This window comes from Muscardinus avellanarius (assembly GCF_963383645.1).
Source record: "Muscardinus avellanarius genome assembly, chromosome: 3".
NCBI lineage: Eukaryota > Metazoa > Chordata > Mammalia > Rodentia > Gliridae > Muscardinus > Muscardinus avellanarius.
This window is the reverse complement of record NC_137788.1, coordinates 84,349,883-84,635,141: the sequence shown is the minus strand read 5'-3', so window position 1 is coordinate 84,635,141 and position 285,259 is coordinate 84,349,883. Positions and strand designations below refer to the sequence as shown.

General features: G+C 43.7%; 2 protein-coding genes across 3 annotated transcripts; one reads left to right on the top strand and one right to left on the bottom strand.

The window, feature by feature from the left end:
- Positions 1–62,352: 62,352 nt before the first annotated feature.
- On the top strand, positions 62,353–94,459 carry CNN3 (calponin 3; the record flags this gene model as incomplete). 2 transcript variants are annotated; one of them, XM_080691729.1, is made up of 7 exons in its annotated part: positions 62,353–62,409; positions 88,234–88,355; positions 88,538–88,604; positions 89,956–90,093; positions 90,449–90,565; positions 92,644–92,790; positions 94,118–94,459. In XM_080691729.1, the coding sequence occupies 7 exons, from the start codon at positions 62,353–62,355 to the stop codon at positions 94,457–94,459; spliced, it is 990 nt and encodes a 329-aa protein (XP_080547855.1). The 2 variants fall into 2 exon arrangements, with proteins under 2 accessions (XP_080547855.1, XP_080547856.1); XM_080691730.1 differs by lacking the exon at positions 89,956–90,093.
- Positions 94,460–97,446: 2,987 nt separating this feature from the next.
- SLC44A3 (solute carrier family 44 member 3) lies at positions 97,447–189,314 on the bottom strand (the record flags this gene model as incomplete). Its single annotated transcript, XM_080692291.1, has 15 exons — positions 97,447–97,551; positions 98,631–98,867; positions 101,433–101,570; positions 128,782–128,868; positions 132,034–132,190; positions 141,885–142,050; positions 156,918–157,104; positions 160,128–160,252; positions 161,669–161,758; positions 164,163–164,323; positions 180,268–180,361; positions 181,196–181,332; positions 183,892–184,034; positions 188,588–188,695; positions 189,288–189,314. 15 exons carry the CDS (start codon positions 189,312–189,314, stop codon positions 97,447–97,449), a joined length of 1,962 nt encoding a protein of 653 aa, XP_080548417.1.
- Positions 189,315–285,259: the final 95,945 nt, after the last annotated feature.

Here is a 285,259-nt window from a genome sequence, read left to right as displayed (position 1 = left end):
ATTAGTAACATTTCCTGTTATACAGCTTTAAAAAAAAAAACAGTATTGTGCATTGTAAAAAGAAAAGGAAAAGAAAGATATTTCTTAGTTTTTGTTCAGCTACAGCAGGCTTTATTTCCTGTATGGAAGCAGTGAGGTCCCCAGTGAGTTCTTTCAGCATAAAGGAAGCAGTTATATTAAGTTGGCTTCCTGACAATCTGCACTCCACAGGCTTCCAGAACCTGAGCACAAACCAGTATCTTTTCTATTCTTCAGTCTTGTTTTATGAGTAGTTGGCCTCAATCCAGAATATCTCCTTTTATCTTTTATATTTTAATTGTTAAAAAATAAAAAGGTGAAAACGTGGTTCTATTTACCAGGAATCCAAACTCTCAAAACATTTTTTAAAATGTTTTAGTAAGTTCACAGTGTCGTGGCTGTAGTGATCTCTGGCACTTGGAGATGTGTAGGCCTGCTAGAGTATACACTACTAAAACATTAGCAGAATATGCTCTGCATGCCAGATATTCAGATACTGGCTTATTTAAACCTATTAAGAACTGAGATGGGGACTCTTACCCCATTTTACAGATGCCTTTGTCCAGGACTGCATGCCTGGGAAATGGCAAAGCCAGGAGTCCAGTCCTAGCAGACTGGTCTGAGAGTGGGGCTAGTTTCCTGGATGTGTGGCCTGTGCAGTCATGGAGGGTCCCACACTCAGGAGGAGCCACACACCTGGCTTAGTATTCTTTCACTCTCTTGAATGTCTTAGTAATTTTTATGTATTTGGTTAATTATAGTTTGGTTTGTTGCTGTTTAGCAGTGCTGGGGATAGAACCCAGGGCATTCCGCAAAGTAGGCAAGCACTCCACCACTGAACTATATCCCCAGCCCTCTTTTTTCTTTTAACTCTAACACATAGAATCATTTTATTTTAGTTGAAAAGTTGGTAATTAATTTTTGAATTAGTGTTATATTTTAAACTGTAAAGGGTAAAAACCAAAAGACAGATTCCTCAAAAAAATAAAATAAAATAAAATTTCATCTTTTTTTTTTAGATAGATATGGCTTTAAAGGCACATAGGAGACAATAAATATAATGCCAAATAAGGCTTTTATTTAGCTAGCATGGGATATGATGGGGGCTTGTTGTCCTCCATTGGTAAATTGTAATGTTTGCCAGGAACTTTTCTTAGCCATCTCAGTAATTTTTAAACAGACTCAAATTTTAGAAGGTGCTGTGTCTCCTACAATAGAAGTGTAATAACCTGAATGATCATCGCCTCCCTCTCAGCTCTGCTCCTTTAACAAAGCATTAAAAAATGAGACCTCCACCCAGAGTATTTGAGTTTATATTTTTTCTCTTGTCTTTTGTTGTATTGGTATGATATAAATTTCATAAAGAAATGTTGAGTGATTAATAAAGAGTTCATATTGTACTTAAAACAGACGTATTCACACAAGACGATGTAAAATTCGAGTGCTGAGAGGAATCCGAGCTTTCTTGATCTTTTAGAGTAGCTCCTCCTCTAAATCAAGTAATGTAGGCACATCTCTCATCAAGACATTTCCTTGGGTTTTGGCTGGAGAAACGGGGAAGAAGACATCTCAGGATGGTGCGAGCACTTTGCAGCCTGGGCTCAGTTGCCATGGAGCAGCCAGGCAGTGGCTCACTGTGCTTTGATCTCCATCTTCAAATCTTAGGTGCTGCTTCTGTTTTCACTCAACCTGGGGCTGAGATGAAATAAGCCTTTCTAGAGAGAAAGTCAGTTTTCAGTGACAGCAGTACGTGCATTTAAGTCATGCTCAAATCTTACTCTGCTCTGGGCTTTGTTCCCCAAGGGCCCTGAGTAGATGGTTGAGGAGGGAAGGTAAACACATTCAATTCTGTCCACTGCAGTTACCACCTGTCTGTCAGTGCTGTGGCACATCTCTCCCGGCCCTGCCCACAGGTCAGCCCGCCACAGACTCCCATTGGACCTAAGGCCACAGTGCTCAGGCCAGGCAGAGGTCAATGAAGATGCCATCATTTTTTTCCAGACACATATGCCCCAGATGTTTTGTAGAGGCTTCAGTTAGACAGTAGCTGGCTAGCCTGGAATGTCATAAAAGAAACTCTGTGCTGCATTGCCACAAGTTTAGGAATACCTTCACCAGTGCAGTCTGCTGCAGACACTTTCAGAGCCAGGCTGAGGCCCAGACTCTTGCATCTTCCTGTGCAGCTCCAGTTACTTAGTAGACACCTGTGTGCAGTCTTTTGTGTTATTTTGTGGCCAATTCAAGTCCTCTGGCCGCACTGGCAGAGGGGCTGGTTTGAGATGACAGTAGAGAGCATGGTTTTCCCGCTGGGCGTTTCTGTGCCCTTCAGAATGACAGTGATCTCATCTCAGCTAAAACTGCAGCTTGTCCTTTTCCGTTTCTCTTAGAACACTCTGGAATGCAACTTGTGCTGTAAGAGCCCATTTAAGAAAAATTAACTGAATCAGCCTTAGAATGAGAGGCAGGGAAACTACACATCCTGCCCACACCTACTTCCCTGGAAGATTTTTATCTCCAGTCCAGCTATCCTAAAAGGTCTCAGCAGCTCGCAAGGTCAGAAGGTTCAACTGTTTCAAATAGGATGCCTGAAAGTCAGGACAGGAAACTTTAGCCTGGAAACGAATAATGCTATGAAACTATGTCAACAAAAGAAATGTACAATTTTAAGTTGAATAGCAAGAGGCCTGAGCTAAAGGGGAGATGATCCAAGCTTCCTCTTACAAAAGCAACTCCAAATACATTGCTTATTTTACCTTGCAAAGTTATATTGGGGCTAAAATTGGGAAGCATATCTCTTATTATGGAATTCTTTAGGATCAAACAGTTCTTAAATTTTCTCTGAAAAGCCCTATCCCATAAAAGGAATTTGAGAGTAATATAACAAGGAATACCTCTTGTCAAGGATAAAGACATCTCCAGAGTGTTAGAGAAGATCACCCTTCTCTCTGCAGGCCAGTGTTGAGGATATCATGGGGCTCGTCCTTCAGCTCTAACATAGTGAGCAGACACTCAAATCGCATCTGCCCTAAACTTACTCTGTTAGGACCCATCACTCTCGCACTCTAAAAACAAATTGCCTACAATTGTATTCTTATTTCCAATTCGTTATAAACATGAATTTGACATAGCCTCCTTTTTCTTCCGTAAGAGTTAACCAATGCTATCCTGCTGACCTGCTGTATTCCTCAAGCAACAAACTTTGGAATCATTTTATTATTTCACTCTTTCCTTAGCCACATATAATTGGTGGCTTAAAAAAAAAAAAACTTTATTGAGCTGGCCGTGGTGGCACACGCTTGTAATCCTAGTGCTTGGGAGGCTGAACAGGAGGCTCGCGTAGGTTTGAAGCCAGCCTCAGCTACTTAGGCTCTCAGCAGCTTAGTGATATACCCTGTTTCCAAATAAAATATAAAATATGTCTGAGAGTGTAGCCCAGAGGTAGAAGGCCCCTGGGTTTCATTTTTAGTACAAAAAATTTTAAATTAAAATTAAAAAAATAAATAACTTTATTACCTGAGTTTTCCAATGTCTTTCCTTCCTCATCTCCCCTTGAAATCACCTGTACTTTTCCTCTCCCTTGTCTGAATTCACCAGCCATTTCTGCCATTGACCTAATTCATATCTACTCTTTTCAGTCTCATGGTCACAACTTAAGACAGCACAACATAAATTATTTGTTTGATCTGCACTTTTTTTTGTGGGGGGCGGGTCTGGGGATGGAACCCAGGGGCATTCTACCTCTGAGTGACACACCCTGCCCTATTTTTTATTCTTTATTTTGAAACCGGGTCTCACTGAGTTGCAGAGGGCCTCACTAAGTAGCTGAGGCTGTCTGTGAACCGCGATCCTCCAGTCTCAGCCTCCCGAATGCTGGGATTACAAGCATGAGCCACCATGCCCGGCTTGCACTGTTTTTTTTTTTTTTAAGGAACTGAGGTGCAGAGAGGTTAAGTTATTAAACATTATAAAATTAAAATGGAGCAAAGCTGGGCCAGAAGTAGTGTCACATGCCTGAAATCCCAGTACTTAAGAGGCTGAGACAGGAGGTACAGGTTCAAGGTCAGCCTCAGCAACTTAGTAAGACCTTGTTTCAATATAAAAATAAAGGAAAAAATACGACTGGGGGTGTAACTCGAAGGTAGAATATTTCTGGGTTCACTCTCCAGTACCAAAAAAAAAAAAAAAAAGAATAGCTGAGATTTGAACACTGGTACTCTAGGTCTATCCAGACTCCCCTTAACAGCTATGCTAGGATTTTTTTTAGTGCTAGGAAGTATTGAAATAAGCATAACGGTATCATGGAATCTAAGCTGTGTGGGTGCTCTGAATGGGGTTATCAGGAAAGGCCTTGTGTTAGTTCACTCTTCATTACTGTGACAAGATGCTTAGAATGCCAACTTCGAGGAGGAAATTCTTGACTCTGTGATTGCTGGACCCCATAGCTAAGGGCTGTGAGGAGGCAGAACACTGCGCCGAGGAGGGCATGGCAGAGCAAAACTGCTCACCTCCAGGCAGCTAGAACCAGAGGGAGGAAGAGGACAGAATACACCCTTCCAGGGCACACCCCAGTGACCCAATTTCTCCAACTCTACCCTACCTCCTACAGTTTCCACCACCTCCCAGGAATGCCTCAAATTCTTGCCTATCAATGGCCTCCAAAAGCCTCGCCCCTGACCCTGACCGCTGCTATGCTGGGGACCTAGGGAAACAAGCCAGGTCCAAACCAGAACAGGCCTCTAGAAAAGGGGCACTTAGCTGAGCTCTGGAGGGCAATGCCTTAAATATTTGTCCTCCTACTTCATCGTCCACCTTAGCTTTCACCACCACCCCCATCTTCCTAATTTCCCAAAGTCTATTTTAAGCAACTTCTCTAAATATCTCTGTGACATAGTCACCCATACCATAGGTTACCACTTAGTTATACACCTTCATATTGCAGGGCCATTTACCTAAAAACGCTTATGGAAGAGACAGATGAATGATTTTGTGATTATTATGTTTGTCTTATTAGTGGGACGCTATCACCTGCTAGTTTTGTATCCTTGCTCCACACTTGGTAATATTTAACATCATAGTTGTACTAAGTATATGGATTTTGGGGGGGGGGTACTGGGGTTCCTGGAAACCCTTCTACCTCCAGGCTACACTCCCAGACCTATTTTTTATATTTTTATTTGAAAACAGGGTCTCTTAAGCAAACAAGGCTGGCTTCAAACCTGTGCAATCCTCCTGTCTCCGCCTCCCAAACTCGGGGATTACAAGCGTGCGCCACCACGCCCAGCACAATATATGGATTCTTAATAACCTCAGACTTTGTCCAGGTCAGCTTTGGTTATATTTCTTTTTTTTTTTATGGTACTAGAGATGGAACCCAGGGGCATTCTACCTCTGAGCTACAACCCCAGCCCTATGTTTTATTCTTTATTTTAAAACAGGGTCTCACTGAGTTGCAAAAAGCCTCACTTAGTAGCTGAGGCTGTCCGCGAACCACATCCCCCTGTCTCAGCCTCCCAAATGCTGGAATTACAAGCGTCAGCCACCAAGCCCACCTTGGTTATATTTCATCTGTACCAGTGGTTCTCAAACTTTTGGGTCTCAGGACCTCATTATACTTAAAAATTATTAAAGACCCTAATGAGCTGTGTTTGTCAGCTGTATTTGTCAGTATTTATCACACTAGAAATTGGAGAATTTTTTTAAATACCAAAGGACATATTTCATTAGTCACAGCAATAATGTATCATACTCAGGTATCATCTGTAAATCTGCTATGTAATCACGAGGATGATACAGAGGGCGAGGAACATTTTAGTATTTTTGTGAAAGTAATTTTGACCTCATGTACCCCTGAAGAGGTCTCACGGATGCTGAGGGCCTTTTGAGCCACATCTTGAGAACTGCTGCTCTCTATAACATCACATCAGTGGCTTCATCTCTTTTCTCAGCCTTGGGTTGGTCACTGATCTGTGTGCTAGTTCTATTGCTATGAAACAGTTGCGACAAACTCAGTGCATAGGTGAAACCCAGGCAGGGTGGCGGGTGGCTCTCTGCACAGGTTCTCACAAGGCTGAGTCACAGTGGTGGCCATAATCCTCCTTCAAGGTCTTTTAGGTGGCTGCTGGCAGGATGCAGTCCTGCACCAGTGTGGGATTCATGTTGACCTGTTTTTTCTAATGCTCATCTTTTTTTTTTTTTTTTTTTTGGTGGCACTGGGGGTGGAACCCAAGGGCTTTCTACCTCCAGGCTATACTCCCAAACCTATATTTTATTTGGAAACAGGGTCTCACTAAGTTGCTGAGAGCCTCACTAAGTATCTGAGGCTGGCTTTGAACCTGTGCGATCCTCCTGTCTCCGCCTCCCAAGCCTGGGGATTACAAGCGTGCGGCACCACGCCCAGCTGGTCTTTTTATTTATTTATTTATTTATTTTTGAAACAGGGTCTCACTGAGTTGTGAAGGGCCTCACTAAGTAGCTGAGGATGTCCACGAACCACGATCCTCCAGTCTCAGCCTCCTGAATGTAGGGATTACAAGTGTGCACCACCACGCCTTGTTCCCACCCATTCTTAAGTCTAGGCGATTGTACAGATTGTATACCATGGAGTAGCATGCTAAAGTCCATAAGAGACTTCAGCCAACCACAATCTGACATTTTTTGTTCTAGAAAAAAATTATTTAATCTTCATTCGAACCTCTAAGTTATACCTCTAGCCCTTTTTTTATTTTTTATTTAGAAACAAGGTCTTGCCGGACGCTTGTAATCCCCGCGCATGGGAGGCGGAGACAGGAGGATCACGCTGGTTCGGAGCCAGCCTCGCTGGCTTAAGAGACCCTGTTTCCAAATTTTAAAAATATATAAAATAGGTCTGGGAGTGTAGCTCGGAGGTATAAGGGCTTCCAGGAACCTCAGTACCACAAAAGAGAGAGAGAGAGAGAGAGAGAGAGAGAGAGAGAGAGAGAGAGAGAGGAAGAGAGAGAGAGAGAGAGAGAGAGAGAGAGAGAGAGAGAGAGAAAGAGAGAGAGAGAGAGAGAGAGAGAGGGGGGGGGGAGGGAGAGAGAGAGGAAGAGAGAGAGAGAGAGAGAGAAAGAAAGAGAGAGAGAGAGAGAGAGAGAGAGAGAGAGAGAGAGGGAGAGAGAGAGAGAGAGAAAGAGAGAGAGAGAGAGAGAGAGAAAGAGAGAGAGAGAGAGAAAGAAACAAGGTCTTGCTCGATTGCTGAGTCTCACTAAGTTGCTGAGTCTGTTCTCAAACCTGTAGTCCTATTTCAGTCTTCCAAGTACTGGGGTTACAGATGTGCACCCCCTACAGCTGGCCCTCTTTTTTAATATGAGAAATTTATGTTTCTCCCAAACAAATCATTTTCTAGAAAGGTACTTAACTTTTCTGTAAAATAGGCAGAATATCAGTACCTACTTCAGAGTTGTTGTTGTGAACCTTCTACTAGATGATACCTGTCCTGCCTCTAACACAGAACCAGCCACATAGAGAGCCCTCAGTGGGCTTATCTCTGTCATTGGTGGTTTCCTGGTATGTGAATGGTCTAAAGAAGAGCTCTCAGCTGGGTGTGGTGGCCCATACTTGTAATTTCAGTACTTAGGAGGCTGAGACAGGAGGATCATAGGTTCGCAGCCAGCCTCAGTAACTTGTGAGGTAGTGAGACCCTGTTTCAAAATAAAGAATAAAAATAGGGCTGCGGGTGTTGCTCAGAGGTAGAATGCCTCAATCTCCAGTTTCAGGGAGAAAAAAAAGAAAATAAAAGCTCTCAAACTAAGCACAGGACCACTTCCTACCCTCTGGGATGGCATTAATGAAACACAACATATGTATTTCCAAGGGCATAGAGAAACTGAAATCTTCACATATTGCTGGCAGAAATATAGAAAATGATAGCAACTGTGAAAAACAGTTTGGCCATTCTTCAAAAATTCAAACATAAATTTACCATATAGCCCAGCAATTCTACCCATCGGTGTATACCCCAGAGAACTTAAAACATATAGTCACACAAAACCTTGTACATAAATGTTTGTAGCATCATTTACATAGTCTCCAAAGCATGGAAACAACCCACATATTAACCAACTAGTGAATGGAAAAACAAAATGTACCAGGTATATCCCTACAATGGAATATTAGTCACAAAAGGGAATAATAATACCGGCTATATAACATAGATGAACCTTGAAAGCACTGTGCTAAGCCAGGCATGGGGCACACACCTATAGAATCCCAGTGCTGGGGAGGCTGAGACAGGAGAAGTACGAGTTCAAGCAAGGTCAGCCTCAACAACTTAGTGGAGGCCTTTTGCAATGCTGTGAGACTCTGTTTCAAAATAAAAAATAAAAAGGGCTGGGGGTATTGCTCAGAGGTACAGTGCTTCTGAGTTCAATCCCCAGTAACAAAAAAAAAAGAAAAAGAAAGAAAAAAAAAAGAGAAGGCACTATGCCAAGTGAAAGGAGCCAGCCACAAAGACCACATATTGAATGATTGCATTCATATAAAATGTCCAGAGTAGGCAAAGCCATAGACAGAAACTTGATTAGTGGTTGCCAGGGGCAGTAGAAGGGGGCATAGAGAGTCAGGTCCTAACAAGTATGGGTTTATTTTGGGAGTAATGAAAATAGCCTGGAATTAGATGGTGGTGATGGTTGTAAAACTCTATGAATACACTAAAAACCACTAGATTGTACACTGGATGAATTTTATGGCATGCAAATTACATCTCAATGAACACTATCATCAATAGTAATCAATGTATATATATTTGCGAATATATATATAGATGAACAAAGACAAAACCAACACAAACAGCCAGGAAGTGACTCTAGAAAGTGTTTTTATTTATTGTGATTGCATTTCTGCCTATGACCAGAGACATAACAAAGGCTGGGAGTGTGCTCAAGACAGAAAATGGCTCTTGCAGAAGGCCGAGTAAGACACGAGTAAGCTGGGCATGAGGTACATATTGCAATCCCAATACTTGGAGGCTGATATGGGAGAATCACAGGTTCAAGGCCAGCCTCAGCAAGTTAGTGAGACCCTGTTTCAGAATTTAAAAATTAAATAAAATAGTGCTGGGAGTGTAGCTTGGGTAGAAGGTCCTCAGGCTTGATCCCCATTCAGAGAGAGAGAGGGAGAGAGAGAGAAGTGGTGGGGGGGCACAGGGAGGGAGGGAAACCTAGTGAGAGGACCCAGAAGAATAAGATGAGCTCAGCATGAAATAACCCCATCACCTCATAAACAGGCCTCATTAAAGGGCCTCACACCAACAAAGACCCTCCTGCCCTTCTGAGCCAGGATGACCGAGGTGTAGTGTACTGTTCCAAGTCAGCCTTCCACAGGCTTTTCTGCAACTATGACCTGGCCACTTCCCAAATTAAGAGGTAGAGTGTGATTGCTCTGTCTTCAGTTTGAACTGACTTTGCCTACATCTGCACTTGCTTGGCCACTGGGATACAGCTGAAGCCACACTCTGACTTGGTGTCTTGACAGGCTTTCTCTCTTGAGGAATGCCCCCGCAGAGCCCAGCTACCACACTGTGAGAAACCCAAGCCACACGGAGGGGCCATGTGTAGGGGCTGGGTTGACCGTTGCATCTCAGTAGGACTGAGTTGTCTCCATGCAGATGCCAGGCAAGTGAGGAGAGAAGGCTCAGAAGGTCCCAGCCCTGCCGATGGACTCACTCCTGGCTTCTATGGTCTTCCCAGCTGCTGCCAGACCTAGTAAGCAGAGGAAGGCCCTTCTGTATGTGTCTGTGCCCATGACTGCCCATACAGAGCCCATGAGCAGGATTAAATGGGGGCTGTTTTCCACCTCTAAATTTGGAGGTAATTTGTTATAAAACAATAGGTAATAAGAAAAACAAACTTTCAGAAGAAGTCAGCTTCCCCACCACCTCCACCACCATCACCACAAAGATTGGTTATTTCAGCTTAACATTAGAAGAGGAAGCAATTTCTCAACCCCCAAGGCAAAAGGGAGATGTATTTCTACACCATGGATAGGAAAAGGGTTTTACATTTTTTTCTCCTTGCTCCTTGGCCTGCAGGCAGCCTTGAAACAGAAACCAATAGATTCTTTTAAATCATTTAACCATATGCAGATGAATAAGCAAATGGTTGGACATGATTCCTAATCTCTTTTCCTTTCCTGTATAACTGAGAATTTTTTTCCACTCTAATAAACTTGAGCATTTAAACAGAAGTCATGTGTCACATAAATGACGATTCGCAGCAAGAATGTAAAAAAGGAGGTCACTGCTGAGTGTGGAGCTTTGATTGATGCCCAAACCATCCATCTGAAAATAAGAGCAATGTTTCTGGAAGAGAAATGGGAAATATTTTTTTCTGTCTAACTTGGAATCCTCCCCCAACCCCAGTCTTTTTAGGATAATGATTTCAAATTCAGTGACTAAAGAAAACTGTTTCAAGTTTTGGGCTTAGCTCCGGTGACTAAAATGCAGTAATCTCCCTACAACATCAGATATGGCCACCCTCCCCATTTCTGGGCCCCTGTGTGGGTTGCCAACCCTCAGAATGTACAATCTGAGACTAGCGCAAGAATCAGACCAAAAGAAAACCAAGCAGCAGGAGGAGAAGGAATGGAGAAATCTGGAATGACAGTCTCTTTGTGCCTTTCAAAAAAAAAAAGGAAAAGAAGTTTTATTCTTCAAAGAAAAGAAAAACAAGGCTTTTATGGAAATACCAATACAGAGTTGGCAGAAATTCAGCAAGGAATAAAATGTATCTTAAATGGTCCTTTATTCAATTCTAGTATGGCAGGCAAATTAAAAGAGGTTCAATTTTCAAACTGATTTGCCTTGAATTATCTGGTCCTAAAACCATGCCAAGCATCTAAAAGGGGCCCGTGTTTTTGGTCCACTGACAACTCAGTTGAACAAGCTGAGTCTAAAGCTTCTAGATGAAGAGAAAGCCGACACTGTTTTCATCAAAATCTTGCAGAAAACAAAATATTTGTGGGTGAAATGATAAAAGGTCTGAAACTGGACCTAAAATCCATTGCCAGGGTGGGGAAGAAAGTGTGTGTGTGTGTGTGTGTGTGTGTGTGTGTGTGTGTGTGTGTGTGTATGTTTACTGGGAGTTGAACCCAGGAGTATTCTACCTCCAAGCTATACCCCCAACCCTTCTTTTATATTTATACCTAGAATCTCCCTAGGTTGTTGAGAGTCTCACTACTTTGCTGAGGCTGTCCTTGAATCTATACTCCTGTCTCAGCCTCCTAAGTACTGGGATTACAGGCGTGTTTTATCACACCTAGCCTACTATACTAGGGAAGGAAGAATTTATAGATGACACAGAATCAGCCATGAAGGATTGTTGGGGCAGCAGGGTGGGCAATGGATCCAAGGGGAACCTTTACACCACACAAACCTACCCTGTTCTTTCTATCTTCATATATGTTTAAGCATTTCTGTAATTTAAAATTCTAAAAGCACTCGTCATGTAAAAAATCTTCGGACGCTAAAAAGCCAAAAAATATGCTCATAAAATAAAGTTCTAAAAGAAGAACAAGAAAAGCCATGTAAAAGCCTGGGACAGCGGTGCATGCCTGTAATCCCAATGACTGGGGGATCGAGGCAGAAGGCTCACAAGTTCAATGACAGCCTGAGCAACATAACTAGACTTTGTCTCAAAATAAAAAGAGCCTGGGTATAGCTCAGTTGTAGGGTACCCCTGGGTTCAATCCCCCTTGAAGAAGAGCAGGAAGAAGAACCACCACTTAAGAATTACTTTTAGCTGGGTGTGGTGGCACACGTTTGTAATCCCAGCATTTGGGAGACTGAGACACGAGGATTGCAGTTTGAGGACAGCCTCAGCTACTTAGGGAGGCCCTTTGCAATTCACTGAGATCCTGTTTCAAAATAAAGACTAAAAAATAGGGCAGGGGGTATAGCTCAGAGGTAGAATGCCCCTGGTTTCTGTCCCCAGTACGTAAAAAAAAAAAATTACTTTTATGTTATGTTAACTCATGGGGGGGGGTCAGTCTGCAAATTTTATTCCTGAACTTTTTTCTGACTTGAAATTCTCAGGCTTAGACCTTTTAGTACACAGGGACAAGTACCAAATGTCACCTATTCTTTTTTTTTTTTTTTTTTTGCAAGTTTGGGGATGGAACTCGGGCATTTTACCTCTGAGATACACCCCCAACACTATTTTTTATTCTTATATTTTGAAACAGGGTCTCACTAAGTTGCAGAGGGCCTCACTAAGTAGCTGAGGCTGTCCGCGAACCGCGATCCTCTGGTCTCAGCCTCCTGAATGCTGGGATTACAAGTGTGGGCCACCACGCCCGGCTCGAATGTCACCTATTCTTTTTCCCTGCAAGGGCAGTACTCTTGGTTGTACTGTAAATATTTGAGGTGTTCCAACATCAGCCTGACAAGACCTTCAGAGAAAGCTTAAGGACAATGACTCCCTTTGAAGGTTCCCCTTTCTCCCTCACTTGGGACAAAAGATGGTGATAACTCAGGTCACCCGTGGGGACCATGGATATTAAGGTTGCGGCTGATCTCCAACCACATTTCTGCTGCTGGAGAGATTATCTTGTGGGGCAAAGGGAGCAGGGCGGGTGGTGAGAGTCCCAGGGACAGCTACAGGCTTTGGCACCAGTGTGTATGTCTAATTGTCTAACCGTGATTAACATTCATATTTTGGTGTTTTGGTTTCATCACCACATAACATGAAGGATTTGAACAAGATCGTCCTTAGCGCCTTTCAACAACAGTAACTACTGCCACCATGCTAATACTAATAGCCACCATTTCCTGAGTGAGTGCTAGCGACAAGGACTGCACACACATATCATCACTGAATCCTTGGATCCAAGCCCTGCACTTCAGAGACCCCCACTTAGCACTTCTCTATCTATGGGGGCACAAGGGTATGACCCCATAGTTTTCTAGCCCAAACTCTGACTGCCCAGAACCCCAAAATTTCCTACCTCGGTGTTCCAAGGACGCTTCTAGGGCTGGCATGAGCCTCTTGTCCCATAGAATACAGGTGAATGGCACCTAGGGCTCAGAGTGGCAAAGGTTGCAGTGGGGAGTCCTGTGGAAGGAGTTGAGACCTGCGGGTCGAGGTGGATCCTGCATAGGAGAGTCCTCAGAATATAAGGAAAAGGGGAAATGGCTGTGAGCAGGGCTTTTGTTGGCACTCTTGTCCGGGGTCCTATAAATGTTAGGGGTAGACTTACTGGGGTAATATTATTGTTACCATGGAGACACAAAGCTTGAGGGTTTTGCCTAGGGTGGCAGGGCTGGTTAGTGTCAGAGCCAGAACACAGAGCCTTTGTCCTTAGGATCCCATGCTCTTTCTTAGCTTTCCTGCCACCAGGCAACAAAACCCCAGACCCCTCCAGGCTGTCCCCGGACACAGACAGACCTGAAAACCTGTCCTCTATCAGTTGAGTTGCTTTTTTACTCCTCCCAACCTTACTGGTGCCAAATAAGGATGTGGCAGGCAGCAATGGTACAAAGCCTCCTCCAGAAAAAATTACCATGGGAAGTTGATTCAACAGGAAAATATTTGATGCAAGAGAATGACAGTTAATCCTAGGATTTCACTTTTTGTTCTGAACTTCTGACCTACAGCTGCTGGTGCAGCCACAGAATTCCAAGAAGGTAACTTAGCAAGATCTTAACCTTGTTGAACAAGTGTGTAGCCAATCCAATAAGGAGTTCTTTGTGTATTTGCTTTAAACTCTAAAACCAGGAAATTACTTTTGAGATGTTAGGACCCCCACCTTCCCTCCAAGGACATCCTGAGGCACAGAAATAAACTCCAGTCAAACATACTTTCAATTACTATTTGTAATAAAACATCCAGCAAATTATAGGTAATTTGAAAGAACAAATTTCTGGAAAAAGCTATAAAAATATTATAATATTTTTAGAAGGCATAATCTGCTGTACTCAATACCAAGTAATCAGTTTGGTTATGTTTTGGCTACTAACCACAAATATCTAAAGTTAGTAATCATAATAACAGCTGATAGTATTGAGCACTTAAGTCATAGACACAAATTTTAGTCTTTTACAATTTTTTTTTTTTTTTTTGGTGGTACTGGGGGTGGAACCCAGAGGCTTTCTACCTCCAGGCTATACTCCCAGACCTATTTTATATTTTATTTGAAAACAGGGTCTCACTAAGTTGCTGAGAGCCTCACTAAGTAGCTGAGGCTGGCTTCGAACCTGTGCGATCCTCCTGTCTCAGCTTCCCAAGCGCTGGAATTACAAGCGTGCGCCACCACACCTGGCTATTAACTGAATCTTCACAACAACCATAGGAACTAATATTATTATTTCTTACTTAGCAATGAGAAAACAGAGTAAGTTTGGAAGTAAGATTATACACAAAGGTTTTTTGTTTTTTTTGTCTTGTTTTCTTTGCAGTAATAGGGATTAAACTCAGTCAGCAGCTCTCAACCACTGATCCCCTTTTTATTTTGATACAAGGGCTCACTAAATTGTCTAGGCTGGCCTTGAACTTTCAATCCTCCTACCTCAGCTTCCAGAGTAGCTAGAATTACAGCTTGCACTACCACACCTGGCTCACAGTGATGTTTTCAAAGTGCTATTAATAAAAGAAAAATAAAGGGATAACCTAAATTAGAAAATATTTAATGAATTATGTTATGTACAAGACTATTGTGCAACCGTTAAATTTATGTTCTCAGCATGCCTGTAGTCCTAGCTACTTGGGAGACTGAGGTAGGTGGATAGTTTAAGCCCAGGCAGGGTGAGACAAACCTTTGATAACATAATGAGACCCTATTTAACAAAACAAAACAAAAGAATACAAAAATCATATTTCTTTTCTTTTTTTTTTTTTTTTTTTTTTTTTTTTTGGTTGTACTAGGGGTGAAACCCAGAGGCTTTCTACCTCCGGGCTATACTCCCAGACCTATTTTTATAGTTTTTTATTTGGAAACAGGGTCTCACTAAGTAGCCAAGGCTGGCTTCGAACCTGTGTGATCCTCCAGTCTCAGCCGCCCAAGCACAGGGATTACAAGCATGCGCCACCATGCCCGGCCCATATTTCTTTAAAATGTTTTTTGATTTATGCATTGTAGTCATACATCTTAATAGGATAAAAGACTTGTGGAGACATACATGCACACATCATCCAATTAGCCCATACCCAATCTCCACCCCATTACCTCCCTTTCCCATGCTTGGCCTAGTGATTGACTTTGATATGTTTAAGTACATCATGTGCTTTTGAGAGTTTCCCTCTTCCCCCCTCCCATCCCCTCAGTTAGGTCGCCTCATTTGCTCCTCCATAGGATCTCCTTCTTCATCTACAGTTCCTCCTCTTACCCATTTCTCCCTAGCTTTCAAATATTAGGGAAAGCATCCAATTTCTTCTTTTTTGTGACTGACTAATCTTACTTAGCATAATGTCCTCCAGTTCAAACCATTTCCCTGCAAATAATGTAACTGTGTTTTTCTTTATGGCTGAGTAAAATTCCATTGTGTACATATCCCACAGTTTTGTAATCCATTCATCTGTTGATGGACATCTTGGCTGGTTCCATAGTTTGGCAATGGTGAATTGTGCAGCTTTGAACAATAAATGCATGAAAAAATGGTCAACATCATTAGCAATCAGAGAGATACAAATCAAAACTACCCTGAGATTTCACCTAACTCCAACTAGAATGGCAATCATTCAAAACACAAACAACAACAAATTCTGGTGAGGATGTGGAGAAGTGGGAACTCTAAAACATTGTTGGTGGGATTGCAAATTAGTGCAACCACTTTGGAAAATGGTATGGAGGATCCTCAGAAGAAAGGGAACGAACTTACCATTTGATCCAGCAATACCACTTCTGGGTATCTACCCAAAAGAAAGGAAACCAAAAATCATATTTCTGAAGAATATTTAATGACATTAAAAAATACTTAAATTATCACATTAAGTGTATTTTTTTCCTGTACTAGGAATGGAACCCAGGGCCATTCTACCTACAAGCTACACTCCAAGTCCTATTTTGGTCATTTTATTTTTTTAAAAAAGGGTCTCACTGAATTGCGAAGGACCTTTCTAAGTAGCTGAGGCTGTCCAAGAACTGCAATCCTCTGATCTTCACCTCCTGAATGCTGGGATTACAAGCATGTACCACCATGCCTGGTCATTAAGTGTAGTGTGTGTGTGTGTGTGTGTGTGTGTGTGTGTGTGTGTGTGTGTTACTGAGGGTGGAACCCAGGGGCTTTTCCACCTCTGGGCTATACTCCCAGACCTATTTTATACTTTATTGTGGAAACCAGGTCTCACTAAGTTGCTAAGAGCCTCACTCAGTAGGTGAGACTGGCTTTGAACCTGTTTGATCCTCCTGTCTCAGCCTCCCAAGCGCTGGGATTACAAACGTGCACCACCACGCCTGACTAAATGTATTTTAAAAGACACAAAAAGTGTCTATAATTGGCACTATTTGAAAATCAGTTAAAATATATGAAATATTAAAACTGTCTATCTCTGAGTTGAATAATTATTTATAAAGTATATTCCTTAATGTTTAAATTCTATTTTGAGCAGGGCACAGGTACGTGCCTATAGTCTGAGTACCTGGGAGGCTGAAACAAGAGAATCACAGGTTTGAGGCCAGGCTTAGCAACTTAACAAGATTCTTAGCAATTTAGTGAGGCCCTGTTTCAAAACAAAAAAGAAAAAGGGCTGGGAGTATATCTCAGAGGTAAATTGCCTCTAGGTTGTATCCATAGTACCAAAAATAAAATAAAATAAAATCTATGTTTATCATGAATTATAACATAATGAGTGAAAATGATAATTTTTTTCTTTTTTTTGGGGGGGTGATACTGGGATTGAATTCAGAGTCATTCAACCTCCCAGCTCTACCCCCAGCCTTTTTTCTTTTTTGTTTTGAAACAGGGTCTCAGGCTTTATTGCCCAACATAGGGCTACCTGCTTGGTCTTGAACACACAGCAGAACAAGATAACCAAAGGCAAATGAGCTATTTCAGGGGTAACAAAAAGGAGCTATACTAAAGCCATTTATATAATGCTTCCTCTTTTAAATTCACAAAAAATATGACACCAATACCCAAAGCTCTCTCCAGTTAAGTCCTTATAAGATGCCGTAAAATTAAACCTGTTGTTCTTGAGGTTCTACAGGTCCGGGATCATCAGACACACAAAAAGTGGAGGTTCCTATTTCTGTAAACTCCCAGAAGATCTGAATCTGTTCAAAATTCTATAGACCAAACAAACAAAACAAGCCTGTTTACGCTAAAAACAACATGCTTGATTTTTTTCAGGCTTTGTGCCCCAAGGACTTTTCACCACATGACTCATGATCTACTGTAAATGGGTTGGCTACCTGGCTTCCAGTTTAAAAAGCTGGCAGGTGAATGGCCCAAGAGAGAGGGCCATGAAAAAACAAGATGACAAGATGTCTGGGTTATTATATAATGTACTAATGTATCAGTTTTTCACACAGATGCCCACCAGACCACCAGGAATGACTCTGAACCAAGATAACCAGGTTCCTTCAGCCCTCCAGCTCCAGATGAAGAATTCCTTCTTTCATGGTCCCTTAGATCATTCACCCCCAGACTCTAAACTGCAATACTCCCACAGCACCCTCTACCAGCTTGAAGCAGCTAGAGTGGTTTTCACCCCATATCCTTAGCAGCAGTTAGGGCCCCTTGATTAGATGGAGGACAGCAACACAAGCTGGGCAGAGGGCCCAGAAACAGGAGGGATTTAAAAAAAAAAAAAAAAAGGCCATTTGCATCACTTTCCATGAGGTGGGGGGAGGTAAACAGGAAGGTGGGCACCAGGAAGTCAGGGCCCACCAGCCCACAAGATAACAGTTCAAATGAAAGATTGAAATTCTGAAAAATCGATTGGTTCCCCCAAGCTCAATCTGACCAATCAAAAAAGCCAGCCAGCCATGGTGGCACGTGCTTGTAACCCCAGTACTTGGAAGGCTGAGACAGGAGGATCACAGGTTTGCAACCAGCCTCAGCTACTTAGTGAGGCCCTCCACAACTTAGTGAGACCCCGTTTTTAAATAAAAAAAATAAAATAGGACTGGGATGTATTTCGGGGGTTGAATGCCCCTGGATTCAATCCCCAGTATAAAAAAATAAAATAAAATAGCAAATGAGAAACCTCAGTAAGGTTTAAAAGCCCATCCATAAGAGCTTCATTTGTTACTGTTTTTCTGAGACTCTCCCCTTGAATGAGAGAAGCTGCTTTTGTCTTTTATCTTTCCCTGACTTAAAATAAACTTTCATATTTCCATTGGAAGGAAGGAAGGAAGGAAGGAAGGAAGGAAGGAAGGAAGGAAGGAAGGAAGGAAGGAAGGGAGGAAGGGAGGAAGGAAGGGAGGAGGAAGGGGGTCTTGCTAGGTTGCTGAGAGTCTCAACACGTTGCTGAGGCTGGCCTCTAACATGTGGATCTTTCTATCTCAGTCTCCCAAGTCCTGGGATTCCTGGTGTGTGCCACCACACTGAGCAAGATTTTTTTTTTCAGTACTAGGAATGGAACCCAGGGGCAGCCTACTTCCAAGCGACACTCCCAGCCCTATTTTCTTATCCTTTATTTTGAAACAGGGTCTCACTAAGTTCCAGAGGGCCTCACTAAGTAGCTGTGGCTGGCCATGAACCTGTGATCCTCCTGTCTCAGCCTCCCAAGTACTGAGATTGTAAGCATGCACTACCACACCCAGCTTTGGCAATTGTGTGTGTGTGTGTGTGTGTGTGTGTGTGTGTGTGTGTGTGTGTGTTACTAGGGATGGAATCTAGGGGCATTCTACCTCTGAGCTGCACCCCAACCCATTTTTTATTAATTTATTTTAAGATAGGGTCTAACAGAGTTGCAAAGGCCTCACTAAGTAGCTGAGGCTGGCCGTAAACCTTCATCCTCCTGTCTCAGCCCAAATGCTAAGATTACAAGCATGCACCACCATGCTTGGCTCTCGGGCAAGATTCTTTAAAGTGGATTCCTGTAAGCCAGAACCTCAGTGGTATAAAAATGGGAAATATAACTTCTAAGAAATGCTATATTGGCAAGTATAAAAATAAACTAGATGTACTTATTTAACGAATACATGTCCGGTGCATGCTGTTTTGTGTACACATTACACAATATCTCCCTTGCTCCTCGCAGGGTGCTGAGAGGTGTTGGTAGCATTAGTTCCCAATTTCTTTTTCTTTTTTTAGGGGAGTCATTCTACCACTGAGCTACACCCCCAGCCCTTTTTAATTTTTAATTTTTTTTTTTCGGTGGTACTGGGGTTCCTGGAAGCCCTTCTACCTCCGGCTACACTCCCACGGACTACACTCCCAGACCTATTTTTGTACTTTTTTATGTGGAAACAGGGTCTCTTAAGCCAGCGTGGCTGGCTTCGAACCTGTGTGATCCTCCTGTCTCCGCCTCCCAATCGCGGGGATTACAAGCGTGCGCCACCACGCCCGGCTAATTTTTAATTTTTTGTTGTTGTTTTTTTGCGGGTCTGGGGATGGAACCCAGGGGCATTCAACCTCCGAGCTACACCCCTGCCCTATTTTTTATTCTTTATTTTGAAACCGGGTCTCACTGAGTTGCAGAGGGCCTCACTAAGTAGCTGAGGCTGTCCGCGAACCGCGATGCTCCGGTCTCAGCCTCCCAAATGCTGGGATTACAAGCGTGTGTCACCACACCCGGCTAATTTTTAATTTTTAAAGTGTCTCACTAAGTTGCCAAGGCTGGCCTCACACCTGAGATCCTCCCATCTCAGCCTCCCAAGAGCTGGGATTAAAGGCATACAACACTACACCTGGCTTAGCTCTCATTCTTCAACAAAGTTCGGAGGCTGTGACTTTTCCAGGGATCCACAGATTGGCATGCGGTCAAGCCAGAGCTGAAATCTTTGAACATTTATTCACAAGAGCAGCATCTGTGAGCACGGACTCAGTGCACAGGCCAAAGCAGAAATATGTTGGATTAACCACATTCCAACTCACTCAACCTGAGGGTAAATAAGTATGGACGTGGGCAAAAAGAGCCTGGTGCCAGTTTGTGGGAAGACCAGTGTGATAGGAATGAGGAGACTGGGGTCTAGTCTTGGGTCTGCCATTAGCTAGGTCTGAGGGCAAATGTTTTGACCTCGCTGGGCCTGTTTGTCCTTTGGGTACGACACACCTGGGCCTGAGCTTGATGGGCCCAGTGGTCACTGGCCTGTATTGTCAAGTGCCAAAATCCTCTAAACATAACTCCACAGGCTTTGAATAGCAATGTTGATTTTTACTGAAGATCTATTTTAGGGAAAGTGAAGAGGGAAGTGCCTTACATATCACAGGCAAAAATTCTTAAGGTTTGCTTGAAATACTACCCTCCCCATTCCCTTTGATTCTGCCAGCTGCCCAAATCTTTCTCCTTCTCTCTCTCTCTCTTTCTCTCTCCCTCCCTCCCTTTTTCCCTTTAAAAAGAACATGTTTACCTTTCCTTTCTCCACCACACTCAATACTTCCTCCTTTCTACTTCCATTCAACAAATATTTTATGATGTGCCTATCATTTCCCAGGACTACTGTAAAGGACAGAACAGTGAACTCCACATTCCTTCCCCTTCTTATACACAGTAATCTAATCTGGTCTTAGATTCTCAAATTTGCATCCATGTGAAAGCAAACTGGGAACATACAGGACATTTAAATTCTAACGTGTGTGTGTGTGTGTGTGTATGTGTATGCGTGTTACTTATAAAATAAGAAGTAAGTACTTCTTGCTCCCAAAAGGCCTTCTAGCTCTATTTTATTAAAATAATTCTATGATTTTATTAAATTAAATCAACAATCGTATTTCCTTTAACATGACTGATAATAATTATAACCAGCCAGGTGTGGTGGCACACCCCTGTAATCCTGGTACTTGGGAGGCTGAGATAGGATGATCGCAGATTTGAGGACAGCCTCAGCAACCAGTGTGAGTCTCAGCAACCTAGTAAGACCTTGTTTCAAAACCAAAACAAAACTTCATAAAGGACTGGGGGTGGGTGTAGCTCAAAGGTAGAATGCCCCTGAGTCAATCCCCAGTACCATAAAAAAAATTATAACCAAAATATATTGGGTACTCAGAGTGCCCCACAGCACTGTATTAATTACATTTAATCCTCACAATCCAGTGAACTGTAGGTATTATTCCTAGTTCACTTTTCTTGACAAGGAAATGACCCTTGTCCGGTCTCCAGACCCAGGCAGCCTGACTGTCAAGGCTGTGCTTGGAGCCTCTGTGCTCACTGTGACCCTGTCCTGCTCTGCCCTTTCTCCAAAGCGTGGTATCGGTGTGAGGATTGATATGGTGCCAAAATCTCTTTTACTGTTTCGTTTTCTCAGGATTTTGCCCTCTGCAAGAGTACAATTGGAATCAGTTTTATTAATAAATCATAATTTCATCAGTAGACATCTACGGCACATGCCAGGCACTATAACAATGTTGTAGATTCATTATGAGGATTAAGAAAGTATCTATGTTAAAATTCTGATGGCTCAGATAATATAAATCCAGCTCAAAAATAATTTTGATTCATATATAAACAAAGTCTAGGAGTCAATCCAATTTCAAAGCCTGATGATTTGAAAGCTCAAATAATGCCTCATTTTTGCCTCCCTTCTTGGCTGTGCTCCTCTCTTCCTGGCTTCATTCTATGTGCAGGCTCAGGCTTTCTCTACTTGGCAAGCAGGACAGTAACCCAAAGCCTCAAGTCCACATCCTCTCCAATTCAGCAACTCCAAAAGACAATGGATCTCTCTCCCTCTCTCTCCCCTCTCTCTCCCCCCTCTCTCTCCCTCTCTTCTCTCTCTCTCCTCTCTCCTCTCTTCTCCTCTCCCCTCTCCCCCCTCCTTCCTCTCTCTCCTCTCTCCTCTCTCTCCCCTCTCCTCCCCTCTCCTCCCCTCTCCTCCCCTCCCCTCCCCTCTCCTCCCCTCCCCTCCCCTCTCCTCTCCTCTCCTCCCCTCCCCTCCCCTCCCCTCCCCTCCCCTCCCCTCCCCTCCCCTCCCCTCTCCTCCCCTCCCCTCCCCTCCCCTCTCCTCTCCTCTCCTCTCCTCTCCTCTCCTCTCCTCTCCTCTCCTCTCCTCTCCTCTCTATCATCCACCACTTGGCCCAGCCATCAAAAACCTTTTAATTTAGTTGAGGAAACAAAGATAGGTGAAGAAAAAAAAATAATGCGAAGAAACATATGCTTGCCCAGTGCATGAAGCCCTGTAAGAAAACATCACTCTAAGTTGAAGACAGAAGTCACAGGACCAGAAATGCAGAACCAACCTTCTCTGCTCCCCACAAGTCCTCTGAAGCTAGCTGGCTCCCCCAAAGTTCTTGTTTGGCCTCCTCGTGTCACTGTCGCCTAGTGTCAGTCTCACCGATGGTGATGGGAACGGGAGAGAGGCCCACTGGACAAAATGGTAAAGCAATGAGATTCCCACTCAGATCACAGCAAATGCCTTTTTCATCAGAACAAGCAGAGTGAATGGGAGCTGGCCATTTGGTGAAGCATGTGGTGTAAGACCTAGAAAGGGAGTGTTTGCCTAGCGTGCCTACGAAGGCCCTTTGTGGTGGAAAGGGGCCAAGAAAAGAAAAACCAGCTTAGAGGAAAATAGAAGGAAAATAATTCTGAAATCAAACTGTATCTTCTTGCTGAACTTGTGGAGTAATAATACAGCCTTTCCCAGTCATCAAGCACTCTTATACAGTGTTGATGGAGTTGTAAATGAGCACAACCATTAGAGAGATCAACATGGAGGTTCCTCAGAATTCTTGGAGTAGAACCACTCTGTGATCCAGCTATGGCACTCCTTGGTATCTTAAAGTCAGAATACTATAGTGATACGTGCATATCCATGTTCACAGCAGCACATGATAGCCAATTGATGGAACCAAGCTTGGTACCCATCAACACTGAGTGAGTAGAGGAAATGTGAGCTGGGCAGGGTGGTGCACACCTGTAATCCTAGTAAGCTGACTTTGTTTCAAAAATAAAAAATAAATGTTATAAAAGGGCTAGAGGTGTAGCCTGGAGGCAGAATGCCTCTGGGTTCAATCCCCAATACTCCCTGGAAAAAGAAAACATGGTATGGACACCCAATGGAACAAAATCATGTCATTTTCAGGAAAATGAATGAAATTAGGGGATATTATGTTAAGCGAGATCAGCCAGTCTCAGAAAGTCAAGGGTCATATGTCTTCTCTCATGCATGGAAGCTAGGAGTGGGATGTAGCAGCACATACACTGAGAGATGTGTGTCTGAAGATATCACTTGGAATCTCACTGTGATGTATAATTCCAGTGCACCAACAAAATATAATAACAACAACAACAATAAAAATAACAATATACCCTTGATTTGATGGAGACAGTGCCATTCATGATACTGTTTAGAGAAGTAACCTGCCTGCCTCTCCACATGCCTTAGAGTAAGTAGTGGACGTAATAAAGTCCCTCCACACTGTCACGAGTCTCTTTTCTCTCACTCTCTAGTTCTCTTTTGTATACTCCATTTTGTGCATTATTACTACAACCTTCTGTCTAGTGCAATTTTAAAAAGAAAGTCTTCTTAAAAGACTGTCTTTCTCTGTAGATCAGTGAAAAATTCTGGAGGGATTCATAAAGAACCAGGAGAGATTTTATATTTCTATACTAAAAACAATGGGGTAAGTGGCAACATGTCTTTAATGAGCTGCCAACACATTCCTCCTATCAACTTTGGCTACAGGGATCTGGTTAGAACACAGAAGTCATTGAATTCTTCCACACATCAGTGACTCTGTGAAGGCTTAACTCGTTATCCATCAAAACAATTCCAGTTTAGAGAGTTAGGTTTTATTAATTTCTTGTTTTTCCTACTAACAACATTTTATATTTATGTATTTATCATTAGTTTTTATTATTATTATTATTATTATTATTATTATTATTATTATTATTAAATTTGTGATACTAGGGATTGAACCTAGGGGCACTCTACCACTGAGCTACACCTGTAGTGTTCTTGCTTTATTTTTTATTTTGAATCAGATCTTGCTAAGTTGCTAAGGCTAATCTCAAACTTTTGATCTCCCTGTGCCACCTCCCAAGTACTGGAATTATAGGTGTGTGTCACTGTTCCCAGCTCTAACAACATTTTAGAAGTGAATGTCCAGATAAAGCATCCAGGGATGACCACTGAGTTCTGGCTAACATCAGACTCTGAATGTACAGATTTAAGTATAAGTAGTCACGCTACCAAGTACTTTTTGTTTCTGGAAAGGAAATGAATCAGTTATACAATGGAAGGATTTCCTTGCTTTTTTTTCACCTACTGTGTCTGGAGAGAGGTACATTGGTCTAAAACCCAGGTTAATTTAACTAAACCTGTTAACATTTTTTTCATAAATTTGTAAATGGAAATTTGTTTTTCATAAATTTGAAAGTAGGAATTAGTTTACTTCATATGCATATTACTTATTAAATATTTTGAAATACCAAGGGCCTAGCTTACCACTGTTAGCTCGAAAATATAGCCAGTTATTATTTGCTCAATATTTTAATTCTTTTTTTTTACCCTCCCATCCCCCCAACACCTAAGCCAGGGATTCTTGAACTGAAGTTTATGAAAATGTCTATAATTTTTAGGTTTATGAAAATCTATGCATTTTCCAGAAAGACAAGCCACTAGTTTTCACTAGATTCTCTGTAAACTCTCCCCATTGCACCCTGTCTCCAAAAACACAGCAGATTCAAAAATATTGTGAGGATTTAAAAGAGTATGTTTATTTATTTTAAAATCTTTCTTTAAAGCTGAGGCTTGAAATTGAACAGAAGATAAACCTTATCTCCACCTTTCTGTGCCCATGCAGTCATCCTGATCCTTCAAGATGAATAGTGCTGAATGGACTTGGGGTGTGTGTGTGTGTGTGTGTGTGTGTGTGTGTGTGTGTGTGTGTTACTGGTGATTGAGGCCAGGGACATTATACCTGTGAACTACACCCCCAGCCCTATTTTATTTTTTATTTTGAGACAGGATCTCATTAAGTTGCTGAGGACCTACCTAGCTAAATTGCTGAGGTTGGCCTTAAATTTGCCACCTTCCTGTCTCAGCCTCCAAACTACTGAGATTACAGGTATCTGTGTGATTCCTTAAAGCTGTCTTCGAGGCAGCAGGATGCAATAAAAAGATAGGAAAAAAGGAATAGTGATCAGTTTTTTTTTTTTATTTTCTTAGAAAATGATGCTTTTTGGCGGTACTGGGGATGGAACCCAGGGGCATTCTACTGCCAAGCAACACCCCAGCCCCATTTTTTATTCTTTATTTTTAAACAGGGGCTCACTGAGTTGCAGAGGGCCTCACTAAGTAGCTGAGGCTGTTGGTGAACCACAATTCTCCTGTCTCAGCCTCCCGAATGCTGGGATTACAAGCACACAATTCTCCTGTCTCAGCCTCCCGAATGCTGGGATTACAAGCATGCACCACCACACTCAGCTTGAAAATGTTTTGTTTGTTTGTTTGGGTTTTTTTTTTTTTTTTTGGTGGTGGTGGTACTGGGGTTCCTGGAAGCCCTTCTACGTCTGGGCTACACTCCCAGACCTATTTTTACATTTTTATTTGGAAACAGGGTCTCCTAAGCCAGCGTGCACGGCTGGCTTCGAACCTGCGCGATCCTCCTGTCTCTGCCTCCCAAGCGCGGGGATTACAAGCGTGCGCCACCACGCCTGGCTTGAAAATGTTTTTTTTTTTTAAATAAATCTGCTTTGAATTTTTTTAATTTCTCTCCTGAGTCTCGTGGCTATTGTTTATTGCTATTTAGTGTTCGTCACTGTGAATTTGTGGGGGAGGGAAAAGAGGGGTGACTGTAAATTACTAGATTCTATTTTAACTGGAGGAGCCAACACGGCAAATTTATGTTCTGTTATAAATTAAGTGATGTGATGGCATATGCTTAGTGGTTAGACTGACATACAAAATAAATCAGATGTAATCATTTGAATATAAGTTTGAAATATAAAATAAACCATTTTGGGGTTGAAACAAAAGACAGAATCATAGAAGTAGCAGTTTGCCAAAGCACAAATAAACTAATTCCGCTTACAGTCAGCAAAACAAAATAACTTCAACTCATACCTTTTTTTTTCTTCCAGTACAATTAATATAGCATATATAAAATCATGGATTATAGGTGGATGCATATAATACCATTACTTTACTAGGGAGGCTGACACAGGAGGGCTACAGGTTTGAGGCCAACCTCAGCAACTTAGTGAGACCCTGTTTCAAAAATAAAATGGGCTGGAGGTATATAGCTCCAATGTAGAAGGGCCTGGGTTCAATTCCCAGTACAGAAAAGAAAAGGGGAAACTGGGGATATAGCTCATTGGTAGAACATTTGCCAACCCTGTGCAAGACCCTGGATTCAGTCCCCAGTAACACACACACACACACACACACACACACACACACACGGAAATTGTGCTGGATACTCACTCTTTCTTTCTCTCTCTCCCTTCCTCCCTTCCTTCCTTCCTTCCTTTCCTTCCTTTCCTTCCTTCTTTCCTTCTTTCTTGTTTGTTTTTTTGGTGGTGGTATGGAGGATTGAACCCAGCCAGAGGCTTTCTCCCTCTGAGTTATACTCCCAACTCTTTTTTTTTTTTTTTTTTTTTTGAAACAGGGTCTCACTAAATTGCTGAGGCTGCCCTTGAATCTGTGATCCTCTCAAGTACTGAGATTACAGCCCTGTGCCACCAGGCCCAGATACTTTTCTTTTCAAACAGGTGAGGACACAGGCCCAAAGACACTTTAAGACATACCATGGCTAGTCACAAAAGCTCAGTCAGATTTTCTAACTACTAGGCCTCCTTCCTGCCGCCCCTTATCCAAAGCAGTAAAGAGAGAATAATTAGCTGGACATAACGGCACATGCTTAAAACCCCAGTGCTTGGGAGGCTGAGAAAGGAAGATCAGAGATTTAATAACAGTTTCGGCAAGTAGTGAAACTCTCATAAGCCTAGCAAGAACCTGTTTCAAAATAAAACTAAAACAGGGCTATGGGGTGTAGCTCAGAGATAGTGGGCTCAATTCTCAGTACCACAAATAAACAAATAATTTTAAAATAGAGAACAATTAACTTGCAAATTAGTACACAATGCTATTTAAGAGAGAAAGTTAAAGCACATTTACAATGCCTGGAACTCAGATAACAACTTCACTGGGAGAACTGAAAAGATACTGCCTATCAATGAAAAATGGTAACAGGAACAACGGTAGGGTTGAGGCTAAGCTGCCCTTCTGGTTTTTAGGCTAGAAGCCAATTTTTTAAATTGATTTTATTCAAGTCATTTTTTTATTTTAAAGTTATACTTATCCATGAAGGAAATAAAATTAAGGAAGTGAAGAATTCTAGCTTTTTATTTTATTTTTTAATTGTTATTGGCTCATTATAATTATATGTAATAATGGGATTTATTGATTCATACATGTACATGAACCTAACTCTAACTTTTTAGAGCATGAGTTTTTAAGTGTTTAAATTTTCTCCCTGATCAGGTAATCAACTGTTATTTGGTTTTTGTTATTTTATTTTATTTTAGTGTATAGGGGGAGTAACTAAGGATTAAACCCATGGGAATTTTGCCTCTGAGCTACTCCCTCCAAGCCCTATTTTATTTTATTTTTTATTTTGAAACAGGGCCATGCTAAGATGGTATGGGCCTCCTTAAATTGCTGAGGCTGGCCTCAAACTTGTAATCTTCCTGTCTCAGCCTCCCAAGTACCAGGATTACAGATGTGTGCCACCACACCTAGCTAAAAACTTTCAAAAAAGCCGGGCATGGTGGCGCACGCTTGTAATCCCCGCGCTTGGGAGGCTGAGATAGCGCAGGTTCGAAGCCAGCCTCAGCAATTTAAGGAGGTCCATACCATCTTAGCATGACCCTGTTTCAAAATAAACAGGCTCTCAGCAACTTAGTGAGACCCTGTTTCCAAATAAAATATAAAATAGGGCTGGGAGTATAGCCTAGAGGTAGAAAACCTCTGGGTTCCACCCCCAGTACCACACACACACAAAAAAGAAAACTTTCAAAAAAAGGCTTCACCCTGGACCCTGGTGCCAAGCTGCCAAGGTTCAAATCCTGTCTTGTGCTCACCCTGAGCAAGCGACCAAGCTTCTCTGTGCCTCGGTTACCTTGATTTAAGGTGGGGACGACAGCCGTAACTTCTTTATAGGGTTGTTTTGAAGGCAAAGTGAGTTCATAAATGTACAGCACATAACACACAGTACACACTCAATAAAGAGCATTAATATTTTAAATACGTCTCTTCACAGCCCTTGTAAAATCCTTACTACCCTGTTAGAGTAAAGCAGTTTCAAAAAGCACCCAGTACCATGGACCCCGGGGCCTCTGTATGTTCCTGGGCGCCAGCCGTGTGCACGGCACATTACTAATACCTGGTGCTGCCTTCACAGCTGCCGGGATGGGGGTGTTTTTTAACACGACCTTGAGTCCACAGGGTTTGCTGCACTTCAGTGCACCTCGAAGCCTGGTGGTAATGGAACTGCAAGGGCAGAAACTGAAAGCAAAATAAACTCCAGCCAGGAAACACTTCGCTGTTTCTCCCTTTGCCACATATATAAAAAAAAAAAGAAAAAGGAAAAATTAAAAAAGAGAAGGTAAGTTAAAAACCCATGAAGTTCTTCAGGGCTGTTTTAATTTTCTAAATATAAGTAGAGAGTTTTCATTCCTTCATTCAGCAAACATCTATTTAGTGTCTGCTGTGTGTACATCTGTTGGCCATCTACCCTGGATCTTCTAGAACAATCCTAACTTCAAATGTCTCTGGTGTCTTTGGATGGAAATAAATTAACAAGGCAGGGGGGAGAGAGCCTTTCTTAGACCCTATGGCTGGCCAGTTTTATTTCATATTTACTTTCAGCTGAGTTTCTGCCTGCCCTGAGGTTAGGAGCCACAGAGTCAAAAGTCTCCAAGCCCCGAAGGGCCCTGTGAGCCCAGATGGGGAGTGACAAGCAGCTCCCCCTCTGGGTATCTTTTGCAGGAAGAGTTTTAAGTGTTAAAATTTTCATCTAAATTGTGGTCCTTTCTTTGAGTCTGGAAATACTGAAAACTACATATTTATATTATGTGTTCTTGCAGTGTTTGTGTTTTTCATTACAATGAGATGCATTACTGCGATAAGCAGGAAAGAAGATTTTTAAACTATTCTTGACTTACTGCCACAAATGAAATGGACGTTCTCTTCTAAAGCATGAGTAATAAGGGCTGGAGAAAAGGTGAATGCTCCCTGAGGTAAGGGATCGTCTGCATTTTCTCATTTTATTAGCCCGCAAGGCACATTCAGGAAGTATCCATCAAAGGAATGGACAGAGACCTCTTTAACCTCTTTTACAAGACCTTTACTTTCCCAAATAGGAATATTGTAGCATGCCAAAAAGGAGACATCTAAGTCTGGAGTGACACAGACTAAGTATTATTTACTTGATGAAAGGATTCGCCAGATTCATTACATAGCAAATATCCTCCAGAGGTTTAAATTATGGTTTGACTTCGTTTTGCTTGTGAGATAGTGGAGTAGATTACCAGAGCTTTGGTTAAAAAAAAGAACCTGCGTTTTGCATCTTGCCTCCACTGGGCAGGTGCTTTGTTTTTTTTACCTCTCCATGCCCCCTTATCTCCACTGCAAGGTAAGACCCATCTGAAGGGTTACAGACACTTGTGAAAGCCCCTGATACTGTGTCAGGAGCACAGATACAAATGCTAGCTGCTATTATTGTGACTGTTTATGAAAGCTTCTCAGAACATCATGTGCATGAATTAATTGAAGTGTAACCACAAGGAGAGCCACAAAAGTTCCAAAATGCATCCTGGAGGCTCAGACCTAACTGGTCTGAAGGGAAAAAAAAATTTTTTTTTAAAGCTTTTTATGCTTACTGCCAGCCAAGTGATTTAAACGCTTGGACTCACACCATTTCATGCTTGGAGTTTTGAGAGTGCAGAGGCCTCCTTTGCTTCCTTGTTTATGTGACTTGAGGGGAAAGCCTGCCCTTCTCCTGCCTCACCAGGCTAGCCTTTTAGGTTCAGTCAGGAAAAAAAAAGTAGCAGTCAAATTTTGAATCAAGAACTAGTAAGCTTAGATGTTGAAACTGCAGCCCAGCCAGAGGATTTACTAAAGATTCAACCTAGCACAAACACCTAAACTTCAGTATAAACTTTGTGTTTGATAAATAAACTAAGAGCCGCACACAGTACGGTGAGGTTAGAAGGTCACCTCCTGACCCATCCCTCCTCCTTCAGGCATGTGGGAGCCTGAGGGACTGTCAGGCCAGCGGGCCAAAGGCCCGACCCTCCCCGGAACAAGGAGGGTTTGCTCCTGATTGATAGTTCCAGCCCCCTCTGAGCTTCTAGAACGAGGGCAGGCAACAGACATCTGTGTTTCTGCTCGCCAGAAGTTCTAGTTACTGGCTGTGTCTGCATGGAGGGTTTCCCTAGACCTAAGAGTGGACAAACTCTGGTCCTTTGCTAAGATTCTCTGCAAGTTAACAAACCAACAGGCCTCCTCCCCGCATCAGGCCTGCTCTGACGTGCTCCAGAATCAGGGACAGGCCCTTGGGAAGCGAACCAGAGACCACCAACCATAGGCTGCAGGCTACACCCATCCTGACCCCACAAATAAGATCTTGTTTCCTCTTGTTCCTGTCCCAGGCCCCCTCTCTAATAACTATAATTCCATTACAATTCAAAGGAAACAGATTTTTTAAAAAAGATCAGAGTGGTCTTCAAACGTAGACACCCAAGCTGGGTATGGTGTGAGAATGCCTGTCATCCTATCACTTGAAAGGCTGAGACAGGAGGAGCCCAGGTTGGAGACGAGCCTCAGCAATTTAGCAAGGCCCTTTTACCAAAACCCTGTTTCAAAATGAAAATGGGCTGGGGTTGTAGCTCAGCAGTAGAATGTCCCTGGGTTCAATCCCCAGTGCCAACAACAACAATGAAAGATAACAATGGAAGACAGTATATCATTATACACATACGAGGAGCAGGACAGAGATTAAGTGTAACAGGTGTTCAGAAGAGTAAAGAACTCCTGTTTCGATATGTTCAGAGAAACCATTTACAGGGGGAGCAAACTTGCACTGGGAACATTAAGTGTGAGGGGATGGGAGGGCTTCCCGAGGTGGGTGAATAGAAGAAACAAAGATGGGAATGAGTGAAATTTTTGAGTATAGTCAACAAACCATTCTGACAAGAGGAAATTCTAGGAGAATGTTTTTTAAAGGCAAATTCAATCTGGATTGAATTTGAACTGAATTAAAGTAGTATGTAAATAACAGAGGCCTTTAGAAGATTTTTGCATGACAAAAGTAATTTTTTTGAAGAATAATATAGGGTGTGAAGGATGGTTCTGAGGGGAGTGCACGGAAGGAGACCAGAATCTTCAGGACCCTGATTATACAACCTTGTGGTTTTTATATATTATCCAGAATGCTTTTAGTTGTATGTGAAAGAAAGGGCAACTTAAACTAGCTCAAGCAAAAAGGGAACTCCTTGGCTTATGTAAGAGGGAAATCTGGCATGCATCTGTTTTCGGCAGAGCTGGATCCAAGAGCAAAAAAAAAAAAAGTAAAAAAAAAGTCTCATCACAGTTTTCAGTCTTTCTACCTCTCAGCACTGCTTGACTTCCTTGAACAGTTGCTTTCTAATGTTGGGCAGCATGACGTTGGCAGTTCCAGCCTCCCGTCTCCACGGCTGTGCCAGTCTAGCAGAAAGAGACAGTTCCTAGATGGTGCCTGCAGGGAAGTCCTGGGGCAGATGCTTTATTGTTCAGGAGTTCCGGTCGGGATCTGAAATGCCCTTTAAGAAACTCTGTGTTGAATGCCAGTGCAGCAGGATTCAGAGGTGGGACAAGGTTGGAGGAAATATGTCACTGGGGTGTGGCCTTGAAAACTGTGCCTGTCTTTGGCCTCTCCTCTACCCTCTCTTTCTCTTCTCCTCCTCCTCTTCTCTTCTCTTCTCTTCTCTTCTATTTTCTTTTCTCTTCTTCTTCTTCTTCTTCTTCTTCTTCTTCTTCTTCTTCTTCTTCTTCTTCTTCTCTCTCTCTCTCTCTCTCTCTCTCTCTCTCTCTCTCTCTCTCTCTCTCTCTCTCTCCTCTCTCTGTCTTTCTCTCTCTCTCCTGGTTACCATAAGCTGGAAAGTTTTTTCTGCCACACCCTTCCACCAGGACATTTCTGCTTTGCAGCCAGCTGACCGGGGACCTCATGAGACCTCTGAAACAAGGAGCCAAAATAAGCTTTTCCTCCTATAAGTTGCTCTTGTCAGGTATTTTGATCACAAAGACAAAAAGCTGACTAACACACCAGGATTGAGTCAGACATGCATCCCTGCACCAAAGCCAGGTCCAGAGGGGAGGATTACTCTGGCCAGGACTGAGGCATGTGCTCCAGGAGGGGGAAATATGTGTACAGGGGTGGGGAAGGGGTTTAGGAGGCTGACCAGACCCATTGCAAACTTTAAAATGGGTTCACCACAAAAATGAGAGATTCTGTTATCAGACCAAAAAAAAAGGGGGTGCATCACTATGACTTAACTTTTTGCATTGTTTTCCTTTTTACTCAAAAGATTTTAAGTCCCTTGTTAGCAAGGCAGAGAGTTGAGTTGGCTAGGTTGTATTTTACTGATAGTTTAACCACATTGCCCTACTTTACCTGTGCTAGGACTGAACATATCCTAAACACTTGATTCTCCCACGTCTACTTCAGAAATATTTGGGGCTTATCCTGCCACTAGCATTCCTTCTTTGTCTTCTTGCCTGGCATACTGAGACTAGCTTCCTTCTGGACTTTCTATTTCCAGTCACTGGCCTTTCTAGATTATTGTGCATGAGCTACTAGAGTTATCATCCTAAAACTCAGGTCAGATTGTGACAGATCTTGATGTAGAACAAATTCTTTTCTTTTTTTTTTTTTTTTTTGGGTGGGGGAGGTACTGGGAATGGAACCCAGGGGCATTCTACCTCCAAGCTACACACCCAGCCCTGCTTTTTATCCTTTATGTTAAAACAGGGTCTCACTGAGTTGCAAAGGGCCTCACTAAGTAGCTGAGGCTGTCTGAGAACTGTGATCCTCCGGTCTCAGCCTCCCAAATGCTGGGATTACAAGCGTGCACCACCACACCCAGCTTTTGTAGAACAAATTCTGTGGGCCTAACTATGGTCATGTGCTATTTGTTTAATGCTTACAGATTCTTCCCATCCTAATATGTATGCTCCTTTGCAATGTGACCTTGCTGCTTCTGCTGTTGATAAGTGGAGTCCATCCCCCACCCCACCTTCCAAATCTGGGCTGACATGCTGACTTGGCTTGAAAATAAACTGCAACAGACATGACATAAGAGTCTTGAGGCTTGAAAGGCCTGGCAACTTGGCCTCTCTTGGTTTGGAAAGTTGCCCTGAGTCTCTAATATAAGAAAACCATGCTGGCCTGCTGGAGGATGAGCCACCGTGTAGAGAAGAAACAAAGCTTTCAAGCCAATAAGCCAAAAGCCAACAGCCAACATCAACTGTCAGACAAGAAAGCTGGGCCACGTAGGGCCTCCCAGCCCAATTAACATTAGCTACCCAATTGATGAGGCCAGGAGAAGTAATAGAGGAATATGTGGTCTACCCACAGTCAGGAGAAATAATGCACCCTTTTTCCCCCTTTGGTACTGGGCACTCTACCTCTGAGCTATAACCCCAGCCCTATTTTATTTTTATTTTGAAACAGAGTCTTGCTACCTTGCTGAGGATGGCCTCAAACCTGAAATTATCACGTCTCACTCCCCCATCTCTGCCCAAGTACCAAGTACTGGGTTTATAGGCATGTGCCACCATGCTCTAATGAATCATTAAGCTAAGTTTTGGGGTGGTTTGTTATACAGAAATAGACAGCTATAGGAGGAAGATCAGGAGGATTTGTTGAACTACCTGTTGGTAGAGATGTCTACAGTGACATCTACAGAGATGCCTAGAATGACTCACTCCTACTAAATGATGTCTGAAGAGATAGATGAGTTCATATCAGTATGTGATAAGCCTGGGAAGCCTATGAAACATTCCAGCAGAAGTATCCTATGAGTAGGTGGATAGGTGAGTTCAGAGCTATCTGGATAGGGTCATCAGTTCCAGTAGTTGAGAATGAACTAAGTCACCTAGGACTACCCAGTGAGCGAGCAGAGGTAGAAACCAAAGGTCAAGAAACCAAACCTTGGGCAACAGGAACATTTAAAGATGGGCAGGGGAAGGCAAGCCAAAAGGGGATTAAGCTTGGCAATGCAGCTAAAAAGAGATAAATATGGTTATACCCTTGGTTTTTATTCTTCCCCTTCCTCCCCCTGGTTAGTAAGAGAGAGAGAAATGGAGAGAGAGCAAGAAGGAGGAGGAGGAGGAAGAAGAAGGAGGAGGAGGAGGAGGAGGAGGAGGAGGAGAAGGAGGAGGAGGAGGAGGAGGAGGAGGAGGAGGAGGAGGAGGAGGAGGAGAAGGAGGAGGAGGAGAAGGAGAAGAAGAAGAAGAAGAAGAAGAAGAAGAAGAAGAAGAAGAAGAAGAAGAAGAAGAAGAAGAAGAAGAAGAAGAAGAAGAAGGAGAAGAAGCCTCCAAGAAGATATTCGGGATGGTAGGTAATGTAAGGAAGTCCCAGGGATCTAATTAGTTATCCTCAGGATGCAAACAACCCTGGAAACCCCAGGTCAGTGACTAGAGGAGAGGCTTGCAGCTGCACTCCAAGGCCCAGGGGAAGTGCTTAACTAAGAAGCAGAGCAGACTGTGCTACTCACCAATCTTGCTATTCGCTCTCCTCTTTCCCTGAGACAGAGATCTAAGGAAAATCCAAACATGTTTAAAGAAAAATAGACAAACTCACCCCTCTAATCATGTCAGAAAAGAAAGAGATGTGTGCAGAGGCAGCCACGGAAAGGCGCAAATCAAACCACATAGAACACAGGCAACGCAGTGAGGATGAAGATAAAGATACAGAGAGAGAGAGAGAGAGAGAGAGAGAGAGAGAGAGAGAGAGAGAGAGAGAGAGAGAGAGAGGCCTGTGTCTTGGTGTCTCTCTCTGTCTCAACATCTCTATAGTTTCATGGACTACATACTGTCCTGTGGGAAACTTGATTATTTCATATATATTTCAGGATCCAAGGATGTAGTTATATATTTATTCTAGTGTCAAAAAACCCCAGCCCCAAACTATAACAATTTAAAGTAGCAGAGTTGGTAATGTTGGTAATGTTTACAACACGGTGTGTGTGTGTGTGTGTGTGTGTGTGTGTGTGTGTGTGTGTGTGTAGTAATCACAGTGTATCTGGTATAGAAACTCAAACTCAACTATCTCCAATCTAGTCTCTTCATTTTACAACTCTTTTTTTTTTTTTTGACATTTTAAAGTATTGTTGGCAACTCTCTGCCCCTTAACTGAGACTTGATTTCACAAACACATATTGAGTAGGTGTGCCATTCCAGGCCCTACAGGGCACACACAGATGTAAGCAGTGCTGTCCCAGTAAACCAAAACTCTGGAAAAAGAAGGCCTTATTTATAGCATTTGCCAATTTTTGTGATATAAATACTACCAATACTACCAATATGACTGATTTTAAGATACCAGTGGGGGAAAATTGGCTCATAAAAATCCTGAAGCTTCAGCTGCACTGAGACAAACACTGAAGGATGAGAAGATCTAAGTTACTCTAAACAGCAGCCAGCACCAACTCTCAGCCCTATGGGTGGAACCATGTTGAGCCTCCAGCCCACCTGAACCTCAGCCAAAGTATATCCAGAGGAAATAAGCACAAGAACTTCCCACTGAATCAAGAAATTATGATAAGTAATAGATGGCTGTGGTAAGCTCTAAGTTTGCAGGCAGTTTTGTCATGCAGCAGTAGTTAACTGATACACACAGGGTACCACTTGCATGAGGAAGGGTCAGTCTATAGAGAAGCAAGAGCATTCTAGCCTTCCCTTCTTTGTTACATTCAAAGTCCTATCCAGAAGCTACCTGGGTAGTCCCAGTCTTTCTCTTGGCTACACCAAGACTTATTAGATCCCTGGCCCTGAACCTGAGTGCTGAGAGCTCCTAGCCTTTTCCCTTTGAATGTGTGGTTAGTCCCATTTTTAATCAGACAGAGGACTGGATAAAATAAAGATCCATATTTACTGGCAGTTGTTTTTAGGAAATTTAGCTTTAGTAAAACATCAGGACTACTTATTCCATCAAGTGATGAAACTGGAATCAATATAAGCCAGGCAGCATTTAGAAACACCCTCCTCATCTGCGTCACTGATCTTGTGAATACAGGCATTTTTTTAATCTCTTCCACCATCAGCAATAAACTTTGAACAACTGCAACTGATTTGTTAAATATTAACTTTAATATAATAATGAAGATTCAGGATTTACTTATTCTAGGATACCCCATCTCTAACGTTAGTATTCTGTGTGCGGAGAGGGTCATACTCTCTCTTTCTGAACACTTTTGCTAAGTAGACCCTGGCTAGACTTTAGGGAATATGTTCCTACCAAAGATTTCAAAAGATTAAAATTCATCCCTTTGGACTGCTTACATTTACCATGTGCCAAATACTGGTGACTCCAAAGTATCAGGAACATGGTAACAGCAACAATAAAATCTCTCAAGAATATCAACTTCAAAAATAATGATCACAATGTCAGAAAAGTGTGTTCTGCGTGGAGGGAAATGGTTAATGCCCAGGAAGCCCTATAAAAGAGAAAGGAGCCTTCAGGTAATGTTCTGATTGCAACCTAGGAAGTGGGTCATGTGGTATTTACACTATAATTTTTTAAGTATTCATGATATGATACTTTTATGCTCTTTTTGAAAATAGTTTTATTTCACAATAAGAAAAAACAAACTAAAAGTACAGATGCTCTTTGACCTACGATGAGTTATATTCTGAGCACACTCATCCTATGTTGAAGATCTCCTAAGCTGAAAATTTGCTTAATACACCTTATCTATCAAACATCACAACTTAGCCTAGCCTACCTGAAAATTGCTCAGCACACTACTTTATAATAAAGCATTGAATATATCATGTAATTTATTAAGTACTCTACAAAGTGAAAAACAGAATGCTTGTCAAAAAAGAAAAAAAAAAGTAGACCCATTGTAAGTCAGGGACTGACTTTACTACATTCTGCATTCTGATTTCTTACTGTATCACCTGGGAGCTTGTTAGAAATGAAGGATCTTGACCCTGCCCCAGATTCCCTGGTGGTTTGTCTACACATTAAATATCAAGAAGTGCTGTCCGGGATTAAAAGACCGCAAGTCACTTGTCCTGAGATGTCCTTGTGCCTGGGTTTCCTTTTCAAAGTGGACATAATAATATAAGTCTGTCCTCCCTCCCACACTATTTGCTGTGAGGAGGGTACAAAATAATATATGTGAAAGCGCTTTAAAACAAAATAAAAGCAGTAAAGCATACATAAATTAGGTGTTATTGCCACCTTGGGATTGAGCCCTAAAAGAATCAATTGCAAAGAAGAAACAATTGTTACCATCTCCATAAATTTCATACTTTTTGGAATATTTTCACCTCCAATTTCCTGACAGCTTCATTCTTCTTGATTCTGCTTTGTCAAAACTAGCTTTCCAGCCAGGTGTGGTGGTATATACCAGTAGTTCTAGTACTTAGGAGGCTCAGACAGAAGGACTGCTGAGGCCAGCCTCAACAACTTAGCAAGGCCTTCCACAACTTAGTGAGTCCTCTTTTCAAAATAAATAATAAAATAAGGCTAGGGGTATAGCTCAGAGGTAGAAATGCCCCTGTGCTCAATTCCCAGTACCCCTATTCCCCCAACACACACACACACACACACACACACACACACACACACACACACACACACTTTGCTTTCCTACCAGTTGCAAGGGCCTCTATGCCCTTTGCATGGTCTCTGAAGCAGATTACATCTTCAAACAGCACTGGAGTCCCCAACTTAGATTTCTGACAAATCAAACCCACGTGTTTGGCTGTGTCTGCAGTATGGCAGCAGTCTCCAGCCTCACCTGGGCGGAAGTTGAGCTCTGGTGGGAAGAAGAAAGATCAGGTAGGTCTCAGACACTTTTGATTGTGCATGGCTTTTTGTTTTATTTTATTTTATTTCAGTTTTTTGTGGTACTGGAGAGATTTTCTGATGACCATATTTAAGAAGAAAAAGAAGGTATGTGGTTAAATTGCTAAATCCTACGTTCTGGAGTTAGCTCATCCTAGTCCAATCCCAACACTACTAGTTATTAGAAGTGGGGCTTTGGGCAAGTTACTTAATTCACTCAGCTGTACCTCCGTGATCTCGACTGTACAATGGGAACAGAAACATAGGACCTGATTTATAGGTTTATGGTAAAAATTAAGTTATTTAAGCCATGTTGCTAAATGTGACAAGGGCTCCATAAATGTTAATTAAAATAATTAAAGAAAGGGACTAGACATCAGCTTTTTGAGGAAAAAAACATCAGACTAGAGGCTAGAATATAGTTCAGTGGTAGAACATTTGCCAAGCAAATGTAAGGCTCTGGGCTTGATGGCCAGGACTGCCAAAAAAAAAAAAAATCAAACTTATTAATGTTACTATTATGATTACTGATACTCTGCTGGTGGTATTTGTCTAGAAAGGCGTTATCATAACAGACCTAAACAACTACCCGCTTGTTTGCAAGGTTGGCCGTTGTCTGGTGTCTGGGAACTTAGACCTCACAAGTGTTCCCACCATTGACTGATAAGAGCGGCTAACTGTGCCGAAACTGTTTCTTCAAATAACATGGTTCATGCAGAACACCTGCTTTCCTTTTGGGAGTCTGGAATTTGCATGGGTGGCAAGTAGAGACTGCCTGCATGACCAGCCCCCAATAAAAACTTGGGTGCTGAGTCTCTAATGAGTTTCCCTACTTGACCACATTTCTCACCTGTTCACACCTGGAGAAGTCATTGCTGGAAGGTTAAGTGAGTCCTTTGTGACTCTCCTGGGACAGGACCCTTGGGAGCTCATGCCTGGATTTCCCCAGACCTCAGCCCATCTTCCTTTTTCTCTTTGCTAATTATTTTGCCCTCTTTTTGCTATAATAAATCATAGTCATGGGACTGGAAATGCGGCTCAGTGGTAGAGTGCTTGCTCGGCATGAATGAGGGTTGGGCTTGATCCCCAGCAATGAAGAAAAAAATATCAGCACCTCATAAATCATAGTCATGAGTAGGACTGCATATGAGTCTTAATTCCTCTTAGGGAGTCATTAAACTTGGGGTGATCTTGGGGGCTTCTGATACAATCCTGAACTAATTACTACTGGGAAAAAGCTATTTTGGAGAAAATGTTTGTATCAAAGCATTACCTAGTTCAATGTAGATGAGTGAATATATAATTTTCATAAAAGACTCAAAAACCTAGGATATAAAAATATGATCTTGAATGAGTAAAGGATTAAACTGCTGCCAACCAGCATTCTGTTGTGAGCGATCCTTCTCTAAACCTAGAAGACATTAAGAATCTTCAGCACTGTAAATTTTAGCTGCCTTGAGTAAACTGAAGCAGAGAGTAGCAATGCTGTAATTTAAAATTTTTAGTTAAATATTAAAAGCTATTTTGTGGCTCCAGCTGCCCCCCCATATAATTCTCTCTTCAATAACAGACATGATTTCCTTCCCAGTGTAAGAGAAGCTTACACAAATCTTGTGTGTTTTGAGGGTTAAACGTTAGTATATCATATTCCACTCATTCAACAAGTACTAACTGAATACCTTCTACACATGAAATCATTTGGTTTCACATGAATCCTAAAGTATTTATGATGATACCACAGAACACAATTTTCCGAGTTCATCTGAGGCAAGCCCCTCAGAACCCAGCACTTGATGTTCCGTTGATGGTGACCAACAAAACCATGTATTTGAGTAGTTGGACTTTGTATCTAATGAACTAGTCAAGAGTATTATATTCCATTCTTTTGATGGAATGCAGATTTCCTATTTAAAAAGCAAATCTTTGTTTTTATTGTTTTATGTACTTTTATTGGTGCATTGTAGTCTCACATCATAATGTACTTGAGAGTGATAGGACCATACATACACACAATACTTGGTGAGCCATCCCCTGGCCCCCTCCCTAATCCCTCCATTGCAAACAAACATTTTTAAATGAAGATTTTTAAAAGGTTTAATAAAATGGCATGCTTCTCTGCAACTGGTTAAATTTAGAACATTGGGGGGAAAAGTTTTATATATGCAAGACTCTTCTCCAAGTCTCTGGGACAGCATTTTCATTTGAAGGTGAGCTGATTGCATTGGTATTTAACTCACAGGCCCATATTCATCTGCCCACTCTACAGAGGGAAACAAGCCCTTCCCACCTGTGGTTTGTAGGACAGTGGGTGAAGACGGACATATCACTGGGGCTGCTGTCTGTACCCAAGATGTTGCCCTTTGGATTTTTTCACTGAGACCTTCCCTGATCTCCTTGTGACTCTACTCTTTTTATTTTTTGAGCAGTTTGGAAGCCTATGTTATATAAACTGGCAAAAATGATGGAGACATAAAAAGTGCATCCAGCTGCAGCTGGAAGCAATTCATTAAATCAAATCTATATTTATCTTCTGAGCATGAGTACTACCTAATCCCTGGGTCAGGAATAAAATAGTAAAGTGTGGCCCTGGCCTTCCAGGAGCAAATACTTGGATTGACTGCCACTTTTGTATGTTTGTGGCACTGGGGATGGAATTCAGAAGCACTCTACCACTGAACTATATCCCCTATTCTTTTTATATTATTTTTAATTTTGAGACAGGGTCTTGCTAAACTGCCCAGGCTGGCTTGAAACATGCACTTCTCCTGCCTCAGCCTCCTGAGTTGCTGGGTTTACAGACATACATCACTACACCAGGTTGGATTGGTTTACCTAATCAATGATTTTGGTATCCAGGAACAGAAGGCCACTTGGACCAGTGTATGCAAAACCAGGGATTATTATAAGCAAAAAAAAGGAATACTTCTGGGTCTCAATGAGAGACTGAACCCCAAAACTGAATACCCACAGGAACCAGTGTTATTGTTCTTGTCTCCTGGAGACCCCAAATCCTTCATCCACTGCTACTTGTTCTCTGAGCCTCTTCATGCCCACTCCTGATGCCCAGATGCCTTTTATCCAGATGCCGCCGCTTAAGGCTGGCTGAGACTGCTTGCTGCCCCTGGAATATTACTCTTCTTATGAAGAGAGTGTTCTAGCTGGGCACATGGCTGATTTCTTCCAAATCTCCTTGCTGCAAACTATAGGTATGTTCTAGACTGGCTAAGGCAAAATGGGCTGAAATGATTATGTACAACTTCCAAGGAGTGCTCTTAAATAAAGAGAAGTGAACTCCTTTCTTCATCTTTTCCCACCTTGCTGCCTCCCTGTGGCTAAGGTGACTGAAGTTGAAGTCACTGTCATTGACCTAGAGATGGAAGCTGTAGGTCAAAGATGGCAGAGCAACAAGGTAGACAGACCTGGGTCCCCAGCTACATGATTATTAGCCCTGCCCAGACTACTTCAAACTTTAAGATGAGAGAAAACATTTCTCTTCTGAGGCTGATGTTATAATTGAGCCTTTATTTTATTTTTTACTAATTTATTTTATCGGTAGTAGGGACTGAACCCAGGTATGTTCTAACTTTCAGCTACACCCTCAGTCCTTTTGTTGTTGTTGTTGTTGTTGTTGTTTTTAATTTTGAAATAGGGTCTCACTAACTTGCTTAGAGTTGCACTTGTTGCTGCAGTTGGCCTCAAACTTGAGATCCTATTCCATCAACCTCCCAAGTACTGAGATTACAGGTGTGTGCCACTGAGCCCATCTATCTTGAGTGTTTATTTAAAAAGCTAGGACCCATAACCTAAACAATAAGTCTACTTTATCTACTTTTATACATATTAGATGGGAAATGGCCACCCTTTCTCTTCTGAGTTTACCAGACATCAGTTTAAGTGAAAAACAAGAATCTCCTTTTTTTTTGGGGGGGGTGGTCCTGGGGTTTCTGGAAACCCTTCTACTTCCAGGCTATACTCCCAGACATATTTTTATATTTTTATTTGGAAACAGGGTTTCTTAAGCCAGCGCAGCTGGCTTCGAACCTGCGCGATCCTCCTGTCTCTGCCTCCCAAGCGCGGGGATTACAAGCGTGCACTACCACGCCCGGCCAAGAATCTCCATTTTGACTACTCAGGCAAGAGAATCCATTGGCCCACCTCCAACCTTATAGTCAGCTAAACTAAAAGAGGAGACTCAAAGAATACAAGCCCAGCTACTGCTCCCTCCTGGGGAGGGGGGATTGGGGATGCCATTCTCAGTGGACAGGAAGCAGATAGTGGGTGTGAAGGAAATCTCAGAAATTGGAAGGGAAACCAACATACCTATGTCTCTCTCTCAGTCACTAGGCTCCCCTGTGTATGTGGAGTGGAATGGTGAGCCAGGGGTAGCCTGTTCTCTCACGCAGATTTTCCAAAGCTGTTTGTTTTCTTCATGAAGATGAAAGTTCTGATAGAGAAGAAAAGTTATTTATTCAAGAGTATGCAAAGAGCTGTTTTCTGCTGGACCCTCAAATCAAGAAATATGAAAGTACCTTAGTCAAGTCAGGCCACTTTAACAAAGTTATATTGATTGGGTGGCTTATAAACAACAAAAATTTATTTCTTACTGTTCTGGAATCTGGAAGTCTAACATCAGGGTACCAGCATGGTTCAGTTTTGCTGAGGGCTGTGAGGGTTGTTTTCCTTGCCCACAGACTGCATATTTCTTTTTGTATCCTTACGGCAAGAAGAAAACAAGCATCTGGGTGTGGTGGTACATGCCTGTAATCCCCATGACTCCGGAAATTGAGGAAAGAGGATTTCAGGTTCTAGGCCAGTCTGGGCAACATAGTGAGATCCTATCTCGAAATATTTTTTTTAAGGCTGAAAATGGGCCTGGTGTGGTGGCAAATGCCTATAATCCCAGTACTTGGGAATCTGAGACAGGAAGGACACTGGTTTCAGGATAGCCTCAGCAATGTAACGACACTCCAAGCAACCTAGTGAGACCCTGTTTCAATAAATAAATAAATAAATAAATAAATAAATGCACACACACACACACACACACACACTCACTGAGGCTAGGGATCTATTCAGTGGTAGAGTACTTGTCTACCTAATACGGGTTCAATCCCCAGGGACACACACACACACACACACACACACACACGACAGAGAAGAGATAGAAACAGAAATAGAGCTCACTCATGCAATCACGTATCATCATGATGCCTAGCTGAAAATTTTCTAAGTCTTTTAGGTTTGGTTTTTTTTTTTTTTTTTTTTTGGTGGTACTGGGGTTTCTGGAAACCCTTCTACCTCCGGGTACACTCCCAGACCTATTTTATATTTTTTTATTTGGAAAAAGGGTCTCTTAAGCCAGCGAGGCTGGCTCCGAACCAACGCGATTCTCCTGTCTCTGCCTCCCAAGCGCGGGGATTACAAGCGTGCGCCACCATGCCCGGCTAAGTCTTTTAGGTTTTAATAATTAAGTTTGCTTAATAATTCTCTCTTTATGTCCTCCTCACATCTTACTACTAGTAGTTTGGAAGACCCAAGCCACCATTTTTTTTAACATTTTGCTTAGAAATCTCAGCTAAATATCCAACTTCACCACTCTCAAGTCCTACTTTCCACAACACACTGGAACTTGAACACAATTCAGTAAAGTTCTTTGCTACTTTATAACAAGGGATGTCTGCTCTTCATCCTCCTCCTTTGTGTCTGAGACCTGATCAGAATGGTCTTTACCATCCATATTTCTACCAACATTGTGTCATGATTATGTATTCTTTAAGAAGATGTGTTTATGTATTAAGAAGACAGAATATCTCCCTACAGTTTTCTCCTCTCTTTTCTGAGCCCTCACCAATATAGATTTCCCCCCAAATATTGGGGATTGAACACTTTCTATTTTGAGGAGGGGTCTTGCTAAATTGCCCAGACTGGCTTCAAACTAGTGCTCCTCCTGCCTTAGCCTCCTGAGCAGTTGAGATTACAAGTGTGCACCACTGTGCCTAACTCAGAATTTACTTAAAATACCTTTAGGACTGTCTTGGCTTCTGAGGCAATCTCTTCTAGCCTCTACTAATAACCAATTCCAAAACTGCTTCCACATTTATAAGTCCTTGTTATAGCAGCACTCTACTTCTTAGTACCAATATTTGTCTTAGCATAGGCTACGGAAACAAAGTACCCTAGACTGGAAGGCTTATACCACAGATATTTATTCCTCTTTGTCCTGGAGGCCGCAAAGTTCAAGATTGAAAGCCAGCAAGTCCAGCGATTGGTGAGGGCTCCTTCCTGTATGCAGACTGCCAACTCCTTATAATCCTCACATGACATAAAGACAACATGCTCTCTCATTCTCTCTCTTCTCTCTCTCTCTTTCTCTTTCTCTCTCTCCTACTTCTGTCCCTTTCACTCTTTTGTACTGGGGAACGAGGCCAGGAGTTTCTACCTCTGAGCTGCACCCTTCAGCTCCTTTTATTTTTGTTTTGAGACAGGATCATGCAAAGTTGCCATGCACTAGCCTTGAACCTACGAGCCTTCCAAGTACTGGGATTTCAGGTGTGCACCATCATGTCCAGCCTAGCCCTCTTTTTATAAAGACGCGATTTCTCTTCATGATGGCTCTGCTTTTGTGTCTTTATCATCTCCCAAATACCCCACTTCCAAATACCATCACCTTGTAGATTGGATTTCTACATGAATTTGGGGGAGACACAAACATTCAGTCCACAATGACCACAGTAGACTAAAGATCAACACTTTGGGGAGAGTGGTAGGGTAATGCCCAGAAAGTGAAATGACAGTGGTGAGGAGGCATTCCTTAATGAAGGCAGGGGACTCTTTGTGCTTATCAACATTTCTCATCCCCTGGTCCCCCTGGAAACCAGCAACAAGCAATGGAGAGTAATAGTTAAGTCCCCTGAGTTCATTTCAGCTCTAGAAGGGGCACAATATTAACCATATCGCCAGATTATGTAACGGAAATAATATCTGTAAAGTGACCCAAATAGTACATAGCATGGAATAAATGCAATTTATGTTAGCTGTTATTATTATTATTATTATTATTATTATTATTATTATTTATTCTTTTGAAACAGGGTCTCATTGAATTGCAAAGGGCCTCACTAAGTAGTAACTGAGGCTGGCTGTAAACTGCGATCCTCCTTTCTCAGCCTCCCAAATGCTGGGATTACAAGTGTGCGCCACCATGTCTGGCTCAGCTGTCATTATTAATCATGCCTCTAATAACAATTATAACTATTTTATAAACAAATGCTTATCAAGCTCTTGATTAATGGCAGAGGTAAAGGACTTGCCTAGTATCATAAGTAATAACTGGTGATGTCAAGTTTGGACCAAGGGAATCTGACTCCCAAAAAAATGAGTGCTGGGGGAGAATTCTTATCAACTTTACCACACACCCTCTTCCTTCCTTTTCCTCTCTTTTAATGTGTAAAAGAACTAATCTCTAAATTTAAGGAGCACACAGTCTAGTGAAAAGAGAAACAAGAGCATTATAATATAAGACATTAAATTCTATGACAGAAGTTAAAAAGCAAAAGTCATGGGAACCCAGATATTAGTATTTATTTATTTATTTATTTATTTATTTATTTATTGTGGGTCTGGGGATGGGACCCAGGGGCATTTGACCTCCGAGCTACACCCCCTACCCTATTTTTTTATTTTGAAACAGGGTCTCACTAAGTTGCAGAGGGCCTCACTAAGTAGCTGAGGCTGTCCGTGAACCACGATCCTACGGTCTAAGCCTCCTGAATGCTGGGATTACAAGTGTGCGCCACCATGCCCGACTCAGAAATGAGTATTTAACAAAACTGGGTAGATCAGGGACCAGGATGGTTTCCTGGAGAGGATAACAAATGTGGTTAGTTAGAGGGACTGTGTGAAGCAGAAGAGGGCTGTGTGGGGAAAGAGTTCCTGGACCTAGGTGATTTACTAAATTACTTAAAGCGGGTCACTGACTAAAACATATAATCTAAAAGTGGAATATGCATGGTTTAGAGTGTCTTTCTTTCCAACCTAGGTATCAGTGAGATATTCTATGTGAAGAGGACTCTATAAATTTCAAGGTGTTCAGAGTTCATCTTAGACTCACAGGTGAGTCCTGCACTAGAAGGAAAATGTTGGTGGCACTATTATCGTTGGATACATGTGGTTTGGGTTAAATAGAAGATATAAAAACAAATATCCTGTGTGCGTGTGTGTGCGCGCACACGTGTGTGTGTGTGTGTGTGTGTGTGTGTGTGTGTGTGTGTGTTACTGGGGATTGAATTCAGGGGCATTGTACCTCTGAGCTACATACACCCCCAGTCCTACTTTATTTTATTATTATTACTTTCTGTTTGGAAACAGGGTCTCACTAATTTTTGAAGGCCTCACTAAGTTGCTGAGGCTGGCCACCAGCCTGTGATCCTCCTGTCTTAGCCCCTCACATACTAGGGACATCTTGGCTTTTTATTCTTTATTTTGAAACAGGGTCTCACTGAGTTGCAAAGGGCCTCACTAAGTAGGTAAGGCTGGCTTCGAACCTGCACAATCCTTCTGTCTCAGCCTCCTGAATGCTGGGATTACAAGTGTGCACCATCACGCCCGGCTCGACATCCTGGCTTTTTATGAATCAGTTTGCATAATAAAATTTCAGCAGAGGAAGCCATGACTTCCAAGGTGTGTGTGAATTTGGTCTTGCGTGTTGCTGTCTCCTCAGAGCCTAAGACAGAAGCTGTCACACAGTAGATACTAGCTGTTTTTTGAGTGAGTAGATAAATTGGATGAAAAAATGTGTGTATTTAAGAGCTCCATTTGCTGACCTTTGTTCACCCTCTGTAGATGGATGCTGCCTGGAACTGTATGTTCAGCTTACCTCTGAAAGAGTCAACATGCTAAGTTACATATTAACCAGTCTTTGGGATGATTATATAAATGTTACAGCAGGCCTGGAGAGCCAACACTGCAGCTATCACTGCACTTATCACAAAAATAATAAGTGGAGTTGGGTGTGGAGGCACACAACTACATCCCGGTACTTGGGCACATGGCTGTGGGCTGTTGCGGTCATTACTCGTGAAAGGGGACATTTGCTAGAGCAAAGCTTCTCACCTTATGGTGTCCAGGAAGCAAAAGAGAGAGGGGAATGGGTCAGAGTCCCAATGTCTCCTTGTAGTTAGGTCAGAGGCTCCCAGTGATCCAGCTGCCTCTACAAGGCCCCACATTCTGAAGGTTCCACTGCATCCCAGGAGCCTTTAGGGGACAGTTCAGATCCAAACTGCAGCTGTGCTTTTACCCAGAACTCAGGAACCAGTACAGAACAAATTTAAAACAGAACACCCACCCCATGGATGTAACCTAAAGCTGGAAATAACATGCATAAAAGAAGAGTAGTTGGCCAGGTATGGGGCTGCGCGCCTGTAATCCCAAATTTGTTGGGAGGCTGAGACAGGAGGATAACAAGTCCCAGGTCAGCCTTAGCAACTTAGCAAGACCCTCAGTAACTTAGTAAGAACCTGCTTCAAAATAGAAAACAGGGCTGGGGGGGCGGGTGGCTGGGAGTTAAATTGCCCTTGGGTTCAATCTCTAGTACTGAAAGAAAAACAAAACAAGAGTGGTCATTACCAAGGATGATCATGTGAAAATGACTAATGGTGGTTGAACTCATACATCCCAAGTTAAGAATACAGGAATAAATGGAGCATGAGATAAATAATTGAGGGTTAGTTGTTATAAAGCAAGTGCAATTTTATCTTAGGAACATATGCTTAGAAATGATGACATATTATCATTTAAATCTCACACAACCATATGAGGTAAGTATCCTTATTTTACGAATGAGACAACTGACGCTTACAAAGGGCAGATAAATAACCCGCCTAGGGTTATGGAGCTGGATGCCTTCGTGCTCAGGCCAGCAGAGGCTGCTCTCTTAAGTTCTGCCCTGTGCTTCAGACTTTATTTCAAAACTTATTGAGAATCATGCTCCAGAAAGTGTGTCCAAGGGAAACAAGGTGTGTGTGTGTGTGTGTGTGTGTGTGTGTGTGTGTGTGGTGTCAAATTCTGTAGCTAGATTCATTCATTCCTTCTCTTTCTCTCCTTCCCTTCCTCCCTCCCTCCCTCCCTCCCTCCCTTCCTTCCTTCCTTCCTTCCTTCCTTCCTTCCTTCCTTCCTTCCTTCCTTCCTTCTGTCTCACTATGTTTCCCAGGCTGATTCACAATCATCCTGCCTCAGCCTCCCAAATAGCTGGAACTACGGGCATGTGTCTCCACACCCAGCAGGTAGCTAGATTTTCTGAAGGTCTGTTTTTGTTTTTCATGTATAACTTAGTCTGTTTATGCTGCTATAACAAAATGCTCAAGACTACGTGATGTATAAACTACAGAAACTTATTTCTCACAGTTCTGGGAGCTAGAAGTCCAGTATCAAAGCACCAGTCAGGCCCGTGGCTGGTGAGGGTGCTCTCTCAGCTTCAGGATGGAGCCTTGTTGCTGTGACTTCACGTCGCAGAAGGCAGAAGAGCAGAAGGCGCAACTGCTGTGTGAAGCCTGTTTTATAACGACTTTAATCCTCTTTACAAGAAAGAAGTCCTTGTGACCTATTCACCTCCTGGAGGTCCCACCCTGCAATACTATTACATTGGAGAATACGTTTTAATGTGAATTTTGAAGCGACACAGGCAGACCATAGCACTCCTGGTACAACATCTGTGAAGCCGGGCAACTCAAAGGCACGTTTTAACACATGGGATGGATTCAGTTTTACTTCTGGAATAATGCCTATAAGACATACCCATACCCTCTTCTAGCTGAGAGCTAAAGTCAGAAGTGTTCAAATCACTTTGCAAAGTGGCTTCCCTGAAAACTTTTTTTTGGGGGTGGGGTGGGGAAGGAATGTGGAACCTTGGGTGAGACCACAATATTTTTTTTATTACATGATCATGTTCCAAGCAATTTAAAATGCAAAGTTGGAAAGAGAAACAGAAACTAGTATAGTGGCCAATTCTAAACACACAAAATGGGAGTGGAAAAATTCTTTCCTGTTATGTTTACCACATCTCTCCCCTAAATTATAAGCTCTAATTTGAACAAGTATTATAATAGATGCTTATTTATTCAGAATGGCTGGACAGTGGGCCCACCTACTTAATTTTATTTTTTGGATGAGTTATCAGATATACTACTCAAGGCTTCTCATTTTTAAACTACCTCAATAAATTTAACTAATATGGATTTATTTAATTTTTATTTAATTCAGAAACAGGAATAGAGGGTTTTTCAGATTCTTGGATCTTTACTGTTACATGTGTCTATCCATTTTCTGTGTCTATCCATTTTTGGATAGACATGTGTCTATCCATTTTCTGTGGCTATAGCAAAATTCCTGAGGCTAGATATTTTATAAAGAAAAAAGTTTTCAGCTCCCAGTTTTAGAGGCTAAAAGTCCAAGATTATGCAGCCCCATTGGTTCAGCCTCTAGTAAAGGTCCCAATGGGTACATTACAACATGGTGGATGGCGGCACAGCGGAACATGCGCAAGAGATCACCTGGAAAGAGGGGAAGCACCAATGTTTTATAGCCATGCCAATTCTCTAGCAGCATCTGTAGTCCCGTGACCTCTGGAGTCTGTCTTGCGATGTTTAGAGTCTCACAACACCTGGAGTCTCGCAAAATCTCTGCTTCTGACTCCTGGGGTTCCACCTCCTTTCCCTGCCAAGGGGTCATGTGGCAGGGAGGGACCCGACCTATCATCTTCCAAGGGTTGCACCCCCAGTGACCTATCTCCCACTAAGCCTTACCTATTAAAGGCTCCAGGGCCTCAGTACCGCCACACCAGAGACCAAGCCTCCAGTATATGAATCTTTAGGGGGCAAAACATAGAGCATTATCTCATCAAGGCCCAACTCAGCCTTCTTCCCTCTGCTCAATACCTCCAGCTTCTTCTCTCTGTTTCTTTCTCCTGGTTTTAAGCTCATCTCTTAATGCCATTTCCCTGACAACTTCCTCTGCCGGGAACATTTCCCCTTTATCTTCCCGGCATTCACCTCTCCACTGGACCGTCCTCTTTCCCAAACTACCATCTCCGGCAGCACACTCCCACTCTAGCACGCTGCTATGGATTCACTACCTCCCTGGCGCTCTCGCTCCCCGAAGTAATCTTCCTTCTAGAGTCCACTTGATTATGGGCTGTGCCCCACCCCTACTAGACTGAAAACTCCTACAGAAGGATCTTAACCCTTTCATTTCCCAGGGCCTAGAAGAGCCCTGCCCAGGGCTGCCAGTGGACACACAGTTAATGAATTAATTAAATGAAATAAAGGTAACCAAGTGATGGGCCTCTACAGGTGCCTTCTCTTAGCAGCTTGTTTCACAACCATTTGTTAGATTGTTAGGGATTGATTGTTAAGGTTTTTTCTTTTATGGTACTGGGAATTGAACCCAAGGACATTATATCTGAGCTATACTTCTAGTCCTATTTTATTTTTATTTTGAAACGAGGTCTCCCTAAGTCGCTAAGGGCCTCCTTAAATTGTTTATAGGGATGTGCCACCACATCCGGCTACCTTAAAACTTTTAAGAACTTATTTGAGCGAACTGTGATTCGTGAATTGGGCGGCACCAGACCGCAGGGAGCTGAGAGGGTGTGAGAGGAAAGCATGAATAAAGACTTTGCCAAAGCAAAGCAAATATTTGGTTAAAGTGGAAAATCCCAGCCAGTTGTGGCGGCTCACACCTATAATCCTAGTACTTGGGAGGCTGCTACAGGAGGATCACAGATTTGAGGTCAGCCTCAACAATTTAGTGAGGCTTTCAGCAACTTAGTGAGACTCTGTTTCAAAATAAAAATTTAAATAGGACTGGGATGTAACTCAGAAGTAGAATGCCCCTAGGTTCAACCCCCAGTACCACTGAATGAATGAATGAATGAATGAATGAATATATAAAGAAATAAAGTGAAAATCCCTAACTAAAGGTTAGTTGGTGACTTCTGATTGGTTAAACTTAAAGTTTGTTTCACTGCTTATATTGAGTGAGTTTTTGTTTTGGTCTTAGAAGTTTTGGGATACTACTTATTTATGTATTTATTTATTTATTTATTGGTGCTGATTTTAAGGGGTTTTTTTGGTACTCTGCTACCATGCCCAACTTGAGGGTTTGTTTTTTTCCGGGTCTGATGGAACCCAGGGGCACTTGACCTCTGAGCTACACCCCCTGCCCTATTCTTTATTCTTTGTTTTGAAATGGTCTCACTGAGATGCGGAGGGCCTCACTCAGTAGCTGAGGCTGTCCACAAACTGCGATCCTCTGGTCTCAGCCTCCCAAATGCTGGGATTACAAGCGTGCGCCACCACGCCTGGCTTCCAGGTTGAGTTTTAATGACCCTCCAATTAATTATTCTAATGAGATAAATATTTGTTGATTGATTATTATGTGTAAATTATGGGGGATACAATGTTGAACACAACAAATTCCTGCCCTCTTTTAATTTATAATCTAATCAGGAAGTAAAACAAAAAATTCAGTTAGCTGAATTTTCTGCTTACTTTTTTCAAGTTTTTAACACCGCTGAACTAAATACCAGCTTTCCAAGCAGCTTCATCACCAAACGGTAAACACAGTTTTTGTTTTATTTAGTTCTGGGAATTGAACCAAACACATTTAATTTAAGCAACAGGTGCTAATGAACTTTCTGCCTAGTCTAAACTTCCTCTCCTCTGTCAGAACAGCGCTCAGGGAACTGCATTTCAACAGGGAACTCTGGCCTTTACGGTTCAGAAAAAAAAACAAGTTTACAAAAGCATTAAGTTGCATTAGTATTCTGATACCATCTTAAATCAAATTATCTAAGGTTTTTGATAAGCAACAAAGGAGATTGGAATGTAGCCCTGGAATGTGGATCATTTTGTACTTCAAAAAGTCTGCTTAAAAAAACTCCTTAAAAAAAAAAAAAGAAAAGCTTTTAAGCTACATCCTTATCAAAATCAAGAACTTAAATTATAAAGAAGCCGAAATGGAGCAACTGTATTTGACAGAGGTGAAAGGCAGAGGGGCTCAGAAACTTTGGATTCTCCTTCTCTTTGAGAATCAGTAAAAGCAGTGAAAGCTCTTAAAAAAAAAAAAAATGGTCATGAGCATACGCACACACAAAATCACTGCATGAAATTCTTGTGCAGGTTTAAACCCCAGACAAGAATAGCCTTAACCCGGCCTCTCCCCTCTTGCTAAACTTGCTCTCCAAGCTGCGGAGTCCTGGGACAGCTGCCTAAGCACTGCGTCTTGTTGTTCCCACCAAACCCAGGCAGTCAGCAGTTTCTTTGATCCTGAATGACAATAGATGAAATGAGTGGGGTATTACCCATTGCTTCAAGGAGGAAGGAGGCAAACTAGGTAAAGAAAGAATGAGGCCAGGCATGGTGGCGCACACTTGTAATCCCTGCGCTTGGGAGGCTGAGACAGGAAGATGGCACAGGTTCATAGCCAGCCTCAGCTACGCTACTTAGTGAGGCTCTCAGCAACTTAGTGAGACCCTGTTTCCAAATAAAATGTAAAAATAGGTCGGGGAGCATAGCCCGGAGGTAGAAAGCCCCCTGGGTTCCACCCCATGAATATGGGAATGAGGAGGGGAAGGAAAGGGACCAAGAGGAGAGAGTGGCAGGTGGTGGGAGAGGGGAGAGGCCTGTTCCTCTTCCAGATGTTCAGAATAAGTGCTTGTGGTCCTCAATTCCCACTAACCCCTGGGTCTTTGGGGACTCACCTCCCCAGTGCTCCTGGCCCCTTTCTTTAGGACCCAACTGAATTCTCCCATTTGCTTCTCTTAACCCAGCAGCCATTTATTTATTTATTTATTTATTTATTTATTTATTTATTTATTTATTTTTGTGGTACTGAGAATTAAACCCAGGGACAATCTACACTGAGCTACACCCTCAGCCCTTTCTTTCTTTCTTTCTTTTTTTTTTTTTTTTATCTTGAAACAGAACCTTGCTAAGTTGCTGAGGCTGTCCTGGAACCTGCCATCCTCCTGTCTTGGCCTCCAGAGCCCAGCTGCCTTCTTCAGGACCTTCCGCTTACCTGCTTCTAGATCTGCCGCCTCTCTCAAGCTCTTCATGTTCCTATTCAATAGTGGGGCCTCTAAATGGACCCACTGCTTTGAGGCCTCTCGGTGAGAAGGACAGTACTGGAAAGCAAAATGGTATTTTTCTGGTGTCTTCACTTACCCTGTATAATTACTTTTTATTTTAAAACTTTCTTCATGCTTATTTTCTGGGTTCATTGCAGCGATTCCCTTTGCACTTCTTTGTGTTTTGGTTGCTCTCTTTTTTGCTCTCTAAATCTGACTAGCCCTGGAATTTAGCTCTCACTTTTCTGTTTTCTTTACACTCCTTCCATGAGGAAAGTATTGATCACAATGATGTAATACAGTGTGGCAAGAAAAACATAGGTTTCAGAAGCAGAGAAAAAAAAAAACCCTGCTGAATTCTGGTTCTGCTCACACCGCTATGTGGCCTTAAATTACTAACTTCTCAGAGCCTGGATTTCTTCCACCTTAAAAAAAAAATCTGGACAATATTTCCTTAAAGCTGTTGTTTTGCAGGTCAAGTGGAATATGTTTTGTAAAAATGTCTAAGTGCTTGCCTTATTCTTTGTAGAGCAAACATTTATTGGCTTTAGACCAGATTTGATATAAGACCCTGCGGAACGGAGCAGCAGGTCATTATTTCCTGCCCTAAATCTGCTTAGGATCTGGAAGGGAGCGTGAACCTATGAATGACAGGACACTGTGTCAAAAGCCGCATCTACAAAGCAGAAAAGACCTGTAGAAAGGATGGTGAGCACATCTGTGGCAGACAAGGAGGGTTTCTGAGAAACAGTAATGTTTGAGTTGGATTTTGAAGGATCAGTGTTAAAAAATACCAGCAGGCCAAACAAGCGATGCCAAGCCAGGTACGTGTGAAACAGCACAGAGGAGTCAGGACTCTTCCTAGAACTGAAACATCAGGTTGGAAGTGACAGAAAGAAAGATTGGTGAGGTAGGGAGAGGCCAGATAATACTCTGTGATAATAATGATAATAACATCCAAATTGCTGCGCAGTTACCCTGTGGCAGGCAGTGCTACATAATTTAAGTACTTTGCATACATGAGCTTTAAAACCCTCATGGCAACTGAAGAGCTTGGTTTGGTCTGGTGGCCAAATGAACAGCCCTTGGACCTTTATATAGGGTAAACACTGTGACCACATGTGTATTTAGAGAAGTTATTATGGCATCAGTTTGGAGTTGCTGTTTTTATTTTATTTATTTATTTATTTATTTATTTGGTGGTATTGGGGTTCCTGGAAGCCCTTCTACCTCCGGTCTACACTCCCAGACCTATTTTTACATTTTTATTTGGAAACAGGGTCTCCTAAGCCAGCGCGCGCAGCTGGCTTCGAACCTGCACGATCCTCCTGTCTCTGCCTCCCAAGCGCGGGGATTACAAGCGTGCACCACCACGCCCAGCTTATTTTTTTATTTTTTATTTTTTGCAGTACTGCGGATGAAACCCTGGGGGCATTCTGCCTCTGAGCTACTCCCACAGCCCTATTTTTTAAATTCTTTATTTTGAAACAGGGTCTCACTGAGTTGCAGAGGGCCTCACTAAGTAGCTGAGGCTGTCTGCAAATTGCGATCCTCCTGTCTCAGCCTCCCAAATGTTGGGATTACAAGCGTGCGCCACCACGCCCGGCTTGTTGTTGTTTTTTTAATTGTGAAAAAGGACACATAAAATTTATCACCTTGACCATATTAAAGTGTGCATACAGGTGGCACTCACTCCTGTGCTACGTAACCCCCATCTATCCACAAAACTCTTTTCATCTTTTAAAACAAAGACTCCATACCCAGTAAACAATAACTCCTACTCCCCATTTTGAGCCCAGCTGAATCATATAGAAGCTGAATACTATAAAGTATAGTGGAATCATTTATCCGTTTGTGACTGGCTTATTTCGGTTAGCATAATTTCCTCCAGGCTTATCCATGTTTTTGCATGTGTGAGAATTTACTTCCTTTTTAAGGCTGAATAATAGACGATTGCACATTGTTTACCTATTCACCCACCAGTGGACACAGATTGCTTCTACCTTTGGGTTAGTATGAATAATGCTGCTGTGAACTAAGGCATACAAATATTTCTTTGAGATCCTGCTTTCAGTTATTTTGGCATATGCCCAGAAGTGAGATTGCAGTTTCAGATGGTAATTCCATTTTTAATCTTTCAAGGAACCAATGGGTTATCAGGCTTCAGTCTGGGAGATGAACCTGGGAGGAGAATGCTGGGGGCGGGATGACATTCTGTGGCAAGAGATAAGGACCTTGGTTTCCTTCAGGTGGATAGAAGGAATGTTGTTAAGCAATTGACAAGGACTTGGTGCCTGACTGGCTGTAAGAGAAGGAAGAGGTGGACATTCTGCACCCCCAGTACAGAGAGAGAGAGAGAGAGAGAGAGAGAGAGAGAGAGAGAGAGAGGAGAGAAGAAAAGGGGGGGGGAGAGAGAGAGAGAGAGAGAGAGAGAGAGAGGAAAGAGAGAGAGAGAGAAGAGGGGAGAGAGAGAGAGAGAGAGGAGAGAGGAGAGACAGAGAGAGAGGGGGGAGAGGGAAGAGAGGAGAGAGAGAGAGAGACAGAGAGAGACAGAGAGAGAGAGACAGAGACAGAGAGAGAGAATGAATGAATTAAAAATAGGGCTGGGGGTGTCGCTCAGAGGTAGAATGCCCCTGGGTTCCCTCCCCAGTACTGGAAAAAAAAAAGTTTTCCTATTTGTGTGGTAATCTCTTTGCCATAATGTAATTCTAATAGTGCTCAGTACATAGTAAGCACTTAAAATTCAGTAAGTACTTAAAAGTCCAGTCTCTGAACTTTCCAGCATCTCCTCTCCCTATAATGTAACTGATCAATTCCTTTGTAGTTCTCTGTAATTCTCTGGCATTGTGGATTTACAGGGTGCTATGATTTAAATGTGTTCTTCCAAACTTCATGTGTCAGAAACTTAATCCCCAAATTCACATCTTGCCTGTATTTGGAGATGGGGCCTTTGGGAGATAAGTAGGATGGCTGAGTCCTGCGGGTGGAGGCCCCGTGATGGTGGCAGTGGCTCTGTAGGAGGAAGAGAGACCTGAGCTGACATGCTTTCTCGGGCTCACCCATGATGCCCTCCTGTCATGATGCAGCTGGCACCATAACAGGCTGGCACCAGGCTCTTGGATTTCCAGCCTCCTGAGCTGTGAGCTAATGAAGCCTCTAGTCTCCATAAATTACCCCATCTCAGGTGTAATCCCCCGAACATTGGTACTATTATCCCGGTGGCAAGGAATGTGACAATACACTCTACAGATTTGCATCTATGAAAGAATATTTTCTCACAACTCTCTAATACCTGGCTTTATTTCATGAGAATTTGGAAGAGTTGACCTATTTAAGAGCTTTTATTTCCATTCAAAGTGTTCTATATATTAAAGAAGTTTCTCATTAAAATACTAGAGATTATAGGGCCACACCCCGGTAGTTATTTTGCTAATGCATTCTATTGCTAAAACTTGGTCAGGATTTTCTAAATTTATCTTGAGAGTGGTAAGTTAAAACTATACACTAGCAACTTGGTGAGACTGTCAGTAATCCAGAGAGACCCTGTTTCAAAATTAAAAAAAAAATAAAATAAAAATAGGACTGGGGCCAGGAGTGGTAGTGTACGCTTGTAATCCCAACATTTGGGAGGGTGAGACAGGAGGATTGAGGTTCACAGACAGCCTCAGCTACTTACTGAGGCCCTTTGCAACTCAGTGAGATCCTGTTTCAAAATAAAGAATAAAAAATAGGGCTGGGGGTGTAGCTCAGAGGTAGAATGCCCCTGGGTTCCATCCCCAGACCTGCAAAAAAAAAAAAAAAAAAAAAAAAAAAAATAGGGCTGGGGATGTAGCTGAGAGGTAAAATGCCCCTAGGTCGAATCCCTAGTACCACAATAAATAAATAAATAAATAGTAATATATATATGTGTGTGTGTATATATATATATACATAAATATCTATAAAGAAAACACACAACCCAATAAAAGTGGGCAAAACTTTTAAACCAATATTTAATGAAAAAGATATACATGGTAAGTAAGCACATGAAAAAATATCCAACATCATTACCTGTTAGAGAAATACAAATTAAAACTATGAGATTCCATTCCACACCTAATAGAGGGCTAAATTTTTTAAAAATAGCCATACCAGATATTGCTGCTATTAGAGGAATTGGGATTCAAACCTGCTAATTAAATGTAAAATGGTAGACAGGTGTGGTGGTGCAAGCCTGTAATCCCAGTACTTGGGAGGCTGAGACAGGAGGATCACAGGTTCAAGGATGGCCTCAGAAATGTAGCATGACTCTTAGCAACCTAGCAAGACCCTGTTTCAAAATAAAAAGGGTTGGAGCCGGGCATGGTGGCACACGCTTGTAATCCCAGCATTCGGGAGGCTGAGATTTGGAGGATCACAGTTCGCGGACAGCCTCAGCTACTTTAGTGAGGTCCTCTGCAACTCAGTGAGACCAGGTTTCAAAATAAAGAATAAAAAATAGGGCAGGGGGTGTAGCTCGGAGGTAGAATGCCCCTGGGTTCCATCCCCAGACCCGCAAATAAATAAATAAATAAATAAATAAAAATAAATAAGTAAAAAGGGCTGGGAACTAGGCGTGGTGGCGTAGACTTTGTAATCCCAGTACTTGGGAGGCTGAGACAGGAAGGATGGCAGGTCTGTAGCCAGTTTCAGCTACTTCCTGAAGTTCTCCACAACGTAGTGAGAACCTGTTTCAAAATAAAGAATTAACAAAAGGGCTGGGCTGGAGGTTCAGCTCAAAGGTAGATTGCCTTTTAGTTCAATCTCCAGTACTATAAAAATAAAAATAAAACAGTACAGCCATTTTGGAAGATGTTTGGCAGTTTCTTAACAATGATCAGTTTCTTTCACCTGATCCAGCTGTTCCTCTTGTAGGTGTTTATCCAAGAGAAATGAAAGCATATGTTCATACAATGGCTTGTTCATGAACGGTCAGAGCAGCTTTGTAGATGGTTCCTGAGTTATAATGGCTTGGTTTATAATTGTTCAACTTTGTGATAGTGCAAAAGTGATATTTGTTCAGTAGAAACTGTACATTCAGATTTTGAATTTTGATCTTTTCCTGGGCGAGTGATATGATGGCAATGAGCCACATCTCTCAGCAGTAGGTCAGTTATATTAAATCCATTTCAATTTATGACATTGTTCATTTAAAATGGGTTTATTGGGCGAGAACCCCATCATAAGCCAAGGAGCGTATGTATTTGTAGTAGCCCCAAACTGTAAACAATTAAAATGTTCATTAACAAGGGAATGGATAAACACACTATAGTATATCCATATGATGGAATACTATTATGTAATTCAAGAGAATAAAATAATGAAACATGCAATGACATGAGTGAATTCTGAGATAATACTGCTAAGTGAAAGGAGCCAGACACAGCAGAATATACAATAAATGATTCATTTATATAAAATTCTAGGATACATAAAGTAATATATAGTGCCACAAAGCACAGCCGTGGTTGCCTGGTGAGGCATAGCTTCAAGAAGGGGAAAGGGAGAAAGGTTGCATGAGGAAGCATTGGGGGTGATAGAACGTCCACTGGCTGGGTGTACAATGAATTTTATGTAGGTATATGTATGTGTATCAAATTATACACTTTAAGCCGGGCTTGGTGGTGCACTCTTGTAATCCCAGCATTTGGGAGGCTGAGACTGGAGAATCACGGTTCGAGGACAGCCTCAGCTACTTAGTGAGGCCCTGTTTCAAAATAGAAAATAGGAAAGGGGGTGTAGCTCGGAGGTAGAATGCCCCTGGGTTCCATCCCCAGACCGCAAAAAATAAAAATAAAAAATTATACACTTTAAATATATGCAATTTGTCATATATCAATTATATCTTAATATATAGTTGATTTCCAATTCTAGGAGTCTTCTCATTTTATTTTTTTTTTAATTTTAGTACTGGGGGTTGAACCCAGGGGTGTTCTACTTCTGAGCAAAACCCCTCAGCCCTATTTTATTTTGAAATAGTCTAAGTTTCAGAGGGTTTTGTCAAGTTGCTAAGGCTGGCTGTGAACCTGTGATTCTCCTGTCTCAGACTCCCAAATGGTGTACTGAAATTACAGGTGTGGGCCACCACACTTGGCTCATTTTATTCTTAAACATAGAATCACTTACTCCTATGAAATAAGGTAAATTAGAAAGGAAGGAAGCCAAGAACACAAATGGAATGCAATAGGACAAATAATACTTTAGATAATAAGTTTCAAGCTGGGTGTGGTGGTGCATCCCTGTGATCCCAGTACTTGGGAGGTGGAGACAGGAGGATTGGAGTTAGAGGCCAGCCTCCACAACTTAGGGAAAAGTTTAAGAAAACAGAAGGGGGCGGGGGAGTCTGAGGTATGGCTCAGAGGTAGAATGCCCCTGGGTTCAATCCCAAGTACCAAAATAAAATAAACATATAACAGTGGTAATGTCAGAAAGCACTTCAAGTACCTTGGAAAGGATAATAATTGGCCAAACAAATGTAGCAAATGTTAAAGCCACATGTTATGATTTGGGTTTGCAAAGCCTCCCCAAAAGTTCATGCACTGAGAGAATGCTCCCCAATGCAGGAAGATCCAGATATGGGGCATAGCTGGAGGAATCCTCCAGGGCTGCACCTGTGCTTGGCCCCCTTCTTTCTTTGGCTATGACTTGAGAGCAGTTTTCTTCTGCCAGGCAGTTGTGATATTGCTGCTTTGGAGCCAGCCAACTATGGACTGAACCTCTGAAAACATGAGCCTAAATAAATTTTTCCTCCTCTAAGTTGTTCTTGTCGGGTATTTTGGTCAAAGGGATGGAAAAGCTAACATGCCGCATAGGTATGGAGAGGCATTACGTACATTTCCGCTGTTTGCTCATTGTCAATATCCACCATCAGAATTTTCTCATCATCTCAAACTGAAACTCTGTATTACTTAAACAATAACTATTGTTAAACAAAACTCACGATTTTCATGAGGAAATTGAATATAGTTTTTGACTACTCTATGAAGAATTACTTTTAAGTAGACGAAGATTAATTTGAAGGAGCCAGGCATGGTGGCATACACTTGTCATCCCAGCACTTGGAAGGCTGAGACAGGAGGGTCGCAGGTTTGTTGCCCGGCTCCACAATTTAGTGAGACCCTATTTTAAAATAAAAAATAAAATATGGCTGGAGGTATAGCCCAGAGGCAGAACATCCCTGAGTTCAATCTCCAGTACCAAGGGAAGCAGTCAGACTTGGGTTGCCGCAGGAAGCTTTACAGGTTGGACATTTGATTTCTACTTCGACTCTGGCTACCATTCCTCACATTCATTGGGCTCCCAAAAATGTGGGTGAAGTCTTGTGAATGACACACAGCCACTGTCACACGACTAGAAAAACAGCCCAAACTGCTTGCCCCACGAATAGTGGGTTAATTGTGTCATCTTTGTGTGGGAAGAATGCCCTAATTATCCCTACTACCTCCAGACTCAATTAGCAAATCATTCATAAATCATTTCACTTTCCTCCTTATTTGCCTCTGCCCCTTCCTTCAAGTTCTACCTCCCAAAGTCAGACATAGGAAATTCTTGCACAGCTAAAAGCAGTTCTGTGAATCTCCTTTTCAAGCTGCTTATTTATTTCTAGCCCAAGACGGTTCAACCCTGGCAAGAAATTTAGGTTCCTCTGTGTGTGTGTGTGTGTGTGTGTGTGTGTGTGTGTGTGTGTTACTAAGGGTGGAATCCAGGGGCTTTTCTACCTCTGGACTATACTGCCAGACCTATTTTATACTTTATTTGGAAACAGAGTCTCACTAAGTTGCTGAGAGCCTCACTAAGTAGCTGAGGCTGGCTTCCAACCTGTTAGATCCTTCTGTCTCAGGCTCCCAAGCGTGGGGATTACAAGCCTGTGCCACCACCTCCAGCTGGGCTCCTCTTTGGTGTGTGTGTGTGGGGGGGGTCTAGGGATGGAACCCAGAGGCATTTGACCTTCGAGCTACACCCCCTGCCCTATTTTTTATTCTTTATTTTGAAACAGGGTCTCGTTGAGTTGCGGAGGGCCTCACTAAGTAGCTGAGGCTGTCCGCGAACCGCAATCCTCCAGTTTCCCTAATGCTGGGATTACAAGTGTATGCCACCACCTCCGGTTCTCTTTTTAAGCAGGCTGCCACACCTGGTTGTATGATCTCTTCTGGCACATTACTTTGTATTTGGCAAACAGTTCTCACGCTAGAATTCAGAGGATTGAAACCTCCCTAGATGTGTACCAGAGATGCCTCTCTCCACACAAGGGACTCCTGATTCAAGAGATCACCAGCCTTAAAACACACCCCACCCACCCACCCGCACCAGGTAGAGCAACAGACACTTGGAATTTTGGACTAGCTGAACTCCAGGTAAAGATACTTGTAAACAGGTGTGGTACCATAAAGGACTTGAAACGCCCAGGACTTTGCACAGCATATTCCCCAGTTTCTTCCGCACTACATTTAGAGTTTAGAAAATTAGCTTGAATTTGGGAAGGAGCCGGCTTCAGACCACAGGTGTGGGAGGCTGGGAGGTGAGGAAGGAAGGGGCAGGTGTCAGCGGAGGGGCTCCCTTTAGCCCTGCACGTGGGCTCCAGGGCCGCTCTCGGGGTCCCAGCTGCGGCTGGAGGGGTCCGGCCTCCATCTGGGGGCGCAGGGCCTCAGTGCTGGGGAGGCAGATGAGGCCAGCGCGGGGCGGGCGCCCGCGGTGCTGGGGGAGGGCCGCCTGGCCGCGGGCGGTGGCGTGAGCGCCGGGGCGGGGCGGGGCCGCGCCGCGCGGGGAGGAGCCCTGCCATTGGCCGCGGCCCGCGGGGAGGCGGCCGGGCATTGGGCGCGGGGCCGGCCAATCGCCGCGAGCCAGGGGGCGGGGCGGGGCGTGCGAGCGCGGTGCGGGCGGCGGGCAGGGCAGCAGGCGACTGCGGAGCGCGCCGCCGGCTCCATCCCCAGCCTCCGGCCTCCGGCCTCCAGCCTCCAGCCGCCGCGCCAAGGAGCGAGCTCCGAGCATCCCCCGCGCCGCCACTGCTGGGGCCAGAAGCGGGCCACCGAGCGCCAGAGGCTCCGGGACGCGAGCGCAGCCCCTTCCCGCCACCCGAACCACCATGACCCACTTCAACAAGGGCCCATCCTACGGGCTGTCGGCCGAGGTCAAGAACAAGGTACGGCCGGGGCGGCTCCCGGAGGGCTGCGGCTCCCCAGGGCCGGGCGGCGCTGGGCTCGCTTCGCCCCGTGCGCCCGGGCGCTCTGGCTTCGCCCGGGGACGTCGAGGTGGCCGGGGCGGCCGCAGGGCCGGGGGCGCGGGGTCCCGCGCTCGGGGCGCCGGCCTGGCTTTGTTCCCGCGCGGCGGGCGGTGGGCTCCGGGCGCCTGGACGCCCGCCGCGCCCGCCCCGCGGCTGTAGGGGGCGCCCCTCCGGGAAGGGGGCGCTCCTGCCTGGCGTGCGCCCCTAGGCGGGGCCCGTCCGCGCCCCGGGACCCTGCGAGCGGCCGCCGCCTCCCCGCCCGGGCCGCCCGGGACCCCCGTGCCCCCTCACCTCCACCCCCCTCCCCCGCCGGGATGTGCGGGGAACCGAGTTAGGCGTTTGCGTGGCCAAAGCGGGCCCCTCATTGTTCTGTCTCCTCCGGGGGAGGGAGACCTCCGAGCGTCCCGCCGACCCGGGACCCCTGGGGGCGCCGCAGCCCCTCCCTGGTGTCTGGAGGCAAATTGCCGCTTCTGTTGGAAACCGAGACAAAGCCCCAGCGCGCCGCTTTGGGAGTGGTGTCTGCTGTAGACTTGAGACTTTCCTAAAACCTTGAGAAGTTTGTAGTGCACTCGTGTCCCGGTATCAAGGAGAATGTCTGTGGGTCGCTTTTGTTAAGAGTTTATTCGCTGAGGCGGCTCTAGTTCGAAGTGATTGCAATCTGGGGATGCTCAGCTGTGCTACCGAGCGTAAGAATGCTTCGGGTTTATCTTCGGGACTTTTGGCCTGGGAAAGAGATGAGAGGCGTCCCCCTCCCCAAATCCTCTCCTTCCTTCCTCCCTGCCTGCATTCCAAGCCCCTGACATCAGGGATTTCTAGGGGGAGAAAGCAGCCAATCGGCGTGGAACTGCGCACAGACCGCTCATTGTCTCCTTTCTGCTGTTCCGGCCAAAGCGCCACAAAGGAGGGCTGCGGTGGTTTAATTCTCTTCAGCCTCCCGGGAGCCGGAGCCTGTCAGGGTTGCCACCGCACCGTCCCTCCGCGGGTAGAATGCGCTGGCACTGTCCGTGCGGTGACATCCTGGGGCTGCGGGTGCCGCGCTGTGAAGCGAATTACACGGAGGTAGCGAAGCGCACGGTTGTCAAACTCGGGAGAGCTGTGGCTGTTCTCTCCCGCCCGCCTAGGCTGTGCTTCGCATTCTGATTAAGATTTTGAACGGTCTTGGATGCAGGGAGTTGTTAGTCTGTGTATCTTTAGATCTTTTCCCTTTTCAAATGTGTTGCCCATATTAGAAAACACTTTCCTAAACTGTTTTGTGAGTGGCTTGTGTATGTATCGAGTATACAACTCATCGACTGAACAAACAAACCAACGTTGTTGCAAAATATTGGTCCTTTCTTCCAGGCTTTACAATTTAAGTTTAGGAAAGCGTTCAGGGCATTGGCATGTCCAAACTGTTGGTTGCAATTGCATGGCCTGGCTTCTGCGCTTTAATTATAATTCCCCAGGTGGTACGTGGCTGGGAGCAGTTCAGTCCCTCTACCTTTGCATTGTAGAGGAGGTACTGATAACTTTGGCTGTCCTACCAGTGACTGACTCTTCTTGAATGTTAATAGCCAAGCTAACTTTCTTTTTGCTGACTAATGTAGTAGCTTCTGCTCTTTTCCTATCTTTTACTGAGCAGACCCAAAGGAAATGCATCAACTAAGGTTAGATGACTATAATTATAAGGTTTTAAAGAGTAAAAACAGTAAAACCTCAGTTTTCAGAACCTTTGGAAAGTTGTAAAGGCTGTGGGATTTTCCCTTTAAGCGCCAACCCCATTTTTTAATAACCCCTTTCATTTATGTGGTCCTTTCATAGAGTATCCTTTCATAGGAAGTCTTTTGATCTTAACAGCAGAGCCGCCCTAGAGGTGGAGGGGACTGCTGGGGTTATCCTGCATCTTTTACAGAATCTCAGAAAGGGTGCCACTGACTGGAGGTCACAGAAGAAAGTAGAAACGGTCCAAGAATTTCAACTTTGAAAATGATGTCTTATTTTAGTGAGGGGCTGAGACATTTTCTTCCACAAGTGACTTATCTGCCCCTCCCCCTTGTTTTGTGGTCCACCTGTCAGTTCTTGACATTGTGATTATTCATGTAATGCAGTTTCTATATCTGGACTTGGAAACTAAGCATCCATGCTTGCTAGGCCGTTGTGCAAGATGGTGCGTTGCAGCTGAGAGCTTAGGTCTGTTGGGTACAGTGGATGTATGGAAACAGGAACTTTGATATTGCGTGATTCGGACACCTTTTAGGGTCTTCTTGCCTTTTTATGTATTGCAGAATTTATATGTTTATTAAGTGTCAAGCCTTTTCCCCTTAAGACCTCATCTAATAAAAGGAAGAAAGCCTAAACATCTTGGGGAAACAATATAGAGTGGACTTTGAATCAAACAAAGGGTCCAGCTCCTTCTTGCCACTTACCTTGTGTGATATTGGCAAGTATTTAACAGCTCTCTCCTGGTTTCCTAATTTGTAAAATGGGGTGAGGGTAGTTACCACACCTCAAAACACTGTGTTGTTAAGGTGTGGCTGGCTCTTTTTAAGTTACTTAATGACTATATTGTAGCTATTAACTCTTAGTAATGGAAATTAGTACTAGTGATACATTAATTAGATACATATATTTCTTCTTTAAGTGTTCAGTTTCCATTAATAAACCTTTGATCTATCTATCTATATACTGCAAAAGTGGTTCATCAACAAATTGAAGGAGACTTTGATCTTAGATACTTTTAATCCATAAAATTTCTGGGGGAAATCTTTAAACTTACGACATTTGTTTGGTGAAATGACAATACATAGCAGAATATATAAATTTTCATTCTTTTTTTTTTTTTTGTGGTACTGGAGATGGAACCTAGGGGTTTTCTACCTGTGGGCAATACTCCGAGACCTACTTTTTATATTTTATGTGAAAACAGGGTCTCGCTAAGTTGTTGAGAGCCTCATTAAGTAGCTGAGGCTGGCTTTGGACCTGCATGATGCTCTTGTCTCAGCCTCCCAAGTATTGGGATTACAAGTATGTGCCACCATGTCTAGCTTGAATTTTTTTTCTAATGGGGCAAGAAGATGTTGAAACCGACCTAAAAAATTTTTTTTTTCTTCAGCCTGGAATATGAACAGTCTCTTTACTAACAACAAATAGTACAGATCATTCAGTAAGAGGAGGGAAACAACTCATAAAGTGATACCAGCCAGGTTGAGCCCACCTTTGATTGTATCTTGGGGACCAAAAGGAGGAAAGAAATAGCTCTATGCCTAGTAAGCAGTGATTTTAAAAAAAAAAAAAAAAAAAAAAAGCATAACCGATCCTCAGGGGAAGCACAACATTTCCTGACAGTTGACTCTAAACAAACTGTTGGAGTCAGGATATTTCCGTAAGTTGAGCATGTCCTTGCGTGGCTTAGAACAAATGCTACAGGGACATGCAGGGACATTTATTTTCTTTCCTTCTTTCCTTTTTTTTTTGTACTGAGGATAGAACCCAGGGACCTTTTTCCTCTGAGCTACACCACTAGCCCTTTTTATTTTTTATTTTGAAACAGGGTGTTGTAAGTTGCTGAGGGTCTCACTAAGTTGTCTCAGAGACCCTTTTTATAGGTCTCTGAAAGTGGAAGAAATCAACTGAGTTGAGAAGGCTATGGCAGGGGAGCTGCAGTGATCTTACCTCAGTGTGTGTTGGGGGAGGAAACATCGAAGTGTAGAAGAATGGAATTGGAATCACATCCTTAGTCTTCTGTTCCCTTGGAATTTCTTTTTCTTTCTTCTTTCTTTCTTTCTTCCTTTATTCTTTTTTTTTTTTTTTTTTTTTTTTTTTTTTGCAGTACTGGGGATGGAACCGGGGGTGCATTCTACTTCCAAGCTACACCCCTAGCCCTATTTTTTATTCTTTATTTTGAAACAGGGTCTCACTGAGTTGCAAAGGACCTCACTAAGTAGTAACAAACTATCCTTCAACTACCATCCTCCTGTCTCAGCCTCACAAATGCTGGGATTCCAAGCGTGCACCACCATGCCCAGCTCCCGTGGAATTTCTGATTGAAGCAAGAGAGCTACTTGCAGAGTCTTTTTGGTTATAAGATGTTATTTCTCACCAGCTAAAAATCACGTTGGAAGGCATTACACTAAAACCTTCAGTCAATGAAGAGTAAATTAAACAACCATATAATAAGCATTAAGAGCCAGTGTTCCAGAGGTTCTCCCAGCTGTCTGCCCAGTGCCCTTTGAACAAACAGCTGCTCTGAGCAGAGCCAGGGTCAGAATAATCCCAAGGTGGCTCTAGCTATAAATTGTACCTTAAGGTGAAGCACCAGTATCCATCATAAAAACTCAGAGATTGGATTAGCTTTTCTTAAACTTTCAAGTTCAGAAAGAGATTTTCAATTAAAAACATGTTTTTTCTATTTATTATTCATCTCTTTCTGCCAGAGATAATGGCATCTTTCTTATTTAATAATATATCTCAAAGTCTATATTTTAGAATAGTCTGATGTGTTAGTTGCTCAGTAAATACTTGTTGATTTGATCAATTTACCCATCAGGAATAGATTTTGCTGTGTCTAGAAACTGGAAATTTATCCTGCTAACGTTATCCCTGTAAGAGGATTCTATAGTGCAAGTAGGATAATTTTGAAGGTTGTGATGATTATTAGTGTGTTTTTCTTAAGCAGTTTGTTTTATCAGTTAATATTACCTTGAAAACTTATCACTAACATAATTTCCATCTTTGCTGATGATTTGGGGATTATCTCTTAAACATGTTTTGGCTGGATTCATTCTCAGACCCTCCAGTAAAGGAGAGAAGGCACTGGCCCCTCTGCGAGGCTTTGTCTGGTGTCCGCTCTATCTCCCAAGGACTTCCCAAGAAATGACCGTGGGACCAGTCCAGGCCTTTGCTCCTGGTAGAGACTGGCCTTGGCAGTTTTTCTGTTTGCTATTTTTGTTTTAACTGTCTTGACCCCAAACGATAAAGACACACTTTGCTGAAATTAGGGGAGGTAGCATGCTTCCTCTTTAAAATGCTCAGATTTAACTGAGTTTTAATGAGGGTCATTATCAGGCTCACTGCCCTGTGACCTACAGCTTTTTATACTGTTCCTTTATGAAAATTGTACTATCTGCCTCTGCTTTTTAGGATTTCAGAAACAGAATCAACAGCAAAGACATTACCAATATTAACATTAACCTGAGACAACATACTGGTTTCCCCCTATGCTTGCTTCTTTCCCATGTCGGGACAAGAGAATTAATGCCCAGCCCATCTCACTACCTTGTACACCCTACTCAGCAGTATATCATGAGCTATGATTAATATTGGCTGTGAATTTTTTTAAAAAGCATGATTCGATAGTTTTGGTTTTTCAGCTTCTTGTTACCGTGATATCAAGAATAGTAAGGGAATGCTTTATATGTCCTTTTTTTTGGTACTGTAGGTGGAACCAAGGGGCTTTTCTACCTCTGGACTATACTCCCAGACCTTTTTAAAATATTTTATTTGGAAACAGGGCCTCACTAAGTTGTCGAGAGCCTCATTAAGTTGCTGAGGCTGGCTTTGAACCTGTGTGATCCTCCTGTCTCAGCCTCCCAAGCGCTGGGATTACAAGCGTGTGCCACCATGCCCAGCTTATATGTCCTCCTTATTATGATTAGGTGGTGGTGGAAGGAATATTATTCCTAAAATTTTTTGAAAGATTCCATTTTATTCTGGGCATTGACTTTCTATGGTATACCACATGCATTGGTTTTCTCTAACTCCCAACTCATTTTATAACTTTTTTTTCCCTAGTACTGGGGATTGAACTCGAGTATTCTACCTCTGAGCTATACTCCATCCCTATTTTTCATTCTTTATTTTGAAGCAGAGTCTTGCTAAGTTGTAAGGACCTCACTTAAGTAGCTGAGGTTGGCAAAAACCTGGAATCCTCCCGTCTCAGCCTCCCAAGTACTGGGATTACAAGCGTGTGCCACCGCACCTGGCTTTCTTAACTGTTAATCATACTTTCCTAGGCCCTCAGATTTTTGTTAAGGCTTTCTGGTGTCCTGGGTGGATCTGGGTTGTTGTGGGGACTCAAGCTTATACAGTTTGGGAGTCCTCATCATGAGAAATGCAAACCAATCTTGCAAGAATAAAAACATATCCACGTAAAACCTTGTGAGTTAGAAGGTGTCCTCATAGTCTCGTCTAAAGTTCTTGTCAGAGAGAAAGTGAACCCAGTGTTTAGAATGAGTTAAAGGGATCAGAGTCCGGGTTCTGTGTCTTACTGTGGACTCTGGGCAAGTGACTTAACTGGTGGATGTCTCACCAGTGAGATGAGGCTGTCCTAATGCTCACCTTTACTAGGTTGTCAGGATAAATAAACAAGGCATCTAAGTCATGTAAATTGTTTAGAATAATACCTGGAACCCAAAGTGCACATTATCTTAACAGTAGTCATTGTTCTGCTTTGCTGTTTTTCTGAGCTTTACTTCTAGATGTTGAAACTATCTCCAGAAGCTAAAGGTTCATTTATACGTCTGTTTATATCTGAATGAGGCTTCTGGCCAGTGGGGGACCTGCACACCAGGCAGTGCCACTGCTCTCACTTTGGCAGCAGAGTGTGATCTGCCTCAGGAGCACTCATCCGGACTCCTCCATCTGGCCGCCTGTGAGGCATTTTCACAGTGATGCCCAGGGTCTCTGCAGGTGCTCCCTCTGTCCAAAGTGCTCAGGTACCTAGAACTTTCTATGGAGCCAGAGTCCTTGCTTTGAGCATGGTAATTTTCTGCTTTTTCTTCCTCAGAGGTTGATTTCTCTTAAACAAGATGCATCTTTCATATCGTGATTTCAGGTGGGGCTTGTGTTCCTCTTCGATTCACTGGTAAACATATTTTCTTGCTCGTTACTGGGAACGCTCTGTTTTAAATTTTTTTTTTTTAAATGAATCCTATACCTCAGTGTGTGTTAAGCAAGTGTGTGTGCAGAGAAGACTCGCTCCTGGCTTGCTTTTGAGAGGTAGGGAAGGAACTTCCCCAATCCTCCCTCTGCCCCCAGGACTGGGGAACTGTAGAGTGTGGGTGTGACTTTTGGGCACAGCATCTGCAGTGGGATGGCCAGGAAACTGGGGGCAGGAGTGCAGAGAAGAGGCCCTTTGTGCTTGAAAGGATTCTTCTGACCTCAGCATGGATGGTTACTTCCCCATCTTTCCCCAAGAATTTTCCAGGGAATCCTAGCTGTAGAGTCGCCATACTGGGCTGGCTGGGATTCTGCATTGCGCCTTCTCTTCCCCTTCTAAATATTTGGACACTGTTCTTTCTTTTCCCCCAGCTTCTCAGCCCACCTCCCTGGTGCACAGGCCCCACCAATGGCCAATGGAAAGAGTCGGTGCTTCATTGTTGAACTTTTTCCTCTCCTTTTGTTTCACATGGGAGGAAATAGGAGAGAGAAAATAATCAATACCATGTGTGGCAAGTCCCCCTGTTGGTTAATTCAGACATGTGATTCTACTTTGAATGCAAAAAATAGCAACAGCAATCCTACTTCTAAGCAAGTATGGAAAGCACACACACCAAAACCTCCTATTGCAAGCTTGTTGGGACCTTGGCAGCAGAGCTGGAACCCCCAGGGCTGCCCTTCAAGGGCCATGAGTGGTGGGTGCCTTCCCCATTGAGCTGTTCTCTGCTCTGAAGATGGGGGTGCATTTGTTCCTTGTTTTCCCTTTCTTTTTTCAAACTTGATTGCTATATTAAAAACCCTTCATCCCCCACCCTGGCCACACACATGTCTACCTTGTCAGCCAGATTTTCATTTCTAATCTTCTCCAGGCTTGATTTCTTTCCCCTTTCCTTTTACCCCCCAACATCCAGTTGCTTTTGCTGTAGACATCTTTTCTTATAGCTGGTCTTACAGAACCAAAGCACCCATTTGGCAGGCGGCTACTTTTTAGAGGGGTTAGTGTGGGTTAAGACTTAGAATGCTTTTTTCTGAGCCATCTCTGCTAAATACCTTGTTATGAACTTCTGGACTGTGCTGGCAAAGACCTTTGAGACTGCAGATTCCAATGGGCTGGGTTGAATCTGTGCTCTTTAACTCAGTAAAGCTGTATGCATCAGTGATACTATGCATGATAGCTCCTTTTGTGTTTGCTGCAGTGATACAATATCAGTAATGGTAGCTACTTTTGTAGCCCCTTCTGCCCCACAGGGTTTGGCTCTTTTCCTAACTCTTGGGGGTCTAACTATCTTCCTCCTTAGCTGGGGCTATGAGTCTGCCACCACACCCAGCTGCTATATTACTACTTTTTTTTTTTTTTTTTTTTTTTTTTGGTACTGGGAATTGAACCTAGGGCTTTTTCTTTTTTTTTTTTCTTTTTTCTCTCTCTTTTTTTTTTAATCTCTGAGCTACATCCCCAGCACTATTTATTTTGAAACAGGATCTTATTAAGATCTTGAGGCAGGTCACAAACCTGTAACCCTCCTGTCTCAGCTTCCCAAGTACTGGGATTACACGTGTAATCTCAAGCCACCACATAATTAATTACAAGTCACCATGCCCGGCTTCACCATGCTACTTTTTGATGTACTCTCTCCCTTCATGTTTCCAAGGGTTGAAAAGACTTTACATTCAGCTTGCCACCCTCTCTGCTTCATCTGTGTGTGACACAGCTGCCTGTACTGTAGACTGGGTATGGTGAGTTCCTGGCTTGGCTTGGCAGGGGGTAGAATAGGTGTGTTTGGGGCGGTGGGGGAGACCAGAGGCAGAAAAGATTTAGACTTTGCAACCAACTCTTCTGAGACCTTGCTGAGCACATACCTTTGGGCAGGTCATCTCTGGTGTCTTCCTTGCTTATAAAAACCTCTCCTCTTTTGATATTTTTATTTTGTAAACTAAATAATTGTGAAGAGTACAAACTGGGCCAAAATGTAAAAGTATCCTATATCCCTCACCCTCCCACCCCAACCACTTTGACTAGCATTCAACCATTTTATAGACTGAATTGGTCTATTTACATTTCTACTCTTTACTTACCACATACATACTGGTAGATATTTCCTTTGAAGGTATGGAAAATACATAACCCTAGACCTAACACTTCAGTGTATATTAGATATGATCAAAATGCTTTCATAATCAATTTATAATTTCTACCAGTGATAATGAAAGAGGAAGAAGATCTCCTTGGTGTGTTAAAACAAAACAAAACAACAAAAATACCCAGGTGTGGTAATGCATGTCTATAATCCCAGTATGTGGGAGGATGAGACAGAAGGATTGCAGGTTTGAGAACAACCTCAGTAACTTAGACCCTGTTTCCAAGTAAAAAATAAAAAGGACTAGGAGTGTAGCTCAGAGGTAGAACTCTCCTGAGCTCAATCCCCAGTACCATTAAACAAAAGAAAACAAAACAAAAAACAAGCCCAAACTATATCCAAGTGGTCTTGGCAAAGTTCAAGGCACTTGCTTTGCTTCTTAGTTACCAAGTTGTGAGTCAGTGCCCTTTGTGGTCCCTACGCCATCCTTTACCTGGCCAGGCTCAGGTGGGAGTAGGCAGAGGGACGGGTAAGGGCACGTTCACAGATTATCTGATAATCAATCAGATAATCAACTAGTGTTTAAAGTAGAAAGCTTAAGCAGCATCAGAATGATCTCATGTCAAAGTGACTATCAAATCATGTCAAGTCATTGGCTTTTTATGGTATACAGTCAGTGACCCCCTCCCATGGGTTCCACATCTGTGAATTCAATTAATCATGGGTTAAAACTATTTTAAAAAATTGTGTCTGTACTGAACATGCACAAACTTCCTCCCATCATTATTTCTTAAGTGACATAGTATAGCAACTACCTATAGAGCATTTACATTGTATTAGTTATTATAAGTAATCTCTGATTTAAAGTATACAGGGAGGGGCAAGGGTTGAAGATGGAACTCAGTGGTGGAGCACCTGATTAGCATGCATGAGGCCATGGGTGTGAGCCACAGCAACACACACACACACTCACTCTCTCTTTTTCCCCTCATATATACCCGTGTGTGTGTGTGTGTGTGTGTGTGTGTGTGTGTGTGTATGGGAGGTTATATGTGCGTGTGTATACATATATATATGTGCATAGTTTATATTGCCAATACTACTTTATTTAATTTTTTATTTTTTTGCGGTACTGGGGATGGAACCCAGGGACAATCTACCTTTGAGCAACACCCCCAACCCTATTTTTTTTATTCTTTATTTCAAAACAGTGTCTCACTGAGTTGTAAAGGGCCTCACTAAGTAGCTGAGGCTGACTGTGAACCATGATCCTCCTGTCTCATCCTCCCAAATGCTGTGATTGCAAGTGTGCATCACCATACTAGGCTGCAAATACTACTTTAAATTCCACTTTATGTAAAGAATTTGAGGACCAGTCTGTTTTTGTACTCATGGGCAGTTCCTGGATCCAATTCCTGGTGGATAGCTATAGACAACTGGGTTGAATTTGAAGGAGGAAATATTTCTAGTGTCTGGATAGGAATGTTCAGGGAAGTATAGATAGAACATGGTTGACATTCACTAAATTCTTAGGTTTTATGCAAATTAGCTTGTTGATTCTTCCCAGCACCCCTGTGATGTGTGTGCTATTAATGATCTTTGGTTTACAGCAGAGAAAACTTGGTGTACAGTGGAGATGGGATTCTAACTCAAGCAGTTAGTTCCTTGAGCCCATACCAACCATTTTAGTCCTAGGTCAGAGCTCAGGGACAGTAGACATCTTTTTGTGTGTGTGTGCCTGTGTGGATGGTGCTGGGGATTCAACCCAGGGGCATTCTACCTTGAGCTACACCCCAGCTCTTTTTTTAACATTTGAAACAGGGTCTCACTAGGTTGCTGGGAGTCTCACTATTTCCCGAGGTTGTCCTCAAACCTGGGATCCTCCTGTATCAGCCTCCCAAGTACTGGGCTTACTGGCATGCACCACCATGTCTGGCTTAACAGTAGACATCTTTCAAGGGAAAGGAAAAGGACACCAAGTCTGGAGAGAACAGACCAATGTGTGGAGCCCCAAGCTAGTGTCCTTTAACAAAAGGCGGGAGGAAGTGAGGTGGGATGGAGGGGCCCCCAGGAAAGTCCCAGTGCTGCAGAGAGGCCGGGAGGAGGGCTGGAGGTGGGTTACTGGGTTTAGCTGCTAAATGGCCATTGAGATCTTTTGAGAGATCATCCTTAGTGGAGCAAATGTCCGGAGGGCTAAAAGGGAATATTAAGTAGGGAAATGGAGAAGGTTGGCATGCCGTAAGAGAGAAGCAGGTCAGTCTTTGAGGCTGGCAGCAGCTTCAGTCAAAGATTGCTTGTCTCAGACAATATGGGATAGCCCATGCCTGTTAAAGGGCCAGTAATGGGAAAGATAGAAGGAGCACAAAGCAGAGGTAAGAGCAGGGGAAGGAAGAGGAGCCTAAAAACACAGAGGTGGTGTGGGTTGGACATCTCCTTGTTCCTCTTCCTCATAGGAGTGTTACTTTGCTCCGACCGTATTGGGGAGCAAATGAGACCTGCATGTAGAATACACTGTTGACTCAGCTGCTTATCTCTGCTGAGTTCTAGACGGCCCTCTGCAGCCTGGGCCCCTCTGCAGCCTGGGCCTGTGCTCTCTCTGCCCATGCGCACCCTTGGCCTTGACCTGCAAGGGAAGAAGGCTGGGTTATGATGCTCGTTCCTGGCTGTCCATAGCAAGCCCTCACCCTGATGTCTCCAAGAGACCTTCGTGTTGGGCCTGACATTGACGGTCCATGCAGTGCCTCAGAGTAACTTAATTTTGTCTCCTCTTCCCCCTTCCCTCCCTTTCCCTTTCCTCCTCCTCCTCCTCCTCCTCCTCCTCCTCCTCCTCCTCCTCCTCCTCCTCCTCCTCCTCCTCCTCTTTGTGGTACTGGGGATGGAACCCAGGAGCATTCTATCTCCGAGCTGCACCCCTGGTCCTATTTTTTAGTCTTTCTTTTTTTTTTGAAACAGGGTCTCACTGAGTTGGGAAGGGCCTCGCTAAACAGCTGAGGCGGTCTGAGAACTGTGATGCATGTGCCACCGTGCCCGGCTAATTTTCCCTTCTTTCTTGCTCTCCAATTGCATTAGAATCGTGGCAAATGTGGAGCTGGCCTCACTGTTAATGTGAGATTGCCAGGGGCCTTACCACAGAGTCCTCTCTAGCTGTAGGACTGAAACAGTAGTCAAGTTCAGACTGACTTTTTTTTTAAAAGGAATTCTGTGAATCTTCTCACAAATTATTTCCTTCTTTGTTTTGGTGGATAAACCTGGATGTCAGAGTGGGTCCAGCCTGGTTTGGTAGGACTTGGTGGCAGGCAGAGGTTTGAACCTTGACCCTGACTTCATCTTTCTTCATACTGTGCCATTAAAGAAAAACAAACCAACAGCTTTTTATTCAAGGTCTCAAAAAGTATCATACATCTTCATATACCATTTCATGAGGCATAGTATATTTTTTTTAAAAAGAGGAAATGGGAAATTCCATCCCACTATTTAATGGAAAACTCATTCTCTAATATTCGTGGGAGAAAAATGGTGGTGCTATCTCGCCCAGTTAATATATTTGCAAGACTCCTGTCAAGTTTCACTATCCTGCCTTTAAAATTCTCTGTGCAGCTCTGCAGCTGGTTGTGTAAAGCCGTCTCTCAAATGGACAAATTCCATTGTAGTAAGCAAAAAAGACACTCATGGCTTGAGGTCTGGATCTGGGTCCCCAGGAGGAGTTCCAGAGTTACCTAATGCTGACGGAAGTGTGGGGATACCTTTTCTGCTTGGCCTCCTTCCACCTTGTCCAGTGTGTAGCTCACAGTAAGGTGGGTGAGTTGTTTTGGCTCCGTTTGGGGCTCAGCAGATGGGAGCCAGTACACGGGCACAAACTGTCATGGGTGATCTGAGAGTGAGGGAGGTTTCCCAGGTCAGTGCAGGAGGACATCTTAACAATGCAGCTTACTCTGGGGACCACAATGGGGAGGTGGGTTTCTTGCCTTCCTCAAATCACAGGAGACTGTGAGACACCGCATCAGAGGTGAACTTGCTGCGTGCCGATGAGTGAACATATGTACATTCCAAGGCTACGGAATGATGCTGCCACCATGTTCTGGGATGGCTTCAGTGCTACTTGTGAGCACATATGTAGAAGAGAACAGTGCTTGGAAATGTTAACGGCCTGAAGACCGGATGCCAGCACATGATGTAATAATGTGGTGTGTGTGCCAGTGGCAGACAAAGAAAGCAAAGACGTGGAGAGCATCTCTTTTCTCATCTGTTTTACGTCTGTGGCTTCAGCTAGGATTCCCTTTCATCAAAACCCCTACAGATCTCTACAATTCAAGACCTGGTCCCCTCCTTACCAGAGAGCCCACGTTCTCCAGCAGGTTTGCTTTCAGGTGTCATCTTCCTGCCTGTGTACCCACAGGGCATTTTCCACTTTTGTTTGCCTTTAGTCCATTTCCCTGGAATTTCTACATATTTATCCTGGGTCTGCCCTCTGTGTGGCATTCAGAATTAATTGTCTCTTTCTTTTATATAGTTTCCATCTAAATATTTAGATGGTAACTAGTCTGTTTTTTTTGTTTTTTTTTTTAAACCCATGTTGCTTCTGGGTTATATGTAGCCACCCCTGGCTAGCTGGATTGAGTCCAGAGGCATTCTACCTCTGAGCACTTTCCTCACCCTTCCCTTCCCAGTCCTGTGAAGCTGGCTGGCTTTGAACCTGTGATCTTCCTGTCTCAGCTTCCTTGGTACGGGGGTTACAGGCATACACCACCATGCCTGGATTTTTTAAACCTTTTTATCACCCAGTTTGATTTTCCTAGAAACATTGTCAGTTTTAAAATGTATCACTCAGAATGAATCCTAGTAATGCCATGAATAGGACTTACCCTACCAAGCTACAAGGAAACTATTAACTGATTTCTTGCATTTGATTACAAAGCACTAACTCCTCTGTTGATGATGTTTCTTTTTCTTGTGGTACTAGGGATTGAACCCAGAGGCATTCTACCTGTGAGCTATGTCCCCAGCTTTTTTTTTTTTTTTTTAATTTTGAAAGAGTTTCACTAAGTTGCAGAAGGTCACACAAAGTTGTTGAGTCTGGCAGGGGAACCTGTGATCCTTCTGTCTCAGCCTCCCGAGTACTGGGATGACAGTAGTGTACCACAGTGCTCAGCTCTTAACGCCTGTTTTGAGCAGTGTAAGAGTGGTGAGGTAGACAAGGCACGTGCCCATACAAGGATTCCAGTCTTTGTTTTGGCAGTCAGATTTCCGTTTCTATGAAGTAGTGTGACGGTAATTGCTTAGGCTTTGTAGACCATACACTCCCTTTACACTCATTTCCTGTAAATGGCGCTCTCCTTGGCAATCTCATGAGACCATTGGGAGTCACACAAATAAGACAAGTAACAGGATTTTATAAATAGTTGTTTAGCGTATAGACCACAGTAGCATGAGTTCTCTTAAGCAGGGATGTTTTTTAATTTGATGTACTCCACTCCCTGATGTGTTAGTTTGTCACCACTGACAGATACCTGAGAACAGATTTGTTTTTGACTCATAGTTCAGGGGTTTCAGTCCCTGTTGTGCCGGCTCCGTTGCCCTGGGCCAAGTTGAGAACATCATAGGGGCAGGGCCTGGCAGAGGAGAGCTGCTCAGCTCCTGGCAGGTGGGAAGCCGGGAGCAGCGAAGGGGAGGCTCCGGAGACGGGATATAGTCCCTGCGGTATGTCCCCAAGGGCCTTCACCTTCTACAGCTTCTACCGCCTCCCAGTGTCATCAAAGTATGAATCCACTGGTAAGGTCAAAGTTCTCATGATCCAGTCACTTGCCCAGGGCACCGCCCCCAAAACATTTCTGTGCTGGGGACCATGCCTTCAACACGTGGCAGAGGATATTACAGGTCCAGGCCATGACAGTAAGCGTTGCTGGTGTGAGGCAAGATTTTAAATACATCTTGAATAATTTGCTTATTATACTGAATAAGATCTGATTCCCAGTTTCTTTAAGTTTACTAAATACACTTGGAGAATATCCAAATCATTGGTTACCAGAAAAGAAAAGTGTGGATCCAAACCCGGGCATCTAGATGTGCATCACTTGGAGCTCCTCCTGCCTCAGCATAGCACCGCGGGCTTGCCATTCCTGACAAGCCTCATTCCAGGGCCACTGCACTGGCTTCAGGAGTGCCACAGATATGAGGGACTCTTATCAAAAAGCAATGCCAATATGTTCTTATTGGTCCATCTAAGATTACTGGGCTGGCAGATCAAGGAGATGTGAGCCCCATAAAACCAGCAGTCTTCAAATGCAGATGCCAGTTTATAACAAGATGGACCTTTTCATCTAAGGCATTTCCCTAGTGGGCTGATACTACCAATGAGTGAAAAACTAACTGCATACCCTCTGTGTGCCAGCCATGGGCTGTAGGGGCACAAAGATGCAGGAAGGTGACACCGCAGGTTTCCTGGATGCGCTCTGGGAGCTTCACTGGCTGCTGGTGATGGCTGCTCATCCTTCCCTGCCACCAGGGGTCTGCTCCACGACAGCCTGGCTCTTCCACCAGAAAGAGACCCTTGCTTCAGAGGAGGGGAGGAGTAGGCCCGACTCTAGGTTCTTGTTATTATAAGAACCTAGAGACCTTGTCTCATGGGGTTGTTCACAGTGGGCACTTCAACACGCACTCTTTATTAATTGCTATTCCTGAGTTTTAGTCTTGGGAATCTGGCCTCCAGACTTATTCCTTTCTTGTTTAGAGTTAACTTTAACAATCTACTTTTTACCACGTAGTGCCTCATTGTCTGAAGGTCATTTTCTAGATAGAGAAGACAAAGTTGACTTTGTTCTGTATTTTCCCTGCCACTCATTACACTGTCTTAGGGACTGGACCAACTCCTCTTCAATTATTTTTAAAGCTTTAACTTCTGGTAAGTTTCACAGTGTTTACGTATCGACTCACAGCATCCTTGTGTTTATCTGTTAGGGTGTCTATCTGGTATGTCCCCCAAAGGCCCATGTGTTAAAAGCTTGGTTGCCAGCCTGTGTTATGATTGGGAAGTAGCTGCTAGGCCTTGTGGAAAGCATTTGTGTCATTGGGAGCATGTCCTTCAAGGGCGTGTTGGGACCCAGCCCCTTCCTCTCTCCCCTTTTGCTTCCTGGCTGTCAAGAGGACACAGCTTCCTCCACCATGTGCTCCCCACTGGGCTGTTTTACCTTCTTACCTTCTTACAGGTCCAAATGCAACAGAGCAGGTGGCCATGGACTGAAACCATAAGCCAAAACAAGTCCCCTCACCTTTTTTTTTTTTTTTTTTTTTGTATTAGGGATTGAACCCAGGGGCATTCTACCTTGAAGCGTCTACTCCCAGCCCTTTTTATTTTTTTTTAAATAGGATCTTACCAAGTTGCTGAGGTTGGCCTCCAACCTGGGATCCTCCTCTCTCAGCCTCCCAAAGTACTGAGATTTCAGATGTGCACCACCAGGCTGGACTTTTCTTCTTTGTAAGTTATCTTGCATATTTTTCACAACAGGAAGCTAATGCACCAACTGTATATATTGGGAGAGAAATAATTGTGTTGATGCCACATGTAGATACCATGATCTAAAGATACAGCCGCACCTTTAACAGACAGTCCTCTTAAGATGTTCTTAGGCATCACTCTTGCTTACCTGCCCCAAATATGATTCTCTCCCCAAGGCTTTTAAATATCTTTAGCAAGTTCACACCATATGTTAGGCTTTGATTTAAAATGTCCCCTGAAAGCTCATGTGTTGAAAGCTTGTTCCCAGTGCAGCGAGGTTCAGAGACAGCACTTTGCTGGAGACACTGGGTCTCAGGGAGAGTGGCCTTGGGGGTCCTCTCCTCTCCCTCTCTCTGCTTCCAGCTGCTATAATGTGAGAGCAGAGTCCCTCTGCCAAGCATCTTGCCTCAGAGCGGCCTGGTGGACTGAAACTGTGAGCCCCACTAAACCTCCTTCTCTGAGTTGTTCTTATTAGGTATTACGGTCACCTTGTTTTAGTCAGCTTTCTTGGCAGTGGCCTGGCGTGGTGGTGCACGCTTGTAATCCCCACGCTTGGGAGGCGGAGACAGGAGGATTCCTCAGGCTCGAAGCTGCGCTGGCTTAAGAGACCCTGTTTCCAAATAAAAATATAAAATAGGTCTGGGAGTGTAGCCCGGAGGTAGAAGGGTTTCCAGGAACCCCAGTACAAAAAACAAAAACAAACAAAAAAGAACCACTTAGAGGACTGATACCTCTAGAATTCCCACTCTCACTCCCTGCTTTTACAAAACACTTAACTTTTTCCTTTTCAAAGCAACAATCTGAAAAAAAGAGAATTTGGAATGTAAAGACATTCCAAGTAGAGGAGCTGGAGGCAGAGCTCAGCAATAGAGTGCTTACCTAGCACACACAAGGTCCTTGGTTCAATCCCCACCAGTGGCTGTGTTGAGGGAGAGACATTCTAAGTAGAGAGGAAAGCTTGAGCAAAGATAGAGAGGCAGGCAGGAGCATGGGGTGAGAGGTGGGAGTAAAGCGTGCAGAGCCACCATCCATGCTGAACTTGTATGCTGGGTAGCTTTTCTTTATGGTTATAGACAAAGAAGTAAACAAGTTTCAGAAGGGTTTGGTGAATAGAAAGCTTTGTAGGTTTTTCTCAAGCTGAGATAAAGGGAGGATCTTAATTCTGATGGTGTTGGGTTGGGATAGACTCCTTTCCCTGTGTCTTCATCTTCAGTGAAGGAAGGGATGGAGACCACCCAGGAGAAATGGAAGGACCAAGATGAAGTTGCTTACCTATGTCTCATTGGAATTGGGAGCACAGATTTTTGAAGTTTGAGTTCAAAATGTATGATCTTTAGTTTGTTATACCCCAGTGTGAATACTTGGGAAGTTTGCAAAGGGGTGTAGTGGCACATGCCTGTAATCTCGGCTACCCTGGAGCCTTGAGGCAGGAGGGTTTTGAGTTCAAGTCCAGGCCAGCCAGAACAATTTTATCAAGATCACCTCTCCCCCTACCTCCCCCAAAATGGCAAGGATATTTACATGTTCATAGGATCCATTATGAGAGAGACTTAGGATTGGTAAGAAATATGAAAGCCTACCCTTTGTCTTTGCATGAAAAATAGCGGATGATAATGACAAGGGGAGGGAAGCCTGATCTTTGAGATGGAGATCTATTTGGTTCCTATTTTAGCCTCATCATCCTATTCTCCCTTTATTTTAAATATTATTTTTTCAAATGTCTTTAATTAAACACACCTTATTTAATATTTGTCACTTTTTACTAGAATGAGAGGTTTTGGGGTGTTCCCCCCCCCCCTGCAGTACTGAGGATGGAACCAAGGGCATTCTACCTCTGAGCTACACCCCCATCCTTTTTTTTATTCTTTATTTTGAAATAGGGTCTCGCAGAGTTGCAAAAGGCCTCACAAAGTAGCTGAGGCTGTCTGCGAACAGTGATCCTCCTGTCAACCTCCGAAATGCTGGGATTACAAGCATGTGCCACCACACCTGGCTGGAATGAGTTTTTAAAAAGGGCAGGGACTTTGGCTTTGAACTATGCCGTGGATGTACTAGCCGTTTAAATGAAAGATCAAAGAAGTAATGGGGAAAGAACCTAGAAAAAGAATCCAGGAAATACATAAAAGATATACTGACATTGAATATAATTTTACAAAAAGAGTTTGCAGTAATGCTGGGTTATCCTAGAGACTTAAAACAGAGAATCTCATGAGAGTTTAGGCAATGCAAACATAGGAAACTGGACTGTAACCCCTAAAAACAGTAACCTAAAGTTGTTTCCAAATTTTAATAGGTTCTGTGATAAAAAAAAATATATTGTGAGAAGCTGGGTGCAGTGATGTGCACTTGTAACCCCAGTACCTGGGAGGCTGAGACAAGAAGATTGTAGGTTTGAGGTCAGCCTCAGCAGTTTAGTGAGACATTGTTTCAAGGGCAGTTGGTGTAGCTCAGAGGTAGTATTTTCCTAGGTTCAATCCCCAGTACCATACATACTACTACTACTATTAATAATAATAATAACAACAACAATAAAATAACATTATGAGGAGTACACAGTTGGCCTTCTATCTTATGGATCCAACCAAATACAGATCCAAAATAGTAGAAGAAATTGTACAAAACATGTAAGACTGTTTTTCCTTGTCTTATTCTATAAAAGATAGAGAATACAAACTATGTGCATAGTATTCTTATCGTATTAGGCACTACAAGTTATCTAAACATGACTTAAAGTCTACAGGATATATATATATATATATATATATATATATATATATATATATATATATATATATATATATATATGTAAATGCTGTGCCATCTTATACAAAGGGCTTGCACACCCAAGGTTTGGGGCATCTGCAGGGCTCCTGGGACCCATCCCCGTGGTGGATACTCTGGGTTAAAAGATAAGTAGTCTTCACTGCTCAGTGGATTCTCTAGTCCCTGGTTGTGAGTGCCAGACCTGCCGTCTGCCGGATGTACCTCATCTTTTTACTAAGGGCTGGGTTGTGTCTTAACAACCAGGAGGCTTTGGTCTGGTTAGGTGCCTCCCTCTACCATTAGAAGTGCAGGCCCTCAGGTTTGTGTTTTGAAGATCTTATTCCAGTGCTGTTTTAGTGGTCAAAGGCAGCACATATGCACCTGGTCTGCAAGACTTGCCTGAAGGATTCCAGCTGACTGGGGGGTGGGGGGCAGTGTGGTTTGGGGGAGGGAGTGAGGAGAGACTTGTACATTTTAGCTCACTCCAGTGTTTCTCACCCTCCTTTTCATCGTCACTTCCCCCAAGAGTCATTTTTCAACCTTTTTCCTAATTGCCTCCCAGCCCCATCAGACTGATTTTAAAGGAGTAAGATTTTGTTGAGTAGGTTTGAGTTGTAGAGAGTCCTAAGTTTTTGTACTAGTTAAGACTTTTTCACCATCCACCACCAGAACCAGTTTTTGCGCTTTGGGGACAGTGTCACTCCCACTATGAGTGCCCTGAGAAGGTACTCTTCATACTTCAATGCCAAGTAATTTTCTTAAAAATAATGCTCCTTTTTTGGGGGGGTGGTGGTGGTGGTACTGGGGTTCCTGGAAGCCCTTCTACCTCCAGGCTACACTCCCAGACCTATTTTTTATATTTTTATTTGGAAACAGGGTCTCCTAAGCCAGCTAGGCGGGGTAGGAACCTGCACGATCCTCCTGTTTCTGCCTCCCAAGCTCGGGGATTAGGGGATTACAAGCGTTTGCCACCACGCCTGGCTAAAAATAATGCTCTTTTTAAAGATTAAGTATGGGAGGATTAAAGAAAGGCCTTGCAACTGAAAGGACTGTATCACATTTGAGCTGAAGAGTTGTGACTTCTGGAGGCTGGGGCAGAGACCGAGGCAGCAAGGCCCTGGGGCGAGCCCTGGGCCCTGGCAGGCTCTGGAAGAGGAGGAAGGACAGTTTGACAGGGCCAGAGGGCTGACAGCAGGCAAGTTGAGTACTGCCCGGCAGGGATGGCGATGAAGCCATCTCTGCTCCTCTTTCTTGCTCTTCATCTTCTTGCCCTTGATGGCACTTGATAAGCAGACCTTGGTGAGCTTCAGGGAGCCCTGTGCAGGCATGCACAGATACAGTTGTTTATATTTCCACCTTGATTTGAAAAAGGTTGGGAGGCATAGCTCATATAAAGAATGGGACTGCTGTGGACTTGACAGATCAGGCAAGGAAGTCTGGGCCAGTACTTTGGGGAAACTCAGAAAAATCATCATGAAGAAGAAAGTAGCATCATTTTCTGCCTTAGTTTCAGAAATTAAATAAAGCTTTTTTTTTTCTTTTTGGTAGTGAAATTGAACCAAGGGACATTTTCTTTCCTTTTCTTTTGTGATGCTACTGGGGATTAAACCCAGGGATGCTCTACCACTTAGCTATATTCCCAGTTTTACTATTATCATCATCATCATCATCATCATCATTATTTTGGAATGGAGTCTCACTACGTTGCTCAGGCTGGCCTCATACTTGTAAGTCTCCTGCCGCTGTCTCCTGAGTTGCTGGGATTATAGGTGTGCGCCACTGTGCTTAGCTCAGAGCTTACTTTTTAATTGCTTTCACTCCCTTGATTTTAAGAGACAATATTATTTAGCTGGCTTGACTGCAGGGAGCTCCGCTTATTAGAAAAATATGCTGGGCATAGGGCGCACGCTTGTAATCCCAGCATTTGGGAGGCTGAGACAGGAGGATCCTGGTTCGTGGACAGCCTCAGCTACTACTTAGGTCCTTTGCAATTCAGTGAGACCCTGTTTCAAAATAAAGAATAAAAAATAGGACTGGAGGTGTAGCTTGGAGGTACCTGGGTTCCATCTCCAGTATCGCCAACAAGAAAACAAAAATTGGGCTGCAGGGTATAGCTAGGAGGTAGAATGCCCCTGGGTTCAATCCCCAGTACTGTGGGGAAAAAAAAAAAAAAAAAAAGCAGCACTTGTGTAATTAATGTAGAACCGTAAGTCAAAACCAATAGTAATATGATAGGGTTGCTTAGTAGCTTTATTTTTTACTTTATCTTGAGGGGCTTTGAGTTTTGCTTATAAATACTTATGTATTTCTTCTATGCACTTGTGGTATGCATCAGAGAGAGCATCACCTGCTCAGAGCCCCATTCCACCACCAGCTGTTGTTAGGGCCAGGTTTGAGCCCAAGGCCGTCTGACTTTAGCACTTGGTTTTTCTATCTCCTCAAGCCCTCACTGGAACTCACCATATTTTGATTCAGGTCTGTGAATTATATTGTGGTTTGGGGCATGACACTGACTGTTGGATACATTTTGGACAAAGAAAATGTGAATGTGCTTTTATATTTTTCTGATTAAGTAATGATTGTTCTCATTTGGTATAAGAGAATCATCATCACCATTCTGCAAAAAATACAATGACAAACTCCAAACTCAGCGGGGCTTGGTGGTGCACGCTTGTAATCCCCGCGCTTGGGAGGCAGAGACAGGAGGATCGTGCAGGTTCAAAGCCAGGCGCGCTGGCTTAAGAGATCCTGTTTCCAAATAAAAAGTATAAAATAGGTCTAGGAGTGTAGCTCAGAGGTAGAAGGGTTTCCAGGAACCCCAGTACCACCCCCCAAAACAAACAACTCTCCAAACTCCTACAACATAATTTCATCTCTACATTTGAAAAAAAATGAGAGTGTTTCTTAACAGTCTTTGATGGTTAACCAAATTGTTCAGACAGCTAGAGTAGGAAGGGACTTAGCACACATATTGAATTCAGACTTCTGTTGTGTAGATTGGAATTGGATCAGAAGTTAGATGAAGCCGGGCGTGGTGGTGCACGCTTGTAATCCCAGCATTCGGGAGGCTGAGACTGGAGGATCATGGTTCGCGGATAGCCTCAGCTACTTAGTGAGGCCCTTTGCAACTTAGGGAGACCCTGTTTCAAAATAAAGAATAAAAAATAAGGCAGTGGGTGTAGTTTGGAGATCAAATGCCTCTGGGTTCCATCCCCAGACCCACAAAAAAATAAAAATAAAAAAGAAGTTAGATCAATTAAATAAGGGCCCATAGCAAAGATAGTTGGAGCCAAGGAAGAATACCTCTCACTGAGAATATTATGTATTTCTTCAGATCTATTGACATGCTTCTCATAGTTGAGAGTGTCTTACTTCATCTATTTCATTTATCCAAAAAAAAAAAGACTTGCAATTAGAACTGGCCTTCCTTCTCTGCCACTTCATGAGCATGAGGTTCTCCTCCTCTTCTCTGCCTCTCCTCTTCAGTCTGCACCTCACTTATATGGCGTTTGTTTTTCTATCTACCTAGAACAAGACTTCAGTGTGAAAATAACAGTCTTAAAAGTTTGTCTAACAACTTAGTATTTACTCCATTTTCAAAAAATGCTGTACAGAAATGAATTGGCTGCTTCCTGCTTAGCAGGGGTGAAGTGTACCTCTATGCAAAATTTTACAGCATCCCTGTCTCCTCCTTCCCTGTTCCTCTATCCAGAGGTCAATCTGTAACCCAAATGAGCAAGAAATACGTGTCCTTTAGGGAATGATGTATGAGGAGGCAGGAATCTTGCCACACATTGGGCAGCTTTATTTTGCACCTGGTTTATCTTTTGTAAACTATCGTACAGGACAGATTGGGTCCATGTAACATTGCAGTGTTAGATATGTTCTTATTATGAGAATGAAAAATTTTCCAAGCACAGTGGCACACACCCATTGTCCCAGCTACTCCAGAGGGTGAGGCAGGAGAATGGCAAGTTCAAAGCCAGCCTGGGCACTTAGCAAGACCCTTTCTTGAAATAAAGATTTTTTAAAAGGACTAGGGAATGCAGCTCAGTAGTGTGCATGTCAAACTGCATTTTTGTGTAGTGTGCATGATGCCCTGAGGTTCAATCCCCAGTACTGCCAAAGGAAAAAAAATGTACAAAATTGTTGGATTTCCTTTTGTAATCCTGGTTAAATAAATCTACATTTTAAATAAACTATCTGTTATTGTGTAGAGTCATTTTTCCATTGAGGTTAGGGAGTAGATGTGCAGAGGATCAAGAACTGCTGGCTCCCCAGAGGACACCGTAATTACTGAAATCACTCACTCCCTCAGAGCAGAGCCTCTCTGAGTGGCAGGGAAGGGGGGCGGGGGGAGTCATGAGAACGTCAGGCGTGGTCTGCTTATGTCCCAGGGCTGTCTCAAGGCTCCTTCAAAAGGGTGGCCTGCCTCTTTCACTTACTTGACCTGGGAAGTGGCATCACTTTTCCACCTTGAAAACTGTAAAAGGCCATGATAGCCGTGATAGCTGTGGGTGGACACGAAAGGAACCGCAGTCAAGTATGGCCATATGCTTTTAAGTCTCGGTGCTGGTTCTCACTATTGGGTGACTTAAAAGTAAGCTGGCCAGCCTCTTAGATGTTTCTCCTGACCCATGACTGTCTTTTGGGAAGAAGCTGAAAGCAGCCTACAGTCCTGTGCTCTAGCACCAGGAGCTGAGGGTATTTCCTGCCTCTGGCCTTGGTTCCTGCATGACTGGTTAGACCGGAACTTGAAGGACATCTTTGTGACCAAAATGCCATGATGCCGTGTCTTTCAGCAGTTAAACCTAATTACGTTTTATGGATGGCAAACATTTCTGCTGCTCATTTCCATTTCTAGGAGTGCTGTAACTGGCTCCCAAGTTCATGATCTCTGTCCCCTGGGTTTGGCCCATGCATATGTAGTTGGCATTTTTGCCTGTGTGGAATGAGAAGACACGTGATCCATGATCTTTCCTTGTTCCCAGTTCTTTCTCTTGTTTCCAGTTCTTAATTGCTCACTGGCCAGCCTCTTTTAAGGATTAGGACAAGATAGCTTAAGAACTTGAGCATGTGGCATTTATTTATTTATTTATTTATTGGTGGTACTGGAGGTGGAACCCAAAGGCTTTCTACCTCTGGGCTATACTCCCAGACCTATTTTATATTTTATTTGGAAACAGGTCTCACTAAGTTGTTGAGAGCCTCACTAAGTAGCTGAGGCTGGCTTTGAACCTGTGCGATCCTCCTGTCTCAGCCTCCCAAGTGTGGGGATTACAAGCTTGTGCCACCACGCCCGGCTAGCATGTGGCTTTTAATAACATTTTGTTGAAATTTTCATTTTTAAAAGTTGAAGTCTATGATCTTCTTATAATAAAGTGAGTTTTCAAAACCAGTGTTTAGCCGGCAGTTTTAGCATGTATAGCATCTGTTGGTAGGTTGCCTTTATTGTAGAATTCCAAAAGTTAAAAAGTTAGACCAGTTTTCTTTAGTTTTATTAAATGTTTAGGTGTCAGGGCATAGTCCTAGGTAACAAAAGTAAATTGAATGTTTTGCCTTCCTATGAAGAGTCTAATAGGACAGAGACTAACTACGTGGAAAAATATCAGTATTATACGATAACTAAATTGTGTGTATTATGTCATAGTATGTTTTACCAGAATCTCTTCCTTGATTTTTTTACCCCCAGTACTGGAGATCGAACCCAGGGGCATTCTACCTCTGGGCTACACCCTCAGCCCTACTTTTTATTCTTTATTTTGAAACAGGGTTGCACTGAATTGCAAAGGACCTCACTAAGTAGTAGCCAAGGCTGTCCATGAACCGTGATCCTCCTTTCTTAGCCTCCCAAGTGCTGGGATTACAAGCGTGCACCACCATGCCCATATCCTTGATTTTTTTTTTTTTTTACTATGATGAGTAATGACTTAATGTTTAAAGCTTAAGTCTTGTTATCAGCTACATTATAATACTATTTAATCCTTGTCACTTGCTATATGCCACGATTGGAACTCTGTCTTACTTTTTATTTTTTTCTTTTGTGATACTGAGGATGAAACCCAAGGTCATTGTACTTCCAAGCTTTACCCCCCGGCCCTTTTAATTTTGTTGTTGGGAAACAATCTTACTAGATTGCTGAGTGTCTCACTACATTGCTATGATCCTCCCATCTCAGCCTCCCAAGTAGTGGAATTACAGTTATGAGTCACCACACCTGGCTTCTGTCTTATCTTAATGGGTATTTTCTCCTTCTCAGTCCCAGGTTCTTTCCAAGTGCTTTTCAAGATTTTGTGTGACACTGTCTTCTTAGTTACTGAAGCTGTAGCAGTTAAGTTCTCCAGAAAACTTGACCCAGAGATTCAGAGTATGATTCACTGACTATCATGGCGGTCTTGTTGCTTAGTGGTTACTGAGTGACTTGAAGCAGAGCGCCTTGTGAGTCAGCCGTTCGATGCTTTAGTGACCTCACTCTAAGTTAATTAATGTGTATTTCAGATTGCTTCCAAGTATGACCACCAGGCAGAGGAAGATCTTCGCAATTGGATAGAAGAGGTGACAGGCATGAGCATTGGCACTAACTTCCAGCTGGGCCTGAAGGATGGCATCATCCTCTGCGAGTAAGTGTGGCCTCCGGGAACCCATGGGCTCCCCTTCCCTTCCTAGGCCAGGGTGTCAGACCTCAGGATTCTGCAGGTGTGCTTTAGAGCTCTTTCCTGATATTACAGGAGCCAGCTTAGTATTCCAGACCTTGTTTCTGTATGACCAATAAATAAGGCGTTTCTTGCATTTCTGTTTTTAGACTCATAAACAAGCTACAGCCAGGCTCTGTGAAGAAGGTCAATGAGTCCTCATTAAACTGGCCTCAGGTAACAGCCCAACTAGCAACCTCTGGTTCTAGATGGTTCCTTTTTATATAGGCAAAAAACTGAGGTTAGAGAGGGTGGTTGCTATCTGATTAGAGTTTTAAAGTAGGCATGCTAACAAAATTTGTGCACATGGCTATATTTATTTACTTTTGCCATTAAGAAAAATGTTTTCACATGTATATATTGAACTGGTTTTATAATTATTAGATGTTTAGCTTAGAAGTTTTTCTATATCTAGTATGTCCACTCTCCAAAGGAATTTGACAGTTACAGAGAAATACAACCTAGACCATAAGGGTAAGAGAGGGAAAAGTGAATGCATTTAACAAGGAACTACTGACGGACTACATAACACTGTATTAGGCATGATCTTAAGAAATGTTGCATATTTATTTGGAATTGAATATGTTTTGAGATATGAGAGGATGAGCATTTAGTAACTACAAATTTATTTTGAAATTAAGATTAAAACAAACAGTGAGTCTGGGAGTTGAGACAGGAGGGCTGCAGGTTTGAGGCCAGCCTCAGCAATTTAGCAGGAGACCCTGTTTCAAAATAAAAATTAAATAGGGCTGAGTGCTGCTCAGAGTTAGAATGCCTCTAGGTTCAACCTCCAGTACCAATAAATAAGTGAGTTAAGTAAGTAAATAAATAAGTGTAAAATAAGACACATAATGAATTAAGCTCAGTGAAAACCTGTCTCAAAATAAAAAATAAAAAAAGCTGAAAAAAATAGCTGGGCGTGGTGGTGCACACTTGTAATCCCAGTATTTGGGCGGCTGAGACAGGAGGATCATGCAGATTCGAAGCCAGCCTCAGCTACTTAGTGAGACCCTGTTTCCAAATAAAATATAAAATAGGGCTGAGAGTACAGCCTGGAGGTAGAAGGCCCCTTGGTTCCATCCCCAGTACCACCCAAAAAAACCCCCCAAAAAACTGAAAAAAAATAACTGCCTAAAACTATTAAGACAATTATGTAACTGTTTTTCAGAGAGAGAGAGAGAGAGAGAGAATGTATTTAGTTAAGATCCTTGCCAATAGTTTCTGTCTGGCATCTTGTAACTAATCATGAAGACTTAGAATGTTTTTGTTTATTTTGCAGCTCTGGGGATTGAACCCAGAGCCTTGTATACACCGGGAAAATGCTGCTGTATTTCCAACCCTTTTTATTTTATGTTGAGATGGGATTTTTGTTAAGTTGCCTAGGCTGGCCTTGAACTTAAGGTCCCCCTGCCTCAGCCTCCCCAGTAACTGGATTATAAGCATGTGCTGCCATGCATAATGAAGATTTAGGATTCTTAAAATATTGATACTTAATTGTAAAAGTTACACAACTCTTTTTCCTTCATAGTTGGAGAATATTGGCAACTTCATTAAAGCTATTCAGATGTATGGTATGAAGCCTCATGACATATTTGAAGCAAATGATCTTTTTGAGAATGGGAACATGACCCAGGTTCAGACTACGCTGGTGGCCCTAGCAGGTCTGGTACGTACATGTTCTTCATGGCTGGTTTTAAAAATCCCCAGCACATTCATGATGAATTGAGTCATTGCTTTCCCATGGGGGCTCAGACCAGGTGGGAGGGGCCTGTCTCTTCTGTAATTAATAGCTTTGTGGAAAGGCTGCTGACATCAGCTGCCTCATGTGAGAAAGGTTCATTAGAACCCATGAAGGTACAGTGAATTGCTGAGTAGCCTTAAATATCTTTCTCACCCCTCGGTTAGCCATACATACCTCATGAACCGAGGCCTGTGGTCATGTCATTTCTTTTTTACTCCCTAAGACTCTGCTGACAGAATGTCCAAGTATTTACTCAGTTGGTATGCATGTTTCTGTCTAGGCTAAAACAAAAGGATTCCATACATCCATTGACATTGGAGTTAAGTATGCAGAAAAACAAACAAGACGTTTTGATGAAGGAAAACTAAAGGCTGGCCAAAGTGTAATTGGTTTGCAGGTAAGCAGTGTGATGTTGCTTATTCAGCTGCTTAATCAGTGTTATTAATCCTTGCAATACAGAAGGTTACATCTTTGATAAGGAGAGGCATAAGTACCATAACGTTGATTTCTGGGATGGATATGAAGTTTATAAAATTTATATTTACTTAAAGCCTGTGAGACAATGATAATGGTTTTAGAAGAAACTTCAGTTATGCCATCTGACTTGACCGTTTTCTCTAGGAAAAGAATTTTTTTTTTATTTAAGCAAATATACTTTATAAATTCCTACATATTACTGACCAAATAAGCTCTTTTATAAAACCTTAATGTTGAAGTAATTTATTCACTAGTAAAACATGGTACAGCAGCCAAGCCCCTTAGGATCTATAAGTTTTTAATTCTTGGGAAATACTTAGGTAAGATTTCTTTTTTCCTTTCACATTGTTCCCTTTGAGAATGTCACAGAAACACTACTAAATGCCCTCGGTTGCTATGGGCACTCTCCGGTGCCTGCTTGAAATAGTGCACGATTGCTTTTGTGGGGAGGGTTTAGTTTTATAATGTACAAAATTATATATTGGAAACTAAACTTCCAAACAGTAAAGCAATCAAAGTGTAACTCCATAAAATAACTTGTAGTGCAAAAACACTAGTGTTTGAAAAATAGGTAAAAAAAAAAAAAAAGAAAAAAACTAGGTTATAAAATACTGATAAGTGTAATTTTTTCCCCATGCACATGCATATTTTTGCATGTAAGTTTGTGTTTATATATGTGTAGCTATAGATATATGCACAGACCCATCAGGTAAAAAGGCTTAAAAGGTATTCACAAATGACAGCAGATGTCTGGATGGTAGTATTACAGTGATTTTTTTTCTCTTCCTTTTTTGCCAACACATGTTTTCTAGTGAATGGGCTTTACTTTTCCTAATAAAAGTTTTAATCAATCTTGTTTTTAAGGAAAGAAAACAACAGTAGAAACTTGTCAGCTAGTAGAACAGGGCGTACTGGTTGGTTCTGAAACCATATAGTTCTCAGTGGGGAAGAGAAGTTAATTATTATTTCTCTAAACTTGGTTGAGTTCAGATTCCTTATTCTGCCTCTTTCCTGCTCTAGCCAGTATATGAGAGTTGAAAGAATAAATGTGGTTCTTTTCTCATGAAAATGTGGTGGTTTTGGAACTTGAAGAACTTGAAGTATTTGTTGAGCTCCCAAAAAAATACTTGGCTTTTGTTTGATATCTTATGTGAACCATAGCTGGACTTCCAGGCGCATTGCCTGGCCTAACATTGCTTTTGCCCTTAATTTGGTTATATGTGCTCCAGAGCACAGGGGAGGATCATCCATCACTCTGCCACTGTAGTACCCTCTTGTATGTCCATCTGTTTACTCATGCATTCACGGTTTTAAGGTTTTTTTCTTGTGGTACTGGGGATTGAACCCAGAGATGATCTACTACTAAGCTGTACCCCCAGCCCTTTGCATTTTTAAAATTTTAAAAGAGTTCCACTAAATTGCTAAGGCTGGCCTTGCATTTGCGTTCCTCCTGCCTCAGCCTCCCAAGTACTGGTGTTACAGGCATGCACCACCATGCCTGGCTCCTGTGTGCAAGTTTTTGTATAGTTAATTATGTGATAAGGTTCTGTATGCAGTGAAGTTTTTTCTTATTTCTCTTTAGAGTAATATATGAAATTTGTCTACAGAAGCATGGAGAAGAATTTATATCTAGTTGTCCAAAGCCTTATTCAGCTCAGGAATTTGTCAGTTATAGAGTGTGTGTGTGTGTGTGTGTGTGTGTGTGTGTGTGTGTGTGTGTGTTCTGGGCATGGAGAAGAATTTATATCTAGTTGTCCAAAGCCTTATTCAGCTCAGGAATTTGTCAGTTATAGTGTGTGTGTGTGTGTGTGTGTGTGTGTGTGTGTGTGTGTGTGTTCTGGGCATCAAATCCAGGGCCTTCTTTGTGCACACTAAGTATGTACTCCTATCACTCAGGTATATACTCAGTCCCTTCTTCTACCTTTTTAGTATAGAATTTTATGTTGTATATATTGTTAACTTCTGATAATTAGTGAAAATTTTATTTTTAACTTAAAGATGGGAACCAACAAATGTGCCAGCCAGGCAGGTATGACAGCCTATGGGACTAGGAGGCATCTTTATGATCCCAAAATGCAAACCGACAAGCCTTTTGACCAGACCACGATAAGTCTGCAGATGGGCACCAACAAAGGAGCCAGCCAGGTAAGCAAAGAACACACAAGGGCTACTTTAAATTTGACCTTACCTTATTCTTATTAACTAAAAATTCAAAGTGGACTTTTGTTGTTGTATAATATAGACTGTATGCTTCGGGAAAGTAGACTTTGCTGGGAAAGCAAAAGACTCAAAGGACCTTTTCTAGAGCAGTGGAAGTGTGGTGTGGTCCATGATTTTTTTTGGCAGTTAGAACAGCCAGCCTTTCTGCTAACTAGAAGAAAAAAAGATATGTTTATTAGTGTTCTTGCTCCATAATTCATGTAAGATATTGCTCATTTAAATTCTGGTATTTTGGTTTTTAAAGAGGCCCTTTTAAATTGTAGGTAAAATTACCTGTTGTTCTACTAAGATCTATTTAACTAGTATTCCTATGAAATACTAAGCTTCTGGAGAAAAATATTTCTATGAAATGCTAAAACAGTAGTAAAAGAATTCTTAAGTAGTAAGTAGAGATTTAGCATGGTAAAAATGCTGGTTTTGTAACAGCATCTCCAAGGTAGAAGTATTTTCTTGTTAAAGTAGATTACCAGCACCTCAGAGGTGCTAGTTGAGAGCAGAGAGGTTCACATCCAACCAAAGTGCGGATAGGGTTTGAAAATCCTAAGGACCCCAGGGTGAGATTTGTTATTTGACCCGTATAGATCGTGTCCCGCCACATGTGACTGTTTCTTATAGCACTGCTCACCTTTCCTTTTTTATACCTGAGAGTGGGTGCTGACATAAATGGGAAACTGAGGTATGAGTCACTGTTTCCTGCAAAAGAGATAGGGAGTCGTTCTGAAGTGGTTGGCTCTTCTGTGACTCAAGTCCTTAAGGTCTGCTCAAGCACAGTATTTGTTGAGTGTATTATAAAATGTTTAAAATCTGTAACCTGGGTAGGGTATATAGTCATAGCTGGCATTGAAATGGAACTTTTGGGAGCACCAGTATTGTGTTTTGTCTTTAAATTCTTTATGTCTGATCCTCTCCTAAATCTAGAGTAGCTAGTATTTTTTCCATTTTTCATATGAGAAACCTGAAATGAAAAGTAAGTTAACTTGTTTGATGCCAGTAGCAGTTTTTAGCTTATAGCAAAGATTTGAAGGAAAGCCTGACTTTGCTTGAAAGACAGTGACTTTCGCTTCATAAAAGAGATTTGGTATCAGAATATTTTAGTAAAGTAGGTTTATCCCTGAACCAAATGAAAGATAAGTCTGCAGATGGGCAGACTTATCTTAGTGTTCACAGTCAATGTAAATCTTATATTTATAAAATATTAAAGAGAATAGGTTTTGGCTACTGTCTTAACTTTTATATTATGTTCTAATACCAGGCGGGGATGTTAGCACCAGGTACAAGAAGAGACATCTATGATCAGAAGCTGACATTACAGCCCGTGGACAACTCAACAATTTCTCTACAAATGGGAACCAACAAAGTTGCTTCCCAGAAGGGCATGAGTGTATATGGGCTTGGGCGGCAAGTGTATGACCCCAAATACTGTGCTGCTCCGACAGAACCTGTCATTCATAACGGAAGCCAAGGCACAGGAACAAATGGGTCGGAGATCAGTGATAGTGATTACCAGGCAGAATACCCCGATGAGTATCATGGCGAGTACCAGGATGACTACCCCAGAGATTACCAGTATGGTGACCAAGGCATTGATTATTAGGTGCACACAGAGGAGCTCAGTGTTTAGTTCATTGTTTTTATTCAGTGAGAACCAAGCTAGCCTTGAGTGATTTTTATCTTGTCTTCCTAAAACACTATTATGCTTATTGTACCTAAAAATTAAAAAAAAACTTGCCTTACATACATTCCTTTTTCTGCCTCTTCCCTAAATAGTTGCCTTTTAGTGCTGTAACAGTTAAATCCTACAGCATAACCAGTAACTTGCATATGAAGTAAAAAGGAACACTGTGAAAGGGGAGTACTCTTGTACAGCCAGTTGTTTTATTAAAGATCTATGCATTTTTGCAATCTTTACACTTTGGTATTTTCAAACAATAGGAATTTTTTTTTTTTTTTTTTACAGTTTAGTGTATCTGGATTCTACGTGGAAGACTAAACTCCTGCTTATTGCTAAATATGGTCTTTGCCAACTAAATCTAAAATGCAGCATTTTAGAAATTTACATATTGATGTTTCTACAGTATTGTTTGCTAATTTTTAAATAAAGTAATGATCAGTGTGCATTTGTGATTGATTATATGTGTATTCATTCTCTTAAAGCTGACAAGATCTTTTCAGAGTGGTTTTGTTTTCTAAAGGAGCATGTATAAAAATGGCCTGCAGACATTTAGGTCTGGGTGGTGCGGTTGCAAAATCTTTGTTTGTGCCAATGTATCAATGTAGAGTTGCTCTGTTTTCTTCAACTGTATTTATTGCTGCATTTCTCAGCATAAACTTATCCCATTGTATTTTTTATAAATAAATATTTTTTTTGAACATTCATATGAGCCATGGGCTGATTATTTTCTGGCTAGCTTCCAGATAGGCAGTGTCAGATTAGGGGAAAAATGATCTTTCCCAGGAACTATGGTAAGGAACTTTTAACATTATTTAATATACATAACTCTATAAGGATACTGAAGTTTAGAAGAACAAAGGGGCTTGCCCACTATATGTAGGAAATGCCAGCTAGGAATTATCTGACCTTGTTTATTTCACTGTGGTTTGGCTGCCCCAGATTTATTTTAAATTCAACTTGGAATCATCTTTAAATAATCTTCAGGAATACCGGTGGGAACGGGGAATTTCTTGCACACATCCTAGAGAGAATAAATTTGAATAAGAAAGAAACTGAATCCCAATCAGGATGTGCTGTTTGATAATGATGTAGGGTCTACAGTAAAACCTAAACCAGAGGTAATGACAGAGAGAAGATCAAACAACAGCTAAATGTGGACATGACAAGATTACACTCACTTAAGAACATTGGTAAGCCACGCGTGGGGGCGTGGTGGTGCACGCTTGTAATCCCAGCACTTGGGAGGCTGAGACGGGGATCGCACAGGTTTGAAGCCAGCCTCAACTACTGAGTGAGGCGCTCAGCAACTTAGTGAGACCCTGTTTCCAAATAAAAGTATAAAACAGGTCTGGGAGTATAGCTCAGAGGTAGAAAGCCCCTGGTTCCACCCTCAGTACCACAAAAACAAACAAACAAACAAGAACATTGGTAATTTTCATTTTCTAATTGTCCAGGCTTTGACTCCATCTGATGGAACTGGCTGTTGGGCTTAGGGGTGAAAGGGTACCTGCTTCTTTGCTAAGGCAGATAAAGGAGGATGTACATGTGGTTTGATCAACCTGCAAGAGCCAAGTTTACTTGCTCCTAATTCTACAGTGACTGAGTTGAATGCTTCTGAGAAACTGCTGTCCATTCCTTTCTTAAAGGAGATGTCTTAGCTAAATTAATTCAGTGATGCTAGTTAAGAAAAAATTTGCATGTAAACTAGACCAGAGCTGTCAGGCTGTTTCTTGTCATCTTTGAAGAGGCGTTTAGGGAAGGGAAGGAAGCCTTACATCACTCTACCTGCCCTGCCAAGTAAATCAGATTGAGCCTCCTGTTAGCAGGGTGGGTAATTTTACCCAGCCATTTAACAAACGAGGCTGCCAATCAACATAGTAAATGTTCTGGTTTGTTTAAAGCTTTCATTCTTTTTTTTTCTTTCTTTCTTTCTCCTGGGAATTGAACCCAAGTGCATTCTACCTCAGAGCTACACTCCCAGCTCTTTTTATTTTGAAACAGGGTCTCACTAAGTTGCTAAAGCTGGCCTCAAACCTGCCGATTCGGCCTTCTAAGTACTAGGATTAGAGACATACACCGCCACTCCCCACTGTTTAAAGCTTTTTAAAGAAAAGTTCTTCCTCTCCCCTATCAATCTCTGGTGGGGTCCAAGTATAAGTATTCCAAAAAATCCTCCTCCAGGCAATTCTCGGTTGGGGCTGTTGTTGAAAACCACTTCTCCAGAATGTTTGCTGATCTGTAAGACTGCCTTGTGCTTTTAGCCAGCTAAGTCATCTCTGGTTAAGCTTATTTCCAGTTACAGTCAGAATTCAAACTTGGTTTTTATGTCACTAAGAGTTATGTTTTGAAAAGTTAATATGTTTACCATATATTCTGGGTTGGATGAGTAGAATCCTACCACACCTAAGAGCAGCATTCCAGAGATTGCTAACAAAATCCTTATTTATTTATTTATTTATTTATTTATTTATTTATTGGTACTGGGGATGGAACCCAGGGGCATTCTACCTCTGAGTGACACCCCCGGTCCTATTTTTTAATTATTTTGAAACAAGGACTCTCTCACTAAGTAACTGAGCCTGGCCACGAACCTGTGATCCTCCTGTCTCAGCCTCCCAAATGCTGGGATTACAAGTGTGTGCCACCATGCTTGGCTACAAAATTCTTTTTTAAAAAAGGTTTATTTGCTGGTCACGCCTTCAAACTCATCTTGAGTTTTTTACATGTTGTGCTTTTGAAGTTGATGCAGATGTATGTTTTAAATGTTTGTACATCATTATGGTTTCAGTGTCATAGCTGGTCAGATAGGAGCAAAAACTGGGGGGATGAGTAGGGTCTAAGGATCTTTTATTTCAATGAGTATGAAGGTCACTTCCTGCTTCCTCTGGGTACAGATGTCTCCTGGGCACCTATCTCACAATGGGCCGGAGTTCTGTTCCCTCTTCATTCCTTAATGAGCCCCTGTCTCCATGTTCCCTTGCATTAGTAAATTTCTTGGTCTTTTTTACAAAACTCTGAAAGACAAAAAGGAAGAATGAGACCAGTGTTGTATCTGCATTGTTAGTAACCATTTACTACGGGTTCATAGCAGTAATGTTTGGGGAACTGAGTCCTCCAAGTTTTCCCTGTTGGAATTCAAATATCGTAGGAGGTAGATTTCAAAGTGGATTTTTAATTGGAAAAAATGAATCAGGGAAAGAAGAATAAGCTCGTTTCATACACTATCAGAAACACTATCTTTACATAAAAGTAAGTCACATAAGTAAAAAGTAGATGTTTATGTTTTATGTGGATTAGAATTAAGGGAAATTATAGACAGGTTTGTAAAACTTTAGTGCCTGCTGCACTGAGTATTTTGAATACCAGTGAAAGATAAAGCTTTCACAGCCTAAGTTTTATGGCAGCAGAAAGAAAATTATTAGACTGCCATGTGACCCTGACAACAAAGAGCCATCATCCAGTTGTTAAAATATCCCTGTTTGCATGGGATAAGGCAGAAGAGCAACAACTGTGTTGCAAAAACTGTTGGAAGCAGCTGCCTGCTATTTCCAGATACAGGCACCAGGGCGGGGCAGGGGGGGGGGTTGGCTAATAAAGGGCCTGAGGTCTGCAGATCTGTCAGCGCTGCCACAGAAGGTGATTAGTCTATACTGGAGTGTGTGCTCCCCAAAGCTCAGTGGGTATGACATGGCTTTGGAGGATGCAAAACTGTTTTAGAAAAAGGTCCATGTTAAACCTCCCAGATGGCCCAAGAGGGCAAACCAAGCTATTAGCACCAAAGGTAGTCAGAGGATTCCTGTGTCCAGAGCACCTACCCAGGGTCCTCTGGTGCTGCTCCCACTGAGGAACCCATGTGATCAGTATTAAATGTGTTTAGCCTCATTTCTCCCTAGAGAAAAGGTTTCAGTAAGGAGGTGATTCACCTTCAGTAAACTGAGCCCAAATCTCACTGGGAACATTCAGGCCATGTGATGGCAGAGGCCCAGAGAACCCTCTGAACAAGAAAGGAGTCTGGGTATTAATCCCCTTTGTATGTGAGTCTCTTGAGATTTCGAGGATGGAGATTGCAACTGGAAATGAAGTGATTGCTTACCAAAAACTCTTGGTCCATGAAGTAGGGTTTTTCTGGTGATCCATCATTTGTTTCCAGATCAACAGCAAAACACAGGAAAAGTGCACCCAGCACAGTTTCAAACACAGATAAAAAACTGTGAGCTACAATGTAGGCAAAAAAGGCCACCAATAATAGAGGGATTGTCCACACCTGTAGCACACGGTTGTAGTTAAATGCCATCAGTCCTCCAAAAACAGTGAAACACACCACCAAAACCTGTCCAAAACAAGTGTGTTAAAAATCACAAACTGGTTAACTGGAATGATTTTTGTCAGTTACAAGTAATACTTTCTGTGTGCAACCCTGTTCTAAAGAGTGCTTGTCAGCAAATGTGGCAGAATGAAATAGAAAAAAATTAAAATCTATGATATAAAAAGAAGCAGTTAACAGGGGTGGTGAGAAAGCAAATTTACATTTTGTCCATGCCTAATCTCTATATAGATGTAAATGATATCTCACAAAATTTTAATTCTGGTTTTTCACTTACTACCACAATAAATTTTACTTACAAGCTCTTTTATAAACACCACTTTTGTTTTGACTGGGCAAGGCTCTTTATGATTTTTTTTTAATTGGTGCATTGTAGTCATACATCTTAACCTTTTTTTTTTTTAACAGTGCAACAATCCATTGAGTGGGTGTACTACAGTTTAATAAATGATTAGTAACCTCAGGCATTAAAGTGGAGAGACTTTTCAGTGCTGGTGTGGGGAGATAATAGGATTATTCCAGGCTTTTATGATATGTAATTATTATCCAGGCACAAAATTACAGGCCATGTTTTACCTAATTCTTTAACAGATATAATGAGTCCATCTGGAACCCCTCTGCATGTGAATGTTGATAAAAGATAAACAGGGAAGTCTGAATGCTACTTAAAAACACAACAAAGGACTGTGTGCAATGCCTGCACTCAGTCCTCAGCACAGCAAAAAGCCCAAAGAATCGCTGCTTGTTACATATTTATTAAAACCTCATTGGCCATTATAGGTCTTTTATGGAAAGTATAGAAAAATGAATTATTTAGGATAAAATTAAAGCTGGGAGTGGTGGTGCTTGTCTGTAATCCCAGTACTTAGAAGGCTGAGATAGAAGGATAGTAGATTGGAAGACAGCCTCAGCAATGTAATGAGACTTAGCAATCTAATGAGACCCTCTTTCAAAACAAAAAGTAAAAAGGGCTGGGGGTATAGCTTGGAGGTAGAACACTTCTGGGTCCAATCCCCAATACCACAATGTTTTTAAAATTCAGTTAAAAATAAGTCTACTAAAATATGAATACTCAATCTAAAGAATGTTGGAAGTAGTTATTAGAATATATCTCATCCACAATCTTACCAAGCTAACATGAACAACATTATTCATTTACATACTACAAGGCCAGGCACAGCAGGCACACACTGGTAATCCCAGTGGCTGGGATGAAGGCTGATGCAGGATGATGTGAAATTCAAGGCCAGCCTGGACAATCTGATAAGCCCCTGTCTCGAAAAGGGCTGGGGATGTAGCTCAGAGTAAGAGCATGTGCCTACTTGTGCAGTGTCCTCAGTACCCCCTGCCTCTCCCCCCCTACACAAATGATGAGTACAACTACGAGTTAGATTATTTCAGCTGTCTTGAAAGGCATAATTATTTTGTGTTTCTATCGCTACTGTCACATGAAATGCCTCAGGCCCAGCTGAGCTTTAAGTATGTGTGCAATTAACACACACCTATGAGATCGAAGGATGTTACAACTTGTTCCCCACGGGTACCTGTAACAGTTACACACCAGAGACATACACCAAGTAGCACAGAAGCACAAACCTTACACGAGGAACAGAGTCCCCGTATTTGGCATGGGCCGGGTCACAACTGGTGGCCAAGATCTTCATTTCTGAGTTCTGCTGAAAACTGAGATATTCATGGCACTTGTGGAGGAATGGCTTTAGCTTGGAATAGAGAGGATGTGGTGGAAGGCTAGGTCTCCGTGGTCAAGAATCTGAATGGCAGTCAAGTGCAATCTGAGGTATGCAGAGTTACACCCAATGGTTGAAAATTACACGGAAAGAGACGTGCTGGGGGCACAGCATGAAGAACCTCCCAACTTGAAGAGAGTGGTCAGGTGGGGTGGGGCAGGCTGGAGTACTACTTTCACTAACAATTCGCTTATTCTTCCCCACAGCCTAGAAAAGGCATGGGTCATCATTACTTTACAGCTATGAAAACTGAAATTCATATTTGTGAAAAATTCCAAGTTCAGGGCTCTGTCCTTTACACTACGAGATGTTGAAGTTCTAAGATGTTCCATCACAAGACTGCATAGAGTTCCTTAAAATAATGATTCAGATGGCAACGGAAATGTAACGTTGGCTCCCTTTAGGATATTAACAATCCATCTTATTTACAGACTCACTGTCCATGCAGATTTCAAGAGATCAATACTATTTCTATATTTTTATGGCCAAAAAAATCCCACATGCTCATTTCCTGGGCAAGCAGAATTTTCCTTTTAACATGAAAAAGAGAGTCACAGTGATAAACTTGGTTACAGGTAGGAAAGTAAGACAAGAGTAAAATCCTCGCTCTACTTACTGCAGGATTCTGAGCAATTTATTAAACCTTAGTTTTACTACCTGCAAAACAGGAATGCTTCAAGGGATTGAGTTAAAATGAGACCACAAAGCTCAGCATCTACTATAGAGTAAATATGCAAGGAATACTAATTTTCTTCCAAATTAATTTTGATGCATGGCCTACTTTTTTGAATCCTAGTTTACTTATTTAGTGAAGTCATCTCACCTTTCCTAGAAAAATTATGAAGTTTCCAAAGCAGTTAACAGATGTAAAATGATTTGAATTCTTGGATAATATTTTGAGCGCGTCTTTTGCTGATGTACAAAAATCTGTCCCATTAATGGCAGTTGTAGTATATGCATTCTGGGGGGAAAAAAAAAAGCAATAGTTAAGAACATGATTCTTATAATTATTCTTTGAGACCATAGATGATAATACAGAATATGTACAAATTACAGAAAAACATTTGCTATAAACCCTGTGTCTCTACCTGTAACATCAGCTCATTTTCAAAGTCCCTTTCAGTTTTAACTATATCCAAATATATTTTTAGGTAGTTTCAGTAAGTGGAAAAGATAAGAATTTCTGGTCAATATGGTGCATGGAATGTTCTACCAATATATGAAAATGATGGGTAAAACATACAGTATTCTTTAATGCACAGTAGAATTTGAGAGCAGGAAAAAAAAAGTTTAGGTGCCTCATGAGAGCTAAATGCAGGGGCACTGGCCGGGCGTGGTGGCGCACGCTTGTAATCCCCGCGCTTGGGAGGTGGAGACAGGAGGATCGCGCTGGTTCGGGGCCAGCCTCGCTGGTTTAGGAGACCCTGTTTCCAAATAAAAAAATATGAAATAGGTCTGGGAGTGTAGCCCGGAGGTAGAAGGGCTTCCAGGAACCCAGTACCACCAATAAATAAATAAATAATAAATAAATAAATGCAGGGGCACGACAGGTGTGGGATTAGTAAAGATTTAGGGGCAGGGAGATGAGGATTTAACCCCTTAGGGCTGAGAGACGATGATCAGGCTCTTGCTAGGGAGCTAAGCTCAGGATTTATACTCAATTCAAAATGTCCAATCACCTTAGGAAAATCATAGAGAAATGTACAATCTGCCTGGGACCATTAAAATTACTAGGATCTAATGCAAAGTAAAACCACCTCCTCCCAGGCCCTCAGGCTCTGGAATGGTGGCGTCCCAAGGCCCTTGAGAAATGTTCCCAGGAACAATTTATAGACCCAAGAAAATGAACAGAGCAACAAACAGGAGAACTTGTACCCTAAAGTCTTCAGAGAGATATGTTTAAAATGCTAAGAGAAAATGGAAGGAACAGTGACCAGAAGTAATAAGCAGGATGGCATGAAAAAGGGAGAAGCTGGGAGTGGTGGCACAGGCCTGGAATCTCAGTACTTGGGAGGTTGAGACAGGAGGATTGCAGGTTTGAGGCTAGTCTCAGCAACTGAGTGAGACCCTGTTTCAAAAAAATTAAAAAAAGGTGGGGTACATAAAACTTGGAGGGAAATGCCACTGGGTTCAATCCCTAGTACCAAAAGAGAAAGAGAGAAAAGAAGACAAATATAAAAAAGAAAGAAAACAAACTGAATAGAAATTCTGGAAATAAGAAATAAATGCTTAGCTCGGCTTGGTGGTGCATGCTTGTGATCCCACTACTTGAGAGGCTGAGATAGGAGGATCTCAGGTTCGAGGCCAACCTCAGCTACCTTGTGAGGTCCTCTGCAACTTAGTGAGACCCTGTTTCAAAATAAAAAATAAAAGAAAATAAAATAGCGTTGGGAGTGGAGTGTAGCTGAGATACCGTGCCCAGCTCCTGAGTTTTGTGCATTAACAAATTTGTTGCCAGGACTTTTTTGTGTGCATGTTGGTTATTGAATCCAGAGGAGTTCTACCACTGAGCTAGCTCCCCATTCTTTTGTTTTGTTTTGTTTTGTTTTGTTGTTAATACTTGGGCTCGCTAAATTGACCAGGCTGGCCTTGAACTTGTGATCCTCCTGCCTCAGCCTCTTGAGTAGCTGGAATCCTAGGTGTGTGACATCCCACCTGGCTCTCATGTTATTTAATTAAGCACCTTCAGCTAAGTTTCTCCAAGTCCTCACAACAAATTTCTTAATGCACAAAAACCCAGGAGCTGGGCACGGTATCTCAGCTACGCGGGAAGCTGAGGAGCAAGGATCGCAGGTCAAGGCCAGCCTGGGAAACTTAATGAACCCCTGTTTCAAAATGGGGATGTAGGTTGTACATAGAATGCCCCTGAGTTCATTCTCCAGTACCACGATAAACAAACAACAAACAAAATAAAAAGTGCTGGGGATGTAGCTCAGTGGCAGAGCACTTGCCCAGCACGTGTGAATTCCCAGTACTGTAAGACAGTGTGTATGTACCGTGGGCGGGTGAGGAGTGGCATACTTATTCTTTTATAAACAAAACCAAGATCAAGGGCATTTTCTTCAGGTCTCCTGGTGAATCAGTGAGACAGAGAATGCTTTATTATTATTATTATTCTAAGCTTTTTACTCATTACACTATCAGTTTTCATTAGGCCAAAATGCTCTTTAAAAGCGTGGTGGTTAAGGTAAGCACAGACTGTAGCCAGACTGTCTCTGGATTTAAATCCCGGTTCTACCTCTGACTGGTGATTGGTCTTGGGCTAAGGATTTAGCCTCTCTCCATTTCCTCATCTATAAAGAGGAGGAGCACCTACTGCAGAGCGATGTTGGGAGGATTAAAGGACACACTCCCTATAAAGCGTTTAGAAAGCAACTGGCTATGGAAAAGCTGCATGCAGCTCTGTGGTTATTACCACAGAGCTCACCAGAGATGACCTCATTTACAACTGGGAATGCAGAGCAGCCCTTTGGAGCACCCGGGAGGTGCGAGGGGCCCATGGTTTCTTTACCTTGGGGCTCGCATCCCTTCCACTCAGAGGGATCCTCGAAGGCGGGACACTCCCAGTGCCAGCGTGGTCAGCCAGGCAGCTGCAGGCGCTGTCCCCAGCCACCCCTCACCACGCTCCTCCTCCAAACTGGGGTTCTTGGTGTACTTCCTGAGTCCTGGGGGAGTGCAGTTTTTGTGGGAGCTCCTATTTCCTGAAGTCCACTGCTTCATAGTCAATTTAGTCCCGTTGCTCATAGGCAATAAAAATAGATTTTGCTCCTTGGCTAAAGGTTAACACGGTACTTTCACATGCATGTATTGACTCCACAGATATTTCGGGGCCCATAACCATTTGTCTTTAGTGTCTCATGCACCCTGAAAGAGAGCATTGAAGCCCCTCTGACAGGGAAATTACACACGCCTTCCTGCAGTTACTACAGCACCAGCATTTTAACACAGGATCCAACCTGAGCGCCACGGAGGGACCCAGCATCGTCTGGATGGCGTGGTGGGGGAGGGAAGGCTCCCTGGAGACAGGATCTGGCTCGAGCATTTCTGCCACCTCAGCATTAGATCATTTGTACTTATTCGGAGTAGGAGCTGTTTCCTAGCCAGGTGGCTGGAAGACAGATGACACTAAACTGTCCATTTTGAAAATCTGCTCTGAGCACGTGTATGTGCTTGGGGGTTGCAAGCCAGGGCAATGTGCAGAGCCTGACAGTAGGTAGGAAGGACCGGCTGTGGCGAGGGTTAGGAAACATGTTGCCCTGTTGGTGATGTAAGTTAATTAGAAGATCCCAAAGGCGAATCTTTTTATTTGAAAGAAAAAAAAGCGGGAGGGATTGAACCAGGGAGCAGTCCACCTCTGAGTTATATACCCAGCCTTTTTTATTTTAATTATTTATTTATTATTTTATTTATTTATTTTTGCAGTACTAGGGATGGAACCCAGGGGTAGTCTACCTCTGAGCTACACCCTATTTTTTAGTCTTTTTATTATTTTTATTTTTATTTTTTGGTGGTCCTGGGGGTGGAACCCAGAGGCTTTCTACCTCCGGGCTATACTCCCGGACCTATTTTATATTTTATTTAGAAACAAGGTCTCACTATGTTGCTGAGAGCCTCACTAAGTAGCTGAGGCTGCCTGCGAACTGCGCTCCTCCAGTCTCCACCTCCCGAATGCTGGGATTACAAGCGTGTTCCACCACGCCTGGCCTATTTTTTTATTTTTGAGATAGCGTCTTAAGTCACCCAGCTGAACTTGCAACCCTCCTGCCACAGCCTCCCAAGGTGCTGGATTACAGCTGGGTACCACATTCCTCCTCAAATCCAAAGCCTAATCTTTAAGCAAGAAAGCAGGAGGTAGTGACATCTGGCTTTTAATTATCACCATACAGAATTCAGAGGGCATGTTTTGTTAGCATCACAAAACAAGTACAGATCTATGTCTTAACATTGAAGCTATAAAAACACAAAAGAGATACCCAGAAGGAGCCTCAATTTGGCAACAGTAGCACCTCATCATTAGGTGCTGATTCTCCTTCCCTTGCCTGGGATTAAAGTCACCTCACCGTTCAGTCAGGCTGATCAGACCCTAGATTGTCACACAAAGTCCACGTGGGGCTGTCTCAAGCTGCTGGGAAGTACAGATGTGAGAGCAGCCAGGAGCAGCTCCGCAGGTAGGGTCAGGGGAGACACCTGGACGTGGCATCTTAGCTGCTCCCTGGCTGGCTGTTTCCCACCAGTGAGACGGGTGTGGCTGTGGCTGTGGCTGTGAGGCACTGCTAGGGTCAAGCAGGGGAGGGTGGCAGGAATTGGGTCTGGAGGAGGTCTAAGCTGGACCTCAGTGGGCAGGGCTGAAAGGCCCGGTGCTGTGGGGACAGGGGAGCTGCAGGAAACTCTAGGAGGACTCATGATCCTCAGCCTGTGCTTCTGGAAGCTCTCCCAGGCTGCCCTGGGAAAGTCCAGGACAGATCTCTTTCATCACGTCTTTTGCTGAGCCCCAAGCTGTGGCAAAAAACAAAAATCAGCTTCTGCTAAGCTCTGACGACGTGCTTACGCTGCAACTGCGGACACCAGCTGTTGGCCTCCGATCGATCCAGCTCTCACACCATCCGCCCGGAGGTTACATCCGATCCCACAGGTTGAGGCTCCATCCCACAGCCTGTCCCCACCCCACCGCAGAGGACAGGCACAAGCCCCAGGTTATTTTATGTGTGTTTCTGACCAACTGACTGTCAAATGGGACTCACACACTGCTTCCTTAGCTTTAATTAATTTGCTGGAGTGGCTCAAGAACTCAGGGAAACACGTTTACTGGTTTATTACACAGGGTATTACAAAGGCTGCAGATAAAGAGACGCATACGGCAAGGTATGGGAAAACGGGTAGGAAGCTTCCATGCCCTCTCTGGGTGCACCCACCCTCCAGGAATGCTCGTGGAAACTCCCTGAGCCCGGCCCTTTTGGGGTTTTATGGGAACTTGGTTACACAGGCATGACTGGGGCTTGTGAGGGTGTGAATTCGTGCTGATAGATGGGCCTGGAAACCTGAGAGGACTGGGGATTCGGCATTTCTTCCTCAGGAGGATGAGGTGGGACCCCTTCTGAAATCAGGGTCTCATCATCTACTATTAAAAAATAGGGCAGAGAATTTAGGATTAGAGTGTCTCTGGCTGCCCTGGGAAGAAAACGGAGCAAGTGAAGGAAGATAAAAGGACAGAGACAGACAGACAGACACTGCTTTCTGAGGCCTTCAGTGCCCCAGCATTATTCCAGTCACTTAGGAGATAACAAAGACTGTAGGAATAATAAGTTAGAAACTATGAACCATATGTGTATTTTTTAATTTTTGTTTTGTTTTGTTTGTTTTTTTCTTTTCCAACTACTTTATTTAAAAAAAAATTTTAATTGGTGCATTATATTCATACATCATATTGGGGTAAAAAACTTGTGTGTACAGACATGTACACATCACTGATTTAACCCCTACCCAATTCCCACCCCATTCCCTCCCTGTCCCTCCCTCCCTTGCTTGGCTTAGTGGTTGACTTCGATATGTTTAAGTACATTGTGTGTTTTAGAGATTTTCTTCTTCCCCCCTCCTTTCTCCTCCTTTAGGTTTTCTTGTTTGCTCCTCTATAGGATTTCCTTTTTTAAGAGTTCCTCCTATGACCCATTTCTCCCTAACTCTCACATATTAGGGAAAGCATCTGATTTCTTATTTTTTGTGACTGACTGATCTCACTTAGCATGTCCTCCAGTTCCATCCATTTCCCTGAAAATGATGTAATTGAGTTTTTTTTTTTTGATGGCTGAGTAAAATTCCATTGTGTACATAACCCACAGTTTTGTAATCCATTCATCTGTTTAAAACAGGGTCTCTCTAGGTTGCTGAGAGTCTTGTTAACTTGATTGGTTGGTCTCAAACCTGTGATCCTCCTGTCTCAGCCTCCCAAGGACAGGGCATGGTGGCCCACACCTGTAATCCTAGTACTTGGGAGGCTAAGACAGGAGGATTGCAAGTTTAAGGCCAGCCACAGCAACTTAGTAAGACTCTGCTTCAAAATGAAAAGTAAAAGGGGCTGAGGGTGTAGTTTGGAGGTAGAATACCCCTGGGTTCAATCCCCAGGATGACGTTGACAATGACGACGATGACGACTTACTACTACTAATAATAATATCATAACCTCCCAGGCTTATTCCCACCCAAGCCTTGGGAGCCCTCAAGTGCCTCCACAATGTCCCCTGAGCTCTGTGGAGTTAGAATAAATGTGTGACCGCACATCCACTGAGAACACTGGCCCCATTAGCAGTCACAAGCTAAGGGCCAGGCTCAAAGATAGGGAGCTCTTCTCTGGGAATTAGTTGTATTAGGAATTGGAATTTTCCCCAGGAGCTCTGGTTCCCAAGACATCCCCAAATGCCCTGTAGTATGTCCTGAATGGTTGGGCACAGACCTAACAGAAGACTGCTAATTTGCATCTGTGGCCTTTTAAGTTTCCTCCAGTCAGTAGGTGGGTGCACAACTTCCCAATGTAAATGCAGAATGAGGGCGGACGTTTGCATGTACAGCGTGTGCCAGGCTCTAGGCTGCATCTCCCCAAATGGGCTAACTCTTTCAGTCCTCTCAATGACCCCAACCCAATGATGGAGTAGAGGAAACTGAAGTCAGGGCTGCAGGGCACGTACCTGCTCCCCACACACACTGTGTTGCGTCGTTGGTCACTCGCAGAAGCGAGCTTCCATTCACCCACCACCTGCAGGAAAACCTAGGCCTGCAGCTGTGCTTTGTACTTTTCATCCCCAAAAGATTAACATAATCAAGTGGTTCTCTCACGAGAGGGCCTGTTACCAAGGGTTAGGAGAATGTCAGGGCAGTTCTGGTTCTGTGGCAGGGGCCGGGTTCCAATCCCCTTGTCTCCAAAGACTCGCTGAGTGGCCTCCACTAAGCCTGTCACTTCTCAGGTGCCCATCTGGCGGCTTGGCAAAGGTGTGTGCCAACTCTAAAGTTCTCTGCTAAGGATGCTTCCCACCTGTGGACTGCTTCACAGTGGACCAGGCACCTTCATATTGAGGAGATAGAAAGGAAATAGGCAGATAGGGAAAAGGCCTTGGTAGAAAAAAGCTAATTTCCTGAGTTTCCTGAGGGGCGACAAATGCCTGAAACTCCAAAGGCTCAGGAGATAAGAAGGCCAGAGCTTCACAAAGCCATCCTGAGTTTCCTAATCAACAAACCCACCGAGCAAGTCTGGCATTCCTGAAAGGAGACCCTTCAAAGAACTTGCAAATATCCTATGCAAATTCTCCTTGAAATCTCAAAGTCGCCCTAACCACAAACGGACTTGCAAGCGGTCAGGCATTGGCCAGTCAGATGGCAAAAGCGGGGACTTTCCCACTTGGGACCCCCTCCCCTTCTGGGGAGCTGTTCTCTCTCTCACAGGTCGTGTTGGCCCTGAGAGAAGGCAGAGTGCATCGGAGGGCACGTGGCTCGGCGACTCTCGAGTAGTGACCTGAAGGCCTCTGCTGGACATCATGGCTGACCAGGCCCTTAGGGGTGACCTGCACCTCTTTTCTGGCAGATCGCGTGGACTCTGGGAGAAAGTAGTTTGCAACTGATGGGCACTTGGCTTGGGCGACACTCGGGTAGTGACCCTGAAGGCAGCTACTGGACCCCGGAGTTCCGACCGCCCGGCCACTTTTCTCTATTCCCTTCTGGCAGATCGCTTGGACTCTGGAAGAAAGCAGCCTGCACCTGAAGGCAATTCGGCTTGGGCTACTCTCAAGTATTGTCCTGAAGGCAGCTGCTGGACCCAGAGTTCCAGCCCCTTTGGGTGTTCAGCCACCCTTCCACCATTCCCTGCTGCTTCCAATAAACCTTTTACTCCCCTTCTTGAGGTCTGCGGGTCTCACCGGGGTTTTCTCTCAAGAAACCCCTGTTTCAATATTATCGTCTTCTCCAATCCCCTCTGCTCCTTACTACAGCTCAGGGAAATAATCATCATGGATACTATTATTTCCATTTTACAATGAAAAATAATGAAGCCAGGCATGGTGGTGCAGGCCGATAATCCTGATACTTGGGAGGCTGAGACAGAAGTGCTGCAGGTTTGAGGCCAGCCTCAGTCCTCAGCAACTCAGTGAGACCCTGTTTCAAATATAAAAATAAAATAAGGCTGTGGGTATAACTCAGAGGAGAATGCCCCTGGGTTGGAGTCCCAGCACCACAGGAAAAGAAAAAAGGAAAAAAGAAAGTAAAAAAGAAAGACAGAAAGAGGTAGGAAGAAAGGAGGGAGGGAGGAAGGGAAAGAGTGTTAAGTGTACTTTTAGGTAACAGAAAGGCTAAATTACCTCTTTAACTTATCTAAGAATTATCAGAATTATCTAAGAATGTTCATCACAGATTTTTGATAAATTATTTTTTGCTCCTATATCAAAACCAAAGCTGCCCTCTGTCTGGCATTAGTGGACAGCAGCCATCGCTCAGCCTGACCTGACATAATTTCTTCTTTGGTGGCAGAACTGTGAACATGCGTGTCTGTTGACTTGTCCCCTCCAAGGGGAGGAAGGCACTGGCCAAAACCCATGCCATGAAGAGCCAGCTTTATGTCTGGGATGGCTTCCTAACAGAGTTCTGATATTTATAAATCCCAAATAAAGCAGGAACTACTAAAACCCGAGGAACTGGATGATAAACTACGCACCACTTTTCAGCCTTTCCTTGGAATTGAAACCTGAGTCTAGATGTGTCGCCACACAGCCAGGGGCCTCTGGGGCCCACAGCGAAATTAGCAGGAACCGTCCCAAAGCAGTTTCTTCTTGATCTGTTTTATTACAACCACAGGCAGGAGGAGGCTGTGCACAAAAGCCTCCAGGCCTTGCAGGGCCTGGTGTTCACCCCGCAGATCCCTTGGGGAATTTATTAGTCCCAGGTTGTGAGCCAATGTCCCATGAGATGGCAATCAGGGAAAGCTGCCAGTCCCTCAGGGGTCAGGCAGGGGGGAAGTGGCTGGGAGGAGGACCACGCCTTTGCTGAGATCCTCCACTGTTATAAAACCAGGCACAGTGCAGTGCTCTTTTGTTTGCTCTTTTCTTTTAAAATTTATTGATTCATTTATTCATGTATGTATGTATGTATTTGTTTTTGTGGTACTGGGGGTGGCACCCAGGGGCCTTCTACCTCCGAGCTATATCTCCATCCCTAGTTTAATTTTTATTTGGAAACAGGGTCTTGCCAAGTTGCTGAGGCAGGCAGCGAACCTGTGATCCACCCATCTCAGCCTCTCAAGTACTGGGATTACAACTGTGCGCCACCACACGTGGTTCGTTTAAAACTTATTTGCACACAGGCTGTGATGGCACATGCCTGTTAACTTTGGTGACTGACCCAAGAGGATCACAGGTTCAAGGCCAGCTTTAGCAACATAGTAAGTCCTTCAGCAACCTAGTGAGACCCTGTTTTAAAACAAATATATACATATATATGAGCCAGGAGTATAGCTCAGAGGTAGAATTATTTGTTTTTTACTTATTTTTTTTTTTTTTAGAATTGCTTTATTATTTCCATGCTCATTTTAAAAAATGGAGCAAGCCGGGCATGGTGGTGCACGCTTGTAACCCCCGTGCTTGGGAGGCTGAGACAGGAGGCTCACACAGGTTCGAAGTCAGCCTCACCTACTTAGTGAGGCTCTCAGCAACTGAGTGAGACCCTGTTTCCAAATAAAATATAAAATGGGTCTGGGAGTATAGCCCGGAGGTAGAAAGCCCCTGGTTTCCACCCCCAGTACCACCAGAATAAATAAATAAAATAATTAAAAATTAAAAATTAAAAATGGAGTGACACAGAAACAAAGAAAAAAGTAAGAAAATCACTATAATACCCCCTTCTTTCAGAAAATAACATTGCTAACAACACCTGCACCTCACCCCAACATTCCTTTGCAAATATACAGAGATGGAAGGAAGGCAAGATGGACAGACCAGCCTAAGAAAAAGGGAACGGCACTCTGCATGGTACTTTAAATAAAAATATGCATGTTAACTTGACTTGAACCAAACAAAATAAAACTAAATGGAAACTGAAGGAACATTTGAGTTTCTCCCTCTCTTCCTCCTTTCCTCCCTTTCTTCTTTTCTTTCATTTCCTTTTTCTTTTTGTACTGGAGATTGAACTCAAAGGCATTCTACCTCCCAGCCCAATTTTATTTCATTTTTTATTTTGAAACTGGGTCTTGCTAAGTTGCTGAGGGCCTAAGTTGCTGAGGCTGGCCTCGAACCTGCACTTCTCCTGTCTCAACCTCCCACGTACTGGGATTACCGACATGCACCACCACTCCCGACTAACATTTGAGTTTCTGATAAGTTGTACCTTCACATCCAAGACAGGCTTCTAAAACGTCTTTTAAGTAGCTGAATAAGGGCTAAAATTGAGTGATGTGTACATGTGTGCCTCTACCATCTTGTACTCTATTAAGATGTATGACTACAATGCAGCAATAAAAAATTAAAACAATAAAAGTCTTTTAAGACCATTATGGAAAATATTCAGAGGTTAGGGTGCTTCTTTTGCTTCAACATTGTGTTTTACGTTTAGGCAGTCTTGGTGAAAGACTTCCTCCTGCTTCTTGATTTTAGTGCGTTTCTGTACTGTTCCCACTTTGTCCGGGTTCTGAACACGATGGCCTCTTTGACAGTGGGAGTGTTCACATCTGAGCAGCCTTGGTTCCCTGAGGAGGTGCCAGTGCTGCCCCATGCCTGCCACCTTTCACAGATTCTCTGTGCCGCCTGCTTGTCATGTTGTCCTGCAGGGAACCTGGTGGTCTCTCTGCTTGCAGATGCCATCCCCTCTGCTGGGTGCTTTCCTGCCCTTCCCGTGAAGCTATTTGTTGGATAGATAAAGGAAGGTGCTTTGGGCAAACCTATAATGTCTTCCAACTAATATTTATTCATACAAGCTCCTAATTCAGTGGATTGATTGGGTGGTTATTCCTTCAGTAGATGGTTAGGCTTAAAAGGAACCCTAGATGGCACCCAAGAAAACCTTCTCATTTTACAGATGGGGAAACATCCATCTCAAATGCCTAATGAGGCAACTGCATCTTGCTGAACTGGCCCATCACTGATCTAGGAAAGCTCTGCTCTCTGTGGTAAAAGCCCAGCAGAAAATGCGATGATTCTGGACGGCCGGGCAGGGTTGGGGTGCAGCACCGTGGGGAGGTGTCTCCTGATCCAGTGAGCTCGCTCCTGGTTACAAGAGCTGCCTCATCCACGAATCCCATTTGACCTGTACATACTCAGTGGAGGAAATGAACAGGCCAGAGGGGAGCTCTGGTCTTCTGTAAAGCAAAATTAAACGGTGGACCCGTGAAATGGGAAATGTAGAAGACAAGATCTTTCACTGTTATTGACTTCAGGCTTTACTAGAAAGATTGAATAGATGGGCTGGTTCTTGGTGAATAAAGACTATTGCTTTCCTCCTCTTATCCTGGACAAGGAATCCCAGGCAGCCCAAGGAAGCTGGGAAGCCATGGCTTTTGGAGTCGGAGCTTCCAATATAGCAGTGCTGTCATCCTCTATAAGCTCTTCAGCCTCTGGGTCTCAGCTTCCTCATTTGTACAATGGGGACCACACCTAACTGTACACGGAGCCCTCGAGAGGACAACACTCAGCATGTGCACAATGTTAACCACGGCGTCTGCTGCACTGCAAAACCTCATCAAAGGCTACAGTACTTAAAGGCTTTAGAAGTTTAGTTCTTTAGTTAAAAGAATGCCAAGCATCTCTTATATGAAACTCAGGATTGAGGAAATGACAAGAGGGAGATGAAAAGCAGAAATGGGAATGGTCACATTTTTTTCATACACCAGAGGTCTGAGAGAAATAATTTTAAGTCAGGTGTCTATCACTCCATGGACATGCTGTTGGTAGGCAAGGGGCTGGCAAAGCAAAATCTGACTGTTAGGTCACATGAGAAAGGCCTACTACAGATGGAGAACTGGCAATATATCTATCACAGTCAGCTTTCCATTGCTGTGACAAAATACCTGAGAAAATCAACTTAAGGGAGGGAATGTATATTTTGGTCCATGGATTCAGAGGTTCCAGTTCATGGTTGGCTGGCTCCATTGCTTTGGGTCAGAGATGAAACAGAACATCATAGCAGAGAGGTTGTGGGAGAGAAAAACTGCTCACCTCACGGAGGCCAAAAAGCAGAAAGAGAGAGGGGGAAGGGAAGGGGCCAAAAATAGGCATGTACTACTGTACACAGCTCCTATGTTTTTACTTTTAAGGAGTTTTATAGTTTCATGCCTTATTTTTAGGTCTTCAATCCATTGTGAAATAATTTTTGTATGCAATGTAAGATAAGGGTCCATTCAATCTTCTGCAATAGATTCAATGGACCCTTATCTTACACTGTACACAAAAATTGCAATACAATTTTCCCAGGATTACTATTGAAGAGCTGTCCTTTTCTCACTGTGTGGACAATTGTCATGTTGACCATATAACAAGGATTTATTTCTGGACTCTATATAATCTATAAGTCTACCTAGACTCTCTCTGTTCATGCCAATACCATACATCTTGGCCAATACCATACATCAATACCATTTCTGTAGCTTTGTAGTATGACATTTGTTTTCTTTTTGAACCTCAAAAGATTGACTTTTGCCCCCCTCCCCACTTTTAGCCTTCTCTCTCCATGGACACTTTGGGTCAAAGTCAGTTTTTCTTGCAGTTGATTCTAGGTGTGGTCAGGGAAGCTCTAACAAGAAAGGGCAGCTGCTTTTCTTTCTGTTTGGCTTTGGTTTATGTTTGATTTTTTTCAGTCCTGGGGATTGAACCCAGGGCCTTGCACATGCTACGTGAGTGCTTTACCATGAGCTACAACTCTAGTCTTTTTATTTTAATTTATTTTGAAACAGGATCTCGCTAAGTTGCTCAGGCTGGTCTGAAACTTGTATCCTCCTGCCTTAGCCTCCTAAGTATCTGGAATGCCAGATGTATACCACTGTGCTGGACGAGGGCAGGTTCTTTGAGGTAGTGTTTCTTTTATCTTTATTGCTCCCCTGATGGTCTTAGCTACATAGGCAGCATGCGCTTAGCCCTGGTATGGAGGCAATACAGACCTTCAAGCTGGGCGTGTGGCGCACACTTGTGATCCCAGCATTTGGGAGGCTGAGATAGGAGGATCGCGGTTCGCGGACAGCCTCGGCTACTTAGTGAAGTCCTTTGCAACTCAGTGAGACCCTATTTCAAAAAAGACAAAAAAAAAAAAAATAGGGCTGGGAGTATAGCTTGGAGGTAGAATGCCCCTGGGTTCCATCCCGAGTACCACAAACAAAAAACAAAAAACGACAACAACAAAAAAAACCAGACCTTCAATAGAGACATATGGAAAGTCTGCTTTGGCCAAGCTCCAGGCTGGGAACTGGAGTGCACCAAGTGAGATCAGTAGCCTCTTATTCTTGGGCCATTACCCAGTTTCTTTGTTGTGCTTTGATGGCGATAGGAAATAGGCGCGGCAAACATGCCCAGAGAGCCCTCTCCACCCACACTGAGACGCTTGCTCATGAAGTCACTCCGCCTCAGCTGTCTCATTCCTCGGATAAATGCAAGTCTACCAAATGTTCTCTTTATCCCACCCTTTTCCAACTGAGGCGTTCTGTGGGAGGCAAAAAGGAGGGGGAAGACGAAACCACTTGAAGAAGAACTGCCATAGCCTAGATCCAACTGACAAAACTTTCAGGAATTTTCTAGCCCCACCTACTCCAGAGAGCTATCTGAGGCATGTTTGTCTATATCACTTCCTCTTTGACTTTTCAGGGATCTTGATCTCAATGTTCATGGAGATGAGCCTCCAAATGGAAGTCCAGCGGCCCCTAGTACATGGACGATGATCCACTTTGCTCTCTTGGCTTCTGCTTCTCTAGCCTCATACATCCCTGGTTTGTCCAGGAATGAGGGGGTTCCTGTGATATGGAGCTTTGTTTCTGGTCACCTACCTACTACGAGCATATCCAGGCAGACAGGAATATAAATGACCTTGTCAAAGGCTCCTATTTCCCAAGCAGGGTCTGAGGAGGCAGAAAGATGGGTGTCTCAAGGGCAACCTGGGTCTAGTAATGCCTTGAAACTTGTATATCTCTAAAGAGGAACAGCTCAAGAAAAGTAGATTAAATTCCCTGCTGGGCCAGTGGACTGGAGATTAAAGTCAGAAATTAGGTTGGAGACACAGTATGGTGTTTTATGTACATCTGAATTTGTAGCTAAGATTCATGCACGGCCATGTGGAAATCATTAAAGATGAGACTCAGGTGGTAGTAGCTGGGGCATCACCATGTGGATTCCAGCTCATAGCAGAACAGGAATTCGTGACTGCTAACTCAAAGCTGCTTTTATTTCTTAACCACCGTGACTCACACCTCTGTTCACTGTATTTTTTTCTTTTTATGAATGTATTTGCTAGTCTTTGGCCAACAATCATCTCTTTCTCAACAAGTCTCAATGTTGAGGACAAAGACACCTGGAGAGTGATAGATGAAGGTGGGAGCCACGGTCAGAGCCTCGCTGAGAAGGTATCAAGGGAGAGGCTATGGGCTTCAGAGGTGGGCAGGCGGAGCCCTCGGGCAGTGACTCTGCTCCAGAAGATGTAAAAAACAGAGAGAAAGCCTGCTCTCCGTCATGAGAAAGATTGGATTTGGGGTAGGAACTACTTAGTTGTTTAATTTCATTTCCCGCACTAAATGAATTTGGGAAATGGTGAGACCCATCTATAATCTTTACAGTTCCTAAGCACATGGGGGTAATGATGATAAATTCAGTGTTGAATGTTCCCTCTGAAGCCAGGCGTGGTGGTGTATGCCTATAATACTAGTACTTGGGAGGCAGAGAGATGGGATCGCAGGTTTGAGGCCAGCCTCAGCAACTTGGCAAGACTCTTAGCAATTTAGCAAGATGCTATTTCAAAGGAAAAACTAAAATAGAGCTGGGGGTGTAGTTCAGAGGTAGAATTCACCTGGGTTCAATCCTCTGTACCACCTCCCACAAAGAGAGAGAGAGAGGAGAGGGGAGAGAGAGGGAGGGGGGGAAGAAAAGCAAAGTTTCCTCTGAACACTCTCCCTCCCCCCAGTGCTGGTCACAGACAATCTCAACTGTCTGTCAAGCATGGCGCCCACCAAAGACCCTGAGCTGCAGAAGGAAAAATGTTAGAGGAGCCCAGTGTGTGGCTGCCAGATCCCCACATCTAAACACCGTCACAACATAATGTTTACACATGTCACCTGCTCCTTTATTTATGAGGAAATTGGGTCTTGCTGATTCCAAAGGTGGCTTTCATAGACCAAAGTTAAAAACATCGCCAGTCTCCCTCAGCATGTTACCAATGTACCCAGTACGTGTCATGACAGGAAGGTACGAGGGACATAATGGTGGTCCTTCATGTTCTACACTGAATGCTTGTGAAGATTTGGAATCTCATTGCGAAAAAATGATGATTTCTTGTATCGAGTGACCACTTAAACCAGTGTTGATGGACACAGCCTCACTCGGCCTTGCTAGGAAGAGACACAGCTACTCTTGACTGCCCCAAGATGGGGGTGAAGAGAAAGAAAATGATAGAAGCAGGAGAAAGAGGATTAGAGGCCCACCGCCTGGGAACCATGAGCTCTGCAGTACCCTTTCACAGTCTTCAGACACAGACGCTCTCTGCCTCCAGGTCCGGGCTTTGGATTTGAGGGCTGTTCTTTCCCTCATTACCCTTCATGTTGGGAGAAACTTGGGCATTCTTGTCTACTGCAAGGACCAAAAGTGAAGCTCTTAGCTATTCAACTCCCCCAACAGATGATGAGGGTAGTGGTTGTGGCTGGGGAAGAAACAAGCTTATTTGGAAGAGAAGTTCCCTATGGACACTGATAGAGCCCTAACTGAGCAGGTTTAGTGAATGGTCTAATTAACTCAGTGCCCACTGCAATGCTGGAGGGTTTACGCAGGAGCTCATACACTTAGCAATGCATTGATAGTAATGATAACAATTTCCATTTACTCAGCAAATACCTCTACATGCCAGCCGCAAAACCAAGAGCTTGGCAAAAATTTTCTTTTAATTATTTAATATAATTGTGGGAAACAGGTACTTTTATACCCAAATTCTCTGGCACACAAACTTCCAGGATTTGGTGAATAAGTATAAATGAAGGTAACTGTTATGGTCAGGTACACAGTGCCACCTGAAGAGCTCATGTATGGATGTTCAGAGTTGATACGGCTCAGTCTTAGAGGTTGTAATCTCCTTAGTAGGTAAATCCTTAGCAGATATCTGGGTGGTAACCTGGGCTGGTGGGGTGGAGCTGGAGAAGCTGGGTCCCTGGTGTGGGGCTTAGGGACTGTGCTCCTGTCTTGACTCCCCTTACTTGCATGTTCTTTATGCTTCTGGCCTCCATGATATGAGAGCGAAACCGCTTCCTGACGCCATGCTCTGAGATCTGTGGTCTCCAGCCTCAGATGGACTGAATCCAAAATCTCCAAGGAATCCGTGAGCAAATAAATCTTTCTTCCTCTATGATGTATAATCAGTTGTTTGGATTCTAGCAGTGATAATGCTGAGATAGTAACTAAAGCTTCTCCCACCCCCACGGAACGATGTACGGAGCATGTACTAAGAGCCAGATACCGTGTTTCAATGGGCCTCTGTATTGAGTCATTTAGCCTTCTCAACTGCATCTGAGGCCCGTATTAAAATTTTTACTTTATATATGGGAGATTACAGAATAAGAGAGGTGAGGGATCCTGTCCCAAGTCCCTCAATAAATGCAGGAACTATGAGCCAGGAGTGGTGGGACATGCTGTAATCCAAGTACTTGGGTGACTGAGTGAGACAGGAGGGTCACATGTTTGAAGCCAGCCTCAGCAACTTAGCAAAACTCTCAGCAACTTAGTGAGATCCTGTTTCAAATTAAAAAATAATAACCGGGCGTGGTGGCCCACACTTGTAATCCCAGTACTTGAGAGGTTGAGATAGGAGGATCCGGGTTCTTGGACGGCTTCAGCTACTTAGTGAGGTCCTCCACAACTTAGTGAGACTCTATTTCCAAATAAAGAATAAAAAATAGGGATGGGGAAGGGTAACTTGGAGGTAGAATGCCCCTGGATTCAATCCCTAGCACCACATAAAATAAATAAATAAGTAAATAAATAAATAAGGCTGGAGTTATAACTCAGAGGTAGAATACACACACACACACACACACACACACACACACACACACATACATAGGATGAAGCCATGTTTTAATCCCAGACCTTTCTGCATCCCTCCCATTCTATCACACTGCTAGGGAAACATATATATGAACTCAGAGCTACAGAACGGGAAGGAATGAGGAAGAGGGAATGGGCATCAATGTGGGTAACTATGTTCTGGATGAGGGGAAGGCTGAAAATAGAATAGGGAAGGCTGGGAGAGGAAAGCTGGGAATTTGTACCATTAACAAGAGGTAAGACCCTGACCTTCGCAGTACCCAAATGCTCCTCCCTCTCCGTCCCTCTAGAGCTATCTTCCATGGTGCCCAAGGGATGGGGGGATCTGCAATATGGTTCTGCTCGACATACTGTGTAGTGTGACATATTTTTCAGACCTCAATAGCTCAGGGAGGAAGGGGAAGAGAAGGCAAAGGAAGAGAAGAGGGCCACCAGAAAGAGTTCTGCTCACTGTGTAACCCCAGGTGAGGCAGCCAGGCCCTCTGAACCCCTGACTCTGCTATAATGATTGTGTAGGTGCCCGGTGATCTCTAAAGTTCCGGGCTTCTGAGCACCTAGCCAGTAGAAGGAATGCCCGAGTAGGCTGGAGCAAATATAGGTTTGAGTCCTGGTGTGGAGGACTTACTGCTCTGGCTTTTTGTTTCTATGACTAGGCACCTCTTTGGCAGCAATGCCTCTCATTTGTTCCCAGGGGCAGAGGCTGATTTCATGAACTGGGTGTGTCTTGGAGGAGAAACAGGGCACAGGCTGGCCCAGCTCCTCCCTCCCCCTTTAAGAACTCACCTGTCAGCTGGACATGGTGGCTCACGCTTGAAATCCTAGCATTTGGGAGGCTGAGACAGGAGGATTGCGATTCACAGACAGCCGCAGCTATTTAGTGAAGACCTCTGCAACTCAGTGAGACCCCGTTCCTAAAAATAAAGAATAAAAACTAGGGCTGATGAGGATATAGTTTGGAGGTAGAATGCCCTTGGGTTCCATCCCCAGTATCGAAAAGAAAAAAAAAAAACTCACCCATCACAAAGAGTGCACCTTCTCAGCCCCACTTTCATTGGGAAGGCCTGAGAAAAAGGACTTGGTCCTTTTGATTTGGGGGAAACATTAAAAAACTACGTGACTGCAGCTGTTCCTGTGGTATCTTTTATAACCAGCTCATTTGGAATGCAACTCGATTATTTTAATCTTCAAGTGTTTGAATCTTATGTCTCTCAATTGTTCCAAACTTGGACAAGGAAGAGGTTCTTCAAAACCTCAATAGTAGGGGCCACGAGTGTAGCTCAGTGGTAGAGTACTTGCCTAGCATGTGTGAGGCCCTGGGTCTGATTTTCCCCAAAGCAAGCAAGCAAGCATATAAACAAACAACAACAACAAAAAAAAACCTCACTAGCCAAACAACCTCATTAGAGCTCTGTTGCTGTTATATTATCTAACTTCAGGAAGATAAGTACTTAAACCTCTTGGAACTAAGTGTTATCATCTTTTTTTTTTTTTTTTTTTAAAGAAAGAATGGTCTATCTTTCACCAGCTGACTTGTGAAGATATGGTAGTTAATGCATAAAAGGTAACACAGTATACTAGCACATAGGAAAGGCCCAATAAATAATTGTCTTCAGAAGCCACATACTTTGAAGGAAGTGAAAGCAATTTGTGTTGAATACTAAGTTATCTGCTTCGTAGGAGAGTTTCTGATTTTCTCGGAGCCCTGTATGACTTCCCTCTCCAGCCTATAGTGATGCAGCTACACATTTAAGAGCCATTAATTGCTTCTCCCAGAAGGTAGAAGAATTTGGGGTCAGGAAGGGCTTGAGAGTCATTTAAGATGGCAGCTGCTCACTGGGCCTTACCCCAAAGGACTGAGCGGGTGCTAAGGTGCTCTTGGAGAAGATGGTTTCAGGGCCTCGCCTGCTGAGCCCTCCTTGCCCACAGCAGGTGGAAGTAAGGCTCCCAATCCACTGCTTCCAGGAAACCCCACAAAGCCCTGGTCATACATCACCAGCTTCTGAGCCAGGCACCAGAAAACAGTTTGTTTTCTCCCAGACAGTCTGGGGCCTTTGACAAAGAGGTGCCTTCATTCCTTTCTATCTAAAGCCATGGCAGTACCATTTGCCATGAAGCAGCTGGGTGTGGGGATTACCATTGTCTATAAATGAGCCTTAATGCAAACTATCATATTGATGCATGTATGAGTTTCTCTCTAAATCACACACACAAATGGAGCATCTCTCAAGGGCCCTCACCATCAGCTGGCTGCCTGAAAATAGCTCTAAACCAACTGGCAGGGGAGGCAGGCTCCAGAACCACTTCTGCCTTAGAAAGAATGGCCGTTCGGATGCTCTGCTAGGAGGTTACCTATTATGGCAATGTCCCTGCCTGAAAGAACACTCTCTTCTTAAGAACCTTTACATCATCTTCATAATCTAGTTGAGAGAAATTTTGCACTAATCATCACTTTTTCCCCCTGAGATGCACATGCTGTGCTGCAGAGAGGAGAGAAGAGTCACTGGAGATCTGCCCATTGGCTTGGGATGAACCAAAACCTGACATGGAAAAGTCACCGAGCGCTGCTGCTATTGATGCACTGTGAGAAAGAGAGTCATTGAAACAGAGCTCACTGCCAGGATGGGGGAAGAGAAGGCTTTGAGATTGTACAAGTCAAGCCTGCCACAAAGGCTTAGAAGACAGAACAACATTATGTTGACTGAAAAAAAGTCTTAGCTGGCAGAGTAGGTCGGGAGGGGGTCTGCAGGGCAGGGAGGGGAAGGGAAAGTGTCTGTTTCCCAGGAAGCAGCAAGTTTTTTCTCTGCGCTTGATTCCACAAGATTATTCGGGGCCTTTCTGACCAGTATATTTGTTCATCAGGAAGACAGGAAGCCACTGGCATTTCTGTGCAAACGCCAAGAGGCCACCATCAGCGCACTGGCTTGATAGCCCGTATCTAGAAGGATGCCAAAGGAAAGCAGGCTGCATACTTTACGCCCTGCATCGAGGTACAGCTGACTTGCCCTCTCCCCCTTCTCAAGGAAATGTAGCACGAATCCATCTGGCACCAGGCATCCTGTGTGATCACTCAGATAAACAGGGCAGGAAAAGTGCTGGTCAGGACAGTAGTTCCCCCCTGAGATGACCGAGGTGACTGGCATCTCATCCCATTGAGGAGATAGAAAGGAAATAGGCAGATAGGAAAAAGGCCTCGATAGAAAAAAAGGTAATTTCCTGAGTTTCCTGAGGGGCGACAAATACCTGAAATTCCAAAGGCTCAGAGATAAGAAGGACCAGAGCTTCACAAAGCCATCTGTTTACTAATCAACAAACCCAGGAGCCCCTCACCAGCAAGTGTGAAACAAGATTCTTCAAGGATTTGCAAATACCCTATGCAAATCCTGAGAGCCGCTTCCCAGAATTCCCAAAGTCACCCTAACCAAAGAGGTTGCAAACGGTCAGGCCTGTGCCTTAGTCGGATGGCAAATCGGGGCTTTTCCCTTTTGGGACCTCTTCCCCTTTTGGGGAGCTGTTTTCTGTCTCGCAGGTCTTGTTAGACCTGAGAGAAGGCAGAGTGCAACTGCTCTCTGCCTTCTCTCAGCTCACGTGGCCTGGGCTGCTCTCAGGTAGTGACCTGAAGGCCTCTGCTGGACATCAAGGCTGACCAGGGCCCCTAGGGGTGACCTGTACCTCTTTTCTGGCAGATCGCATGGACTCTGGGAGAAAGTAGTTTGCAACTGATGGCACTTGGCTCGGGCGACCGGGTAGTGACCTAAAGGCAACTACTGGACACCAGAAGACCCGACAGCCCAAGTGGTGTTCTGCCTCTTTTCCTATTCTCTTCTGGTAGATCGTGTGGACTCTGGAAGAAAGCAGCCTGCAACTAAAGGCAATTTGGCTTGGGCTGTTCTCAAGTATTGTCCTGAAGGCAGCTGCTGGACCCCAGAGTTCCAGCCCCTTTGGAGGTTTTCATCCACCTTTCCCCATTCCCTGCTGCTTCCAATAAACCTTTTACTCCCCTTCCTGAGGTCTGCGGGTGTCATTCTTCGCTCACTGTAGACAAGAACCCTGTACAGAGATGCTGAGTTTCTTCTCAAGAAACTCCATTTCATCTATGATGAAACCCCAAGTTTCTTCTCAGGTAACCCCCCTTTTCATCTTGGGAGGCTCAGAAGAAACCCCCGTTTCACCATCACCAGTTACTGATGTATGACTGCCTGACAGCATGATCAGCAGAGTCTCTGTGATCAGACACAGAGAGACGGCTCTTCTTGGTCACTCACAGTCTCAGGTTACTCTACAAGATTCTGGAGGCTTGGGGTCAGATTGATATAAAACATCAATGAGCTCTGGGGTAAGGCCCGGCCAGGATTAAGACGCACATGATAAAAAAAAAAAAGGATGCTGTCACTTTGGAACACAACAGGAAAACAAACAGTTCACATTTCTTCCATCTTCCCCATTCTCTTGTCTCAAACAATAAAACAGGGTAGCACCTGTGTGCCCAGCTCTGGGCTAGACGGCCAGGTGAGGGTCAGAGAACTGCACAAGGACTTTGGGGGGTATTTGACCCAACCCCCTCCCTGCCATGAGCCAGTAGGCTCAGTAAGCTTGGATGACTCACTCAAATCACACAAAGAAGGAAGAGGCAAACCCAGACTGCTGTCACACCTAAGGAGTCCTCTTTCCCCAGAGTGTCCCCCCAGGAGGCTGGACAGAAATGGTGATTCTCAAGCTCTCTGGACATCAGTCCTCAGCCCACTTGCTATACCTATTTCTACTTCTGCTGGAAGAAGAAGAAAAGGAATGAAAAAGAAAGCAAGGCTTAAAATGATAGAGCCATAATGAATTAAAAAAAATGAATAAGCAACAGCAATGACTGTAACGGAACAACACAGCCTATTCAAAGCAGCACTGCTCATGCCAACGTGGTCTTTCTCCAGTTTGCAAAAGCCTAGCTCTCAGGCTGTGTACACACATTTACAAACTTGGCAAGGAGGTGTTGCCTCAGTGGCTAGATGCCTTAACAGAAGGATGAGTGTTGGTTCCCAGGAAACTATATCAAACACTACTTTGGATTCCTAAATAGCACATTTTAATAAGCTTTGATAACACACTTCTTTTACTGATTGGCGAATGGCCCTTCATTGTATGCAAAAGGAAAATCTATGAAATTTTGCCATCTTCCTATAAATACTGGGGAAAAAAAGATTTTTCTGGAATGTGCAGGTCAGTGTGGAACCATTAGGTAGGGTGCTGTGGCCACCAGTGGGTTTCACAGTTAAAGGAACACTAACTAGAATCAACATCAGAGCTGAGACAGATCCTGTGTATACTGAGGACACATTTTCCTGAGGATCTGTGGCATGCCTTCTTACCCTGGGTGAGCCTGCACAGTGCCATGGGGACTTCTCAGACAGGCCTTCTGACCTGTGAGTGTATGGTTCCTAGCTCACCATCCTCAATGGCTCTGCACACTTCCTCTCCTCCACAAGCCTGCCGCTGGCAAGACTTGCTCCACCAGCAAAAGAGCTTGCTTGGCCCCTGGCTTGAAAGGGTGCTAAAGAGTATAGCCCCTGATGGTGGTCCTGTGTCCTACTGCTGGTAGAAAAACACATCATGGTTAAGAGCTTGCTGCCTGAGGCCAAACAGACTTGGATTCAACTCCTGCCTCTGCTACTAACTAGGTGCCTTCCCTAAGCCTCAGTTTCCTTATCTGTAATTGGAGATATTATCTGTATAATGTAGAAAAAGTGCTTAGACTATAATTGGCAGCTGAGTTAAGTGCCAACAGCCCACAGCTAGCGTTGTTTTATTTACTGGCTTCTGATCTCCAGAGGGTGCTGTATACTCAGGGCCAACCCCTTCTATAATGTTTTCCCCAATTATTGAGTCAAAGGACCTCCTTAAACTATCTAGGGCCTCCTTTTCTGAATGTCTACAGAAAAGTCTTCATTCCAGCATTTAAACATGTGCTTTTATGAACTGTTACTGAAGTGTCTCATCAATATACCCCTTACTGGACGTTCTTCACCTCAAGGGCCTGGACTATGCTTTATACACACTCTGAATCCCTATCAACTGTACCCTCTGTTATGCCCAGACTCAAATGGTTGCATAGGACTTAAATAAACAAATAGTTGTCATATAAATGAGTGTGTGAAATGGCATATTTTTTCTAGTGATTCACATATTTGTTATTATTTTCTTATTTATTTATTTATGTGGTACTGGGGATGGAACTCAGGGGCAGTCTACCTCCAAGCTACACCCCTAGCCTTATTTTTTATTCTTTATTTTAAAACAGGATCTCACTAAGTTGTGGGGGACCTCATTAAGTAGCTGAGGCTGGCCATGGACCTGTGATCCTTCTGTCTCAAGCCTCCCAAGTACTGGGATTACAAGCGTGTGCCCCCATACCCAGCTCCACATTTGGTATTTATGATGTAGAGAGAAGTAAATGAGACGTGAAGAGAGTCAGGGTTTGTTTCCTGTTCTGTACGTGAGTTACTGCGCAGGCCTGAGCCAGGTGTCTACAGAATGCAGCAACTGCTACCTGCCTCCCTCCCAGGACTCAGTGAAGATGGATGAGGCTTTTAGGAGTAGCGGGGAAACACAGCCGGCTCCTTGGTGTTAAAGAGAGGAATCTTGGTGCAGAGGGCGATGAATACATCTTGTTCTCTTGTAGCATTTCTAGTTCCCATTTCATAAAGGGAGAAAAATAAAGCAGGCCTTACTCCCTCCCCCACCTTTTTTTTGGATGACGGGATTTGAACCCAGGGACATTCTACATCTGAGTTACACCTCTATCCCTTTTTATTTTTTAATTTTGAAAGGGGTCTCACTAAATTACTGAGTCTGGCTTCAAAACTGTGATCCTCCTGTCTTAGGCTTTCAAGTATTGGAGTTACAGGCACTCCACCAGGCCTGGCTAAGCCTTGGCCCTCTTATATCTGGTTTCTAGACACAGACATTCCTGAATCCCCATAGTAACTCATTTCATTGCCAAAACATTTCTCAAAAGGCTAATCTAAATTTCTTTTCTAGCCTGGCATGGTGGCGCACGCTTGTAATCAGAGCATTCAGGAGGCTGAGACAGGAGGATCACGGTCCACAGACAGCCTCGGCTACTTAGTGAGGCCCTTTGCAACTTAGTGAGACCCTGTTTCAAAATAAAGAATAGAAAATAGGGCTGGGGTATGCCTTGGAGATAGAATGCCCCTGGGCTCCATCATCTCCAGTACTGGGTGGGGGGGAGTTCTTTTCTCACTTTAAGTGCACTCTTCTTTGTCTACGGCCAGATGAGACCAAGGATAGTTCTGATTACCATTTTATAGTCATCCTCTTTTCTCTGTACACATGTTGACTTCACTGTGCTTCCAGCAGTCACTTTAGACAGAAGGTGACCCCGCCCTCCATCATTATTTCAATCTCTTTTGCATTCTTCCTCCACCTCCTAAGCCTCAGGCACCCTGCAGCTCACTTCAGGGGTCACTGCCCAGTGTGCAGCCATTATCCAACACCATAACACCCGACAGCTGCCGTAGGCCATGGCCTGGTGCACAGGCACCATCTGCACTGCTATCATTACAGGGTCTGGACCACATGGAGCTTTGCACTGGGCATGGTGGCACATATTTATAATCCTGCTACTTGGGAGGCTGAGACAGGAGGATCACAAGTTCGAGTCCAGCCTCAGCAATTTAGTGGGACCCACTGCAGCTTAGGAAGACCCTATTTCAAAATAAAAAATAAAAAGGGCTGAGCCGGGCGTGGTGGCGCACAATTGTAATCCCCGCGCTTGGGAGGCTGAGACAGGAGGATGGCACAGGTTTGAAGCCAGCCTCAGCTACTTAGTGAGGCTCTCAGCAACTTAGTGAGATCATGTTTCCAAATAAAGTATAAAAATAGGTCTGGGAGTATAGCCAGGAGGTAGAAAGCCTCTGGGTTCCACCCCAAGTACCACCACCACCAAAAAAGGGGGGGGGGCTGGTAGAAAAGGAAGAAGAGAGTAGCTTTGCCTTTCTGTGGCTCAAGGGCGATTATCCCCATTGTATATCTGTTATAGAGATTCATCACTTTTTCAAAAATAATTATAGTTGATTAGTATAAACACTACTTCTGACCTTAGAAACACTTTGAACTCCCAAGGGAAAAGGGCCTAACTACATATAAAGAGGTGAAATTTCAGAATGCAAAAAAATATATCCCTGAGGACAAGAGGGTGGGAGAATAAATGTGAACATGGTAGGAGACAGTGGTTTTCAAATGTGTTTAGCCACAGAGTCCTGTGTTCAGATGGACCCTTCAGGGGCTTCCCATCCTAAGCTGGTAAGAGTGGAGCCAGTCTGGCTAAAAGGCAGGGCAGGGCGAGGCGGTAGGGAGCCAGCATCCTCTCTTTCTCTCCTCCTGACGTTTTGGTGTCCACAAGACCCTCGAAGAGCTTCTGCCTCCCAAAGGGCACTTTGAAAACCATGAGTGAGTGATGAAGAAAAGCCTAGAACTTTACAGAACAGTGAGGAGGGGTCGGCTCCAGCTTGCAGTCAGAGGACCATACAGCTGACATATTTGGGTCAGTGGTCTCATAGCTTTTTCTTTTCTTTTCTTTGGTCTACTTATGTGTTTCTTAGTCTTGACTTCTCATGCAAATGTATCTCACAATAGTTAATATGTTTTTGCAATGCATCTCACTTATTTTTATGGAGTAAGATGCTGTCTGGATCCACGCACGCATGCACATGGTTCTAAGAGCCTCGCAACATCTCGCCCCACAACAAATGTGTTCTTAGGGTCTGGTTTGATCTGCTCCGCAACCCACCATTCTGAAAGGTGCTGTGGTGTTTTATTGTGATTTATATATGCTGGCTTATATTGGCAATCTAAATGAAAACTAAGTACGCCTTAAAAATGTGCTCCAAGATTCTTAAGAAGAGCCCTAAAAATAGAGCTTTACTAAAAGAAGGCTATGCTTTCCCTGAATAATGAAAGGTATTCTGAATACCACTTATAAGACATAAACATGGATGGTCTAATTAGTCCCTTTACTTCTAATGGTACATTTATTAGGAAGATGGGTGTAATAAGAAGTACTATTATTATAATCTTTAAGTGAGATTTCTGTGAACAATTAAATTTTAAAACAGCCTGCTGTCTTACAAAAAAAAAACTGCTTTGTGTAAATTTGACTAAGGCTCATTAAACCTTCTAAGTTATCTCCTGAAAAATAAAACATATATTTAAATTTCCATCAATGTGAAAGATTAAGGAAAGAAAAAATATAAAGCTCAAAGAATTGCAACATATCATTTTATGATTTTTAAAGGAATATTTATAGCATGAAAGGGAAAGAAAAGGCTGGTGAAAAATATACAAATTAGGGAGTCAGTTCTTTTCCTAGTTCAGGAAATTATAGTTCTGGGAGAAGACAATGAAAACAAGTTCTTAGTTGATACGTATTCACTGTGCTAGGGTTTCAAAAGACTCCTTCCCCTTAATGTTTTAGAAAAAAGAAACACCTTTTTTTTTTTTTAAATTTGAAGAATAGCTTTAATAGCCTACGCTTCCATGGTAGGAGTCTGCAAACTACAGCCCAGTGGCTGATCTCTCAGACGACTGGCTTTCTTCTGATTAGGGCTAAGAATGACTCTTACCATTTTACATGGTTGGAAAAAAAATAAAAAGAAGAAGAATATCGCTTGCCACATGAATACCACATGAAATTGAAACTTCAGCATCTATCAATCAGTAGAGTTTTGTTGGAACACAGCCATGTCTGGTCTGTAGCAATAACAGAATTAAGTGGTTTCAATAGAGACTGTGTGGCCCAAAGGTCTAAAATATTTACACAACATGGCCTTTTATAAACAAGTTTGCCCACCCTGACTTAAGAGATGGAGACCACCTCTGGACTCCTCTGTGGGTTCCTAGGGTGAAGGATAGGACACGTACCTGGTTGAGATGGCTCAGGTATCTGGCAAGACAGCATAAACAGGAGTCGCAGCAGCTGAACGCACCCTTGGACCATGCACTGCCCCGCTAGGATCAGGTCCAGATCATGGGCACAGAGAGGAAGCAAAGGAAAGGAGTGAGCAGGCAGTTTCTGGGGAGACATTCTTTGTTTCCATTTTATAAATGTATGCACTTGAGACAACATCAGAGCAGTCTTCTTTAGTATGAGAGAAGTTCTATTTTGTACATTACTACTGATGAGCTAAGTTCCTCTCCTAGACTTACCTGTTATGGCTGCTGTTAACTCTAGAAGAAAAGGGGAAAAGTCCGTACTCAATAGCAAAGGAAAAGCAGACCTACTGGTTCCAATAAAAAGAACCCCTCTCCCTTCTCCATCTGCCCCGAAGCATCTCAAATGGCACGCTTAACTTTTTGAATTCAAAGTTCATGTGCACGAAAATTTCATATCCCAGGGACAAAACAAGTACTATGCTGTAGATATGAGTTATATGCCCATGTAAATAAAGAATCAAGTTGAATTCTGAGAGAAATAATTTCTATCGTGAAACCTGTAGGACTCAAGTTTGTGTAATATAACAACAATATTATATTTTGAAATATAACAATGTGAATTTGTGCATAACTCCACAATGAATAATTGAATGAACTGCCTGGGGTCGGGGTGACTGACTGTGTGTTAGGAGCCACGGCCCAGCACACAAAGAGCCCTGCTAACAAGCCTGAAATAGCCTACTGCGAGGACCCCAGGAATAACTCTGCCTTATATGGACATTTTCTTGTTCCAGTGTTAATTCAATTGGATGAAACTTGATCTGGAAACTTTTCAGCCTGGCTGCAGTTGTGAATGAGCCTCTTTTAACATAGGAAAGATTATACAGTTGCTGTGTGAAATGTTTAAACTCTCGACAAGGTACTGGGCTGAGGAAGGCTTCCTATTTGTTTTTTTTTTTTTTTTTTTTACATAAGAGAGGACATATTTCCCCGAAAATGACATCATTAGAAGAGAGTTTGGCCCCTTGCTCCTTAAGGGATCTAGGGTCTGATACATAAGCTTGAGACCTCAGTTAGACAAACTTTGGGGTTTCCACTGACTTTTAGGTTTATGGAAGCTGCTTCCCAAAAAGTTTGAGATACTTTGCTTGAGAAGGGAGAGCAAGCTTCCAGCTGCTCACTTACTTAGGATTATCTATTACTAATGCATTCGTAAGTTGACATAGCCTTAGTGATAGAAACACAAATATATATCGATATATAAATACATGTAAAGTATGGACACACAGCTAGAATGTATGAACATAATTGTATATGTATTTATATATGTACATAATATACACACAAATGTATATTTGGGGTTTCCACTGACACATGGATAATATACACAAATGTATACATATATAAATATGTATGCACAATACATATTTTTAAAATAAAAAGCTGTTCTATTTTTTGAGAAACCCTTCTTCATGTTTCTTGAAATATAAAAGTGAGAAGTAGCCGGGCATGGTGGCGCACGCTTGTAATCCCTGCGCTTGGGAGGCTGAGACAGGAGGATCACACAGGTTTGAAGCCAGCCTCAGCTACTTAGTGAGGCTCTCAGCAACTTAGTGAGATCCCGTTTCCAAATAAAATATAAAATAGGTCTGGGAGTGTATCCCAGAGGTAGAAAGCCCCTGGGTTCCACCCCCAGTAACACACACACACACACAGTAAGAATAAATAAATAAATAAATTTAAAGAGTGAAAAGTAAATGGATTTGCCCTGGGTCTGGAAATGCCTCTCAAGTCACAGAACTTAGCCAGGCAAGACTGTAATAGAAATAAGAAAAAATATGTTACAATCAGGGACAACTGCTTAGCATGCATTTCAAAATGAAGAAAGCCAGACAATTTTACGTGAAATTCAACCATTCTTTCTAACTAATAGACTAACCTTAAGTCTTGAGTATAAATTTAAAAATATTAACAACTCAGATTTCTGTTTAAAAGAACAAATAAAGATAACCCTAAATTATAATATGAACCCACATGTAAAATTTCCCCAATATACTAAGGACATGTAACTATCTATACTCAAAAGGTAGGAACCAGGTAGGTTTGGAAACTGACCAAATCAGACCCTGAGGTGGGAAATGGGGGAGAAATTCACATTGTGTGAGAACAGAAAAGCTGGGAAAAGTCCAACCTTCCCTTATGCAGCAGGCCAGAAATACCATGAGAACAGCTGTTTTCCTGGTATTCTGGTTTCCACTGGCATTCATACCCAAATGGGCACGAAATAAAAACCAGGGAGGAGAAAGCCCCAGCACAAAAGCCTCACAGTGCTCTGGCCTTTGAATTGAGATGTAGGTCAGCTTGTCCATTTCTCACTCTCAAGTGTGTGTGTGTGTGTGTGTGTGTGTGTGTGTATGTGTGTGCATTCCCCCCCACACACTCATTTGACACTGCTCCCCCTCCCCTTCATTTCCTCCTCACAAGCACCAGTAACTTCCCATGAAAATACACAGGCAGGGAATAAATATTATTCCTATAATATAAAGTATTCTCTTACTTAAAAAATAATAAAGCATATTAAGCCAGGTAGCACACGCCTGTAATCCTAGTACTGGGGAGGTTGAGACAGGAGGACCGCTGGTTGGAGGCCAGCCTTAGCAATTTAGTGAGACCCTCCGAAACTTATGGAGACTCAGTTTAATCCCCAGTAGCAAAAAAACAAAAAGCATGATAAATATTCACCAAACTCGTTTAAATTTCACCTTCAGAATTCATTTATTTTAGCATTTATTTATTTTATTTTGTTTTATTTTATTTTTTGGTGGTACTGGGTGTGGAACCAGTACCACCAGGGGCTTTCTACCTCCGGGCTATACTCCCAGACCTATTTTATATTTTATTTGGAAACAGGGTCTCACTAAGTTGCTGAGAGCTTCTCTAAGTAGCTGCGGCTGGCTTTCGAACCTGTGCGATCCTCCTGTCTCAGCCTCCCAAGTGCAGGGATTACAAGCCTGTGCCACCACGCCCGGCTATTTTAGCATTTAAATAAGAAGAAAAACCACTCACTCAGAGCTATTCCGTCCAGCCCACCTCCACCACTCCTGTAGGGGAAAACCCACAAAAAAGTCTGTACACAAAGCAGAGACTGGGGAGAGGGCACAGGGCCGCTGTCACAGGTCACATTCCTGTCCGGGGTAGTTTTCCAGCACTTAGCTACTGTGGGCACAGGTGCAGTCTTACCTTTTCTTTCAGAGTGTTATGAATGTATAGGAGAATTACTCTCGGGATCCTCATCACAGTGATTAAAAATGACCCTTTCACCACCGTTCCTTGATGGTAGCAGAAAAGAATGGAGAGAGACGACAGGATTGGACGGTCAGGAGGGTCATTTTTATTTCTGAGAATAGGAGAAAAGGGCATTTTCAAATTACTGTTCCAAAGCAATTAAAAATGTCTCTCTGTTCAAATCCATGGTGCTAGCAACGCACAAAGCAGGGTGCAGCAAGCATTTGGCAAAATGTGGATACTCCTTGGTGGCTAGGGTGACGCTCTGTCTTGGACTAATTTAGTATTTTCTTTCAGCTGCACTCAAAGCTACAAACAAGTATAAAACAGAAAAAACAACAACAGCCCTGTAAATACTGATGAGTTAAAATGAATGCTTCCCTCTATACAGCGCCTACTCCTCCACAAACTCTTCCAGTTTCAGAAGTTTAATTCTGTCAGTCTCCATGGTTTAAATGACACACAAGCATACATAAATATTACCATCATTAGCTTGGCATTAAAATCACCACCAAAGCACATGACCAGGTACCGGGCCAGCAGGGTACCAGTGGGCACAAGTTGAAAGGGATAGGACACCCAGCTACGGTTGTTTGGCTTCTGTGCAGCTCTGGACTCCTGAACCCCAGCTGGTTTCTCCTCTGTTCATTAAAGGTCACTTCAGTGTGAATCATTTACGGGACTTGTCATGACACAGATCCCAAGAATGTGTCCAATTCGGTTTCATATGCAGGGAAAAGTGTGAAAAAGAACAGAATGAGTGCCCTCTGCCCCCTGCCCCAAACTTGGAACACAGAACAAAGGCGGAGGACCGATGCAAACCCTCGGGTGACCTTCTGAATCCCCGTGGATGCCAATTCTAGAAAACGAGCCCCTTTCTCAGAAGCAGCTTTGTGGATTTTAAGGGAAGCTTGCTCTCTTCAGAGATGACTCTACAACTTGCCCTGGTTGCTAATAAACCACTAAGAATTAAGATTTTGACAACAGCCTGGATTTGGAGGGAGGGAAAGGACCACAGCCAGACGTGTTTCAAGAGCTGGCCACGGCTGCCTTGTTACTTAAATCACCAGGGAAGAAAACGAGAACATGACAGTAGTATTGGGAACAGAAGAACTGCAACCCAGTGGCCCGCAAAAAGGTGTCTGTGTTTCAATCCAATGTTATTTAAAAATGGAGAGACCAGGGACACTGTAGCTGATAGGAATTCATTTTGATCTGATAAACTACAGGAAGAGCACAGGCCAGGAAAATATGACACATTTTTTCCCTTTCCTCGCTGGTTTTTTTTTTTTTTTTTGAGGAAGAATGTTTACTTTTCCATTGAGATTTATGTGCTTTAAAACTCATTATGGTGCTTAAGAGATGGGGAGGCAGAGGAAAGAGGACACCTGCTTCCCATCTGGTGGGGAGACAGATGACTCCCAGGCCACCGTGGACGGGAGCCCTGGGGTCTGCTCCTACAGGTGTGGCCGTCCCCCAGGCACGGAGACCTTCCCTCTATATAGCAGCTACTTCATTGCGGCGGGATGAACCGTTTCAGGCAGGGGGGTTTCTGTAACTGCCTCAACTTCCCTAGTCTATGACACACCCTAGTTACAACTCTAGGCTCAGCAGGGCTTGGCTGGAAGAAGGTACAGAAGTTCCAGAGGCTGGGTTATCACAGGAGAGCAGAGGGAACTTAAAAAGAAGGCCTTTTCAACCCAAGCCAGCATTCAGAGCCAGGAGTCACTCAATACCAGCCTTCAAAATTAGAAATAGCCCAGCAGGAAAAAAAGAAAGGAAGGAAGGAAGGAAGGAAGGAAGGAAGGAAGGAAGGAAGGAAGGAAGAAAGGAAGAAAGAAAGGAAGAAAGAAAGGGCTAAGTGGAGTGTCTTTGAAACTGCCACCTTATCAGACCCCCCCCCTTTTTTTTTTTGAGGTACTGGGGAATTGAACCCAGGGGCATTTTATCTCTAAGCTATACTGCCTTCAGGGATATCTGATTGCGCAGAGTGAGGCTTGAAGTAGTACTGAGCTCTGGACTTAAGTGTCTTTTGAAAACTGGGCATACTGGGCAACTCACTGGTGAGTTTAGTAGGAGGGCTGGGAGGACCAGGGGCTCCGGGGACACCTGTGTGTTGAGCACCTTCTGACTGGGCCACATCCACCCCAATCCTGTGGCAGAGGCAGTAAGGAAGACGCAGCAGTGTTAGAGGCCAAGGTAACCCTGGTCAGGCCCCTGAAGCCCAGCTTCTCTCTTATTTAAACTCATGGCTGCCCAAGTGCTAAAAATGCCCCGCCCATTCAATGGAGCCAGATCAGAACGTCGCATCAGTCCAAGCTGCCGGGCACTGGGATGAATGGTCCCACCCACCCAAGTGCTATGACCCCAGGTCATGTTACATCAGTACTCTTTGTTGACTTCCAGAACTACTGGACAGTACAGAGCATAAGGCCAAGCAAGCAATGGCAGGGTAATCAGAACAAGTTTTAATTCTAGTTAGATGCAGCCTAGTACTTACTAAAAACTCTTCAAACATTCTAGAAAATGGATTTTGTACTGCGGCTTCTGGACAGAGTGTGGGCTGCACAGGTAGGCTGCCTCCTGTGCAAAGCTGGTACGGAGTGAGAGAGAACTGTCTGGCCTGGGCAAAGAGCGCGTCTTTCCCTGCTGTTTCTTCCAGCAAAGGCACTGCAAGAGGGGGTTGGGGGGCTGGGAGGAGGGAGTAAAGTTCATCTCTCTAATCCTTCATCAAATAGAAATTGCCTGTATTACAAAGAACAAGAGTCTTTCTCTGTCCCGGGTAACTCTTGTTAGAATTAGGAAATTCATCTGTCTCTACTGAAATTCTCCAGGTTCTGCTGCGGATCCATTTCCTCATCTCCTCGCATCTTCACCAGCAGATTCAGAACAGCTGGAAACCATCTTTTGTACATTTGAAAGTGATGATGAAGTCATGCCTCCAGCATCCCTTCTCCAAGCTGAACAGTACTGGCTCCTTCCACCTCCTCCTCCCCCCTCCTCTTTCTCTTCTTCCTCCTCCTCCTCCCTCCTCCTCCTCCTTGGTCCTCCTCCGTCCTCCTCCTCCCTTCTCCTCCTCCCTCCTCTTCCTCCTTGCACTAGGGATTGAACCCAGGGCCCTGCACATGCTAGGTAAGTATTCTAGCACTGAGTTACACCTCCAGCCCTTTTTATTTTATTTTGAGATAGTATCTTGCTAAGTTGCCCAGGTTGGTCTTGAACTTGCCGTTCTTCTTGGCTCAGCCTTCCCAGCAGCTGGATTATAGGTGTATGCCACCTTACCTGGCCCTAAACAGCATCTTATGGCTCTCCACTGACCTCTTTTCAAGCAAATGGTTGTAGAAGGTAAATTTTACAGGTTGCCATACATTGGTGCTTGGTGATCTCTGTATAATCTCTTCAGCTCTGTTAGCATTTAATGAAAGTCAGATATAAATGCACTTTGGCCATATTTAATTCTCACCCTTCATGCTTGGCATTAAGGAACTATAAACTTGAGATAAAGAAAGAGCTTGAGATTTCGAAAGCAGGAGGACAGCCCAAAAGAAAGTTGGACTTTAATAAATGAAACAGTAGTGCTAAAAATAAATCACCATGCATTTCATTTTAAATTAATTTATTTTACCAAGTAATAGGTAAATAATTTTTTTGGTGGGGGAATTAACCAGGGTTACTCTATCTCCAAGATACATCCCCAGCCCTATTTTTTTTTTTTTATTTTGAAATAGGGTCTCACTAAGTTACTGAAGCTGGCCTTGGACCTATGATACTCCTGTCTTGGCCTCCCAAGTGCCTGGCAGTAAAAACAAAAACAAAACAGGTGGGCTTAATAGAAAAGGCAGCAGTTTTAGTTTTAGTTTTAGTTTTAGTTTTAGTTTTGGTGGTACTGGGGATGGAACCCTTCTACCTTGGGCTACACTCCCAGACCTATTTTATATTTTATTTGGAAACAGGGTCTCTTAAGCCAGAGAGGCTGGCTTTGAATCAGCATGATCCTCCTGTCTCCGCCTCCCAAGCGCGGGGATTACAAGCGTGCGCCACCACGCCCAGCAAGGCAGCAGTTTTTTTTCATGCATCCTTAATTTGGCTATTTCTTCTGGAAGTCACCTCCATACTTTAAAATTATATATTCTTAGCCAGATGTGGTGGCACATGCTTATTATCCCCACGCTTGGGAGGCTGAGACAGGAGGATCACATGGGTTTGAAGCCAGCCTCAGCTACTTAGTGAGGCTCTCAGCAACTTAGTGAGACCCTGTTTCCAAATAAAATATAAAAAAGGTCTGGGAGTATAGCCCGGAGGTAGAAAGCCTCTGGGTTCTACCCCCAGTACCAAAAAAAATTAATTAATTAAATAAATTTTAAAAATTATATATTCTTGCTGCTCTTTCTTGATTTTTCTTTTCTCCCTTCCCCCTTTTTCCTTTCTCTCTCTCTCTCTCTTTTTCTTCCTACCTTTTTTGGCGCTGGGCATTGAGCCCAGGGCCTTGAGCATGCCAGGCACACACTATACCGCTGAACTCTATACACGATCCCTCTCAATTTTTCAGCTTCAAGATTTCCCACTAGAGAATATTTGGTTTTCATTTCTCTCCTTCAGCTTACACCACACCACCCTCTCAACACACTCATTTTCTCATGCCCTCTTTTCCCCAGATAATGATATTGAAATTTTTAGTTAATGCTTAGCATTTACACTACTAGAACATAAATAATATGCATGGTGAATAATATTCAAAACAGATCCAAGTGGCACATCCCAATTATGTTTCCTTTCTGGTATAACTTCCGTTTCTTTTTTTTTTTTTTCTCTCCTGGGGTCTATCACATTTGTAATCCACTTTGTTTCTCATGAGCTTCCCTAAATAAATGCATCATCAAAGTGTCAACTGTTTCCCAACCTGCCTGAGCACACGTGGTCATGTCTTGGAGTCGGCCCTCCAGGAGCCCACAGCCTTTCAGTGCCCTCTTGGACTGGATTATTATTATTTTTTTCTTTTTTGTTCGCCTGCTATATAGCTACCTTCCTAGGAATTCCCTTCTTTTCTGTGCTGCTGCCCTTTTCCCTGGCTCACTCATGAGCTTCAGTGGGGACTGTTAAGTTGGGTCCTGCACTCATGTGACTTTGTGTCACATGACCTCTGCAGGGCAAGGGAGGGGCTGAAACCCCCGCGAGAATTGGGCGTTCCCGCGAGTAAAACCCCCATCTCGCGAGATGCATGCCTTGAAAAGGAGAGCCCGCGTCCTCAAGCTTCGGACAGGCGCACGGGCCCCACGGTGCCTCGCCCTGATCCCCGGGAGAGCCGTGCAATTAAAACTTTACATGCCACGTGTACCGGACCTCTCTCGTGTTTTTCACACTCCGCCGTACTCACTTATTTTTATTTTACTCGCATTTAATTTTTTATTTTACTTATCAGGGACCATATTCTCCTTTACCCTTGACGAATGATGGGGAGAGGTATAGGATTCTAGGTTGGGAATCGCCTCTCGCCTTTTGACAGCCTTGCTCCTCTGTTCTCCTAGTTTAAGTCGCTCTTGAAAGTCAGATCCTATTCTGGTTCTCGATCCTCTCTGTGACCTTCTTTTCCTTTGAGACATTTCTGAGATCTTCTCTTTACTTATGTTCTTAGTCCTGGGAGAATTTCTTTAATGGTTGCCTCCGTTTTTAGTTGGGTGTGGTGGTGCACACTAGTTCTTAGGAAGCTGAGACGGGAGGATTGCAGGTTTGAGGATTGCAGGTTTGTGGGCAGCCTCAGCTACTTAGCGAGGCCCTCCGTAACTTTGTAAGACCTTGTTTCAAAACGAAGAATAAAAGTTAGGGCTGGAGTGTAGCTCAGAGTTAGGATACCTCTGGGCTCCATCTCAAGTACCACAAAAGAAAGAAAGAAAGAAAGAAAGAAAGAAAGAAAGAAAGAAAGAAAGAAAGAAAGAAGAAAGAAGAAAAGAAAATGAAAATGAAAAAGGAGGAAATTTTTTTTCTTGTACTAGAGGATTGAACCCAGAAATAGTATACATTTGAGCTAAACCCCAGGCCCTTTTTAAACTTTGTTTTTTTAAAGGGTCTTGTTAAGCAGCTGGGACTGGCCTCCAACCTGCAGTCCTCCTGTATCAGCCTCCCAAGTCTTGGGATTACAGGTGTGTGCCATCAGACCTAACTATAATCTTTTTATTTTTTTATTTTATTTTTTTTGCGGTACTGGGGATGGAACCCAGGGGTCTTCTACCTTGAGCTACACCCCAGCCCCATTTTTATTATTTATTGTGAAACAGGGTCTCACTAAGTTGTGGAGGGCCTCACTAAATAGCCGAGGCTGGCTGCGAACCTGCAATTCTCCTGTCTCAGCTTCCTCAGTACTGGGATTACAGGCATGCGCCACCACGCCCGGCTCATCTTTTCCTTAAAACAATTCATCTACTGTTGTTCTCTGTTTCTGGAACTTATATTCATCAGATTTAGGTCTCCTACACAACAAATATTTTACCCTTGTCCCCTGTTTTCCACTTTTGTGATTCTTATGCCACTTTCTGGAAGCGTCCTTTAGCTTTACATTCTAATCATTCAATAGAAATTTCTTACTTCTGCAATTTTAATTATTAAGGGGTCTTTCTTGCTCTGTCACTATTCCTTTTTCTGTAGGAAGTTTTTTAATAGATACTTTTTTACTCTATTAAAAAACTTTGGGGCTTTGGGGGTAGTTTTCTCTAGTAACCTGTATTATGTCTGTTTTCCCTAAACCTCTCTTGTTCATTTTGTCCATTTTTCTTTCTCTCTCTCTCTCTCTCTCTCTCTCTCTCTCTCTCTCTCTCTCTCAGCAGAATTGGGGATTGAACCCTGGAGCATTCTACCTCTGAGTTATACCCTCAGCCCTATTTTTTATTCTTTATTTTGAAACAGGGTCTCACAAAGTTGTGGAGGGCCTCACTAAGTAGCTGAGGTTGGCCTTGAAATTGCAATTCTCCTGTCTCAGCCTCTCAAGTACTGGGGTTACCAGTGTGTGCCGCCATGTCTGCCTTATTTTGTTCATTTTGATTTACTTCACTAGTAGTTTACATCAGATGTTTAACAATCACTGGTGAACGGTTCACATTTAAGAATGACTGGGTTGCCGGGCGTGGTGGCACATACTTGTAATCCCAGCGCTTGGGAGGCTGAGACAGGAGGATCGCACAGGTTTGAAGCCAGCTTCAGCTACTTAGTGAGGCTCTCAGCAACTCAGTGAGACCCTGTTTCCAAAAAAAAGTATAAAATAGGCCTGGGAGTATAACCTGGAGGTAGAAAAGCCCCTGGGTTCCACCCCCAGTACCACAAAAAATAAATAAATAAATAAAAGTGCTGGTCGCTCCATGTGAGGAGTGTGGCTTGTGGTCCAGAGCCTCCCCTGGGGTTAGGAGGCAGGAAGTCCACCCTAGAGCACTAGCTGTAACCCTTTGCTCGGGTTAGGTAGTTTCTCCAGAGAATTCTCCTTGCCTCCTCTTAGGGGATCAACCTGGCAGCCAACACCCAGGGAGCTGAGTTGTGATATCAGGGTGTTGGGGGGGTCCTCACTATTCAGTATGTAGATTTTCACTCATTTCTTCTGCTTCTTTACAGAGCCTCACCCCCAGCCTCAGCTGTGCCAGATCCCCAAAGTCTAAGCCCTCTCTGGTTTATCTCTCTAGAGAGCAGAGGTCTTTTTTTTTTTCTTTTTTTTTTTTTCAGTAATGGGGATGGAACCCCCAGGGGCATTCTACCTCTGAGCTACACCCCCGGCCCTACTTTTTATTCTTTATTTTGAAGCAGGGTCTCACTGAGTTGCAAAGTGCCTCATTAAGTAGATGAGGCTGTTCCCGAACCATGATCCTCCTGTCTCAGCCTCCCAAATGCTGGGATTACAAGTGTCCGCCAGCAGAGGTCTTTTAAGGAGGAGGGGGTCTAACTGTTCCTTAGAAAGCCATGCAGCTGATCTGGGGAATTATATTTCATACTAGAATTCATGAGCCTGTCTCGATGTCTGTGACTCAGTGGTCCTCATCCTGTAAGTGCCTCCTCCAGGGCCAGCACGTTGAGTGTGTGTGTGTGTGGGGGGCCTTCTCTGCTCTTTCCAGGATGGCCGTTCACTGCTAGGCAGGCCCATTTTGGCTCCACCATTTGGCTGAGGCTTCTTACCTGTTGCTTTTCTGTTCCTTACTCTGCTTATGTGTTTCTGCCTTTTCATTCTTTTCAGATTTTCTTTCTTTCTTTTTTTTTTTTTTTTTTTTTTTGGTGGGGGAGGTGGAGACAGGGGAAAGGTTAAGAGATAAATGTACATGCACTGCTAGAACTCCTCTTCGAAGCCCTCAGGGACTCGCTTTGGTTTTGTTATTCTAAGATAACACACAATCTCCTCTGTCAGCTGAATGTTACCTGCTGGCCAAAGTAGCTAGAAGGATCTTTGCCCCCAGATTCCCAAACAAGCACCCCCCACCCCCAGCTCCTGGGAGGTCAGTGCCAAAAGCAACAGGCCCTCTGTGCTCTCCAGAGCATAATGATGGGGCTCCCAGACGGCACCACTGCATTAAAACCCCACAGTGCTCCTTAGTGTCAGGAGGTAACTGCTCACAGCATGAATCATCCCTGGTTGACTTTCTTACCCCAGGAAAATTCATGTTTATCTTCTCATTTAGCCTGAGAGATAAGAGGAGGAGCAGCCGTGTGGGGGAGTAAACTTCCTGTTCAGAGTCCAACCCTGCCATTGCCCTAGGCCTGTCCTTCTGGCTGCAGGCTGAGCACCCCAGGGAGAGTCACACAGAGCGCAAAGGCTGCAGGTGTGTGTGTGAGGGGGGCATGTGTGTCCTTGACTATTTTCATGAGGTAATGGGCTATAAATGCAGAGGCAAGTAATTTATTCACTAGTCTCAACTATCTCGACATGAATTAGAGTTCATAGTGACACAGGATTCCTTGAGGATTTAAGATTATTTTCCAAGCAAACATTCTCCTGATTTTACAGAGAAAAAACTCAAAGTGCACAGAATATAGAAGTCTATTCAAAAGAGGATAGTAATTATTATTAGTTTTTCGTACTAGGGGTCAAACCTAGGGCCTCACACTTGCTAAGTAAGAGCTCTACTACCAAGCTACATCCCACCTCTTTAAAAATGTTTCATTCTGAGATTGGGTCTTGCTAAGTTGCAAAGAGGCTGGTCTTGAAATTGCAATCCTCCTGCCTCAGCCTACTGAGTAGCTGGGATTATAGGTATGCACCACCTTACCTGGTGAGATCAGTAATTTTTTTAAGTCTGAAGTCAATAAGAATGGATATTGACAGATTCTTCCTTCTAGATATTTTTTCAATCCTAAGTAATATAATAATTTGGTGCCATTCTAAATTTTCTAGCCCACAGCAAAAGAACCTGGAAATGTGTCATTTAAGGCGTAACATTTTATGGTGTGTGGTGATGCCCACCTGTAATCCCAGTACTTGGGGAGGCTGAGACAGGAGGATTGCAGTTCAAGGCTAGTCTCAGCAACTTGGTGAGACCAACAGCAATTCAGTGAGACCCTGTTTCAAACTAAAAACCAGAATGGGCTGGGGGTATATTTCAGAGGTAGAATGCTCTTAGGTTCAATTTCTGGAATCCCATTCCCCTGAAGAACTCTAATATATATATGTATTTGTAACCACCAAATGAGCATCTGGCTTAATTTCCATCTTAGGCTTTTACTCTGATCAATCCCCTTCAAAGAGGTCAAAATTTGTAAACATAAAAAAAATTCATCAACACATTTGAGAAACACAACATAAAGCACACAGAAGATGCAAAGGAAGAAAAGGCTGGGCTCACCTGTTGAAATAGCAAGTAACCACGGCCCCTGCTATAGTCATTTGCTGGCACGCGAGGATGAATTCGCTGGTCCAGATGAGGCCAATCACGTGGTACCACCACATATAGCGGATGCCCGAAATAGGCTTATATTCCACTTGGCCGCCTTCCGTCACCTGGGGAGTGCCTAGAGTTGGAAACACAAACATGCTTTACTGTTTTTTTAAGCACAGGAGATGGCTCAATTAGCCATGCGTCTGCATACTTTGTCTTTGGAAACACACCAAACACAGAGGCCAAAGTAAAGTTTGAAGCACCCAACATAATTTAAAATCGCCACAGCAAAAGCTGAAAATATGGAACATATCTCAATAATACCAACAATGATAATGACAGTGGCTGATAAGTAGGTAATTTGCAAGAAACCTGACATATACTCTACAACACCCTCCACTTTGAAGATGTGGAAAGTGAGGTTCAGAGGAATCCCGTAACTTCAGCAATGCCCTCCTGATCTCGGTTAGTGGATGGCATTGGGCTCTAACACCATGTTTTCCCACTTCATGATGCAAACCACAGCTATGCTGAGGAGACCACACACAGCCACAAGAACCATGTTGCAGAACTCCACCATGAATTAGATTTCATAAGAAAGATGAGAGCCAGATATGGTGGCGCACGCTTGTCAGCCCAGCATTCAGGAGGCTGAGACCGGAGGATCGGGGTTTGCAGACAGCCTCAGCTACTTAGTAAGGCCCTCTGCAACTTAGGGAGACTCTGTTTCAAAGTAAAGAATAGCCGGGCATGGTGGTGCACGCTTGTAATCCCAGCATTCGGGAGGCTGAGACTGGAGGATCGGGGTTCGCAGACAGCCTCAGCTACTTAGTGAGGCCCTCTGCAATTAGTGAGACCCGGTTTCAAAATAAAGAATAAAAAATAGGGCAGGGGCTATAGCTTGGAGGTCGAATGCACCTGGATTTCATCCCCAGACCTGCAAAAACAAACAAATCAAAGTAAAGAATAAAAATAGGACGGGGGTGTAGCTTATGCCTCTGAGTTCCATCCCCAGACCCACCAAAAAAAAAAAAAAGAAAAAAAAGAAAAAAAGAAAGAAAGAAAGAAAGAAAGAAAGAAAGAAAGAAAGAAAGAGAAAGATGAGGATCTTCATTTTCTGAAAGGGACTCAGTCTGGATTTTAAGAGCAAACTCTGCTAACACATTTAAATGCCTGACTTCCTAGGTTCAGATCTCAACTCTACCCCTTTCTAACTTCTTGGAGGTTTAGTAGTACCCTTGGCTGAAATACTCATTTCCTGTGGTAGTTTGAACATAAAGAGAGCTTACCTGGATAGTGTGTGGTGTAAGGCCTGACTTATAGAAATATCACTCCCTAAGTGATTAGAATAATAATAATTATTATTCTATTTCAAGAGCACAAGATGGCATTAAATGGAGGCCAACAGAGAGCGCTGGGGATGTTCTGCCATTCACATGTCTATATGCTGATTTGATTTCCCTCATGTAGAAGCCCTTGTGTGGTGTGGACATGCACATCTGTAATCCCAGTTACTCAGGAGGCTGAGGCAGGAGGACCACAAGTTCGAGGCCTCGGTAACTTAGCAAGACCCTGTCTTTAAACAAAAAGTGAAAAGGGCTAGGGGTATAGTTCAGTGGCAAAGTCTTCCTGGGTTCAAGCCCCTAGTATGGAGGAGGAGGAGAGGAGAGAGGAGAAGCAGGAGACTAGTAACCCTGGGTTAGTGCCACACTGACACTGGTAGATGCAAACCCCAGCTTTATGGTTGACTTGGTTTCTAGACATCCTCCTACTTTGCATTTCAAATAAACTACTGTAAGGAAGAGGATGGGTACTTTAGTCTTTCCTGAAACCTCCAAGTTGAACATATTTAAAGATGCTTTTATATTTCCTGCCATAGCTGTAAGCTGACTCTGGGTTTACAATTCATGTGCCTTTAGACATTCACAATAGTTTCAATGCACAAAGGAAAGGGAGGAGGACATCATGCTGTACAGCAAAACTGAATCCACAGGCTGAGGCTGGCCTTCACTCCTGCTCGGCACCTGCTGAACGAGAGCCACCATGTGTAAGAACCGGCGGAGCAGCTTCATTTATACAGAGAAGCTGACATTTTAAGGCACGCTGGGCTCACTGGCTTGGAGGCAATCTCTGTTCCAGGTAAGGGAAAGATAAATGCCTGAACTTCCCCCAGACAGGCAGGTTTCAAAAAAGCATTCCCAATTCCAAAGGAGGAGGCCTCTCACAACTGGGATACAGGTGTCAGTAGATGAGACACAGGGAGTATTGAGGACCCCTCCCCCGACCTTCTGAAGTGCTGGAGCCCGGGAACCAGAGCACGGCTTCCAGGTACAGACTACGGATTTGCAAGAACAGGTTCTAACATCACCCCATAGTTCACAGGTGGAGGAAGTGTCCACTGCACTGAGGGGTCATTTCCTCAGAGGGACAGGAGGTCAGTATGTAGGCTCTGGATGCTAAGTGGGGACGTGTCTCCTCTCAGCTGCCCTGTCCACACACATTCTAACTCAGCACAGTGGTGGCCACAGCGAGAGGAACAGATAAAGTGACCAGTCAAGACCCACTTTGCCCTCAAAACCGTTGACATGCGGCAAAGAAGGTGAACCCAGATTCCCAGAGTTACTTTTCACTGCTTGCTGTTTTTTTTTTTTTTTTTTTCATTCTGGGGATGGAAACTCTGGGGCATTTACCTCTGAGGTACACACCCAACCCTATTTTTATTATTTTTTTTTCTTTTTGCTGCACTAGAATGGAACCCAGGGGCATTCGACCCCCAAACTATACCCCCAGCCCTATTTTTTTTTAATTTTTTATTTTGAAACAGGGTCTCACTAAGTTGCAGAGTCTCACTAAGTAGCTAAGACTGTCTGCAAACCACGATCCTCCGGTCTCAGCCTCCTAAATGCTGGGATTACAAGCGTGCATCACCACGCCCGGCTTATTCTTTATTTTGAAACAGGGTCTTACTGAGTTGCAAAGGGCCCCACTAAGTAGCTGAGGCTGGCTGAAAACCACGATCCTTCTGTCTCAGCCTCCTGAATGCTGAGTTTCTAAGAGTGCGCCACCACACCGGCTCTTGCCTGTGTTTTCCAACAGCTTTATGGAAGCCATCTTCCACTTGTTTCCCCGAGTCAGTTTATGGCCTGTCGATGGACTTTCATTTAGGGTGGGATTATTCAACCTCTCAATACTCCAACTAACATTTAGTTGTTAGTTCTTCTCTGTTGGGGGTGGAAGCTGCCCTGCGTGTTATAGGATGTTTCTCAGCATGTCATGTCTCTGAGCACCAGTTGCGACCACCTCGAGTGCCTCCAAATATTGCCAGATGCCATCTGAGGGGAAATCACTGACTGAGAACCGCTGCTTGTTAGAACAATTAGGTGCTGTGGCTCCAGGGAAAGAAAAGACTGGGGACAGAAGGAACGCAGCCTGAGCCTGTTACCCAGCTGTGGGTGGGGCAGGTGCGCCTACGTGCACACGACTGCCCTCTCCTGGATGGCTGTGTCAGTGCAGGCTGCTCTGTGACTATCTGGACTGCGAGCTCCAGCTATGGCTAAGAGTAGCCAGCAAGTGCTAGTGAGAACCAGAGTATGGATAGATCTCAAGGGACGACAAGCCTCAGGGGATGGTAGTGGAAAGAGCCCCGAAATTGGAGAAGCCTTGGCTTCAGGGTCAGCTTTGATATGTGTGCCAAGTAATCTGGGCCATAGGCCCCATGACAAAGGTCAAGAAGGGGGACGAGACAAATGGCGGGGGAGTGGTTATGGGCTTGGGCTTGAGACCCATGAAAACTGGGAGTCACATCTTTGCACTGTCTGCTGATGGCTGGCCAACCTCAGGCAAATTGTGGAGCCTCCTAAAAAATCTATTACCCCTGGTCATCCTCGGATAGGAGTACGTACTTCTCACTGTCTCATTGTTCTATCCCGGATCATCATGGCTCTAAATGCCATACATGTAGCCACTGTGAGGATAATAAACGGCTAAGGAGCTAGAATAGTGAGTGGAGAATGGGATAGCTATTAATGAACCAGTTCTGAAATCAACAAAGACTTTTTTTTTTTATTTTGAGGTACTGGGGATTGAACATAAGGGCTTTTTACCTCTGAGCCTTACCTCTAAGCCTATTTTATTCTTTATTTTGAAACAGGGTCTCACTAAGTTGCAGAGGACCTCACATGTTGCTGAGGCTGCCCATGAACCTGTGATTCTCCGGTCTCAGCCTCCCAAGTACTGGGATTACAAGTGTGCACCACCATGGCTGGCTAACAAATACTTATGGAACATCTGCATGCTGGCATAATGTTAGCCATTAACTGTCAGGGGGAAAATGGGAGAGAAAAAAATATCAGGAAGAAGGAAGATACCACCCGAGTGACTACTCAGGCAGGACTCACTTGTTACTACGCTGGTCTATTCATTTTCTAACCTCTTTGGACTGTGGTATTGTGATTTCTCCTTTAACCTCTGAGTTTCTTTTTCACCCTCATTCTCAGTCCTACTCCTCATTGCTTGGAGAAAAATGAAGCAATCAGGATTTCTGTTAGTGCCTGCACCCCACACCCACCTGCCATCAGCCTGTGTCCATAGCTGACTCTTCCCTTAGTGTGATAAACTGTCCATGATCCCAAGGCCAACCCCTCTGCTGGATCCCACCCTTTTCCCCTACTTGAAGATCTGCCTTCAGCAAACCCCCCCCCCCCATCAATATATTCCCTTCTCTTGAATCATTTGCAACTGTTTTCATCTTTCTAAAAATAAAAACTGCTCTGGATTCTTTTCTCCTCCAGCTTCCTCCCCATTTCTCTGTCCTCTTTACAGCCAAATTCCTCAAAATTGTCTACACTTGGTCTTTTTTTTTTCTTTTTTCTTTTTGGTGGTACTGGGGTTCCTGGAAGCCCTTCTACCTCTGGGCTACACTCCCAGACCTATTTTTACATTTTTATTTGGAAACAGGGTCTCCTAAGCCAGCGCGCGCGGCTGGCTTCGAACCTGCGCTCTCTGCCTCCCAAGTGCGGGGATTACAAGCGTGCGCCACCACACCCAGCCGACACTTGGTCTTTTTAATTCCTTTCCTCCCACCTTCTCTTTTTTTTTTTCTTTCTTCCTTTGGTGGTACTGGGGTTCCTGGAAACCCTTCTACGTCTGGGCTACACTCCCAGACCTATTTTTATACTTCTTTATTTGGAAACAGGGTCTCTTAAGCCAGCGCGGCTGGCTTAGAACCTGCGGATCCTCCTGTCTCCGCCTCCCAAGCGCGGGATCACAAGCCTGCGTCACCACGCCTGGCTCCTCCCACCTTCTCTTAACCCACTCCAATTATGACCTCTCCCCTCTTGTCTGAAATGGTGCTGTCTCCCCTCCAGGCTACTAAATTCAGTGATAAGCCCTTAGTTTTCCCTGTTCTTAGCAGCAGCACTTGAGACCGTGGGCTGCTCCTATCCTGGGACACCCTTCACACAATTCAAGGACACCGGGCTCTTTGGCTTCCTACCCACTGGTCACTTCCTTTCAGTCTCCATTGCTGTCCTTTTTCATCACCAGCAAACTCTATTTGATACTAGGAATTGTGCTTTCCAATGAGCTACATCCCCAGCTCTTTAAAAAGCACTTTATTTTGAGACAGGGTATCACTACGTTGCCCAAGCTGGTTTTGGACTTGTACTTCTCCCGCCTCAGCCTTCCTAGGAACTGGGATTACAGGATGTGCACCACTGTGCCTGGCTCTTCCAGGGCATCTCAACACTGAAGTGCTTCAAAGTCCTTGGGGTTCTTCCCTTCTCTGTCTATACTCATTCTAATCCCATGGTTTTAGATATGACTCCTATGTCATATCTACATCCCCAAAAGTAAATATATCCAGGACCTCCACTTGAGCTTCAGACTCATACAGATACTGTCTACTGGATACCTCCATCTGCTTGCCTAAAAGCTCTATCTCAGGACAACTAAAAATTAATTTCGAGTCTATTCCTAAAATAAATGCTCCATTTAGCTTTTATTTTAATTTTTTTGGTAATGGGGATGAACCCAAGAGCATTTAACTCCTGAACTACACCTCAGTCTTTTGTATTTTTGAAACAGGATCTCTCTAAGTTGCTGGAAGTCTTGCTAAGTTGCCGAGGCTGGCCTTGAACCCGTGCTCCTCCCATCTCAGCCTCCCAAGTACTGGGATTACAGGTGTATGCCATCAGGCCTGGATTCCATTACCAGATTTAAAATCGAACTCTTTGTTGTTGTTGTTGTTGTTGTTGTTGTTCCATTTCCATTTATTTCTTTTTTTTTCAAAATTACTTTTCTTCCCCCTCCCTCCTTCTTATGTTTGGCTTAGTGAATGACTTTGATATTTTTGTGATTGTATATCATGTACATTAGGGAATTTCTCTCTTCTTCCCTCCCATCCCCCTCAGTTAAGTCACTGTATTTGCTCATCTATGATTTCTCCTTCCACATCCAGAGTTACTCCTATGACCCTTTTTCTCCATTGCTTCTGTATATTAGAGAGAGCATCTGATTTTTTACTTTTTTTGACTGACTAATCTCACTTAGCATAATGTTCTCTAGTTCAATCCATTTCCTTGCAAATAACATAATTTTGTTCTTCTTTATGGCTGAGTAAAAATTCCATTGTGTACATATTCTATAGTTTTATAGTTCATTCATCTGTTGAGGACATCTTGGCTGGTTCCATAGTTAGGCAATTGACAACTGTGGAGCTATGATCATAGGTATTCATGCATGAGTTTGGTAGTTTAGTTTCCATTCTTTTGGGTAGATATCCAGCAGTGGTATTGCTGGATCATTTGGTAGGTTCATTCTCGTTCCTTTGAAGATCCTCCATATTGTTTTCCAAAGTGGTTGCACTAATTTGCAATCCCACCAACAATGTTTTAGAGTTCCCACTTCTCTACATCCTTGCCAGCATTTGTTGTTGTTTGTGTTTTTGAATGATTGCCATTCTAGTTGGAGTTAGGTGAAATCTCAGGGTAGTTTTGATTTGCATCTCTCTGATTGCTAGTGATGTTGAGCATTTTTTCATAGATTTATTGGGCATTTGAATTTCTTCTTTTGTGAAGTGTCTATTTAGTTCCCTTGCCCATTATTTGATTGGGTTATTTGTTTCCTTAGTGCTGAGTTTCTTGAGTTCTCTCTATATTCTAAATATTAGTCATTTATTGGAGGAATAGTTGGCAAACTGTTATCCTATCCTGTTGGCTTTCTGTTTCCTTTGCTATAAAGCTCTTCAATTTAATGAAATCCCACATATTAATCTTCCTTTTAATTTGTTGTGCCTTTGGGGTCTAGTTGAGAAAGTTTTTACCTGTGCCTATGTGTTGAAATGTTGGACTTATGCCCTTTTCAAGGAGCTGCAAGATCTTTGGTCTGATTTTCAAATCGTTGCTATATCTTGAATTGACTCTTAATTTGTATGGTGGCCCCGATGGGACATTCAAGCACAGAAACTTGTATGGTGATTCTGAGAGGAAGGTACTTGCAGGGTTTCAATTCTCAGCCTGGGTGACTTTAAACTTGTCCTTACCAAGACAAATCCTGTGCCACCTGACAGGAACCCTGCTCTTCCTAGGGGGCTTCAGTGCCCTCACTTAGGTGGTTAGGCGGTGCCTAATCATCACTCTTCTCCAGACCGGGCTGCCCCGCCACAGGGCCGAGCACCAAAGTGGCGCCCCCTCCTTGCCACGGCCCCACAGAACGCCGAGCCGGCAGCTGGGCAGGCGGCGGCGCGAACACCCTGGCGAGGCCTCTCAAATTGAACTCTTGCCCTCAAGGGCACGTTCTGTTCATTTACTCTGATTTATTTCCCCATAACACCTATCAACTTTTAAAGCTCTATGACATTTACCTAGTTATTTTACTTACGCCCATCTACCTCAACGAAGAAGAGAAACTGTATCTCCAGTATCATTAACAGAGCCTGACATACAGTAAATGCCCAGAAAGCACTTGTTGAATGAATGGATGTTTCTGGAGACAACTTTCTAGAGATCTCTCTACAGTGCATTGGAATAATCTAGAGTATGGATTCCCAAACTTATTGGCTTATTGCCCCCTTTTCAGACAAAAAGTCTTCAACTGATTCCTTATTTTTATTTAACAGCCCCTAATTGCACCTGAAGCCACTACCGCCCCTGGATTGGCCCCAGCATCCAGGAGGCAGGCGATACCGCGGCTGTGGGAATCTATGAGAGGATCTTCACCACGTAGCTAGCAGGTAAGTCTGGCCTTCTCAGTAAGCTTTAAAGTATTTCAAGAGACTAAGCTAATACAATGATGCTTAAAAATGGCAGATTAAGGAAGACAGACCAGCTGGTTGGGACAATTTCCAAAGGGAGCAGACCCTGACTGAAAGGGCTCTACTTTCCTGCTGGCCACCAGCCTGTCTGTTTCTCCACTGGCATCTGCCTCCACTCTGGTGGAGTGAGGGCAAAAGGAGAGGGTAATCTCCTTGACAGGATGCCTACAGCACATCGAGTTTCACCCGCACGTACACATTTATTTCATCATGGTATGATTTCACTAACTGCTTCAGGAGACATTGCACCTCTCCAGGTGTGGCATGCAAGGCCAAGAGACACAGAAAGGAGAAGACACGCCCGGCCCTTGGGTATCTTTACTCTGGAGGCGGACAAGCATCATATCTTGCTTCATTGTTCTTCACAGCAGTTCTCACCATGGGGCACAGGATATATTGATGTATCAACTGTCTCTTGCCACCCACTAGAGTGTAAGCACCTGCATATCAGGGCCTTTGTCTGGCTCACTGCCATTACCCCCAGAACCCAGATTACACAGTAGCCACACAATAGCTGTGTGCAACTATTGCAGCACCGAACACATAATAGACATGCAATGAATTTTTGTTGAAAAATAACGACTATTAAAAAAAAGGGAAGAGGGCACATCTAAGTGTGCCTGTGCAATTTGTAAGAGATTTTTCCAAGAAATATAATACTGGAAATGAATCTTGGAGAATGCCTAGTTTCTGAAGCAGTCTGGGGTGGGAAGCTGAGCTGAAGCCGCAGGGAAGGGACTGCAGAGAAGGTGGCCCAGGGGCAGGGCACGGAGCCGCGTGGAGGCTGCGTCCTCTGCACCTGCTGCAGGGCCCTGCGCTTCTGAAAGGCGGGGTGGTTTCCATTCTCTCCTGAGTGGTCCCCCTTCCACTTCGCTCCTCGTTCAGGGCTGGGCCAGTGTGCTCTTGTGAAAAAGCTTCATTGTCCTTTAGATCTCTGGTATTTTTCCAAAAATGGTAATTTTCTTTTAGGCCGTGACCTCACGTACCTCAGGTAGAGCAGACAATCAGCTACAAAGTGGAGGGTAGTATTAGATATTCCTTAATTGATGTTAATTTCTAATAAAAAGAATGCATAGGGTTCCTCATCTGCAAAGCAAAGCTCTCATCAGCCTGAAAGTGTCTGGGAGACAGCCTCCTGAGAGTCATATTATTTTTCCATTGTAGCTCACCATTTCTTCCAAGTGCATGTGAACCATCTCCTGAAGACCAGAAAGTGCTGCTGCCACCCCACCCTGCCTGCAGCCGGGTTCCAGGCACTGGGTGAAATGGCAGAGAAACACAGAGACTGATATAACACACGAGGAAACCCAGAGCCATCTGATGCCAGGCTTTTTGATGGGAAACTTCTGTCGGAACCTGCGGCCTCCTTTCCAAGCTTGGCCTTCTGCCTGTTCCAGGCCTGTTGTGACATCCCTGTAACTACGCCTTCTAACTGCAGCGGGGACTTGAAGGGGACACACTTTCCCCACATGGGCCGTGCCCGTTTTACAGACCCCGTGGCTTCCAGACCACTTCAGTGGCTACTGGAGTCATTCAGACCACCTGGGAATCCCAATATTACTACACTTTTTTACACATTACAATATTACTACACTTTTTTTTTTACTTTTGTTGTGGGATTTTATAGTCACTATCACATTGCTGGTAGCAGATAAGTCCCAGTGGAGTAATGCATGTCATTGCTTGGGGTGGCCTGGATATGCTCGGCGGACCAAACCCCAGAACAAGCCAGAATTTGTAACCTATTTAACAGACTGGTTAACAGCCACTGGAGAAACTGTTGATCTGGGAAAACATGATCCATCTATCCACCTAAATTTGCTCTTTTCTCCTTCCTTCCTTCCTTCCTTCCTTCCTTCCTTCCTTCCTTCCATTAAAATATTAACCTATTCAACTATCCAAGCCAATTAAAAATTCACAACTATTTACCTAGCAAGAAACCCCAAACACTGACTGAAGGAGGGCTTGACCTCACTTTCACAAGCCCAAGAGGACGTTCATGAGACAGCCTGGCACTGTGCAGAGGCCGCTCACCCCTCCAGTCGCCGGGCGGGTGTCATTTCACAAGACGTAGAAACCAGTACACAGCCTCTCCCAGGCATAGCTGGGGCATCTTCCAAAGATCAAAGAGCAATGCGACTGCAGCCCTGCCCCGCCCCGGGGCCGGGTCACTCTGGCACTGGGAGAAAGGCCTTTGAGAACAAAGGGGACACTGAGCGAGGGCCAGAGCACAGGTGAGAGGCGAGGAGGGTCAGGTGGCGTGAGGGAGCGCGCCAATCGGGTCTCCATGCTGTGGGCCTCTGGGGGAACCGTCTGCTGCAGAGTCCAAGATACACTGCTCATGGACCCCTGCAGCGGGTCCTGAGCACGTAGTTTTCTTTCCTGACCTCCTTCTTCTCTCTCTCTTGCTCCTTCCTGACAGACAACTGTCACACCTCTGTCGGATCCTATGAGGTGGCTCCCTTCAGCCCTCCCTGCCTCCTGCTCCTGAGGCTGGCCACTGAGGTGCCCCAGTGCCCTGTAGGCCCTGGGCCCAATTGGGCCCAAGCAAGAGGCAGTTAAGGGGCAGCCTCCAGGCCGTTCTTCTCTGACTTCACCCCCAACTCTCAGGACAGGCCTCTTTTCTCATCCCTGGTGACTGGGTCCTCTCCAGGCCTTGTCTTGACCCTCCTCCCCACTCAATCCCCTTTGCCTCTTTCTGTATTTTCTGGTCTTCTGGCAATTTCGAGGCTAGCACCTGAGAAAACTTCCCTGACTTGAAAAGTGGGGGGCTCTGGGGTTCAGACAGCTCCCCACGTTTCTCCTATCCTGATGTTTATCCATCGCTATTGCAACACATCTAACTGTGGGCTCACCCTGCGGGGCTCTGAGCCCATGGGCAGGAAGACGTCCCAGCCTCGTTTCCACCTCTCCCTGATAACCTCCACCAGTGCCTGGTCCCCACAGGACTCATCTAATGGTTGTGAATTAAAGAATGAACAAGCCGGGCGGGGCGGCGCACGCTTGTAATCCCAGCATTTGGGAGGCTGAGACAGGAGGATCACGATTTGTGGACAGCCTCAGCTACTTAGTCAGGCCCGCTGCAACTTAGTGAAACCCTGTTTCAAAATTAAGAATAAAAAATAGAGCTGGAAGTGTAGGTCAGAGGCAGAATGCCCCTCGGTTCCATGCCCAGTACTGCAAAAATAAATAAAATAAAATAAAATAAAATAAAATGAACGAACAATTGCACCCTGCTCTGAAATGCCAGGGGTTGTGACTATTGAAACAGAGGTCCATTTACCCAGGTTCCAGGACATCAGGGGCTGGCTGGGCTGTTGGATGGCTGGTGGCCCTAGGTGCCTTTCAAGAGCTCACCCTGTCTCTGGTGAGGGACGGGGAGCAAGGACTCAGGTACCACAGTGCTCCCCCTGTGTTGGCCTCTCCCACTTCTGGCCATGCCTCACTTCCAGCCACTCTGCCTGCCAGCCTTTGCCCTGATAACACATTACTGGCACATCCTACATCACCAGACAGCTGCGGAGTTCCCAGCAGTGCTTATCCCTGAACAGATGAACCCAGAGGGGACAATCCTTACCACCTACCCTTGTATCCCAGACACCGAGGCAGCTCGTCCCCAAGTCATCGCTGGGGCTGCTCCTCTTGGACCTCATTACCAACTCAGGACGGGCCTCTTTTCTTGTCCCCTATGGCCAGGCCCTCTCTGTTCTTTACCAAATCCCCTTTTGCCTCTTTCTGTATTTTCTGGTCTGCCAATTGCCGGCTTAACCATTCGCAGAGTGGGTCAGCTCCCCTGTTCTGGGGGCAAGGTCACAGTGGGATTTGTGGGGAGCCATCCTGGAGCTCCGCAGCCAGAGAGCCTTTGTACCTCCCCGCGGTGTGACCTGCGGCAGCGACTCACTCGGGAGCCTCAGTCGGCTGGCCTGCAACTTGAGAAGAGCCCACAGGTTCCAGGAGGGCTGTGGTGCTCAGCGTGGAGAACACCTAGTGCAGAGCTTAGGATCCAGGGCGTTTCCAACAAAGGCTCACCTGCCATGACCAAGGCTCCTGCCCTCCCTTTTGACCAGGATGGGACCACTTCCAGCCAGGGAGCTGGACCGGCCAGTGTTCCCCTGGTGAAGACACCCAACTGTCCCCCACTGTCTGCTTCTTTTCTCCCTTGCCTTTTTTTTTTTTTTTTTTGCAGTGCTGGGGATTTCCTGGAAGGCAAGGGCTCTACCACCGAGCCACACCCCCAGCCCCGCTTCCCTCTTCTCTCTCTCCCTTTCCGGATTGAAATAGGGGGCATTCTACCTCTAAACTCACACATCCTCAGCCCTATTCTTATTTATGTATTTACTTTAGTTTGAAGCAGGTTCTCACTAAGTTGCTGACGGCCTCACTGCATTGCTGAGGCTGGTTTCAAACCTGTGATCCTCCCATCTCAGGCTCCTAAATACCAGGGTCATAGGTGTGTGCCACCGTGTGTGCCATCGCGTGTGCCACCATGCCTGGCTCCCTCTTTTTTTGGTACTAGAACTTCTCAGTTTTTAACTGTACATGGCTGAACAAAATGACACTACATTCCTGGCCGCCCCTGAAGATGGTGTTAGCGTGTTTCTAGATTGGCCAGTGCAAGTGTGCAGTGTTGGTGGAAATGTCACCTGCGACTTCCGCAGAGTACCCAGCAGAAGAGCCTACAGCATCTCTAAAGCCAGAAATGTGGGCTCCCCAGGGCTCCCGGGGAGTTGCTAACTATCTGAGGGCCCATTAACTCTGGAGGAGAGGGAAGACGTGCTAAGGACCGACTGCAGCGGGCGCTCTAACACAAAGCCTATCCACACAGCTCCTGTACAAATCCATGGATGGTGTCACTACAGGACAAAATCAAACGGACAAAACATGGAGGAACTGCATCAGTCTTGTTAACGCGACGTCTGCTGTGGCTCTTATCTGCCTGTTGACAGTCTCAGAAAGCAGCCTACAATTGTGCGCGCACATCGGCATGTGAATGTGCGTTGTCTCCAGGGCACAGGGAGTTGTTGGAGGAGACCTAGAAGGGTGTCAGGCAGCCTGCGCCCGGCCTGTGAGGGGCCGGGAGCCGGCGCAGGATGAGGATCACTGGGCTCATTGTGGACTTGTTTTCACAGCGAGGCGTTCTCCGTGAAGGGAAACGCATTCGGGCAGAAGCTACTTATCTGGTTTCAGAGCCTTTGAATAGCACAGCTCTACAATGTGCCAGCCCTGTTGTGAAACATTTAAAAGAAATGTGTACACACACGCACACACACACACACACACACACACACACACAATCATTAAATCAGAATCTCTGTGGGTAGGGCCCACATATCTGTATCATAAAGCACCAAAGCCAGTTCTGAAGAATAGTCCCGAGTGTTAGGATAGGACAGGAGAACAGGGGCTACAGGATTGTTTCCTCAAAACTAAAGCAGTGTGAACCCTTGTACGTACCTGTTTCAAACTTAGGCTGGCCCTGCTGGTCACAGCATACATTTTTTTTTCTTTTGGTGGTACTGGGGTTCCTGGAAGCCCTTCTACCTATGGGCTACACTCCCAGACCTATTTTATATTTTGAAACAGGATCTTGTAAGCCAGCGCGGCTGGCTTCGAACCTGCGTGATCCTCCTGTCTTCGCCTCCCAAGCGCGGGGATTACAAGCGTGCGCCACCACGCCTGGCTACATTTTTTAATTATTTTATTATTTTTTGGTGGTACTGGGGGTGGAACCCAGAGGCTTTCTACCTCCAGGTTATACTCCCAGCCCTATTTTATATTTTATTTGGAAACAGGGTCTCACTAAGTAGCTGAGGCTGGCTCTGAACCAGTGCGATCCTCCTGTCTCAGCCTCCCAAGCGCAGGGATTACAAGCGTGCGCCACCACGCCTGGCACTACATTTTTTAAAAAAATACTGGGATTAAACTCAAGGGTATGCTACCTCCCATCTACATTAATAGCTCTTTTTAAAAATTTTTTTATTGGTGCATTGTATTCATACATCTTAATGGAGTACAAGATGGTGGAGGCACACATGCACACATCACTCATTTAGCCCTTGCCCAATTCCCACTCTATCCCTTTCCCCTCCCTCCTTCTCATGTTTGGCTTAGTGATTGTCTGAAATGTTTGTGCATGTACACCACGTACATTAGGGAATTTCCCTCTATTTTTAATTTGATAAAGTGTCTCACTGAGTTGCTGAGGGTCTCCTTAAGTTGCTGAGACTAGCCTCGAATCTGTGATCCTCCTATTTTAGCCTCCCAAGTACAGGGATTATACCTGTATACCACCACACCCAGGTCCACTGCAAACCTTTAACTGAGTCTTTCCTGAGTTCTTTATCTCATACCGATTTGATAGGGGTTGGCAAATTTCCTTTACAAAATTTAAACCTGGAGTTATGTGATAATATTCTTTCTGTAAGCCTTTGTTCATATTGTCATTTTTCCTACAGCTTTTACTCCTGACTGAATTTACTCTCTTGTGAAATATAAACCCAGTTTCTTCATAGCCAATACTAAAGAGGGAAGAGAATTCCTGCCCCCACCCCCACGACAGAGTTACCACCTTGTCATTAGTACCTCCGCTTGCAAGAGAGGTCTGGTGCCCACAGAAGCAGGCCAAGGTTCCCAGGTGGGGAGGTCTCCTGTGTGACCCCAGGGGATGGCCCGCTCCCACTGTCGCTTACCGGCAGTCCCCAGGCTCAGCAGCACAGCCACCCAGAGGACCCAGAAGAAAATGAGGATGCCGAATGTCCACAGTGGCTGGAACAGCAGGAAGGGAGAGCCGCTGAGGACTTTACTTGTGACTTGGAAGAGCTCAACTGTCCATTTCATTCTCTTTCTGAGGACAAAAATCAAGACGAGCAGAATTGCCTGGTGAGAAAGGGGGTAAATTATTTTGAAAGAATGGAGAACTGGGTAGCGCTCAAAGCAAACCCCGCTATTTTACTGACATCTCAGCAAATAGCTCTTTTACAACAGCAACTCACCACTTCTAAGTGAACAGATAAATTCCCAAACATTAATCGAGGACCTACTATGTGCTGGCCCCCATATTAGATTATGTAGCTGTGACTGCAAAGGAGGCCTCGTCCCTTCCTAAAGGAGATGGCAGTCTGGTCGGAAAGCAGAAGAAAATGAGAATAAGGCCCTCTGGGGTCAAGAAACTGTATTCACACCCTACCCACCCAAGATGTTCAGAGAAGGGTAAAAACGGGCAGGGGAATGCGAGTTTGGAGGAAGGACGGCGCGGAGGTCTCCACGCTGCCGTCTATGTCTTCTCCTCGGAATCTCTGCTGTGATCTCGAAACCTGGTTCTCTTATCTCTCTCCAGCTGCCTTCTTTCTCATTGTCTTCACAGCCTGTCTATACTCACCACTCATGTTCACACCCCAAATCATTCTTTAGCACCCACGAACCTCTAGGTCCCTACACTCAGGTGACATACACAGGTGGCCCCCACCTTCCCAGAGCAGTGTGCCTAAGTGTCTGTGTAAGGCGGCTGCTGGGAGCTCAGGAGACGGGACACATCCATCCCCCAAGAGGTCCGGGCAGTGGAGAAGGGCTCCGAAGGCCTCGGTGGGCAGCATCACCCAGGGAGGGAGAAGGGACTCTGAAGTCAGGAAGGGCTGAGGGTGGAGGGAGGTGGCCCTCTGTCTTCTATTTCTTTTTTGTTATGGTTGTTTCACCCTTTCTTTAAGAAGCAGAGGAGAGAGGAGGGTCAGAGAAGGGAAGAGGGCTGCTCATCACTTCTCTTTTCCCTTGGAGAACAGCTCCTGGTTCCCCGGGGCTGGGGGTAGTGCTGGACCGGAGGGCAGGTCTTGTCTTTGTCTTCTGTCCCCTGTGCAAGGGTCTGTGGGAGCTGAGACTGAGCTGGCTAGATGGGGATCAAGCCAGGCCAGAAGTGGCTTCCCTGGGCTTGGCTGTCCTCTTGCTCCACAGATAACCTGGCTACCAGACTCAGTTCTCCAGCTGAGAGGACATTCCAAGTAGCAATTGGGGTGGCTCCCTGGTGGACACCAAGCTTCTGCAATGGCTATACCTCTTAGGAAGGAGGAAACAGCGCATCCCTGTGGACAACTGAGCAATAGCGCAGCCCTGTGGACAACTGTGCAATAGCGCACTCTTGTGGACACTGTGCAAAAGCGCACCCCTGTGGACAATTGTGCAATAGCGCACCCCTGTGGACAATTGTGCAATAGCACATCCTTGTAGACAATTGAGCAATAGCGCAGCCCTGTGCACAAGTGTGCAATAGCGCAGCCCTGTGGACAACTGTGCAATAGCACACCCCTGTGGACAACTGAGCAATAGCGCACTCACTTGATAAGCATACTCTACCTAAGTGGCCAAGTTATTTCTCCCAGGTCACAGTGGTCGGGCCTGGATTTGGGCACAGGCCTGAGGCCCCAGAGGCCAGGCCTTTTCCCCATCTGCCATGTGTGGCAGGCACAAACACGGTTGACAAAAGCCTCCCCTTATCCTAACCTCATGCTCGGGTAGGAGGACTCATCTCTGGCCCTGATATCTGTTGGGCACGAATAGTTCAGTGTATGAAGACAAAGGGGATCCTGTAGAAGAGCCGGATTTCTCCCAGCTCTGAACCCCATTTCTTCTCCTCCCCCATGCCCCATAGCTGCAGGCCAGGGCTGCAGGGAGCCCCTTCTTCATCAGCCTCCTCTGCAGTCCCTGTTTTGCTGTGAGGCTGGTCCTTGACCAAGGCAAGACAGGCGTTTTACTTGACTGCCACTTGCTGCCTGACAGATGGTGTGTGAAGAACACAAGTCTCACTGTGGAAAAGAGAAAAATGTGGAGACTGTACCAAATATGAGACCTGGAGGCCCTCAGTGCAGGAGAGGAGCTAGCAGCGAGGGAAGCTGCTTTTGTGGAAAGGTTCAGTGGGCTGTGGAAGCTGCCTCCTCCACAGAGCCCTAAGTGAGCGGCAGGCCCGCCTTCCACCTCAGGTCACCTGAGGCGTTGCCTCGGACTCCCCAGGGTCTAGTGATTCCAGCACTTCTAGTGCCGCCTGGGGCGTGGCCTGAAGGGTTTGGGGTTGCCAATCTCCTCCCCCAGCAGCCAGCATCTTCTGCCTTAATATTCCAAGTTCTCCTGTTTCCAGCTAGGGAGTTCACTAAGGAGGCAGCAAGTTCTCTGAAAACCAGAATAACTCAGCGTCTGGCAGGTGTGTGGACAAAGGGCCCTCTGTGCTCAGGGCAGTGGGCTGGCACACCCCGGGGAGAGCTCAGCACCTACTGGCTGGAAGGGGCGCCTTTCCTCACTGACAGGAAACAGGAACTGTTATAAACCTGTCCCCACCCCACCCTGCAGTGTCCACTTTAGAGCCCTTTGGGATGCAATGGTATAAACAGCAAGGACAGCAAATCCGCTCTGGGAGATGGCAGAAATGACTTGCAAAGAACTTATTTTGAGCCAGGCGCGGTGGTACATGTCTGTGATCTTTGGAGGCTGAGACAGAAGATTGCTGGTTTGAGGCCAGCCTCAGCAACTTAGCAAGACTGCCCACAAGTGAGTGAAAAAGACCTTGTCTCAAAAAGAAAAATGAAAAGGGCTACAGTGTAGTTCAGAATTAGAATGCCCCTGGGTTCAATCCATAGTACAGGAAGGAGGAGGAAGAGGAGGAGGAGGAAGAGGAGGAGGAGGAGGAGGAGGAAGAGGAGGAGGAGGAGGAGGAGGAGGAGGAGGAATTTTCCACTATTTTTGGAAAGTTTTGATTTATTTCTATGTAGGTACCTCAAATCCAAAAAAAGACTCTGAATCATGTAGGCGCATTCTGAGATGAAAGAATAAATGCTAGTTGTTTGGGGCTGGAATTCAATGATTCCTATTTCAGAGCATGGGCTGGCTATTCAATGCACTGCTTGAAGGATGTTTCTTACCGTGAAAACTGTAGATACAATCGCAAACCCCAGCACACATTTCATATTTTCCCTTTCGGTGTCCAATTCTGTGCTGAGGTCATTGGTATAGTCATAATACAGCCACCACAGGATGCCACAGATAACTAGAAAACAAACACCAGCGGGGCTCAGCTCACATGCTCTGAGACACCCACCCCCAAAATGTAGAGCACCACCCAGAAGTCTGGCTGCTGCTGGCTGACCAATGCAGGTGTCCAGCCCACAGTGTGGTCCGGGTGTGAGCAAGAAAGAAACGGCATCAACAGGATGGTGACAGGAATGATGAGCCCAAAGTCTAACGTTCACACAGGCCATGCTGGCGCCCTCTCCCCTGGAAGCCTGGACGGTGCTTCTCACCCACAAAGCCAGGCGACCTGGGAATCATGAAAACTGGAGGCTCATTCTGAGGCTACCTTGGCACTGTACGTGCTTTGCATTGAGGTCCAGAATGCCACCTCTGCAGTCACCCTAAGGGGGTCACAGCTGCCTGCCAGTTATAGATGGGGAAAACCTCCCACAGAGGGCACAGCCTGGCTGGGCAGAGCGAGTCGACAGAGGAATGGAACACCACAGTCATGTCAGCCACTAAAAATCAAAATTCCCACCATGTGTGGTGGTGTACCTGTAATCCCACTACTTAAAAGTCTGAGAGAGGAGGGTTGCAGGTTCAAGGCAAGCCTCAGCAACTTAGTGAGGCCCTGCTTCAAAACAAAAAATCAAAAGGGCTAAGGGTGTGTCTTGGAGGTAGAATGACCCTGGGTTCAATTCCTAGTACACACCTCCCACACACACAGTTAAAATTCCTACAGAGCATGGTGGTAAACACCTGTAATCCCAGTACCTGGGAGGCTGAGACAAGAGGGTTGCAGGTTCAAGGCCAGCCTCAGCAACTTGGGGATCTAGAAGTATAGCTTGGAGGTAGAATGCCCCTGGGTTTAATCTCCAGCACCAATAAATTACATTAAATTAAAATCCTCTATAGCACTTATACATGGCTGCTACCTTGAGCTCCTCATGCCTCTGCCCCTCAGTTTCCCTTTTCCAACAGCCCTGGGAAGATCCTCATGGTAATTCTGAGCCCAGGCAGGGCCTCCAGGAGCCTGTTGTGCAGACTGGTCGGAGCTTTGCATGACAACTGCCAGCACTCCCACGCCACAGTGAACCAATGAGCAGTGGGATTCTCTCTTAGTACTATGGATACCAGGGTCACTTTGTTGGCAGGCCCATTTCAGGGGCCATGTAGCACTGTACAAGAACAACAGCTTTGGCATCAGCTTTGGCATCTTCTGAGACACGAGCTACTCCTGCTGTCTCCTCCCCAGAGGCGGTCTCTCCTCATGTATAAAATGATGGGGCTGGATACTAAGAACACTCTCTGAATAGATACTCTCTAAGAGAGGATCTGAACCCCTAGATACTCTCTAAGAAGACATTTACTTTAAAATGCCAACATTTATTCTATATTTAGTGGAAAGGCTTTTTACTGACGGAAAGGAAATCAATTAAGGAGAAATACTTACACAGCAATCCCAAAATAACCAGTGAAATGAAGATGTGAACCAGAAGTGTGGAGATGAATCGGAAGGTGAGCATCATGGCCAAAGACAAGGCTGCAAAATCAAGCAAAGCTCATGATCCCGATGGGGGCAGGGAGGGTGGGCAGCGGTGGCCGGTCCACGATGACCTGGCCCTGCAGAGAAGAGCAGGCTCGGGTTTTTATACAATCTCCAGATGTCATAGGACACCTGCCAGACAGCAAATGAAAATAACAGGACAAACACAGGGAATCCTGAAGCATACACACGGTTACTGAGCCACAGCAAGCCAGCCCTGAAAGTGCTAGCATCCTTCTCAAATTAAAAAAAAAAAAAAAAGAGTAAAGTGGGGGCTGGGCGTGGTGGTGCACGCTTGTAATCCCAGCATTTGGGAGGCTGAGGATTGTGGTTCTTGGACAGCCTCAGCTACTTAGTGAGGCACTTTGCAACTCAGTGAGACTCTGTTTCAAAATAAAGACTAAAAGATAGGTCTGGAGATGTAGCTTAGAGAGACAATGCCCCAAGTTCCATCCCCAGTACTGAAAAAAAAAAAAAAAAAAAAGATAAAAAGATTGATGTGGAATTTGGGGCTGCACACCTATCGTCCCTGTACTTGGAAGGCTGAGACAGGGGGATCACAGGTTTGAGGCAAGCTTCAGTAACTTAGTGAGACCCTCAGAAATCGAGTGAGAACTTGTTTCAAAATAAAATAAGGCTGAGGATGTAGCTCAAAGTTACAACACCCCTGGGTTCAATCCTTAGTACCCCCTCTCACATAAAAAATATTAAAAAGAAGATATTTTATGCCTAAGTATTCAAATACTTTTTCTTACACATCTAAATGAAGTATTTAAAATGTTTACCCCACTAAGTCTTTTGTCTTCATACTGTGCTTGTATAAAGTTCAAATTATAAATGTCCTTAGAAACTCTTATTAAATCTGAAATATGAATCCCTTTCAAATAAAAGTTTTAAGATCTGAATTATAAAGTAAGCTGTAGATGTAAAATATTGCATTTCATTTTTCATCATTTGAACTTTTAGGTTTTTTGTGTTTTTCTAAATATTTCGGTGAAATAGTAACTATTGTTTTTAAAGTAATATTTAGTAACTATAAAGTAAATATAATGTTTCATAAACAAAAATGAGGGTTGAATATAGGTATTTCAATATGGTGATTAATAATACGGGTTTTGGACTCACACGGATCTGGGCTTGAGTCTTGACTCTGCCACCTATTCTACGAGATGTGCAACCTTGGCCACGCCCCTTAGCCTCTCTGAGACTCAGTTTCCTTTCCTAGGTGTGGGGCAGGGTTCTGATAGGCTTTAATAAATTAATAAGCAGACCTTAAGTAACTTAGCACAACCCTGTTCCCAACAGATCTGGAAGTATAGTTCAGAGATAGAATGACACTGGGTTCAATCACAGCACAAAGAAAGAAAGAAAGAACAAGCCGAATGCTTGGTGCATGATAGGTGCTCATTCCAGACAGCTGTTGATACAAGCACACAGTCCCTGTGGGAGTCATCATATATGGTATCAGGACTAACCGGAGTTTGGGTTTCTATGGTTACCATACTAGAGTCTAGGGGTCAAAGTATCCATGTTGGGTAATGTGAAGTCATTTTCAGCCTAAGTAAGAAGTCTGGAAGTTACATAATGTTGATTATTTTCATTTCTCCAAGCATCCAGGAATGAGTAACCTTTTGCTAATGAAATTAAGGGAAACTATATTTGTTAACTGGCAGCAATACATTAATTGTTGATCCACAGTTACTTTCAACCAAGAGTCTTGGTGCTGCCTTTGGAAAGAGGCTGTATAACAGGCTATAACTACTGTCTACAATATCAGAGTGCATTAACCTGAGTAAAGAAAAGACTGACTCTTAATAATGTGCTCAGCAACTGGGAGCAGAGACAACGGGGAGCCGAAGGGTGAAGAGTGGTAGCTGCTTCCAGAAATGCCAGAGGAGGCCCCTCTCGGCCCACGGCCTTCATCTGCCTACAGCCGGAGCAGGTACGTTCCTCTGAGGAGCTGGACGCATCGTGCATTGCCGTAAGGCCCTATTTAACACAGATGCACACTCTTCCCCTTGCCCACCTACAGGTAGAGAACATACTGGCCAGAAGACATGGATTCTTGTCTCTCTGATGGTTGGAGTCCCCAAAGAATGAGCAGGCAATTTGCTTTTTATGTCTGTCTCTTATGTAGAGCTAAGGGCAAAATACACTGAAACATGGTCGGTACATTAAGGCAACCCCATCCAGTGAGGCTTTCTGGCAGATCTATAGCTGGTTTTCCATTTTCTACCACCCCTCCCTCCACTTCAAACTGAACACTAGAAATATCTATAAAGAAAATAAATATGAAGTTTTATAGTTAAGCCAAAAAGCTAATTTTCAATGTGCTCCATACTTAGGTGGTAGGAGTTCAGGCATTCTACAAATAACTAAAAGGAAATTAATTGAGAATTACCTAATGCGAGGATGCTCAGGCCAAGGATTGTGTCTCGTGCTGACATTATTCCGCTGAGAACCCGGTGGAGGGCGTCGACATCGTTAATCAAAACAGATGCAAACAGGGAGTAGCACTCAGGTGTCTGAGGGACGCACCGGTGAAGCAGGGGGAAAGACTTGCTGCAAAGGAAAGACAGAAGCAATGGCAAAAAAGGTTGATTAATTACTTATCTTAAAAAGACAGTTATTTAAAATTCTCAACAATCAGCAAAACACAAGTTCTGTAGTAATAAGAAAGGACTTTGGCCACCTGTTTTCAGAGTATACCTGAGGGAACCAGGCTGCTGTACACTGCTACCATGATTAGCTGATGCTCTGGGTGAGAAACAGATTATGGGAACCCAGGGAAGCCAAAAACTTAAACTTGCAGAATAACATTTTAATTTTGTTTTGTTTTCTCTGGTGCTGGAGAACAAACCCAGGGCTTTTTGCATGCAAAGCAGGCACTCCATGAATGAGTCATACCCCCAGCTGGAACTCTATTTTAAAAATAAAAAGTATAGCTTATAATTCTAGCATTTGGGAGGCTGAGGCAGGAGGATCATGGTTCGTGGACAGCCTCAGCTATTACTTAGTGAAGCCCTCTGCAATTCATTTTGAGACTCTGTTTCAAAATAAAGAATAAGTCCGGGCATGGTGGCGCACGCTTGTAATCCCTGCGCTTGGGAGGCGGAGATAGGAGGATCGCGTAGATTCGAAGCCAGCTGCACTGACTAAAGAGACCCTGTTTCCAAATAAAAGTATAAGAAATAGGTCTGGGAGTGTAGCCCAGAGGTAGAAGGATTTCCAGGAACCCCAGTACCACCGAAAACTAAAAACAAAAAATCAAAATAAATAATAAAAATAGGGCCGGGGATGTAACTTGAAGGTAGAATGTTCCTAAGTTCTATCCCCATTACATCAAAAAAGTATGTATTTAAGGTGTACAGTGTTCTGATATGGTGTATATTTAAGATGTATGGTGTTCTGTGAAATCATTACTATAGTCAAAGTAACGGACATGTCCATCCCCTTGGCATATTTTACGATGAGAACACTTAGGGTCTACTCTTAACAAATCCCAAGCGTACATTATGGTATTATTAACTATGGTCACCATGCTGTAACGTTGTATCTCCGGAATTTGTTAATCCCTGTATAACCGAAACTTATACTTTTGACCCCCATCTCCATTTCCCCCACCCTCAGCCCCTGGTAATCACCATTTGACTCCTAGTTTCCATTCATTTTATGTGCCTGGCTTAATTTTATGTAATATAATGTCTTCTGGGTTCACCCATGTTGCAAATGGTAAGGTTTCCTTTTTGTTTTGTTTTAAGCCTGGACAATATCCCACTGTATATTTATACACCACATTTTCTTTAGGGGCAACATTTTAAATTTTCATGTCTTTGTCCTTCCTAGGCAGACTACCAATTTCAACACAAGAATCACATTTCTTTGAGGAACTGGTGGGGCTGTGCACTGGACCAATCAGAAGCCGTGTTAATGACAGCACTAGCTTTATTATTCCCTCTTTAGGACAGTAGAGTGAATAAACAGAGTGAGTCCTTAGTAATAAATGTATGATTGACAACTTAGGTAGGTGAGAAATCTCACCTTCCTTGGGATCCTTCCTGAAATGTAAAACCACTCACGAATACACATTCTAAAGGATCTTATCAAGGCTACAATACCTTCGCAGGGCCCTGCTTTTCTTTGGAACTCCCAGTGAAGCACAACATGGGAGGTGTGGAACAATTTTCCTTAGGAGGAGGCCCTGCTATGGAACAGTTCCCTAGTCATGGGATAGTGACTTATGAGAAAAGCTATACAACAGAGAAGTGTGTGTGTGTGTGTGTGTGTGTGTGTGTGTGTGTGTGTGTGTGTGTGTGATACCGAGGACTGGAACCATAGATGTTCTGCCTCTGAGCTACACCCCCAGCACTTTTATACTTTTATTCTTAAACAAGGTCTCGCTGAGTTGCTGACGGTCTTGCTAGTTGCTGAGGCTGGCCTTGGACCTGTGATCCTTCTGTTCAGCCTCCCAAGTACTGGGATTACAGGCATGCATCACTATACCCGGCTATATTAAAATTTTTGAAGGGGCAGTACATTTTCCTCACTCAAATTCCAAGAGGTAACAGATTAAAGCTTGAGAAATTGCCCTTTCTTGTCCCTGAGCACCGAAGCACAGTTCTCAGAGGCCAATGGTTTCTTGCATATCAACTTAAGGACATTTTTTAGCAAATATAAATGTAATGGGAAATTTAAATAGCGGTTTGTAGCTGAGCTCAAAGATAAAATTATACTCTAAAAAAGAATTGCCAGATCCCGCTCTGCAGAACTTGCCAGAAAAGAGGGAGAAAGGAGTAAGAGTCTTCTTAACCCCCACGCCCACACCAAGAGCATTCATGAGCTGGGAGTTGTTTAGAAGAGCATTTGAAAAATAAATTTTTAATCTTGCAATAATTTCAGAGTTATTGGAAAACTGCGGAGATGAAGCAGCGTTCCCGTTCCTGTGTGCCCTCCACGAGCTTTCCCTCCCGGCCACCTCTTATACAACTGCGGTGCACTCGTGAAGATTAAGACATGATGTTGAGACACCACACCACTAATTAAACAACGGCCTTTCTTTGAACTTTATTTTCCACTAATGTCCTTTTTCTGTCTCCGGATCTAATTTGGGATCTCAGATTGCATTTAGTTGTATGTCTCTTCTCTGATCTGTGAGTTTCTTGGTTTGTTTTGTTTCTTGACATTTCTAAAGATTCATGAGCAGTTGTTTCGCAAAATGTCCCTCCATCTGTAGAAGTCCCTTGTGTTTTCTTTTGATAAGGCTGCAGTAACAGGTTTGGGGGAAGATCACCATACAGCTGAGGTGCCCCCTGTTAGAGAATCCATTCTGGAGAACGTGACCTTGAGGGCTTGAGGTTAAGGTGGATTGGTCACGTTCCTCCTCTGCAGGTGCGCCGTATCCGTGTTTTTCTGGCCGTACTTTATTCTTCGGGAGTGAGTTACTAAATCTTTCCCACTCTCAAGGGAAGGGAAATTAAACTCCACCCTTTGGGTAGAAATATTTATATTATTTGGAATTTTTCTGTAAAAAAGATTTATTCCTTTTCCTCCACTTATTTATGTATCCAATCATTTATATCATGATGGACTCCTGGGTATTTAATCTAGTCTTTGAGTTATAATCTAATATGATCATTAACTGGCCACATTTTTCAGGTTGACCCTTGTGTCCCTTCTGTACTTTCTGGCTTTACCAGATGCTGCCAGACTTAGTTGGTATTTTCTTCATCTAAGCCCTAGTACCCCGCATTTCTCCAAATATTATTTGGAGAATGGCAATTTAAAAACAAGATCTGGGCATTGGTGTGCTCATTACCATTGCTATCAGGGTCTTTATAACTCTAGGCCCTCTTATTTTTAAAAATTTTTATTGGTGCATTGTAGTCGTACATCCTAATGGAGCCCTCTTATAATCAATTCTACTATGCAATTTCAGAGTTGCTTGTCAGAGCTGAGTGTGGTGGCACTTGCCTGCGATCACAGTACTTGGACTCTGGGGGCTGAGACAGGAGGATTGCAAGTTCAAGGCTGCAGAGTAAGTTAGTGAGAACCTGTCTGAAAAAATAAAAAAGGCTGATGTAGCTCAGTGGTAGAGGGCTCCTGAGTTCAACTCCCAGCACTGCAGGGGAGGGGAGAGGAATTGCTAGTCATAACCTTGTGACAAATTCACTAACTCAAGCATAATGTTTATGTACAGTTCTTTCTGTAGTTAGCTTACAGTAACCAGTCAAAAACTGTTTTCCAAAATTACTTAGGACAGCTCCTCTCTACTACCTCCTTCAGTAAGGCTGTCAGATATTTGCAATATGCTTAGGTTCATTTGTCATAGACTACATTCTACCCTGAGATCTCTTAGGCGTGTGTGTGTGTGTGTGTGTGTGTGTGTGTGTATGTGTGTATGTGTGTGTGTGTGTTATTGGGGGTGTAGCCCAGGGGCTTTTCTACCTCCGGGCTATCCTCCCAGACCTATTTTATACTCTGTTTGGACACAGGGTCTCACTAAGTTGCTGAGAGCCTCACTAAGTAGCTGAGGCTGGCTTCAAACCTGTGCAATCCTCCTGTCTCAGGCTCCCAAGCGCTGGGATTACAAGCGTGTGCCACCACGCCCAGCCTCTTGAGCATTTTTTTTTAGGCTGGTCCTAGGACTCCATCCCTGTCCCTGAGGGGAAGAGGATGAGAAGCTTCTCTCCTTAGTCAGATGGGAGGGGTTCATGGAAACTCAGCGAGCTCAGGGAACCTCATGGGCTGAGGGCTGAAGTGTCTGGGAAATCTGAAGGCACAGATAGAGGGCTGCACTTAGGGAGTTAACATCCACCGTGGTGTTTGTCAGGGCCAAGGATGTGCAAGGGCTCCCTCAGGTTTGGATGTGGCCGATACATGCACGAGTCCAGAATTGGGTTCCAGTGATCGTGTCTCCTGTAAGGCTGTGGGGACCTCCGCAGATGGCTGCGGGGCGGTTGCAATAAGGCGTAGGCACCGAGGAAGGCTCTCAAATGTCCAGCCAGCACACAGCTGCATTGCAAGGCTACAGTAGCTCCCTTATCTGAGTGTGTGTGGGGGGCGTATGTCCCTAGACCCTCAATGGGTGCCTGAAATCAGGGATGGGACTGAATTCTACATATATTTTTTCCTATACATAGATACACACACCTATGATAAAGTTTAATTTATAAGATAGGCACAGTATGAGACTAATTACAGAACAACTTTAACAATATTCTGATGTGAAAGGTTTCATCAGGCTATTCAGAATGGTGTGCAATTTACGATTTATGAATTGTTTGCTTCTGGAGTGCACCATGTGATGTTTTCAGACTGTGGTTGGCCTTGGCTAAACGAAAGCCTGGAAAGTAAAGTTTTGAATAAAGGGGGGAGGTATAGATTATTGCCTGTGAAGGGTGCTGATGTTGAGAGAGCTATCATGGAACCCCAAACGTGCTCGTGAGTGAAGAGCTGAATGGAGCAGTTCCTAGAGAATGCCCAGAGAATGTTCCAGTCCAAGAGTTAGAAACTCGTTATTTCAGCAAGCTGGGAGAGGAAGAAGAGCACACGCAGGAGAGGAGAGAGAGGCTGCTCCTGCCTGGTCCACGCCTCCTACTGCAGGCTGAGGGCAAGGCAGAGAGCTGCCAACCAAGTCGCAACTTTATCACAATGGGCTGAACATTTTTGATTTTTACTTTTTTTTTGTTTTTGGTGGTACTGGGAATGGAACCCAAGGGCCTTCTACTTCCAGGCTATAATCCCAGACCTATTTTATATTTTATTTGGAGATAGGGTCTCTTAAACCAGCTGAGGCTGGCTTTGAACCTGCACAATCCTCCTGTCTCAGCCTCTCAAATGCGGGGATTACAAGCGTGCGCCACCACGTCCGGCCTGGGCTGAACATTTTAATTACTGAATTGAAAGTGTCTTTTACAACTTAAAGCAACTAAATATTTATTACCTAAACGTAACCAGAGACGCTTTGGCCACCAGTCAGCCCGTGTTTATTCTGGGGTAGACGGGCAAACAGAACTACTCCCACTGACTGAATAAATTGAAAGAGACAGAGAGAAAAAAATTAAGTTCTTTTTGATTATATCCTAAAGGTCCTATTTGTTTGATATAATAGTTTTACCAGTGTATGTACACATACAGATACAAACACATACACCACGCCTATGATAGTTCCTTTTTAATACAAAAGGCAGTTTACTGTGTACTGCACTATAGTTTGTCTTTACTTAAAACACCTTACAGGTCTGTTCACATCAGAAAGTGGTTTCTCTTACTTTGAGCAAAATTTACATGTTAGAGTCAAAGGTATAGATCTCAAACATACAATTAGGGATTTCTGGCAAACAGGCATCGGAATACTGTCAGCCCTTCCAAGACACAGAACATTTCTATCACGGCCCCAAACTCCCACGTGCGCCTGCCGTCCAGCTGTTAGGGTTTAAGAGTAAAGTGCCCGCGGGACATGGTGGCGCACGCTTGTAATCCTGGCATTCCGGAGGATCGCGGTTCGCAGACAGCCTCAGCTACTTTGTGAGACCTTCTGCAATTTAGTGAGACCTTGTTTCAAAATAAAGAATAAAAAATAGGGCAGGGGGTGTAGCTCAGAGGCAGAATGCCCCTGGGTTCCATCCTCAGACCTGCAACATAAATAAATAAATAAGAGTAAAGTGCTCGTGTTCGAAGGCAGGGCAGGGCTGGGGGTGGCCCTGCGGGTGTGGCCGTGGGGACGCATCTGCCCCTCACTCCTCTCCTCTCCTCTTTGCCTTCCACTCTCTCGCCCTGAAGACCTATAGCCCTGGCTCCTGTTTGGCAGCCAGGGTAAGTGGTCACCATATACATATATATGTGGACTAAAGTCTCCAGAGCTGTAGAAAATAAGCTTTTATCCTTTTAGCGTTGCATATTGGTTGGGCGTTGAGAATACGGACAGAAACAAGCGCTCTGTCCCTCGACAGGAGCTCAGGATCCGATTCCTCCCACCGCTTGCGACTGCGGCATCCTGCCTTGTGAGCATCCCGCCTTGTGAGCATCCTGCCTTGTGAGCGGCGTCTCAGAGGAGGTACTTTTGTCTATTGTCTAGCTTCTTTCCCTCGCTGCTGTGTATCAACATCGGATTCCTTTTAACTGTTGAGTACTATCCCGCCGTATGAATATATTACAATTTGTTTTTCTATCCTCTTGTTGATTGCCATTTGAGTTGTTTCCAGTTGGGGATTATTAAAAATAAAGCTTCTAGCGGGGCGTGGTGGCGCACGCTTGTAATCCCCCCCCCCTCTAGCTTGGGAGGCGGAGACAGGAGGGTCCCGCAGGTTTAAAGCCAGCCTCGCTGGCTTAAGAGACCCTGTTTCCAAACAAAAATATTAAAAAATAGGTGTCTGGGAGTGTAGCCCGGAGGTAGAAGGGCTTCCAGGAACCCCAGTACCACCAAAAAAATATAAATATAAATATAAATAAAGCTTCTATAAACATTCATATATATGTGTGTATATGTGTGCGTCTTGTAATTAATCCATGGATACATATTTTTATTTCTCTTACATTTTTATTTCTCTTACATAAATACCTTAGAATGGAATTACTGGGTCATAGGGAATACAGGGAATGGAATTATTGGGTATGCTTAAGTTCTTAAGAAACTGCGAATTTACTGGCCTCACTGTTCACTCCTATAAGGAACAGGTGGAGGTTCTAAGTTCCACACTCAGTTCTTGGCATTGTTAATTTAAAAAGTGTTAGTTGGCCCTTCTAGTAGGTGTACTGTGATCGTCCACTGTCATGTAAACTGTCTGAGTCTTCTGTCTGATTTTACCCGGCTGTTTATCCTTTGTGATTTATAGGAGTCAGCAAATTCAGCTCATTGCCTGTTTTTTGTAGGTAAAGTCTTATCTAAACAGCACAGCCCATTTTTTATGCATTTTCCATGGCTACTTTTGTACTACTGTACAAAAACTACTGTACTGTAGTTGCAACAGAGACTGTGTGTGGTTCACAAAGCCTCAAATATTTACTATCCAACCTGAAGACTTTTAAAATATATCCTGGATTTTAGTCATTAGTCATTATATAGACATAATGAACATTGTCTCCCAATTTGTGGACCTGTCCTCCCTCCATTCTCCTAGTGGGGTTCAGTGAACATAAGTTTCTAACTTTTGAAAAGTCAAGACATCATTTTTTTTTCTTTTGTTTTATAGTGCTTTCTGTAGCCTATCAAAGAAATATTTGCCTACTTTCAGGTAGCACAGTTTTTTTTAAATGTTTTTCTAGAAGCTTTGTTTTTGCTCTTATGTTTAAGTCTAAGATCTATTTCAAGTTAATTTCTATATATGGTGTGAGGAAGAAAGCCCAGATGCATTTTGTCCACATCTTTCCACTTATTTCTGCATCATTTGCTGAAAGGCTTTTTTTTTTTTCATGAAGTTGCTTTGGTCGTTGATGAGCATTCAGTTGACCGTGTGTCTGTATCCCTTCTGGGCTCTTTATTTGTTCCACTTATGTATTTATCTATTGTGTTCTCGTGCCACATGTCTTTATCACTCTGTAACAATTTTGAAATCAACTTTATTGTTGTTCTTCAAGATTTTTCTTTGGACCCTAGCTCTTAAGCCTTTCTATATTTTCAGAATAAACTTGTCACTTTCAACAACTGAATATATAGATCAATTGCAGAGAGGTGACATCCTAACAATATCAAAGCATCCAATCCGTGAATAAGGTGCATTTCTCCACTTATTTAACTATTCTTTCATTTCTTTTAGCAATGCCTAGTTTTCAGGGAAGGTCTTAAATACTATCTCTTAAATTTATTTCCAAACATTTTATTTTTTTTATTCTGCAGAATATAGACTTTAAAATGTATTTCCTAATGGTTTATTGACAGTATGTAGAAATACAGTTTGACCAGCATCTTGTCTCTCTGCTCAATTTACTTCGTAGTTATTTTGTAGATTCCTTTCAATATCTCTATGTGAACCGTAATTCTCTAAGTAAAGATGGTCTTCTAATTCTCATGCTCAATTTGTTGTAATTCCTAGAACTTTCATTTTGAAGTTGAATAGAAGTGATAGGAGCAGATGTCCCTGCTTGTTTCTAAGCTCAGGAGAAAAGCATTCGATTGTTCCCACTAAGTGTAATAGCAACTATAAATTTCTCACAGATTCCCTTTATCAGACAGAAAAATTGCTCTGCTACACCCAGTTTTCTAGTCACTTATAAGAAAATCTAAATGATGTTCCATTAAATGATATGGCATAGCTGGGTATGGTGGTGCACCCGAGACTGAGACAAGAGGATTGTAGATTCAAAGCCAGCCTCAACTTAGTGAGGCCCTCCACAGCTTAGTGAGACTCTGTTTCAAAATAAAAAATGATATAAGGCTGGGGTCATATCTCAAAGGTAGAATTCCCCTGTGTTTAATCCCCAGTAAAACACACACACACACATACACACACACGTGCGCGCGCACGCACGTGCATGTGCTACAGCATAATTTATTTAAGCAATCTTCTATTGACAGCCATTTAGATTGCATTTATTTATTTATTTATTTATTTATTTATTTATTTATTTATTTTGGTACTGGGGATTGAATCCAGGGGAATTTTACCTTGAAGCTACACCTTCAGCCCTTTTTATGTTGCATTTTGAAAGAGGTCTCACTAAGTTGCTGAGGCTGTCCTCAAACCTGTGGTCCTCCTGTCTTAGCCTCCCAAGTACTGGGATTACAGTTGTGTGCCAAAACGCCTGGCACTTTTAATTTTGTACTACTAAAAATACTGCAGTAAATAGCTCTGCCATTCACACTTGTTCAAGTATATCTGTAGCTTAAATTTCTAGATGCAGAACTGCTTGATTGAAAGCTCTGTACATTCATAACTGATGGATGTTGAATGGCCCTCCTTGGGCCCCACATTCTTGCCCAAAGACAGTGTTATCAAACCTTTAGAAGCTGACTGTCTGCTAGGTGAAAACACAAGTGTCTTAGATGGACTGTCCCCATCGTGAGAGAGAGGTCCAGCGCTTCTTCTAAGTTTAAGAAACATTGTGCTTTTTCTTTCTAAGCATCTATTCATCTATTCTTACCACATTTCTATACTAAGAATAAAAAATTAGAGCCGGGCGTGGTGGCACACGCTTGTAATCCCAGCATTCGGGAGGCTAAAACTGGAGGATCGCAGTTCGCAGACAGCCTCGGCTACTTAGTGAGGCCCTCCACAACTTAGTGAGACCCTGTTTCAAAATAAAGAATTAAAATAGGGCAGGGGATGTGGCTCGGAGGTCAAATGCCCCTGGGTTCCATCCCCAGACCCGCAAAAAAAAAATTATATAGATAATAAAAAATGAGATACTGGTCTTTTAAAGGTTGATTTGTAAAGACCTTTCACAAATTAGAGAAATTAATCTCTTTTCTTACATGAATTACAACTATTTGCCTATTAATTGTGCTTCTAGTGGTTGTCATGCAGAAATATTTTCTTATTATATAATCCAATTTATTAATTACTATGTCTTTTAAATTGTAAGTCATAGAAGCCTTCTTGCTCTCAGGTTACAATAGAATTCTCCCATGGCTTTCTTCTAGTACTTTCTGTTTTTACTTTTATGCATGAAAATCTTTAATGCATTTGGAACGTATCCATATAAGGCAGGATGCACAGAGCCAGTTTTTGGCCCTGGATGTCTACTGGTGGTCTAGTACCACCTGTTGAGTAGTCCATCTTCTGTTGATTTGAGATACTAGATTTATCATTTACTAAATTCTGTAAGTATTTGGGTCTAATCCTACCATTCTCATTATAATCATAATAAATTTATAAGTCAACTTAGGGAGAAGTTACAGCTTTTTTATAATGTTGAGTTGTATTAGCATGGTTAACCTGGACACACAATGTTGGGGAGGGGAAGGGGAAGTGCCGGGTGGAGAGGCATCAAGCACAGGCTGAACGTATGCCGTTTTCAATATGATCCACACCAAAAAACCCCCTGAGAGTCTTGTTAAATTGATTTTAGGCAATTCTGTGATTTTGTGTACATTTTTCTTGCTGTGGTAAAGGAGGATATGAATATATCTATGGATGTCCAAGTTACAGTATATTAATCTTGTTGCATTGCTGCCTAAATGAGTTCCCTTGTTGTTCATGGGAGTTTTTCAGTTAATTCTCTTGGGTTTCCAGGTCTATAGTCATACCATTTGCAGAGCAGTGATTTTACATTCTGCTTCCCAATTTCTCTCTCTTTTCTACTGCTAAAAGAATCCTTAACATCAATAAATTTCTCTCTTTCTAGTGTGTGATACTAGGGATGGAACCCAAGGTTCACATTTGCTAGGCAAGCGCTCTGTCGCTGAGCTGTACCTTTACCCCCACCTTCACAATATTTTAAAAGCAGATATTTTGTGAAGTTTCACTTAACATTTCTGAACATTAAGATCAGATATAAGTTTTAGTTACTTAATGCCATTTTTCCCCAAACATGATTCTCCATAGACCTTAATTTTCTCAAGAGTTGTTTTCTTTTTTCTTTCTTTCTTTCTTTCTTTCTTTCTTTCTTTCTTTCTTTCTTTCTTTCTTTTTTTTTTTTTTTTGTCAACTGTGGTGCTTTTCACGCATTCAATTACCCTATGCTGGTAAAGAGGCGCCATCTTAACCTGAGGGTAACACGGGTCACAGGTAAACCTGGGCCACCCATGTTGGATGGTTGACAAGCTGTCCACTGGGCATGGCATTAACTGGGGAGGGCTGCATCTTTTGTCCACAGGCTCAAGTTTTTTTCTCATTCATTCCCGCTTTTGTTGACCACTAGCAAAGCCACTCAAACCTACAGGAAGGAATCTAGAGAGCTGCCTGTATATTCAGATCACCCTGTCTATGAATTTTTTGTGATGCTAAGTTCATTCCATGTTTCCAGGATCTTTACAAAGAACAGAGTAATAATCTAAAATTCAATTGAACCAGGCGTGGTGGCGCACGCTTGTAATCCCAGCATTCGGGAGGTTGAGACTGGAGGATCGCAGTTCGCAGACAGCCTCAGCTATTTAGTGAAGCCCTCTGCAACTCAGTGAAACCCTGTTTCAAAATAAAGATTAAAAAATAGGGCAGGGGTATAGCTAGGAGGTAAAATGCCCCTGGGTTCCATCCTCAAACCCGCAATAAATAAATGAAATTCAGTTGAGATTGTGTGTTATTTATACATATATGCATTGAGATACATAGAGATTCAGAGAGATGATGCCTATTTATGAAGTTTAATAACTAAAAATTATGTCAATCATTGACTGAAAAATTAGAAGAAAATTATAGAAATTGTCAAAATCATGTCATTTGCAAGAAGATGGAAAGACCTGGAGATCATTATGTTAAGTGAAATCAGCCAGGCACAGAAAGAGAAGGGACATATGTTTTCTCTAATATGTCCAAACTAGGAAGTATTAGGAATACCAGAGGGGCTCCAGATAATGGAGGAGAAACCTCAGTAAAGCTAGAATGGAAGGGTAGGAGAGGAAGAAGGCTCAGGTTGATTAATGGAGGAGCTACATCCAAATATGTGTAAAATATGAATGTAGCATGGTCAACCTGGACACTCATTATTGGGAAGAGGGGAAGGGGAAGTGGTGGTGGGGTGCGGAAGGTCACCAAGCACAGTCAGAATGTATGCCATTTTTAATATGTTCCACATAAAAAATTTAAAAATAAAAATAATTAAAATAATTTTAAAAAGTAAGTAAGCCGGGCGTGGTGGCACACGCTTGTAATCCCTGAGCTTGGGAGGCAGAGACAGGAGGATCACGCAGGTTCGAAGCAGCCGCACTGGCTTAAGAGACCCTGTTTCCAAACACAAAGTATAAAAATAGGTCTGGGAGTGTAACTCTGAGGTGGAAGGGCTTCCAGGAACCCCAGTACCACCAAAAAAAAAAAAAAGAAAAGGTATTAAACCATGTTAGCCGGGCGTGGTGGCGCACGCTTGTAATACCCACACTCAGGAGGCTTGAGACAGGAGGATCGCACAGGTTCGAAGCCAGCCTCAGCTACTTAGTGAGGCTCTCAGCAACTTAGTGAGACCCTGTTTCCAAAATAAAATATAAATGGGTCTGGGAGTATAGCCCGGAGGTAGAAAGCCTCTGGGTTCCACCCCCAGTACCACCAAAAAAAAAAAAAAAAGTAAGTAAATAAATAAATGTATAAAATATGGCTGGTTGTAGCTCAGAAGTAAAATCCCTCTGTGTTATTCCATCCCAAGTACCAAGAAAGAGAGAGAAAGAGAAAGAAAGAAGAAAAGAAAGAGAAAGAAAGAAAGGAAGAAAGTGTGTACCAGTTCTAGCACTGTCTATGAATTTTTCAGAGCAAACAATGCAGTGTCAAGCAGGGGCACCTATGTGAGAGGCTAGGACTAGAATGTACTGGGGGGGGAGAGGAGGACTCTCAAGCTGTTTGTTTTTTTTGTATAGGAGATTGAATGCAAGGGCATTCTGCCTTTGAGCTACACCCCCTGCTCTTTTTATTTTAAAACAGGGTCTAAGTTGCTGATGATCTTGCTAAGTTGCCGCACCTGGCCTTGAATATGCACTCCTTTGACTCAGCTTCCAAGGACTGGGATTACAGGTGTGCACCAGCTTTTTAGATTTTAAATACACAGGGGACTCAAAATACAGTACTATACTGAGCACCAAAAAGGAAAAAAGATATGCTCGCCTGTCACCTCCTGCAGTGCTTTGTAACTGCTCTTAGAGTCCCGTAAGTCAGCAGCAAACCTCGATATTTAGCCATTTCTCTAGAGTGTGTAATATCTCAGGTGACCAACGGGGGAAGAAGAAACAATTAGCACAGTCAAGAAGAGGTATGTAGAAAACGTTCTTTGGCCCTACAGTCACACTTCTCATGTTCCCCAGCTTTTAAATCTTGGCACCACCTCTCCATGTAAATATGATAATTTCCATCTTAAACAAACACTCACTTGTGTAGGAAAAGGAAACAGAGCCCTCAAGTCTCTTTCTGTCTCCCTCACTCCATCCAAAAGAGCCAGTCAATCAATAGCTTTGTCCTCATTTGAAAAGTTAGTCTTGGAAAGCTCTGCATTTGTGGGTGGAAAGGGCTGGGACTGACTTGAGGGGTAGAGGAGACGGTGACCAGAGAACACGTGTGTGAGATGTTTTTCCTTCCAGCTTGGTGTGAGCCCCAGGCCCGCTCATGGGCTGTCCAATCTAGCCTTGACTGTTTATCTTATAGAATTAGAGAAACTACTCTGGATGCTGTTGGGGGCTGAATGTTGCTTTTCCACTTGTGGCTGTCTGACCCTAACCCCTCCCTGCATCAGCCTTCTCAGCTATAAAACAGATTGAAAATAATACCTACAGCACAGAGGCTTGTGAGGCCCAAATAAGTTAATACATGTCAAGAGCTTAGCAAAGCACCCGACACGTGTCAAAAGCTTGACAAATGTTTAGTTAGATCATTATCAGCATTAAGATATAATCTTCCTATGGAATTAGAGTTAACATCTTGCTTACAGTACAGGAGAGTTTGTCCAACTCTGCTTAAATGGCAACCTTAAAAATTGCATATTTTTTTTCAGTTCTGACTACAGGAACAGGTACAGTGTTCCAAAAACAAAACAAAACAAACTCTTTCTCTCCAAATGCTAAATAATTTTCCTTCAACCCATTTAAAACATTCTTATTTTTCTCCCCTGGGTAAGTTAGGTTTCATTGAGACATATTTATAATATCTGACAATTAAAAGGATTTAAAAAATAAGACATTATAAAAAACATCTGAGTATGGTGGCATATACCTGTAATCCAAGTACTTGGGAGGCTAAAATAGGAGGATTGCAGATTCGAGACCAGCCTCAGCAACATAGCGAGATCCTCCACAACTTAGTGAGACCCTGTTTCAAAAATTAAAAAATAAAATCAGGCTAGGGGTGTAGCTCAGAGGCAGAATGCCCCTGGGTTCAATCTCCAGTAACACACACACACACACACACACACACACACACACACACACACGCACACTAGAAACGAAGAATGAGTTACTCTCCTCTGCAAATAATTCTGTGCTCCTTTGATTACCTACAACCCAAGCAATCATTTTAACAAGGAATAAAATCCAAATGGCTAACTACAGTCTGCTTCCTACGCAGTTAAAACCTGCTTGCATCTTTTTGGAGTACTTGTAAGACTGGCATTTTCCAAGCTGTGCTTACAATCAGAAAATCATAAAGTAAATATATTTTTAAGTTCAGTAGAATATAAAATATGAATACGAATCATTTATACTAAGGGGAAGCCTTGTTTTGTGAGATTTCTCTTTCCGTTTTATGTACCTATATAAGTATCATACTGACCGGGTACGTTTGTACTGTGGCTGTGTTTTAATGAATTTATTATGTGGGTCTCAATCAAGAATTTGATGAACACTGTACTAGATGGTTGACACAATGCCTTGTTTTACTTACATTAGTTTTCCTTAGGGATTCTGCAGAGTTCTTATTCATGTAAACATGTACTTTTCAAAGGAATGGCGATGCACCATTAGTACAAGTCTTCCGTTAGTACACCTCAGCATCCTGAGAGTGGCAATGGACTGCATTCCCCCCTTAGCCTTCTCAAAGGCTGAAACATGAGCCCTTTGTCCAGGTGACCACTAATTAATCACTGCAACTTTATTCTACAAATATTTACAAGGTGCCTATAATATGCCAGGGGGCATACTCGTTGGTAAGAATGAGTAAGATCTGCAAAGGAGTTCACCCAGTATGTTCTTAATAAGGACCTGTGCTTTCTCTGTTTATTGAGATAAAAGGTAGGGAGCCCAGTTACATTGGCCCTCCTGGGTCTGCTTCTTGTGGAGGAATCTAGAGTTATAAAAACAAACTCTGTGTACTTGCAATGAAAAGACAAAAGGCGGGGCCTGGCATGTGATGCGTGCCTTTAATTCCAGTATTTGGAAGGCTGAGGCAAGAGGATCACCGATTCAAGACCAGCCCCAGCAACTTAGCAAGGCCCTCAACAACATCGCAAGACCCTGCTTAAAAAACAAACAAACAAACAAACAAACAAAAAACGAATAGGGCTGGATGTGTAGCTCAGAGGTAGAACTTTTGAGTTTGAGCCCTAGTTCCACAAATAAGCAAACAGAAGCAAATGATTTCCACTTTGTAATAAATAGCTGTAGCTGGAGAAGAAAAACCTACTGCTTTATAAAACCACTCAATAATAAATTATGTGTTTTTTTCTAGATTTAGGGTTATTCCTTGAAGATTACATGTATCTTTATTATTTGCTGAGCTTTCTTCTTGTTTACTCTGGTTCCCAGTCCATTGTCCATTAAGTATGTTGCAAACAGTCCCTGCTTAATTTCCCTGCTCTGCTGTAAACTATAAAGTCCCTACAGGCAGGGTGTCTACCTCCCTGTGTCCTTTGGGTTTTCTATAATACCTAGAAGAGTAACAAACTCACATCACGTACCCCATACCTCTTCTTGATGGATAAGGATGAAGTACAGAGGTGTTTACCTTGGAGGAACCGGGAGCCTGGGGCACAAGGAGGCTGCATTTGGATTCTGGGTATAGTTCAAGGAATTCAAGCTATAGACACACAGGAGAGACCCTGGAAGCAGAAGACACACAGACTATATTATTTTTCTATGTTGTATCCATCTTCCTAGGGAAGCCAGTCAGGAAACCACAGCTATTTTGCCCAACCAGGAAGGAGACAGAATGCATTAGGCCAGATTTGGAAAACAGGTCACTTAAACATAAAATGAATAGGCACACCATCTGAGATTGAGTCAGGGCCTCTTTTCTTTCTCTCCAAAACCACTAATTCAAAACTATAAGTTAAAGGATTGTTACTGAACTGGCTTGGAGGTTACTTGAAGATAATTTACTATGGGAGTTTCATATTTTTAACTCAGCTTTGCAAATAAATTTTAAATATTTTGCACTCTATTTCTTAGGCCAATAAAATTTGCAGTGGGTTGCTTTTTTTTACACTTTCTTTTGCTTAATCACAATAACATATGTCTGGACAGGGAGCCCAGAGTGAGGTATTTTAGTTACACAAATGCTTTTGGCACAATCTGCAATTTTCCTATTGGTCAGTAAAAGTATCAACCCATCCTGACAGTCTTATCAAAGAACCTACTTGTGGGCAATTGGGCCCAAAGCTTTGGGGCGCTCTGCCCTGGCTATGAAAGGCACCAAGCTGCAGGCAGCGGGTGTTACAGAAGAGCATCCTGGGCTCCAGAAAAATACAGATAGAGCTGAAGGAAACTGAAGAAACTCATGAAAAACTGTTTGTGCCCTTTCCCATATAAGAGGCACCTGCAGAAAAGTATAATCTGTAGCTCTCCAGAGAAAGCAGGGTCAGGGTGTGCGAGCCATCTCTGTCCCACAGGTTATTTCCTTTGGGGGGAGAGTGAACTGGCCCCTGGGTGCCTACCATTGGTGTTTGCAAAGAGCTGGACCTCTTCCAGGGTGTCCAACTGCTCTTCAGGACAGCTGGATACACAGAGGGCGGTGGAGCGAAGCCCCTGATCTGTTACTTCAGGGTTGCAGGAATTCATAAAGAACACGTGTCTAAGGAGGTGGAGGAAACAGAAGCAAGTCTTAGGGTACTGCCTCTCATTGGCTTAACTGTGGATTTAAAAAAATAATGTAGCCTGGATGTGACACACTTGTAATTCCAGTATTTGGGAGTCTGAGGATTTTAGGTTCAAGGACAGCCTCAGAAAGTAGTGAGACCCTCATCAACCTAGCCAGACCCTGTTTTATAATAAAAAAATAAAAATAGGGCTGAGGATGTAGCTCGGAGGTAGAATGCCCCTGGGTTTCATCCCCAGTAAGACACACGCACGCACACACACACACACACACACACACACCAACCCCCCCCAAAAAAACCCAACAAACTCCAACCAAATAAAAAAAGCATACATGCTATTTCTAAGGCAAACTTTATTATTTATTTATATATCTATTTATTTATTTTGGTACTGGGGATTGAGCCCAGAAGCATTCTACTTCTGAGCTACACCCCCAGCCCTTTTTATATTTTATATTTTTGAGAGAGGGTCTTCTTAAGTTGCTGAAGTTCTCTCTAAATTGCTGAGACTGACCTTGAACTCGTGACCCTCTTGTCTTAGCCTCCAAAGTACTGGGATTTCAGTTGTGAGCCACCATGCCGCATGACTGGCTTAAAGCAACCTACCTTTCTTTCTTTCTTTCTTTCTTTCTTTCTTTCTTTCTTTGTACTGGGAATGAAACCCAGGGGTATTCTAACTCCAAGATACACCCCCAGCCCTATTTTTTATTCATTATTTTGAAACAGGGTCTCACTGAGTTGCAAAGGGCTTCACTAAGTAGCTGTGGCTGTCCGTGAACCACGATCCTCCTGCCTCAGCCTCCCGAATGCTGGGATTACAAGCGTGCGCTACAAAGCCCAGCAGACTGTTCTGATCAAATCCTTCAGCACAACTGAGCATTTATTATTCCCACCAGGGGTCATCTACAGAGCCTCATAGCTTGTGAACCATTTGCCAATATTAACAAAATTTTCCTTCTCCAGATTCAGCATGTTGTGGGGCATAATTTTAGGGAGCTACCCAAGGAAGAGAAGACACTGATTCACCTGCCTTGGACCATCAGATAAGGATGCATAGCTGCTCAGCAGCATCCCTGCAAAGCATGTTTGTGTCCAAGAGTGTTCAAACATCCTTCAGAGAGTAGCTGAACAGGGGGGAGTGGCGAGTGGAAAGGCAGAGTGGTGGCTAGAAATTAAGGGCAGTTTTAGGAACCAGGGCACTCAGGAGGCCCTTCTAGGAACCAGGGCACTCAGGAGGCCCTTCTAGGAACCAGGGCACTCAGGAGGTCCTTCTGGTAACTCCCCAGCGGCTGGGGAAGTGGCGGACAGGAATAAAACTGGTATTTCCTTGAACATGTCAGTTGCTGTCGGTGGCAGCTCGCAGGCCCTTGTTCAGTGCTCATCCAGGCTGTTGTAGTGGCCTTCCATCACAGGAAGAACGTTGCTGGCTGCCGCTATAGGAGGGACTTTGAGAGGGGGTCCCAGAAGCCATGTTCACCCCAGCCAAGGATGGAGAGAGAGGTGGGGCAAGAAGAGAAGGAGAACAGATTTCCTAAGTGCATAGTAACTAAAAACTTTGTCTTTAAAAACATTTTGGCCAGGTGTGGTAGCTGGTGCATGCCTATAATTCCAGGACCTGGGAGGCTGAGCTGGGAGGCGAGCAAAACTCTCAGCAACCTAGTGAGACTGTTTCAAGACAAGAAATAAGCCATCTACAACTTAGTGAGATCCTGTTTAAAAAATAAAAAATAAAATGGGGCTGGGTGTGTAGCTCAGAGGTAGAATTCTCTCTCTCTCTCTCTCTCTCTCTCTCTCTCACACACACACACACACACACACACACACACACACACACACACAGAAAAATAAATAAAAAAGGGCCAAGGTAGAGCTTGGAGGTAGAATGTCCCTGGGTTTAATACTTAATTACATTAATTACACATGCACACTCTCTCTCTCTCTTTCTAAACAAACAAAATTAAATATCACGTTAAAATACACATACAATTTCCCATCTTATTCGCTAAGTCCACAGCTCAGTGGGGTTAGGTACGTTCATACCACACTACGTTCCTCACCATCCATCCACAGACTCCTTTCGTCTGACAAAACTGAAGCTCTGTGCCCATGAAACAGTAACTCCCCATTTTCCTTTCTCTTCCTTCCCTTGGAATCCACCACTTTACTCTCTGAGTTTGATTACTTTAGATGCTTCACATAAGCAGGGTCCCATGGCACTTGTCTCTTTTTTTAAAATTCTAACACATTACAGATAATAATGGCAACAAAATCTCGATGTATCCTTAAAACAACCTCGTGAGATGGGTGCGATCACCAGGTTTAATAAGACGAAAACTGGGCTCAAAGAGGCTAAGGACTCTACCTGAGGCCAGAGAGCTGAAAATCAGTGGAGGCTGAACAGGAACCTGGGATTGTCTGATCCTACAACTGCACCCTCACTACTGCGCACACTCCTGAGATGGGCTGCCAGACTCTTGCATAAAGTTTTGAAGTACAACCCCTCCATCGGTTGGGGACTTAAGTCAGACACTTACTTTTTTAGGGTCATGTCCTGCCCCGAAAGAGGGGCCCCCTCCACTGGGGCGTTCCTCTTGCCACACACGTTGCCGAAGCTGTCATAGCCGAAGAGGAGTCTCCCTGTGGCTCCGGCCACCACCGAGTAGCCCATGAGGAACATCTAGCAAAACCCAGGGGCATGTGAGGGCCCGGCCACAGTGCAGAAGCACGGTCCCCCACCTGCCTGCAGATGTTGTTATAAAACAGAACCAGGTGAAACACGGATCTTTCCAGCTCCCCCCCACTTCCCTCCTGCGGCAGCAACTCAAACCCCTTAGAATCCTGTCTTCCAACAATGGTTTTAGCAGGTTAGCTAGGGAGAGCATCCCCGAACACTCAGCTTCCTCTCCGTGTTCTTACCTCTTTGTCCTCATACTTTCTTCCTCAGGAGTCTGCCATGTTTTAGTTTTTATTTTTCTATTATTATTTTAGTTTTTTATTTTTCTTATTTTTAAAATTTTGGCCAAACGTCACTGGGACAACATGATTTCTTTTTTCCCCTGAGGTGTGTGGCTTATCTAATACATCCGGGCCATGCTCACTATTTCCTTCCTTCTTTTTAAAACTTTCTTATCTTACTTTTAGGGAACTCTATAGAGGCCACACAGTTGATACATAGCAATATACTTGTCCATTACAAGTCCGGAAATAGTGTTTTGGAAGAACCACTTAAAATTCATGAAATAAAAAACTTAAGAAAGAATTTCAGGAATTCCACTGGGCAAGAACATCTTGCAATTGATAGTCTTTTTATCCCATTTTATAGTGACTATGAGATATGTGAAGCCGCAGTTCAAATAACTGTTTCATTAGTATGCATTGCCAGGCCCTCTGCCAAGACTGAATATGTTTCTTCCCATAATACGAACATTGGGTTGAAAGTTTTTCAATCTAAATGCATATACGGACCAGGAGTGGTGGTACACACCTGTAATCCCAAGGCTTGGGAGGCTGAGACAAGGAGAGCCTCATCAATTTAGTGAAGGCCTCTTACAAAACAAAATAATAAAGGTCTGGGGGTGTAGCTCAGAGGTAGAATGCCCCTGGGTTCAATCTGCAGTACTACAAAAATAAATACATAAAATGCATAGATAGAATATTATTTAATACTTGATCCTGACAAGCTCATTTCAGGACTGAAAATATAGTATACCATTCAAAACATTGAGTATGGATATATGTTACAAAGGTATACTGCCCCATATGTTTCAAATATTCTTCATATACTACTAATTTGTTTGGTGTGTGTGTGTGTGTGTGTGTGTGTGTGTGTGTGTGTGTGTACTGTTAGGGATTGAACCTAGGGGCATTCTACCTACAAGCTATACTCCTAGCCAAATTTTTATACTCTATTTTGAAACAGGGTCTCACTAAGTTGTGGAGGGCCTCATTAAGTAGCTGGCTCATTAAGAGGCTGGCTACGAACCCGGCTCTTCCTGTCTGGGACTACAAACCTGCACTACCGCACCTGGCTGTATTCACTAACTAATTTGGAACTGCAAACATCAAATTTTCTTCTTTCTTTCTTTCTTTCTTTCTTTCTTTCTTTCTTTCTTTCTTTCTTTCTTTCTGTGACACTGGGTATTGAATGCAGGGGTATTCTACCTCTGAGCTATACCCTCATCTCTATTTTACATTTTATATTTATTATATTTATTTTATATTTTGAAACAGGGTCTCACTAAGGCAGAGGGCCTCACTCAATTACTGCGGCTGGCCTGGAACCTGCGATCCTTCTGTCTCAATCTCCCAAGTACTGGGAGATTGTACTGGTAGTACAATTGTACTGGAGTACTGGGAGGTGTGCACTACGACGCCCGGCTTAGATATTCTTTAAGAGTGCTGGCTCAGTGTGCTCCACAGACTGTCACTGGGAAACACAAAGATGAACAACACTTAGCCCCTGACCTCAAGAACTCAGCCCGGAGCAGAGCAGGCCTTTCCAATTTCAGACCACATGTGTCAGGAGGCTCCCAATCCCTACCACTCCTTAGGCTCCTCCTTCATCTAAATGACCAGAATTCAGAATGAGCAGGTCACCTGGAGAACATCATGTTAAGTGAGAAGAGCCAGTCACAGAAAGTGAAGGGTCATATGTTTTATCTCATGTGGAAGCTGGGGAGTAACTGGGAGACCCGAGGAACCCCAAGTAATGGAGGAGAAACCTCAGCTGAGTCAGGGAGAAGGTCTAAGGGAAGGGGAGGGAGAAGGCTGAGGTTCATTAATGGAAATACTAGCACCAACTGTGTGTACATATGTGAATATGCCAACATCAATCTCAGTACTTTGTACTGAGAAGAGGGGAAATGGGGAGGTGGGGGAAGGCCCACCAAATGCTGTGTGCATGTATGTCACTATTAACATGATTTACATGATGATGTGAGACTATAATGCACCAATAAAAACACATTATTAAAAAAAGAATGAGCAAGTCACCTTTGCTAGTAGACAGGGTCATTGACCTTTCACTCAAAGGCTGTGGTTGTAGGTGTGCCTGCCCACGTGACATTGACATGCTGGTGCTTCCAACATGGAGCATGGTAAATAGGGTCCTGATTTTCGCATCTGGACTTGGGGGAAGAAGGGGATTTTACATTTTTTCTCAGCTCACCATGGATATCTAATAATAAAGAGATAATTTCCAGAAAAAGAGAGGAGAGAGAGAGAGAGAGAGAGAGAGAGAGAGAGAGAGAGAGAGAGAGAGATTTCCCTCTTGGAAAGCTTGTAGGGAGGAATAGAAGGTTTTTAGGGGGAAGTGAGGATGGGTTTTGAGGCTTCCTGAGTCTCTGCCACCCACTACTAGTACTTTAAATCATCATTGTTCTAATCCCAAACACACAAGTGCAATTGCATGTAGCAGGCAATACAGCAGGCACATATACTAGTCTGGTGTGGCCACCAAGGAGGTCACTCACTGTCAGCTGTGCCTGGGGACATTAGGGAAATGGAGTCTTAAAGGATGAAGAGGAAAGGGCAAGGTGGAAGGGGAAGGTGAGTAGTCAGAGATGGTCCAGAATTTAAGACTTTCTGTTCTGGGTATTTTATGCAAATAGAAACTCAGGTCGGCACTCTCTCTATCTGCAAGAGACCATTCCTGCTGGTAATTCTAGCATCTTCCCCCAGGTCTCCTTTGTCTAGCACTAATTCAAAGCAGAATTATTTTCAATAATAATTCTATCCAGCACATCTCCAGTTAGGGCATCTGTCACAAGACCCAGAGGATCAACAGAGGCAGAAAAAAAAAAAATTCCTTGCTCTGTTTTAAGTATGACCTGTAGCTAAAATGTTATAAAATATATGAAAAACCAGTCAGTGAAGAAGGGACTCTCATGATTAAAACGGAATACATAAAGAGAATTTGGGTTTATGAAAACCTTCAGATTTATTCTGCAAATTAAATACAAGTTTAAAATAGTTTCTAGCTCTGTGCCGTGTCTCAGCTGGTTCACAGTCCTGCAGGCTGTGATGGGCCATCTATAAATCCTGCCCTTAAACAGCTGCTGGCTGAGAGTTTGGTAATGATGTACTAGATTTGAACCTTGGGGGACTAGGGAAGATCAGTAAATAAAATTAACAGCCCAAGGTCAAAGCTGCCAAACACAGGGCAGGACAGCTGCTCCCTACATTTATACAATAGCAGATCCAGTAAAAACCACCAACCATCTGCAGGGAAGGTATGCAAGAGGGCATTATAGGTGCACTGCCTGGCTCAGCTCCTAGGGAGTTCCCAGGGCCACAATAAAAGCAACAGCAAATTGGTATGCCTTTCAGGCTTACCTTCCTTCCACTGTGCCTATAATCACATCTATGTGAAAGCAGTCCATAAAGTCAACAAATGAACAAATGCCTTTCTTACTTAGAAGAACAAACATGATATTTTAGGGTCTATTCAAATTGAATTCTCTTCAACAAAGGTAATTACTATCTGCTGGTCACTATCAGGCTTTATAAATTAATCATTCACCATGCAGCAATAGCATGCCTCAACCTGGCATGAAAGATTCCATGAGCACAGCTTTTGGAATAGTTGAATGAGGGTTTTCTTCTGTCCTTCTGATTTAAAAAAGAGTATTAAAGTGTCAAGATTCAACTTCCAAGAGACTATCCCAGGACTAACATGGTCTGGCCGGAGGAGGTATACTAGCAGCCATACATCTGTGGAAACTAGAGTGGGGATAATCGGTACCTATTTAACCAGAGGGTGCATAGCACACTGCAAAAACAGTGTACGCACAGCTCAGCTAAAGTAACAGTAATGTGTTTCTAGGCTTTCCTTGGATTTTCCATTGTTAGAAGCCAGCAAAACATGAGGGATATTTGATTTAGGGAAGTGGCAGATGTTAAAAAAAAAAACACAACCTTTCACTTAGAGTGCTTAGAATATAAGAGAATTCACACTGGCCTTACTAAATAATGGTCCTACTACAAACTGTGATTCTCATTTCTTAAAAAAAGTTATCCAAGGGATTAAAGCCACTCAGCAACACAGCCTCTCCAGCTAGTCTTGGTGTTTAGAAAATGCAGTGCAAGGATTCCAAGGACTAACTGACCTTTTTTCTGGGCTACTGGCAAAAGTCTCTCATTGCAGTATGAACTTGAAGCGATTTACATTTGAGGCACATTTATTTCAATCCACGCGCGCTAGCCTCTTCCCTGCCAAACAGCCACACTTACCCAACCAGTCCAAAAGAGAAAGAACAGGAATAACCACGCCGTATCGGTACATTTCCTATAAAGCTGGGGTCGCCACTCTCTTTCTCTGGGAGTTCTCTCTTCAGAAACCTTCCAGAAAAAGGAAGAGTTGAGAAAAAAAAAAAAAATAAACAACCAGGTCGATCCAACCGAACCTAAACTGGACGACTGCTCAAAGTAACCAGTCCTTTCTTCCTTCTTTCCTTCCTTCTCAAAGTGACAAGTATTTTCTTTTCTTTCTTTCTTTCTGCTCAAAGTAACAAGTCTTTTCTTTTTTTATGCTCAAAGTAACCAGTTCTTTCTCTCTCTTTCTTTCTTTCTTCTCTTTCTTTTTTCTTTCTTCTCAAAGTAACCAGTCCCCCTCCCTTTCTTTTTTCCTGCTCAAAGCAGTCCTTCCTTCCTTCCTTCCTTCCTTCCTTTTTTCCTTCCTTTTTTCCTTCCTTCTTTCCTTCCTTCCTTCCTTCCTTCCTTTCCTTTTCCTTCCACCTAAGCCTTTGAATACCCGTCCTTAACTGGAGGTGCACCTGAAGGCAGTCCCTACCCACGGTCCAGGGTCCCCAGGCTACGGCTGCGCCCTGGGGTGGACACTTCCCCCGAGGGCGGGAGGCCAGGCGGGCGGGCAGGCGCAGGTGCGGTAGGAGCCCGTCCCGCGCCCCTCCCGGGCGGCGAGGAGGGCACTCACCAGGTACTCGGCGCCCAGGCACTGCATGGCGCTCGCGGGGATCCCGGCCGGGGCGGGGGCGGGTGCCCGGGGTCAGCCGGGCCGCCGCGGGCTTTCTGCTCGGCTCCTTCCTCCGGCAGCTGGCGCCCTGCCCCGCTGCCCGCCGCCCCTACCGCCCCGCGACGGCGGAGGCCCTGGGCGGGCGGCCGAGGCAGGTGTGTGCACCTGCGGGACAGGAAGTGAGCGCCGGCGCCGTCCGCCCGAGGGTGGGGACTGGGCGCTCAGGTGTGAGGAGCCGGGACCCGCCCCGCCCGTCACAGCCGCGTCCACCCGCGCAAGCAGTCCTCTCTGGTCCAGGTGAGGGACACTGAGGCGCAGGCAGCGGTGCTGTAACTCGCTCCTCCAGGGAACGGAGTTAGTGAGTGGGGGAGGTCAGTGCTGAAGCCAGCCCTGGGGAGCCTGCCCTCTAGGTGGCTCGTGGGCAAACTCCGGGTGTCTCAGCCTGTTTCTGCAGAAGGGGATGGAGGCCGCGAAGGCAGGCCTCTGAGTCTACCCTGGGGCCTCTCCAGGAACCCAGGAAGCAAACCCTGCGGCCTGAGGATCGCCTCTGTGGCCGGTGGGTGAAGCATTTCAGAGTCTCATCGTTCTCCTCTTCCCCCTCCCCTCCCCTCCCCTCCTCTCTCTCCTCCCCTCCCCTCCTCTCTCTCCTCCCCTCCTCTCCTCTCTCTCCTCCCCTCCTCTCCTCTCTCCCCTCCCCTCCTCTCTCCTCTCCCCTCCCCTCCTCTCTCTTCCCCTCTCCTGTCCTCTCCTCTCCTCTCTCCCCTCCTCTCCTCTCTCCTCTCCCCTCCCCTCCTCTCCCTCCTCTCTCTCCTACTCTCCCCTCCTGTCCTCTCCCCTACTTTCTCTTCCCCTCTCCTGTCCTCTCCTGTCCTCTCCCCTCCTCTCCCCTCTCCCCTCCCCTCCTCTCTCCCCTCCTCTCCCCTCCTATCCTCTCCCCTACTCTCTTCCCCTCCCCTCCCCTCCCCTCCTCTCCTCTCTCTCCTCTCCTCTCCTCTCCTCACCCCTCCTCTCTCCTCCCCTCCCCTCCCCTTCTCTCTCTCCTCTCTCTCCTCTCCTCTCCTCTCCTCTCCTCTCCTCTCCTCTCCTCTCCTCTCTCCTCCCCTCCCCTCCCCTCCCCTTCTCTCTCTCCTCTCTCTCCTCTCCTCTCCTCTCCTCTCCTCTCTCCTCCCCTCCCCTCCCCTCCCCTTCCCTTCTCTCTCTCCTCTCTCTCCTCTCCTCTCCTCTCCTCTCCTCTCCTCTCCTCTCTCCTCCCCTCCCCTCCCCTCCCCTCCCCTCCCCTTCTCTCTCTCCTCTCTCTCCTCTCCTCTCCTCTCCTCTCCTCTCCTCTCCTCTCCTCTCCTCTCCTCTCTCCTCCCCTCCCCTCCCCTCCCCTCCCCTCCCCTCCTCTCTCTCCTCTTCTCTCCTCTCCTCTCCTCTCCTCTCCTCTCCTCTCCTCTCCTCTCCTCTCCTCCCTCTCCCATGTTGCCTGGAGTTGATCATTGCCTGACTTCACAGTTGAAATGTTAGCAACCCGGAAGCAACCAGGGGGAAGGGCAGTTTTCCAGGTAAAACAGATCATAGATCGGCACAACAAGGCTGCTGCTAGAGTAAGGAATTAAAAAACAAAAAACAAAACAAAACAAAAAACCCTTTTCTCCAGTCCCCTTTCCACAAGTCACATTCCAGTTCTACCCTTTCCCCTACGCCCTGGGGCTGCTGTGTTATTGCTTCCTCTCCATGTGGCTTCTCCCTTAGGGTAGATGGAAACCTGACTGCAGACTGACAGAAAATGGCTGGGAGTGGCAGGATGGTTTGTGGTGCAGGAGACTTCCTTCTTGCTCCTGGCCACCCTCCCACTCTGAACTCCCTGGATGCGCTGGATGCACGTGTATGAGAGTAGGGGGGACTCCAGGGGAGCACGAATTCATAGGACAAAGAACTAGACAGGAGGAGCACCCGCCTGAAAGGCCACCATTGAAACACCATCTGAAACTGAACGGCTAGAGCAGAGGGAAGGAGCATTTTAAATATACATAAGTATCTTTAAGAAGATGAGGTATATTAGCAATATAAGACAGGAAAAAATCATGAAATTAAATAGACATATTAGGTATGCAGACTATAATGGTTAGAATGAACCAATAGAATTTATTTGTTCTATTTATTGATAATATGGAAATAATTGTAGAATAGATGTAACTGACCCTCCTCCCACATTCTTGGGAGAGTCTAGCCTATCTGCTATAAGTTATTTATTATGTAAACCTGTTTTTAGAATATGAAGGCCCTAGGTCCCAACTCTTCTGTCTATGTACTAGTTACTTTTAATTAAGGAACTCTGCATTATAACAGCTGCCTAAGTGCCTGGCAATAACCAGGCCTCACTGCTTTTTACATGTTGAAACCAATTTTCGATATATTAATACCAAGTTTGTTTTCCAATACCGGCACATTAATACACCCCTGCCCTATTTTTTATTCTTTATTTTGAAACAGGGTCTCACTAAGTTGCGGAGGACCTCACTAAGCATCTGAGGCTTTCCGAGAACCACGATTTCGGGTCTCAGCCTCCCGAATACTCGGATTACAAGCGTGCACCACCATGCCTGGCTATACCACAGCTATTTTCAAATACATTTTGAAGCCATTTCTCAGTACCAGCACAATAGGGAGGAATAAAAAAAAAAAAACCACACACAACAAGATTCACCATCACTGATAATTGCTGAAGTTGAGAAAAATAGGCATGGGGGTTCGTTAAACTATTTTCTGTCCTTTTGTATGTTTGAAACCTTATACAAATACCTACATGTACACACATGTTTACACACACACACACACACACACACACACACACACACACACACACCAAAAACAGAACAATGCAAGCCCCCTCTCAAGCCTCTATTTGGGAGATAGTGGCACATTCTAATGTCTCTGCATGCAGAGCTCTGCTCTTGAACAAAACTTCCTGGTCTCCTTTGTGCCTTTTTTCTTCCATTCTGCCTTCCTGTCCTCACCTCCCCAGCTTGAGTCTGAGGCCTGGGGCCCTGCCCTCCTCATGTTGGGCACTCTCTGTGGGGTGCCAAGGTACCAAACTCAGTTCCCCACCCCATCTCCCCACTCCAGCCCCCATCCAGGCCCCAGTGGCAGTACTTCACATGCTCTCCTCTCCCCAGTGTCTCTTCGCCCCCCTTCCCCTCCTGCCCTCTATCACTGTGCTGTGACCCTCATGTTTATCCCCCCTGCCCTTCTCATTTGGGCCTCTTCCCAAGGCCTCAAGGAGGCTGGAGTCTCACTTCTCTCCTGATCCTAAGTGCACAAAGATGCACTTAGGATCGCTCAGGTTGCCAGATTTGCTTTCAGGTGTCTGACCTGGACCCCTTTAGGTCAGCTTGTAATAGCAAAAGTAAAAAGGAGGCACACTGAAAGAAAGGAGAAAAAATATAGTTTTAAAATTTAGAAACTTCATTGTCTATACCCTGCAAGGTCTGTTCTTTCCTAGAAAAAACATCCCTTAATAGGCCACACTTTTAATCATAATAGCCCATCTGGCCTGTCCCTTCTTAGGCAATAGTACTCAGTAGGCCCATACTTTTAAAATCATAAATGGCCTATATTCCCACCGGAAATTCCTGTGATTTGTGCTAAACTAAAGAATTCCTCCCCTAAGTCTGACCTTGGGTGGAGTCCAGGCCTCACCTGGCACCTGACCAGAACAGCAGGATCTTGCATACCTTGCACACCAGATAAGCCAACCACAGATTTCTGCTTCTGTAAACCCGCTTGCTTAATAGATGGCTCACCCCCTTGTGGTTTTTCCCTTATAAACCCCTACCCCTGCCAGTCGGCGCACCCCTCCAGTAAGATTTCTAGACTGAGGGTACCACCGCTGGCCAGCTGATAAAGGCTTCAATTGGCACATTCCCTTGGACTCTCGAGTCTCTCATTTCTCAAGAAACCTGCATTCAACAAGCTCTTCCCGGTACTGACTGAAGCTCCTGCCAACCGAAGAACAATTGAATCAGCTCCCCTGCTTTCAAACAAAAAGTCTTGTATCGCCAGGCATGGTGGCGCATGCTTGTAATCCCTGCGCTTGGGAGGCTGAGACAGGAGGATCGCACGGGTTCAAAGCCAGCCTCAGCTACTTAGTGAGGTTTTCAGCAACTTAGTGAGACCCTGTTTCCAAATGAAATATAAAAATGGTCTGGGAGTATAGCCCGGAGGTAGAAAGCCTCTGGGTTCCACCCCCAGTACCACCAAAAAAAAAAAAAAAAAGTCTTGTATCAGACCCTAAATACCTTATAAATATCCCATCCTTGAAATAGAATATGTTCACATGAGATCTTACCCTGTTCAGGTGTCTTCCCTCTCCTTGCCAGCTCCTGACACCCAGTGCCCAGCATGCTTTGTTAAAATCCTACAATAGTGGCCTCTGAAAAAGCTGCTTATCCCAGAGTGAGGGAAGGCTCGCCTTAGAGAGTGGAGTATCAGAGGCTCCCAGGGAGCAGGCTCGTCAACTTGGGCCTGAAGGTCCAGGTCTTCATCTTTTTCCTGGCAGCCACAAAAACTCACCCTTTAGATGGAAGTGAGATGAAGGAGAGACAAGGAGCCTTGGGGTGGGACTCTGGCCTCCATGTTTGGTCCAGGAGTGGATCAAGATGTGCAGGATTGGGGGTGGGGGCACACGCCTAGTATCCCAGTACTCTGGAGGCTGAGACAGGAGGATCACAGGTGGTCGGCCAGCCTTGGCTACTTAGTGAGGCCCTCTGCAACTTGGTGAGACCTTCTTTCAAAATAAAAAGTAAAATAGGCCTGAGGTTATAGCTTGGAGGTAAAATGCCCTTGGGTTTAATCACACACACACACACACACACACACACACACACACACACACACACTCTATATCCAGGGCACTAGAGGCATTTGATTTGGCTATGAGTCAGAGCAGGAGGTGGGCAGAAGGAAGGAATCCAGGCAGATGTGTGTGTGCACCCGAGTCCCTGCTCCCTGGAAGTAGAAGGTATTTATTTCTGGATAAGTGCCGGGGTCCAGCCTCAGCCAGTTCAGGGATCTTGAAGGAGGCGTAGGGTCAGTGAAATTGAAGAATGAGAGACGCCATGCTTAGTAGCCTATGCCCTAGAATATACTTTATTTATACATGAATCTGACAGATTACAGCAAGCCGCATCATACGTATTTTGCTTTTCATTTAGGTTTTCAAAACCACATTACACATACATTGTTTTTCGTCTAGTTTTTCATTAACCTGAATTCCATGTAGCAGGCACACCTCAAAGCCACCTGTTTTTCCTGTTTTTTGTTTTTTATTAATTTGTAATCAATTGACCCACAAAATTTATTACTACACTATATCACACATAATAAACTTTAACTGAACTTATCCTTTATCTTAACTACTAAATATTAGACTTACTGTATCTACTTCTAAAATTAACTGCTAATTTTATCTGCTATTTTGGCCACTAGGTATTCTATTAACTTATTTTGACCCAAACACCAACCCCCCACTAAACTTAATCAATTTTTCTAGCATACAATACCTACACCTAATTTTCTATAATACCTATTAAGTTGTTTATGAAGAGAACTCTTTTGTGCTTTAGTGAGCAGGCACCAAGGAGGTCCCTGCCTGCTCAGCCCTCTGTAGGAATGGCAGAGTCCTAACATCAAGCCATTTTCCAGTAATATTAACTCTGTGCTTTCCATTCATCATACACTCCTGTACAGGAAAGTGGAGGATGGTTGGAGGTAAAAAAGTATTCTGATTAGCGCTAGCTCCCTGAGGGGGATAACCACAATCTATCCCCTAACTGATAAGCAACATATGGAGGGCCTTGCACAGTAAGTATAATTTGCCTAAAGTTAACTTTTTCCTTTTATGACTAAAACCTTAAGTGACTTAGGTGATGTAAGCAGAGGAGCAAAGAGCTCTTTTCTATGTAGCTTTCTGAAAGTTCTCCCATAGTCATATTCTTCTTAGCGCTATTCCCAGCACAAATCTTAGGGCATTTTCCAATCATATTCCTATCAATATTCAGATTATTACAAAATAGCAATCCTCAATTGAACCAATGTTCAAATTTCATTAATATTATCATTATTATAACTAAAATCAAGAGGGATAAGGGCTTCAGTTTTGCCAGAGTCTTCCAGCCCTACAGAATTCTCTTCCCAGCTATGACCCTGTCATACAGCAGGAATGGCACCGCCTCCGCCAGATAAGGAAGTTGATGTTTCAGAAAGTCCTTCTCTTTTCCTTAAAATGTTTGGGTCAGAAATCTGGTCTCTGGACCTGTTTTTTTTTTTTTTTTTCAATACTGGGGATGAAACCCAGGGGTCTTCTACCTCCGAGCTACACTCCCAGCCCTATTTTTTATTCTTTAATTTGAAACAGGGCCTCACTGAATTGCAAAGGGCCTCACTAAGTAGCCGAGGCTGGCCTCCAACCTCGACCCTTCTGTCTCAGCCTCCCAAATGCTGGGATTACAAGCACGCAGCGCGATCACACCCAGCAACCTTGGTTATTTTTAACCTGTCTCCATTAAATAAGGGTTGACTGATTAGCTGAGTGTTGGGAGGCATATACCAAGAAGGGCTGTTTGCCTCCTCAAGACGGTGATGCTCATTTGGAGGCTGGTGGTTAGACGTACCGATGGGGCCCCTGGAAACCTTCCTGGGAGAGGATGACTGAGCTAGCAGTGAGGGATAAATAAGAAGCAGTGTGGAGGAGATGGGTGGAGAGGACACCTCAGATGGAGAATGGCGGGACGTGGAGCTGCATGGGAGCCCCAAGGGTTACAGTGTCACTGCAGGATGATTTCCAGGAGGGTGGGGAACGACAAGGTCCCGCTGAGTCTGAGGCAGGGTGTGCCTAGATATCAGTGCTGACTTACACTGTAATCACAGCTCTCGTCTCCGACCTCGGTGCAGGGCAGAGTCCTGGGAATGACCTGAAGACATCTCTTCCTTCCCATCACCAGATGTTTGTACCTGTCTCTAAGACACCTCTCGCTGAAGTCCTTCCTGGTTCATAGCAGTCTCCAGTATGTCTGTAAATGAGTAAGGAGCGTTCTAACAGGACCCTTGGTGGTCCTGGAGGCCTGAGCCCTCCTGTGTGCGCTCAGGAATATTAGAGCTGTAGATGCCCCTGCAAACAATGTCCCCTTTTGGAAATATTGTGCTCTATTCCCTTCTTAGAGCCTTACAGTGTTGAGCAATAGGTTAGAGATTTGACTATCGTATGACCCCTGTATGTGTGCAGTGTGTTTGCATAGAGTGAATATTAATAGTGCTTAACAAACAACATTTTGGCCAGGTGTGGTGGCGCATGCTTGTAATCCCAGCCTTTGGGAGGCTGAGACAGGAGGATCTCAGGTTTGTGGATATAGCCTTAGCTACTTAGTGAGGCCCTTTGCAACTCAGCGAGAATCTGTTTAAAAAAAAAAATAGGGCTGGGGGTGTAGCTTGGAGGTAGAATGCCCCTGGGTTCCATCCCCAGTACTATACACAAAAAAAAGAAAAAAAAAGAAAGAAAGAAGAAAGAAAAAAGAGAGAAAGCAAGAAAAAGAGAAAGAAGAAAGACAAAAGGAGGAGGGGAATGTAGTGGTTTGTGTGGAGAAAGAGCAATTAATCATGAATGTGGAAACCTAAATACCAGCTGTAGGACAGAAGGCGAACTTCCTTTCTCTCTGGGATTCTGTGTAAAATAAGAGAGGAGACCTAAATACCAGCTGTAGGACAGAAGGCGAACTTCCTTTCTCTCTGGGATTCTGTGTAAAATAAGAGAGGAGAGCTGTGCTTTCCTGTGTTTCCTTCCAGCTCTGAAATTCTATGACTTAAAAATCACTTGGCATTTGTGTAAAAACTAAAAACCCAAAGCAAGGAGAAGAAATAAATGGCACAGAAAAGCAGCAGTGAGAGAAATAGAAAACAAAGCAAAAAAATAAGAGAGATGATTGATGTAGACAAAGCTTTTTTTTTTTTTTCAATACTGAGGATGGAACTCAGGATGGAACTCAGGGGCATTCTCCTCCAAGCTACACCCTCAGTCCTATTTTTTTTTATTCATTATTTTGAAACAGGGTCTCACTGAGTTGCAAAAGTCCTCACTAAGTAGATGAGGCTGTCTGTGAACCACGATCCTCCTGTTTCAGCCTCCTGAATGCTGAGATTACAAGTGTGAGCCACTATGCCCAGCTATAAAAGCTTGTTTTTTTGAAAATTCTAAAAAAATAAAAGGTAAGCCTCTGGAGAAACAGATTAATAAAATAGGTTGGAGAAGAAATACGTAAAATATCTGATAGCTAAATAAGTAGATGCTACTCATATAGTAACGATGATACTATCTCCCTACTTTGCCTTTATTTTTCTTTTGCATCTTATTTACTCTTATCCTTTTGAACTCTTATTTGTATTTTCCTCTTTATTCCATATTTATGTTTTATATGAGATATTGGCAACTATTCTGTTAGACATACAGAGGGTATAAAGAGGTTCAATGCCTTGGTCAAACCCTGGCCCTGGGGGGTTAGTGTAGTTTCCATTTCTGAACAGCAGATGGCACTGTAAGCCAGTAGCTGTGTTATCAAACTAAACACGTGTGCTTTTCTTCCTCGATTCTAAGACATCTTCCCTCATCTTTTTTTTGGCAATTTATTTATTTATTACATTGTTAATATTTACAAAATTGTGAGGCACCTTGTACTCTACATTAATGTTTACCTTAGCGTTTTATGCTCTCCAAAGCTATTAAATTGATGTTGTTTCTTATTAAATCTTAAAGTTGTCTTGGAATGGAGGATATTCAATATATTACAAACCTCAGCACCATCTGGAATGAATAGTATACTTAAAAGCACTGAATAAGTTCTTGTGGAGCACTTTTATATTATGTATTTATTTAGTTGTTTGGCAATCACTGAAAGTTTGAGGTCAGGCTGACTCTGAGGTTTAGTACCAAGCTCAAACACTTGCCAACTATGTGATCTTGGGCAAATTAACTTAAACTTGATTGGCCTCAGTGTCTTTGCCTATAAAATGGCTAATTTTTACAAAACAAAGTATAATAGCTAATTTAGAAGATTGTGATTGTATACCTGCCATATAACTTGACCCCAAATAGGTTCTGCAACTTATAGCTAGTATTACATAATTGCCAAGACATCCTGCTGCCTCGGCATCTATGTGTTGAGACCCCACTCCACATAGTTAAATCGGCAAAAACGCCCCGAGAAGGAGGTATCGTCTCTGGCCAAAGTACCCCCCACTTTTAGATACCCTTCACTATTATTCCTTTTAACTTTCTACACGAATTGCTCCAGTGATGTGAAATTAGAACTATGAATGAAATTGAGTCCGTGGAAATAAAACTTTCTAATAATTTGTCTAAACATCCTTGGCACTGCTCAATAATAATGAGAAACTGGCCAGAATTCAGGTACTGTGATAAGCACCCCAGCTGCAGCAATCACAAATGGCCTCCGACCTTCATCACTATCTATTAACTCCGGCAAAGTAGCTCAGTTCAAAGTAATTATTTACCCTTGAAATCCTGCCTAGAGACAGAGAGAAACCTTGTGTGTAACCTTAAAGAAACAACTTAGCTGCCCAAATACAATAGACCCAAAGAAAAAGACTGTTAACTTTTACCTCAGTGTGAGCATTCCTAGAGATAGAAAAAAAAACTGGCTGCATAGTTAGAAATGAATATGACAAAATAAAGGACAGATGTTCTAAATATATATGTATGAAGGAAAAGAAATACCGTAAGAGTAAGAAAAGCATTTTTGCATGAAGAAGAGCTTATCATAAAAAAGTCCCAACTGGGAAAGAAAGGAATTAGAAAGTTAGAAGCAGGCTGCAGAGAGTTTGTGACAGGGAAGTGGATTCTTTTAATAGGCTTGTTGTTTAAAGAAGAGTACTCAGCAGTTAAGAAAATACATCTAACAATTAAAACTAAGAACCTTGTGGTGTTGTTTGTGGTATTTTGTCTGCCAAACTGTGTTGTGAGTATGCTTAAGCTTTCAGATTTAGAAGATAAGATGCCAACACCTGAAGAAACTCCATCACATCCACCTGAATCACCACATCTCCCCACACTTGCTATATGAACTGAGCCCAAAAGATGGAAAAGTTCCAGGAAAAGTTAAAGAAGATTCCCCGAGAAGCTCCCAAGCCTTGACTATTCTGGGAGGCTGCCACCTGGAACTGCTTATCTGCAAGACCTTGGAGAGAAACAAAAGTTAATTCTTCAAAGGCCAACAGCCAGCTGAAAGACACCCATCCCCCCTTTTCTCTTAACTTTACTGGGGAAGGGTATAAATTTCTTGGGGTTTTTGTAATAAAGTGTCATTGGCTCAAGAAGCCTTTGTCCACCTCAGATTCTTTCCAAAGCGTCGTCATTTAGGGACCTAAAGAAAATTCAGTCCCTAAAGGAGAAAGAATCGCTGCAGACAAGAGGCTGCAGAACTCCACCTGCCTTTTGCCCCATCTTTCTGAGGATTTGACCGGGAATGGACCATTACAAACCGACTGAGATTAGTCTGTGACACATAATTTAAAAAAGATTCAGTTGATGAAAAAATAGCAAACAGACCCCCTTTAATCTACAATACGTGGGATGACACTGCGTCTTTATCTCTACCAGTGTGGCTCCTGGGACAGACCATCCTGGGGTGCCCGTTCAACAGACAGATTCCCGGGCTCTACCAGCTTAAAAGCTCTAGAAGGGAAGCTCATATGACGTCTTCTAACTAAGTTCTACATGTTGCTTGAAGGGACACAGAAATGTGGTAACTCTGACATCAAATATAACTTTCTGCAGATTGGTGTCGGGATCACCTTAGTTCTGTTTACTTTCTACAGTACTTGTGATGTGGTAATCATACTTTGCTGATTGGGTGGTGGGAAAATGAAACCCTGGGCCACTCTGGTTCCTTCTGTTCTCTTTACTTCCATGTGTTGATCGTCCTTTATTTCCAGCAGTTTCTACCTCCATTGAGAATGGGTCTCACAGGACAACCATTATGTCCACAGCCGGGTTGTGCCTGGGCAGTGGAGTGAGTAGGTTGTAGACAGGCCAATGAAAGTGTCAGCAGATAGTGTGTAAGACATGTGACTTATTGGGGACAGCTTACAAGAGATCAGCGACTGCTCCAAGAAGAGTTCTATGGGGATAGGCTGGACAGGCAGCGTCTCTGTCCAGCAGCACCTCTCTCACCAAGTTTTGTCCAGTGTTGGCCAGGTGGATGAGTGACACTTATCCTTCCCACTGTGCCCTCAGTTTCCTCTCTGTCTCCACTGAGGGAGGAGCTTGCATGTGAGGCTGCAGAAGCATCAGCCCAAGGAGCAACAATCCTGGTGCATACGCAGGAAAGAAGCTTTCTACAGATAACACCATCTCACCCCAGGTCCCAGCGTGTGGGAGAGAAAGCCAGTGGCCTTCAGGATAAGGTGGATCTGGACATTCTGACCCAGGATTGCTTTCACTGTTGCCCTAACTTGGCTAGATTTTTGGGAACAGAAAGGAGGCAGTCAGGGATATAGTGTTTTTTCACTCCCCTTTTCTTTAAAGAAAAAAATATGACAATGGCAATGTCATCTCTGTTGTGTGAAACACTCTGAGGAATTTTTATGTTGAAACCCTACACCTCAGTTACAGTACCTCAGGATGTGACTGTGTTTGGAGAGGAGGCTTTTAGAGGTAGTTCAGTTAAAATGACGTTGTTAGGTGGGCCCTCGTGCAATCTGACTGGTGTCCTAAGAAGAGGACGTTTGGACAAACATCTACAAAGGGAAGATCAAGTAAAGGCACAGGGAGAAGATGCTCTTCTGTGAGCCAAGGAGAGAGGCCTCAGAAGAAAGCAAAGCTAGCAGGGTGAGGCGGCCACACCCGTAATCCCACTATGCAGGAGGCGAGGTAGGAGGTTCACCAGCTTGAGGCCAGCCCTGGGGAAAGTTAAGGCAGCCCTGTCTCGAAATAAAAAGGGCTGGGTATGTGGCTTTGTTGTTTAAGCCACTCAGTCGGTGGCATTTTTGTTATGGCAGACTTTGCAAACTAAAGTCAACATCTTGAAATTATTTTTTCAATTTCCTAAGTCCTGGGCACAGGCTGTATTTCTTCTCTTCTCTTCTTCCTTCATTCCTTTCTGTCTTTCTGTCTTTCTTTCCTTTCTTTCTTAGAATAAGTTATTATTAATAATACCTGCTTTCCAAACAGGAGTTAGGAAACAAATTTGGTAACAGAACTCTAGAATAGAAACACATGCAAACTTTTACAAACTATTAAAGAATCAGAGACAGTGATTGAAAAGCCTGTCTGAGCACAGACCCACTGGAAGTTAGTCTCCAGATAAGCTTTTACTTCTAAACAGTTTATCAGCACAGTTTATCAGCAGAGTTCCTACAAAGGGTAGACCAGGCAGCGGGCGCGATCAGGCCTTAACATTTCAGTTCCCTGCACCATCAGCTGAGACATGGGCCAGCGGTCACAGGCCCCCAGCAGCCAGGACCCCGAGCCCTTCCTACATGGCACAGAGGCCCCTGCACGTGGGTGGCAGCTGCCTTGGAGAGGGAGGTCACAGTGCCAAGCCTGCCCCTGGTGCACTGCCGAGTATAGACGCCAAATAAGGGGTCCTTTGCCAACATGATCTCATCTGCACCAAAGTTTTTGTTCTTGGAGGAACAAATCGTTGGCAACATGAACAATTTTTTTCCACAGCAAGATGCTTCTGATGTTATGTGTTTCAGTATCTGCCAGCAGGGCAAGGACGAGGATGGCTTCAACCAGAGGCGGACGGTACTCTGGCCGAGGTACACGATTCAGGACAGACTTCACATGGACAGAATTTGACCTCGTCAGGCTGCCTTTCTCAGTACACAAAACACAGTGAAGAATACACGAGGTATTTGGAGCTGGAAGAACTGGCTTGGACTTTGTGCACACCAGCGTCCCGAGTCCTGCCGTGTGCGGAGGTGTGTGTCACCCACTGCTGCTCCTGCAGGTTCTGGTCAGATGTTCTAGGTTCTGGTGACAGTTATGGGGCCCCTCGAAAAATCAAGCTGGCTGGGTGTGGTGGCGCACGCTTGTAATCCCTGTGCTTGGGAGGCGGAGACAGGAGGATCGAGCAGGTTCAAAGCCAGCCTTGCTGGCTTAAGAGACCCTGTTTCCAAATAAAAAAATATAAAATAGGTCTGGGAGTGTTGCCCAGAGGTAGAAGGGCTTCCAGGAACCCCAGTACCACACACACACAAAAAAAATCAAGATGCCTTCTGACTTCCTTCCTCCTCAACAATTTTCCTTGAAGGCAATTAAAGATGAAAAAAATTAAATTTCATCTATCTATGTATCTGCCTGCCTATCACCTGTCTATCATCTATCTTCTACATATATAATATTTGGTGGCAGGCCTGGTGCTATCACTTCTGTGCACCTGGCTCCCCCCACTTGGGGTCCAAATAGTTCTCTAGCACACACATTCAAAGCATGGCCACGGTGGAGTGGACACATGCAGCGCTGGGTGTCACTCGGGATGGAGCAGTCTGGGTCCAGGGCTGAGAAGCCACACATGTGGGTCACTTGCTGCCAGAGAGTTCAGCTGTTGTCGCCAAGCTCACAGAGCAGTCAGACCAGGGCGGATGCAGACCGCAGTCTCCTGTGAGGATCGACACATCTATTTGTGTGTGTGCGTGTGTGTGTGTGTGTGTGTGTGTGTGTGTGTGTGTGTGTGTTTATTACTGGGGATTAAGCCCGGAGGCATTTTACCTCTGAGCTAGACCTCCAGCCCTATTTTATTATTTTGAAACAGGGTCTCACTAAGTTGCTGAGACTGGCCTTGAACCTGCAATTCTTCTCTCTCAGCCTCCCAAGTATTGGGATTACAGGTGTGCACCACTATACCTGGCTTCCTATTTACTTTTATAGCCTGATATTTCAGAGACAGCACTACAATGAAACAGAGCAGTTTAGCGGCTGTAAATAGGGGATCTGTGTACCTCAATTTTCTTAATGGCTCAAGGTCGTTCTTAAGAACATCCATTATTGTAGTAGGTGATGATTGAGGCATTATTGTAGTAGGTGATGATTGAGGATTGCTGAGAGCACGCTGTGGGATGAGGGAGGGAGGCCGCTTACCCCAGCCAGGGCCTGGCCCTGCCTGCCCCGGCACCTCCCCTGGTCTTCTGTTAATGTGTGTGCCTCTTGCTGCCCTGGTGCGTGTCTACTCTCTGATGTTCTCTCCCTTATTTTCTCTACAACCTTTCTTTCTTGTCTCCTTTCATTTCTCATTCTGAATTTTATCCTCTTAATTTTTTTTGAATGTGTGTGTGTGTTGCTGGAGATTGAACCCAGGGGCATTCTACCTCTGAACTACACCCCCAAGCCCTATTTTATTTTTTTATTTTGAAACAAGGTCTTGCTAAAATTCAGAGGGCCTTGCTCAGTTGTTAAGGCTATCCTCCAACCTGTGATCCTCCTGGCTCAGCCTCCTAAGTACTGGGATTACAAGCATGGGCCGTCAAGCCTGGTGATTCTTTGTTTTTATAACTTTTTTTTTTTTTTTTTTGTGGTACTGGGGATGGAACCCAGAGGCTTTCTACCTCCGGGCTATACTCCCAGACCTTTTTTATATTTTATTTGGAAACAGGGTCTCACTAAGTTGCTGGAAGCCTCACTGAGTAGCCGAGGCTGGCTTCGAACCCATGCGATCCTCCTGTCTCAGCCTCCCAAACGTGGGGATTACACCACCACGCCTGGCTTTATAACAATTTTTAACCAATGAGAATGCATTCCCTTTTGTTAACTCAGACAATCAATAAATGTAGCCTCATCCTGACCCCTCTTTATCTTTTGGTGATTTACTATTTATTTAAAAGAACACAACTGAAGATTTAAAAACACATATATTAAAGATATTGAAATATCAAAATAGAAATACAAAACCAAAACTATTTTGTTTGGCTTTACTTGAATTGCATGCAAAGGCTATATAGAATAAGCCTTATTTACATCTCTCCCTCCAGATGTAAGTTTTAGGTTTTTTTATTTTTTGTGGTACTGAGGATGGAACCCAGGGGCGTTCTACCACTGAACTACACCCCCAGTTCTATTTTTATTCTTTATTTTGAAACAGGGTCTCACTAAGTTGCAGAGGACCTCATTCAGTAGCTGAGGCTGGCTTCAAACCCATGGTCGTCCTGTCTTAGCCTCCCAAGTCTTGAGATTACGAGAGTGTGCACCACCACGCCCGGCTTCATATGTAGGTTTTATAATGTATTTTATTGTAGCTGCTGATGTTGGGCTCTTCATGGGTTTTCTAACTGGCTCTTGTGCTTGAGGCTTTTCTGGGTTGGTGTTTCTTCTGGAGTGAAGGGTACAGAGGCTAGAGTACAGCTCATGACCAGTAAAATAGACCAAGTATTCCTCCAGGGGAAATTGATTGGCCTTAGAGAGGCTGTAAGGGCATTCAGATTGTGTCTGGCTGCCAAACTGTTAAAGCTTGCAGATATCTTTTGCTACTGAAATGCAAAGGGCCCTAGGTAAGCAAGGGCTGGGCTGCCCTGTCAGGTGGGGCCAGGGCTCCTCACAGTTGGTTCCCTAGCAACTAACAAGAGTTAGAGCTATGGGGATGGCCACTTCCTTGGTCACCTGCTTGCCTGCCACATAGGGCAGCTCCCCCTGGGGTAGGCGTGGGCTGGGCCGGTGACAGGTGAGGCTCTAGGAGCCCTAGGTGGACAAGCCTTTAAGTCCTGGCCCTAGGCACCTGACTCACTTCACCCACGTCTTGGCCCTGCTTTAGGGACTTTCCATTGTCCTTCCTCCAAGTACTCGGAGTTCAGTCCAGAAGATGGAGCCAAATCACTTTAAACAGAGCGCATGCCTCTCATAGTCTGGTTATTCACAGGACTCAGTGTTGAGAGCTCTAGCCTTCTAGGGGCAGCAAGGGCTTCTCAGTCAGCACTTGCTAATGGACTAATTAAATGAGAATGGATGGATGATTTCTCATCTACCCTAAATAAAAGTCCTGTTGTGTTATGTTTCTAGGGAATCAGGATATTCTCCTGAAACTGAAGTGAAACTGAGGAAGCAGGAGAAGGGAGAACCAGATGCAGAAACAGAGGCACACATCTTACACAGTACAGAGGAAGGCTGGGATAACAGGAGGTGCACTGTGCTGAGAAACATCAGCTTTGTGAAGATGCAGTTTCTTTCAAATATAGTAATTCGCCGGCGTGGTGGGGCACGCTTGTAATCCCCGCTCTTGGGTGGCAGAGACAGGAGGATCGCGCAGGTTTGAAGCCAGCCGCGCTGGCTTAAGAGACCCTGCTTCCAAATAAAAATGTATAAAAATAGGTCTGGGAGTGTAGCCCGGAGGTAGAAGGGCTTCCAGGAACCCCAGTACCACCAAAAACCCAAACCAAACCAAAATCAAATATAGTAATTCATGGGCTTAATGCAACTTCAGGCTAAATATGATTAGGATTATTTTGTGGGGTAGAAGTCTTGGCAAAATTGTCTTAAAATTTATCTAAGTATATAATTAGGCGTGAATTCATCACATATTTATTTTTCTTTTTGGTGCTTGAGATTGGGCCTTGCACATGCTGATCACGTGCTCCACCACTGAGCTCAGTCCCCAGCCGAGCCCAGCGGGTGGTGCTATTAAGGGAGCACTGGCCACAAAACAGAGCTCAGATCAAGAAAGGGTAGAGTTCCGAGGAGCAGATAAAATGGCTCCAAGAGACTGCGTTTTACATATATAAGAATTCAATATATTTTATAAAGATATGGGATATGTAAATAATAAATTAATCCCGTTGAAACAAATCTGTGCATAAATAACTAAAGTAAATCAAATGAAAAATAAACAGCAAATTAGTCTGGCATGGTGATGCATGCTTGTAAACCCAGTACTTGGGAGGCTGAGACGGAAGAATCATATGTTCGAAGCCAGCCTCAGCAACTTAGTGAGGCCTCATTTCCAAAATAAATAAATAATAAATAAGGCTGGGACTGTAGCTTAGAGGTAGAATGACCCTGAGTTCAATTTCTATTACCAAAATAAATAAATAAATAAATAAATAAATAAGGCTGGGACTGTAGCTTAGGGTAGAATGACCCTGAGTTCAATTTCTATTACCAAAATAAATAAATAAATAAATAACCCAAACAAAAAACTCAGGCATTAAATAAGTCACAAATAATCAGTAATTTTAAATAAAGCACAATAATTACTATAAATTCTCAACTCACACGATGGCCCTAAATATACTCCTGATATGTTAGAACTAAGTAGATAGTGTATCATAGAAAAACTTTACAGTTAAAAGCTTTAATGCTTGTTAAGTTTCTAGAAGATGAACTGAGTTTTCAAATGATAGAATCGTACTAGGACATACGTGACTATAGAGCATAGACTCTTGTATAAATTTATATAGTTCAAAATTAGAGATTGTCATATTTACTGCAAACAGCTTCTAAAAACCTTGTATCATAAAAATTAAAGGGAAAGGGAAAAATTGAATGGGAAAAGGAAAGCTCAGACCAATTCACAAAGGAAGATGTGCAAACTAACAAAAAACTAAGCATGTAGGAAAAATACCCAACTCCAGATATTAAAATTAAAATAACGGGAATATACCACTCACTGACATGACATCATAGACACACACATTTAAAAATGTGTTTTTAAATCTAAATGTTGGGGTGTGATGAAATAGGTATACACACATTTAGAAGTTGGCTTGTATTCTTCTGTTTATCTTCAATTTGTTCCCATCTCTTTCTGTACAGACCAGAAAGCAACTTAGCCTAGAAAATGCACTCCAGTGTACCTCCAAATGAACTACAGCAGAATGATTGAAACCTCAAAGTCTAGTTTAAATATCTGCCCTGACCTTCATTGGTTTTGTGAAATTTGGTGAGTTACTGACGTTCCAGGTCTCAGTATGCTCATCTATCAAATGGGCATAAAAATATCTTTTTGCTCTAGGGATTAAGTGAGATTATATGTTATGGCCTAAGCACTGATAATAAATAAGTATTCAATAGACGATAGTTGTTACTTTTCTTATTTATCCCCTTTACCCCAATTTTCTCAACTATAAAGTGTTTGTGTTTGGTTTTATGAACTGTTTTAGCTTCTTTTTAGAACAAGACCACAAATAAATAAATTCATTTTACAAGTGCTTTCTTAAAATATTATATCAATTTCTGATGTCAACTGCAATGGAGAAAAGTAACCAGATAATGGAATCAGTTTATTACTGAACTCAGGTTCCTAGGCTCAGCCCGGGAAAACCAATGTCCAGGAGATTAGTGCAGGGAAGAAAGAAAGGCTTTATTCAAGCCAGGCATGGTGGCGCACGCTTGTAATCCCTGCGCTTGGGAGGCAGGGACAGGAGGATCGCGCAGGTTCGAAGCCAGCAGTGCGGGCTGGCTTAAGAGACCCTGTTTCCAAATTTAAAAAAATATAAAAATAGGTCTGGGAATGTAGCCCGGAGGTAGAAGGGCTTCCAGGAACCCCAGTACCACCACCACCAAAAAAAAAAAAAAAAAAAAAGGCTTTATTCAGTGGCCAAAGAATGGAGAAGAGGGAACTTTGTTCACAAATTAGCTTTTCAACTCCAGATATCGGATAGGAAGAAGAGGGAGAAGGAGAGGGGAGGGGCACTCATGTCTTCTCTGGGGATAGGTAAGAGTCTTCCAGGAATTAGGGGTGACGCCTCTTTTCACCCCTTTCATGGGCTAGTATTTCCAGTCATAGTGGCTCATAGGGTCTTTAAACTTAAAGGGAGAAAGAGAAAGAGGGGAACTATGCCAGCCTAAGTCAAGTTAACCCTGTATTATAATTGTGGACAAAACACTTCTTAAATGATCAGCATGTTTTGGAGAGCTGAGTAGAATCTGACGCAAAAGCGAAGGCAACAAAAGACAGAGTCACGATATGAAGACAGAGATGTCAAGACTTTTCATCCCATTCCAGTCTCCCATGGGAGGTCTGTAGGCCCAAGTGAAGTCAATGTTTTCAGTAACATCAGCCTTCAGGTCCGGGAAGAGTAATGTAAGCAACTGGTATCATCCTGCCCGCACGTCAGAGGTGTTATCTATGGCACAGCTGGTGGGAGCCTAGTAATGTGCTGCCCGGCGGCCTGACCTCCAACACTGGTGATGTTGAAGTCAGAGCTAGCAAAGCTAGAGGACTTATTTAGCATTTTCCTTGGTAACCCGTCACATTTGTCAACAACTATCCCAAGACTTAAATACTCGTGACTTTTGACATTGCAATTCTGTGTTGTTTTGGTATTCTACACACACACACACACACACACACACACACACACACACACACACACACAGCCAAAACAAGTGATTGCACAAAAATTCTCGTAGTTCTGTTCCTAACAGCAAAAACTTGAAAACAATCTGAATGTGCTGTAAAAGAGAAATGGTTCTATTATTTGCTCGAGAAGACTCTATGAAGCCATTAAGATGTTTTTGTAAAAATTATATGAGAACACACACAATGCACACATTTGATAGAATTGTGAAAAAGCAGTTTACCTAATTGTCTATAATATGACTAAGATCACCCAAGATAACTCTACACAAAAAAAGGCTGGAAGGAAAATTACTAGCATGTTAATAATGGACTCTGAGTGAAGAAACAATGGATGATTTTTAAATCCTTTTTTTCCATGCATTTCTGTAATTCCCCATTTTCTTTAATGATGACTCTCCCCACCCACACATAATTGCCATTTAAGTCCCCATTGGTAACTCATGGATAAACGCAAGGGACAGCTCAGTTTGGACTGTTTTCCTTGGGAAGAATGTCATTGTCTCTATTGGAATGCAGTTGCCTAAGGTATAACACTGGGGCAAGGAGAAGCTTTGGACCTGCATTATTCAGTACAGATTTCTGCTGGAGGACTGGCTTGGGCTGATGAAGTGAGAGAAAGCAGAACACCTTTTAGAGAAGGAGGCAGGGAAGCAGAGCCTTTGTACCAGTCACAGAAGTTACAGAAATTCCAAAATCAGGAAAATGGAATTCCAGAGCAGAGCTCATTGCTTGATTGGGCAAAAATCCCATAAACCTTATCTCTTTAGTGACAAGAAAATCCAATTAAAGTTATATCCTTATTATTCTTATTTTCATAGAGGGCAAGACTTAACCTCTTTTCCCCACGACATCAATATTTTTATAAATATAGACTTACCAAGATGGGATTATTTTGCACCTAATGTCTTATAATCTGATTTTACTTTTCAATATGTCTGAACATTATGCCAAGTCAATAAATAAATAAATCTACTTCATAATTTTCAACGGCTGTATTGTATTTTATCAAACGGATAATGCATAAACATAGGCCATATGGTTCGAAACTAAAGTTTTCACCATTTGTGTAAACAGCATAGAAAGGTACATCATTCATACAAATGTAAAGTTGAGAGATTATTTCATTAGAGTACAGGTCCAGATAGAGCAAAGATTGCCCATAATCTCTCAAGAAAAGTTGTGTTTGATTATATTCCCACCAGTGGGGTGCTTTCCTTGAGTGTTTTTCAAGCCTTTTGTACTTTGACCCACTGTAAAAAATACAGTTTACATAGTGATCTTCTACACACACACACACACACACACACACACACACCCTTGAAAGGAAGCTTAATATTTTCCTGACTAGATGCAATGACCTGTTTTTCTCTTCTCACGTCTTTCTTTCCTTTTCTTTTAAAAAATTTTTAAATATCATATATGGCTTACTAAGTTAATTTCATGATTCATAAATAGGCAGTAATTCACTGTTAAAAACACTATTTTAATGCTTTGGCATTCTTTTATTTGCCTTTCTGATAATCAGAGATAATGACGAGTTATTGCTTATTCTTTAATTACTAGAGAGGCCAAGTACTTTGGGAAATTATGTTTTGGAAAGAATACACTGAAGTTCATTGTTTCTTCCTAACTTCCAGTGCACATTAGGCTTAAAAAATAATCCTTTAGTTAGTTGCTGGAGCAAATTAGTCTTTAGAGATTGGGCCCAGGTATCAAAATTCATGAATAAGAAGTTGGGCGTGATGGCACACACCTATAATCAATATACTTGGGTGGCTGAGACAGGAGGATCACTGCCTGCAGCCAGCTTCAGAAACTTGGTGAGGCTAGCAGCAACTTAGTGAGAACCTTTTTCGAAATAAAAAAAATAAAATAGGGCTAAGGGTGCAGTACAGAGGTAGAATGCCCCTAGGTTTAATCCCCAGCACCACAAAAAAGAAAAAGAAAGAAAAATGAAAAAAAAAAATGTGTCCACAGCCTAGAACTACTGGTATAGATAACTGTAAGTTAGAGATTTGTGTGATGGTATTATTTATGACATACCTAGATGCTTACTTTAAAAAATTTGATTTGATATCTGTAGATATAATATTTATTTCAAAGTTTACTTGGAATAATTTAGATAAATAAATGAGCTATCTAAAATGTTTTGTTAGAATTGTAAAAGTTTTGATTATCAAGAACATGCCAGCGCATGCTTGTAATTACAGTACTTAGGAGGCTGAGACCTGAGGATCGCAGGTTCATGGCCAGCCTCAGCTACTTACTGAGGCCCCCCATAAGTTAGTGAGACCCTGTTTCAAAATAAAAAATAAGCCGGGCGTGGTGGCGCACACTTGTAATCCCTGCACTTGGGAGGCGGAGACAGGAGGATCACGCAGGTTCGAAGCCAGCTGTGCTGGCTTAAGAGACCCTGTATCTAAATAAAAATATTTTAAAAAATAGGTCTAGGAGTGTAGCCGGGAGGTAGAAGGGTTTCCAGGAACCCCAGTACCACAAAAAAAAAAAAAAAAAAAAAAATAGGGCTAGGGGTGTAGCTCGAAGGTAGAATGCCCCTGGGTTCAATCCCCAGTACCATGTGCGCGCGCGCGCGCGCACACACACACACACACACACACACACACACACACACACAGAACTTGCCAGTTCTAAGGGTCAGTTTTTATTTGAACTTAAGTCCTCTAATAAGTAGTTTTACAAGCCTACTGTCTATAGGGTACAGTGCTTGACCTGTGGGATGGGAAGAGCCAGCAGCTCACTATGTAATAGACCCCCGATTTATATGTAAATAACTAATACACTAATGAAAGGCAGTAAACATTTCATAATAATATGACTTAGAAATATGTCCATTTAAAATCTATGTTTCTGATGTTCTCAGAGTTTGGGTCATTTATGATAAATTTTATTACTTATGCCAAAAAGCAATGAGAAAATTAGGAACTCTTTTAGCTGGATTTGAGTGGACTGTGTACCTTTTAAACACTATATATATATATATATATATATATATATATATTTTTTTTTTTTTTTTTTTTTTTTTTTTTGGTGGTACTGGGGGTGGAACCCAGAGGCTTTCTACCTCCGGGCTATACTCCCAGATCTTTTTTATATTTTATTTGGAAACAGGGTCTCACTAAGTTGCTGAGAGCCTCACTAAGTAGCTGAGGCTGACTTTGAACCCGTGCGATCCTCCTGTCTCAGCCTCCCAAGCGCGGGGATTACAAGCGTGCGCCACCGCACCCGGCTAAACACTATATTTTTTAAAAAGCTCAGTCGTCTGAAGATTAATTCAGGTTCAAGTATGGAGTTAGGGAAGGGTTCTAATTTTGGCTTATAAAGCTGTTAGCCACACAAATCACAGTTCCTAAAATCCAATGCTTGTTTGAGTCTTATTTAGTGGTAAATTATGGCAAAGATATTCATTTGATGGGTAGTAGTTTAGACTCTCCTGAATAAAATAACCTAGCAGGAGAATCTTGGCACTGTTTAGTCTTTCTGAGTTCCATCAGATAGTTTCAGCCACGTACTGGACATGTCAGCTAGATGGTCCTCTCTGCCCAGTAGGGTTCTTAGCTCCCTCCTGCCTCCTCCAAAGCTCACCTCTTTCTACTAGTGACACAGTCGACAATCTGCTTTGCAATAGATAGAAGTGTCTTTATATTACTGATGCTATTTCCTCAAAGAAATACAGCACTTTCTGGTCCAAACCAGTTTGAGTATCCGGGGGGATACTGATAGGGGCAGGGCAATGGTCTGTTGGCCTGACCACCGACCACCAAGATTTCAGCTCCAAAAGCTCAAGAAGGTCAGTCTGAATGGAGCTGGAGAATATTATGCTAAGCAAGATCAGCCAACCACAAGTAAAAGATCGTGTGTTTTCCCTCATATGTTGAGGCTAGGGAGAAATTGGGACACAAAAGGGGACTTCAGACAAAGGAAGAGACATCCCCGTGGACTGGTAAAGATAGTCTAGGGGAAGGAGTAGGTGGGGAGAGGGAAGGAGATTTGATGAAGGAAACACTTTAATAGACATGACATTCATAAACAAAATTGTCAATTTTTTTTGTGGCACTGGGGTTCCTGGAAGCCCTTCTACTTCTGGGCTACACTCCCAGACCTATTTTATACTTTTTTATTTTTAGAAACAGGGTCTCTTAAGCCAGCGCGGCTGACTTTGAACCTTTGCGATCCTCCTGTCTCCACCTCCAAAGCCCGGGGATTAGGAGCATGCGCCACCACACCTGGCTCAATGTCAATCTTAATATCGAGTACAGGGAAGGGGAGGGAGTTGGGATGGAGCTGGGGGAAGCTCACCAAGTGCTATGTGCACATGTCCCTATCTCTCTCAACTTCATCATGATGTATGACTACAATGTACCAATAAAAAGAAGGAGAAGAGGAAGAAGGAAGAGGAAGCGGAGGAGGAGGAGGAGGAGGAGGAGGAGGGGGAGGATGCGGCAGTGGTGGTGGCCAGCCTGAAACAGCCTGACAGATGTAAAAGAGACCCTGAAGGGCATGACAGGTTGGTGCATTACATATGACTGAGAGGAAATGGGCGTGAGTGGAGGAGGGCCATCATACTTTCTCACAGTCCCTGTCTTTAGTTGGCTATTAGCTGTGCCTGGTGATTCCTAAGCCTGCAGCAACTCAGCTGCTGTTCCTTTATTAAGAGTACAGAAGAAGAAACAGCATTGACTTTAAGCTGGTTACCTAATTTTTCTTTTTCTTTTCTTTGTTTTTTTCAGTACTGAGGATAGAACCCAGGGGCATTCTACCTCTGAGCTACACCCCCAACCCTAGTTTTTCTTCTTTATTTTGAAACAGGGTCTCACTGAGTTGCAAAGGGCTTCACTAAGCAGCTGAGGTTGTCCAAGAACTGTGATCCTCCTATCTCAGCCTCCCAAATGCTGTGATTACAAGTGTGCGTCACCACGCCAGGCTTTGGTTACCTAACTTTTCATGCTGAAAGGTTTTCATCTGTCAAGTGGAGTAAAAATACCTACATGATTGGGTCTGTAGAGTCAACACAGGGAAAGCCTTGAGCAGGCACTTAAATAAATGAGTGGCCTTTACAAGCACCCAGGTGTGAGGACCTGGATCAGACATCCTCACACATCTAGCTGGGCAGGAGGCCAAGATCTAAGGAGATCCAGTGGCATGCGTGGTAGGGGGCTGTGTGTGGCAGGTGGGCTGAGATTAGCCCACAGCCCTGGCTACCTTCTGCACTGTGAAGTTCTCACCCACAGGAGCAGCACAGCCCTGGCAGAGATGCAGGAGAATGGTAAAGGGTCCAGTTAGGTGATGGATCGGTGGTACCATTTTCACTCGCCCCTCCCTAATGTTACCTACGGAGAGAGAGGAGACGACCAGTCACTTAGAGCAAGAACAGAAAGTCCAGACATCTGTGAGTCTTCGAGGGTTATTGGAGGGTGGATTTTCCTCTTGTTGTCCCAGGTCACCAGAGGTCGATGATCAAGTCATCAAACCCAGACACCAGTTTTCTAGAGCTGGGAAACAAGGGAGCACTACATCCTGTTGGGTCACATCCTGTTCACGATGGCGGGAAGTAGGGCAGCAGCCCTAGACGGCTGGAAAAACATGACGTTAGGAGACATTTGCACGCTAATTGCATATGTGTGTTTTGGTATACAATTCCTAAAGACACTGAATCAAAGCCTGTAAATAACGCTCTGGGGAATTTTTAAGCTTCTTGGCAAATAAAACTGGATAGAAGCCAAGTCTCTATCTGACTCTGTTGGAGCTAAGATCATGCCAATCTAAGGGATGGAAACATATCCTATTTGCCATCTGAAAACTGACTACAAGGGCACTGAGTGTTGGCTCTAGGAATAGTGCAGTGTTGGGAACTTCTCAAGGGCAGTCCTAGGGAGTGTGAGATTGTGAGACTTGTCCAGGAGTGGGGAGGCTGTGGCTTCTCTGGAGGGGAAGGGATGGTCATGGCAGTCTCGGACAGCTCACAGTGCACTATCTGGAAGGTGTCAGGCCGACATGAATTTGTGGGTGCTCAAATGCTCAGGGTACAATTTTCCTTTCTGTTTTTCAGATGCCTCATCTGACAAAAGAGTTTCTTGGACTCAAGAATGGCTGAGGTCTCTTTTGGTGTTTTCTCTGCACCTCCGCTGCTCTCCTTCATTCCCTCTTTCTTCTTCTCTCCTCTTCTTTTGCCAGTATTTCAGGCAGGATGATGACTGCCTATTTTCTGTGGGGGTGGTGGGAAGGAGAAAGTGACTTCCTTCTCTTGGGGTTTAGGTCGGTAATTAGCATCCTTCAAGAAGCTACCTGAGAGGATCATGGTTCATGGACAGCCTCAACTACTTAGGCCCTTTGCAACTCAGTGACACCCTGTTTCAGAATAAAGAATAAGGGGGGAAGGCACCAAGCACAGTCTAAATGTATACCATTTTCAATATGTTCCACATATTAATAAAATAAAATATAAAAGAATAAAGAATAAAAATAGGACTGGAGGGTGTAGCTTGGAGGTAGAATGCTCGTGGATTCAACACCCAGATTTTTGGATTGCTGGTTCTAAGAATCATTCTTTAAGGTTTGGAAACCATGAGCTTTCTAATTTGTACTCAATGGTTTGATGACTTTTTTGGAGGTTTATTTTAGTCTATGGTTAGTAATCACACTGAAATGGGTGACCACATTTACTAGGAAATTATCTCTTAGGATCATCCGTGCATCATGGGACTGGATTGGAGGGAGGCTTGTAGTTGGTTAGCATACTAAGGTTCACCTGTCATCCAGTAACTTCAGATTTTAATATTTAGAAAAAAGATATGGAAAAGATCTAATACCTATGAATAAGCTGGGTGTGATGGCGAGGCTTGTAATCCTAGCACTTGGGAGGCTGAGACAGGAGGATCCCACAGGTTCGAAGCCAGCCTCAGCTACTTAGTGAGGCTCTCAGCAACTTAATGAGACCCTGTTTTCAAATAAAGCATAAAATAGGTCTGGGAGCATAGCCTAGAGATAGAAAAGCTGCTGGGTTCTACCCCCAGTACCACAAAAATAACAATAATACCTGTGAATAGAGAGTTTTAGTATAAAATTTTGTTTGTTTGTTTGTTTGTTTTTTGGTGGTACTGGGGTTCCTGGAAGCCCTTCTACCTCCAGGCTACACTCCCAGACCTATTTTTTTTTTTAATTTGGAAACAGGGTCTCTTAAGCCAGCGAGGCTGGCTCCGAACCAGTGCGATCCTCCTGTCTCAGCCTCCCAAGCGCAGGGATTACAAGCATGCGCCACCACGCCTGGCTTAGTATAAAATTTTGAATGATTAAAATCCAACACAATCCTCAAATAAAGTATATTTTAATTTGCACATATTGCCTCCTAGTTTTCACAAGAGGCAGTTTTTTAACCTAGTTATAGTACTACATGAATGTTTTATATTTTCATCTAAATTCATGTAAAATATTTTCTTTGATATGGCGCTTTGAATCAAGCCCAGGGCCTCAAATATACTAACGTGGACTTTATCACTGAGCTATATGCTTAGCCTATAAGATGAAAGGAAGAAAGAGAGAGAGAGAGAGAGAGAGAGAGAATAGGAATTCAATCTACTTTTAGTGTGGATGGACTGAACGGTAAATAATCACAGTAAACTGTGGCTCTTTATTCTGGCTTTGCCTTCAAGACCTTCAATGAATGACTACTTTACAAATATATTTGGTGGGGAGTTAATTGGTATATGATTTCTGAATCACCAAGACAGAAAGATGTGACTTCAAATGCTGCCAGACTTAAAAAGGAGCCTGATGTCTGGGCCAGCCACCAGGCAAAACTGGGTCCTTCTGATGTTCATGTCCTTTGACTCCTTTTCTATCTTCTCACTGTTTCCAAATGTTCCTCTTCCAAATCCTGATACGTCTAAAAGTGAACAACCTCCTGGCTAATGTCAGCGGTGCTTGCCGTGCAGCAGGCTGCTAAGCACTTCACTGCACCTCAGTTAGTCCCACTGCCACGAGAGGGACCAGCATCACCCACTTTGCAGAGGCGGAGCCTGAACTGCTGCTGGCGGAGTGTTTTGCCCTGGGTTGTAAAATTAGGAAGCGATGGAGCTAGTGTTTCCATACAGTTTTTTCTCACTACAAATCAGGCTGTTTCGTAACTCCACAATGCCTTTCAGTGCAGCTTCTGGGCCGGAAATAATAGAAAAACATGATGTTTTAGAGTAGACTGTTTAGTCTGTGAATAAGATGATTGCTCTTCCTATTTTTCTTTTCATTTTGAAGCTTGGATTTACTGTCACTGGCTTCTACCAGTTGGAGACATTCATTATTGGACACCATTGGCTACAGAGTATGGTTTTATGTACTACGTATATGGTTTTATGTAATAGGTATTTCAGAATTGTAAACTGGAGGGGGAAAAAAAGACAGTGAATTTCTGGATGTCTGGGTTCCTTTTTTTTTTTCCCTTTAGAAAACTATTTGGTTGGTTTTATTTAGAAACAAAAGTTAACTGCCCAGAGGATAAAAATAATTTCTTTTGTAGTTTTACCTCATACAGTAACAACATATTGTGCTTTTTCATTGCGAGATCTATTTTTGGAAAGAATACAAGGCACCTTCCATCCCATGAGTAATAATATCTGTCAAGATAATGTTTACCACAAATAATTACTCTGAATCCTTCTTTGGAAAACCTATGAATTGTTTTTTCACACAGCTAGTGTGTTATTTTGTGATACATAAGACCTCATTTTAATAAAAAACATCCCAAAGGATATACGTACAGGGCTTTGGGAATTCCTTTCGCTTCCTGTGTAATGACTCACAATTTAAATGTACCACATTGGGCAGAAAGATCATCTATTTTAGCCCTTAAAAAAAACAACAACAAACTAAATCAGAAACTCCAGCCCCTGCCTGTTCTCCGTCTCCCTGAGGCAGGAGGTAGCCTTGCTGGATTGTACTGGAAGCCTAGGAAATGTGGTGAAGAGGGAACTGAGTAGCATGGCTCAGGAAGAAGGAACTGTGGACTCTTTTCTTCGTGGTGCCCAAATTAAAAATATTTGCTTTTTAGTTTTGGTATAATTTTCCTTGAATTCAGAAGTTTAGTAGCCTAGCTTAAATACAGCTGGAACTGATTCCCTATTCTCTGTCCATTTGAAGTGTACAGTACCCCTTCTAATTTTCTTGTGGGTTTCTTTGGAAGCATGAAAGTCTAATTTATTTTTTGTGGTACTGCGCCTAGAACCCAGAGACATTCTGCTTCTGAGCTACACCGCCAGCCCTATTTTTATTTTTATTTTTTAAACAGAGACTTGGTAGGTTCATGAAAGTCTCACTACTTGCTGAGGCTGTTCTCGAATCTGAGATCCTCTTGTCTCGGCTTCCCAAATACAGGGATTACAGGTGTGTGCCACCACACTAGCTCTAATTTTATAGTCCATTTTAATGTCTTTTTTTCTTTGTGGTACTGGGGATGGAACCCAGGGACATTTTACCTCCGAGCTACACCCCCAACCCTAGGTTGTTTTTTTTCTTTTTCTTTTCTTTCTTTCTCTCTCTTTCTTTCTTTCTTTCTTTCTTTCTTTCTTTTTCTTTCTTTCTCTTTCTTTCTTTCTTTCTTTCTTTCTTTCTTTCTTTCTTTCTTTCTTTCTTTCTTTCTTTCTTTCTTTCTTTCTTTCTTTCTTTCTTTCTTTCTTTCTTTCTTTCTTTCGTGGTACTGGGATTCCTGGTAACCCTCCTTCTATCTCCAGGCTACATTCCCAGACCTATTTTATATTTTTATTTGGAAACAGGGTCTCTTAAGCCAGGGAGGCTGGCTTTGAACCAGCGCAATCCTCCTGTCTCTACCTCCCAAGCATGAGGATTACAAACTTGCGCCACCACACCCTGGAGTCTTTTTATATAGTTTTTGAAACAGAGTCTCACTGAGTTGCAAAGGACCTCACTAAGTAGCCGAGGCTATCTACGAACCATGATCCTCCTCTGGTCTCTGCCTCTCGAATGCTGGGGTTACAAGCTCTTTTTTTCTTAAGGGTCATGCTTTCAGTGTTAGATCTAACAAGCGAACAAACTAAAAGTAGGAGTTAACTTTCTCCACCTAATACTAGACATCTATGATATGCCTGTAGCTAACACTTTATCTAATGGTGAAAGAACGAATGTGTTTTCCCCAGCGTTGAGAACAAGGCAAGGATGTCTGTTCTTAATACTTCTATTCACTATTGTGCTAGAGATTCCGGCCAGTCCAGCAAGGCAATTATAAGAAATTAAAGGCATACAAATCAGAAAGGAAGGAGTAAAATTTTACAAAGTCTACAAATATGTGCTAAACCTAAAAAATCTGACAAGCTCACAGAAATAAGATCCTAATTTTGCAGAAATTAACAAGCTCATTCTAAAATTTATATGAAAATTCTAGGAATTGAAAATAACAAAAATAACAAAAAACTATACAAGAACAAAGTTGAAGGACTTATAAAAAGTTTACTATAAAGCAACCATAATCAAAACAGTGTGCCATTTGTGTTGGGACCATCATATTAATCAAAGAGAGAGAATAGAGTCTAAAAATAAACTCTACTCAGAGTTGAAAGTTTTTGACAAAAGTAACAGAGTAATTCAATGGAGGAAAGGATAACTTCTCAATAAATGAGACAATTATATATCCACATGTAAAATTAAAATAGAAAAGAAATATACTTTGACTTCATACCATACACAACTCAAAATGGATCAAAGATCAAAATATAAACCCTGAACATAATCTTTATGACCTTTGATTGAATAGACTTTGTTTGATAAATGGTATAAAATTTTGGCAGTGTGGTGTTATACCTCCTCAAAGAGATCAAACCTTCTCACTCACAAGGACTTGGGTTTGTGAATTGGCTCAAGTCTAGGAATTAATGAAAGGACTGTAACTACGTTTTCATGATTCAAATTAGACTCTGTTCACTTGATCTGAAACTCCTCTGCTTGTAGAGGTCAAGTAAAAATTTAATAAACTGACCATCTATTTCATTTTGGGGACACTATGTTCAAATAGCCAAAGCCAGCCGGGCGTGGTGGCGCACACTTATAATCCCCGCGCTTGGGAGGCAGAGACAGGAGGATCGCGCAGGTTCGAAGCCAGCTGCGCTGGCTTAAGAGACCCTGCTTCCAAAACTAAAAAAGTATAAAATAGGTCTGGGAGTGTAGCCCGGAGGTAGAAGGGCTTCCAGGAACCCCAGTATCACCAAAGAAACCCCCCAAACCCCAAAACAAATAGCCAAAGCCATAATATCTCTGTGAGTTATATGCCACTGACTGCTCTGACTCTGCTATCCATGTTGTAAACACACTCACGCTGTCTCTGGTGGTTAGGTGCCACCACTCGGTCCCTGCCACCCTGGGAGGCAATTATCACTACTGCATTTAAAGACTGCAGTTTAGTGGTTGCAGTTACCATAGTGATTTCTGACGCACCTAGAAGAGAGACTACAGAGCTCATCAAATTTATTCTTCACAGGCACAGTGAAAGATGTGTCTTCTGACCCTCCTAAAATGGGTGAGCAGACCTTCCATGACAAATCCACCTTCCAATCTCCCTAAGGCTTTGGATACCTTCTTTTTTAATTCTGGTACTGAGGATGGAACCCAGGGGCATTGTACCTCCGAGCTACACCTCCAGCCCTATTTCTTAGTCTTTTTTAGTTTTGAAACAGGGTCTCACTGAGTTGCAAAGGGCCTCCCTGAGTAGCCGAGGCTGTCTGTTTTTCCATGCTCTTCCGATCTCTGCCTCTCGAATGCTGGGATTACAAGTGTGCACCACCATACACGGCTGGGATACCTTTAGCAATGCACACCAAGAGAGTTCTGACGTTTCAATTTTATTTAGTGTAGACTATCTTTTGGCCTGTTTTATCCCACCAAGCAAACGAACTGTTAGAGCCCTTCCCATACCTGGAGCTAGAGCATTTTATCCAGACTTTCTGCTTAGTGAGCCATGCCAACAAATTAGGGCCCGTCCAACTTTATGTTCCTCTCACCATTATCCCACACCCTTAATATATCTTCCCAAATGTATTCTCCAGACCTCTGTCTGTATAAATTGGAAAAATCGTGTACTTTTTTTGGATGGCAGTATACCTTCATATGGTCACATTCTGTGCCTCATCCTTTGGAGCCTGCTGAGACTTGAATCTTGCAGGTTTAGAAGCAAAAAGGGCTGACGGGTAGATTCCTGAGGAGAATCAGAATTGTCTTCCTAGGTGACTACCTCGAGGGAGGCCATTACAGTTACCAAAGGCAATACAGGGTTGCTCTTCTTCTTCTTTTTTTTTTTTTATTTAATGGTACTGGGGTTCCTGGAAGCCCTTCTACCTCTGGGCTACCCTCCCAGACCTATTTTATAATTTTTATTTGGAAACAGGGCCTCTCTTGAGCCAGAGATCCTCCTGTCTCCGCCTCCCAAGCGTGGGGATTACAAGCGTGCACCACCACGCCTGGCGTAGGGTTGATCTTCTTAGATGAGGGTGGAAGATTGCTTCTGTCTGTCACTGGAGGGTCAGTTCCTTGGAAGGGCTGGAGCAGTTTCCAGTTGTGGAGAGATGAGAACGCAACTCAGGACTGGCGGGGCCCTTGCCTTATGTGATGGAAAAGAATTTAACACACATTTCTTGGAGACATAGAGATTTATTTAGGAAAGTAAGAAATACACTTTCAAGGGGAAAATTGGGCCATCTCCAGAGTCAGAGACACATTTTGGGGGTTCCTGGATCTCTGATCTCCTTTCTTTTTGCGGATCTGGGGATGGAACTCAGGGGCATTCGACCTCCAAGCTACACCCCCTATTTTTTTTTTAATTCTTTAATTTGAAACAGGGTCTCACTGAGTTGCAGAGGGCCTCACTAAGTAGCTGAGGCTGTCCGCGAACCATGATCCTCCAGTCTCAGCCTCCCGAATGCTGGGATTACAAGCGTGCGCCACCACGCCTGGCTCCTAGGTCTTCTTTTAAAGAAAACTTGGTGAAGGGTGGGCAGAAGGTTTGTGAAGATGACCTCTGTCTGGTGATCACAGTAGATTTAAGGCCGTCTGGTCATCTACAGGATCCTTAGGCTGGTTGTGGTCTCCATCATAGGATCAATAGTTAAGCTAGAAAGTCTCCTAAATCATAGGTTTCTCAAAAATACAGTATTTGTCTTTTTAATAATGTACAGTTATCTAGACATGGTGATGCACTCTTGTAATCCCAGCATTTGGGAGGCTGAGACAGGAGGATCATGGTTCATTGCCAGCCTTGGTTACTTGGTAAAGCCCATTCCAACTCAGTGAGACCCTGTTTCAAATTAAAGAATAAAAAATGAGCTGGGGGTGTTGCTCAGAGGTAGAATGCCCCTGGGTTCCATCATCAGTACTGAAAAAATAATTATAATAATGTACAGCTGTTTTTCAGTTAACATCAATATTTATGGATTTCCCAGGAATTTGGGAAAGAGAACTGGTTTGGGGAGTAAAGGCATGAGGAACTTTAGTACCAGCTAAATTTATCTTTTCTACCAATTACTTTTATTCTACCCTACCTCACTTCTACCGGCAAAGAGCCCTCCTTTGAGTCCCCATTTTATTGACTGTTCCAGCCCTGACATTTTGAGGACTCTGGCTTGTCCCAGAGTTTTCTGTACTAGGCATTAGGGAGGCCCTTCCAGTCCTGAGTGGTCTCTAATTACCTGATGGTGGTGGTGGGGAGGGCTGAGTAGTGATTCTCTGTATTTCCCCTCAGGGCCAAACTCTCCTGATATCCTGATGAGTCTGTAGCCACACAGCTGTTCTAAGATCTTGCCATCTGTGCTCCAGCTTCTGGGAATCAATTTCCTACTTTGATCCTCCTTAAAGACACTCCTCCAGCCTTGGCCTCTGACTTTTACTGCTCTAGGATTGCAGCCGGCTCTCCACTTTGCTAACCACCCCCACCCCTAGGAAATGGCAAACCTTGGTTTCCTGACTGAAATAAAAAATCAGAGAAAATTCAGGGAATGTAAACACAGTTTAAATTTCAGCCAACAATCCTGTGGTGGAGACGAGATAGTTACTGAAGATGGAGGCAAAGGCTTCCTACCCTCTCTAGAGAGCTCACTTATTCTAAATGCAGAAGGTACAGTATTCCTCCTTCCCATCCTCCCCTCTAGCCGTGGAGACAAAGGCTCGTTTGGGGGAAGTCTGTTAGTGTTAGTCTGTGCGACTCCGTGGCTGGTGATAAATCTTGTGTGTGAATTGTGGGGACGGCTGGCATCCAAAGCAAACAGCAATTGTTGTGGCGAAGGCTGCATGGGCGGCCTCTCTGGCTGTACCCCAGCTGCTGAGCAGCCTCCCCCAGCCATGCTGAAAGAGGACTGTGGATTCCCCAGGGCTCTCTGCAAGGCTGCCTTAGGTTTCCAGGAGTGCTCTTGGCTCTTCCTCAGCTAGGACTTTAACAACACTGCCCTTCCTCCTGGGATTCAGGCTAGTTGGAAGCTGAGGAGGAGGCTCAGGCCTCCTCTCCCCACACCAGGGTGACAGCAGCAGGCCAGCCAGGCCTGTGCACAACCTCCTTTGGAATCTATCAGCCCAGCACCCCGGGTTGTGTTTTCTGAGCAGTGGGAGGCAGAAGGCTATTTTCTGCAATGGACTAGATAAGAGGAAGGACTAGGATGTCCTGCGTGCAGCTGTCCTGGCTCATTTACTCCTCCATTCCTCTGCTTCTGACGGTGCCTCTGCCCAAAGCACTTTACCTTAGTCTCTCCTGATCTCCTGGTGAAATCCCTACTTATTTTCCAAGGTCCAGTGAGAACACCATCTATCTCTGTTGGAAAGCCACCGCCCCTCCCCCAACCCCTTGTTCCCATATATAATACATATAATACTTGTCCCTGATATAATACATAGCATATTGTACTATAGTGAGTTGTTAATATGCCTGAGAGCAAGAACATTTTTTATTAACTCTTTATTCCTTGAATCAAGAATGGTGCTTGGTGCCTATCAATGTTAATGATTATGATAACAGTGATTATTCACTTAGTAGGTGAAAGGCACAGTGTTAAGCACTACACATACATGTCATTCAATCACACCACAATGTGAAGGGCAGCTACTGGTGTTATCCTAGTGTTTGGATGGGGTGGGGTAGCAGGTTTAGGGAGCTTCTGCAACTTGGTTAAGAGAGCATCTGTTACTTAGCTAGTAAAGGACAGAGCTAAGCTTTGAACCCAGGATTGTGCAGCATTTAAAAGGTCAGCGTTAAGCCGGGCGTGGTGGCGCACGCTTGTAATCCCCACGCTTGGGAGGCTGAGACAGGAGGATCGCGCAGGTTCGAAGCCAGCCTCAGCTACTTAGTGAGGCTCTCAGCAACTTAGTGAGACTGTTTCCAAATAACTTAGAAAAAAAATAGGGCTGGGAGTGTAGCCCAGAGGTAGAAAGCCCCTGGGTTCCACCATCCCCCAGTACCACAAAAATAAATAAACAAAAGGCCAGTGTTTTAAAACCATCAAATGTCACTGTTTTTATAGATTTTTTAAAAAATGCATGACTGTTTTATCAGTTTTTACATTGTGTGACAAAAATCCTGGACAAGCACAGCTCAGAGGAGGAAAGGATTAAGGATTATTTGGGCTCACAGTTTAGGAGACTCGGTCCATAGTCAGCTGGCTCCAAGGCAGAAACTGAGGCAGTAAGTCATGGTGAAAGGATGCCACTATCACAAAGGGGCAGAAAGGAAAAAAAAAAAAATATATATATATATATAGAGAGAGAGAGAGAGGGAGAGAGGGAGAGGGGGAGAGGGAGAGGGAGGGAGGGAGGGAGGGAGGGAGGAGAGAGAGAGAGAGAGAGAGAGAGAGAGAGAGAGAGAGAGACATCATTTTTTTTTTTGCTGGAAAATATGTATTTCCCAAGACCATGCCCCCAGTGACCTCACCTCTGAACTTGCCTGCATTGGAAAAGATGCTTTTAGCACATGAGCATTCTCGGGGACATTATAATCCCAAACCATTACACATGACTGAGTGAGTTATCCTCAGCAGATGTCCACACACTCTGGCCCTTCCCCTCTGTGTGCAGTACCAGGGTGGGGTGCTCTGCTCCTCAGGCATGACAGTGGCTTGGGCCGGCTTCCTCACTTGTACATGGTGTCTTGACTTTCCTTTTGGAGGTAAGGGGAATCAAAAGTCTCCAATGATAGAGGGACTCTTGATCTGCTTAGAAATATGTTGATACTAATGTCAAGTCAGCTTCCTGCTCATGGCCATGACTCAGTTTATCTCAAGCTTCAGTGACTGGTGGTGTGAACAGAGGAAAAGACTGGTGTGAGTTTGACCTGGCCTAAACGCCCATAAGGTTCCTTCCCCTTACTTACCTGTGTGATCTGGAGTGTAGGGCTTGTGAAGATTGGGGACAAGGCATATGTGGTAAGCTGGGAGAATCTTCTGCTCTCTTTCCCATCATGGACAAGAGAGGGAACTTGGCTTTAGGCACTGATGTCACTGAAGAACAGACACAAGCCACCAAAGAATATGCCTGAAATGAAGGAAGCAATTTGATACCATCAATGACATCTGTCTCTCTTTCCCACACCCCTGCCTCCAGTACCCAACAGAGTACCTGGTATATAGTTGATGCTCAATTACTAACTGCCTTTTGAAATAAGCCATGTTTACAAATGTCTTTCATCTCTATGGCACCTTAGGAAGTTTCCCAAGCTCTGGTACAGCTGTTGTGTCTATTGACCCTTGCATTCATTTTAAAGAAGAAGAAATTAAATATCAGAATCCTTAACTGACTTACTGAAAGTCACAGAGCTTATCAGAGGCAATGCCAAGGATAGACCCAAAGCCTTGTGACTTTATATCTAGGGCTTTAAAAAAAACACGAAAAGGGAATTTTCAGATAGTTAATACCTAAACTTTTATTTTAAAGCAAATTCTATTAATATGGTTTTGTTCTTTATTTGATTTGTAATCTATCCTAGTTCACTCTACTTTCTGGATCGCCTTTTGTTTATTTTCTGTATTAAAACCATTCATGGTAATTTGCATAGTCCTTTCTGGGGAACTTCATGCAGAAGTAAGGTTGAACTTTTTCTTTTCCAAATCATTTAAAATCACCAGACCATTAGTGAGTGTCTACTAGGCTAAAATATAAAAGTGGGCCAATCCTGGTGAAGCTTTTCTTTGCATGGTGTTGGGGACAGGTACCTATCCTGGGGGCCAGTACCTATCCCGGGGGCCATGTGGGATAAGGACTTAACAAAGATTCTTCTTCTTTCTTTCTTTCTTTCTTTCTTTCTTTCTTTCTTTCTTTCTTTCTTTCTTTCTTTCTTTCTTTTTCTTTTTCTTTCTTTCTTTTTTTTTTTTTTCCTGGTTCTGGGGATGGAACCCAGGGGCCTTCTACCTCTGGGCTACTCTCCCAGACCTATTTTATATTTTATTTAGAAACAGGGTCTCTTAAGCCAGCTGAGGCTGGCTTCGAACCTGCATGATCCTCCTGTCTCAGCCTCCCAAGCGCAGGGATTACAAGCGTGCGCCACCACGCCTGGCATTTAAAGATAGAGAGCCCTTTTTCTTTGTTTATTTTTTTAATTTTTTGTGGTACTGGAGGTGGAACCCAGGGGCCTTTCTACCTCTGGGCTATACTCCCAGACCTATTTCATACTTTATTTGGAAACAGAGTCTTACTAAGTTGCCGAGAGCCTCACTAAGTAACTGGGGCTGGCTTTGAACCTCTGAGATCCTCCTGTCTCAGCCTCCCAAGTGCAGGGATTACAAGCATGCGCCACCACACCTGGCTTAACAAAGATTCTAAAGAAGGGCCTGCAGCCAAGGGAAGACTGTGACTGGCTACTTCTGACAGAGATTGTGATGAGCACGTCACAGCATCATGGCTTTTGAGCTAGCATAAGGATGAGTAGAATTACTGGGGATGGGGAAACAGTTTCAAGTGAAAAGAAGGGCAGAGGCAGAGGTGGGAAACAGCCTTTTGGGGAGAGACGACAAAGGAGAGAATTGAGGCTGGAGAGGTAAGCTGCTAGCATGATATAGAAGCTCTTGGATACCCTGAGGCATTGCACACGATTTATTCCAGCTAGAATGTAATCACCTCCTAGGCTAGGAAGCTTGTCTTTCTTGTCTATTGCTCCAAATAATACTTGTCACATAGTAAATGTTCAATATATATGCTAAGTGAGTGAATATACACTTTTTTGGGGGGTACTGGGGATTGAACCCTGAAGCATCCTACCTCCGACCCACACCCCCAGCCCCATTTTTTAAATTTTTATTTTGAAGCAAGTTCTTCCTAGGTTGCTGAGAGTCTCACTACTTGCTGAGGCTTTGATCCTCCTGTCTCAGCCTCCCAAGTGCTGGGATTTAAGGTATTTGCCACCATGCCAAGCTGAATTTACTTTCATTTGAATAGGCAACAAACATTTATTGGACATATTTGATGTGCTGAGTTCTGTGCTGTGGATTATCAATGCTTATAAACAAAATGAAACAAAATGAAAATATGCCGAATATAAAGATAAGCATCTTTAAAAAAAACAAACTGGGATCCTGTAGGAGGCAGAGAGCCTGTCAGCATAGGCCTCATTCAAGCAGACAAGAGAAGACTGCTGACTGAGGCTGTGGACAACGTTCCTGCTTTGCGAGGGAGATTAATCGAAATGGCCACCAATGTCTTTTCCAGTGTAAAATCCTGTAATCAAATAAATTGTAGGCTGATCTATTTCTAACTTATTAGTCATAACCACTGAACAGCACACAGAAGGACTCCAAAAGAGATAAAGTTACAAATGAAAAACAAATGTTCTGCTGAGATCCAAATATTTGTAGATAATAAATGAGATTTCTTGAGAAGCCTGCAGGATATTTGGTCTTGATAAGAAACAGATAATTTTTAAATAATGGAGTTTTGAGCAGTCTTAAATGTCAGGATGTGTTTAAACCTTTGTTGTTTTTTTTAAAATTCAATTCATCTATCCTTTATTCAAAATCTCAATCTACAAACAAAATAACCAAGAACTGAGTAAGACAATTAAAACAAGCATTTGTGTGTGTGTGTGTGGGGGGAGTAGATACTAGGGATTGAACTCAAAGGCATTCTACCTCCAAGCTACACCCCAGCCCTTTATAGTTTTAGGGTTTTTTTTTTTTTTTTTTTGATACAGGATCATGCTAGGTTGCTAAGAGTCTTTCTAAATTGCTGAGGTTGGTCACAAAACTGTGACCCTCCTGTCTCAGACTCCCAAGTACTGGGATTACAAGCATGGGCCACCATACTCGGCTAAAACAAGCTTTTGATAATTTTTTTTTTGGGGGGGGGGACTGGACCTTCAAGCTACACTCCCAGCCCTATTTTTTCTTTCTTTCTCTTTCTTTCTTTCTTTCTTTCTCTCTTTCTTTCTTTCTCTCTTTCTTTCTCTCTTTCTTTCTCTCTTTCTTTCTTTCTTTCTTTCTTTCTTTCTTTCTTTCTTTCTTTCTTTCTTTCTTTCTTCTTTCTTTTTTTGGCGGTACTGGGGATGAAACCCAGGGGCATTCTACTTCCATGCTACACCCCCAGCCTTATATTTTAGTCTTTAAAAAATTTTTTTTTCTTTTTCTTTTTTGTGGGTCTGGGGATGGAACCCAGAGGCATTTGACCTCTGAGCTACAACCCCTGCCCAATTTTTTATTCTTTATTTTGAAACAGGGTCTCACTGAGTTGTGAAGGGCCTCACTAAGTAGCTGAGGCTGTCCACAAACTGTGATCCTCCAGTCTCAGTCTCCTGAATGCTGGGATTATAAGCGTGCACCACCACACCCGGCTGCTATTATTTTTTATTATTTATTTTGAAATAGGGCCTTACTAAGTTGCAGAGGTCCTCACTAAGAAGCTGGGGCTGACTGTGAGTCTGCGATCCTCCTGTCTCAGCCTCCCAAGTACTGGGATCACAAGCATGCACCACCATGCCTGGTTTGATAAATCTTTTTTGATAAAACCAAAAGGTCTTGATGTGGTCGTTGGGCCATCAGAGTTCAACACTTTAAGACAAAAAGTTCTTCTTGTTAATCTTATTGACCTGGAATTCAGAATTCATTTTTCTATTTCTTCATTCAAGAAATACATGATAGAGCTGAGCATGGTGGCACATGCTTGTAATCCCAGTACTTGGGAGGCTGAAACAGAAAGATTACAGGTTCAAGACTAGCCTTAGCAACTTAGACTCGTAGAAACTTTATAAAACCTTGTTTCAAAACAAAGAAAAAAAGCTCTGAGGGTTTAGGTTCGATGTAGAATGTATCTTGGTTCAATACCTGGTATCACAAAAAAAGAAAAAAAGAGGAAAATTAGATCATCTATAACATATCTGAGCAGACTTCTAAAAAGTTAATTTTATCCATTAAATAAAATTTAAAAATGAAAATAGTAAAAAAAACACCCATAAAAATCACTGAATAAGTAACTACTATTTATATTTTATGATTTTCTTTTAGTGTTTTTATGGACATAATTTTAATTGTGATATTGCTATTTAGAAACAATTTTGAACTTCAAAATATTAATCATGACTGATAGCAATATGTTAGTGTATTGGAATGAAAACCTTATTCTATAGAACTTTGATATGTGTGTATATGTTAAGCATAACTCTTGAATTGAAAAAATATATATGTAATACGTAGGTTGTATTTAAACAACATCAATAAAGGGTAAAAAAATTAAACTTTGTCAGTATAACAGACAAATTACAAAATTAGATTACAGATTAGCAGTTGGATATTTAGTCAGAACCTACAGTTTTGACTATTAGCTTTAATGCCATACCATATCTTAGCTATCACTAGTTATTTTGCCACTGTTTGCTTACTGACCAAGTCCTCTGTTAGACTAGGCAGATGAACTAGGTAGCTGGTTCATGGTGCTATCTCTGGTGCTCAGCTTACTGCTTGTTGCAAGCATGGTTCTTGGTGACTATAATGTGAATAACTGAATGGCTCTTTTATACACTGGAGGTTTGGGTGTAGCCCATGTGTCCATCCACTCACTCACCCATCATGAAATCTCTTCTGGAAAATCTGCCATGTGCTTGGCACTGTGCTTTAAACTACAGATACAGAGTGAAGCAGAGAAGGCCCTGCTCTGCATGGAAGAGCTTGTCGTCTGGTGGGACAGGACTGAGGACCTCCAATACCTCTTCTGCAGACCTCTTTCTTTTTTTAAATCAATGATCCACTGTAAGAACCACTCCTTTATATTAAGGTATTGTTCCTCCAAATCACCAGTGTGCTGGGTGGTGGGCTTGTGAGTCCTTAATAACATAGAGCAAACCAGTCTCTCAGGTTTTGAAGGGAGGAAGAGAAAGCAGGTCGTGTGACTATGGAAGCAGCACTCCCAGGTAATCATTTTCTCCCTTCCCTACAGTAGGAGCCCTGGGTCACAGGGAGGCAGCAGTGTAACAGAAACACCCAGTGGCCGAGCCATCACCACAGGGCAGTGTGACCACAGGCAGCTCAACCCACTCTCTGAGCTGCAGGCTCAGCCTCCTTATCTGCCCAGGAGGAGATGCAGATGGAGTGAGACTGCTGGGATGAAAGGGTCCTGTGAACCCCACGGCCCCTGGCCAGCTGTGCACACACCTGCCGCTCTGCAGATGGCCTCTCCTGTGCACTTCATATGCAGAGGAAGGCTCCCAGCTTCCTGCACCTTATGCCATGAAAAGTTGGCTGTGCCTCCCTTTTCCTCCTCCCTGGGGACAGAAGCTGATGTGGAGTCCCCAGCAATGCGGGGAAGGAAGGAAGCTATGCTAGAGTAACCTCATACCTGGGTGCAGATTCCAGGCATGAACACAACTCTCCTTTATTGGCACAGATTCCCCTGGGCCAGTCCTCCAGGTGCCCAGCACCAAGAAGCTGTTGGTCACTGAGGCTGCTGTGAGGGGCTCACAGAGGCCTGCCAGGCTCCAGCCTGTCCAGCAGGGCTCATTCTGGGCCACAGATTGTCACAGAGACCTGAGGACAAGGAGAGACTTCTCTCCTTCCCTGATTCAACAGGGTCAGGTGGATCCAAACCAGGGCTACATTTTGGGGATCCTGGGTGTCAGTCTCATGCTCTCTGTAATTGTTTAGCCTCCTGCTGAGGTAAGTTGGGGTAGAAGAGAAGCACAGATAAACATAAGGCCAAATGTCTATCCTGGAGAAGGAAGCTCTGCCTTTAAGCTCAGAGAAGCTGGGGGGGGGGCACAGGGGATTTCCTTGGCTGTGTTCCCCATGAATGCATGCTGCTAAATCCGTGTGGTTTTACCTTTCGATAGTGCTCCTATTTATCAAAGAATAGCAAGAAGTCATAATTTGTAAAATGAGAGTTGAGGTGGTTGGAGACATGAGTTCTGTTTGTTGAATGTGAGCCTGAATTCAAGGAAATAACTGCTCATTTCTGTAAGAGCCATTATTCAATGGTGACTTCACCCACTGATCATCCTGTTAAGATGGGAAGCAATTAGATAAGGTGTCATTACCTCCACTTTCAGCAAATGAAAACATGGGGTTACTTGAAAGCTCCAGGCCTCCCTGTGTCCCTGTGGGAGACCCAATCTGCTCTGGGAGATTTCTGAGGGCTGCAGAAGAAAGAGCCAATCTGAGCATGCGTGGTCCAGACCTGCAGCAGATCAGGCCTCTAGCAGCTTAGATCATCTTTTTTGGTGTCGCATCCTTTTCTTGTAGAGCCCTAAGTACTGCCTCTCCTTGTATATATCAGTTCCTCCTACACCCACTTTATGACCACAGGGACCAAATCAGTTTTGTTCGTTTCCTGTGGTTCTTGCAAAGGCCCCCAAAGCAGCCCGGGGCACTTACCAAATGTGAGCAAGGTGAGTCTTAGTTCAGCAAATCTGCACACCTGGCCATGAAACTTTTCTGCCTCTGTTGCCTAATCCATCAGTACTCTCTCACCTTGGAGTGCCTGAGAAACACCCAGGATGTTTCTGAGAAATGACACTCAGGGTCCACTGGCACCAGTGAGGGATGAGGAGGCATCTGTTTCTAGCTACTTCCTGAAATAGGGATTCCCAGAAAGCCCTGCTACATATAATTCAAGAGGAAAGACTTCTTGTTGACAGATTGGGGAGAGGGAATGGAATGTCCATAGCCTGGGAAGGGCTAGTGTGCTGAACTATGAGGGTTCCTGGAATCTCAGAATTGAAAGGGGCTGAAACAGATAGCCAGCCTCTCACAGGCACTGATGTCTGAAAGCTTTGTGGGAAAGCCCAGTGGGCGATGTGCTTGTTCCCAGCAGACTACAGAGGAATGGACACTTTTGCTCGTTTGGGCTGCTTTATCTTCAGGGGGGACAACTGGGCAGCAGGCCTGGGAGGGGTGCACCCGGCCAGCCTGTTCTTTGGCACAGCAGGCTGCCTGATTTCCCCACAAGCTGGTCTGCAGAGTCCACACTGATTCTTCTTCTAAAGGAATGTGTGGGCTGAGTTTTATTCATAGTGAAAAACAGTAAGGCCTGGATTTCCATGAGATCACTTTGCCCCTCCTAGGAGGTAAAGCCTCTTTCTCAGTGCTGGATGACTGTGGCCCCTTTGCACCATGAGCTAATCAATGGCCCGTTTCTTTATTTAGGCTCCTGAACAGGTGCATGTTCTTATTACTAGCTCAGATACATGCTCCAGTCAACTCATGTTCTCATTACTAGCTCCTACCTAGCAGCTGAGGAAAATGAATAGGATTTTAAACATTTTTAAAAAATGAGAGCATTGTAATTAGACGTCATAATGAGGTTCACTATGATAGAAACATACATACACACAATACTTATTGTGTTTTCCACTGGGTCCCACCCAGCTCTCTCACCCTCTCCCTTCATAATATTGAAATTGGTATCAATAACTTCATATATAAACATCATATTATTTGATTTGTTTTCTTCAAACCTACTAGGAAAAGGTAAACATTTCAGCCTTCAACCTGATGGTCCATTTAGTCTTACTGAACTACCTCAGGATTTAGGGTACAGTGAGAATTGCCTTATTATTTATCTCCCATCTTTTCACCTCTTTACCTAGAACCACAGACTAGAAGTCACCTTTGGAGTGATTTAGTTCACTTCTACATTATACATTTGAACACCAGCCCAGAGACATTGATCGTCATGTCTGAGATAACACAGTTACTAAGCGGAGGGGATGCACCCAGGACCTAGGGTCCTCTGTGCCCTGCTCAGCACTCAGTCCACCACCTAGTGCTGAGTCCTCCCTCACATCTAGCCACAGCTATTTTATTGCATTCTTTCCCCCAGTCCTTCATGGCTTTGTAACCAAAGCACGATGTTCTTTACGTAGATGGTACTTAAGAAAAGTGTTGCCCAACTCTTTATTTGCTTGGAGTTGTGATGTCAGTTTGTAGGAAATGCTCTAGAAGTATGGAGGCAGGGGGAATTCTGCAAAACACCTTCCAGAGTTTGCCTCAGAAAGACATCCCTCTCTCTTGGTTTTCAAGGACTGGGGCAGTGATGTCATTCATTCTCAAACAGAAAGAACAAGTCAAACTTATGTCTAGGGCCTAGTGCAGCACTTTACAAAGAGGTTGGAATCCCCCCGCTGACCATCATGCTAGGGACAGGGTATTGCCAGTAAACTTCTAAATCCCTGGATCTCTTTGGCTTAAAAGAAAAAGTACCATCTTCACCATAAGGAAGAAATTGAAGGCTTCATAAGTCATGTAAGTAAAACCCAAGTCATATCCTTCTGCGAAGTAACTACCACTGAGACTCTCACCGTGTGCCAGTTGTGGTCCTCTGTTACTCTGCACACATATTAACTTCCTTAGTCCTCATCCCTTAGTGGTAAAATTTGTATCATTCTAACTTTATGAATTAGTGGCTTGTTCAAAGTCACACAGCTGAGAAGCAGCAGAGCATGGAAGTCAAGCTAAGTGCAAGCCCTTCTGTCCAGAAAAGGTGACCTCTTGCCTTTGAGGATGACATGAAGGCTCCCCAGGATGAAGGCCACTTGAGGTTGAGCTGCTGTCTTCTGGCAGATGCTGGACTCCTGTTCTCCAAGTTCAGACTCCACAAGGGTCTGGGGACAGTGTTCATTTTCCCCTCTCTGGCCCTACTTCTGCATTCTATCCCATGGAGAGGGAGCAAGAAGAAGAGGCGGCCCAGCAGCATCTCCTTCCCTCTAGATTACTCTGGCACCCAGGACCAGACTAATGGGACTAGATTCTGATGCCATGGTCTGATGCCTGGTCTTAAGTTTCCTGCACTGGGGTTTGGAACATAGCCATTCTCATTCCAGGGAGGACAGAGGGATGCCGTTTATAAACATCAAGTATCTTAACCCATTTCAGTGGTCTTTGGGAAGACATTATCTATGGGAATAAACATTATAGAGAAGGAGCTGAATGTAGTGGTGCATGCTTGAGTGTAGTGGGAGGTAGAGACAGGATTGAGGCCAGCCTCAGCAACTTAGTGAGACCATGTTCCAAAATAGAAAATTAAATAGGACTAGGGATATAGTTCAAAGATAGAATGCCCTTTGGTTCAATCCTCAGTAACACACACACACACACACACACACACACACACACACACACACTAGTTATGGGAATGAATTAAAAAAAATTCTTCACACATATCTCAGTCATGAATAAATTATTGCCAACTGCAATATAACTATCCCCTCTTATGACCTTAGACAAATGTATTCCACACACAATTTGTGTCATTTAAAAAAAGAATTGCTAACGCTGGGCGTGGTGGCGCACACTTGTAATCCCCGCACGCTTGTAATCCCCGCACTTGGGAGACGGGGACAGGAGGATCACGTAGGTTCGAAGCCAGCCGGGCTGGCTTAAGAGACCCTGTTTCCAAAAATAAAAAAATAGGTCTGGGAGTGTACCCTGGATGTAGAAGGGCTTCCAGGAACCCCAGAACCACCAAAAAAATTGCTTTGTTTTTGTTGGTATCAGGTCAATAGTGAAAGCCAGTTTTTGAGTAATATCTGTGTAACTACTAGGGTTTAAAAAATTACTTCTTTTCTGACTTTTCACCATTTCCACTTCACTAGAACCAAGGATATTTAGATATTTATTTTCTTTTCTTTCTCTCTTTCTCTCTTTCTTTCTTTCTTCTCTCTTCTTCTTTCTTTCTTTCTTTCTTTCTTTCTTTCTTTCTTTCTTTCTTTCTTTCTTTCTTTTGTGGTACTAAGAATGGAACCCAGGGACATTCTACCTCTAAATTACACCCCCAGCCCTATTTTTTATTCTTTATTTTGAAGCAGGGTCTCACTGAATTGAAAAAGGCCTTACTAAGTAGCTGAGGCTGTCTCCAAACTCGGACCCTCCTGTCTCAGCCTCCCAAATGCTGGGATTACAAGCTTGTGTCATCACACCTCACTCCTGAGGGTGTTTCTTGTTTCAAGAAAACTCACAATCTAAGGATGACATAGTGAAGTCACTGGCTTTTATTGTGAACCTTTTGTAAAACAAATAAAAAAGCTTAATGCAAGTTTTAATCCAGAGAACTCAGTGTAGTGAGAGGGAAAAGGTATAGTGTCAGGAGATTAAATGCTCTTGAAGTTTGATGCTTTTCTCTCTGTAGGGGAAAAGTTCCCACGACCTCAACACAAAGACAAGTAGATGGGGCAGAAGCCCTAGGAATGCACTTAATGAGGAACAATAGCACTTGAAAATTAGCACATTTCTCCTCACATTTTGGGTGCTGTGGGTGAACAAATGAGAGGCAGTAAAGAGCGAAGCAAGCATGTAGACTCTATACTACAGGATGCCAGGTACTTGATAATTTGCCTCTTGTTGACTTGAGAGCCAGTGGCTAAATGTGAAAAATGAAATTCAAGGGGAAGATTAGATCTGAACACTGTTAAGCTAGAAAATACGTTTCGAGAGTCTGTATTTTAAGGTGAAAAGTATAAATTTCCCTTGCGAGTGGGCGGTTCTGGCCTCTTTGAAAGATAGAGTGGAATGGCCCTTCCTCTGGTGGCAGCTTACTTTGTGTCTCCATTTCAAGACACATGGGGGTGACTTTTGTCCACACATGGATCTTCAGTACTTAGAGCAATGGCTGGTGCAAAACAGATACTCAGTAAATATTTGTGGAGATGAATGACCACTGGGTCAAAAGAGGTAACCCTCTCATGTTGCCAAGATGAATGTAGGAGCCTGGGGATGTGTTCCTAGGACCCTGAGTTGGAGCTTAGAATGCAGCTGAAGCTTGCCTGTACAAGTTGTATTCTATGTAGTGGCCAGAATAGTTATCAAAATAGTGTCCCTGCCATCTAATTACTTTAAGCACCTGTAACTTAGCCTGAGACCTTTGTTACAGTCTATGACACTGTTTCCATGACAAATCTATTTTCAGTCCCAGAACTGAATTATGTTTGAAACTTTGGTTTCACTGTGGCTATTTTGCAATTTGTCCACAAATAAAGCCTTGCTAGGAAACTTGAATGGCCTTTGGTCTTGTGAGTGATTCCTAGCAGAAAAGGTAGTATAGTATCAGAAATGTCTCTGATACTTTTTTTAATTGTAGTACTGGGGGTTGAATCCAGAGGCATTCTACCACTGAGCAATACCTCCAACCCTTTTTATTTTTATTTTGAAACAAGGTCTCACTAAGTTACCATGTGCTAGCCTTGAACCGGTAGCCCTACTATTTTAGCCTCTCAAGTACTGGGATTACAGGCATGTGCCTGGCTGCTATGACACTTTCAAGTGCCCCAATAAGACTAGAAGACTTTAAATAGACTGTGGAGGGGTCTTTCTAGGCATGCTAATAATGTGAATGATCTGACTGAACAGAATAGGACCCAGAAATGTCAAAGTAGGTAACCAGCAACCATGATTTTTCCTAACCTGTATATGAACTGGATCACATCAAGGTGTCATCGAGAAGATTATAATGTTGGTCATGGCGCTGTTTAATCAGCTCTGAGAAATGGTCAGACCGTCACATGGGGTGCTGCTGTAGACTCACCCGGCCATTCCAGCTTGCTCTCTGGGGAGTGGCACTGGCTTGAGCAACAGAGGTCTCAGATGCACTTGGTATTAAGGCTGTGGACATCCAGGCAGATGATACACCCCCCAACCCCTGTGCATGCAGCACTTGAGGCCTCAGCGGGAAGTTTAAGGGTCTCTGGTTGTGAGATGGTATCGCCCTGGCAATGGAAGGCCTGCTATTGGCTCTGAGAGGGTTCCAGACTCATCATACAGATTACTATTGCTGGGACATGAGGTGGTATCTCAGCCACAGGCTGACAGGTCTTGGTAGAGGACAACGAAAGAGTTGGGAGCAAAATCTAACACTAAGGCAATTTTTAAATAGTTGGAAGGGCTACAGGGTCTCAGCCAGAATTTGGGGCTCGAGGAAGGGGTGAGGAACAGCACCAAAAAATCTCTGTGTATGTCTATATGGTGTGCGTGTGTGTGTGTGTGTGTGTGTCATTGAACTCAGAGGCAGTCCACCTGAACTATAAACCTCCAGCCCCTTTTATTTTGAAACAGGGTCTAAGTTGCTGCTGAGGGTCTTGCTAAGTTGCTGAGGCTAGTTTTGAACCTGTGACTTTCCTGTCTCATCCTCCCAAGTACCGCGATTGCAGGCCCATGTTCCATGGCTGGCAGCACTGGTCCCTTACATAAAGGCACATGGCTGCCAGTGTGTGTCCCATCAGGAACTCCTCCGGCAGCGTCCAGTTGCAGTGGCGCTAGTAGACTCAGGTATGGGCAAGGGAAATTCATGAAGGGCACTAAACCACCTGAGCAGAAAGGCTGGCAATATGTGAGCTTGATTTTCAGTGATGCTAAAAGTGGCACTTCTGGTACCAAGCAAAGATGGGGAACATTTGCCTCTTTCCCAAAAGGACCAGTGAAAGCTTTAAGGCTGCTGCTCAGCAGCCCAGCTTGGAATGTGACTCAAGCGACCCGGCCTGGAGCAAGTAAGCCCTCACCAGCCCTTGGGCTGGGGTTGGTAGACAACTGGCTTCCCAAGAAAAGTGAACAACAACAACAACAACAACAACAAAAAGGGCATGAGTGCCAAGCAGCAAACCATCACATTTCCATACTTTCTAATTGCAAAATATGTGACCGGATGTAAGTCAAAGCCAGAACTGAAATGAGGGACCAGTCACCCCAGGCTGCCAATGTTCCTAGAAAGGGAAGGGATTTCCCCTGATCTGTTTTAGAACTTTTTTTTAAAGTAAAGGACAGTCAAGTATTTTTTGTTCCAAAAAATAACCACGTGATTTACGAATGTAAAAACCGGAAATAAGGGGAAGGCAGGCAGAGAAAGAACTCCTGAACCCCGTCACCAAATAGAGATGGCATCACTTAGTATAAAGGAGGAAATGAAGCAAGAATTGAAACCATGAAGTGGATATTGTATGTGTGTGTGTGCGCATAGTAAAAAAAAAAAGTGGTATGTCATCAGTGCTAACTGACAAAACCCTAGGTTATTTCCTTTATTGTGATATTATTAATGACAGCAACATTTTAAAAATTTTCTTCTTTATTACTTTTTGCATGTGTGTGATGCTGGGAATTGAACCCAGGGATATTCTACCTCTGAGCTACAACCCTAGTCCTATTTTTTTTATTCTTTATTTTGAAACAAGGTCTCACTACGTTAAGTAGCTGAGGCTGGCTGTGAACTGCAATCCTCTGGTCTCAGCCTCCTGAATGCTGGGATTACAAGCGTGCGCCACCACACCCGGCTTCTTACTGCTTTCTGAACCTACCACCATGGCAACACTAATCACATTGCTCTGTGATTTTCATTGGTTGGAGAGGCTCGTCGGTCAGGTAAGAACTGTGTGGTTTTAGGTGATCCCTTGGCTTCTCTGAAACTCACACTGGGATACTAAAAGTTCCTCCCACATGGGAATTTTACAAGAGTTCAATGAAATAAGCTGATGCATAAGAGCTTAGCACAAGAGTTGCATGCCATGAGAGCTCAGTGGATATTGGCAGTCAGCATTCTAGTGTTCATTCTTATTAAAAGAATAGTAGTTATAATTACCATCCATAAGTCCCTTATGACTTGGGAAAGTCCTTGAGGGAAGAAACCATTCTAGGTTATAGCACGTACTCTATGTAGAAAGAAAAAAATGATAGCCCAGTATGGTAGTGCATGCCTGTAATACCAGTACTCAGGAGGCTGAGGTGTTTCAGGTTTGAGGCCAGCCTCAGTAATTTATCGAGGTCCTCTGCAACTTAATTAGAACTTATTTCAGATATAAAAAAAAATGTCTGGGCATGTAGCTCAGAGGAGAGGTAGCTACCAGTATCAAAAAATAAATAAAGGAAGCTGGGTGTGGTGACACACACTTGTAATTCCAGCATTTGGGAGGCTGAAACAGGAGGATCGAGATTTGCAGACAGCTTTAGCTACTTAGTGAAGCCTTTTGCACAACTCAGTGAGACCCTGTTTCAAAATAAAGAACAAAAAATAGGGCTAGGGGTGTAGCTCATAGGTAGAATGCCCCTGGGTTCCACCTCCAGTACTGAAATAAATAAATAAATAAATAAATAAATAAATAAATAAATAGGAGAGGAGTGGAAGGAAATATGGGAACAACAAAGGTGGCATTGACAGGTTTATCCAGAAGTGACAGCTCCAAGAAGCTGGAGCTAGCCTGTCCAGCCAGATGGGATCTTATACCCTTTTGTTTTATAGATGAGAAAATTCAGGGACCAGGAAAGGCTACGGAACATGTCCACAGCCACAGTAGGTAGCATCAGTTCTCTTCTGGGTTGCTGCCCACAGCCAGCTGCCACCTGGGCTGGCTTTCTTGGCCTCTTCATTTTCTCTAGCAAACGCCCATATGACTTGATAAACCTTCCTGGTGTCTGCAACTGGGAGAATGGAACGTTTCCTATCCACCCGCAGATGGAGACTGAGGAGAACATAGACACTGCTAGAAATTTAATGTTCTTGCATCTTTTCAGCATTTCCCTTGTGAAAACCAGATGGCAGCCATTAAGAAATAAGGGAAGGAGGGATTGGGAGGGAATGGGGTGGGAATTGGGTAGGGGTTAAATCGGTGATGTGTGCATGTATGTCCATACAAGTTTTTTACCCCAATATGATGTATGAATATAATGCACCAATAAAAAATTTAAAAATAAAGAAATAACACAATTCTGGTCTTGATCATGTGGGCTCCAAGATTAACCAAACTCTATCTTCAACCATAATGAGAAATGCTGGCTCCAATAGCAAGTTACTAGGCAGCGAAGAAATAACAATATGTTCTTCTTTTAATATAGATTTGGACTAAAGTGCCCAGAAAGCTAACTGCCTTCCTTGGGAAACAGGTGCATATTACAGCTGATCTAAAAGCCAGCACAGGGAAACTACAGCTCAGACTGGAGGGTGTATCATAAAGGAAACTCATCCCTATGTCTGAGTGAGTGGAATTCCTCAGAAATGAGTGAAAATTAATAGTGAGACTGACAGGGTGCTTGAAAGGGGATGTGGGAACCAACTGGAGGTAAGACAGCCAGGTTGGGTGTTACAATGTCTGTAACTTACTTTGAAATGCTTCTCACAGCAGCATGATCTTGTATGTGTTCCAGGTTGCACTGTGCCCAGGTACAGCCATTTGCCCTGAGGGGAACTCACACCCTGGGTGGAGAGCCAGCATTGTAATTAGGAAGCCCACACCCAGGAAGCACCTCTGATAGGAGCTATAGGAGCGTCCATGATCTCTAACTACGATCAACAGCAGAGGCTTTGCTGGTTGGCATATTCAAAGCTAGAAATAGGTTTCCACTGATGAAACCAGTGGCTTTTAAGTTAGGATGATGGATACAAATGAGATTGTGAACTTCTAGCTATGAAGATATGTGGACCATCTAAAATATTTTAGAGTAGCTCCCTGGTCTTGCTCGAAAGAGTATTACAATCTAGCCAGTCTTGTAGTAATGCAATCCCATGTCCAGATTTGGATTCCGAAGATTCTAGTTCCGTCATGACTATTGTAAGATGAACTGAATTCTGCCCTGAAAATACTTGTTATATTTACCTAAAATGATGGTGTGATATCAGGAGCTGTAGCAGCCATGCTTCAATTATGAAGGGGCAGACCCAAAGACAAATCTATGTCTCCCTATCAAAACTTAGTGGCTTAAAACACAATAATCATTTATAATCTCCTCTGGTTTCTGAGTCAGGAATTTGAAAGTAGCTTTGGCTTAAAGGTTTTTCCTGAGGATACAACATGTTGGCTGAAGCTGTAACTATCTGAAGCACAACTGGAGCCACTTGCTCACATAGCTGGCAGGTTGGTTCCACTTGCTAGAGGGAAGCCTTAGTTTCTTATCATGTTGGCTTCTCCATAGGTCTTGGGCTTTCTGTCAATATACTTGTGAACGCCATAGGTCCTGGGCTTCCTTACAACACATCCTGAAAGAGAAAGCCAAAGTATCTCTGAGACACCAAGCAGTGGAACCACTTCTGTTTATGAAGATGCCACATGTTTCCTGTGATAGAAAATAGACTAGGTTGGTTTTAATTCTGCAGGAGGAAATATCTTGACCTTTTCATATGAATAAGCAATCTTCTAAATAGTTAAATTAAATTTAAGAAGAAAATAAAAAATAAATTAACAGAAACGTGAGCCTCAATGTCCTTTATAAATGCCTTTATAATTTTCCATGGAACATTTTTGTTGTTGTTGTTAAGAAAAGCAAATTAGTCATCTTTTGGGCAGCTTCAAACTATCTGGTCTCTAGTTCTTAAAGGAGTCATTTAGCTTACAGAAGAGTAATCTGACTGCCCTATCAAATACTTTCCCACCTGGAACTAGGGGAGCTCTTTTGGGAGGCTGGCATAGTGTGTAGGCTCATGGGCATTCGTGAGGATGGAAAGAAGGATTTCCATCCAGCTTCTATTGGCTGATGCACAGAGAGTCCAATATAAAACGAAGGCATCTAGGAGAGAGCACAGCTCCCATCCAGCCATTGGGCTGATCAACTTTCCTCTGCTGCTGCTTTTCTCTCCCCAAAATGTTGAGTCTTTTGCCAAGAGAATGTCCCGGCATGTGCAGATGCAAGAAGCAAGGCAGAAATGCACTCAGTTTGTTTTGCCTGGAGGTTGACCTTGAACTCTCAAAGGAACACTTAATACCATGTGGAAGCAACGTCCTCCAAAGACAACAGCCCCACAGTTCTGGGGGCCAGACTGCCATTAACCTCAGCCTCCCCAGGCGCAAAGTTTTCAGAAAAGGTCTTTGAGGAAGAGGCCGATCACAAAGATCATAAAGCCCACACACTTTTCTCAGGCTAGAAGACCAGGCAAATTAAAGAGGGAGTCCCAGGGGCTACAGGGATACAGCCTAGGATGCTAGTTTTGAAGATGCATTAAACATCACGGGAATAAACTAGAGATGTCAGTTAAATTAGGATTCTGCTTACAGTTATTCCTGTGGAAGTAAGCAGTTTCTTCCTGTGAACCTCACCACTGCCTGTCTTCTCACTGAAGCATTAGTTTCTGTGATACCTTCAAGTGAGATAAACCTGAGAATTGCACCCATATGGCCAGACCAAGTCACATGACAGTCACCTGACCTATGGAACCAAATAATGCACAGGAGGAAGGGCTTGTTGTAGTTTTTATGATCAAAACGATAATCTCTTCAACATGCTTCTCAATACTTCAACCAGCTTAGGAAACTTAGAATTAGTCTGGGTAACCATTCTTATTTTGAATACAAAGAAGAACTCCTTTCTTATTCACAGAAGTTTCTCACTTCAACTAATAATACCTTAAAGTGAAACTACGTTATTAAATGTCTTAGGAAGCTCAGGTGTCTCTCCTTGCTCTACAGACAGAGGCCTGGGCTTACTGGTTTGACTTGCTTGGCTAATCAGCTTCAGCAGCTAGGGATGGACTCTGGGAGTACAGAGGTGGCTGTAAAAGACAAATGTTTTGGCTGAATGTCCTCTAGCTTTTAAGTTAGGTGAATAATTGTCTCTGTTTTTCCTGGACTGAGGACTCTCATGATTAAATCAGGAAAGTCGTGGGACAGGTTGGCATCCACTGAGGTAGCAGAGTGCAGGGCTTGCAGTGTGGGATCCCAGGAAACCAAATTAAGGCTTAATCTCTATTATTGAACTTGCTCTACGACCTTGGGCAAGTTACTCAACCTTCCTGCTCCTCAATTGTCTCATCTAGAAACTGGGAAAGATATTTCATACATCATCATCTTCATCATAATTATTATTATTATTTATAATACTGGGGATTGAACCCAGGGATATTCTACCTCCAACCTATACTTCCAACTCTATTTTATTTTTTATTTTGAAGCAGGGTCTCACTAAGTTGCTGAAGGCCTTGCTAAATTCCTGAGATTAGCCGTAAAACCGTGATCCTCCTGTCTCAGCCTTTTACATACTGGGATTACAGGTGTGCATCACCATGAATGGCTTGTATGTCATACATTAGGAAATAATGTAGCCGGGTGTGGTGGCGTACACTTGTAATCCCAGCATTCGGGAGGCTGAAACCGGAGGACCGCGGTTCGTGGACAGCCCCAGCTACTTAGTGAGGTCCTCTGCAACTCATTGAGACCCTGTTTCAAAATAAAGAATAAAAAATTGGACAGGGGGTGTAGCTCGGAGGTCAAATGTCCCTGGGTTCCATCCCCAGAACCCCCCTCCCTCAAATGTATATAGAGTGCCTCTGAGTGTGCTAAGCATACAGAAAGTACTCATAAACATTTGCTATTATTATCATTGCAATTAATATTATTTGAAATACCACGGCTTCTTATTCATTCAGTAGTGGGGTGGGCAATCCTATAGAAATAGAAAAAAAAAAAAGGAGATTCATGTAGCTGAGGTTATGTCCAGAGCTATCAAGAAGAAGTCAAACAGTATTTTTGACAGCTTAGAAAGGTGGGGAATTGAATAATTGTGCTATTCCTCTTAGAAACTGTTTATCAAAATAAGATTTTACTTTAAAAATTGGGGTGCAGGTTTTGATTATCTGGAAAAGCCTGGCAAATGGAATTCTTGGAAATGGAGACACAGCTCTGTGTGCAGGGGTGATGCTCTGCAGGCCTTGCAAGTGCCGGGGTTGGGGCACCGGATGCCAGGGAGCCCAGCACAGTATGGGTCTGCAGACCCTTGCTATGTGCTGTGGAAAACCTTCCCAGATCCCGCGCTGCGGCTCTGGGCACATATGTTTTCTATCAGTGTTCAACTGGAGTCTGCTTTTGAAGCTCTTATTTCCTGTCATTTGGCCTGCAAATTTCTGCTGAGTCATTTGACCTCATGAATCTTCTGAAACAGTCATCACATGACCAGAGGAAGCTGTCCTGGACCCATGGCTTGGCTGCAGGCTCCTAGTTTTTTCAACCTCATTTCAAGCATATTCGTTAATTAAGACAAAACGAGCATCCAGCATTGAGTTAAGAGATCCGTAGCCTCCCATGAGGTGTAGGCCTGGCTTTGTTTAAAAATTTTGTTTTCTAATGAGGAGGACAGGCTGAAATTTAGGGAGTTCATGGGGGACCCAAAGAAGCTCTATAAACAATAAAAATAAATGTATACCACGTCAGAGGGAAGCACGGTGTAATCTATTCTGAGCCAGGAGAATTACAATGGAAGCCCTTCAAGCTGGGTTTGCTTTAGAGCCAGGGCCATATGTCAGCAGTTATGTGTGGGATGCAGGAACACAGGGGAGAGGAGAGGGGCTAGGTACAGGGTACAGGTGAGAGTTGATGGGGGCCGCTGTGTAATTGCACCATATGGCTTTTCTGAATGATTCTGTGCTAGAGGCTCGTTATGTCCTTACTGTGTTCCTGGTCTCTGAGTTTCCAGTATCTGCCACATGCCCTGAAAAGGTAATGTTTTATAAAGGCATGACACCCTTCCTTTCCTGAAAATGGCTTGTCATCACCACCTGTGATGGTGGCAGAAAAAATGAAAGGAAGGGAAGAGAGGAGACATTTGGGAGGTTTTAATGTGGTACTTGAGCAGGGTAGGGGTAGTAGGGAACAGAAGAGCAAACTAGATCACAATCTGGATAGAACAGGAACTATAAAAAAAGTGAGGAAATGGGTTGTCTAGCTGAAAAAAACAGATGGTCCAACAGCACCTTACAGATGGTTTGTATGTATATGAAAGAGACCAAGGAAAGCTATTTTTCTGATCTTTTGAGAAAAAAAGGCTTAAGACCTCAAGAATTTAGAGGAAGTTTGTAAAAAAATTTCTGAATGGGGAGGCTTGAACACATTTTGCCTTCAGAATAGGTTTTGTTTCCCAGCTTACATCTTTGTGTCAATGTCTGAGAGAGGAAGTGAGGTCTCCTCTCTCAGCCTTGCTGGAAGCTCTGCTCAGCCGTCGCTGGTCAGGGGTTTCCTCTTTCACTAGAAAAGACAGCATGGTTGTTACTTGAAGGAAAAGCAAAAGCATCGCTGTGCATGTGCCATGGAAAACAGTTGTACTAAATTCCTTGGTGAATTAAAAATGAAAATACCAAGAATAGTAGGCACAAGTGGGCTTGTGCTGTACAACTATCAAAACCAAATCTCTGTGGGGCATGGTAGCACACGCTTGTAATCCCAGCATTCAGGAGGCTGAGACTGGAGGATGGCAGTTTTTGGACAGCCTCAGCTACTTAGTGAGTCCCTTTGCAATTCAGTGAGACCCTGTTTCAAAATAAAGAATAAAAAAATAGGGCTGGGGGTGTAGCTCGGAGGTAGAATGCCCCTGGGTTCCATCCTCAGTATCGTAAACAACAACAACAACAACAAGAACAACAACAACAACAACAAAAATCTCTGGGGTGGCTTTAACAGAAACCCATTTCAAAGCAGCTTTGGTAGAAAAGGGATGCAATCATCTGCCCCTTAACAATGAGGACATGGTCTGAGAAATGTACTGCTAGATGATTTTGTCATTTTATGAACATCATAGAGTGTACTTAGACAAACTAAGGAGGCCTTGACATTAGTAGGTAATATAATCTTGTGGTATCACCGTCATATGCAGCCTATCATTGACCAAATCATTGCGTGGTGCATGGCTGTAACACAAGGCAATCGGGACATCTCAGGCCACCCAAGACAGGAAGCGCCTGAGACCCACCTGGAGACCTGAGAGCACCGCCCATCCCTGCTTCTGTTTCCTCTGGAGTCGCTGCCTCCTCTCCCTGCAGGCTGACCTTTACTACTGCAGCTACCCGATGGTGCTCTGAAGCCTACACAGAGGTCACAGAGACAACTGGAGCTTGTTTCTCTATCCCATTTCTGAGAAAGATTCTGGCCTAGCTCAAGGAGGAAGATCAAAGAAGAGTCCATTCACAGGTGGTGACGACAAGACGTTCTCAGGGAAGGAAGGATGTCATGCCTTTAAAAATCATGACCTTTTCAGAGCATGTGGAAGATACTGGAAATTCAGAGGCTAGGAATACATTAAGGAACATAAAGAACTTCTAGCACAAAACCATTTAGAAAAGACATATGATACAATTTTATTATCTATTGAGGTGACCAGCAGACAGCACACTGGCCAGGGTTGGGCATTCCTAAAACTCAGAGCCAACCAGTCAGAACTATCGCTTCTCAGCTCTCTTTAGGCCTCCTCATGGCCTGTCTCTGACCCCTGGAAACCTCTAATCTGTTCTTCATTTATTTTCTTTTGGAGCCTGCAAGCATGGAAAATTATATTGGTTAATACTTAAAAGATAATGCATCCTGCATTCCTGGGATAAACTTTACTTAGCCTTAGCAGATTGTTATTTTTATATATTATCAGTTTTGACTTGCTAAAATTTTATTTAAAATTTTTGCATTTATAAGCCTTATTTGTCTGTCCTTCCCTCCAAAGATTTGTTTCTTTTTTCTATCAGAATCATGCTGGCCTCATAGAATGAGCTGGGAAGACAGCCCTCCTCTTTAACTTCTGGAAATGTTTGGGTAGAATTTGCATTATTTTATTCTTAAGTGTTTGGTAGAATTTCCAAGTGAAACTATCTCTTCCTGAAGTTTTCTTTGCAGAAAGTCTTTTAAAAGAAAATTTGATTTTTTTAAAAAGATATTGTAGTTATTTGTATATTTTTGGGTGACCTTTGATAATATCTCTTTCAAAATGTTTGTCCATTTCTTCTGAGTTGTCAAATTTATTGACATAATAGTGTTTATAATATTCTCTTTTAATTATTTTTTTGGTGGTACTGGGGTTCCTGGAAGCCCTTCTACCTCCGGGCTACACTCCCAGACCTATTTTATATTTTTATTTGGAAACAGGGTCTCCTAAGCCAGCACTCGCGGCTGGCTTCAAACCTGCGTGATCCTCCTGTCTCTGCCTCCCAAGCGCGGGGATTACAAGCGTGCGCCACCACGCCTGGCTCTATTATTAATATTTTAAGATCTGTAGACTCTGTAGTGATATCTCCACCCCCCTCCTCCTCTTCCTCCTTCGGGATTGAACCCATGAGAATTCTATTTATTTTTTATTTTTAAACAGGGTCTTGCTAGGTTGCTGAGAATCTCACTAAGTTGCTGAGGCTAGTCTTGAACCTGTGATCCTCCTGTATTGTTCTCCCAAGTATTAGGATTACAGGTTTGCACCACCATGCCTGGCTCTCATTCTTGAAGTTTGTGTCTTCTCTCTCCTTTTCCCTCAGTCTGGTTATATGTTTTTCAATTTTATTAATCTCCTTAGTGAACTAGCTTTTCATTCATTGATTTTTCCCACCATTTCTCCCTCCCCCTTACTTTTTAAACATTATTAACTTTAAAGTCCACTAAGAGTTCCTTAGCTTTTCTTTAAGGCCCCTTTTCTGGTCCAGGATCACCTCAAGAATACAATATTACATTTACTGGCTTCTTTTCTCTTATTTGTGACAGTTTCTCTGACTTTTTTTTTTTTTTGTGGATGAGCTGTCAGTTTTGTGGAGTGTTGGTCACATATCTTGTAGACTGTCTCTTGGGGTTTGTCTAGTGTTTTCTCATCTTTAGGCTGGGACTCCAGAGCTTTAGGAGGAAGAGCACAGAGGCAAAGTGCCGCTTCTATCATAGCCTGTCAGGAGTCTGTCCTGTCATTATGACTTGCCAATTATGACGTGAGTCTTGCTCACCTGATGTAGTAGCACTTGTCGTGTTTTCTCTCTGTAAAGCTTTCACTGCCCTCAGCAATGTCCTCCTGCTCTTTGGAAGACAGTCACCATGTGCTTTACCTTGAAGAGTCAGGAGTCAGGCTCCACCTCCTTGAGAGCATCTACATAAGTTATTTAGAATTCTTCTTTGAGAGAGTTTTCCTTTCTTCTCTTTTCTTTCTTCCTTTTTTTTCAATAATTTATTTATATTAGTATTGATCCTTGCATATTTATTTTGTATCTTGGTGTATATGTTGCATTTTTATTTTTATTCATTCAAAAATACATTTTTAAGCCGAGTGTGGTGGCCCATGCTTGTAATCCCAGTACTTAGGAGGCTGAGAGGAGGATCGGAGGTTTGCAGCCAGCCTCAGCTGTTTAGTGAGGCCCTCTGTAACTTAGTGAGGCCCTGTTTCAAAATAAAGAATAAAAAATGGGGCTGGGGGTGTATCTTAGAGGTAGAAGGCCCCAGTATTCAATCCCTAGTACTGCCCCCCCTAAAAAACTCTATTTCCCTTGTGATTTATTTTTTGACCCATATGTTATTCATAAGCGTGAAATTTAGTTTCCAAATATTTGGGGATTTTTCAAATATCTTTCTACTATTGATTTTCTATTTAATTATATGTTGGTCAGAGAATATACTTTGTACAACTTGAATTCTTTTAAAAAGTTTCAAAACTTGTTCTTTAAAACAGAATATGCTCTGTCTTTAAAAATGTTCTATGTATACTTGAGAAGGATGTATATTCTGTTATTTTGCTGCTATCATTGTTTTGTTTGGGATTTTTGGTGAGATGTTCCCTAAATGTTAATTGGGTCAAGTTGGAATATAATGCCATTCAAGTTATTGCTATCTTTACTGATTTTCTTTCTGCTTTATCAACTATTGAGAAAGTATTGAGATAATATGATTATAATTGGGATCCATGAACATATGGATTATTTCTGGGTTTTGGCTTTTAAAAATACAGCTGTTCTGAGCCACACGTGCTGGTGCATGCTTATAATCCTAGTACTTGGGAGGCTGAGACAGGAGGATCATATGGGTTTGAGGCCAGCCTCAGCTACATAGTTAGGCTCTGAGCACCTCAGTGAGACCCTGTTTCCAAATAAAAATAAACAACAGGTTTGGGAGTAATAGCCTGGAGTTAGAAGGCCCTGGGTTCCAACCCCAGTATCACACACATATAAACAAATAAAGCTGTTGTGTATGTTGTGTCCAAGTCTTTATACTTATACATTCATTTTACTTAGGAAGGAAGGAAGTAGCTGGGGAATATGGTAGAAATGTGTTTACCCGAAAAAGAAACTTTCAAACGGCTTTCCAGGGCTTATGAAAACTAGGCAGACACTCTGCCACCAAGCTATATATGTTATTAATTATTCATTTCCACTGTCATTACATTATATATACTCAGGTAAGAGATAGGGTGATTGAAAAGGGGTCAAAATATTATAAATACATTTTAAATGAAATAATAGACACTTTTATTTTTTAAAAAATAAACTTGGGTAAGGTCAAAATACTCCAAGAATTATTCAATGTTAAGAAAAAAAAGAAATATGTATATGCATAAATATGAATCTTATGCTTATAAAAATCAAAGTCTGGATAATCTTACTTCTGTATTTTAAACAACAACAAAAAAGACTTCTATACTTTTGAAAACCAACAAAAAGTGAATATATTATATATATGTATGTATATATATTAGTTTATGAACTATATACATGTGTATGTGTAAATACACACACACACACACACACACACACACACACACGTAATAAAGTCTACTCCTTGGCCATTCAGTCATTCAACAAGTATTTGGGGGTGCCTAATATAGACCAGGTATGTAATTTTAATATTCAGTATTTGCTCCGCACAATCCTGGCAGATTGGGATCAACCAAAACAATTTTTGGGAGAATTCCCTGGAGGAATTTTCATTGTGATAAGAGGACTAACATAGCTCTTTAATTAGAGACTCATTTCAAAATCCCAGAACAAAATTTGGAACCTACACTGGGCTGAACGCACTGAGTGAAGGGTGTGGTTAGACTGGCCTTGCCCAAGGGAGTCTTGAATGGCCTTTAAACTCATATTTAAATTTCATAAATCTAACAGGAGTCCCTGCACTAATGCCATTTATGTTTTCTGGTGGGATAAATGCTAAGCTCTTTAGTTTGCCATTCATTCATTTCTATTTTTCTTTTTTTAAATATCAAAATAGAGCAACTTATTCAGATATGAAATATGAGCTGTCGATTCTCTCTTGAAATAAGCCACAACACACATAGTGATTCTTTTTCCCCCTCCCCCAAGAGCGTGAGGGGAGAGTGGAGGTGGGGTGAGGGGTAGAGAAAAAAACAGGGGGTGTCGATGTTGTTCAACAGAATTTGGAAACCGCTGACAGAGAACCAGGCCTGGCTGTACATCTGACACAGACAATAAAAATGGCGGAAGCCAGGTTTCCAAACTTCAGTGAGTGGTGGAAGACACATTTCTGCATTGGACAAGGAACACAATTAAAAAAAAAAGGGGAGGCAGAAAGAAAGGTTAGAAAAGAAAAACAAGAAGGAATGAAGCAGATCCTTGTGCTTGACAAAGTACACTTCATTTGGCGGCCTCATGATCTATTTTAGAAAAACAACAAAAAGTCAAGTCCTTCAGTGTTGTGGGGGGAGGGGCAGAGTTAGCTGAACCCTGGACCATCCATCCTGCCTGGCGGTTGGTTCCCGTGGGATTGCACCCCTCTCCTGGGGATGTGCTAGACCTGGCTCTTGGTCACTTCAAACCTGAGCAAAGATTCTGGGAAGGATTGTTGTATTATGTCTGCTTTCAAGGGTCAGTTTGGTCACTAAGACTGGCACATTCCTCCCCATTTTTTAAGAGCCGTAAGCAATGTCGAAGAGTGACATCTTGTGCCAGCTACCCTCGACTATGAAGATGAACTTGCTGGCATCTTGGCAACCACAGTGAACCACAGAGGCTCCAAAAGTAGCTGTTGATGGTGCCGTTCTGCTTAGCAGGGGTGGACTTCAGGGCTGCCAGCTGTGTCCTTCTGTGCTTCCCTTGGGGCTGGTGCTAGCTCCTCTGTGATGGCTCTTTGGGCATCTGGGGTGCAGGTGGGCAGGCTCTGTGTCCTTCTCAGGCGCCCGTGACGCCTTTACACCTGTCGGCAACACTGTTTTTGGTGTGACCACTGGGCGTTTCACCTCGCAGGTCCACAGAGCTGACCCGAAGTTTTTAGAATGTCACTTAGTCTGGTGATGACGGTAAACAAACAGCAGAGAAGACTTCCAGGCCTGAACACGAATGATCACGAGGGTAGAACATCGCTAATAATGTGTACCAGCTTTATAATTTCTCACTCTTGCAAGAGACTAGGAGAAAGATTTTTTTCTCTTCTATAATGGAATTTTTTAAACCATTTTAATAAAGGAAACAAGTCTTTGTATTTCTAGCAGAGTTTGCTTTCATGAGATCAGGTGAACCTGTCATAACACAATGTGCTTTTGAAAAGAGCAGCGGGGGAACTGACAGAACACTGGGACCTCTTCTCTCCCTGGCTGGCTTTTCTGTGGGCATAGGATGGGCAGGGGAAGTCAGCCGTTGGGTAAGAGGGATGGCTTCACACACAGCTGAGAGTGTGCGGGGACCAGCTGCAGAAGCCAGGCAGCCCTCCTCCTCTTCAGGTCACAAACTGACCTCCACTTGGGTATGCAAAATGTTCAAGCCCCAGAAGGACCCCAGCGTGCTGTGGTTGTGAGATGAGGATTGTCTTTGGGCCCTGATCCCTAAACACTCAACGACGAAAGCCAAAGTTCCCATGGCATCACCAGGCTGTCTTTGCCCATTTGTTCGTCTCTTAGGAAATCTTCATTGTGTATCTCTAGTCAGTCACCAGGAAGATGCTGAGAGTTCAGAGATGAGGAAGCAGACCCCTCCCTGCTCTGCGACTTGGTATTCAACTTGCTCATCACCTGTGCTCAGAGGGTCAGGGTGGCTGGTCTGGCCTGTATCCTGGCAGACCCAGGTGTTCAGATAAACACCTGCCACTTGGAACAGGCAGAGGTAGAATGCCCCTGGGTTCCATCCTGAGTACTGCAGAAAAAAAGAAGAAAGAAAGAAAGAAAGAAAGAAAGAAAGAAAGAAAGAAAGAAAGAAAGAAAGAAAGAAATTTGTTGTGACTGCGGAGGATCATCTCTCACAGGCAGGTGAAATAAAAGGCATCTGGACTCAGTAATACCTCCCTTCCATGTCCAAAGGCAAAATGGGTTTCCTTGCAGGATAAAGCTTCCTGTCCTCAGGGCTACTCAAGCTTTGGCTTAATGCCTACTTGGAAAGAATGTTGCCCAGGGAATTCAGACACTGACTAGTAGGAGGGAGACTGGAGAACTGGACAGTTCCATCTCAGCAAGACAGCATTGCTTTTCTGAACTCCACTAACCTCAGTTCCCAGTGCTCTGGTATTTCCTGTCTGCAGCTAGGAGGCGAGCTGGTCTTGGCCACCACCTGCACCTTCCATGGCTCTCAGTCATCCTCAGAGTGGCGGCAGAGGGCCTGGGCCACCCAACTGCTACCCAGGCAGGCGGGCAGCACGCCCTGGGCCTCCTGAAATATCTTAAGCCCTAGAGATAAACTGCTCCCTGTGCTGGACACCACAGTTCCTCCCCAAACCCCATTCCCAGATGTTGCTTTCAATGACCCTGGGGTCACTGAGACTTATGTCTGGCAAGGCTGGACCCAGACAGCAGGACACGTTGTTTTGTAAGTGTTCCTGCATCTTTCCAAGTTTGTACTTCCCGCAAACACCTCTTAGTTGTTTTTGTTTTATCTTTCTTATTTTCATTAACTTGAAAAAAAATAACAAGTTATATTTGGCCAAGGAAGAAAAACCTTCCTTCACTCAGAGTATTTCTTCTTAATTAACCAAAAACAACTTCTCCCTCTCTCCCTTCCTCCATCCCCTCCCTCCCTCCCTTTCTCCTTCATTCCTTCCTTCCTTCCTTCCTTCCTTCCTTCCTTCCATTCTCTCTCTCTCTCTCCCTCTCTCTCTCTCTCTCTCTCTCCCTCTCTGCTGGAAATTGAACCCAGGTGTGTTCTACCTCCAACCTAAATCCCCAACCCTTTAAAATATTTGTTTTGAAACAGGGTCTTGCTAGGTTACTGAGAGACTCACTACATTGCTGTTGCTGTATTCAAATTTGCAATTCTCTTGTCTCAGCCTCTCAAGTACTGGGATTACAGGCATGTGCCACCATGCCCCACAAACACTGTTTTGAAATCATTGTCTAGCTGGGCTCAACAATGGCTCTACCAATGAGATCATTCATAGGACTTGGGAAGAAAGATTTGGGATTCGGGGCCTTGATTCAAAACTATCTTGTCTCTGTTCTATTGGATTGCATACCAGGAGGTGAGAGACATGGTGATTTGTATGGAGTGAGGGTGAGGGGGTCAAAGACACACCTATTTTGCCAGGTGTTGGAATAAAATGTCAACTGTTATGACGAGGAGGGGTTGTGACTTAAGTCTAACCACTTGACTGGTAGGAAACACACCCATGGTCCGATTTCTCTCTTGCTTCCTCTCCTCTTATGCTCTATCTTCTCTGCAACAGAAAGCCAGGTTGCTTGAAATGCTTGCCTTTAGCAAGAATTTGGTGCTACTGCCTCAGTCTGAAATCCCATCTTCTCTCTTTTGGACAACTTCAGTAGCTGCCTGTCTCACTCCTGCACTCCAGCACCCACACCACTTGAATACTCTTTATGAACTACATGTCTTAAGCTCCCGCCAACTCTCTTACAGCCTTCAATGATTACCTTAGAGTAGAAACCCAAAGTCCTTAATATGTCCCCAATACAGTCACCTGTGCCAAGGACCCCGAGGTGAGTGTTCACTCCTCTCCTGTGCACTTCCCTCCTGGACTTTAGACTCAACTTCTCACCACACCTGAGTACTCCCAGCTCCACCAGTGGGCGGTACTTCCTCTTCTATGATTTGAATGTCTTCTTCCCTTGCATGACACTCCCTTGGCCCCCTTCTTTGCCTGCCCATCATGAGTGAGAGCCATATCCTTCCTTGGAAAGCCTCCTGGTCCTCCTGAGCCATAGGTAGCTATTTCTGAGCCCTTAGCTTGCAGTATTCTCCCACAGAACCTAATTCATCGAGTGGGGTGACCTGTACACGATGTCCCCCAGTGGTCTCTGCGCTCCTCAAGGGTGGGCAGTATACTCTAGTCACTTCTCCGCCTGGCATGGTGCCTAGCCCTCGGCTAGTGCTTGCTGAATGAATGGATGTTTGTGTCCCTGTAACTTCACAGTGTACTTAGGAGAGTTAAAAGATTATGAGAAAAATAGTTGGCAAACTGTAAATGTGTCAGAGACATTTTGAAAGTCAATGGGTTCAAAGAGGAAATGGACACGCAGAGACCCTAGCCAGTGAAACAAAATGTTGAGCTGTGATATTCTAGGGAGTCGGAAGAGTACTGGGACAGCTCCGAAGACCACACGCATGACCCGAGACTGCTCGTGAAAGGGAACAAACACCACAAGAAGTCACACTAGGTTTCAGGTGCTCTGGGAGAACAATTGGTGAACGGTTCTGATTTGTTTATGCAACACAATCATCATTCATCCAGTCAGGCACTCAAGCCATGAGCAACACATTCATAGCTTGAAGCCAGAGCTTCCTTTTTTTTTTTAAATGCTTTTATTAGAGCACTGTAATTATCCATCCTAGGTTCAAAGTGAGGCATTAATACATGCACACATCACTTGGCAAATTTCCCTGTGTATCACATCCTGATCTCCCTCTTCCCTCCCCACACATATTACTGAGATTGGTAGTGATACTTTTATATGTGGGCATAACATTATTTGAACTGTTCCCTTTCTCAGAGCTTCCTATTTTATGTGACTTTATCAGGTGGAAACTTGCAGGTGTTTGGAACAATAAACTCCTATCTTCATTAAAGACATAGACTAGATTTGGGTGGCATTTTGCCAGAGCCTGGGAATGTTCATCTTCTCCTTGCTGAGAATGTATGTCTTTTCTGTGAGGACAGCAAGACGGCAAGAGTGAGAGAAAACCACAAATGCAAACCCCTGTGCTGCTCTGCGCCCTGTCTGCTCTGCCTGCCCTCACCCTCCGCTCCAGGATGGACAGGAGTCCCTCATCATCTATCACCTCTCAATCCCTCTGCTTCCTAATAGTACCACACTGGGGATTAGATTTCAATATAAAAATTTTAAGGGGAGGAAGCACACATTAAAACCATTGCAGAGAGCGACAGAGATAGAAATAGAGAGGTAATCTGGGCCCCATGAGGGGGCATGGTGTGTTTGGGGTGACAGCTTACTGACATATGGATGCTTGTTAAGTGATAAACTGCAGCCTTGATGACCTTGGTAGCGTGATTAGATTGGCTATGGCATCTACCTTGAGGAAGAATAAGAAGGATGTAGATAGGAAGCAGGTCTTCTTTCTTCTTATAAATATTATAGGGTGGCTCTAAACTTAGGGTCTCATAGGTCTAGGGAGAACATTAGCAGATTAATGAACTATGGGTGCTTGTTCAATACTGCTATGGGCTGGGTTGTGCTGACCCAAATTTAAAACTTGGAGCCCTAATTTCCAGGATGACTACATTTGTAAATAGGGCCTTAACAGAGGTGGTTAAGTGATGTCATAAGGGTAGAACTCTAATCCTTTAGGACTGGTATACTTACAAGAAGAGGAAGAGACATCAGATATCTCTTCCGCTCTCTTTCACCCTCTTTGCGTGCATAGAGGAAAGGCCATACGAGGCCACCAAATAAGGAAGCTGCCTGCAAGCCAGGAAGAGCCCTCATGCGAAACCAGCCCCGACTGCCTTTGATCTTGTACTTCTGGTCTCCAGAATTGTGAGAAAACATATCTCTTGTTCAAGCCGCCCGGTCTGAGATGTTCTGTTATGGCAGCTTAGCAAATGAATTACAAATACCTACCGTGGGAAAAGTCCTTTTCCTTTGGAGGTCGCAAGGTCTCATGGGGGTAGGTAGCATTTCTGTCCATGACAACATCATACGGGATCAAAGTTGTGACCTCCCCAGTAGTTCTGAGAAAAGATACCCCTCATTCTTGACTAAAGACAATTTCCTCTCCTTACTGTTCCTCTTTTTCCTTCCTACCGCAGGAAGTTTTGTGTCCATGAGGCAAGTGGGGAAAGAACCATTCTCAAACTTCTGTAGCAGAAGCTACCTGCCAAAAATTGACTCACAACCCCAGTGGTCCTAGCCATGCTAACAGAAAAGATGTGGGCCCTCGATTTCCCAGATCTTCCCAGGTTGCTGTATTCATGTATTAAAATTCTTTACTTATGTAAATAAACACACACACATCTTTCAAGTTTTCTCAGCATTATTATGACCCCCCCCCACACACAGGTGTTAATATTCAGAAATAGCTTGATTTATTTCCTCATTTAAAGAGTGTTTTTTTTCTCCAAGTAATGTTCACATTATTGAATTAAGCTCCTATGAGCACGATTCTGAGCTGCCTGGGTAGGGAGAGTTGTTTATGTGAAATAAGATTGGGGCATTATGGGTTGTTAACCCTGCCAGTGGAGCCTGTCTCAGCCAACATTCTTACTGCTCTAATCCAAGACAACTGACCACACAATTTTTTTTTTTTGATGGTACTGGGGTTCCTGGAAGCCCTTCTACCTCCGGGCTACACTCCCAGACCTATTTTATACTTTTTTTTAATTTTTGGAAACAGGGTCTCTTAAGCCAGCATGGCTGGCTTTGAACCTGTGCGATTCTCCTGTCTCTGCCTCCCAAGCGCGGGGATTACAAGCATACCCCACCATGCCCGGCTCTGACCACACAATTTAAAGAAAGGAATTTGCTCAGTTGTATGAAGATCTGAGAGTTTCAGTAGGTGTCAGGCCGGGTTACCTCTGTGGAGCTCAGGTTGGGTATGGCAGCAGAAAGCAGAGATAGAGGGAGAGAGCAAGGCCCTGCTCTCAGGTCCTGGAGGCCAGAGAGAGCAGGTGAGGGGAGTCAGAGGCTTTATCCACTGATGAGATTACAACCTTCATGGTTTGCTTACATCAACTCAGAACATGAATCCATGAGCTCTTCAGGGAACATTCTCTGTCTAACCATCTGCTGTGTCAAATGGTGCCATTACAGGGCCCATCGTCTCACATTTATGTCCTGTGGGAGAATGTTGCCTGGGGCAGGGGTGCCAGCCTGGCATTTTCTAGAGGTTTTTAATGGCCAAGCAGAACAGGCTCCAACACAAGGCCTGCATGATACAACTCCGAGAGTGGAGATGTATGGGAGTCAGAATTCAGGCAGGGGGCAAGATGAAAACTTGACTTAAAGAAAGAATGTCATGTGTGCTTTATGCTGTCACTCTTGTTGTTTTTAACAAGCTGAAAAGGGAGAGCTGGAGGAAAGCTGGAAAAAGAACACCAAATTTTTTAAATGGATGATGCAAAGGTTATTATGTAAATGAATAATTTAGAATTACAAGTACTACTTACGAGGAGTAAGAGGTCACAAGAGATATCTCTTTGTAACCTAAAGTGGACTGTGCAAAGAGCAGAAGTCAAACATCTGCACTTGAATGACATCTAGAACCATACTTTGCATAAACAGGCTGCACACAGAAGCAGAAATGCCGGTGGCCAACCAAACACAAGATACTCAGCCTCATTAAAACTATAGAAAAGCCTAACATGGTGGCACACACCGGTGATACTAGTAGTTGGGAGGCTGAGACAGGAGGATAGTAGGTTTGAGGACAGCCTCAGGAGCATAGCAAGACTCTCTGCAATCTAGTGAGACTCTGTTTCAAAATGAAAAATAAAAAGCGCTGGGGTATAGCTTGGAGGTAGACTACCGCTGGGTTCAATCTCTAGTAGTGTGCACACACACACACACGTACACACACACACATACACACACACACACAAAAAAAAAAACCCCAAACTGTAGAAGGGTGCATTAAAGCTGATGTTATTTTATTTACTTATTTTGTCTCATAGGAAAAATTCAAAATGTTTAACTTTAGCACTTTGGGTTTCTAGCTCAGAGTGAAGTGGGTCCACATATTTCCTTCTTCCAACTGGAGGCCTATTGAAATGGCAGCAAGTTGTACAAAGGGGGATAAATTCACAGTGGTGCAAAGTACATGATATGGGGGCATTAGCAGAATTTTTTTTTAACTTTCTGAAATAAGGAAAGCAAACTGGATTGAACTGCCAAATAAGCCTCAGAAAGGGAAGGAGCATGTTGGGTATGGAAAAAGGCTTCCCCCTGGGAGGGGGAAATCTATCTTTTGTGGCTTTTAAAGGGACACTGTGAAGACTAATTTCATGTGTAAACTTGACTGAGCCAAGGGGTTCCCAAATTAAATATTATTTGGTGGTATGTCCATGGGGATGTTTCTGGATGAACATAACATTTGAGTCAATGGATCCAGTAAAGTGGATCGCCTTCCCCAATGCAGGTGGGCATCATCCCATCTGCCCAGAGCCTGAATAGATGAAAGTTGAGGGATGGAGGAATTCACTCACCCCTTTTGGCTTCCTACATGCCTGCTTGAGCTAAGATAGCGTTCTTTCTCTACCCTTTGATGAGAACTATACCACTGGTTTTCCTGAGGACTTTTCATCCTCCATAGTTATTGTGTGAGTCAATTCTCTTTACACACACACACACACACACACACACACACACACACACACACACACTGTTTCTATGGGGAACCTTACCTAATGCAGTGCCAAGCTCTCAGCTGACAGAAGCTAGATACCTAGCTCCCCTAGGTGGACACCTAGCTGACACCTAGCTCCCCTAGGTGGAGAGTGGGCTGTCAGTCAGGATGACCTCTTGAAGGGTTACCTAGAACAGCTAAGCAGGTTGCCACACTCACTCCCACCACATCTCTAGCCAAGGGTACAGAGCTGCAGTTCACCATACCCTGGTCACCTCCAGAAATGAGGCTGTTCTTTAAGAGAATTCAACAATTTGCTTGGAGAGGTCTAAGGCTCTTTGACTAAGGGTTGGCCCTCCAGAGTGAAGTTTTCCTTGCTCTGGACCTGAAACGTGGCCTGCAGGGGTATGCGGAGCAGCTGTCAGCTGCTTTCTAGCCCTATAGAGTCAGTGGTGTGAGGGTATATCTTTATCTATGGATGTCTACTCATAAAGATGAATGGATAAGTAGGGCTGACCAGAGTTCTTGAAACTAAAACATTTCAATAGGACTGGAAGACAAAAATGAGAAAACATTCCAGAATGCAGAGCATAAAGAGAGATGGAAAAAGTTAAGGACATATCGGGTCAATTCAGGAAGTCCAAAGTGCATGGTGCAGGAATTCCAGAAAGAAGAGAGAAGATAAAGGGGGAAATTATCAAAGGAAAGATAGCGATCTCAAACTGGAAAGACCACTGAGAATTAAGCAAAAAGAATTTTGAAAGAGAGACATATATACAACAGGATAAGATTCAGAACACGAAATGTATATAGAGGATTCTCAAATGTTTTTAGGCAATAAAAATAGAGTATCATAGAAAAACAAGGATTAACCTGGCCTTGGTATTCTGTCAAGAATTTTGAATGCCAGATAAGTAATCCAGTGGGACAATTAATGCCTCCATAGTTCCAAGGGAATGCAATTTTTCTTGTAGAATTATCAACTTAACCAAACTATTTACCAAGGGCCACAGGGCAAATAAAGAGTTTTTCAGAGCCTCATTACTTAATTTTTTTAGAAAATAATACTTATGGAATTATAACAGTACAAAATGATTATTTATTTTTAGAATTAATCTATAGACAAAACAAGACTCAAATGTTTATTCACCTATTCTCAAAGATTATTTATATGTGCATACCAGTAAAACGAAAGAGGAAGTCATGGGATCCAAGATATATTAGAAATAACTTAGGGTGAGCCAGGCGTGGTGTACACTCTAGTAATCCCAGCATTTGGGAGGCTGAGACAGGAGGATGACGGTTTGAGGACAGTCTCAGCTACTTAGTGAGGCCCTTTGCAACTTAGTGAGACCCTGTTTCAAAATAAAGAATAAAAAATAGGGCTGGGGGTGTAGTTTGGAGGTAGAATGCCCCTGGGTTCTACCCCCAGGACTGGATAAAAAAGGAAATAACTTAGGGTGTAATTAAACTAAAAAAGCATGGTGGTAATTGTGGTACTGGCCTAGAAGATAATGACGAGGAATTTAAAGATGGTATGCTTAAGAAATTGGGTGGTCTTCATAATATGTGATACAGGGCATATATTTCTTTTTCTGTGTGTGTGGGTCTGGGGATGGAACCCAGAGGCATTTGACCTCTGAGCTACACCCCCTACCCTATTTTTTTTTTTATTCTTTATTTTTTTGAAACCGGGTCTCACTGAGTTGCAGAGTGCCTCACTAAGTAGCTGAGGCTGTCCGCGAACCGCGACCGACCCTCCAGGTTTCAGCCTCCCGAATGCTGGGATTACAAGCGTGTGCCACCACGCCCGGCTGAGGATATATATTTCTACTGTCAACTAGTTAAAAAATGAAAAGCAAGGAAAAACCTCACCCCCACAAACAGGTAAATCCTAATCTAAATAAGAAGAAACCTAAATTAAAGTATAGCGTTAAGGAACTGATTAGAATAAGAAATGAATGATTTAATTTTTAACTTCCTTCCTTCCTTCCTTCCTTCGTTCCTTCCTTCCTTCCTTCCTTCCTTCCTTCCTTTCATACTGAGGATTAAACCCACGGGTGTTATACCTATGAGCTCTACCCCCATCTTTTTATTTTCTATTCTGAAACCATTTTGCTAAGTTGCTGAAGGTCTTGCTTAATTGCTGAGGCTGTCCTTGAACCTGCAAACCCCTGTCTCAGCCTCCCAAGTCCTGGGATTACAGGCGTGCACCACCACAGCTGGCATAAGCATTTTCTTTTGAGTGGCCTAGGATAGTTTCTTTCTTATCTGATTCTCCAGCAAATAACTTACGTATTGAGATAGTTATAAAAACTACGTGTTGGTTATCAGTGTTTAGAATCAGTTTCCAGCCAAAGCATGGAAGACAACTTAGGTCTCAGAAAAAAATATAATTATTAAAAACCCAGTAAGTAATAAAAGGATTGCGAGTGATGGCAGAACTCAGGAGGTGGAGGAGGCAGGAAGGCAGGGTGGAAGGAAAGGGTGGACAATGAGAAATGAAGAGGAATCGAGAGGAAGGAGAGAGGAGACACAGAGAGAGGCCGAGTCAGCATGCACACTCCCGTGCCGACAACGACCATCAAAAGTTCACGAAAGAATAGAGGCACAGGCATATTATTTAATATTTTGTGGCAATGACCAGAAGAACTGAAACCAGAACTGGTTAAATTTGTTTATAGTGGGGAATGGGATGGTGTGAGGAGGAGGAGAACGAGACTTCCCAGAATGTTCTGCACTATTTGAATGTCCATTTCAGTGCATGTAGATAGTATTTTAAAATAAAAATGGAAATCAAAATATCACCACACATTGGCATCAGTGGAGAGAACAGAACCTCTTCTGATTGCAAAAGCAGAGTGAATGGATCTAAACTTTTTTTTTTCTTTTTTCTTTTTTGTGGTACTGGGTATGGAACCCAGGGGCATTCTATCTCTGAGCTACACCCCCAGACCTAATTTTCTTTCTTTCTTTCTTTCTTTCTTTCTTTCTTTCTTTCTTTCTTTCTTTCTTTCTCTCTCTCTCTCTCTCTTTCTTTCTTTCTTTCTTTCTTTCTTTCTTTCTTTCTTTCTTTCTTGGTGGTAATGGGGTTCCTGGAAGCCCTTCTACCTCCAGGCTATACTCCCAGACCTATTTTATACTTTTTTTTATTTGGAAACAGGGTCTCAAGCCAGTGCGGCTGACTTCGAACCAGCGTGATCCTCTTGTCTCCGCCTCCCAGCTCCCACGCCCAGCTTTATTCTTTATTTTGAAACAGGGTCTCACTGAGTTGCAAAGGACCTAATTAAGTAGCTGAGGCTGTCCACGAACTGTGATCCTCCTGTCTCAGCCTCCCAAATCCTGGGATTACCAGTGCCTCCGTGCCTGGCTTGGTCTAAAATTTGTATAGGGCAAGTTGTTTTATTAAAAGAGCCATGCCAGGTGTGGTGGTGCACGCTTCTAATCCCAGCTACTTAGCCAGGCCCTTCACAATTCAGTGAGACTCTGTTTCAAATATAAAAAGACAAAAACTAGGGCTGGGGTGTAGCTTGAAGGTATAAAGCCCCTGGATTCCATCCCCAGTACTCTCCCACCAAAACAAACAAACTAACAAAAATAAAAACCCAGAGCCAGGCTGTCTAATAATAATACCATATATGCTTCAGGTCTACTTGGATAATGTTTAACAGAAGCTGGTAAACCAGCGTCTCCTCCAGTGAGGAGGCAGGAGAACACACAAGGTTTTCCTTTACTGCACGTGAACATGAACATACACGCGCGTGCTCACAGCCTGCCGCACGTCTTCCGTGTTGACTCATTTACATGAAAACACCAGCTCCCCCAGTTCTTCTATCTCCAGCTTTTATTCTTTATTGCGATCCTTACAAGGCAAGCCGTCTGTGGGGGTTTCTCCATCCTCACATGACTCATTTGGGTGTACTTTTGTGGAAGCCACTAAATAGGACTCTTCCCTCCTTCCAGAGTCTGAAGCAAACCACAGTATTCCAAAGTCCCTGGGTGCCGGCCAGCCATTGGAGACGTGCCCGCGAGGCTGTTTGTCCTCTCCCTGCGGTTACTCAGAAGAAGTCTGTCTGCATTTCAAATGTGGTCAGCATGTTGGAGAAGTGGCCCCCACGCATCCCATGCTCGCTCTCTCCGGTCATCGCTGATGTTATGGGAAAGAGCATCCCGCCTTTGGACGGCTTCAGCAATGGTCGTCCAGCTTGACTCAATGAAGAAGCCAGGTTTTTCCCATGACTTGGTGGCCAAACTCTTGGGAAATGTCTATGGCTGAACTACCTCTCTGCAGAGTGTAATAGTTCACACATAATTACAACAGCCCTGTAATCTCTGCTTTTTAGATGAGAAAACTAATGCTCAGTGGAAGTCAATTGTACTTGATCCTTCAGTTGCAAAGCAGTAGAGATGAAGTCCTTAATTTAAGATTCTCAGTCTTGTATTTTTCATACCTCTCTAAGAGATGACTTCTAGGACTTCCTTTCTCCATGGGATAGTTATGAGCATTAGCTAAGAAGCTCTTTGGAGTTTCTTGGCAATTTCTTTTCTGGAAGCTGGGATGCAGCAGCTCACTTGGTTGGGCTTTAGACTGAGTCCCAAGTGTGATGTGCCCTTGGACTAGTTCACACAACACCTCTGAGTTTCAGTTTCCTCGTGTGTTAGATAGAGGTGATAGTACTTTTCTCTAGTAAAACCGCCCCAGGATTGTTGTGAGGCTTAACTGAAATCACATGTACCATAAAGAAGTGATTACTGTTGAGGAGATAGATATTTTTAACCTGATCTAAACATTATACAATATACAAATATATTGAGCCATCACATTACCCCATTACAATGTTTATTTTTTTTATGTACCAGTTAAACTAATATAATAAAAATATTTCCATATTAGCTATTGTTTCAGCCAAAAAGAACATGTGGCTCCCATTCTAGGTATTATTTAGAAAATTAACTTGCCTACACAATGATAATAAGAAAAATAGTATTTAAAAAAATAGTAGCTGCTCCCACTACATTGTAAAGATAGCAATTTTGAGCTATTAAACACTGGTGCCAAAAGCAAGGGTAGCAGTTACTTGCCAGACACTGAGCATTCAACGTGCGCACACTGTCAAATGACAGAGAGTTCATTCTTTCTTGTCTCTAAGAATGCGGTTCCTTCTGGGGGAATGGAGGAAGTGTGACTGTTCATGGGGTCATTTTCAGTTGAAGAGACTACATCCCTTCTGTCAGGGAGAGAGGCATTTTGCTAAGTGAGCGCCATTATGGTGGGTGTTCAGAGGAGTGAGTACCATTTGTTACTTGGTAAAATTTCACTTACCAAATTCATATGCAAACAAATGGAGGCTGTCAATAACATCTTGGAGAAAATGAAAACAAACAAACATGGGCTTTGGTTTCTTCAAAGCAGGGAAAAAAGAGAAGATTAAGAGGAAAGTGGATACCATGTCAGAAGCAAGGGGACTGGGACCCTGGCTACAGCCATCCAGGGAGCAGAAAAGTTAGGTCATTGTCTATGAATTGGGGTAAATTCATAAAGACACCAAACACAGGGGGAAAGAGTGGGTGAAGAGAAAAGTTACATGTGTGAAAAGGAAGACAGGTGTGGTTCACTCAGGAAGGCCTTGTTCTTTGTAATAACAGAAAGTGACCACACCCAAATGTACAAGCATGGTAGACCTGATCCCATGGTGGACTCCATCACGTGTCCGGCTGGGGAACTCTGAGAAGGTCGGCTCTGAAGTCGAAAAGTGAACATGCTTCTTGGGAGAAACAGGAATAGAATTCAGTGCTTGGTCTTCACTTTTTTAACCCAAAGAATAGTCATTAAAGCTGTACCAATCCTGAGTCTAGAAAAAGAATGAGGGAGGAACAGGAAATTTTTCTGAAAAGCTAGGAAATTTTCCTCTAGTACTTACATGTGTTGAAGGACATACATGTCCTTATGGTTTGAATACAGAATGTCCTCCCCAAAAGGCTCATCTATTGGCAATGCGAAATGTTCAGAGGTGGAATAATTGGGCCTTCATCTCATCGGTGATCATCCATTATTGGTGGTTAATAATCTGAATGAATTTATTGGGTAGTAATGCAGACAGGGTGTGGCTGGCTGAGGAAGACCACTGGAGGCGTGATCTTGGAGAATACATACATACATATATATATATATATATATATATATATTTTTTTTTTTTTTTTTTTTTTTTTCCTGGTCCTTTCCTCTCTTTCTTGGCTTCCTCACTGTCCTGAGCAGTTTTCCTCTGCCATACCCTACTGCCATAGTGTCCTGGCTTTGGAGCCAGCCGACTATGAATTAAACCTCTGAAACTGTGAGTCAAATAAATCTTTCCTCTTCTAAGTAGTTCTTGTCAGGTATCTTGATTACAGAGACAAAAAAAAAAAAAAAAATCTGACTAAAACATATCTGACCACAAATCGGCAAAACTTGTTTTGAGCAGGACTCAGAGTGATCTTATTTTGAAGCACTTAAGAGACCCAAGCTTATAGGCTTAAAATATCAAGACCATTAATAAGATGCAAGAGAAAAATGTATTAGGTCAAAACTTCAGAGCAATTTGCTGCTTAACAGGGAACGAGGGGTGACTTGATCCCCCCCTTACACACACATTTGCCAAAGTCTGAGACATTTTTGGTTGTCACCACTGCGTCTAGTGGCAGAGAGCAAGAGATGCTGGGAAACACCCTACAATACACAGGAAAGCCCCCTTTCCCAACAAAAAATTATCTGGCTCAAAATGTCAGTAGTGTGAAGGTGAAGGTTGAGAAAACCTGACTTCGAGCTATCATTCCTTATACCAAATAATCAACCATTAAATTGTGTAATTAGTTCAATGAAAAAACACTGTGAGGGCAGAGGCTTATGTTAAAATCAGTTGTAAGTCATGTGATTAATAAAACCTTCTGAAGGACAAATTTGGGGGGTGGGAAGCACTAGGGATTAAACACAGTGACACTCTATCTTTGGGCCACCCCTCCAGCCATATTTTCTATTTTTTTTTTTAAATTTTGAGACAGATCTCACTCAATTTCTATGGGTCTTACTAAGTGGCTGAGACTGGCCTCAAACTTGTGACCCTCCTGTCTCAGCCTCCCAAATACCGGGATTACAGACATATACTACCACACCTGGCTGCAAAGGAGGATTCTTAAGTTTCCCCCCATAAATCCCTTACCTTAAACTTTTCAGATATGAAGCAAAGGATAATTTACTAGAACTAGATATATCTAGAAGTTACACAGATTTTTTTTGTGTGTGTGTAGTACTGAGGATGGAACCCAGAGGCTTTCTACCTCTGAGATACACTCCCAGCCCTATTTTTTATTCTTTATTTTGAGTTGCAAAGGGCTTCACTAAGTCGCTGAAGCTGGCTGCGAACCGCCATCCTCCTGTCTCAGCCTCCCTAATTACAAGCCTGCTGACTTTTATAATGACATTGTTATAGCATTTAAACATATGTATTTTTATCTTTAACAGTTTAAGGATAATTCACATAAATTATTGTATTTAATATTTATAAGTTGGTTTAATTGTTCCAATTTCATATACTGTGTGGTATTAAATTTTAGTATTTTTGGACATCTGCTATGTGTCCAGGTACTGTTATCAAACAGATGAAAGTTTAGTCTTAAATTCAAAATCTCCTGGTGGACCTGTGTCAAGTTACTGGTGGAAAGAGACATAAACACATTCATGGGAGAATGGGAAGAAAACTGGGGAAGGAAAAAAAATGCATTTTGCCTAAGGCTACAAAAGTAATAATTGGCAGATCTGAGGCTTGATGTAAGCTCATCCGAGTCTCAAGTCTTCTGTCTTGGCTAAAAAAAAAAAACAATCTCCTTCACTTTTCTAGGAAAATAATAAAACTGAAAAAATGTTCACTTGAAAACACATCCATAAATTATGAAGTGGGCGAGGTATAGAAACATTGTTGAAATTGTAGTGGGGACTGGGATGTTGAAAGGGGAGATAAGACTTGGCAGAACAGGATAAGGAAGCAGCCCCTGCTTTCCGTACCACTGGGCCGTTCTGGAGGTTGGACAGTCGTGTTAAGACCCTATCTCCGCAGAAGCCTGACTTTGATTTGGAGGAGCGGGAAACAGATCTCTTGAGGTTAGGAGAAGTTCCCTAAATGTAGCCAAGGTCCCGAAGCCAGTGCGAAGAATTCTCCATGTAGGGAGATGGTCTTAAGTGCGTGGGAGGAGCTGCCTGACAACCCGAGGTAAATACGGAGGAAGGCACCAGCGGCCAGCGTTTGTAGGATTCATATTTCTCTGGCCAGCTCGTTCCCACCTCCCTTCCTCCTCCGAATCTGGATGGAAATACGAAGCCACAATCCACTCGCAGTTACTCATTCTGATGACAAACAAGAAGCGACTCTGTTGAAATATCATTTAACAGCTGTTTGCTTCCAGGGCCCAGGGAGACATTTTGGCCATCTGGACTTACTTACATGGCCGAGACCGAGGGACACTGGGGCAGCCCTGGCTCCTCGTGGAGGAGCGTGGCCGAGCGTGACTTGGGCCTGGTGATCCAAGCTGAGAGACTAAGCCACTTCCTTTGTCCTGTCAGACAGGGATGGGGGTGATGGGACCCCCGCCAGTGACATAACGTACCCATTGTCCACTCGGGTCAGGGCCTCGTCCCCAGGGCACGGAGCAAGAAGTAAACACGAAACCTGATTTGCCCGCGCAGTGGAAAAATCATGAGGCTGCCAGGGCCGCTCCTTCCCCTCCCTCCACTTTTTGGAGAGGAGGTTGAACTCCGCCATGCTTACTCCATCCAGGCCCGCCTCGGAGGCCACCGTTGATTGGACCAGAGTGAAAACCTCCCCAAGCTGGGCCTCTCTCCTGGGAAATTGGAAATGGCGCCTCAGAGACACTGGAAGTGCCAAACCAGAGTTCTCCATCCTCATTGCATATTGTAACTGTCTAGGGGGATTCTGAACACACACACACACACACACACACACACACACACACACCCACATGCACGTTGGCCAGGCCTCTCCCCAGATTCTGATTATAGTTAGTCCAGGTTTACTGATCTAAGTTAGAGCTTATTCTCTAGAGACTCTTATTGTAGCTGGGAGAGGCACAGTTGCAAAGAGAGGTGGACACACAGAGACTAATGGAGGGGACCGTCACGGAGAAGTGGGCATGAGAGACCCAGCCCCTGGGAAGAGTAGACGGTGACTTGACTCTTGGTAGCCTTCTAATTTGGGGTTCCAGGCCAGCCTCGGGCTCAGTTATAGTTCTTGCCCTTGAGTTTTATCCTTCAAAACATTTCTTCAGAAGTTCCTTGGAGGAGCCTTTGTTACAGAACAAACGGAACCTTCATCAATTTATTCTCAGCCTGTCTATGGCCTGTCATAATTCTGATTTCGCCTCAAAAATCTTTCTTAAAACTCATCCTCAGCCGGGCGTGGTGGTGCACACATGTAATCCCAGCATTCAGGAGGCTGAGACAGGAGGATGGAGGTTCATGGATAGCCTCAGCTACTTAGTGAGGCCCTTTGTAACTCAATGACACCCTGTTTCAAAATAAAGAATAAAAAATAGGGCTGGGGATGTAGCTCGGAGGTAGAATGCTCCTGGGTTCCATCTCCAGTACTGAAAAAAAAATTAAATAAACCTCATCCTCACGACTTTTTCAATAGAGTTCTCTCCATTTGCACAGAATAATACATCCATTATCCCCAAACTTAGAATTCTTTATTGGTTTTTCATTGTCTGTTAACATAACAGTTCTGTATAAACTGAGCTGTAAAAAAAAATGTTACTAAAATAATTAAGCTGCAGATCAATAGGCATATGAAAATTAGCTTGTTTAAAAACTGTGACTTAAATATGCAGGCATAAAATGTGTATGTAAATTTAGGACAAAGAAAGAGTGCCTATCAAACCTCTAGCTCTGGTTTTCTTGGTGGAGTGGTTTTGGACAGAGGGAATTTCCACCATGTATTACTTTATGTAGTATTTAATAAGAATATAGGTAATTTTAGGTTTTTTTTCTATTTTTCTCCAATATCTTTTTACCAAGTTCCAAGGTCCTTTGCATTTTTGTTCCTGTGTCCTTCCCAGTACTCCATGCCGCATGTACTCCAGGTTTCTGGGCTTTCATTCTTCCCCCACAAAGAGAGTCCTCTTTCAGATAACTACAGCCTTGCTCATTCTGTGCCTTCCTTCTGAAATGCTTGTGCTTTGTTCTTTATCTGAAAACTCTTCTTTTTGATCCAGATGAAATGATACCTCTTTTGGGAAGCCTTCTTCCATTGATCCATCCCTAACTCATATTGGAGTTAGTCATTCTATCCCAGGGGCCCCATAGTCTCCGGGTGCTGTTTTTCCTTCAATACCACCTGATTATGTCATAGCTGATGCGATCACATGATTCTTTTCCCGGCTGGAGGTAAACTCCTTAAAAATGGAGGCCAAGGCCTATTCAGCTCATTGTTTCTGCATTTAGCAAAGAGCTGGGCTAATAATGGATTCACAGATATTTTTGGTTGGTGGGTTGGTGAACCCAGTGGTAGATGAACAGGCCATTGCACTCCAGGCGGAGCCAGGACGCAACTGCAGGCTTCCCTGCTCTGCCAGATAACGTCTATCAGCTTCTGTTAACCACAGTCTAGTTTCTGCACTGATCCCATGCACGAAAAAAAATTTTTTTTCTCACCAGCTAATAGGCTGTCACCATGAAGGGTGCTAACTATTGATGTGGTACTTTAAACATCACAAGAACAATTGAACAAATGTGTCACTAGGAGTGACTAACAGAAAAGTTTGCCTATTGTGAAAAATGTCTAAGTGATGGGGTGCAATTTATTTCTATGTAAGTATTCACTCTGGCTTTTTGAAGAGAATTTTTTTTTTGTGTGTGTGGGGGGGGGGTCTGGAGATGGAATCCAGGGGCATTCTACCTCCAAGCTATACCCCCTGCCCCAATTTTTTTAATTATTTATTTTTGAAACAGGGTCTCACTGAGTTGCGGAGAGCCTCACTAAGTAGCTGAGGCTGTTCGTGAACTACGATCCTCCAGTCCCAGCCTCCCAAATGCTGGGATTATAAGTGTGCGCCACCATGCCCAGCTTGAGAATCTTTTTTAAATTTCTTTTTGTGTGTGTGTGGTATTGGGAATTGAACCCAGAAACATTCTACCTTTGAGTTATATCCCCAGACCTATTATATTTTTTATTTGGAAACAGGGTCTCACTGAGCTGCTGAGGCCTCGCTAAATTGCAGAATCCTCCCTTACCCCTACCAAAGAGGAAGGATTCCTTGTTGCTGGGAGAGAACCTAAGAGAAGCTATAAACATACTAAGAGGGACATGGGGCTGGAGAAGAGAGGCCAGTCATGGAGCAAAGGGTAGAAGAATGTTCTCCAGGGGTATGAAGACAGCGTCATCAGAGCAACTATGAGACAAGGGGCAGAAAAGAAAATGAGGATTTTCTATTTTTAGTATTTAGTAAACATTTAGGAGTTCCTATCTAATTTTATTCTCTGTAATGACTTGCATGAGGAATGAATAAAGAATGGAATGCCTTTTAAGTTACTTTTTGGCTGGTGGGCTGTGCTTCTTGACACTAGCTCAAGGCTAATACACAGGAGTCCAAGGCTTTGTAAAAATTACACCTAAAAGTGGGCGAAAGACAGAAGTAGGACTGTTGCCTACATCTTTTGCCCAGGAAGCTCTATAGCTACTTTGCCAAAGATGGAGCCAGGGAAAGTAGAAACAGCAGAAGCCCAGAGCTGGTCAGTTCTGGGTGCTGGGGAGACAGCTTGGACAGTGGATCCCTGGATTTGGGGGCTAAGGGGGAGGGGCCATTCAAGGAACTGACCTCACCTTTTTCTGGAGCTCTGAGGCCATGGGAACCCAGGAAGTCATAGGTCATAGGCTGGAGAGAGGAAGGAGAAACTAAATTTGGAACCACATTAGAACTTGGTGCTCATGCGCTGGGTCCACCCAGACTGCAGACACCCTGGGAGCTAAAAGCCACTGGGCATAGAGGCCAGTACTGGCAGGTGGTGGCTCTGGGGCCACCACGGAGGTTTCTAATTTCCTGATTATCATTCACACAAAGAGAAGCCTCTGAAATATACTCAGAACTCCCCCAAAGTGGCTGTAGATCTTAAGATCAGAAGGGGAAGGTTGTGGGGCAAGTTCAGTGTTAGGCAGTCAGTAAAATAGTTAAAGGACTGTGGGAAGCGATGCTTTAGGCCATGGCAGCCTCTGGAAGTTTAGACTTATTGCTGAAAAACATTGAATGCAGATAAGGAAATAGCAAAGGTGGTTGATGTAGGGAAGCATCATTTTGGATGGGAAGTGGTCTAGTTTATGGACCACAAATGCCAGGAGTTCTAGGCTTAATGCTTTGCCCATTGCTGATATTTTAAGTTAATATTCTAGATTTTTTAGCCTAAAAAAACAAGATCACCAGTATTTAAGGTATTTGGTATATTGTTTATCTTCAGTTATTTATTCTACAAAAATATTGAGCCCCTGCTCTGTGCCAGGCACCAGGCCGGGTGCTAGGGACCCAGGGTAACAGGCAGGTGTGGTTCCTGTCCTCAATATGCTCAAATTCTATTGGAAGAATCAAAACGTTGGTTGAATCTGGATCCCTGGCCACTTGCTGCCTTCCTCTCCCACCCGTTCCCTGTGGAACAGGCTTTGGCTAGTAGTTTTAGAAATTGTCAGCAAGGATAAGGGAAAACACAGAACACCACAGCTTAGGATAGATCAGAAAATAAAATTAATCCCCAAACCACAACCATCCTTTCCAGCGTGAGGGATCTGTGGAATGATTACTGTCTCTTTCCAGACCTTTCCAAGAAAACTATAAATCTTTTTCCTGGCCTATGCAAGACACAATGATAATCAAACCAATATTTTAGCAACTCTTCTGAGCTCAGCAGGGTTTGTGACAAGCCACCTCTGGAGGCTGAAGAGAGCGTTGGAAAGGGGGCCAGAGTAGAAAAATGAGAAGTATGATGATCAATTGTAAAGGTAAAAAAAATACAGAGTAGTGATTTAATCACAAATACGGAACAGTTCTTTCCCTGCTCTGCATCTCCACAGACTTGTAGACAAAGTCACCAGGCGGCCTATCTAGGAGCTTGTTATTCGATTCTTTCCCTTAAGGTTAATAAGCAAAGGAATGCTGTCTGGCCTGGGGATTATCATCCCTGGTGTGTGAGCAAGCCTGGGCATCTGTAGGCTGAGGGAAGTTCAATCCCACGTGAAGGTCCCCTGGGCTCCAGGGTCTCCAGTCCACCCTCTGCCTCCGCCATCCTGCTGGCTGACCTAAGGCTTGCCTGGCCTGCCGGGACTGCACAGACGGCCCTGCCCAGACAAGGCCTGTGGCTGGGCCAATGAGAAGCACTGGCCTATGAGGAGCTGAAGATAAGTGGGGCTGGGGCCTCCAACTGCAGACCTCTGGGATTCCTTTACCTAAGGCAGTAATCCTGCTGACTTACCTTCCCTGTAGCTACAGTTCTCACCAGACTCAGGTAGATGCTCCCTTTTTTGCACCCCAAGCCCACTGTTGCTGAGCCTGGGTTTTCTGAATCCTGCTCACCACTATGTGAACAAACTCCTTAGTCACCACTTTGAGTGTATGTGTCTCCAGCTGGAACTCTGACTCACACACTCTCTGAATTAGACTTGAGGAATTTCTAAAATTTCATTGAGCACTTATGTTAACAACAACAACAACAGCAAAAATATTTGAGTAAGTGCTTTGTAGCGCTTAGACAACTAATAGTAATATCTAAGCATTTTTAAATGTCTGGCATGTTCCAGGTACTGGACTAAACAATTTATGTGACATAATCATGTTAACATGCTTGTGATGAGTTTTATTTATACCTCTTTTCAGGCATGGAAACTCCAGAAGAGGATTCAGACCCAAGTCTCATTTTAAAATTTGTATTTTAAGCTTTTTCTTTCTTTCTCTCTTTTTTTTTTTTTTTTTTGTATTGGGGATTGAACCCAAGGGTGTCGACCACTGAACGGTACCCCCAGCACTTCCTAATTTATTTTGAGAGTCTGGCCAAATTACCCAGGCTGGCCTCAAACTTGGAATCGTCCTGCCTCAGCCTCCTGAGTCTCCAGGATTATAGGCCTGCGCCATCACACCCAGCTAAGCATCTATTCTTTTCTTATTTAAGAACGTAAATACTTTAATTGGTGCATTGTAATTATACTTCATAGTGAGACTGAAAGTGATCCATTCATACATTTACATATCACTTGGCATATTTTACTCCCCTCCTCCAACCTCCATAATGGTGGTGAGACTGGTAATTATGCCGCCATATGTAGATATAACATCATTTAGACTGTTTCCTTCTTCATGCCTCCTTTTCATCTTTGCTTTTCCCCTCCCAATTCCCTTTCGCTATTCTGCTGGTCTCTTTATTTATTTGAAGTCCCTTAGGTTTCCTATTTTCTCTGTAGCTTCCTCATGTGACAGAAAACATAGAACCTATGACTTTTTGAGACAGGCGGATGTCACTTAGCATAATATCCCCTAGTTATATCCATTTTCCTGCAAAAGGTATAATTTTGTTCTTTATGGCTAAAACTCTCTATCTATCTATCTATCTATCTATCTATCTATCATCTATGATGTGTATGTGTGTGTATCAAATTTTCTTTATCCATGTGCCCATTGACAGAATCTATTCTTTATTGTCTCATATACAATGATAATTAAAATAGGGTTTTCAGGAGAGTAAAGAAAAACAGCAGGGGAATAAGGAGTCTGTTACATGCCAAGCACTGGATGCAGAAATCTAGTCTCTACTTTTTGAACTTAGAGTCTAGCAGGCTGTGTCTTAGTCTTCTTTGTGCTGCTATGACAAAATATCACACATTGGATAATTTGAAATTATCAGAGATTTTTTTTTTCAGTTCTGGAGGCTGGAACAGGAGGATCACAAGTTCAGGACCAACGTCAGCAACTTAGCAAGGCCTTCAGCACCTTAGTGAAACCCTGTTTCAAACTAAAATGGGGCTGGAGGTGTAGCTCAGAGGTAAAACATTCCTGAGTTCAATCCCAAGTACCATGAGGGAAACAAAAGTCCTACTTCTTAACATAGTTCTGTTGGGGATTAAATTTCCAACCCGTAAATGTTGGAGAGAGGCACATCCAAACCACAACAGGGTACAAAGTTTCTTGGATAGCTGGATGGCTAAGGGTATCTGGTGAGTGGGGAGTGGGAGAAGAGCATATTGAGGAGGGAACATTACATGCTGCATTATGCTGGTAAATGTGTAACAACTTTCCCTTCCCCAAAAAGCTGATTTATAGTGTCTGCTAATTTCTGTAGTGTCAATATTTGCACCATGGCTGACTTAAAGCTCTCAATAGGATATTAATAAATGGAGAGTCAGGAAGAGATGTACACAAGTGGCTCTTGAGAACCAATGCAAGCCTGCCCCAGCACCATGGAATTTATGTACAAGGGCAGGATGTCAGGTGCTCACACAGTGTGTCTGTTCTACAAATGGATGGGATCTTCTGGAGCACAAGGACCAAGCAGCGAGGGACAGTTGACTCTGGGCAGGGATGAGGCTGGAGAGAAGGGAGAGAGGCAGGAGAGGGGGTGGCCTATGGGCTAGAGCTGTGCTGTGCAGTATGGCAGCCATACTTTGTTCTCAAGTGCTTGAAATGTGGCTGGACCAAACTGAAATGTTCTATGAGCATAGCATATACACCAGATTTTTAAGACTTAATATGAAAAAAGGATGCAGCATATATCATTAATACTTTTATATACTTATTATATGCTAAAATAATAATGTTGCATATATTTGGTTAATCATATAATATTGCAATTAATTTTATCTGTTAATTTTTACTTCTTAAGACGTGGCTATTAGAAAATTGGAAATTATATGTGTAGCTGATACTATGTTTCTTTTAAATAGACCTGGGCCAGAGAACTTGGACTTTGTTTAAAAAAACAACAGGATTTTAGACAAGTATTAAATGGATACGGTTTCCTTCTCATTAAAGATCAACTTGTGTCCTGTGAAATTTGCTGAGTTGAGGCTGGAGGAGGGAAAGTATTGACAGAGTTGAGGCCAGAGGGATTCAGGCCTGAATTAGGCAGTGGCTGTTGGATAGAGAAAGAGAGAGAAGAATGGATGGGATGCTGGGGCTGATTGCATGTGAGAAGTGGACAGGAAGAGGTATCATGGGTGATGCTCAGGTTCTGGCTTGAGCAACTGTCTAGCTGGCAGTGGTATTAATAGAAGTAGAAGTAGAACAGGGGAAGATTCCTTGGGAGAGGCAATGAGTTCTATATCAGATATGATGAGTCTGAAGTGCCAAGGAACTTGCAGGTGTCCAGTAGGCAACTGGGTGCAAGTCTCTGCCATCTTGTTGGCTACATATTAAAAAGATATCTCAAGACATCATTTCCTACCTCTTCTATTGCTACGGTCAAGCCACTCTGATCTCTTAACTGGATTATTGTCAGGACTGACGAGCTGGGCTCCTTGCTGACACACATGTCCTGCTTTTCCAAGTCTCAATGCAGCAGCCAGAGTAACCCTGGTAAAAGCTACGTCAGACATCTCCTGCCAGTGCTCAGTCTTCCAGTGAATTCCATCACTCTCAGAGTGCAGCCACCCTCTGCAGTGACCTGGGCCCTATGTGACCTGACCCCTGCTCCTCTCTAAGCTCCACTACTCTGCCCCTCAGCGTTCCTAGAACACTTCTGCCTCTGGGCCTCTGCACTTAGAACTTTATCTTGAAGGCCCTTCCCGTGGGTTTCTGAGGAGTGGCTCCCGCACTTCCTTCAGGTCTTTTACTCAACTGTCCCCTTCTCCACAAAGCCTCCCTGTCCACTCCATCCTTCTCTTCTTTATCTGTTCGTCACATTATAAACGTTATCTAACATGTCTACTGTTTGTCGCCCTCACTGGAATGGAAGCTCTGTGAGGCAGAGATTTCATCTGTTTTATTCTCCCCTGTAATCCCTGCGTCTCATGGTAGGTACTGGGTTAGTATTTGTTGAATGAACAAATAACCAGCAGGTAAGTACATTCGTCCTAGAGACAGGCCTGCCCTTGGAAGCCAGCTCTGTCACTGCTCGTCATGACCTTGGGCTGCTTATTTACCATCTCCCCGTCTTCACGTTCTCAACTCTGGAATGGAGAGGTGAATGGCGCCTTCCACAAAAGACGGTTGTGAGGATTCATCATCCAGTACGTGTGAGACTCCGCCCCAGGTCAGAAGGTTTGCTTAATGGGAATGAAGTGAAATATTGTCTATCAGACTGCGACACGGTGCCTGGCATCTCGTAAGCCCTCAGTAAATGTTTACATTTACTGAGTATTCGCAGGAGGAGGAGGGGGAGAAGGAGTGGGAGCTGAGGCAGATGGAGAGCTGCTGGTGCAGCTGTGCGGGGGGGGGCCGTGGCGGTGGGGGTGATAGTGAGCAGTATTGGAAAGAGGGAGGCCCCGGAGAGCAGGGCCTGAGAGGAGAGACTGCATGGGCCCAGCTGAGTTCACAGGCCTAGGAAAAAGGCCTCTGGGACTTGATCCTGAAGGAGAGCAGGCATGGACCTCCCCAAAGTCATGAGTCATGGCTTCTGGAACACTGTGGGAGCCCCTGTGAGGAGCAAGGGGGTCACAGCAACATGGCAGGGTCCTTCAGACTTTAGACTAGATTGGGGCTGGACTCTGGGGCCCTGGGCCTTACCATTGAAGAGTCCCTTCCAGAAGAGTCCTGCCTCACTATGGGCAGCAGCAGACCATAGCTGCTCCCCCAGCCACATATGTGTGGGCTCTCCTGGAGGTGGAGGGCCAAGGGCCGCTGGGCCCGAGTGGGTGTCACGTGGTGTAGAGAGGAAGGTCAAGGCGCCGGATGGCTTGGGTTAAGCAAGATGAACTGGGAGGAGGATGGGGCCCTGCCTGCTTCCTCTGGTCCTGGCCTGGTCTGGCCCTTCTACCATGGGCTTTGTCCTAGTTTTACTGGTGGGTTTTCCTAGAAGACTCTTACTGGTGGGTTTTCCTAGAAGACTCCCCAGAAATCTCACCTACACCAAGGAAGCCTGGAAGAAGCCCCCAACCCAACCCTGGACTTCAGGCCCCAGGGTAAGGGAGCCCCAGATAGTAGATGTTTGAATGACATGGACCCCTCAGGCTGCTTCGGGGTTCAGAAGTTGCCTCTTCAGAAGGCTGGGTGGAGCCACAGTGTTCCCACCATGAAGCAGGGGACCTCATCATTATGTAGAACAGAGTAACCACTTTCTTAACCTGAGAAGTTAAGCCCTATCGTGTAGCCACTGGCTTTCCATCCAAGCAAAATAAACCACAGCTACGCACCCCTGAGCACTCACTCTCCACCCGGTCCACTGTGTGAGAGACACAGGCAGTTGCACAAATAATCAGAGTAACAATGAATAATAACAATGTACTGCTATATAACACCACCTAGCCTGCCTCGCCTTGGTCATGGTGACCCCAAACCCTTCCCCACTCTCTTCACATTCCCTGCTCATTCTCCATCCCCTGCTTCCTCTAGAGGTAACCTGTTCTGACTTGGGGGAGGATCATTTACATTTATTTTTTTAAAGCAGTACACTATAGTGGTAAGGGAAGTGGATTTTGGAGCCAGAAGGTTTTGATTCACATCTTGTTTCTTTACACACTAGCTGTGTGTCCTTGAGAAAACCACATCATCTCTCTGTGCTTGGTTTCTTCACCTGTGATAGATGGATAATGACAGAATGCAAGTCAACAAGGCTGTGGAAAAGACTAGGTCTGGTGAGTATGTACAGAGTGCTCAGAAGAGTGCCACAGATAAGATTCCTGCTCTCTAGAGTTAACCACTACATATACAGCCCTCAGCAAATAGGGCTTCTTTTGCTAGGTTTTGAATTTGACACTAATGGAACCATACTCTAAAACAAATAGACAGACAGACAGACAATGCCTACAAGTTGAAAGCTGCAGCAAAGATGGAAGGAAAAGACTGGTAACATTGGTTTCTGAGTTCTGGAGACGGGAGAAGGCTGTCATGGTTTGGGGGCCATGAGGCAAGGGTTCACAAAGGGGACACAGGCAGACAACAGGAGCCTCAACTGAAAACCTCGCCTGGTTCCAAGGAGTGAGAGGGAAGCCAGCTGTCCCTCCTCTCCCACCAATGTGCAACGACAGAGGCCCACAGAGGGCAGGAGGAGGAGGAAGGGAGGAAGCTGCAGGCTTTAGGAAACAGGAGGGAGGTGCCCAATAGGTGGAATCTCTACACTACGTGATGCAGGAGACTTGTCCACGCCAGGAGAATAGCATTGGAACTTTTCCCAAACAAGGCCGGAGACCCCTCCTTTGTATCTGTCTATAGAAAGTAACAGATAAAACATATTTATATCTGTTTATATATATGATATGTTACAGAGCTATCTATATTATATATATGATAGATCCATATATATATTATATAATAGATAGCTCACAATGTTGCTCTTGTTTGAAATGACTGCTGTTAATTATAAAAATAATTGATGGAAAATATGGATATGAAAAGATAGAGCCAGAATCTATTTCACAGTATATTTTATCGTTTCTAACACTTAAATTCTGATGTATTTCCTTCCAGCCCTTTTTCTATGCGTAGACATGAAAGACCATTATCACTTCTGTTTGGGTTTTTTACTGAATTAGGTTTCAATCAAACCAGATCATCAGGCTTTTGCTCTGAAATAAATACACTACAACAGTATTTGAACCTTTAAGATAGCTGACTTAAAAAAAAAGATAAGAACAAATATTTATAGAATGCTTGTAATATGGCAGGGCCTGATTCTAAATGTTTAATGGGAATTGTTTCTTTTAAGTCACACGACACTTCCTAAGGACTAACGATGAGTCACTGCTATCCCCATTTTGCAAATGGAGGGTGGGCGAAGAAACTACACACAGAAAAGTTATGTCGACTCCCAGCATTACAGAGCTAGGGAGGGCTGGAGCCAGGATATACCACCGATCAGGGTGAGTTTGCAGTACCTAATGAACACGAGGCTGGGATGTGCCTTTGCGTCTCAGCTGAAGTGACCCTTTGTGATTAGAAGGAGCTTCTTTCTGTGACCCTCACTCGGCTTCCTTCATGGTGCTGTGTGGACTCCTTCCCTGCCTGCCCTCTGGTTGCATAACCCTACCGTCCAGGGGATTTCCATTCTTGGCCTCAGGCCTGGCTCTGGGTCATGGCGTTGATGATAATATTTGTCTTAGCACAGCCTAGACAGTGTTTAAAGCCATGTGGGCCTCCCACTCAGAAAGGACAAGACCCGTGCTCAGAGAACCAACAGCTCCCAACTGTGTCCTGGGTACTTAAATTGAAAACAATTTATTTCATGAATTGGTGCTAAACACTTGCAGGTAGCAAATATTTCAATGAAATCAAATGTTTTTCTTTTGAAGTTATATATTTTCCTTTGTTAATGGCCATGAGCATTTATTCCACTCCAAGCTGTGGACCCTGAGCTTCTCCTGGGTCTGCCCGCTTGGACTTCACCCTGTCCTGGGCTGGGGCTCACTAGCCATCTCTGTGTTATGGAAGAGGAAGCGGAGGAGTGGTGACTTGCTCAAGCTCACATGGCTGGTGAGCGCGGGAGGCTGGTGGAGGCCGTCTCTCTCCACCATGTCCCCTGCTTCCTGTGTGAGGATGTTGGCTGTCATCAGTGGGCTGCTCTAATGTACGTGCTGTGGGGCATGGCTTTAGTGACCCCCCCTTTTTTTTTTTTTTGTACTGGGGATTGAACTCAGAGGCATTCTACCTTCAAGCTATACCTCCAGCCCTATTTTTACTTTTATTTTTGAAAGAGGATCTCTCTAGGTTGATGAGAGTCTCACTTGCTGAGGCTGTCCTCGACCTCAACCTCCCAAGTACAGGGATTACAGACATGCACCACCACACCTGGATCAGTTTCCCAATTTTTAAGGGTTTGCACTGGATGCTTCCCCAAGGACAAGACCCGGGGCTCCTGAGTTCTGCTTTCCCTGATTCACTTCAGGCCTTCACCGGCCCCCATGGATGTAGCCCAGTCCTGGTGCTCAGAGGATGCAGTAGAAGTGTAATGTCACGTTCTCTGGCTGTGCAGGGAGTGTGTAGTCTAGTTGGGGGACCTGGTGGGTGGTATGAGAAATTGAATAATTAATTTTCCAAAGCATGATTCAGACTAGAGTGTAAGGTTCCAGGAAGGCAGCCGAGTGAGTCTTACTTAGTGGAAAATGGATCATCTTAAAAGGAAAGATAAAAAGGTAGATATGCTAAAAATGACTTCCCTGCTCAGCAAGGGTCAGATGTGCTAGTCTGGTAGACAGGCATCATCATCTGACTCCCAGCCCAGCCCACTTTGCCCCACCTCCAGCCAGGGAGCTCTGGGCAGCTGGCAGATGTGCCACATTTCAAGGAAAACATGAACGTTTACAGGGTGTTTGGGTTTTTTTTTTTCTTCTTCATATGATACGCTTCCCTGTGTCAAAACATTTCCTCTACAGGGCTGTGCTTGGGAAGAAGATGTGTGTAGAGGAAGGGAGGTTCAGAATTGCAGCTGGGATTGTGTAAAAGCTACTGAGGGAATGAGTGAGGAGGTGGAGATGTCGCCTTTGCTGAAGCCAAATTTCTTCTACCATAAAGAACTGCTGTGAGCAGAAACAGCCTGCCTGGGTTTGCAGCCACAATGCCAGGGAACAGAATTGTTCCCTGGATTCCCTCCTGCAGCAAGTGCAAACCAGTTTGGCAGACTGGAGAACATTTTGAAGTGTGCTGAGCTTGGGTTCATTAAATGCCAAGGAATCTTGGGTTGGTTTTGACTCCCTGCTGTGGCCTCCCTCCCAGGAGCCTTTAGTCTCTCATTCTCTCTATTCTGCTGCTGGTTTTCCGTAGGGTTCTGGGCCAGCCCTGATGCTCATTCTAATATTGCAAGGGCAGTAGTATTCATTTCCAGGGGTACAATGTTCAGCGATTGACAGATGACTCTTAACTCCAAAGGTCCAGCTGACAGCTGGCTCATGACTAGGGACCTACATTTGTGGCTGATTTCTTGGCATCTTTTTTATAGTCTATTCCTATGAAACCTGCAAATAACAGATATTTTATATGTTTATTTTATATCTTCCATCTATACTCCTCTTAATTGTCCTTTTGTACTTGTTACCAAGATAATTAATTGGTTTTTAATGTCTCTTTCACCTTTCCTAGTGTGTTCTTGGCCTGACTTGTTTTTAGAGAACCCTCACCAATTCCTATTCATTGATGATTTCTATTTTCCCTAATAACAGGTAAACCAATACTATTTATTTTTTTTGTGTGTGTGGTACTGGGGATGGAATCCAGGGGCATTCTACCTCTGAACTATACACTCCCAGCCCTATTTTTTATTCTTTATTTTGAAACAGGGTCTCACTGAGTTGCAAAGGGCCTCACTAAGTAGCTGAGGCTGGCTGCGAACCACGATCCTCCTGTCTCAGCCGCCCAAATCCTGGGATTACAAGTGTGCGCCACCACGCCCAGCTCAATACTAGTTTAACAACAGGATACTAGGTAACATTCATTGAGTATTCACCACATGCCAAGAACTACCTGTGCGATCCTCCTGTCTCAGCCTCCCAAGTGCAGGGATCACAAGCATGCGTGATGTTTTAGATCCAGGAGACCAGGTCCTGTAGCCTGACAGCCTAGGCTTACATTTCAGTTCTCTTAAATTACCAGTTATATGGCCTTGGACAAGTTACATTTCTTACCTGTAATATGGAGATAATAATAGAATCCACTTCGTGCACGGGTTATGAAAACTTGCCGAGTCAGTGTGCGTGAGGCTCCAAGGAGCTGTTCAGGTCCAGGCCCGTGACCAAATTCTTCACCTAGGGCCACTCCAGATTTGCACAGCTCCCCTAGAGTAAGTGGGAAAAGTCAGAATTCAAACCCAGGTCTGTCGATTTTAAAGCCTGATGTCTTAACTAGGACTCTATGCTCCCAAGTGAGGCCCCGTGCCTTCTTTGTCTTCCTGTCTTTAGAAAAGACCATTTTCAGCTAAGCTCCCTGCCCAGTTTGTCTCTAACAGGAGGTGGCTGGGTCTCCTGGCAGCCACCGTGAGTCCCGGCCAGCTCTGTTGTCCTAGCAGGTCACCGTGCATTGATTCTCAAGGGGGAATTCCCCATAGACCTCACTGTCTTCATTTCATCAAGCCCTCTCCTCCACCTCCCAAAAACAAACCCTCTTCACTACTGAAGTGGTAATATCCTTTTCTCTTTGCCTCATTGCAAAAAAAAAACAAATGGGAGAACAATTAAGAGCATATGGGAGCCTGGAAGGAGAGGGTGGGAAACTCTCGCTTGCTGCCAGTGTGCCTCTCTGAGGCCGCGGCATCTCCCCAGGCCTTGACTCACTGGGCCATCGCTGGGCTCCTCGAGGGCTCTGGATGACACACCTGGCAGGCCCGCCGATGTCCTTATAAGGCAGCCGCTGGGCCTGGCACCGCCTGCTTCGCTGGACGCGATGAGGCAACAGCCCAGCTGGAAGGGCGGGAGCAGCATCCCCACTGGGGCCGCCCCACTTCCTTTTTTGTTGGGTTAAAAGTGACAAATAGAACTGTGGGAGGACCTTGGGGATGAGGCCACTCCCATGCCATGCATTTAGCAACATTTATTGGGCAGCTGCTCTGTGCCAAGCACTGTAATCTTGCCGGGTCACTCTTTACAAGAAAGGGACGAGACCTAGTTGTAGTGTTCTGCTCCAGCATGACAGCTTGTGTGTGTGTGTGGGGGGGGGTGAGGGAATGGGGGTGTCTCAAGATTCCTTCAGTTTCTAGGACTTGAGAACAAAGAGTAGAATAGACAAAAATCATTCACATTTAATGTTATATATATACGTGTGTGTGTGTGTGTGTGTGTGTGTGTGTGTGTGTGTGTGTGAGTGATTTAGTTACTTGACCTTATTTAATCCCAAGGCACTAAACACCTACTTTAAAGTGTCAGGGGTTAAAGTGAAAGTTTCCTAAAATGTCAACCTCAGTTTTTTTAGCTTTTCCCCAGATCCCAAAGTCAGCCAGGATGAAGCTCTTTGCATTATTTATGTTTTAACCGCTATAGGTATTTGCGGTTTCAATTTTAATGCTTAGAGCTCTTGATCAGTCACCAAGATTTTCTTCCAGTTCAGATACCCAAGTAACTTGCCCTGGCGAATGGAAACTGCCTGACTTCCTGGGCTGGCCTGCCCCCACCCAGGCTGCCCACAGCCAGCCCCCAGGAATCACCCATCTCTGACAGTACCTCCCACCTAACCTCATCATGGAAGGAGCCCAGACCTGCCCCCAAGCACTGGCTGCAGCTTTTCTCTGGGCTCCCAATTCTGCCCCACTCTGCCTCCTTCCATTAGTCTGTGCTCAGGGCCCAGCCACTCTGCTTGCTGGCCATTTTCCCAGTGTGTAACAGGCCTGAGATAAAGTAGACACAAAGACTTGAGATCAATTTGATGCCCAGGTTCCTTTGGAGAAGAGATACTGCAGACACAGCAATATAGCAGACCAACTTACTTTCCTTGCGATGTGTTATCTCCTGTTTCCTCTTCCATAGTCCCTCCCTTGACAGGGACAGTCAGGAGAAAATCCCATCAGAAGAACTGGATGCATACCTCGACAGCTTCTCTGCTTTGCAAATGTCAACCACCTGTCCCCTCCCCAGGCTGCCTTGTATTGTCCTCATCTCCCTCCTCTTCAATCTCACAATGCTGGCCACACTGGCACCCCTGCCATTCCTCATAGCTAGAGTTGCTATTAAAATACTACATTTCACCGGGCGTGGTGGCGCACGCTTATAGTCCCAGCATTTGGGAGGCTGAGACAGGAGGCTTGCAGTTCACGGCCAGCCTCAGCTACTTAGGCCCTTTGCAACTCAGTTAGACACTGTTTCAAAATAAAGAATAAAATATAGGGCTGGGGATATAGCTCAGAGGTAAAATGCCACTGGGTTCCATCACCAATACCGAAAAAAAAATACTACATTGCAAATTCAATTTGAATTTTAGATAAGCAGTTAATTTTGTAAGTATTGTTCTGGTTTGGATATGTCACCTGTAAAACTTGTGTTGAAAAAATCTCCAAAGCAATAGTACTCAGAGGGGAGGCCCTTGGGAGGTGATGAAGTAATGAGCGAGCCCTCATGGATGGGATTAGGGCTTTTATAAAGGGGACTGAGGGCTGGCGTGGTGGTGCATGCCTATAATCCCAGTATTTGGGAGGCTAAGACAGGAGAATCACAGGTTCAAGGCCAGCCTTAGCAACTTGTTGAGGCCCTCAGCAACTTAGAGACTCTGTTTCAAAAATAAAATAGGGCTGGGGTGTAGCTCAGAGATAGAATGCCCCTGAGTTCAATATGTAGTCACACACACACACACACACACACACACACACACACACGCGCGCGCGCTTGAGGGAGGGAGGAGTTTCTCCCCTCTTACACTCTCATACCATGTGCACACAACCCTCGCCCTGTTCACCGGGCGAGCAGAGCTCCATCTTGGAAGCGGAGGGACAGGGCCCTCACCGCACACTGAACCTGCCTCCTAAGGCAGGTTTCCTGCCTCCTAAGCTGTAAGCAGTAAAGTTCTGTTCTTTACAAAGCACCCTGGTCTATTGTACCTTGTTGTAGCAGCACAACAGACTAGAACAAGTATGTCCCAAAATTCTCATGGGACATATACCAAACTATTATTCACTCTCTTTCTGAAATTCAAATTTAGCTGGGAATCCAATTTTTTCTTTTCTTTTTTTTCCCCCATTCTACCCTCCTACTACCTCCGCCTTCTTTGCTAAATTTGGCAACTCTGCATCAAGCTCATTCCCATCACTGGGACATTCTGCCTCTGACAGTGACTCTCCTCACTTGACCCTGGTTTCTGCCCAGATGCCTTTCTTCAGGACCGCCCTCTCTGATCCCACATCCCCAACCCAGCCCACCTCTTCCCCTCTCTCTTCCCTATTTCTTTCACAGCTATGTCTCACCCCCTGTTATCTTATATATTTGTTTTCCTGTTTGTTCCTCACTGGCATGGGTTCTTCAAAACATCAGGGATCCATGTCTGGTTTTGTTTTTTTTTGTTTTTTGTTTTTTTTTTCATGGCCATTTTCCCAGTGTGTAACAGGCCTGAGATAAAGTAGACATCCAGAAACTACTGGTCGAGTGAATGACTTTTTCTGCGTGATCAAGATAGAATTTTAGTTTCTGTATCAGTCCAAGAAAGAGAAGGTAGAAGAAGAAGGTTATGAGAGTATTAGGAAAGAGTGGGGAGGGGCAGATGAGAAGAGAGACAGAGCCAGAGAGACAGAGAATGAATTATGACAAGAGACAGGATAAGTAGAGTGTGGCGGCACACACCTGTAATCCCAGTACTTGGGAGGCCAAGACTGGAGAATTACAGGTTCAAGGCCAGCCTCAACAACTTAGAGAAGCCCTAAGCAACTTAGTGAGAGACTTAGTTTCAAAATAAAAAATAGCTGGGGGGTATAGCTCAGAGGTAGAATGGCCCTGGGTTCGATCCCCAGTAAAACAACACCGCCCCCCCCCCACACACACGGTAACTAACTAAAAGAGACAGGATACATTGTGAGACCTTTCTGGGTATTTGGGTCTTTGAAACTTAGAAGTGGTATCAGAGTCCACACAAGCTAAATCACATTGCCAGTTGAGTAATACAGTGTGGGGAGTGGCCACACAAATTCACAGATTGAATCCGGGCTCT